The sequence below is a fragment of the Nannobrachium achirus genome (genome assembly GCF_963921795.1).
Source record: "Nannobrachium achirus genome assembly, chromosome: 11".
NCBI classification, from domain to species: Eukaryota; Metazoa; Chordata; class Actinopteri; order Myctophiformes; family Myctophidae; genus Nannobrachium; species Nannobrachium achirus.
In genome coordinates, this window is record NC_137820.1 from 33,128,483 (window position 1) to 33,416,840 (window position 288,358).

At 42.4% G+C, this 288,358-nt stretch overlaps 4 protein-coding genes across 4 annotated transcripts in view; 2 read left to right on the forward strand and 2 right to left on the reverse strand.

The window, feature by feature from the left end:
• Window positions 1–26,749: 26,749 nt before the first annotated feature.
• On the reverse strand, window positions 26,750–75,882 carry mlycd (malonyl-CoA decarboxylase). The gene is made up of 6 exons (XM_080736384.1): window positions 75,348–75,882; window positions 74,192–74,347; window positions 50,701–50,813; window positions 48,190–48,346; window positions 45,325–45,477; window positions 26,750–28,483 (listed from the first exon to the last, which is right to left on the reverse strand). The coding sequence occupies exons 1-6, from the start codon at window positions 75,777–75,779 to the stop codon at window positions 27,935–27,937; spliced, it is 1,560 nt and encodes a 519-aa protein (XP_080592510.1). The 5' UTR covers window positions 75,780–75,882; the 3' UTR covers window positions 26,750–27,934.
• Window positions 75,883–82,098: 6,216 nt separating this feature from the next.
• On the forward strand, window positions 82,099–168,842 carry LOC308294292 (DNA topoisomerase I, mitochondrial; the record flags this gene model as incomplete). Its single annotated transcript, XM_080737020.1, has 18 exons — window positions 82,099–82,205; window positions 105,178–105,345; window positions 106,363–106,450; window positions 106,742–106,811; window positions 107,318–107,492; window positions 109,337–109,452; window positions 117,633–117,754; window positions 120,583–120,705; window positions 120,948–121,135; window positions 123,274–123,418; window positions 125,955–126,098; window positions 127,074–127,259; window positions 140,661–140,729; window positions 156,456–156,570; window positions 166,875–167,002; window positions 167,148–167,245; window positions 168,152–168,301; window positions 168,740–168,842. 18 exons carry the CDS (start codon window positions 82,099–82,101, stop codon window positions 168,840–168,842), a joined length of 2,295 nt encoding a protein of 764 aa, XP_080593146.1.
• Window positions 168,843–171,934: 3,092 nt separating this feature from the next.
• hsbp1b (heat shock factor binding protein 1b) lies at window positions 171,935–178,547 on the reverse strand. The gene is made up of 4 exons (XM_080737543.1): window positions 178,364–178,547; window positions 174,475–174,541; window positions 173,594–173,734; window positions 171,935–172,415 (listed from the first exon to the last, which is right to left on the reverse strand). The coding sequence occupies exons 1-3, from the start codon at window positions 178,406–178,408 to the stop codon at window positions 173,613–173,615; spliced, it is 234 nt and encodes a 77-aa protein (XP_080593669.1). The 5' UTR covers window positions 178,409–178,547; the 3' UTR covers window positions 171,935–172,415; window positions 173,594–173,612.
• An 11,709-nt stretch (window positions 178,548–190,256) lies between these two features.
• The window catches only part of LOC308294731 (solute carrier family 66 member 2), a gene marked incomplete at both ends in the record, with an annotated part of 133,835 nt that continues 35,733 nt past the window's right edge, over window positions 190,257–288,358 (forward strand). Inside the window, 3 exons of the mRNA XM_080737542.1 lie at window positions 190,257–190,474; window positions 199,996–200,129; window positions 270,641–270,857. Of these exons, the coding sequence (XP_080593668.1) occupies window positions 190,257–190,474; window positions 199,996–200,129; window positions 270,641–270,857 (569 nt within the window). The remainder of the gene's footprint in view (window positions 190,475–199,995; window positions 200,130–270,640; window positions 270,858–288,358) is intronic.

Here is a 288,358-nt window from a genome sequence, read left to right on the forward strand (position 1 = left end):
TGAAATCCTTTTGAAAAGTTTGAACTTTAAACTTCTGTGAAAGAGGGCTTTTATGGCTCCATAATGTTGAAAGACATTTTTTGGACTTTTGATGCGGTCTAAGTGAAACGCACTCTGGCTCATCCATTATGAAGTTCAGCAGAGGCGTTTATTGGGTATGGCAAGGTATGGCAGCTGCCATGTTTCACTCTCCCTGTGTTTCAATCTCCCTGTGGACCTGAAATGTGGATTTTTCTCCCCCTTTCTGGAAAACAACAGGATGGAGCAGAACTTGAACTTCAACTCCACAACATCTCAGAAGCAAATATTACTTACTTTTCCACTACAATTATTTAAAAGCTTTAGTTACTAGTTACTTTGTAGATTTTGAGTATTATTACAAAACATACAGGTATAAAGGGGATAAAGGGGTTTGCATTACACAGACTTCGGCACGTGCGTTCCCCGCCGCAGCAGGGAGTGCAGTGCCTGACCTCGACCCGACCCGATACGCGGTTTTCCGGAACCGGCGTGAAAGGTTCGGAATCTCCGTATGCAGAGCTGATGTCTGACATCAGAGCTTTCCGGAAACCAGCACTGTGTCTGCAGGGATCTCCATTATGGGCATAAATGGACACAGATAAACAAATGGTCAAAACGGGTTCTACAACAGGTAAAACTGGGCAGGGGTTGACACTAAGGTCTCAGAGGCACTTGCCCATCGGGCAAGTACAGGTCATGTTCTTCTTGCCCGAAGGTCATGACCACTTGCCCGAAAAGTAAATCGTCCATTATAAAATAATAGGTGAAGATTTTAATTACCGCTCAATTTAACACTTATTTCTTTACTTTCTGGGCCTGTGCAATAAAAAACGTCACACCTCAATACCTCCAAATCCAAATACCTACTGTACATACTGTAGCTATGATTGAATATGTCTATGGTTTCACACAGTAGCCACAGTAAAAACAGCACATCATAGGTAAATAGTGCTCTTATTTTACATTCCACAGACCAGAAGACAGATCGCACTGGCCACGTTCAGGTGTTTAGACAGATATCTTGTGTTTTGTTTATAGACGTTTTTGTCCCCTCTCAAATGACCACTTGCCCGGTCGGGCAACCTGAAAGCAAACTTCACCTGCCCTAACGTTTTATTTACCTGCCGGGGGCAGGTGGGCAAGCCTTAGTGTCAATGCCTGCTGGGTTTGCAAGGGTGGGGCATTCATTCCCTTTTTACATCGTTCCCGATTAGGCCGGTCCCCGACTACACACTCGGCCGCCCGACAGACAGATACAGAGATCTCCATATATGGGCATAAAATGGACGCAGACAGAAAGATACAGATATCTCCATATATGGGCATAAATGGACACAGGCAAACAGATGGTCAAAACGGGTCCTATGACAACAGGTATAATGGGGTTTGCATTAAAGGGCGGGGCATTCATTCCCTTTTTACATCGTTCCCGAGTTGGCCGGTACCCGACTAGACAATAACCCTACGCTGCTGGATTTAAATAACCCAGCAGATTAGGTTATTATTCTAACCCTTAATTGGGCTATATGAATATGAATCTGAACAACCCATTAACAACCCAACATTGGTTTAAGTGAAACGACCCTAACACGCTGGGTTAAATTAACCTAGCATGTGTTCAGTCCAATATTTAACCAGCGCTGGGTTGGGAAACTACCCAAATTGGTTTGTTTTTAACCCAGCACTTTTCTGTCAGAAAGCTTATAGATTGTCTATTTATACATTTGAAAACTTGTAAATTGGACATTCTGTATAAGAATACTTTCTACTTTTGGTACTTTAAGTACATTTTAATACCAATACTTTTGTACATTTACTCCAGTAAATGTTTAATTCCGTACCTAATATTGTAACTACTTGCAGTATTGATACCGTAACTACTTGCAGTATTGATACCTTTACTTAAAGGACGAGTTCACCCCTAAGACAACCAAATCTTATTTTAATGTTGTTTGTGAGACAATAAACAACTCTCAGGGGTGAACTGTCCCTTTAAGTAAAACATTTGAGTACTTTTTCCACCACTGGAGGAAACAGAAAGTCTCTGGTCTGTCCCAAAGGTTCCTTAGCAAGACACCCGTCACTGCTCCCATGGGCGCTGTAATAGCGCACACTGCTCCTAATATAGTTATACGATGGGTAAATGCAGAGGACACATTTCACATATTATGTGCAAATATACAATGACAAAAAAACATCCCAAAGGGGGACCTAATTAATATAAGCCCAATAATTGCCCATATCACCGGCATAAACTAATGAGAATGAGAGGGGAGGAAGGGAGATAGGGGGGAGAGAGAGCCTGTTTCACACACACAACCCGGGCAATGCAGGGCAAGCTGTCTAATTAACAGTGGTTCTCAAAGTGTGGCCCGTGCTGACAGAATAAACTTGAAGCTGCACTGAATGCAAAAACGTTGTCTGATCAAATCACAGCCGTAGTCACAACATCTCTGAGACCTGGAATGAGTTCTGATCCCACCCAACCCAACCTCTGAATAACGTTCCTATTGTGTCCCTGTAGAGGGTCCTCCCTATGTTCCCCAGGTTCTATGTTCCCCACTTCCCACCCAAAAAGGTTCTATGTTCCCCAGGTATGTTCCCCACTCACTCTCCCCACAAAAAGGTTCTAATGTATGTTCCCCGTTCAACCAAAAAAAGGATCTACTGTACTGTATGTTCCCCACCACAAAACAAAAGTGAAGTGAAGTATATGTTCAAAACTCAAATGCAGGAAATGGTGGGACATCTGGGCACTAAGGACATGTGGGCAATCCTAATTTAGGTGCCCAGTTGCCCAGATGTCTCCGCCCCTAAGTGCCCACTCGTCCAAAAGCGTTCCTATTGCCCAGATGTCCAGGTGCCCACTCGTCCAGATGCCCAGTCATAACAAAAGTATGGTGTCCAGATGTCCCTGGTGCCCCCTGTAATAATTAGAAATGAATGTTTCCTGCATTTTTGTATGAGTGGGGAACATAGAACCTTTTTGTAGTTGAGTGGGGAACATAGAACCTTTTTGTAGTTGAGTGGGGAACATAGAACCTTTTTTGTGGGGTAAGTGGGGAACATAGAACCTGGGGAACATATAGGTACGGTCCCGTCTGTAGCCAGCCGAACCAAACATTATTGAGTCTATTCTGGTGTAGTCTGAATTAGGCTTTACCCCTATGAGTGATCTCTTACCTCCTGAGCTGTCAGCTCCTGAGGAAAACCGTCTTCAAAGCCTGTCTGCTGTGTATGTACAGTATGTGTGTGCATACAGCATATACCAGGGGTCTTCAACCTTTTTCAGGCCAAGGAACCCGACTGAGAGAGATGAGATGAGATAGCTTCATAGACTTTGTTTGTTAGCACTGTCAGTGTTTTCATGTTTTTTTGTTTTATTCATTTACACATGAGCTTTTCTAAACCCTCAATAAACCTGACCTTTGGCTCTGTGTTTGATCTGCAATGTTTTCCCTCTACGACAAACCTATTTGCCAAACTGTGCAGATCTACGAGCTATTAGATATAGGCCGAGGCTATTTTCAACCAATTAATGTTTAATGTATAGGTGAGTCAGTAGGATAGCACTGACAAAGCAGAAATGTGTAGGGAGGAATTGATTGGCATAAAGATTTTAGTTTAGTTTTATTTCAGTCATTCCTGTGGCATCATACAATTCTTTTTTTTAGTAATGAATACAAAGAAAATTTACTCTACAAATAAAGCCACATTTTTGACCAAAAAGGCATAGGCTGAATCAATGCTTATTATGCCTACCCTTTTACAAAAACGGGTTTCAGATGGAGATTTCAAAAATGAAGAGAAGAAGATTAAATTGGGGAGAAGAGGAGATAATCACACAGATGTTGGCATGGCAGACCCCCCTGTGGTAACTCTGAGGACCCCTGTTGAAGACCCATGGTATGTACTATAAGTATGTAGGTTTGTACTCACATACTCCAAAGGATTATTTCAACACGATCCCAGCACTGGGCTAATTGAAGCGTCAATCTCTCTGGCAAGTGGCAGACCAGACCTACCGATCAGGCGTTCCCAAACCCCCCCATAGCCTCCATCAGTGGTCTCCCCTATTGTGAAATGGCAGATCTACAAGCAATGCTACTCGCTGTGAGCTTGTAGATCTGCCATTTTGCATACACACAAACACGAAAAAAGGGGAAAAAAATATATATATATATATACACACACACACACTTTTTTTTCTCTCTCTCTCTCTTCAAATTGGCCCAGGGGGACGGTGCCAATTGGAGCCAGGGCCCCAGGAGGGGGTGCCAGTGGGTGCCCCCACTTCACCCCTAAGGAGATATTGCTGGCTTCTCCCGTTGCCTATATTTAGTCCTCTCACTCATTCAATACCCTATACTCTCTGGGCTTCAGAATGACTAATATTGACTAATTGCAGGGGATGAAGGCGGTGGAAAATGCCATCAGCAAGCCAAATGAGTTTTAATTACAGCCCGTAACAAGGTATAGCAGATCTGTCAATCTTCTCCAACTCCCAATGCTACTGAGAAGAGTGGGTGGTGGGTGGGGGTGTGGAAAACTGGAAGGGTTGGAGCAAAGAGGTGAAGTGGTGGAAGCTATGGGTTTAGAGGTGATGATTATGAGAATATACGGTTTGTAGACATAAAACCTGTTAGTGAGTTCATTTTGGTTTGGTTTCCTTTGGGCGTATTTCACTTTAAAACACTCGTGAAGTGATGCTCATGTCCACTGAATCTTTTGTGTGTACCGCTTAAAGGGCTTTGCACAGAGACGCGTTTTTTTTCGCACAGAAAAAAACTGTCAATTTCATTTTTTAAAAGAAAACAATGATTCTCTATATGCACACCGGCTCCGAATTTGCCGGCAGGTGGCTGCGGAAGTGAATTTTTTCCCCCGATCGAACCCAGTTCGATTCTTGCGCCTTGTCGCATGCGGTAAAAACTCATCACTCCTTTTATGACTCCTTTTTGGATCCGCAGCGTGGATTTCGCACAGCATTGCACACCAAATCCAAGGTGTTTTAATCAAGCAGCAAACGAAAAAAGAAAAAAAAAAGAAATTAAAATCGCGCCCGTGTGCAAAGCAATTCATATGCTGTATGAGCAGCACACACACACACACACACACACACACACACACACACACACACACACACACACACACACACACACACACACACACACACACACACACACACACACACACACACACACACACACACACACACACACACACACCCCTCCTCATCCTATATAAGCCTATTCAACTTCAAACTCTACGTTAAACGCACGTCCCTGGTTCTGGTGACCGATATGTTGTCCTTCTTGCATGAGGACTGAGGATCTTTCAATTAGTTATTTCACACTTTAATTTCATGGATTTCACGCATGGACTTGATGCAACATTTACATTACTGAACATATTAACATAAAGAAATGACTAATGAAAAGTAACGGTCCCCTCGCGTGCATTAGAAGGAAAGTGTCAGTCACCAGAAGCATGGGATGACGTGTGTCTTCAATGAGTCTAACATGGTTAGCGTGCGGTTTCAGGTTGAATTTGCCCCTTAACACTCGGGTGACTGGAAAAAAAATCACTTCCACTCTGACTGCATTTATCAGTCAAATTGACAGGTAAATTCTCTCCCTTTTTGCCCAGGAGAGCAACACCTCCTCCCCTGCTGCCAGCGGTGGTTCTATCGTCTGTTGTTCTATTGACAATAGAACCCCCGCTGGGAGCAGGGGAGGAGGTGTTGCTCTCCTGGGCAAACATGGAGAGAATTTACATGTCAATTTGACTGATAAATGCAGTCAGAGTGGTATAATCGTATATTATTTCATACTTAGGAAACGTTTCAGAAGGGGGAAAAAAAACGAGAACATATGTCTTGAGTATTTAGGAAAAGTCATGGAAGGGGAAATCGGCCAAATGACTGGTTAGTCACCCGTGTGTTAAAACTCTTTCTCAGCCCCCGCTAAAATGGCTTATTCTCAGATTAGCCGGGAATTTTTATTATTGTATTATGATCTAGAGTGCATTCATTCATTCAAGCCATCGGCACATCTTCACATCCCACGTGATTCTTTTTGTTTTGTTTTCGTCGGATCATGCTTACTTACCCAGCGAAGATTCTAACTCCCCATTGGAATATAATGGCGATTTGGCGGATCCTTCCCCCCCCCCGGGAAGCTTCGCGTGCGCGTTTCGTGCACGTCAATGTGGTCACAATCAATGATCTCGGTATGTACCGTAACTCCAAGCATTTTCGTTTCAATCGGCTCCGTCAATGTTGCTAAGCTAGTGGCTGGTGTGTACACAGTAAGTCAATGAGAAAAAAACACCCATCCCCCTCTGGGCCCTCCCCCCTCCTCCTTGCACGCAGATGGGGTGTGCCAATATGTTGGGTAAGCCGATCTGGTGATAAAAAAGGTGTGCCGATATTTTTTTTTTTATCATTTTTTTTTTTTTCGTTTTTAATCACCTAGTGCGTATATGTGCGACCAGGCTGCGCCAGTCTTGCGCAATAATGCGTATATGTGCGTTCAGGCTGAGAAAGAGTTAAGGGTAAATATTGAATCAACAACTTAAAAACTGTGAGGTGCTCACAAACGTCTTACTCGATGTGAAAATGACCCCAGAAGTGTTTTAAAGTGAAATAACTCTTTTCCTCGTTCTTTTTTATTACACAGGGGTTTGATTTATCTCCCACATTTGGTTCTATGGCATAAATCACAACCATTAATATCTCATGCATGATTTTTTCAGCTGATAATGTGCTCTTTTTATGGCACGGCTCATAGGGGCCGGGCCATCCTAGAACACAGTTTCTCAACGTCTGGTCCGGGGGCCCGCCAGGGGTCCAAATGGATTCTTTACAGGTCAGGTCCGACACTGAGAACCATGCGACACCGTTTCTCAACCAGTGTTTCACTGAAAATGGCCGATCTACAAGCATTGTGAGCTTGTATGTATGCTAATTTTCTGTGCGTGACACCAACTATAAATTCCGGCTTTAAGATAAGAATATTAAAATGAATGAATATAATAGAAATACCTGTTATTCCTTACTTAATCAAGAGCCTTCAGCATGTTTAAGGCTAAGGACCCCTTAGCAAAAAGAGAGAAGAGGCAGCCCCCCCCCCCCCCCCCCTCCCTCTCACACACACACTTCATATCTCTGCTGTCGGGCCGAAACCTCCTAACTCCAAAATTTTCATTTTCGGAAAAATGAGCTCAAGTGGAGTTAGGTTTTGTCCCAAGCACGTTTTACTACTTTGCATTGGTTCAATATTATTTTAATCAACACTCAGACATAAAGGGTGTTCAATAGCCCTGATTTATGCCAACAAATCAAAAATAAAGAGGTTTTGGCCAGACATTGACGATAATATTATACTGTATTGTGTAAAACTGTTTTGCATATTAAACTTTTCTTTTGGCAAAGCCCTCTGTCTGTCTGTCTTTGGTACTTTAAGTACATTTTGATACCAATACTTTTGTCATTTTATTTAAGTACATTTTGATGTCTATGTGTGCATGTGCCTGAACAAGGATTCAGTCCACATGTTCCTCATCTGGAAACATTGATGTGCAACATTTGGGTAAAAAGAAAAGGAAAGACAACATTCTACTTGACTTGCGAAATAAATAACAGCAACATTTTCTCTGCCAGCCAATCATGAATGTCCTGCATGCTTGCCAGTTTGTGTTAGGGCTGGGCAATTAGGTAACTGGATTGCTCACCCTAAATCACACTCGCCCAGTGTTTAGGAGCAGAATTCTCGCCCCCCCATCCAGTACTGTCGCCCTGACGCACTAAATGTTACGAAATACATGGAATGGTTTGCAAGGGTGACTGAACCGCAGCTCTGGGGCAACGGGACCAAAGCTTTAGGGGGCGAGCATTCAGGCTACTTTTTGTGCGATCCAAGGAGACTGGGCTGGTGTAGGCTATTCTGCAATTAACCAAAAATATATCAAAATTAGGAACCAATAACCGGTTTATAATAACCAAATAATCGAGAGGCGAGGTAAAAAACTAAAACAAAACAAAAAAAATGTGACATCACTTCTTAAAAGACTGACGCCACATGAGTCAACAAAAAATGCCATGGTTACGTATTGATTGTCATCAGTATGACGTGTTCTGATGTCACAGATCTAGCTGCTGACATCTGCTTAAAGAAGAAACAAACAAAAAGAGATATTCATATATGGGCATACATACAGACAGGACACATAGACAGATACAGAGATCTCCATATATGGGCATGAAAGGGAAACAGACAGACAAATACAGAGATCTCCATATATGGGCATAAAATGGACGCAGACAGACAGATACAAATATCTCCATATATGGGATAAATGGACACAGGCAAACACATGGTCAAAACGGGTCTTATGACAACAGGTATAATGGGGTTTGCATTAAAGGGTAGGACATTCACAGAGATCATATGGGCATACAATGGATGCCCGTATGCAGAGCTGATGTCTGACATCAGAGTTTTCCGGAACCGGCACTGTGTCTGTAGAGATCTCCATATATGGGCATAAATGGACACAGGCAAACAGATGGTCAAAACGGGTCCTATGACAACGGGTATAATGGGGTTTGCATTAAAGGGCGGGGCATTCATGCCCTATTTACATCGTTTCCGAGTAGGCCGGTCCCCGACTAGACACTCGGCCGCCCGACAGACACATACAGAGATCTCCATATATGGGCATAAAATGGACGCAGACAGACAGATATCTCCATATATGGGCATAAATGGACACAGGCAAACAGAGTTTGCCGGTCCCCGACTAGACGCTCGGCCGCCCTTCTAGTAGTGATACATAAATGGCAGCAGCCGTGCTCCATTATGGCAGCAGCCGTGCTCCCTTAAATGCACAAATACATTTCGTTGTACTGTGAATGTACTTGTATGTGTACTGTTCTTTGTAAATGAGTTGATCGTTGACAAATGAAACTGTGCCTGTGTACCTGTACTGTATTGTTACAATGACAAATAAACTCTAATCTAATCTAAAGAAGTGAATAATATTGTGATATTGTCTTGAAGTCATATCACCCAGCCCTAGTTTGAGTATTCTTAATATAACACTACACCGTTCTGTTGTAAGGCATCATGGGAGATGTAAAACCACCTAATTGGAAGATCTGCGGCGGGGAAGTCAAACCCATGGCGGGTCGGCCTATAAATGATGTCATACCGGAGAAAGGGATGACATCTTTTCTCGCAAAGAGTGATATAAACAGAGTGAATTGGGAGGATGTAAAATAATGATCAGTGGTGTTTGTGATCACTGTGTCCCATCATGTCGTGTAGTGAATGTTTGCAGGATGTTAACTAGAGCCGTAAGTCAGAGAAACAGCCTCTACAAAAAGCACTGAAAGGCAGCGACAGGCTGCGTTGTGATAATGGGACACTGCTGCCCCCTATCGTTTCCAGCCAGTACTACTGTAATAGAGGGAAGGGTAGGACTGTGTGACTGTGTGTGTGTGTGTGTGTGTGTGTGTGTGTGTGTGTGTGTGTGTGTGTGTGTGTGTGTGTGTGTTATGTATTGCTTAAATGTTACAACTTTTCATGTTGTGATGCCATGTGAGCTTGTAGATCTGAATTTCTGCATTTTTTTTCCTGCCATCCTAAAATGTTCATTCACTCACAAGTAGCCTATCGCCACTGTCGGGCAGATACCTTGTATCTCCAAGTTTCAAATGTGCATGTTTTTTCGCGATGTAAAGCCCTGCTTCATCACACAAGGCCGCCGCACAAAAGTAGTGAAAACAGCAGATCTACAAGCACGTTGCGAGGCGTTGTCTGCTTGTAGATCGGCTGTTTTCACTAGCCTAAATCATTTTTAAATGATAAATACAAAACGAACGGTATTTGGACATACGAGGTTTCCACCCGACGACGATACAAAAGTGTGTGTGTGTGTGTGTGTGTGTGTGGTATGATTCCTCAATAACCATGACAGCCTTTGAAGAGGAGATTGGAAACTGGGGAGCGCTGGGCTGTCGTGTCGACGTAGGATTGAGGCACTGAGGGGGACAGGGTGGGAGGGAGAGGCTTGACACCCAGAAGCAGGAATGGATTAGCAGACTTTGATGCATCCTCCCACCTCATATTCATCTCTCTCTCTTCGACCATCTTCAGCTAGAGACCCACATTTCCATACATTCCATACAGTGACTACTCACGCTAGGGTCGGGTTAATCTATCGATTATTCTCCTAGCGATCATTCTATCCATGACTTTTTCGATTAGTGCGGGGGTCAGCATCCGCGGCTCTAGAGCCGCCCTAGTGGCACCCTGGAGAAATGGAAAAAGATGGGGGGAAAATATATATTTTTTTGTTTTAATATGGTTTCTGTAGGAGGACAGACATGACACAAACATTCTTAATGTTTTCCAATGCTGTAAAAATGTGTAGAACAAATATTAAAATTCAACATTCTCTCCAGGATGCGCTGCAGGGAAAATAAACATTTAATCATGAATGCTCATTATGTATTTGTAGCGTACTTAGTCATTTTGATAATAGGCTAACATAGCTAATATACACTTACAGCATGTGTTGCCTTCATTATAAGGCTTATATAAGGCTTTTAATTTTTTGCGGCTCCAGACAGATTTGTTTTTTGTTTTTTTTTGGTCCAATATGGCTCTTTAAAATTTTTGGGTTGCCGACCCCTGGATTAGTGGAATTGAGAAGCACGTATTTTTAACAACATTCCAAATGTTCTTAAGAGCCTGTGCCATTGGCATTTCAGTGAAACACCAGTGTCGTGTGCAAGTACTGTGACGGACAATGTGTGAAATGGTGCCAGGTGTGAGAATTGGCCTCTTTTAACACCAGGCAAATGAAGAGGTCACATGTCATGTCATGGCATTGTGCATCAATGAATGAACGTGATTTTTTTTTCTTTTTTTGTAAGTCAACAAAATCGATCTGACTTCTTTGCCGTACAACGGTGTCAAGCAAAAACTGCTAAAAAATAAAATAAATCTATAAGCTCACAATGATTCATGGCGCGACACATTGTGAGCTTGTAAATTGGACCAGCGTGACGGAGCCAAGCGGGGTCAAGCATTGAGGCATATGTAGTGGTTAGTGCATATACCCTTCATGCAGAAGGTGAGTGGTTCAAACCCTGCCTAAGCCAACGTCAGCAAGGGGGAGAAGACGACAGCCATCCCCATGGCCTCCCCTAAGTCAGGGGTTCCCAAACCTTTTTGTCTCAGGGCACCCCATAAATATTATCCGAGGCACCCCTACATTGTAATTTTCACTCCCAGCACCTTATATTTATAGCATATCGTCGTTGTCGGGTGGAAACCATGCATGTCCAAAACCGTTCGTTTTGTTTTGTATTTATCATCTATAAAATGTACTAAACTAGTGAAAACAGCCGATCTACAAGCGATCTACAGTGTGCTTGTAGATCGGCTGTTTTCACTAGTTTTGTGCGACGGTCTTGTATGATGAAGCGGGGCAAAAGACGTACACATTTGAAACTTGGAGATACGAGGTTTCTGCCCGACAGTGACGATATCTTAATGATTATGTTGCGAGGAAAACATTGAGATAATAGCCATTTTGGTTTGAACTGACTGAAAATAACTTTGTACTTCAAATTTAAAATTATACTAAATATTTTTAGTGTCCAAATAAATTCCAAATATTATCAAATGATCTCGCGGCACCCCTGGACTGCCGTCGCGGCACCCCAGGGTGCCCTGTCACCCACTTTGAAAACCCCTGCCCTAAGTAACAAGAAATCTTGTAAAATAAATGTCGTCAACCAATCATCAAGGACGATGATACACGAAAGAAGAAGAAGACGGTTCTCAACTACTCGCTCACTTGTGGTGATGGATGACCGGGGTGTCGCACCAAATTCTGGGCCCTATAAATGTCTTCTAAATCCTTCTAGTCTTCAAAGGTTTTTTGAAAAACCAGTTTCTATGTCAGTGTTGCTCAAACCTTTTCACGTTAAGGACCCCCAAAATGATATGTATTTGGCCACGGACCCCCATCTCAAAATATTTAGTTCCAGGGACCACCCAGAAGCAAAATTTGAGTTAAAAATGTCTACTTAAAAAATACATATATTCAAAGTTTTGCACTTATTTTCACGACTTTTCAAACAGCAGATCTACAAGCTCGCAGCTATGAGCTTGTAGATCTGCTATTTTTCAATAGCTAAAGTATAAAATAACCCAGGGCCCTAGTAACTCAGTCCTCCCTTGTGACGCCCCTGCTTGTGAGTCATCCATTGTGATGGATGATTCCGCAGACCACATCTGTTCTCTAGTAGCCCTTCATACGTTCTCTGTATGGTTTCTACAGCTCTGAACTCTCAAAGTGCATCCATCTCGGTATTGAGTTGTTTATAATGCACTATAATGGCTGTTCAAGCTGATAGTCTGATCGCATGTTGCGATGGCATTCTCAGTCACCTTTTGCTCCAGTTGCTCTTGTTTCCTCACTTTTGACACTAATGCATGATAATCACTGAATTGTAATTCGGGCTTTCAACCACCGTTTCTGACCCCATTTACTGATGTCTTTCTTTCCCGTAGATGGAAATGCAGGTGTCACTTTAGTCACTGTTCCTATTGTGTAAACGCTACTGTGACTGAAGCTCTTACCATCAGTGCTCCGATAATGAACCTTGTATCTTTTGCCATCGAAACAGGTCGTAGCGCAGGGCACCACGAATGGTTAATCCACCCTAAACCTTCAAACTCCATTTTAACCATGATAGTTCATCGAAAACACCCGTCCTTGGGACTGGTGACTCATACTGTACATGGTACATGGTACATGGTACATGGTACATGGTGCATTTATATATATAGCGCCTTTATCCAAGGCACTTTACATAGATTGTGCATTACATTCACCCATTCACACACCTATGGCAGAGGAAACCATGCAAGGCACCAACCTAGGGGTTCAGAGATCTTTCTCAAGGATTCTTCGACACCAACTCTGGGGGAGCCCGGATTCGAACTGGGAACCCTTTGGGAACCCTCCGTGTTCTAATGGCGGTTTCTCTACCCCTGAGCCCCTGCCGCATACTGTCTTCCTAATAGGTGAGGGGGCCGTGATTTTTCAATTATATTTTTTCATTTATTTTGTATGTTTTGGAAAATATATAAAAATAAATGTTTTGGAAAATGCATTTTATTTTAATTACTATTGCAGTTTTTACTCATTTGAATCTTCATTGCATAACACTTTGGAAAACATTCGTTAACATATATGATTTGTAAATCCAATTGACCAAAAAAAACAAAGAACGTGAATTGATTGTTTCAAATACCACACACACACACACACACACACACACACACACACACACACACACACACACACACACACACACACACACACACACACACACACACACACACACACACACACACACACACACACACACACACACGTAGGTTCCGAAGGCATGAACATTTATTGAATCATTCTGAATTGTAAGCCCGACTCTGAAGAGCTTTTTGAACCATAACATTTCTCTTGTGAGGACCCGGAAAATGGGTCCACACAATGTCTAGTTTCTCAGATTCTATACCTGTGGGCAGTACACGTGCACGCACACACACAATCGCACACGCACGGCGCTGCAGTACACGTGCACGCACACACACAATCGCACGCGCACGGCGCTTCAAAGCTCCCCAGAATCCCATCAGGACAACAACAAAAAAAACTGCTTCTTGTTTCTTGTTTTCTTTGCCCAGCTGTCATCATGAAAACCACTCGCTGGCAAAAAGGGTTTTTTGTTGAAGGTGAAAGAATGGTTCAGCTTTATAATGGTCCGGGGTAAATAAAGTATACAGCCAACAAAACAACAGCCCAGCTATTTCTCGGCACATGGCAAAGGTCAGAAAATGCTCCTAGCGGTACAGTGGCAAGCTGCTGGGGCAACAACAATATATGTTGAAGCTTTCCCAGAGTTTATGACCCACCGTGGCTACAACTTTCATGTTTCTACCCAGTGTTGTAAAGTAACTAAGTAGATTTACGTGAGAACTGTACTTAAGTACACTTTTGAGCTATTTGTACTTTACTTGAGTATTTCCAAATGCCAATACTTTTTCTACTCCACTACATCTCGGATCAAAATATTGTACTGTACTCCACTACATATATTTGAAAACTTTAGTTACTTTGCAGATATAATGATTATTATCGCTATTTGTTTAAGGGCGAAAATGTTTGCCAATCATGACGTTCCCAAAATTGGTAAGCCACGTTGAAAGTTGTTAATAAATGAATGAAAGCATTCAACAAAAAATGCACATTCGTTGACATCTGTCACACGTAAATGGACGGGATTGCGATGAAATCAGATTAATCTGCCAAAAGTTAAAACAGAAAGTATTACTAAGAAGTAATAAGAAGTTATGTAAAAAGAAATGTCATGTTATTTCTTTCTCTAAAAACTTTAAAAATTAGTTTTCATTGTAATACCGGAAAGACAATCGATTGTGTTAAAGCTATACTGTGTAAGATGCTCAACTAGTGGTCAGTAGCCCTATAGCAAACCGCGGTCGCGTTCGTGTCTTTCGGACGTTTTTCGTACCTTCACACCCCCGCGTCTGCCTCCACCTCGCCGAGAGCTATCTTTAGAGGGGTCCCTGGTTCCTGTGCGTTCAGGCATTCCGGAGAAACGGACTCCTTCACCCTGCCTGGTAGGCGAGATTACCTTTTGAGTATAGAGACACACGGGCGACTACAAATATGGCCGCCATAGCGACCCCACTTCAAGATGCGCTGTGATTGGCCGGCAGTGTATAACCCTCGCTGTGATTGGCTGGTAGTGTGATGACGTAATTTTGCCGGGAAATCCCGCCCCTGTCACGGCTAAGTAGAAAACATATAAAGAGAAGGCTTCAGAAGCTGAAAATAACGGAGTGGGGGTTCTAAAACTTTAGCGATTTAACAGTTAGGACAATTTTAAGATTTGTTTTATAAAAAAAGTTACATGGTATAACTTTAAAAATGTCCAAAATAAAAATGAAACTCTTTCCAGATTCTCAAGTGGGCCCTGAACCATGAAAGGTTGATAAGTGCTGCTATGCAACATTGATTCTTTACTTCCTTTTTGCAGGAACGGTGCTGAAATCTGACTTGGCATTGCTCGCACATTCTTCACAACCACAAGGGCAAATAATTTACATCCGACTGAACTGGAATGAAAGCATTTTGTTGTTTGGGGGAAGAGAGTAACTGCACATACTTGGTATTAAGCACAGGAACCCTGGCATCGCTATTCTGGTGGTGAACACACACAGCGAAATATACAAGTTCACAATAGTTATAGATTGGCTAAAATGGTAAATGGTAAATGGTGCATTTATATAGCGCTTTTATCCAAAGCGCTTTACAATGTGCATTACATTCACCCATTCACACACACATTCATACACCGGTGACGGTGGAAACCATGCAAGGCACACCAACCAGCTCACCGGGAGCAACTTGGGGTTCAGTGTCTTGCCCAAGGACACTTCGACATGTAGACAGGAGAAGCTGGGATTTGAACCGCCAACCCATGGATCATTGGCCAACCCACTCTACCTCCTGAGCTACAGCCGCCCCCTATTTTCGCCAAAGACATTCTGTGTAAAGAGAAAAAGTAGCGAGCCTAAGAAATAGCAGATATAAAAGCTGCGAGCTTGTAGATCTGCTATTTTTTTTAAATCATGATTTTTTTTTGTCTTTGAATATATCTTTTTAAAAGCAACATTTGTAACTCAAATATTTGCTTCTGGGTGGTCCCTGGAACAACATATTTTGTCCGCGGCAAAACACATGTAATTTTGGGGGTCCTTGACATGAAAAGGTTTGAGAACCACCATGGCCGCGGGAACTAATTTACAGTAGGGGGGGCTGTCATGCGCCCCTCATGCACGCGCGCGTGCGCTCCAGCGAAAATTTGGAGTTTTTTATCGTTTTTTATCATGTTTTATTCGGGTTTCCGCAGTCTTTTTTAGCTAAATGTAACACAATCGGGAACGGCTTTCCTTACATCTCCACACGCACCATCCAGCAAGATATAGCCTGGATTTTTTGGTACCAACAGACAATCAGACAACAAGTGCCAGTTTCATAAAATCATTCAGTTCCCAGAGCTTTTCAGTTAATCTACTTAGTTACTTTACACCACTGTCTGCAACAGCAAGCATGATGGTTCCCAAACTTTTTAGCCCGTGAACCAAGAGACATTACTACCCTGTACCAAACAAGTAGTGAAAATAGCAGATCTACAAGCTCACAACGGGTTGCTTCGCACTGCGTTCAGTGCGTTGTGACCCATACAACGTGTCCGCCGCATCGGTCCAGACCCCAGTGTTAGGAAACAGCTGGTTCTGGTACACCATAGCCATTAGCCACTAGCTAGCCCAAACATTAGCCTAGCCAGGCAGCACAGCAGCATAACATAGCATTCATCATTACAAGTCTATAGCCACGACTCACCAGTGAGGACGCCAGGGCTAGCAGAGGGCGATGTTTAATGCCTTCATAGCCAAGGTTGTGTTGTCTTGGTGTTCTGTATATTCCTTATGCCCGTATTGTTATAATTCACCGAGTCCATGACGCATATGTTACGCACGGAGAGACAGACGCTTAGACAAGTTAAAAGGGAAGTCCTTTGAAAGCCATTTCCTGTCTAAACAGTGCCCAGAAGCACATTTCAAAACAAGAGCCTTTCTTTTTTTTTTTTGTCTATACAGTCGATCATTCAACACGTTTATTTTGAAATTGTACTGGAAATAGAAGTAGCCAATAGCTCCTACTTCACGCCACTGATGTCAGAGCCTCTACTTGCCGATCGGCAATATTTTTCCCCCAACCCCCCTTTAGGGGGTGCGGTGGGGGGTGCGGTGGGACGTGGGGGAGGGGGTGCGGCCGCACCCCCAGCACCCCTACTTCCCTCGGGTATGAGAACCACTGATTTAGAAGAAGGATTTAGAAGACATTTACAGAATCTGGTCAAAAATATTCAAAGACTTGCACAAATGTTCAAGATTTAAAAAAAAAATCACACCCGTGTGAACTGAGCGGTGGAGTCTGTGCGCGTGTGTGTGTGTGTGTGCGTGCGTGCGTGCGTGCGTGCGTGCGTGTGTGTGAGTGTGAGTGTGCCTTGCCTGTTCTGGCCTGGCCTGAACAACAGCGCCCCTCCCTTAACATGTGTGGTCAGAAAAGGTACTACACCACAGGCTTGAGGCTACATACAGACCCACCCACATACATACATACATACAAACAAACATACATACCTACACACACGGCCACGCTATGGAGACGGTGTGACCACCGCTCAAAAAGCAGATCTACAAGCTTGCAGCGCGGCACTCGGTGCCGCGCTGTGAACTTGTATATCTGCTATTTTTTAATAGTTAAAGCATTAAATAACGGTTAAAGTGGTTCAAATCTAAAGTGACACAGATTTGTGTTCAGGCCTAAATGGCTTTTAGGGGCTAGTTGGTTTAGGAACATGAACTAACTTCAACATTTAATCCAGCTTTCCGTTTTTCCTTTTAGTTATTTGCATAGTCTGTGGTGCATATTCTTTACGGAGCCTTTTGATTAATGTCCGTTTGAACGCCGAGTCTAATTTGAATGTGATATTAAGAGCCGAGTGATACTTCTTATTAAATCTATATTAAATATCGTGCCGGAGGAAAGTCCAGAGAGTGAAACCGTGTCCCCCTTTCATTGAAATTCACAACTTGTACAGCAACTCATTACATTTTCTGATCGGTCACTTGGATCATGTAGAGAAAAAAGAAAAAGAAAAAATAGATTAGCTGCATTTGTTCCATCAATTCCCTCAATGCATGGGACAAGTCGAGAGCTTACACCCTGATTGAAGAACAACCTCGGAATTCTTCCCCCCCCCCCCCCCCCCCCCCTTTTTCTATTTTTACGATGAAGCACGGATTTCCAGAAGGAGACTGTCTCTAATCAATTGTAATTACATGTTCAGCCGGGTCTTGGCTGTCAAACGTGGCAGGAGACCGAGCCGTGCAATATTTAACTTGCCTTTGAATTCGTTATCTACACATGTTGGACAGGGAATGTGACAAAACTGCCATCATTGGATGATGACATACAAACGAAGCCCGTGCCGAGTACACACTGTCTGCAGCTCTCACAGCAGACAGGCTGTGGGGATTGTTCATGATCAGAGCGGGCAGCATTACAAAGAACAAAAGTTAGAAGCATGAAAGTCAGAGGTGAAGAAAGTACTATTTTTTTTTTACTCAAGTAAAAGTATCAATACCGCAGCATAGAAATACTCTGTTGTTACAAGTAAAAGTATGGTAAATCTACTTGAGTAAAAGTACAAAAGTATTGGCATCAAATTAAAGGACAACTTTTTTCTTATTTTTTTTTTTACAACAAGGGTTCATATTTTAGATTATAATTAGAGAAAAGAAAAGATGAGTGTTAAAATGTTTTAGCGATTTTAGTATTTTGATTTCAGTTGGTGGGGGCATGCGTACAAGTGGCTAAATATGTATTTTTAGACACAATAAGCCAGCAATGTCTTTGTTACTATTACACCAGCCCCCATAAGTCACATCTGCCCATGTAAGATTGTGGTGCATCTTGGGAATGGGCTTAATGTGTCTAAAAAGACATTTATGCATGATTATCAAAATCGTTAAAATCAATAAAATGTAAGAAAGAATTAAATGACAACATTTTAACACTCATCTTTTCTTTTCTCTAATGACTATCTAAAATATGAACCCTTGTAAAAAAAAAAGTACAAAAAAAGTTCAAAATGTATACAAATCTTTTGTAGATCGGCCATTTTCAAATGGCCAAAATATATTTTCGTATTAATTCTATAACTGTTTTAACTAATAGTTGTCAACACTGTTTTTCTATCTGTATTAATTCTGTCTGTAATCTCGGCATCATTGTAAATGAGGATCTCCCTCAATTGATCTTTTCGAGAAAATAAATAAAGGTTGAATAAAAAAAGAATATATAGGGCTGAAGCGGTTAATGTAAGTTTTGTGATAATAATCAATCTACAAAGTAACTAGTAACTACAGTAAGTGTAGTGGAGTAAAAGTACAATATTTGGATCCGAGATGTAGTGGAGTAGAAGTTAAAGTATTGGAAATTGGAAATACTCAAGTAAAAAGGTACTTGCAGTACTTTACACCACTGCGGGCAGAGAGAACAAAAGTTTGAAGTAAGAAATAAAACATTTGTGCTGAAAGTAAGGTGTTTGTCATGCATGCACCCTGAAGGAAACACTAAGCCAGACGGGTTGCCATGCTAAATTAAAGCTGAAGTATTTGTGGATTCTTTGATCTTATATTCTCCATTTGTCTGGGACAGGGATTTTAATTCATCGAGTGATATGACCTAAATGGTTTTAAGATATGTCCACAATATTCAGTGTGGTCATCAAGCATCTGAAAATTCATGTGGTTGATGTCTCATTCATTTGCTTTTATTCACAGTGAAATATATATTTTTTGCCTCCTCACGTATTAGGACAATATCGGTCACCATAACCAGGAATACTTGTAGATGAGTCTAAACAGGGTTCAAATGGAGTTCAATGGGCTTATATAGGAGGGGGGTGTATATGCTAAAATGAATATCAAATATATTCAATCAAGCATCTTAAAATATTGTGGGCCACAATGACCCAGAAGTGTTTTAAGTGATATACCCCTATATACTTTGAATCGACACATAGCGAAAATAGAAGATCTAAAAGCTCACACTTGTGAAGTTGTAGATCTATAAAAAAAATGTTTTACATTTCGATAATTGGGGCGCATAATGACATGCCAAAAATAGAAGTGAAAGTGGTTAAGAGAAGAACATCCTTATGGTTTCCACGTTAAAGAAACACTTGGGACGCCGTCCCGTATCTTCTCTTAGAGTCATGCCTCTCACAACCACTGATGCAAAATAACCCGCAAGTTCACACTAGTTCATTCACGAATAGTGATTTTAAGTATTAGAATTATTCGACCTCAAAGTATTCGAATAGTCGAATATTCAAACTGGCCAAGAGGCGAACATTGCGAGGCGTTGTGAGCATGTAGATCGGCTATTTTCACAATATTTATCTGCGGAACCGAGTCACATTAAATGTAATACCTACAATTCCATTCCTGCTTGTCAAGGTGGGGGTCCCCAGTTCAAATATGTTTATTTTGGGGGTCAACTCATTCTTATGACTTCCTATCTAGCCAAGCTTTATAAACTATATATTTTTTAAAGAGAAAACAAAACAAAAAAAAAGCGAATATTCAACTTCGGTGAACAACGTCGAATAGTGACTTTGATATTCGAATATTTGATTATTCGAATATTTGGTGAATGCCCTAGTTCACACCTCGACACCTTTTACAAACGCTTTAGTGTCACAACGGGGTGATTTAACAAAGGGACGAGTCTGTATGCATATCAATAGACCTTTTAACTCCTGTGTGAAGTGGGTGTTAAGCGCTGCGCGTGTTGACGTCATGAAAACGGCTTGGGACTTACTTTGACTCCAGTCCTCACGCGACCAGTCAGTCGCTCCTTCCTCGTAACTCTGGTGAAGGACGCAGTTCCCATGGTAACCTGTGTAACCCGTCATGGCCGTGTGACAGCGTTCATCTTTCACCACGGCGAGACAAGCCCACGTTCTCACGCACACCCGCAACGTGCACGGACACACACATACAGACTGTCTCTCAAGGGCATCCTTTAACCCATTTGGGCCTAGAATTATTGAACGCTTTAACCAGTGAAAAATAGCAGATATACAAGCTCACAGCGCGGCAACGAGTGCCGCGCTGCGAGCTTGTAGATCTGCTATTTTTGAAAAAGTCGTGAAAATGTGTGCACATCTTTGAATATATGTATTTTTAAAGCAAACGTTTGTAACTCAAATTTTGCTTCTGGGGGTGGGGGTCCTTGGACAAACATATTTTGAGATGGGAATCTGTGGCCAAATACATATCATTTTGGGGGTCCCACACATGAAAAGGTTTGAGAACCACTGACATAGTAGTCTCTCAAAAACAGACTAACTGAGCTCCAGTTAAGTGAAAAGGACCTTTTTCGTTGACGATGGCTGACATAGAAACGTGTTTTTTCAAGGATTCCAAAGACACTTATAGAATCAGGTCAAAATTGGGTCAAAATTCAAATTTTCACGATTTTTCAAAAATAGCAGATCTACAAGCTCGCAGCGCGGCACAGAGTGCCGCGCTGTGAGCTTGTATATCTGCTATTGTTCAATAGTTAAAGCATAAAATAATAATACGCAATATTGCGTACCCGTTCTGAATCGCTTAAACACCGTCCTCTTTTTTACGCTCGCCGACTCTCCTCCCTGCTGCTCCTCAACTGAACACCATCAATCAAGCCATTTGCTTTAACTTTATTTCTCAGTCCATTAGTTTCTAGGACACACTGAGGCGCGCGGAGAAACGGGAGGAACGCACGTGTGTGTGAGAGAGAGAGAGAGAGAGAGAGAGAGAGAGAGAGAGAGAGAGAGAGTGAGAGTGAGAGAGAGAGAGAGAGAGAGAGAGAGATAAGAGTGAGTGAGGAGGGGGAGAATAAAAGAGACCGGGAAGAAAAAACGAATATATATATATATATAAAAGTTTGGCTCCACCGAGAGATAAAATGTAATTTCACAGTCAACTTGCTGTGATGTATTATTTCACAACAATGGCGTGTGGGTAGATCTGAGTGCTTGCTGCTTGGCACCTGCGTCAAGTACTTCGTTATCGACGGTGGCTCTCCGGAGACGCGCCGGTGGCGGCAGCGCTATCAAAGAACCCGGCGAAGACGCGGCGGAGCGGAGGGTCCTGCCAACTGGACTCCATTGAGCCCAGTCAGCTTTAAATTATTAGCACTCACGCTTTCAGGGTAGAAAATAAAACGCCACTTCTGTTTAGAGTTATTGACTATGAAATCTTTTTTTTTTTTTTGCTTCCATTCAGCACTTTCGGGGGTTGAGCGTACTGGCGGAGGTGTAAGCACGAACGCGGGGCTGTGTATCGGGTTAAACGCCACGATTCCACGAAGCGACGTTGCGCGTACAAACAAGGGCAGGCGAACACCAGCGTTGATTTCGTCGACTAAAACTATGACGAAAAATGTTTGTCGACTGCCTTTTTTTCACTGACTGAAACTAAATAAATACTAAATAAAAAACTAAGCTGTGATGACTAAAACTTAGACTAAATATGTTGACAATTTCGTCAACAAAATAAAAACTAGACTAAAACTTTAGGGAGAGACTGGTGGAGAAGAGTCATTTTATGTTTGGTTGCTCTCAGGTGTTGCACACTGAAAATAGCAGATCCACAAGCTCAATAGATCAGTTATTTTCAGCGTGCAACCAAGTGTAAAATCAGTAATTACGATGCCATCAAGGCCCGCCAAAATACATTTTAGTTGACTAAAATCAACTGTAGATGTAGTTGATAAGATAAAGAATTATGATACATAATTCTATGTTTGTGTATGACGCCCATATGACCATAAAAGGGCATAATATGAACTGAACTCACAGTATATAGGAGACCACATTTTGGGTCGCATACTGTAGGTTCAGGCAAACTGATAACAGGTCATAATAACTTTGGTTTCCCTGAATATAATCATGTTTTGGTTTTGGTGTATGTCACCAGACTCACTGTCTTCCTTGATATAAGTCACTAGTGATGGAAAATAACCAGCACTACGTGGCACTTTCCTGTCTTATTTCCTTGTTATGATATGGGAACGAATGAATAAGTTCCACGCTTCTTACTGTCATAAACTGTATGTCTTTATATACATGTTTTCCTCCATCTTGGAGGAGAGAGAGATTTAGAAAGCTACCCCTATGGTACGCTCACTGTTTGTCTCCTCTGTCTGACTCCTCTCAAATACAACAATCTATGGACTGTCCTTTGGCTCGTGTCTCTTATTTTGGTTATGGATTTTATCCATAATCCATATTTATTTAACATTAATAATTTACATTTCAAATGGTCCTAATCGAGCCGGGATACTGTTTGCAACATTGGCCGACTGAGGGACGGATAAGTGTTCAGGGCTGTTAGCCATTTAAGGTTCACTTTCTCTCCCCCGGTGGAACAATGTTGCAACACGTATCTGGAACCAGCCAGGAAATCCTACATTTCTGTATTTTCAGACAAAGGATTTTATTTAGACAACAGTGTTATCTGAGTTTTGGATTAATGTGGAACCGCGTAGACATCCAGGAGCAGCACCGGACCGTGACGAAAGGCTGGATTTTCCACCGATGCACCACCGCCCGGCTGCACCTCCTGGATCTCTGCGCATCGGCAAATTCCTAAGTGATTAAGATAAGTACATATTTACTAAGTCCCCGTAACGTGTCGTGTCTGTTGAATTTTGAATTAACGATGTTAATGTAATGATAATTGATATGATTTGTGAAGTATGTTCTCCCTCTGTCTGGAGGAGTCTAATAATGTTTTGGTTTGACACGCGTCGTAAATTAACCCTTATCTATAGATACAGATGGTCGTAAATTTCTTTGTTTCATCTTACAAAGTTTAAGGGTGGTACGTAACTCCCTAATCTATTTTTAACTATTTCTCTGGTTTGGTCTCGCTCTCTCATTGTGATGAGGAGGCAGACACAATACTGGTTTTCAGACTTTAACTTTTTTTCGGTACAGTCGTTTTTGTTTTGTCAGTTTGTTTGGACCCTTTGAATGGTCATTATTTGTTTGGCTTATAACCTAGGGCGTGTGCTTTCTAGTCAGCCTGATTAAAACCGTGCTCATAGTCAGTTTGTGGTTATAGCTTGTTATGACTGGACCATATGAAATGGTCAGTATTTGTCAGTTATCTGTTTATGTACCGATAATACTGTGTTTATTTAGGTCTCTCACTTTCATGGCTTGGCCCAGCCATTGGAAATTGAGAAACAAATATTTTATCTTTGACTATGTTACTGACCAGTTCTGTTTTCTGTAATATTAAGTACTTTTAAGACGTTTTAAAATGTCTCTGAGAAATTAAAGTTAAGATTTAAGATTTAGAATAACTAACTCAAATTATTGATGTCTAAATTAATTTAAACTCTTGTAACATTAAGATTTTAGAGCCTTCTATAGGACTATGGTTGTGTTTACAGTATCGATAATTCCCGTTTACTCTTATCTGTCCCTCACTCCCTTGCTGCAGTCGCGATGCAGGCAGGGGAGTCAGGAACTAGCCTAAATTAATATAATATGTTGTAACGTTAAGTTGTAACGTTAAGTTTTAAAATCCTCCAGAGGATTCTGGCTGTGTATTATACTATAATTTCATTTATTTGATGACTTTTCTGTGAGAATGAATTTACCGTACTGTATGTGTGTGCGAGCAGAAGATTTGCGTGTGGGTGCTGCTTCAGTAAACCCCCCCCTCTCTGACTCCCATCTCTGTGAGCATGAGTGCGTGTACGTGCGTGCGTGCACTTGTGTGTGTGTTCCAATAATGTATGTGTGAGTGCGGGCATGCGCCTGTGTGTGCGTAAATGTCGCTCTGACCCTTATCTCTTTCACTGCCTGAGTGCGTGCGTGAGCGTGCGTGTGACTGTGATTCATGCCCTTTTGAGGTGTGTGCGTATGTGTGTCACTGTGTATATGAGAAACCACCTGGATCTGTCAAGGTCAGATGGTCTGTGTGTGAGAGAATTGTTTTGGGAACATGTCTGTTTAGACTTTCCTTTCTCCTATTTTTCGTAAACGTTCTGATTGTTTACTGTCTATGGTATTTTGTTTTGGTTCTATCCAGTCTTGTTATGAATACATTTACTGTTAAGACTTCATTACCCATAAAGCTCGGTTGGGAACTTCCTGTCCCCTGGTTACCATAACAACCTTTAGACACAAGGTCGCTTCTCACCCCTGAGGCGTATTACTTATCACAGACTCCCCTGTGCCCAAGCTGATACTGTACTGCTACTGTGTAGTGTATGATTTAAAGCTCATTTCATTGATTTAAATAATTTAAATTATTTTATTTAACTTTTACAACTTGTTGTAAAAAAGGGGGGAGTTTAAGGTTTAATCTGATTTTAATTTTGATTTGATTTTAATTTATTTAATTTGGTTTTTTCATCGATTTAAGATTTATTTGAAACTTAATTTGAAATGTTTCTGTTACATGGGCTGACGGTGACGGAGAGAGGACCGCAGTGTGGGGAAGGAGGAATCGGGTCAACTGAAGACAACCACGACTGAGATGGGGCAGACGAACCACAACCTGAGGCCAGGCCAGGCCAGCAGTGCATGCCAAATCAACCGCAGCGGCACGATGTAAAAATCGTGCCTTGTCGGTGAGAATTCTGTTGCACTGTTGTTGATGCCATGTGTAGTACAAACACTATCATGATGAACTAAATTGTTTTGAAAACAGTAAACTGGCCAAGTCCTTCGTCCCCCCTAGGAATCACCTGAGAAGAAAGAAGCGACCCAGAAGAACGACCCCACATCAACTGTCCTCCTCCCTCACGTCTCTACAATGCCCCATCATCGTCATCATCACCATCATCATCATCATCATCATCATCATCATCATCACCCTCATCATCATCATCGTCATCCGATCAATGGTCATCCGATCAACTCATATTTTCTTTTTTCATTTTTCATTCTTTATTCTTTATTTTTATCTGTTTATTCAATTTTAATTCTGTCTTCATTCATCTGTAAGAAACGATGAATGAAGGTGTCAAGTTTCTTTAACTTTAAGGATTTATTACAGTTCTTTAAAAAAATATATATTACCGTCCTTTTCGAAATTTGAATTTATAAATATTATTAAAATCTTCATAATATTATTATTATTATTACCCTGATAAAATGTTTAATATGGAGGTCATATGAACCTCATACAAATTGAAAAGGATAGATTGATAAGATAAAGAATTATGATACATAATTCTATGTTTGTGTATGACGCCCATATGACCATAAAAGGGCATAATATGAACTGAACTCACAGTATATAGGAGACCACATTTTGGGTCGCATACTGTAGGTTCAGGCAAACTGATAACAGGTCATAATAACTTTGGTTTCCCTGAATATAATCATGTTTTGGTTTTGGTGTATGTCACCAGACTCACTGTCTTCCTTGATATAAGTCACTAGTGATGGAAAATAACCAGCACTACGTGGCACTTTCCTGTCTTATTTCCTTGTTATGATATGGGAACGAATGAATAAGTTCCACGCTTCTTACTGTCATAAACTGTATGTCTTTATATACATGTTTTCCTCCATCTTGGAGGAGAGAGAGATTTAGAAAGCTACCCCTATGGTACGCTCACTGTTTGTCTCCTCTGTCTGACTCCTCTCAAATACAACAATCTATGGACTGTCCTTTGGCTCGTGTCTCTTATTTTGGTTATGGATTTTATCCATAATCCATATTTATTTAACATTAATAATTTACATTTCAGTAGTCGCCTAAAATCTTATGATATTTAGTCGACTAAAATGAGACTAAAACTAAAACATTTTCAGGTGACTAAATTATGACTAAAACAAAATGACATTTTATTCAAAAGACTATGACTAAAACTAAATCAATATTTGCTGTCAAAAACAACACTGGCGAACACGATCAAGAAAATCATTCAATATTGCCCTTCTGGCAGTGAGACAGTTCAGCCAAAAGGAAAGAATCAAAACATCATTTATTCCAGTAAGTGCACTCGCTCACAGCTCCTGCCTTCACACACACGATGTCAGGCAGCAGCGCGGCATGGCCTTGATAAGGCAGCCTCGTGCTTCATTAGCTACAGTCGCTCAGCACGGGAAGCGCTCAGACAACGCTAAACAGCTTGGGCCAGAAAACCCAGCGAGGCAAAGAGGCCTAAGCTACTGTATATGCGCTCGACGTAAGCGTATGCGTCTCATCGCAAAATACATTACAGAACATTCTCGTCTCGTTTCGAAATCAGAGCGGCAGCGGCGGCTGATACCGTTCCGCTCCCGCTCGCTCTGAAGTGCGATAATACGCCACCGTTTCCAGGGGAAATCAAACAAAACATGACTGACAAATAACCATCCATGAGTCCGACATGAAACCTTAAATTACAAGTGATATCTACCCTGCAGAACATGAGAATTTGGTCCTTGAGTCCGTAGATAATTCTTTCGAGTGCGTAGCCTCCGTCATGTTCTCGTCTGAACGCTAGGCTCTAAATAATTCAAATGTGTGTGATCTAGTGTGTGTGTGTGTGTGTGTGTGTGTGTGTGTGTGTGTGTGTGTGTGTGTGTGTGTGTGTGCGTGCGTTAGGGCATTAACGTCTTGTGATTTTTGAAAGTCGACTCGACTCAGTAAAAAGTTGAGTTGAAGTCGACTTTATCGTTTGATGACGTCATCACATCACACACGACCCCCGGATTATTTTGGGGGGTCCCCGGATGATTACCTTAATGTGCAACATTGTTTTCTCACTCAACTGTAAACAAAACAACATAAAGTTTAAGTGTATAGAGGGTATCTTCACATTTCTAAATTAAACATTGTCCAAATTGTCAAATATATAGAGGCAGAAGATGCAAGGCGTTGTGCGCATGTAGATCTGCTATTTTTACAATAGAACCGTGTTATACGAAATGTAGCGCCTCAATTCTTAGTGCTCGTCAGGTTGGGTTGCAAAAATAATGATAGAAAAAATACAAAGGATTTTTTATTTTTTTAACTTCGACTTTCGACTTTCTCTGGTGGGAGTCGACTTGTGTAATGAAGTCGACTGAGTCGACTTTTCCGTTAATGCCCTAGTGTACGTATATGTGTGTGTGTGTGTGTGTGTGTGTGTGTGTGTGTGTGTGTGCGCGCGTGCGTGCGCTTCAGTCTCAGAGTTTGCTGTTCTTCTGGAACTGGGAGACCAGCCCCAGCACCTGGTCCGAGGCCGTGACGACCTTGTTCTGCAGGTAGAGGCCGCTGTTCTTCGCCGTGTCGCTCAGGAAGTAGCGGTAGTTGACCATGATGCCGCAGGAGCCGGCCACGCCCCGGGGGCTGGAGTCGCCTTGCCAGTTGAGCCGCCACATGGCGGCGCCGTTCTGCAGGTGGAAGTTGGCCACGGGGTTGAGCGCGTAGCCGCGCCGCTTCTCCCCGTAGAGGTACCAGGCGCAGAGGCGCATCAGGACGGGCTCCAGGGCGCGGCACAGCCTCTCCGAGTGCACCCACTCGCTGGAGGCCAGGATCATGCGCAGCGCGTCCAGGGCCGGGGCGCCCGGCGCGGAGTCGGTGGCCTCCTCCACCTCCTTCCACTCCTGCTCCGAGAGGAGGTCCGAGGTGACGCGGCCCTCCTTCCTGTGCTGGCTGAGAACGCCCTGGAGCCAGGCGGAGAAGCCCGGGATGGGGGACAGGCTGGAGAACTGGGCCATGTGGGGGAACTCACTCTGGGGGGGATATGTGCAGCGAGGAAAGGAGGAAAGGAAGGGAGGAGAGGGAAGACAGAGAAAACGACAGTCATTTACAGTAGGCCATACATGGGCAACTGGCGGCCCGGGGGCCACATGCGGCACCCACCTTCACTTAATGTGGTCCGCAGGTTAATACTGGAATACTGATATATCATTACTCATTGACAAACATGGAAAAAATGACCAGCTTTAATTACTTCAGTCTATATTAGCAGCTAAATGAATGTAGTTTTATGTCTATTGTTTTTGTATTTAAGTTCATAAAGTTAACAATAACATAAATGCATTTGAAATTTTAAAACAAAAGAAGAAAAAATAAAGTTACTTTTTGGGATTCCAATTCAAAAATACCAAAAATAGCCGACCTCCAAGCTCACAACGCGTCGCAGAAGTCTGCTATTTTCGACCAAAAAGCCCTTTTTAGAAATGTCAGCCCCTACCTCTCTAACATTCTCTGCACGTCCCTGCAGTAGATATCAAATTCAAAACTAGAACCCGACTGATATATGAGTTTAGCTGATATATATCAGCCATTATTTTATTTTTGTGAGGTCCTCGGTATCGGCAATTATGCAGCCGAGGTAGCCCAGAGTTTTTACCACTTTCAACGTGGCGGCCATTATGTGGAGCATGTCATTATAAGGTGAATTATACTGCCGAGGGGATGGACAATGTAGAACGGCGGTTAGTTTTACAAGTGGGTAAAACATAACGACGGCCATTATCGAGTCACTATCAACATAGATAAATGTACAGAATGTCATTGTCATTATGTAGTGTAACCGCCTTCCTAAATGACAAAAAGACAGGTTTGCAGACAGTGACATTTAACATACAGACTACCGGACAGACAGACAGGGAGGCAGGCACAGATAGACAGACAGACAGACAGACAGACAGACTCATTACTCATTTTCTAATGAGTAATACTAATATTAAACACTATTAAAAACAAGTAATGTGAGTCAAAATGAGTTGGACAGATATGTAGATATTAGGGACGCAACTGTTGATCAAACTAATTGTGTTAAAAAATAAATAAATACCGTAATTGCCGGACTAATAAGCCGCAGCTTTTTTCCCATGTTTTGAACCCTGCGGCTTATACAACGGTGCGGCTTATATAGAGATTTTTACAGCCAACGGCCAGTTAGTTAGTTTTACAATGGTCTTTGACAAGGATTTATATATAGATTATTACAGCTAATGGCCACCAGGGGCGCTCTAGCAGGAAGCAGGAAGGACACCTGCAGCTTATAGTCAGGTGCGGCTTATATATGTAGACATTTGTTTTTTGTTCTAAATTTTGCTGGTGTGGCTCATATTCAGGTGCGGCTTAAGCCCGGATCAGAGTCTACGGTGGAGAGCTATCCACCGCAAATTTGAGGTGGAAAGCTTTCCACCTCAAGTCAGAAAATAAGTGCAGGCCATCATAGTCACGGCCCACGGTGAAGTCCTTTACCCCGTCTAGACCGGTTCAGGTCGACCAATCAGTGAACGGGGTGTAGAGCCTGTCTGTCTGATAGTAAAAACAGAGAGATGTGTCGGGACTCGCGGTGGAGAGCTTTCCACCGCGAGTAATGATGACGAGGAATGATGTAACGTTGTAGTTTCATTACTCAAAAAGACTCGAAAACACTACACCGCGGTGGATAGCCTTCCACCGCGGACCCGACTATGATCCAGGCTTTATAGTCCAGCAATTACAGTGCATAAAATAATAATCACTATTTCTGCACGACACGATGACTAAGTATAAATAGGGCTTATGCGGTTAATCAATCAAATTGATTTAGTCGATTATAAATACAAACACGCTCGACCCATAGAAAAACGCTGTTAGTTGCAGCCCTGGTATAAGTTATAAGAGCAAACAGAAGCAGCACACGCACACTTCCAGTGTTTGCGTGGCACTGCTCAGGCACAGAGCCTTGATGTGCACAGAGACAGCAGGGAGAGAACATCAACCCCATGGCTTCAATCTCCCAGTGGACACAGAGGAGACACGTCTCTATGGCTTCTCCTTCTCCCTTATCACTGTTCCCCATCCTCTGTGAGCTACCAAATCACCTTCACCTCCTCTTAATACTGTTCTACCTCTCACACCGGAATCCCCAGCGTCTCTCTCTCTCCCTTCCCTCTCGTTGCATCTGCCCCCGCCCCAACCTTCCGTTTTTTTCCCCTTCTCTCGTGGCGTCGTGAGATCATTTTCACCCGGCGCTCACCTGCGCGCGCTCGCCAAAGTACCCCCCGTTCCGCTATGCTACCATTCCAACAAGATAAGTGACAGAGCAGCTTGGAGAGTGGATGAGTGAAGGCCGGGCTACCCCTACCTCCCCCCCCAGGGGGACTCGTTGGCCATCTGTCTACTCCGCCTTCCTTCTCTGATTTTTATCACCTCTTCCTTTCCCTTCTATCCATCTTTCTGTCCTTCCCTCATTCCCTGGCTGTCCATCGAGGGTTTCCATGGACTTTGGATGGCCTGTCATTATAGGTACTGTTGTTTTTTTTTGTGTGTGTGTGTGTGTGTGTGTGTGTGTGTGTGTGTGTGTGTGTGTGTGTGTGTGTGTGTGTGTGTGTGTGTGTGTGTGTGTGTGTGTGTGTGTCAGGGATGGGACGATATGAACATTTCATATCACGATTATTGTGACAAAATAATTCGCGATTTACAATATTATCGCGATAATCAAAATCCTCTATGGAGAATAATATTGAGTCATCATAAAATCGTCTCATTGTGGTCCAAAAATAAACAAACGGTCTCCGCGATATTGTCGGGGAGGAGGCTCTGTATGGTTTATGACAGTCAGTCACTAATATTTTAAACAGTCTGTTTCTGGTGAAAATGTAACTAATTCGGCGACAGTAACATACATAGTGTTTTCAGTTGATTATTCATATCCATATGAGTCAAACCGCTGAGATCATTTGTTTTCTGTTTGGAACGCAGTTCTTATATGACACGATATAAAAAAAAAAGTCTATGGGAATTCAGAATGGGGTTAAAAAAACGGGAACCATGTGTAGGATGTATAAATTACGCCAAACTTTGTTACTCTATAGCTGCAGCGCTAGCTAGCGCTAAGGAACAGATTGAATCGGCCACCGATCGATCTGGAGCAACTCTTCACAGTTGCAGCCCTGGTTCTACATAAGAAAAGATGTCAGCACTCAGCAGGCTACATTTGGAAGCGTCTGGTGTCTGGCGTCTGGGTGGCTTTAGAGGTAAAACAATCTCAGACTTCCAGCAGCGGAGCCGTGCGGCTCGGCCAGGCGCTCCAGTGAACACACTGGGCGGTGTGTTTGTGTGAGGGATTGTGTCCTTGTCGCTGCCACCGCTGACCCCTGCCGTAATTGTTCACCGAGGCGGCCCGGGCTCAGCGGGGAGGGGATCTGGAGGAGATGTAGCCATGAACCCTCTATGTGTGTGTGTGTGTGTGTGTGTGTGTGTGTGTGTGTGTGTGTGTGTGTGTGTGTGTGTGTGTGTGTGTGTGTGTGTGTGTGTGGCACTCTCCCCCCCCCACCCCCAAAGAACTCGGTGCTGTCAGGTGAAAAGAAGCGAAGCTCCACGTCGTGGGGGAAACAGAGTAGGCCAGGGGTCCCCAATAGGCGGCCCGCGGGCCATTTGCGGCCCGCGGGGGGCTACTGTCTGGCCCACACCAACCCCAGTAATAATGGTGGTATAAGATCAGCAACAACACTAGTATAGCGTCGTTGTCGGGTGGAAATCTCTTATTTCCAAATTTGTACGTTCTTTCGCAAATCATACAAGGCCGTTGCACAAAAGTAGTGAAAACAGCAGATCTACCTCGCACCGCGAGGCGTTGTGTGCTTGTAGATCGGCTGTTTTCACTAGTTTAAATCATTTTTTAAATGATTCAAAACGAACGGTTTTGGACATACAAGATTTTCACCCGACAACAACGAAAACTGTCGCTGGAGTAGTGGGAACGCCACCGTCGCCACCTGCAATGTTGTGGCCCTCGGCTTGGTACCCTAGACATAATTTGGTCCTTGGGGAAAACTAATTGGGGAACCCTGGAGTAGGCTATTCGAAAATACCACAAAGCTCAGAGTCGCAATGATCGCTGCATCAGCACACACAAAACACGGGCGAGAGAGAAGAATATGAATGAAATGGACATCACGTTTAACCATTCCAAAAGTCATATGATTGGAAGTTATTGCTCTACACAACAAACACAGAGGAGAGGGGGAAGTGCGAACAGCCAGGGGCGTGCAGAGAATGTTAGAGAGGGCAGGGGCTGACATTTCTAAACAGGCCTTTTGGTGGACAATTCTCTTGAATGCAGCCTTCAGTTTTGGTATGGAAAGGGGAAATTTGCATTTCTTTTACCATAGTAAAAAAATGCATTCATGGTCTGAAGAGGGCACTTTCTACAGACGGATAAAAGGGCAGGGGGTCAAGCCCCCTTTCTGGCGACAGCCACGTCACATTACAGACTGATTATTTCAATCCCACCGTTTCTTTGCAAAAACAAATTTCTTTTAGAAAACCTTTGTATTATTGTATCTCCTAGTTTTATTGTTTTTAATGTGTAAATAATATGGCACTTTATTATGGGGAAAAACTGGTGTATTTTCCTTTTTTAAATCGCTAAAATAGCGCATTTTAACACATTTCCTTAACGGTTAACGTTTATTTAACCGATAAGGTCTCACGGTTATCGGTGAAGAAAAAAATCACCATTTGGCCATCCCTAAACCAGACCTTTCTGACGAAAAGTTCGGGTTTCGGAGAGAGTATGGACAGGCCCTGACGCTGTATGATCACATAGGGCGTTAATTTACAAAAAGAAAACAAAAAAAAATGCAGAGAGGTTTTTGCCCGACAGGCAGCGACCATACATGTCCCATTCAAGTTTTCATGATCTTTTCCTGTAAGATTTCAGTAAATGTTATTTTCACTGTTAAGCTTTGCCAATTCTTCTCTTTTGTTACCGAAAAGAAAGGGTCACTCCTCGACACTTATTCTCAGTAGCAAAACAGAATCTGAATAGCATTTACTGTACATAACACCTTGGCAAATGCCCTCCTTTCTCACTGATAATGTTCTGACAGTGCACTGACATTCTACTGGACTTGTGACGTTCTCTCTGTTTGTATCGGGGAGGCATGGGGAGGCTGTCTGTTAATCCAGGGGTTCTCAACCTTTTCAGGCCGCGACCCCCAAAAGGTTGAGAACCACTGTGTTTAGGGCTGTCACAATTATTACATAATCGTCTAATCGCAATTATTTGACATAATCGCGATTATTTTTCATAATCATCATAATCGTTTCCATGTTGAAATATTTCCATATTCCATTTTTTTTAAGAAAAAAAATGTGGAAATAGCAGATCTACAAGTAGATCGGCTATTTCCACTATCAATGTTCTTTTTAAGTATAAAGTTGTCAAATATGTGAGTCATTTCTTTGTATATTTAGGTTATGTGTCATATCTACCATGTGCACCTTCACAGCCTACAAGCCAAACAGAAATGTGATTGTCAACGACAAAAAAACAATTAAATCGTCCTAATTGTGACAGCCCTAACTGTGTTAATCAAAGGGTCACCGGTTCGCCTCCCGGACACATGTCCCTGAGCAAGGCACTTAACAGCACCCCGGTGAGTGCTCATCATGGCTATCTGAGCAGCCATCAGCTGGCTGAAGCTGAAGCTGCTTCCCCTCTCCCCTCCTCAGGCCAACAGTAGGCGAGGCCAGACATAAGGGAGCGCTTGGTTGTGGTGAGGGCAACGGAGGCGTGCCGCCTGAAGCAGACTTGAACCACGAGAGGCACCGCCAAGTGAGCTAAAGCGAGAGAGTCATCGTGACGAACGCCGTGAAGTCTGCTTCAGCCCGACTCAGCAACGTCCGAGTTATGTTTCCGATAGGGACAGAATCGAAAATTCTCACCTCCCCGCCCCTACTTTCGCTGCAGAAACCACAGCAAACACGATGGATTCTGCGTGTTCTCTCGTTTCTCCTCATTTCTTCAACGTCAAAGGAACCCTAGATTGCTTTTGACGGTATGCCTCCGCCAACCAGTTGCCATGTTATTGCCATGACATGTCTGTCCAGACTTACAGTACAGTCCATGTAGTAAAGGGACTTTGAAGGAATTGAATGATGGTGTTTTTTTCTTTTGGGGGGGGGGGGGGTCACAGCTACCTCGACCTTTGCCTACTCATATGTCCATTCATCCGTGAGTCCAAGTGGATGTTTGTGCCAAAAAAATAAAATGTCACGGAATTCCCTGAAGGCGTTCCAAGAGATTCACAATGTCAAGACGGACAGACAGATGGATGAGACAGAGAGACAGACAGTACATCTCCAGGCAGCGGGCACAGCGATCCTCCCGGCAGAGGCATAACAAAAGAAAGGTGTGATGTAAAGGTCCAAGTCAGAAGCGACAATAGACGGACAGTGTTGAAGAGTTGGACATTGGCATGGGCAGTACCCTCACGGATAACATTGTACTGCACAGGCAGCGGTATCAGGAAGAATTAACCCATTTAGATCTGCATCCGTGTCACTCTAGATTTTAACCACTTTAACCATCATTTTATGCTTTATAACCATAATATAATAGCAGATATACAAGCTCAAAGCACGGCAAAATGTGTGCAAATCTTTGAATATATATATATTTTAAAGTGAACATTTGTAACTCAAATATTTGCTTCTGGGGGGGTCCCTGATACAGTACATAATATTTTGAGATGAAAAGGTTTGAGAACCACTGCCATAGAAACATGAGTTTTTCAAAAAACCTTGAAGGGATTTAGAAGACATTATGGAATCGGGGCACTCGGTGCCGCGCTGCGAGCTTGTAGATCTGCTATTTTTCAATAGTTAAAGTTGTACCATGTAACTTTTTTTATAAAACAAATCTTAAAATTGTCCTAACTGTTAAATCGCTAAAGTTTTAGAACACCCACTCCGTTATTTTCAGCTTCTGAAGCCTTCTCTTTATATGTTTTCTATGATCCTGGCCGTGGACCGGATTTTGCGCCAAAATGACGTAATCTGCATCATCTGTATACGTTGTGTATACGTTGCCCAATCACATCGCCGATCATGCACACATGGTACACTACCGGCCAATCACAGCGCATCTTGAAGTGGGGTCGCCATATTTGTAGTCGCCCGTGTGTCTCTTTACTCAAAAGGTAATCTCGCCTACCAGGCAGGGTGAAGTAGTCCGTTTCTCCGGAATGCCTGAACGCACAGGAACCAGGGACCCCTCTAAAGATAGCTCTCGGCGTTGTGGAGGCAGACGCGGGGGTGTGAAGGTACGAAAAACGGGCGAAAGACGCGAACGCGACCGCGGTTTGCTATAGGGCTACTGACCACTAGTTGAGCATCTTACACAGTATAGCTTTAAAGTATCAAATAAAAGTTCAAGTAATAACGTGTTCCCGGGCTAAACGGTTTAAGAGGGAAGGAAGATGGAGCCAGATATGTGTCGGAGCGAGGCCTCTCGGGGTCCAATCCACAAAAACCTCCTCTGCCCTTACCCTAAATCAGATCTCCCGACCTTTTCTCTTCCTCCTTAGAATCCATCTGTCAGTGAAGCGCTCCCGTCTAACCCCTCTTCACCTCGACACAGAATTAAGTCCTGTCGGAGTGCCAGGGCCTCTGCTCCAACACAAATCACACTCCTGAACGCGGAAACCTCTGAATACCCACTCCTACCCTACCGACGGGACACAAGCAGGGGCGTCACAAGGGAGGGGGGGGGGGGGGGGGTAAAGTGGGACTTAGTTACTAAGGCCCAAGGTGGAGGGGCCCTAGTAACTTTAGCTATTGAAAAATAGCAGATATACAAGCTCACAGCGCGGCACCGAGTGCCGCGCAGCGAGCTTGTAGATCTGCTATTTTTGAAAAGTCGTGAAAATGTGTGCAAATATTTGAATATAATGTATTTTTTTAAGCAGACAATTGTAACTAAAATTTTGCTTCTGCGGGGTCCCTGGTAGAGCCCGACCGATATATCGGTCAATTCGATATATCGGTCGTTTTGGAGGCATCGGTATCGGTATCGGTGAATTATTCCACCGATACCGATATATATTTTTTTTTTTTGATTTTTTTTTTTTTTTTTTTTTGACCCCATTAAATCTAGTAAACATGATTTCAATCGCGATTTTGCATGTTCCACCCCCCATACAACCCCATCTTTCATACAGGGCAGCCATCTTTGCTTACATAACATGTAAAACATAATGGCTATTTTCTCAAGAATGCCTGAACGGATTTCCAATCTGATTTTTTTGTTTGAAAGCTGTGAACAGCCTGCACAAACATGGTGCATGATCTGTGCATGGGCGTGCATGATCTGTGCACTATAAATTACATGGAAGTCTATGGAGATTTATGGCAGGGAGAACCCAAAGAAGGCATATTTAATTGGTCGTAACTGAGTTAATTGTCTGTAACGTGTCTGCGGATAGAGCATGAAACCCTGAGTTATATAGGCCGATGTGTGGGCAATACCAGAATTATCCAGCAGAGTGCAGTATAATAGTCCAAGATGCAAGCCAACACTACTGGAGCTGCTGCCTCTCGTGTGTCGTTCACTCACCACATGCACTGTCTAACTCTGATTTTTCATGTTGCGGTGGAGGAAGGTGTGTAGGCCTATGTGAAAATCCACAGAGAAATATAGATGTCTGACTATAGACTATAGAACTTGTGTTGTTTAATTGCTTGGCAATGCATTTACGTTTGGATAAAAGACACATATTAATTCATAAACGAGACAAAACACAGCAGAACCCCCAAATTAAAAGAGTATTATTATCCAACAAGCAATAGAAATTGATAACTGCGACCAAACTTAAAGTTTGACATGAAAAGCACAAAAAAAGCAATAATCTGACCATTTATCCGAGGGGCGAGCTGTCAATTAAATGATCTTAAATGAATAAAAAAAAGATTTTTACAAAACATCGGTATCGGTATCGGTGCTCTAGCACTCTCCAACATCGGATATCGGTATCGGTCGGAAAAAATGGTATCGGTCGGGCTCTAGTCCCTGGAACTAAATATTTTGAGATGGGGGACCGTGGCCAAATACATATCATCTTGAGGGTCCTTGACATGAAAAAGTTTGAACATCACTGACATGGAAACATAGGTTTCTTGCAAAAAAAAAAAAAAAAAGATAAAAAAAAAAGATTGCTATCTGCTATTTTTCAATACCGGTAGTTAACATTCATTGGGGGCCCACAGTGAATCTTTGTACCCAGGGCCCAGAATTTGGTGTGACGCCCCTGGACGCAAGCAACACTTTAGAAAAGGAAGACATCTCATCTTTCGAGGAAGAATTTGTGATAGCATCTACAATCTGTCTTTTGGTCAAATAGCTACTCAGCAACAGCAGTATAAAATAGCCGGCTTTCATATCGCACCAACAAATGGCGCGGCAAAAGCAACAAAAAAAACCTGACAACCCAAACGGTGTAAACAGAAAAATAAAAAAATAATATCTTCAGGAGGTTATTGAACCCCGTATTGCCATCATAAAAAAATGCCAATAAATGAAATGCCTCCAGGCTGCGGCAGCTCTCAAAAACCCCACTCCAGTCCTCATATGACTGAGTGAAATATAAGCGGACGGGGAGGTGGGAGCAGGATTTTCATGAGCACGCACTAGAAAAAGCTATTTCCCCAGCTGTCACATGGATTGGCTTTTGATGTTCCGTTCAATGTTCCAGTCATTTAACAAGAGCTACCTGGAGAGCCCTGACATTGGAGGACTCCTCTGTGCTTATTGAGAGGATTCACATCTTTTATTGCAGAGATTTAGATGGTTTTACTGTGGGAAGCAATCTGACTGTGTTAGTGTTGATTTTGTCTACTAAAACTATGGCGAGAAATGTACGTCGACTACCTTTATTCACTGACGAAAACAAAATAAGAACTAAATAAGAGCAAAAAGTTTATAAAACTACATACATTGACAATTTCGACAAGAAATAAAACCTAGACTGAGACGTTAGGGAGGGACTAGTGGAGAAGAGCTCCAGCAGAACTGAAAGAAAAGTCATTTTATGTTTGGTTGCGCTCAGAAAACAGCAGATCTACAGTACAAGCTCGCAGCGCGTTGTGAGCTTGTAGATCGGCTATTTTCAACCAAGTGTAAAATCTGCCATCATGACGCCATCAAGGCACCGCCAAAATACATTTTAGTCGACAAAAAACAACTGTAAATGTAGTTCTATTCAAAAGACTATGACTAAAAGTAAATCAAAATCTGCTGTCAAAAACACTGCTAGTGTGTGTGTGTGTGTGTGTGTGTGTGTGTGTGTGTGTGTGTGTGTGTGTGTGTGTGTGTCAGTCTGTGGTGGAAAAACTAAAGATTTTTGGAGCGGTGAAAGCGCTCCCAATGAACAGGTATGTCCGTGGGTATGTCTGTGGGTGGGTGGCTGGGTGGGTGGCTGGCCGTGTCCGTAGCCTGGCAATACCTTGAGTGGCCACACACAAAACACTAGTTAAAGGAGGGGCGCTGTTTTGTGCAGGCCAGGCACACTCACCACTCACTCACAGGCACAGTTTACACTCACTCACTCACTCACATAGGGTACAGCTGCTCAAATTCACCGCTCCACTTCGAACCGAGGTTTGATTTTTTTTTGTAATAGTAGTGATGGCAACATTTTACAAAAGTCCAAGGCCCGCATTCAAAATGTTCCTCGAGTAAATCCCCTAAAGTGTCGCTATCAAACTATACTCAACAACACAGTACCAAACATTCTCATTATGCACGGCCCATTTCACAATCACATTATTGGATTGTAATTAGTAAAAATGCATTAATGCTTTCATCACTTTTAATGTTGCAGCTGGTAAACCTGGAGCCGATTTTAATTACCTTATGTCGTGCTGCGCAGCTTGACTTGTAATTCTAATACATCATAATTTATCAGTTAATGCATGTTTTGTATGAAGCAAGCTGTGATGACTAAAACTAAGACTAAATATATTGACAATTTCGTCAACACAATAAAAACTAGACTAAAACGTTAGGGAGGGACTAGTGGAGAAGAGAGTCATTTTATGTTTGTTTGCTCTCAGGTGAAAATAGCAGATCTACAAGCTCACAACGCGTCGCGCTGCGACGCGTTGTGAGCTTGTAGATCGGCTATTTTCAGCACGCAACCAAGTGTAAAATCAGCCTTTACAAGGCCTGCCAAAATACATTTTAGCTGACTAAATCAACTGTAGATTTAGTCACCTAACATCTTATGGATTTAGTCGACTAAAATTAGACTAAAACTAATACTTTTCAGGTGACTAAATTATGACTAAAACTAAAATACATTTTATTCAAAAGACTATGACTAAAACTAAAATAAAAATTTGCTGTCAAAAACAACACTGCTGTCAAGTAATCGTGGTGTTGGGGTAAAAGATACACTATTTGCCTCAGAGGTAGACGAGTAGAAGTATATGTATCTAGGGATGGGACCATATGAAAATTTCATATCACGATTATTGTGACCAAAGACATCGCGATTTACGATATTATCGCGGTAATCAAAACATCCCCAACATCCATTATGCTAGGGCGGAACATTTGCTAGTGAGCTTGTAGATCGGCTATTTTTTGGCAAAGAGATTTGGTAGAGAGTGAAAAAAAGACTGTATCAAGTATGTATATTATAAGTACGTTTTACCAATAGAGGGTTTAAATGGCAGCTCGGCAAATAAAAGGTGAATTGATCCCAGTGCATGACGGAGGACGATATCACGATAAATTTGAATCTCCATGATACGAATATCGTGAGTGTTTTTTTTTTTGCACCATAAACGATAACATCACTTATCGTCCCATCTCTAAATGTATCAAATGGAAATGGAAAGCAAAGAAATGTACTACACACACGTGTGTGCGTGAGTGTGTGTGTGTGTGTGTGTGTGTGTGTGTGTGTGTGTTTGCGTGCGTGCGTGCGCACGTGTGAGAGAGTCCAGGAGCGTTGTCCGACTCCAATCCATGCAATAGCCACACAAATTGCCAGAGACGGAAAGCAAAAGCAGAACTTTTTGAAGCACAATCAAAAGACAACATGATTTCCCGAAGGTTTCTTGATTCTTTGCCATCTGGGCACCGTCTGAAAGCTCGCCTGTGACTGAGTGGATGTTACAATTCAGCAGAGGAGTCATTCAGAGTAAAAACACTCTGATCTGTGAAGTCGTGAAAAATAAAAAAAAATAAAGTAATACTACACCCCAGGCAAGAAGCCATGGGGGGGCGCTACAAGTGTTAGGAGCATAGACATAAAAAGGTAGACGGCTCCTTCGGCTCTGGGGTGTCCGTCTTGGAGGATAGGCAACTTTTCCAAGACTGTATGGCTGCAGGTGTGGATGCTTCTGCGTAGGGGTGTAACGATACATTTTAATTGCGATTCGATACATATCACGATACATGGTTGACGATACGATACATGGACGATATTGGTTCATTCGATTCAATGATTTAAAATCGATAAAGTAACTATTTAGCAAAGAAATTAAATCTGTGTGAAAGGTGTGGATAGTGCAGGTTTTTAAGGGAAACATGTATTATTATGGATATAAATAATAAACACAGTGATTATCCGCCAAATACATGGTCATTGATTGTATATTGACAAACCTGCACCTTGACATGAACCCAGAGATTACACACATTTATCGATAGACCAGTGTAGCTACAGTATATGGAAAGGAAAAGTAATTAAACCCCTCCTTTTCATTTTTTCTTCTTAAAAATGCTAAATACAATGCACAAGTAGGTAGTATCGATACAAGTGATTCTTTGCACTGCCGATTCGATACGATACAAAATAAAAAGATACGATTCGATTTTAGCTGTTTTCATTTCGATATACTCAGATTTTTTAAGTTAAAAACGTTATTTCGTGGGGAGCCTGGTGGCCTAGTGGACCAGGCGCATACCATATAGGCATTGCCATTTCGGCATCAATGCCTGTCGGCGTCGCCGGTTCGATTCCCGATCCGGGTGACCTTTGCCGCATGTCACTCCCTGTCTCTCCCCCATTTCCTGTCAGTCTACTGTCCTATCCAATAAAGGTAAAAAGCCCAAAAACAAATCTTAACACGTTGACGTCCGAAATAGAATGGTGGTTGGTAGATTAGCCGTGACATTTCTATTATTGTATTGTGATCTGAGACATAATATTATGTTTATAAACATGACCCCGCAGCCCCTCCATCTTCAACAGCGCCGCTGTTTTTTCTTTTTTTTTCCCCCCCAGGCCAGTAACTCACCATGATTTTCTCGATTTCCGTTGGGATAGAATGGGGGTTTTGGCCGATCGTCGATGTCCCCGTGCGTTTCACGTGCGCGATCCTTTCACGTAAATGTCCCCGCAAATAGTCCATGTGTGACTGAAGAACAGAACTGAAAAGTTTCGCTAGCATAGCCCCAAGCATGGCTGCAGGAGGAGCTCGAGTGTGTAGACAGTAAACGGATGGGTGGAAGGTGCCTTGGAGAAGGAGAGGCGCTGACGTCACCTCTGCTTCATGCACGGTCTGCATGAGCTATCAGTGCACGAGTGGTGACTAGGGAAGGTTAGACGATCGCCGATTTTCGGATCAAAAGCTTTTATTCCGGTTTTAAAGACAAAGTCCGGGAATGTACGACGTGGCTGAGAGTCCCTGGGGGGATGTGCGATATAGTACGGTTTTAACATTAAGGGGCTCCCCTTGGCTTAGAAGGTGTTAAAAAAAAAAAAAGAAAAAAAAAAAAAAACGTTATTTAGATACAGTTACTATATCGTTACACCCCTACGTTCTGCGTGTGTCACAGAAGGGGACGTTCGGTTGAATTGAAGTCCCTGACATGTGCTGCGATTGGCCAGTAGTCACTTTGAGTGGCAGCGTGCTTTGGGCACTTCCGCACTTCTGCCTATTCAGTTTGACGGGTCACTCCAATGAACTACAACGGCAGAAGAGGTATCTAGCTTTTTATATCTGTGGTTAGGAGCTTCAAATAGGAAACAGAATTTTGGAGTGGAGTGTGTCCTTGGTACCCAACTAAGAGCCCGTTTACATGAGGCCGTTTCCACGAGAAAACCTCAAAAAGTCAGATATGCCTTCAGTTCAGACGACAACGGCATTTTCGGGGGTTGAAAAGGCAACAAAGTAAGACCAGGTTTTAGATGTTCTCCCCTCGCGTCACCGTCTGAGCAGCAGAAACGGAGGAAACGACAAAACATGTGATGTCATGGCTCACGTGCAGACCACACAATAAGAAGTGAGAACGCAACGACATTTTGCTGAACATGGCCTAAGACATAGGTTCCCAAATGGACCCTTATGGGAATGTAACTCAGAGAGTGTACAAATGGAACCAAATGGATCCGTTCCATTTGTACACTCTCAAGTGTTAAATTAACATTAATTTTACAATATAAAATGGGGTCTCAGAGATAGAAATGCCATTAAATGGGGGTCCGTAGCCTAAAATGCATGTCAAACTGGGGGTCCTTGAAATGAAAATGGTTGGGAATCACTTATAGAGCCGTAAAAATCTTCTCTTATGGGGGTCCCTGGCATATCTTTTCAAATTGTAGAAGCACTGAACTAAGAGGAGCCATTATTGTATCAACACATGACATACAGAAGGTCTTATAGCATGGTTCTTATGTCAACCTTGATCTATGGCAAAGTGTTTCTTAAACCAGAAATATTGCCGTTAAAGTGTTATCACTTCAAAACACGTGAGATCAAGGATAGGTCACCTGTGATTAGCGGTAAGATTAAAGGGGAAGACCACCCATTTTCAATATTGAACTATGTCATTAATATACCTTAGAGGAGTTGTGTGGAAATAGAAAAAAAGTTCCCCCCCTTCTGTGTTGCCTAGAACTGGAGGATTGATTTTGGGGTTTGTATTGTAAAGTACAATGTGTGATGTCATCAAGTTGTAATTTACAATACAACCCCCAAAATCAATCCTCCAGTTTTAGGCAACACAGAAGGGGGGAACATATTTTCTATTTCCACACAACTCCTCTAAGGTATATTAATGACATATTTCAATATTGAAAATGGGTGGTCTTCCCCTTTAACTATTCATTCAATCAAGCAAAATATGTCTTCAATCAAGCTTATATTTCTATATGAAAATTGCCTGCTGTATGTTAAGACTTTAATGTAGAGAATTAGCAGGCTCTCTTTCAAGTACAGGACCAGTAGATACAAATGACATTGTGCCGACATAGTCGTGTTCTGATGTCAAAGAAACAGCTATAGCCAACAAGTTACCGTTTATCGTTGTTTCTGAGCAATTAAATAGCGAATTAATCACTTAGGTGAGGTTAGAAGACCCAAAACGATTTATTGTCTGCAAAGATAAATAGTAAACACTAAAGTTTTCTCTCTCTTTCTCTCACGCTTGCAATGAGAGAACATCAGGAAACTTTTCACTGGACACAATGTTTTATCTTACCATGCTGCTTCTAGGGATGGGACGATACGCGATATTATCGTTTATTGTGATAAAAAACACTGGAGATTTAATTTATCGTGCACTGGGATCAATTCACCTTTTATTTGCTGAGCTCCATATCCGATACCACTTAAACACTATAATTGGTAAAAGGTACTTACGTACTTGATACAGTCTTTTTTTCCACTCTCTATCAAATGTCTTTGCCAAAAAATAGCCGATCTACAAGCTCACAACGCGTCGCTTTGTGAGCTTGTAGATCAGCTATTTTTTGGCAAATGTTCCACCCCAGGATAATGGTTTTTGATTAACGCGATAATATTGTAAATTGCGATTTCTTTATCGTCCCATTCCTAGCTGCTTCATTGTCTCCGCCAGGCTGAAAGGCATGGAGAGACTATGTTTTGCACCCTGTCCGTCCGTCGGTGTGTTCCGTCATTCTGTCTGTGAACAGCTAATCTCCGGCACCGTTGCCACGATGGCAGCGAAACTGTGCACGCACACACTCCCTGGGTGCCAGAGCAGAACCTCTGCCCCGAATTTGTGCAAAACACATTTCTGGACAGTACTCCTACAGATTTTGTCCAGAAATCACGCAAATCGGTACACAGTATCTCTGATAGTCATTGAACGAAACGGCTCTAAGATTTCGTACCGATTTTCAGAAATCGGTACACATTATCTCTATAGTCATGTGATCAAGACGGATCTGTCCGGTGTTTCATATTTCATCCTAATTGGCTAACATTGGCTTGAACGCATGCAAATTCCCACAAGGTCCGAGGAACAAATGCCATCCTTTTCACATAAGCATGTTATAGCGTCACCAGCAGGTCAACTTTTGCAAAACACATTTTTGGAACAAAATGCCTCAAATCATGAATGCAGCGTCAGATTACCATGAGATAGGCATACAGTAAGAAGACGTGGCACCCTTTTCACATTGGACTATTATAGCGCCACCAGGAGGCCACAACTACATACCTGACCTGGCGGAGGAGAGCACTTCTTCTAGTTTGGTCTTGTGCCTTGTCTTGTAGCCTCAGTTATGGCTACTCAAAGGCAACTATAGTAGTCTACATGATATCAAAGTATAGTTATAACTACAGGATAGAACTAAAACAAATCATAGAGACATACGTATATTCACCCAGACATGGTTGAGCGCAGTCCATTTGATAAACATTAATTGATTGGACAGGCTTCAGATTGCATACTGTGCGCAGGCATCCAAGTTTATTACTTTGCAAGTTTATTACCCCCCATTACCCATGTTGATACTTCCACACTTCCATTCCACATCACTGCATCAACCACCATCCACATCCACCCATCCATCCACCCACCCACCTGAAGTTCTCGCACCACCCTCTTGATGAGATAGTTGCCCAGCTCCACCCCCTGTAGGCCTGCCTGGGTGGAGGTGATGGAGTAGAAGATGGCCGTGTTGATTTTGTTCACATCCTCCTCAGAGTCCTGGGTGGCGAACTCACGGACGATAGTCTGCCAGGAGGGGGGGGGAAAAAAACACATTTGTGGAGTGGTATAGACAGGTTTATTATGTAGATGCAACCTGCCAGAACATTAACTCTGCCTTAGAGCAGTGGTACTCAAACAAATTGATAGGTATAAGGCTGCAGAGACACCCTCATCAGGATATATATGGTGCCACTGAACCCCACAGGCTTCCCACACAATTAATTTCCAAAACGTTTCCAAAACTTTTCCAGAATATTTAACCTGATTTCCAGGACTATATAACAATAATTCAGCTCAATAACAGGTCGTTTACTCCTATGCGCAATGCCCAAAGACAGGTAGTGTATGCCAGTGGTTCTCAACCTTTTCAGGCCGTGACCCCCGAAATAATCATGTTTTAACTCGGGACCCGGCACCCTGACGAGCACTAAGAGTTGAAGAATTTTGTATAACACGGTTCTATTGTGAAAATAGCAGATCTACATGCTCACGTGAGCATGTAGATCGGCTATTTTCACAATTTCTGCCTCTAATATTTGCAATTTGGCCCATGTTTAATTTATAATTTCAGAGGTATTAGCAAAATCAATAACCAAAGACAATGCATAGATATTTTTTCCAGGACCTTCCAGGACCCTTGATAAATTCCCAAACTTTCCAGTACTGGAAAAATATTTTTCTAATTTCAAAATATTTCCAGGAATTTCATGACCGTGGGAACTGGGAATCCTGACCCCAGAAGAAAAGATTTGTAATTTTTGTGATTGTGATTTTCAAAACTAGTTTTCACAGTTTTTCAAAAACATTCTAAATAGGGATGTCCGATATTTACTTTTTTACCGACAACCGATAATATCCAACTCTTAATTTCCGATACCGATTCGATTAACCGATACCGATATATGCTAAAATAATATCTAGCAGTGATTCTCAACCATTTGAATTTCAAGGACTCCCAGTTTGAAATGCATTAGGCTACTGACCCCCATTTAATGGCATTTATATATTACATGGGACCCCAATTCATGTGTACAAATGGAATGGCTCCATTTGGTTCCATTTGTACACTAAGAGTTACAGACCTGTAAGGGTCCATTTGGATCCATTTGTACACTCTAGAGTTACAGACCCATAAGGGTCCATTTGGTTCCATTTGTACACTCTAGAGTTACAGACCCATATCGGTCCATTTGGTTCCTAACTATCTAACATCTAGCTGGGAACCCCCTGGAAGGCCCTCAAGGATCCCTGAGAGTCCCCAAACCCCACTCTGAGAACCACTGGTAACACTGTGTGTGTGTGTGTGTGTGTGTGTGTGTGTGTGTGTGTGTGTGTGTGTGTGTGTGTGTGTGTGTGTGTGTGTGTGTGTGTGTGTGTGTGTGTGTGTGTAATGTAGTTGGCCATTTTCTGAGAATGTTCTTCTGTTATGACATGCCTAGAATAGGGACGCTAAGAAGGATTCATGTGGTTAATAAAGATATTCTCGTCATTACCATCGAAGCATGGCGGCACAATACCATAAACTTCAATGCTCTTCAAATCAATGCCTGTGTGCTGTTATATGCTCGTTTGTTTGTATATGGTCCATTAGATGTCTTCATTATATGGAGAAATATTACCATGCCATTACAGTAGGATGAGACACAATGCACCGAAACAAAACAACCACAAAAAGGATTATATTATATATCGATATTTAGAACCAATTGCTGCCTAAATCTTGCTCAGGTAGGTTAATCAAAAGAATTAGCAGCATATTTCATTTTTGGATTATTTTCTTATACATCAAATAAATCAAAATGATATAAAAATATATCGTCACTGTCGGGCAGAAACCTTGTATCTCCAAGTTTCAAATGTGTACGTCTTTTGGTAAAGCAAAGCCCTGCTTCCTCATACAAGACTGTCGCACAAAACTAGTGAGGCGGTGTGTGCTTGTAAACTCTCCTCTTCGTATATAAAGCACTAAATGGACTAGCCCCAACATACATCACTGACCTTGTAAAGTACCCCCCCACCACCAGATGGCACCTCAGGTCAACCGATCTGGGATTATTAGAGGTTCCAACTGCGAACCTGAGACGCAGAGGTGACCGCGCCTTCTCTGTTGCTGCTCCCGCACTGTGGAACAGCATTCCACTTTCCATTAGATCCGCCCCCTCTATTGACTCTTTTAAATCCAAGCTTAAAACCTTGTTTTATTCTCAAGCATTTTACCCCCCTGAAACATCCTGTCTGCCTGATTTTATTGACAGTAATTTGAACTCTTTTATGTGCCTCTAGATGTTATTAATGTTGTGTCATTGTTGTATTATTATTATTATTTTTGTTGTAATATTGTTGCTGTGATGATGAAATGCCTGTATAGCACTTTGGTACAGCGGAAGTTGTTTTTAAATGTGCTTTATAAATAAACGTGATTTGATTTGATTTGATTTGTAGATCTGCGGTTTTCACTAGTTTAGTACATTTTATAGATGATAAATACAAAACGAACGGTTTTGGACATACAAGGTTTCCACCCGACAACGACGATATGCTATAAACATAAGGTGCTGGGAGTGAAAATTATAATGTAGGGGTGCCTCGGATTAAAACAAAATTAATATTCACGGGGTGCCCTGAGACAAAAAAAATTGGGAACCCCTGTCTTCCTGCATGGGGCGGTCCCCAGTTAAAATATAATGATTATTTTAGGGGTCGCGGCCTGAGAAGGTGGAGGACCACTGCTCTGACCTGGATGTTGTCAGAGATGTCCTCGGTGAGCGCCACGTGCAGGACAACCAGGGGTTCCCCCGGCATGGAGGCGTGTGTGAAGGTGTAGCAGCGGCGGTACGGCCCCACCCGCCGCTTGATGTCCGTCCAGTTCCGCACCGGATGCACCGCTTCGTACCTAGCCACGCGTGGAGAGAGAGCAGCAGGGACGTGCAGAGAATGTTAGAGAGGCAGGGGCTGACATTTCTAAAAAAAAAAGGTCCTTTTGGTGAAAACATTGAAAATAGCAGACCTCCAAGCTCACAACAAAGTTCGTCTATTTTCGGGGCTTTATACCACACTGAACTAAGCATCATCAAGTCAATACTGGAGATGTGGCGTAACAGCATTTCTACTAGAGATGCTGCGATATAGATTTTTCATCTTCGATACGATATACGATATGAAAGCATCTAATTCGATACAATTCCGATATGGACTGATACAATATAGCACATCATTTTAAGTCTTTCTATGATGTCTGATATCGGGCAGGCAGCACACTTTTATAAATGTACTATTTATTTCTGATTTTGTAGTCTGGAATGTTAAAAAAGTAGCCTAGTTCCAGACCCTGAATCGCTAGCCACATCCCTTTAATTTTTTTGTTTCGGCGATTCAGGTCTAGAATCGCTCTCATTGAGGAGGCCTGCCTCGGTTGAAAATCCGATCCGCGAATCAGCGTCGTGAATCAGCGTCTTGTGATCAGCGTGGGTGGGGGTTTCCCAGAACTCATGAGTGTTTCCAAGTACACCAGCGCCGCCGCCGCCGTACCGTACCGCGCATCGCGTCGCGGTAAAATGCGGTAAATTGCGGTAAAATGCGATCGTATCGATCTCGCTATGAAACACCAGTAGCAGGCATGTTATGTTGTGTTTGATTACTAGTTCGTAGTGCTCCTATTCTGACTGTTTCTTTGGTTAGCAAGTAGCACTAGCAAGCAACAGGCTAGCCACTAGCCAGCCACACATAACCATGATAACAACACTATATCATGTGTTGGTCGGTGAACCAATCGCTGAAGACTGCCTCTTTTTGGCAACGCCCATCCCTGCAATCGCCCTGGGAGGAAGCGAGTTCAGACTGAATAATGAAGTGAAACGAAATGTCAATTCAGGCTGAGTGTCAGGCTATTAAAAAAGGGTATTTGTTTATAATTGTTCCACTAGTTTTACAATCTTTATGAAAATAGCCGATCTACAGGTATGCTTCCTTCAGGTATGGCATGGAAAGAGGGCATTTGCATTTAGTTCACCACAAACTGCATTCATGGTCTGGAGAGGGCAGTTTTTTACAGACGGTTAAAAGGGCAGGGGCTCAAGCCCCCTTTGATGTCTAGGTGTGCACGTGCCTGGTCATCACCATGTCAGTGCAAGGACAAATGTGTCTGTGGTAAGACTTGGTTCTGTCCGTGGCAAATTCTAGATTTCCTTTTACACACGCCATCATAACTTTCTTATTTTCATTATAAGACCCAATTACTGAATGTCAAGTCTCCAGGGTTTCTTCAGAATATGTATGACACTTATTTACTGACACTAGGCACATTATGAGTCCACTAATAGGCCTTCTAGTGTTACTCAGATGTTTTAATGATGTTTTATTTGATGCATTGTGGCGCATGTGTGAGAGGGGACAGGAGACAGTAGGGATGGGACGATAAGAAAAATATCACGATTATTGTGACCTAAAAAAAATGCGATTTACAATATTATTACGATAGTCAAAATATCCCCAACATTCATTATCTTGGGGCGGAACATTTGCCTAAAAATAGCAGATCTACAAGCTCACAATGCGTCGCTTTGCAAGCTTGTAGAGCGGCTATTTTTTGGCAAAGAGATTTGGTAGAGAGTGAAAAAAAAAGACTGTTTACAAGTCCATTTGACCACTTATAGAGGGTTTAAATGGTACCGGATAAATAAAAGGTGAATTGATCCCAGTGCACAAATGACGGAGGATTTGTCGTCCCGTCCCTAAACCACAGCGGTGAGGTGGTGGTGGTTAGGGCATTCACGAATAGTGAGTTTTAGTATTCGAATTATTCGACTTCAAAGTATTCGAATAGTCGAATATTCAACAGGACTGGCCAAACTGTCAAATATTAAGTAAGTAAGAGGCGAACATTGTGAAAATAGCCGATCTACATGCTCACAGATCTGCTATTTTCACAATATTTATCTGTGGAACCGAGTCACATTAAATGTAATACCTACAATTCCAAGTGCTTGAGGGTGGGGGTCCCCAGTTCAAATATGTTTATTTTGGGGGTCACGGACTAAAAAGGTTTGAGAACCCCTGGTATAGAGCATTAACAAATTCATTCTTATGACTTCCTTGTCTAGCCAAGCTTTATACATATATTTTTTAAAGAAAAAAAAAAAAAAAAAGTGAATATTCGACTTTGGTGAAAAACTTCGAATATGGACTTTGATATTTGAATATTGTAATATTTGGTGAATGCCCTAGTGGTGGGTGCATCATTATCATTACTGGCTGATCTTCTGCAGGAGCTCGCAGGGAGACTGCCAGGTTATCCTCTCCAGCCGCAGCAGACCTACAGAGAACCACTCAGACAGCAAGCTCTTCAGGGTGGAGTTAAAGTCCTGTGGGAGACAGAGAGAGAGAGAGAGAGAGAGAGAGAGAGAGAGAGAGAGAGTTAGTTGAGACGAATTGGAGGTTCAGAAATAACATCCACATCTGACATTTCTAAAAGGGCCTTTTGGAGAAAATATTGAAAATAGCAGACCTCCAAGCTCACTATTTTCGGGGCTTGGTGCCACACTGAACACTGGAGTTGTGGCGTACGGCATGGATTTCTACACAGAGAGGGCAATTATTTCAACCTGAGATGCTGCATTCAAGTTCAGGAGAGTTTGGACTTTGGACATGGCAATTCTCTTGAATGCTGCCTTCAGGTATGGCATGGAAAGAGGGCATTTGCATTTCTTTCACCATAGTGAAAACTGCATTCATGGTCTGGAGAGGGCACTTTTTACAGACGGATAAAAGGGCATGGGCTCATGCCCCCTTTGTTGTCTATGTGTGCATGTGCTTGCCTGTGGGGGGAGGGGGGTAGAGAGAGAGAGAGAGAGAGAGAGAGAGAGAGAGAGAGAGAGAGAGAGAGGGAGATAGAGAGAGAGTAGAGAAGAGTGAAGGCTCAGAAATAACCTCCACATCCTGCTGACAACAGACACACAATCCGGTGTTAATTTGCAACTCCACGTAACCGAGATTTTTTACACCCCTACTCTCCCTTTTTACGCAGAGTTAAATCAACACTCACACATGTAGCCCCAGCAGACGTGTCGTTACGTACTCGATAATAGCAGATAATTGCGATGATAACTATGATGATAATTGGTAAGCAAGGTACTGTAACTAAGGCAGGGATACTCAAATAGCTGAACCGGTGGGCCACATCACAACAATGGCAAGGGGCCAGTTGATTAAATGAAAACATTATGATGATACTTGATAACTTCGGTCTTTCGATGGCCACTTATATTGTCGATCTTAACAACTGACACGGTTTTCTGGCAAACCAAACATAGTGGTATTGCATTTGCATGAGATGGTAAAATGAAAGCCAAAGCATCCGTCCTTCTTGGGTTAAAGTGCAGGTCCCTGGCATCACCTTTCTCAAATAGAGAAAATGAAATCGTGAAGCCGATCTACAAGCTCACGCTGTGCCATAGATAGATAGATAGATAGATAGATAGATAGATACCTTTATTATCCCAAGGGGGAAATTCAGTTGTCCCGTTGTAGCACAGCAGTATACAGTTATTTACAAAGTTACAGTGAAGTAGGAAAAGATAGATAAGAGTAAAAAACAAGAGCAGTACAGTACCAATAAAGAGAAGGTCCATCAATAGAGGCCGAGGGGCGAATTAAATATAAGTATATATACATAAAGTGTCTTACAAAAAAGAGACCAAAGCAGTCAATGCTAGTTAGTGCAACAAGTATCTCACTGTCATTGTTAAACAAGACAAATACTCAGAAACTACCAACACAACCTAATACTGCAATGTCGAAAATCAGTGCGAAATAAAAACAAACAAAAAACAACAGAAACAGCTCAGAGCAGAAGAAACTAGGCAGCGTGTCACCGCAAGACGCACATGAGCCATTCCTTGTGACCTTGACAGCTTGTATATCCTCGTTTGAGCCAAGTAAAAATGTGTTTGTCTTAGCCGTAAATAGATCCCTGTGCTGTGTAATGTAACGAGCTCTACAGTCTGCTTGTTTTCGGTGGGAACTGCAGATGTAATTTAGCATCTTTGCTAAATCTGGTGTATTTTAAATGTATTGTTCATCAATAGGCAGTGTAGCATGAATATAAACAAATAATATTGGAAATAATCGTGATACCTATCAGAAGTCATATCGCCACCAGCCCTACTTTCAACGTAAACTGGGCTATCACAAATACCACAGCAAAAAAAAGAATCCCCTCTTTTTCCCCCTTCCCCTCTCCCCTGTAAAACCGCTGTTCTTTTCTCCCGGAGAACTCGTTAAAGTACTTGATGTGAAATTGATGCCTTCGCCGGCCTCCGTCGCTGCAGCTTAGGGTAAACAACTGAATTTTCACAGTCTCGTAATAGCCGTTTATTGAGAGAAGTCGCTGCGATAGCCGCTATCTCGGTTATTGACGGCGAGGCTCATAAGGTTAGTCTTAAGGAAGGTGTCACTTCATACAAACACGCAGTCGTCGGTACTGTGTGTGGGGGTTGTTTTGTCCCTTGGGTGCATCTGTTTGCCGTGCGAATGTTTTCATTACATCTTATGTGAGTGGCGATGCACTCGAGCGTGCAAAAGGAAGAGCGCCAACAGGAACTTCAATAAACAACTTGTCATTTGCAGGCGTTTCTGTCTACGGAGGTCAGACATACTGTATAGCCTATTATTTAAAGAAAATCACTCTGGGAAAAAAAAACACAAGCACACACCGATAAACACAAATATAATACATACTGTGAATATATACATTGCTGGTAACGTTACCACCTCAGTGGCATTGTGGTTAGAGTGTACCGTATGCCCTCAGACTGGGAGGTTGGTGTTCAATCCCCGAGCAGAGTCAGTCCAAACTAGAGTCTATAAAAATGCCTCCCTGCACGCTAGGCACTCAGCATTAAGGGATGCATTGGGCGTAAGTCTGTGCGACATACTATTATCGTATATCGTGATAAAAAAACACTCACGATAATCGTATGTGGAGATTTAATTCATCGTGATATCGTTCTCCGTCATGCACTGGGATCAATTCACCTTTTTATTTGCTGAGCTGCATATCCGGTACCATTTAAACCCTCTATTGGAAAGCGACGCGTTGTGAGCTTGCAGATCTGCTATTTTTTGGCAAATGTTCCGCCCCAGTATAATGGATTTTGATTATCGCAATAATATCGTAAATCGCAATTTCTTTTGTCACAATAATAGTGATTTAACATTTTCATATGGTCCCATCCCTAGCATGTCCAGGAGGTGTAATTTTACATCATGCTGCCTCACACTACAGAAACAGGAGACAGGCAAATGTATTGTATACGTATTTTAAAGTAGCCTTGAGAAGCTTTGGTTCATAAGGCAACTAGGCCCTGTATACTTTGTCGTAGAACGAATAGCGGAAATAGCTATTACACATGGCTATACAATAGAGCCAATGTGTGAGAGGCGAGCCTTTGCTTAAAAGAAATCCCCATTCCCCAACTCCCTCACATCTGATTCTCATTCTTCCCCCCCAAAAAAAACACAGGCATTGACTCTTAAAAGATTCACTTCTATGGCTGAGAGGTTGTCAGTGGAAAATGTGATCTTTCTGAGCACTGGGTCAAGGCAAGCCCTGTGGGCTTGAATAAAAACCAACACAGTTCTCTATCTGTTTTTTAGGATGTGTGTGTGTGTGTGTGTGCGTTTGTCAAACATCTATTCTCCCCACCCCGAGGCGAAATAGATGATTGTGTGAGAGCTGGTAATAAATCCTAGCCAAGTGTTTCTGAGGACACCCAAACACATCAACAATACATTAGCACAGCTGCTGCCTTGGGCAGCGATTCTCAATCACACAAACAGAAGGAAAGGAAGGCCGAAACCCAGGGACAAATCTGTATTCTATTGACCTTGCAGGGGAAGATGAAGCCCTTTGAAATGGAAGGGGCCAAGTAATTCAGCACTCGCATTAGGGGGACTGGGTGACACAGGGAATGGAGGAGGGAATCCACCCCATTAGAAAGAAAATGGCCCGACGCCGCGCTTTGACACCGGAGCAACATTGAAGTAGCAGGTTACTGATTTTGTTAAGTTGATAGGCTCTGCTACGAGGTCACTCTTCATTTTGGCCACTGGTTACACTGAAAGCACGAAAGCCAATTCATCTGTAGACTCTTCTTAATGCCGACATGGAGCACTCTTATCTAATGACTCTGTTCTGACCCATGTACTCACAAGGCTGCTAAGTGCAGTGTGTAATGTCAATACCTTTTTTTGTCCTGCTAGCACTGGGGATCTAAAGATGGCTACTGTATGTCACTAGTCCATCTGTTTAAAGCCACGAAAGAGTCTGTTTTATATGCACAAAGAGAGAACACATTTATAACAAACCCACATCTCTGTGACCTCTGGCACGCCAATTCTGAAATTGTTGCCGCCGAGTGGCTGTGACATAATACTGTACCAGCACACACGCACACATCAAATAGAGTAGTATTGATTTGTCTGAATACCAGCACACATCACAAACAGCATATCAAATATAGTAGTAGCTTCTGAATACCAGAACACACTCAAACAGAGTAGGCCAACGCTTCGCAATTTCATCTGTTCATCATGTACCCTGCATGGGTTCTTTTCTTGCTCCTAATTGGATGAAATTACTTCAATTTTGTGCGTGTGCTTCAATTTCATAAGGTTTCATTTTTTTCATCACTTCAATTTAACTTGTTTATCGTGTCCTGTATGAGTTCTCTCTCCTAATTGGATGAAATTGAGATCCCGCGTTGAAAAAGTAAGGTATGTTCTGTTTACTAAAGAGCTGGAGAGATGGGGCATCACAAGTAATCAACATAATATACTCTAAAAACTGGTCAAACATTGGCCATATAACAAAAGAATGAAAAAATGTGAAAATAGCAAATCTACAAGCTCACAACAACGCCTATCGCTGTGAGGCGTTGTGAGCTTGTAGATTTATTTTCTTTCTTTTGTAATTTGTCAACTCCTACAATTCAAAGTGCTTGTCAGGGTGGGGGGTCCCCAGCCTGAGAAGGTTGAGAACCGCTGCTCTAGTCTAGTCTATAGCAATGATTATCACAATATAGAGCAGCTATTTAACAACACCAATCACTTAATCCATGTAGTGGTAAAGGAAACCAATACAAGAAAAAATATAGATCTTATAGGGAAATACTGTCAGGTGTTTCAGGCACACATTATTGATTTTTTAGAAGCAGTGTGACGGAACTATTTTCTATATTTTTGTCCAACACTGTTGTACAAAAAGTATAAAACAGAGCTCGAGTGGTTAATCAGACCAATCAATTTAGTCGATTATAAAAAGATCTATTCGCATTTTTGTTGTGTTGAAACTATTTTCTTAAAGGACATCTTTGGTTTTTTTTTACAACAAGGGTTCATATTTTAGATTGTAATTAGAGAAAAGAAAAGATGAGTGTTAAAATGTTTTCATTAATGCTTTCTATCGTTTTAGCCATTTTAGAGATTTTGATTTCAGTTGTTGGGGGATAGGCGTATTGTGTCTAAAAAGACATTTAGCCACTTGTACGCATGTCCCCAGTCTCCCCACCCCCTGAAATCTAAATCGTTAAAATGGATTAAACGATAGAAAGCAGTAAATGAAAACATTTTAACGCTCGTCTTCTCTTTTCTCTGATTACAATCTAAAATATGAAACCTTGTTGAAAAAAAACAAAGTTATCCTTTAATGATAAAAAAACACGCTTTTCAACAAAAAAAAAAATAAAGAAATAGTCGATAGTCGTAGGACTAAACCACAGAGAGGTGACTAAAACAAATTCTGTGCACTAGGGCAATTAAAGAAAAAGTCGATAAGTCGACTCATTCGACTTCATTACACAAGTCGACTCCCACCAGAGAAAGTCGAAGTTGAAAAAAATAAAATATACTTTCTGCCTCTATATTTGACAATTTGGACAATGTTTAATTTTAGAGGTATTAAAAAGTCCTTAAAGGAGCTATAGTCAACTTTTTCATTGTAGGGCCGACACTTTGTTTACATCCTAGTCTATAGACTAGAATGTAAACAAAGTGTCGGTCTGACAATGGCCAAAATTACCATTTTATCATTATTTTACGCTTTTTGAGGTCATTTTTGAATAGAAACACATATATGAAGCTTATTTTTTTATAAAATATTTTCGAAACATTATTTTTATTTTAGCATCCGTTTTTCAAGAAAAAGTTGACTATAGCTCCTTTAAATTGGCACTTTAGAAATGTGAAGATACCCTCTATACACTTAAACTTTATGTTGGTTTGTTTACAGTTGAGTGAGAAAACAATGTTTCACATTAAGTTAATCATCTGGGGACCACCCAAAATAATTGGGGGGTCGTGTGTGATGTGATGATATCATCAAACGATAAACCCGACTTCAACTCAACTTTTTACTGAGTTGCAAAAATCACAAGTCGTTAATGCCCTACTGTGCACAAAGAATGTCTAGCAGTCAAACCTGTTTTTCTTCATCTTTCATTGATTCTGGTTGAATACAGGTGAAGGAGGATGAAAAGCCCAGAGGTGGAAGTAGCGGGGGTAAATAACACCCATCGATTGGCCACCCGAGGGAAGACTAATCTAGCCCAGAATCCAAAGTGACACTCTCGCTAGAACCACAGTAATTGCAGCCTTGAGAATTCCAAACTTTCATTACTTCAGTAATTACTTCAGTAATTTAGTCACTTTTGCCTCGCCTGCGCGCGCTCGGTGCTGTTTTGATTACAGACATCGTTTTTTGAATGCCGTTTTTTCCCCTCCTGCTGGCATGTGCACACGCTGTCAATACTGAGCAAGAGCCTCATATTCACTCTGACCTTTTCCATTCCTAGTTCAATCAATTCTAGAAATAATAACAGGCAAACAAATGTTGTGCAGGAACAAGACCCAGGTGGCAACCATTAAGTGTGTGTACTGTGTCTACTGTGTGTGTGTGTGTGTGTGTGTGTGTGTGTGTGTGTGTGTGTGTGCGCGCAGGGGCGTCAATTGGGTATGGCATGGGTATGCAGCTGCCATACCCTGAGTCCAGGGGGGAAAATAAAAGTTACTTATAAATATAAATCCATGAATGTCTCTTTGTCCATCTGTGCTGGTTATTATGTAGTTAAATTACAGTAAAATAACTACAAATGCAAAATTTAACAAAATTGTATATTCCCAGGTTCCGCAGGTCAGCTGCAATGCATTATTGTTAATTGTGGCACGTTTACTAACATGCCAAGTTTAGCTGTACTTGAACAACCGTTCCAGGCTGCCATATCCAGCCCTAGAAACCGTAGAAATGGGGGGAAAAATAGAATGTACTTCTTAAAATAAATGTATCATGCCTGTTGCTAAGGTATGGCAACATGACTGGTGTCTTGCACAAGCGCGAAGGCGCGCGTGCAAGACACAAGTCATGTTGCCATACCTTAGCTTTTTCTGAACTGACGCCACTGGTGTGTGTGTGTGTGTGTGTGTGTGTGTGTGTGTGTGTGTGTGTGTGTGTGTGTGTGTGTGTGTGTGTGTGTGTGTGTGTGTGTGTGTGTGTGTGTGTTAAGCTACTAGGCCATTGCTGGACTGTGTTATTGATTATCAAATGACTCTGTTGTTCCGTGTAGCGTGATAGAGGAACACAGCCTTAAGGCCCTTCCAATAGGTATTGAACCAGGTATGGCGTGAGCAGGTCCCTCAGAGATGGGTCCTAGCAGCACCTTTACAAATCACATATAAGACATAGATTTATGCTCTCCAGTCCAATTATATTCTTCTTCCTTTGACCACAACAACAAAACAAACAGCAGAACCATGAAGTACACAAACACGTTGTGTCTAGTCTCTTTCCGACCCTTTCACCGGTCCGCCCTCGACACTGGCAGGTAGGAAGGAACCAACATTAAATGTGAACCACGTAAACCTAAGCGTGGATATTAAGCCTGTCCAAGTTAACACGTTATTAACTCACTCCCTGCTAAACGTCCTCAGAACGTCTTTTCCCCTGGGGAGCTCGGTGCCAGACGTCTTCTGGACGTCTTTTACTGTACATACTGTACACAAAAGATCTCAGCCTTATCCAGCCTCTCACAACATATGATACACTTCCTCAAAGTCTGACAGTGTTTTTTACAACATTAAACAAAAGTGCACAGCCTCACATGAAATTAAACATCATTAAATTGTCCAAAAAGAAAAACCTCTTCTCAGAAACCTGAAACCAATTATACAATGAGAGCGAGACGGGTAACCAGAAAGCCGCGGCTTGTGTGTGGGCGTGCTAGTGTGTGTGTGTGTGTGTGTGTGTGTGTGTGTGTGTGTGTGTGTGTGTGTGTGTGTGTGTGTGTGTGTGTGTGTGTGCCAGCCAATCAGCTGGGTGGTCCGCTGTCTGTTTCAGTACAACATTCAAAACCTCTCTCTACCCTTCTCAGACAAAAAAAAGTAACAACAACACACAGACAGATCGCTGTATAAATGGTTGTAAAACATTGCCGATATGTTCACACAACTAACACAGCACGTCGAAGTGAAAAACTATCGTGATGTCCCCACACACACACACACACACACACACACCATAGCAATCCAGCAAGCAGATACCAGTCCGCTGTCTGTTTCAGTACAACATCATTTCAATTCAGTGCCAAAAGTAACAACAACAACAACACAGACAGATCGCTGTATAAATGGTTGTAAAACATAGCCTTACCTGATAGTTTATAATCCATAAACCCTGAAACATGACGGTCGCTCAAACAGACCGTTAGCGATCGGTTTCTCCTCTTTTTTTTCTCCCTGCAGGCATGCTTGGCCATGGCCAGAGCAGTATAATCAGAGAGTGGTGTCACCGCGGGGTCAGAAACAGCGCTGGTCACGTGGTTCATTGTCAATTTACACCTCATAGACTTCAATGCATTTTGTAAACTTCCGGTTCGCCGCTTGTCACTATACGCCAATAGATGTGTGCGTAGAAGACCTGGCCCCATGAAGTGAACGGGAGTGACGCAACTCTAGGGCTCTGGCCATGGCGTGAACGAGTTTGATTCAGCTCACTTGAACAATCCTCCTAAACCTTCCATCTTCAATGCACAATCGGGTGCCGATTATGTTCACACAACTGATCGAGATGGTCATGGTCGGCGATCGAGATGGTCGCCGACCCTGCTGTCCAGGCGGCTCCAGAAGCGCAGCGCCCAAGAAGAAGCCAGCGCCCTGTGGCACCCGCGGCTGCTGCAGTGGAGACCGATGGCAGCGACTCCAGGTCTTAGACGCAGCCTGAGAGTCACTGCGTTCAGGGATCTGGCTGAAAGTTCCTACGACTCGGAAGAGACGGACCACGGCGACATGGAGCCGTAGGGATGCTGCCAACACCAGTGGTACGAAGCATTTTATTTGTATTTGTATCGTGTTTGAGTCTCTCTCTCTCTCTGTACTGTATGTGATCGCTGTGTTCTGGATACGGAGTGAGTGCATCTCTCCCAGTGGCGTCAGTTCAGAACAAGCTAAAGTATGGCAACATGACTGGTGTCTTGCACGCGCGCGTGCAGGGCACGCGTGCAAGACACCAGTCATGTTGCCATACCTTAGCAACAGGCACGATGAAAAGTAGAGCCTACATTTTTATTATTTACCTCTGTAGCCAAGGTATGGCAGCTGCATACCCCTGCCATACCCACTCTGATCTGCGCGCAATGAGCCCAAACACGTTGGCAAACAACGCCAGGCCTTTCCCAACGGATCTGTGCTCCTCGTTGTGTTGCCTAGTTGCGGTTGCGTGTGCGCGCGCGCTCGTTGCTCTAGAATAAAATACAAATGTTCATTTTGTGTAAATCATGACTTTGGTAAATCAGAAGGGGGGAACAGCATTTGTATCGTGTTTCAGTCTCTCTCTCTCTCTGTACTGTATGTGATCGCTGTGTTCTGGATACGGAGTGAGTGCATCTCTCCCAGTGGCGTCAGTTCAGAACAAGCTAAAGTATGGCAACATGACTGGTGTCTTGCACGCGCGCGTGCAGGGCACGCGTGCAAGACACCAGTCATGTTGCCATACCTTAGCAACAGGCACGATGAAAAGTAGAGCCTACATTTTTATTATTTACCTCTGTAGCCAAGGTATGGCAGCTGCATACCCCTGCCATACCCACTCTGATCTGCGCGCAATGAGCCCAAACATTGTGGCATTTGTATAGTTACATGGCTTTTGGAACGAATGGCAGCATTGTTTTTCCTCATGTATTGATTGATTGAAGACTTTATTAGAAGTTTGCATAGGAAAAGGTACAGTTTCATGACGGTACAGTTCACTGGTACAAGGTCTACTAAAAGGTTATCCATGAAAAGACTAAGCTTATTTCCACTGGAAACCATTGAAGTATCTCATATAACATTGAATGACAGACAAATAGAACACAGTACTATGCAGTAGATATGTAAAGAAAAACAAAAAAGAAAACAGTAAGTCTGAACAAACAGTATATACAATGTATGCCCACATGTATTGTGGATCTTTCTCTAGAGAGAGATTGAGCGAGAGCGCCACTGTGTGGGTGTGCACGCATGTTGCAGTTTAGTTTTGTACTAAATCTGTGTGCTTTGTTTCTTTGTGATCAATCTAGACACTTGAGTGTGAGGAGCCAGGTCCATCTGCAGGTGACAGCGAATCATTGGTTGGCTTTAGTCAAGGTACGGTTATTTTTGTTACAGATGGCCTACATTTATTGTATCTGTGTTCAATGCTTTTATCCATCTAAAAATCCAAACATCCACATAGCAACTGTAAAAGTCTTCATTCATTCTAAGTGTCAAAATGCATACATTGAGACATGATGGGGATGGAAACAATGTAGGCCTACTGATTTTGTGCACAATATTACCTTGCAAAAACTATAACTAGCCTATTTTTTATATTGTGTTTTTCAGCTTCTGAGCCAGTGGATTCACTGCCCAGCTCTTCTGTTCCTGACATTTTTATTTTATTTCATTTGAAACCCTCAGCGAACGTGAGAACTGAACTTTTTATTCTTTGTCATTTACTTGAAGCACTACTGAAAGGGTGGGAAATGTTCCTTTTGTCATTGCCATTTACTTGAACCACTACTGAAAAGGCGTGGAATGTTCATATTTTGTAGTTTACTTGAAAACCACTACAGAGGGGGGGCGTTGAAATGTTCCTTTATTCATTGTCATTTACTTGAACCACTACTGAGAGAATGAGAACACTTGTTTTTGTAATTTCAAAAAGCACTATTGAGAACTGTGAATGCACTTGAAGTCTGTAAAATCACTTTATTTTTTATTCATTGTTATTTTTCCCTTTTGTTTGAAAACACTGTAAATATCTTCTGCATCACTGAAGCCCAAAATAAAAGGCAGAAAGGAGTTCTGATCGAGAGTCTACTTTACTAAAACATGTATTCAGTTTGTTCCTAGAGGTGTTTTGGGTGATACATGGCCAATTTTCTAAACAACAGAACATGTTTGAAACATCTGGATGGGAGCACTGGAAAGAAGGCAACTTCATCTTTCCAGAGAGGTATAGTTTATATAGTATTCATAGCTCCTTCATATTTATTCAATTTTCCCCCCAAAAAAAAACTCTTCTCAGAAGCCGTTTTTTCGCCATACCATACCCTATACTTTTCCACCTTACGAGATCAGCAAACATGTTTGAAACTTATGGTTTAGAGCGTTGGAAAGAGCACGAATTTGCCTTTCCAGCAAGGTATAGTTTATAATAGCAATCATATTTTATTCATAAGTTATTCCATTTTCAAAACTAAAACATGCTTTTACTCAAAATGTCTTCTCAGCAGCCTGTGAAGACCCCATACCATGCCCTTACTTTTCCACTTTCTGAGATAAGCGAACATGTTTGAAACATATAGTTTGGACCACTGGAAAGCACACGAATAGGCCTTTCCAATAGGCCTTTGTTTTGTTATTTTATGCCTCAACATCAATGCGCAATTGTCCCTCCAAGATGAGTGAAATCGTCAGGCAAGTTGAACTTGGCAGAGAATGAGTTAACTACTGTATTAGCCCGAATATTATATGACTCTGATTATAAGACAACCCCTATTTTTCAATTTACATTTTTGGAAAAAAATATGTTGAAGACAAAGTATTATGTATATAGTATACGTTATTTATAAAACGTTTTTATTGTAAAATTATTATAGAAAAGCTCATACAGAAATAACATTCTGCTGTATTGTATTGCATTAACCAATTCATACTGACAATCAGCTCCTCATAATGTGTATCAGAATAGAATACAGTCCATACTGCATACTGCTGGGGAATAAAAAACACTACATTTCCCCATCAAGCTTTGAGGCCCGTTTCGTCATTCAGATGCAACGCTCATTTGTAAACAGGAACCATAGGCTACTAGGCAGCCAGCATTAGCTTCATTTACTGTTTGGATTTAACGTCCACGCTAAAGATCTCATGTGCGGCCGTCATCCACGCCGATGTTTGCGAGAACAACGCACACTCACACGCCCCGTTAAGTTCAATGCCAAAGCCATCCGACTTTGCCAAACAGGAGGTGAAATGAGTGGGGTCCAAATTTCGTTGCGCAATAAGTAGACAGTGTACGGTAATTACCGTAGGAGCTCGCGGGGGCTGTGAGGAGAGCAGGGAAAGGTCCTGAAAGATACATAACGTATCTCTCCGGCTAAAATGTCTAGACATCCAATAAAATACGACCCCATATTTTGAGGATGTGTTTTATAGAATAAAATATCGTGTTATATTCGTTATTCGGTATAATACGGTAATAAACGCAAAATCCTTTTAACGCTGTTAACGCGCGATTAACACAGTGATTTTTTTGCCTCTGTGCACTCCGTAGTTTCAGCCAGGAAGCGAATGCAGAGACGCGAGATGCGGCTACTTGACTAGTAAACAACGAGACAGACAGAGCGGTGGAGGTTTTGGGGCACAGAGGCAGACAGTGGAGACAGACAACCACAGTTGGAGACTATTGGACTTCACTTAATAATCACAGGACTTCACTTAGTAATCACAAAAAAAAAAGTAATCACAGTTCCCTCGAGAACACAGTGCATTATTTTGACGGGGAGTGGAGACTTCGGTTGCATGCAGTGACTGTTATGAAGACGCATCCCTGAAACTTGTCTGTCCTTGACTGCTTGTCTGCCCCAAAGCCTCCACCATGCGAGTAGCCGGAGAGTGTATCATTGAAAATAAAATCAGCAGTCAGTCAGCTCGCTGACCACTGACAGGGCACGCAACACGATCGCAGCGGCCAGGGAACTGGGCATATGCCTCGTGCCAGTGCCACACATCTCCCAACGAGCCATCACAGTGTCTCTACATCATAACACAACAGCAGGGTTTCTCTTAGTGAACTAGGGTGCCGTAATCGTAACACCAGCGATAAACGATAAACCACTTATACCTCTATGCTTTGTAAATAATTCAATAATTCAATAATATTGTTCAATAATATTTTTTTGTTTTTTGTCCCATTCCTAAGACAAAAATGTGATTATAGTAATTTTAGCTCCATTGATTCCGGATGGGGACCGAAATGCATTTGGGTCCCCAAGACTCCCCATCCGGAATCAATGGTGGTACATTTATTGTAATCAAATTTTTGTCTTAGGAATGTGACAAAAAACAAAAAATATTATTGAACTCAAGTCTCCATGGCGTGAGTAATCAATAGAGAAAAGGTCATTTTGAGGGTGAAATACTCCTTTAAGTCATTTTCCCATAAAACCAACTCTCTTCACAGAATAGACAATCTACAAGCTCACGCAGCTTATTGTGAGCTTGTAGACCGGCTGTATTTGGTGAATGTTCCCCCCAGGATAGGGATTCTGTGGTTTAAGTGATTAAATGCCAAGTATAACACGATACAGTCCTCTTAGCAGATACAAGGTCTTCTAAGAGGACTATGGCTTGTTTCCATTGGGATCCTTTGCACTCAATTCATTGACAAATGAATGTGTACTATATCTAACTAAGGTTACAGATGAAACAAAGATACAGGCAAAGGTAGAGAACAAGTACAGAAAAAGTAGTCTGACTGAAAGCTAGCTTGATACGTGTAGTCTGTAGTTTCCCTGACCTTTGATACTACATGCAGGCTAGAAGAACCAACACTACTATTGCTATTCTTCTAAATTTAGTGCAGCCAATTTCTTTCACGTGTATTTCACTACACGTTTCTGTGTTCCCATGGGATATGCAGAGCCTCCGTCCTATACTCCTCCCATTCAACAAAAGCAGTGTGCAAATTTAGATTTAGTTTCAGACTTAGTCTTTTGAATAAAATGTACTTTAATTTTGGTCCTAAATCTACAGCTGACCTTGTTGACAAAATGCTATTTTGGTGGTGCCTTGATGGCGTCGTAATGTTTTTTTGGCCTGGTTTTACACGTGGTTGCATGCTGAAAATAGACGATCTACGATCTCACAACGTGTGAATCAATCAAAAAGGTTTAACTAACACACAGTAACACAGTGACATCAAATTCTATGTAACTAACCTCATGAAGACAAACAAATGACCTGATTGCTTCAGCACCACATTCTTTAAAATATGTTGATACAGTATGTTACACATCAGAATTAGCCATTCAAATGAATACTTCTGCAGTTAGGTTATGTCAGGTCTTTGCTTCCAATTACACTACCACAGCTCCGTAAGGCTATCAAGGCTCAGCACGTCACATCGTGACACACTGTCTGTGAGTTTGTAGATCAGCTATTTTCGGCTCATATTTGGTGTAGAGGGGGAAAAAAAGAGTGGACAAAGTGTAGAGCCCTGGGTGGACACTGGTCTACTATACAGTTTACAGTATAGGGTTATGCCTACAGCTCCCACAACCCATTAAGAACTGAGGCAGATTATACAAAGGTCTTCTAAATCATAAATGTTTGCTGAGGAAACATATGTTATGTCAGTGGTGCTCAAACCTTTTTCATGTCAAGGACCCCCCAAAACGTATTATATATTATGTATGTATTTGGCCACGGACCTCCATCGCAAAATATTTCATTGCAAGGACGCGCAGAAGCAAAGATTTAAGAATTGAAAATGTTAGCTTGAAGACTTAAACTAAAGACTTTAACTACATTTTCACACATTTTCAAAAATAGCCGATCTACAAGCTCATAGTGTGGCACGAAGTGACGCGCTATGAGCTTGTACATCTGCTATTATTGAATAGCTAAAGCTAAAATCTAAAAATGACACTATGCTTTGAATTCATTTGAAAAAAGTATAATTGGATTTGAACAACTACCAGCACTTACAATTTTACACACTGCAGGCAGATCAAACCAACATCTTCTAATGATTTTCCTAAATATATGACAGTGCATATTACACTATTAAAGCAAATTCTGAGGTGAGAAAATGCACAAGGTGAATCAGGGAGAGTAAAATTAGCTGACACAGAGGAGCGCACACCTGCCAATTGCCAGAAATCTACTCCAAATAATACCTTAAGTGATCAATAAAGTGATCTCGAATCATGGATTTTGGCAAACTTGCAAACGGAGGCCCGTGCCAAGCAGTAAGCTGTGCCTGGCACGGTTTCACAACATTAAAATTATTGATGGGTACAGGCTGTATTTTCACTTAGTGTACGTGCCCGCTAGCACCAAAGGCAGAAAGGTTAAACTTTTAGGTGGTGGAAATAACAAGAGGACTAAAGCAATGTGTTTTCGATACTGGACAGTGCAGAACTAAATAAAATAGTGTGAAGTTTTTGACCAAACATCTCTATCGCTATATATTGCGATGATATGACTTGGTGCTACTTTCACAAACAATATCATTTTCGATAAATAATCATTCATAGTGCTAATATAATAACTACATGGGTAAAGAAAGGCAAATTAAGTAATAGTCAGTTAAGTTCAGAAAATTACATTAACCGCCTTTAGTTTAAAACAAGTAAGACAACACTAACAGTATGCCATATCACCACATTACCAATATCCAGAACCCCATACGATATCTAGCCTCATATACAGTATCACAATATCAATATAATATTGATATACTGTATTGCCCAGCCCTAGTGCATGTGTAAAGTAGGACCTACAGCATACAGCCCACTTTGATCTTGGTAAAGTGCTTATTTCATCTTCATAACAAGCTCATAATAGTAGCGCCACATGACATCAAGCCAACCAAAACACTATACATAGTACTGACCTGGCTGAAAGTCAGAATTAAGCCTTTAAGCTCACATCTTAAACAAATGGTGGACCACAAGTCTATTATAACTTTCATAAGCCCATAATAGTAAAGTGAAATAGGGATGGGACAATATGAAAATTACATGTCAGGATTATCGTGGCAAAAATAATTGATCAACAAATCTAACGAAAATGCTTAAAACACCACTTTTGATAACCATGTGGACCTCCAGCATCACTATTCTGGGGGACGGAACAAAAATAGCAGATCTACAACCTCTTACAACGCATTGTAAGCTTGTAGATCTGCCATTTTTGGCCAATCGATTTGTGTAGAGTGAAGTTAGAGTGTACCAAATGCACTTCTCACAGGTCCATTTATCAAGTGTAGAGGGTTTAAGTGGCACTGGATTTGCAGCTCAACAAAAGCCAATTCATCTTAGTGTATGACAGACAAAGATTTCACGATAAATTTAAATCTCTGCGATACGATTATTGTGAGCGTTCTGTTCACGATAAACGATAATAACGACCAGTAAGACCCTATACATGAACTTAATAACGGGTGGGGCGTAAAATGGTTGTTGTATTTAGTAAGGCCAGACGGGGCCTCGGCCCAGGAGGCCCAGTTAGGGCCAGGCCTTAATTTTCGGGCCCGTTGAGAATGCTGAGCTGGTCGAGTCATCATTGTGATGTCAGAACTGGTCAGTGCAACAAACGAATTCTGTCTTGGCCATTCATTTGCAACATCATTGTGATGTCAGAAGAGCATGAGGTGTGACAGACAGACAGATGGACAGACAGACAGACATGAGCTGGAGGTTTTCATACTAAATAACTTAAGGTCGCAACTACGGTCGCAATTATCATTCCCATCCCTAAAAGTGACATAAGCTGAAACACTAGACACAGCATCAGGCAGAGGCGTAATTTCATTAGATATATGGGTGGTAAAAAATAAGGAACCAATTATAGCCCCATTTATAAAATAGCAAAAAAAAAATGCGCTCAAACAATATAAGGCTTATCTAAATGATAACACATGTCTCATGCGGATGGACGGACAACAGACTAATCTGCTAAAACAATTCTAGAGTGGGGGACAATAGGCATACAATAACTGAATTTAAGGTTGAATGTGAACACTAGGGGGCGGCAATTGCCATCCACTAATGCCCCAAATTACACCAGGGCAGTAATGTCACAGAGTGTCCCCTCACTTTGGCCTTCTGCCCCTCAGAAACACGGCACGTCCATGTGGCCTGATGCCATGCCCACAAAGCACCAGCCTGATACCATGCCCACATAGGGGTGGGCGATATGGTGATGAATATCGTTGAGATGATACAATGTCTCCACGATATGCCTTTTCAGAGGTATCATATATATTTTGATACAATCGTGTTGAATTGTTAATTCAGAGATTCAATTCAATTCATTTAAACCTGCATTTTGGTCTAAATCAGTAGTTCTTAAACTTGTCAAAAATGTCAAGGTCTCCCCTTAACTCTGACAGTATACAAATGTTACGGGTCCATTTGGTTCCATTTGTATACTGTAAGGGTATACTTTTGTATACTGTAAGGGTTTACATACTTGTAAGGGTCAATTTAGTCCCTGGACCCTACTTTGAGGACCGCTGGTCTAAATGGTCTGTTACTCCTTTTTCTTTTAGTTTGTGTTACCTTGTAGGTGGTTGTACTGTTAAGAAAATTGAAAAATAACCATAAAAAACAACATGAAAAATAATTCTAATAAGATTGTGTATCGTGATACAGCTTGGAAAAATATTGTGATTTTCCATATCGCCCACCCCTATGCCAGGCCCACACAGCTCCAGCTGATCTCACCTCTTTCTCCTCTGCCTCTTTCCTGCTCATACAGTTTTAAAACACCAGTGACTTCTGTTGAGATTCATGAATTCTTAACTCCCCCCGACTCACCATCTCCTACAAATATTGGTAATGTTATACGTATAAATGTAATAATTAAATTAAATTAAATAAAAAATATGATTTCTGTGGACTTATTTGATGGCCTTTTTGCCTCACAAAATGTAGTACACTAAAGGTCAAGTGGCCTAGCTTGCTCCTAAAATAATGAAATTCCAGACCTGCACAGCACTAAGTCTGTCCTGGCTGAAAATGTATACATTTAGTACAGCAGCCTGCCAAAGCCAGAATCTTTGACCTAAGACACATCTCAGTACACACGTCTAGAAAGCCTTTTAGCCCATGCATAGCTCGGAAGCACAATCCTGATCCAAGTTCCTTCTAGTTTAGAAAGTGGTCCAAAGGTCAGCGCCCTTGCAGCAGCAGGCTGTGATGAAATGTGAGCCCTGGTTGCTCTGGGACATTGGGATGAGAGCACGGCTCTCTCTGTCTGCCCCCCTTTAACTCTGACACTTTGAAATACACTGCAGGATTAGAAGGCTGCATCACAGAAAGGATCAATCATTTAGGCTGCAAATGTCGGGCTGTATTTGAATGCAAAGTAGCTAAAAAGCTGTAATAAATTCACACAGCATCTTAAAAGTACCAAACTTGCGATGGCGCGGCGGTGTGATTGAAGAGCCGACGCAAGGCAACGACCCCTTTAGTGAAGGACATACCATCCCTCAGAACAAAGAGCACCGTAAAATCCCCAGTGATCATTTAACTAGGGGGGGTGTGCAAATGGAACTGAATTAGATTGAATGGGCCCGTTACCATGGGGAACCAAATGGACGGGTCCATTTCATTTGTACAAAATGGACCCAAATGGACCCTTGCGGACAGTGTTGTATCGGTGACTTAGGGGGCGTTCACACCAGGGTTATTTGGTCCGCTTAAAAGGGACCATGGTCCTCTTTCTCCTTTGGTCCGCTGGTGTGAACGTGCAAAGGGACCATGGTCCCTTTGTTTGGTCCGGACCATGGTCCTCTTGAAAAGGCAGGACTCGGTCCCCTTCCAAACGGACCATGGTCCGGTCCTCTGCTGGTGTGAACAGAGCCGGACTTTATAGAGGACCAAACTTATGTTATGTCTGATCAGCCTACTACATTCTGCAATGTGTGTTGTTCATTGAAAAACAATATGGAAAAAATAATAAACGACTACTCGTGAAGCAATTGTAACTTCGGCTACAAGAGACTACACTCATCAATCTTTGTTAATTGCAGTTGTGAAACTGGATTAATAGTTCTAAAAGCATGAATTTCTTACGGGAATCATTATTGATATGACCCGACCGCTGATATGTCTTCATGACCTGCAGTAGACTACACGTTAATAATTGTATCATCTCCTCTCCCTGTGAGCAGGCGCTGCGGTGTCTTGTTAGCTACATGGTAAAGTCTGGGTTTCCGAGGCTAGCTACATGGAAACTGGTGACCCATCGTGTGCGGTGACTCCAGGGGTCGCTCTCCGAACACGGTGACCATTGTTTGTTTTGACACAAATACAGTCACAAATAAAAGTAAGGTCACCATCTTGTGTATAACACAGGAGGAGGAGGCGGCACGGCGGGCGCGCTGCGCGCACAACCTCCATCCAAACCTTGTTTATATACTCTATGATCCAAACGACCACAACACAGAATAAAGTCAAACTTGGCTTTTCTTTCGAGGCATTAGGATTTTCGCTCTCTTTTCGCTCTCTCGCTGTTCCCTGAGGACAGGCGTGCACGAGTCAAACTCTTCACGTTGTTGCTGGGACGGCAGTATGTCCTCGGGTGCGGTGCACAAAAATAACGGATTTAAAAGCTTACAACACTGTCCGAGTGTCCGATGCACGGCTGTTATGTTTCATGGCTAAATGAATGAATCATGTGGTTAAAAAGAACAGATCTGCAAGCCAGCATCCCGTTACATTAATATGTTCTTTTTAAGCATGCGCCACCGCATATAAAGTTATGGCTCACACGCATATAGATTCAACATTTGGGATTATACATTATTTTATTGTTTTTATTTAGGTTATTTATTCATTTAGCTTCACATTTCCAACCTGATAAGGATAGGAAATATCATTATGGACCCGTTGCTTCACTTGCTTGTAAAGAAAGAAAGAGACAAGACAGAGAGAGATTTGATGTGGTAACGGGGATGCTTATTATGTTCTCGCGTTCTTGCGCTATTTATTGTTAAATGAATCAAGGAGAAGGCTTTATACAGGCTATGTTTTGAGAGAGAGAGAGAGAGAGAGAGAGAGAGAGAGAGAGAGAGAGAGAGAGAGAGAGAGAGAGAAAGAGAGAGAGAGAGATTCCTCCACCCATCCATCGCTAATTACTGCCTGAAATGCGTGAGTTTCGCTTCTTTTTAAAAAAGAGATATAGGAAGCGGCTGTGATTAATAACACAAAATTAATTGGAATAGGCAGTGAAGTAATTTTCCATAGGAATAGCCTATTCTGTCAATAGATCAACAGCCGCCTGTATGACCACGTGTCAGTTGTTTACATATTTGGTTCTTTTAACAAAAGTCCCGTGTGAACGCTAACCGGACCAAATTCAAAATGCAACAATGTAAACATTTGGTCCCTGATCCGGACCTTCTAAGCGGACTTTGGGTGAGAACGTGCCCTTAATGTTTGGGGGCACGCTAATTTAATGACGTCACACACGCACGTCACTTAACATCTACACTACTGGAGTTTCGTACAAATTAAAGCTCAGTAGCGGACAGTAGCAAATTACATTTAATTACATTTTTTTTTGAGCATGACGAGCACTTGCTGGATATTATTTTACACCTGCACAAGAAACCCATTTTTAACATGCACCTTATGTATGGACATGGTAGAGGTTTGACTTTGACTATGACTTCCTGATATTTTTGTTCTATGGAGTACCTAAGTTCTGACGTATTGGGGTTGCTCTGTATCGTTTACGATAGCCAGTCACTCATATTTGATACAGTCCGCTTCTGCCGAAAATGTTATTAATTAACAATTAATGAATTAATAATGAATTCATTATTCGGCCGCGGTAACGTTAGCGTTTTTGTAGATCAGTATCAGTAGATGCTTCATATCCATTCAAGTCAAACTGACGTTCTCATTTGTTCCTTTTTGGAACACAGTTCTTATATGACTTAACATTAAATACGTCTATTGGAAATCAGAATGGAGGGGGGAGGGGGACATGACCCAGGTAGGATGAGGAAATTATGTCAGACTTCATTATATGCTCTCTGTAACTGCAATGTTGAGAACTGGCATAAAAAAATAAATGAACAATTCATTACACCTGTAATCTTGTTATGTGGTAATAAAGTTGATTCTAATTGTTCTTCTGATTCTATAGATGTAGGGTATGCGTGTGACATCATCATCATACCCAGAAGTTATGCAGGAGCACCTACTGAGTGGCCTTTACAGGCTTACAGCCCAAACATCCAAACCGAAAAGTCCTATCTGAGTGCATTAAAACAGTGGTTTTCAACCTTTTCAGGCGGCGACCCGCAAAATAATCATATTCTAACTGGGGACCCCCTCACCACTAAGAGTAAAGGCATTACATTTTGTATAACATGGTTCTATTGTGAAAATAGCAGATCTACATGCTCACAACGCCTCGAGGCCTTGTGATCATGTAGATCGGATATTTTAACAATTTCTGCCTTTAATATTTGACAATTTGGCTATTTGGTATTTTTTAATCCTTAAATTGTTCTTTAGAAATGTGCATACACTCTATACATTTACAACTTTATGTTGGTTTGTTTACTGTTGAGTGAGAAAACAATGTTGCACATTAAGTTAACTCATACTCCGCGATCCCCGTAGAAACCGTAGATTTCCCGCTGTACCGCGGTGCCATGCCCGTAGATCCCGGAAGTTTAATTAGCTTTAATCATTATGAAAGGATTAAAAGTATTATCGCTGATTTTCGCTGATTCTGGCTCTTTAGGCCCGCCCCCCTAACTGTATCCGGTCATTTCCGGTCTGGACCTAGCTGGATCTAGCTTTCCGTATCCGGTCTGAGCCTGGGCCATAGTCCCGCCTCCGTTGGTTTACATTGTAACAGAAGAGAAAGCTACTCGGCGATGGAACACTCGTTTTTCAATCGGATTTTTGCGTTTGGAAACTTTGATCCAGTCTCTACACGCCTGGATTATGATCCCCGCACATATCGTGCGTTTTGTGCGCGAACGTGTCCACTTGTTACCATAACGCACAGTTGGCTTTTTTCAATGTTCTTTCATGTAAACACTGGCGGATAAGCAGGGATACAGCGTGGCAACGGATATGTCTATTTCAATGGGTTTTTTTTTATTCGAAAGCTTGTCACCGAGTCTACACGTCTACTAGATGAGTCGCGCACAGATTGTGCACGATGCGTGCGCGTGCCCACGTTAAAAGGTAAGGACAATTTGGCAGCTGCTTACTACAGCTATGTTTAAAATGGCAGCAAAATTGTTAATGACCCACAGGTTGAGAACCACTGCATTAAGGGACTAAACTCAGGGTTAAACTCACTTCACTTTGCCACCCGATTTGGCACTCAATTTGCCATTTATGCATTCGCATACCCTCTATTTGCTTGTTGTAATTTTTTTAATAATAATTTTTCACTCCACTTTTGGGGAAGGTTGCCATTAGGTTTATTAAGCATACTTTTGAAGTCAGCTGTTGAGAATTTCTATCTCATCTAGAATGCAATTGTCCACAGAATTCTCACCTGGCTGTAACCAGTAGAAGTTAGTTGTTTCTATAGGCTTTATATGACACAGCAATTCGACTAGCAAGTTGGTGCATTCATTTGGTAGTTTCAGAGTTAGGAGGTTTTGTAAATACAATATTTTTATATTAAAATGTATTTAGGAATACTCATATTATCCAGAACTTTCAGGTGTAGCAATATTTAACCAGGAGTATGCATACTTTGACTCAAGAACAAGGGTTGTGTACATCAGTGTGGTTCTCAAAGTGGACCCAAGGGGTCCTTGAGGGGGTTCCAGCCTCAGGGGGTCCTCAGCTAAATTGGTTAGGCCTACTATTACTATAGCATCAAATTCAGTTTAACCAGTTTTACCCTTTATGCATTGGTTAATGAAAAAGCCGACCGGCTCTACAAGCTCAGAATGAGTAGTGAGCTTGTAGATTTGCTTTTTTATCTTGGAAAAAGAAAATAAACTAAATGCAACCTTTGAACAACAGGGTCCCTGGTAGTGCAGAAATATGTTCAGATAGGGGACCGCGGTCAAATAATTAAATACATATTCACAAGGATCCTTGATCACATGACGAAGTTTGAGATAACCACAGGTGTACTTTGCCCTGCATGCGCCATAACAAAAGTACACTGTCATGGTGACAACTTAACTTGTACTCAAGTTAACTTGTGAGGAGTGTCCGCCACGAGCCACCCTCAAAAATGTAAACAAAAGCAACATTATTGAGTCAGTCTCCGACTTGGTGGGTTCATTTTAGTTTTAAGGGGGTCTAAATTTACCCAATACAAATATGCAACTCTGACATGTGTACAAATGGAGGTTCATTTGGTTCCATTTGTACACTGTCAGAGGGAGTTAAGGAGAGACCTTGACACTTAAAAGTTTGAGCACCAACCACTGGTCTATAGTTACCCTGATGTGGGGGCTGTCGGTGGCCTTGGATGAGATCATCTCCAGCACGTCGGTCCGCAGGTCCACCAGGAACTTGACGCCACCGGGCGCCCTGCTGACGCAGCTCATGCACTGCCGGTAGCGGGGCGTCAGCGAGTAGCGCAGCCGGTCCTCGGCCTGCAGGTAGGGTGACCAGATCCAAACCATTCATTTGAGGGACAGAAGTGTGTGTGGGACAATGTGGGACGGGCGGGCGGGGTGCATGGGGGTTATTGATTTATTACATAAGTTGCTACTAAATGCCTTGATGTTCTGTAGCTTTTAGGGCATATGTCATTTTAACAGGCTTAATAAAAACATATCTTGCAAGAAAAGAGTCAATGAGAGAGATTTGAAACAGGAAGACAACTATTAGGAGGATAGGTTCAAAATGCAACAATTACATTGTTTCATTTTGAACAGTTGCTTTTAAAACAAGCTTGCAAATAACTCTTCCATTGAATATTGTCAACAAAATAATTGCGTCTGTAGCCACATTGTTCAATAAAAGAATAGCCTATAATTTATTCACGTGCTGCTATCAGCAGTGCTGTGTCCAGTGTGGTCTAGCTCAGTGGTTCTCAACCTTTTCAGGCCACGACCCCCAAAATAATGATATCCCCCCCCCACCACCTTGACAATGACAAGCACTAAGAGTTGAGGAATTACATTTCGTATAACACACCATAGTTATATTGTGTCTAAACGCAAGGCGTTGTGAGCATGATCAGCTATTGTCCCAATTTCTGCTTCTAGACAATTTGGCCAATGTTTAATTTGTATTTTTAGAGTGTTTAAATTGTCACTTTAGAAATGTGTATATACCCTGGCCTGTATACACTTAAACTGTATGTTGGTTTGTTTACTGTTGAGAGAGAAAACAATGTTGCAAATTAAGTTAATCATCTGGGAGAGGGGACCCCCCAAAATAATTTGAGGACCCCCCCTGGGGGTCCCGACACAGGTTGAGAACCACTGGTCTAGCTTGCTGCTGTCACCAACAATATCAACACCTGCCCATTGATTTATCACTTGAGCCTGCCCAGTCACAATGTAGGACAGCGCTGAAACGTCATGGGACTGTCCCACGCAAAGAGGGGGGACATCACATCACATCACATCACATCAGGTCCCCTACCTGCAGGATGGTGGCCACGTCGCGCTTCTGGATGGTCTCCAGCAGCTTGACGGACAGCTCCGACACGGCCCAGTGGTCCACGCCGAAGTCGCGCGACAGCTTGTCCACGAACGCCATCCTCTGCTCGCCGTCGCGGAGGGCCCGGTAGAAGGCCATGAACTCCAGGCTGCTGGCCTCGGGCGGAGGAGGGGACTTGTCGCGGGTCTCGTACGAGGGCAGAGGCGCGACCACCCGGGCCAGGACCTCGTCCATGGTCGGTGTTGTTGTGGTGGTGGAGGAAAACGATCGGAGGTGCTGGTGGACTGACTGGAGGTGGTGGCCTCTGTAGAGACCCGATCGGGCCGCGTTCAGACCGGTGCGATACCGCCAGCACCTGGCGCTGATGTCCCGCAGAGTCCGCACTAATATGAGGGCATGGTGGTGGGGGGTCATGGCAGTGTCACCTCACCGCGCTGATCACATGCACGAAGTGACAGGAGCTCTGGTTTCACAGCTGTGACACAGGAACACAACATACCGCTGCTGCTGGACATGCTGATCCTTTTCCGGGGTTTCTTAAAGAGACAGCGGCGCTGCAATAATAAGGCTCCTGCATGCAGCGGCGTCAGTTCAGAAAAAGCTAAGGTATGGCAACATGACTGGTGTCTTAATTGCACGCGCACGAGGGCGCGCGTGCAAGACACCAGTCATGTTGCCATAGGCACGATTAATTTACAGTACATTTTATTATTTCCCCTCTGTAGCCAAGGTATGGCAGCTGCCATTGGTTGCCATACCCAATTGACGCCTCTGCCTGCATGCAATGTAAAACAGTGGTTTAACTTGTCAAAAGCGGTGGGTGTCAAGGGGCCCCTAGTCTCGCGTGGCCAGAAGGTTGCCTCCGCGATTTGGTCAAATGCTCCCGGCGGAATAGTTGTCTGGCTACGCGAGACTTATAGTGCAGGCGTTTCGGGCAGTATTTTGATGGAATCGTGCACTTTATGAAAGAAGCATGAAATTTGGCACACAGTTAGAACATGCCATATGGAACATTTTTGGCTATAGGGGCATCGCAGATTTGTCTTGGGAAACTTGTGGGAGCCAATCAAAGTTGGGCTCTCATAGACTTTACTATAGAGTAAAATAATACAAAAAATAAATATGCTTTAAGTAGCATGTGAGGGGTCAAACTAGGTGTTTTTCGGGATTCTGAATCCAATGCAAACATTTATTTTGCAGGAAAACCATTCCTTGGGCTAAAAACGGACCCCATATAAGTGATAAAAGTATGGTTTAGTGATGAGTCATCACTTTTCAACAGTTCTGTGGTGGCCGTTTCTCGGAAAGGAATGTTTTTCGTGCAAAAAAAAAGCTTGCATTGGATTCAGAATCCCGAAAAACACCTGGTTTGACCCCTCACATGCTACTTAAAGCATATTTATTTTTTGTATCATTTTACTCTATAGTAAAGTCTATGAGAGCCCAACTTTGATTGGCTCCCACAAGTTTCCCAAGACAAATCTGCGATGCCCCTATAGCCAAAAATGTTCCATATGGCATGTTCTAACTGTGTGCCAAATTTCATGCTTCTTTCATAAAGTGCACGATCTTTGCCTGAAACACTCCCACTATTAAGCCCGTATCATAGTCGGGTCCGCGGTGGAAGGCTTTACACCGCGGTGTAGTCTTTTCGAGTCTTTTTGAGTCATGAAACTACAACGTTACATCATTCCTCGCGGTGGAGAGCTTTCCACCTCGAGTCCCAACACATCTCTCTGTTTTTACTATCAGACAGAAGGGTCTACACCCCGTTCACTGATTGGTCAATCTAGACTAGTCAGTCACGGTGAATAGGTCTCCACGGTGGCGTACTATGATGGCCTGCACTTATTTTCTGACTTGAGGTGGAAAGCTTTCCTCCTCAAATTTGCGGTGGATAGCTCTCCACCGTACACTCTGATACGGGCTTAAGGGGCCCCAAATTGATACAAAAATGTTAATGTTTTTTGACTGCTGACACCCATCTGGGAATTATTTTTGTCAGGCCCCAGAAGAGAAGTTTCGTGTATTTTTATTTTTTAAATAAAATGTTTTTTTTCTTTCTTATGTTTTCTTTTCTTTTTCTTTTCCATAATGTATTTTTGTATATTATGTTTTGCCTCTCTTTGTAATGTTTTTCTTTTAGGCCTACTGCATGACTTTTTCTCCCCTTTCACCCACGTTTTACTCCTGAATCTGATGTGATGTAAACTGTGATATGACATTAAAGTTGAGTAGTCATGTATAGGCCTAGAGTTCAAGTTTATTAAATGCACTGCTGTCTGCTGCATACACACATATACATGTACGTACGCACGCGTGCACACACACGCACGCATGCACATCCCCGCGCATACATGTCATATGATTGCGACCGTCAGGTCGCAGTTACTACCAAAACCTCCACCTGCTGTCAGTCCGTCTGACTGTCTGTCACGTCACGTCACACTTTTGGCCCTAATTAATCTCTGCCACCGTTGGCCCTATCGATGCCAAACTTTGCACACATTTTTGGCAACTCCTTGGATGTCAAATCACAATCTCCGCCTCTGATTTCTCACATGGCCCTGTTCTAGCGCCACCATCAGGCAGGTTTTTGCAACAACAAAAAAATTGGACACTGCTACTACAGATTTTGGCCTAAAATCATGCAAAGCGTTACACTGTATCTCTAAAGTCATGTCATCAACATGGATTTCCCATATTCCCCCCTGATTGGCTACGAATCTCAGGCTTGTCAACTCTCCTGGATTTCCCAGGAGTCTCCTGGATTTTGACCCCATCTCCTGGCATGCTCCTGGATTGGCAAATCTCCTGGATTTTGTATCAAACTCCCAAAATTCACCAGAACACAGTAAATGACATCAACTATGTTAATTTTTTTATGGGGGAGGACCCCCAGACCCCCCGCTTTAGGGGTGGGGGCAATGCATGCAAGAAAGATCATACAGATATTCACTTAAGTAATGACTTAAAGCTGAGAAGTCATTATTAAAGATGTCCTTTGCTTCAGTCATCAAATCTGTACACCTACATTTGGCATTTAGGCTAGGGTGACCAGACGTCCCGTTTTACCCGGGACAGTCCCGTTTTCAAGCTGCGTGTCCCGGTGTCCCGACAAATATCTCTAAAACACTAATATGTCCCGGTTTTCAACATTCACTGCAAAATTGTCCTGGTTTTCGCCAGAATTAAAATAATAGTAGCTGTTTTCAGTGGTTGCATAGACATTTATCATGTTCTTTTCATGAAAACATGCTCACCTAACCAATCAGAAAAAAGGAACAAATTCATTGCGTGTCTGAATTCAACGCTGAGGCTGTTTGTCAATCACTCACTGTCTGTTTGCAACCCTGCGGTGCGTGTGTGCGCGTGCACGAACGTTACGCGGTAACGTGCGCATTGCTTTTAGGGTCCCAGTTTTAGGCAACAGTGTTTTGCGTCCCGGTTTGAGTGGCTGTAAATATGGTCACCCTAATTTAGGCTGAAATTGTACCCATGCTAGTAAAGCATCAAACATGCACAAAATTCACCACAACACAGGAGATTAAACCTACTATGTTAAAATTTTTCTGGGGGAGGACCCCCATACCCCCTGCTTTAGGGGTGTGGGCAATGCATGCAAGATCATACAGATATTCACTTAAGTAATGACTTACAGATGAGACATCATTATTAAAGATGTCTTACTTTGCTGCAGTCATCAAATCTGTACACCTACATTTGGCATTTTAGGCTGAAATTGTACACATGCTAGTAAAGTAATCCTGATAAATGTATCAAACATGCACAAAATTCAACAGAACACAGGAAAATATATCTATTAATACGTTTTGGGGAGAGCACCCCCCAGACCCTGGTTGGGGAGTTCCACGCACCCCCCAAAAAATAAATCTCCTGGATTCTGACAGTCCAATGTTGACAACCCTGGCTACGATTGCCTACTAAAGTTTGTGTATGCGATGTGCCGGTCGCTTATCTCCCGATTTGGGGAGATGGCGAGTGAATTACTCAGTTCATTCATACAATGGTAGGCCTATATATGATCCATAACATACTGTCAACCGGGGATTCATTTCAATATGACTATGTGCCTCTTCATCAATCTTAATGTTGTGTTCAGTAGGCCCTATTACTGTTATTGTGCAGTCTAGATGTATGAACAAATGCTTTACGAGCCTACTGTACTTTGATGCTTTGGCCACATTGTCGAAACTATGTAAGCATGACAATCAGTTAAACGACCCTATTTAACCCTATTTTATAATTTGGCCATTCAAAAATAGTCTACCAGCTTAAGCTGAAACTATATCAATCTGGCTTTTAAGATTAAAGTAAACATAAAGAGCTAAAATCAGACCATGAACTAAAGCAGTTGTTCTCAGTGTTGAAATGAAATAAATGGTAAATGGTGCATTTATATAGGGCCTTTATCCATGGCACTACAATGATTTTGCATTACATTCGACACACATAGTCATTCATACCGATGGCGGGGGAAACCAATATGCAAGGCACCAACCTACTCATCTTGCTCAAGGACATTACACTAACTCTGGGTGAGCCCTGGATCGAACTAGCAGCCACTCTACCTCCTGAGCCACGCATTATTTTGTGCGTTAACTTTTGAAAAATAGACTGCGAGCTTGTAGATCTGCTACTTTTTAATTTTAATTTTTTAATCGTGACAATGTGTGCAAGTCTTTGAATATTTTAAACGTTTTTTTTTTAAACCTGTGTCTATGTCAGTGGTGCTCAAACCTTTTCATGTGAAGGACCCCCAAAATTATATGTATTTGGCCACAGACCCCGACCCGCCAGAAGCAAAATTTGAGTTACAAATGTTTGCTTGAAAAACATTTTCACAACTTTTAAAAAATAGCAGATCTACAAGCTTGTAGCGCAGGACTCGGTGCCGCGCTGTGAGCTTGTATATCTGTTATTTTTCAATAGTAAAGTAAAGAATAATTACGGACCCTCCACCTTGGGCCCTCGTAACTCAGTCCCACTTTCCCCCCCTTGTGACACCCCTGCATACATCTCTGCAACTCTGAGGGTAAATGGCACTGGTCCATTTGGTTCCATTTGATTTGTACATTCTCAGAGTTATTAGGGTCCTTGAAATAAGAAGTTTTGAGAACATTCTGAAGTGAACTAAAGGTTTTACTCAGCAGCTGAAACAGTGCGGTTTCATAGTTCAGGTTTATTGCATTTGACGAAAAGAAAAAAGAAAGAAACGAAAATGCAAATAGAATTCCTCTGCAATTATGGGGGTCCTTGAACCGTGTAGATTGTTTTTTGAAAGCACAAGGCTTAAAGTGTTCAACACCACTTGAACCTGGTGGTTCTTACGGGAACCCCATGGGGTCCTTGAGGGTTTTCCAGGGGGTCTGTTAAACGTTAAATAAGGAACAACTTAAAAAAAAAAAAAAAAAGAAAAAAAAAACTTTCAAAATGTTGGATTTCTTTTTTTCTTTTTATATTTTTTCAACAACACAAATACTAATGGAGTCCTTTTTTGGCACAAAGTATTTTCAGACAGCGTTTTGTGGACATATCTAATATAAATCTGTGGGTTCTTGTCTTGACATGAAAATGTTTGAGAAGTAAACATGATGGGCCCACTAAATTCACTTATGACAAATAAGTGTTTGATCTGACCTGGCAACCCCGACAAACCTGGCAACCGTCAGGTGGATGCTGGGACTTTGCCGTTTCAATCCATAGGGTTTCAATCACAGGTTGAATTGAGAACCAGCAGGACAGCTGTGTCTTAGTTCCACACCACCAACAACAAGCACTCTGTTCTGCACGATCTGAGAGGAAAACCACGCGTGTCAAGTGTCTCTTTCAAGAAAGAAGGAAAGAAAGCAATCATTAACTGAATCGGTAAGCAAACTTTATAGCACGATTGCACTTTAATAGAACAAGTTAGAATAATATGAATGAGGATGATGTGGACGCGTGAGGCTACAGCCATGACATACAGACTCTAGACGAATATTAGGTTAGGTAGCCACTACTATACTTGTTGGCCTAATTTACATTGTTGAAATTATGTATCCCCAAAAACGTGGAGTGATTAGTAATCAACAGTGGTGGAACAAAGTACTCAATGTTTTTACTTAGGTAAAAGTAGCTATAGGCCTACTTAAAAATACTCTCACAAGTGCAAGTCCCGAATTCCAAAATTACTTGAGTAAAAGTACAAAAGTATTGGTATCAAATACATGTAGTGGAGTGAAAGTACATTATTTGGATCTGAGATTTAGTGGAGTAGAAGTAAAAGTATTGGAAATTGGAAATACTCAAGTAAAGTAAAAAATAGAAATACTTCAAAATTGTACTTAAGTAAATATACTTACTTTAGTTACTTTACACCATTGGTAATCAATAATTCACATTTTGAGTTATCATAATTTCTGAGTGAGGACCTAAACATAATAGGCACCTCCAATGTCGGATGGGCATTTTCCCAAAATGTAAAAAAAGAAATGCATGCTTTTGCAAAATACAGTATATGATTTGAACATGAACACGTTATTATGAGACCTACCTAACTTTATAGGCCTACCCTTAAACGTATAGTTTCTGGCAAACATGACTGGCTATCCATCCACAGGTTTTATACTAGCAATGTGTAGCAATGTTGGGCCTTAAATAATTAACTTGCATTAACAAGTAACTTGTTTGTTTGTTGGCTGCCACTGTTCAGGACAGGTACAAGTGAGGGATGGGAGACAAGAAGAGCAGCAAATCCTCCAAGACCTCCAAAGCGAAGAAGATGGCTCATGATGAGAAGATGGTAGCGGAGGAGAATGGTGGTGATGCTGTCAAGAGGTTTGTGCGTGTACATGTACATGTGTCTGTGAGCCAGAGAAATACAGCAACAAAGGTTCATGAATAGATAAAAGTAGAAGAAGCGCCACGTGGGTCTGTAGGTAATGCAAAGAACTAGTGTAGACAGGTGCTCTTTGGAGAGGGTATACAGATAAGAGGACAAAAAAATCTAGTTCCATTCCATTATATTAAAAGATGTGTAGGGATGAGGTGGGGAACTTAGACAAGATCCAAGGCCACTCTGTTACTTGCAAGTAGAAAACTATTTTATTAAATCATGGCAGCAGGATTAAAAACGACTGACGCGTTTCAGCCTCGTAGGGCCTTCATCAGGGTCCGCTAGAAATGACAAAGACAGACGTCATTAAATGGTGCCCACAATCAATAGACAACAAGACCTCACCACTTAGTGATTAGTATCGAATACAGTACATATTACCCACCTATTACAGACAAAGTGCTTACCACAAAACATTAAAAGTCAATACAAAAAAAGAAAAAGAAAAAATAATAAAATACATCAGGTTGGATTGAGAGGACACATGGAACAAATACAATAACAAAGGTTCATGTCCTGACGTCCTCCCAGAGGTGAGCAGAGAATGCAAAAACTGTACAACAACTGTACTGTACTGTTAGGCCTGAACACATTATGACGCAATATTTTATGCTTTAAATATAAAAAAAATACAAGCTCACAGCGCGGCACCGAGTGCCGCGCTGCGAGCTTGTAGATCTGCTATTTTTGAAAAATCGTGAACATTAGAATTTTGACCCGATTCTATAAGTGTCTTTTGAATCCTTCTAAGATTTTTGGAAAAAACCTATGTTTCTATGTCAGCAATCTGGCCAGCCATCGTCAAAGAAAAGGTCCTTTTCACTTAAATGGAGCTCAGTTAGTCTGTTCTTGAGACACTACTATGTCAATGGTGCTCAAACCTTTTCATGTGAAGGACCCCCAAAATGATATTCATTTGGCCACGGACCCCCATTTCAAAATATCTAGTTCCAGGAACCACCCAGAAGCAAAATTTGAGTTACAAACGTTTGCTTTGAAAATACATATATTCAAAGATTTGCACACATTTTCACGACTTTTAAAAAAAATAGCAGATCTACAAGCTCGCAGCGCGGCACTCGGTGCCGCGCTGTGAGCTTGTATATCTGCTATTTTCACTGGTCAAAGCGTTCAATAATTCTAGGCCTGAATGGGTTAAAGGTAGGGTAAGTGATATGTTTTGGTTAAAACAAAGTTATTTCTTAAAAGGTAAAAGCACTATATTCTGATAGTAACCGTTGCTATAGAGTGTTTGTTCAGTAACAGGGCTCTCCGCTCTCTCTTCAGCTCTTTAATAAACAGAAAATAAGTTTTCAGGTAGGTGACAAACCTTCAGCCAATCAGGGGAGAGATTTATGATGTTCCAGTTCCAATTTTGTCATTTGCTCATTTCTTTGTCCTATCACTTACAGTTTCACTTGTCTAATGTGTATCCTGACTGAGTTCTCTATCCTGATTGGATAAAATTGGTAACCTGAAAATGAATTTTCTGTTTAACAAAGAACTGGAGAAACATGGAGACTCCTGCTACTGCAGTCTATACTGTATAGCAATGCAAACCATCAGAATATAGAGCTATTTAACACTTATTTTATCTAAAGAAAATCACCTACCCTACCTTTAACATTTAAAGTTACTTTAAAATAAAAATGACTTGAGTAGAAGTTCTCATCCAAATGATGGGGGAAAACAAAAGTGTCCAGGGAAAGACTACTCAAGTATATACAGATCCTTCTCGAAAACTTTGAATATTGTGTGAAAAAGCATTGCAGATGACCTAGCACCCCAAATCATAACTGACTTCGGAAACTTCCCACAGGACTTCAAGAAACTCTGACTTCAGAAGGTTGACATTTCTATTATAAATACTTGTTTTGAGTGGTCTTGTGTAACATTATAATATTTTGAAATATGGACTTTTGATATTCATGAGCTGTATGCCATAAAAATTCAAACTTATAACAAAAAAAAGGGTTTGAAATAATTCACTGAATGTCCAATCTATCTAGAATATATGAAAGTTTCAAGAAATGTATGAAAGTTTCAAGAAAATGTACTTTTACACAATATTCTAATTTTTGAGAAGGATCTGTATTTGAGTCTATACTGTATATTAAAAGTTTTGAATCCTCCTTGGTGCATCGGGCTATATCGAGCGTCTACTCCAGGGGTCTTCAACCTTTTCAGGTCAAGGACCCCTTAGCTGAGACAGATGAAGCAGGGTCCCCCTGCGCTACATACTGTGTGTATAACATTGTGTTGCAGATTAATCCTTTTCATACTGTAGATTTCATAGATACTGTAGCTCCATAGACTTGTTTTTTGGAATGGTGGTAATGTGTCTTTTCAGACATTGAACCGCTTAAACTCTTTACTTTCTAAACTTGACCATTCACTCTGTTCTTGGTCTGCTCTATTTCCCCTATGCACCAAACCTCTTTGCCGAAAATAGCCGATCTACAAGCTCGCGCTGCGAGGCGTTGTGAGCTTATAGATCTGCTGTTTTCGTCTAATGTTCTCCTCAGAATAGGGATGCTAGGTTCAATTGAGTACCTGAGATAAATAACAGTCCAAGTCCATATATATATATTTTTTGATTATAGATATTTTTTGATTTACCAGACTGTACAAACTAGTCATTTTTAATCTGTTAAATTGTTAATGCACTCCCCCCTCATTTTGTTCAATTGTCTGTTTTACTGTTATCTGCTCCCTTTGTCTGCTGAATATTGCTTGTATGGACTTATACTGTTGTTCCACAAACTGTTAGAGATACAGTGACGTCATTACGTGCGCGTCCCGCGTCTCTGACGCATTCACGTTGCCTAGAGACGCATTCACGTCAGTGTTCTGGGGTCCCACGGACGCATCGCCTCCATTGGAGTCCACGTTAAAATAAAAAAAATATTTTAAAAAGTCCACAGACGCCACCATTGTTCATGGGTGAAGGCATGCTACTGTACCCTACGTTAACACAAATGAAAACAGACGATAGAACTAACGACAGTGTGTGTTTGGAATCCACCAACGCTATTTTGTGCGCTGTGAATGGTCACAGAATTCAATGGGTGCCTTAGTTTTAGCGTAGCACCGGGCCGCTCTCTGACCATAGTGGCACAGCGTGTTAGGTGATACACCAAGAAGGGTTCCCCCACCGAACGTGGGTTTGGCTTGTCGAGCCTGTTATCGGGTAAGCGTCACGTCATGGGCTGCTATAGCGGCCGGGGGCCGGGAGGTACAATGCGTCATCGATAGTTGTGTGCTTTGGAAGTGCATGCGTGCCGCGGAACAACGGTGGAACGCGTGAAACACTAAAAAGTTTGGTTACCTTTTTGAAAAGACAAGGGGAGAGCTAAATACAATGGGCTATATGCAGCACGGTTGTTACATCATGCTCGGGAGGGAACACTTCGACAATGCAGACGGAGCCAGGCATTTGTCCATAGTGCATCACATAAGACCCAAGTGCAATCAATAACTTTGCACGTCTGCGACTAGCTCTGGTCCATAGCGTTAGTGGAGTTCTCCTCCACTAACGCTATGGACCAGAGCTAGTCTGAGACGAGTTGAAACAACTCCAACGCGGGCTGTTGAAGCAGCGCGACAACCGTTCTCTTCCACCCAAACTTAAGTATGTGGTGCTTGAAAATATGAATGATTCCATCGATAATAATCCGTTTGGGACACTCAAAATCACTGCCATAGAGTTATAATGTATCGCTCCGTGCGAATGAATCCGTAGCGTTGCCAGCGTGACTTCTCAGTCTATCGAAAATAGCAGATGTACAAGATCACAACGCGTTGCGAGCAGACACGGTTTGAGCTTGTTGATTGGGTATTTTTTTGTTGCGTGACACCGTCGTACTATGCATTATAAATTACACTGTTAAAGAGACGGTACACATTTAGTTATATATAAATATTTTCCAAAAATAAAAAGGTTACATTATCAATAAAAATTAACGAGCTCCATCCCTAGTGCTTCTTCATCTCAAGGTACTATTATAGTTTAATTGTTTCATTCGTTTTTGTATGTATTTTGTAAGATAAACAATGTAAATAACCATATAATAACCAATTCAAGTTAAATGCTGCACTTTGTCAAAAATGACATGACGCGTTGAATTTTTGTGGGACCCATAAAATATCCCTGGGACTCATCCGAAAGACCCTTCTTGGGTCCCGGGACTCAATTACATTAAAAACCTATTAACATCACTGGAGATATATTGTTGTTCCACTTTCCATAAGTATTATGTCTTATAATTCCTAATATATATGAGTTAAGTAAAACAATCGAATTCAACAAAATGAGGGGGGGGGGAGTGCATTAAGAATTGAATAGATTACCAGTAAGACTCCCTAAACAGGAGATAAGCGACCGTCAGGTCGCAGCGTGATTTTAGGCCAAAATGTGTAGGAGCAGTGTCCAAAAATGTGTTTGAAAAAATCGTCCTGAAGGTGGCGCTAAATGGGACAGATCCATGTTGATGAGATGAGTGTAGACATACTGTTTTGCGTGATTTTAGGGCAAAGATTTTAAGGTTTAAATGTGTTTTGCAAGAATCTGCCTCACGGTGGCGCTAGAAGAGGGCCATGTGAGGTTGTGGTTTGGCAGGCAAGGAGTGTGTGTGCAAAATATGGCATGGATCGGGGCAACGGTTGCGGAGATATGAGCAGGGCAAAAGTGTGACGTGTGACAGACTGACGGACTGACAGACGGACAGCTGGTCGAGGTTTTGATAGTAACTGGGACCTGACGGTTGCAAAAAAAATCTAGTTTGTGGTTTACAGTCTGGTAAATCAAAAAAAGACTGTTTTCCGTCTCAGTTACTCAATTGGTTACTGTTAAAACAAAGTTCAGACAAAGATTTGGCGGCCCCTGGTCCCGGACCCGTGTGTTGAAGACCCCCTGGTCTACTGAGTACAGCGTAGACTCAGAGTAGACTCTACTTTATACCAAACCAATCGGCCCGTGTTCAGAGGAGGGAAGCCGGGGGGCGGGGAGGGTGATATTTGTTACTACGGTACAAAACTCGCCCTCGCGGCTGGGGCGGATACGGGTTGGGAACCACTGATTGTAACGGGTTACTGGTTACTACCCTCCAGCGTCCGCCTGCCACATGCAAGATGACACCTAACCCATTTAGGCCTAAAATTATTAAATACTTTAGCTATTGAAAAATAGCAGATCTACAAGCTCACAGCCGCGCTGTGAGCTTGTATATCTGCTATTTTTTAATAGTTAATGCATAAAATAATAATACATTATAGTGTACCCGTTCTGAATGGGTTTTAATCACCGCTCCCGTGATTAGAACAAGTCAAGGGCCATGGAATACAGCTGTCACGTGTGTGTCATCATTACTGTGAAGCGTCTGAGCCGCTCCACTGCGCCACATCACACCATCTGCCACGCGTGTCGTCGGACTCGTTAATGCATGAGCGAGTACAGTATATGTGTACGTATATTAATTATACATACCCACTCATGCATATGCAACATCCAACCGGTAGCCTTTCCTTTCATGTTAATGTGTGAAAGGATAAAATATGGTGGTGTCGCCTCACCTGCTACCAGCAGAGATGTTGTTGAGGGGTTTATGTGTGTGTGCGCGTGTGTGTGTGTGCACCAGGGCCAGATGTCCCCACAAGTATGGTAGAACTTAAGAAATCGACCTTGTGAGGACCATTATCCTGGACCTGCACCCTGCAAGAGAACTGCTGTTTTCGTAGTTAATAAATCCTTTCTTTAAATATACGGTAAGGTTACAATTAGGAAAAAGATTCAGGTAGGGGTCAGGATTAAGGAAGTACCCTATCTCGCCTTACCCTTTATGCCTAAACTTGTTAGCCATATTTTACTATATTGAAAGACATTTTAAAATAGTTCAACTAGCCCGATCTTACATCGACACGTTGTGAGCTCGTAGATCGTCTATTTTAACTATATTAAAATGCTTTTTTCAAAATGGTAAAGGAAAGCTAAAAAAGTTTAGGGATGGGGTAAGGTGGCACTCAAGATAGTTTAGGGCCCTTAGCGTTTAGGGTTAGATTGAGGGTTGGGCTTAGTTTACGGCTGTCTTTCTTTTTCGTCTTTTCCCAGCTGAAAACGCAAGGCGCTCTCTGAAAATATTTAAACGTCTAGCGCGCCCGCCGCCCAGATTAAGATGCCAGACGTGAACGTGCATGCTGAACGTGCATGCAGAAATAGTCTTAAGTTCATCTCCTCGTCACAACGTTCACGTTTCCAGCATAATGTAAATACGTGGCGCTCCCATTGAATACAATCCAAAGCATCGCTGTGAACAGAAAAAAAGAAAAGCGTTGGTAGACACAGGTGTGGGTAAAAATGGCATTCAAAACCAAAAATATCCATCCTGAAACATTGCTGTAGTCACAAGTATAGCGCTGTGTGTGTGTGTGTGTGTGTGTGTGTGTGTGTGTGTGTGTGTGTGTGTGTGTGTGTGTGTGTGTGTGTGTGTGTGTGTGTGTGTGTGTGTGTGTGTGTGTGTGTGTGTGTGTGTGTGTGTGTGTGTGTGTGTGTGTGTGTGTGTGTGTGTGTGTGTGTGTGTGTGTGTGTGTGTGTGTGTGTGTGTGTGTGTGTGTGTGGGGCAAGCCTAGTGTACTTTGTTTCAGACGAGGCTACACTGACTGACTGTGTAAGTGGGTGGGTGGCAGCGAGTGCATGCATTCATTATGCTGAGTGTAGTGGGCACTCCATCTTCACATGAATAAATTAGACGCACCTTGATATGCAATGCGTTTATTATCACGTGCATATGTGAGCGGACAAATGAACGCAGAGAGTGGAGTGATCTGTCATTGGCTCGTGTAATTGATGAGGGTAGACGAGATGGATAAACACCTTTAATCCATTTAGAACGGGTACACATTATTTTGTGCTTTAACTATTGAAAAATAGCAGATATACAAGCTCACAGCGAGCTTGTAGATCTGCTATTTTTAAAGAATCGTGAAAATTATAATTTTGACCCGATTCTATAAGTGTCTTTTGAATCCGAAGATTTTTTGAAAAACCCTATGTTTCTATGTCAGCAATCTGGCCAGCCATCGTCAAAGAAAAGGTCCCTTTCACTTAACTGGAGCTCATTTAGTCTGTTCTTGAGAGACTACTATGTCAGTGGTTCTCAAACCTTTTCATGTGAAGGACCCCCAAAATTATATGTATTTGGCCACGGACCCGCATCTCAAAATATTTATTTCCAGGGACCACCCAGAAGCAAAATTTGAGTTACAAACGTTCGCTTTGAAAATACATAGATTCAAAGATTTGCACACATTTTCACGACTTTTTTCAAAAATAGCAGATCTACAAGCTCGCAGCACGGCACTAATATAGCGGCACTCGGAGCTTGTAGATCTGCTATTTTTAAGCATTAATAATTCTAGACGTAATTGGGTTAAGCAGGTCTGGCAGCACAACAGACGTGTTCTGTTCTTCCAGAGCAACACGGTGAACACAGACTGAATTCATGATAGCGTATCAACACAAAACGCTGTAGCCTCTTCAGTGCACCGATGACGCTCCTTGAATTAATTATAGCCTCGGCAACAGCATGACCGTATTTTGTTTAATATTCGGAATATCCGTTCTCGGTGACACGTGTTTTAGAAGAAAAAAACTGACAAAAGGTGGTCTGGACTGGAATAATTGCTGTTGAATTTTTAAGTGTGCATCCCCCTTTACCGGTATTCTACGGGGTTGGATCTGCTGATGCACATTTAGATTTGATCCCTGATGCTTGTCAGTCTGAATTAAATTCATGCATTTCATTTTGGGAAATGCAAAGAGTGTCTGATCATTTTTTATATGTATTTATAAAAAAAACTGTTGCATTATTATCACGATGCATCTCATTGTGACCTTGTAGATGGGAAAACTTAGCTATTTGTTCTATGACAGGAGTTTTCAAAGGAGGCCACGTTTAAAACACAGAAGAGCCGACTATCCCCTGATGCTAGGGTTCAAGTGGTTAACTTTTTCCCTGCCAGATTATTTATTTATTTATTGGGTCTGGTGCCATCAAAAAGCGGCTTACCTTTGCGACGTTATAGTAGACAGATACACTTTTTTTTTTTTTTTTTTAGTGCCTGGTCTGCGCTTTCGCAGACCAGTCAGCAGAGGGCGGCGTCATGCAAGGATTAATGTGAATTTGGCTGGTCCCGCTTCCCTTACATTGAGAGCACACTCTGGCCATTGAGCCTTCCGTGTTGAGAAAATCAACACGGAAGAGAATTGGTCTCCGTTGATGTTAATGCATAATGGATTTTTAAGACCATCCCTGCAGACGATGTGATTACAGTACACGGCGGCGCGACCCCTCATCAGCTTAAGGACATCAACAAGGTAAACGAACGAACGGCCGTAAACGAACTCACTCTCGAGAATTGGGGCGAACGGGAACGTCCAAAGCAGTATAAGAGTTAATAAGGAGAAAAAAAAGCTTTTATCACACAAAGATTTGGAGGACCCACTTTAGTAACTCTGAGGACCCCCTAGGGGTCCCAGACCTCCTGCTGTAGTGTGTCATATGGACCACTTTGAATTGGATGAGACGCATGCGGGCGCATGCACAAGAAGAGTTTATCCTGGTTAGCACTGCGTTCCACCAGTCCACATCTAGCTCTATCCCCAGTTCCCTCTCCCATGTATTTCTCAGCTCGGAGAGTGGATATTTTAGAAGAAATAAGAGTGCTATAGATGAAATATATGTTGTTCACAGATTCTGGGGGTGACAGTATAGATTCTAATATTGTTAGTGTTTTGCAGGTAAGCTAGGGAAGGACGCAAAGTGAGTGTTTGCAAAATTGCGTAGTTGGAAGAACCTGACAAAACTAAGTACAACAAACTTTGAGCGCTATGTGCCAAGATGTAGGACAGATGCACCGTAGGCCACCCTTCATTCTTTGTCCGGAATGCTTCGTACCAGACAAAGTCAGATTTGTCCGCTCAAAAAACAACATAATACTTTTACATTGTTTTGAAAACAATGCCTTGCCTATAATTAGGGATGCCCCGATCAGGGTTTTTTTGCTCCCGATCCGATACCGATCAAATATTATTGCTTCCGATTCGATCCCGATCTTTCCCGATCCGATCTTTTGGCAAGGCATTAAGAAAAAAAAATTCTATTCATTCTATCACTTAGTGCAGCACTGAATCAACAAATTAAAAACAAAGCTTATGAGTAGTGTATAGTGATATAGGCCTACTAGTGCAGTGTTTCTCAATCATTGTGCAGCGGACCTTTGGTGTGGCCTTTGAAATTTGGCAGTGAAGTCACGATTTAAGGACTTTTAAAACCTGTTTAATACCTCAAAAAATAAAATAAAATAGACCATTACAGCATCAAAAATAATCAACAAACTATATAAAAACTGGTAAAACATTGGCCATTTTTAAAGTTGAAACAAAATAAGTTAAGAACCAATTAACCAGTCTGCTTTAAAAGTATGCAGTAGCAGCTAGTTCAGTGGTTCTCAACCTTTTCAGGCCGTGACCCCCAAAATAATCATATTTTAACTGGGGACCCCCGACCCTGAAGAGTTGAGGAAGTATATTTTGTATAACACGGTTCTATTGTGAAAATAGCAGATTTACATGCTCACAACGCCTCGCAACGCGAGTCGTTGTGAGCATCTAGATCGGCTATTTTCACAATTTCTGGCTTTAATATTTGACAATTTGGCCAATGTTTAATTTGTCATTTTAGAGGTATTAAAAAGTCCTTAATTTTTCACTTTCGAAATGTGCAGATACCCTCTATACACTTAAACTTTATGTTGATTTGTTTACTGTTGAGAGAGAAAACAATGTTGCACATTAAGTTAATCATCTGGGGACCCCCCAAAATAATTTGAGGACCCCCCTGGGGGTCCCGACCCACAGGTTGAGAACCACTGAGCTAGTTGACAGTGCAGAGAGACATAATTGCCTTCCTTTGATCCATTAGCAAGGGTCCAATTACTACTTATTGGCATCAGCTGCCAGCTGTACACAGAGTCTGACACAATCACCTTCCCTCTGCAGTGCTCTGTCTGTCTCATTTCTCCAAAAGCCCTTGAATATGATTGAAAATGATTAAGGATTACTGTGATTATGGTAAGCTTACATTTCATATCGCATTCACCTTACCTGTAACTTTCAGTACTCCCAGAAAAAAAAAAAAAAGAAAAAAAAAAAAGAAAATTCTTTTCGATTTTTTCCCCCGATCTCCGATCTTATAAAAACGGCCATATCGGCGGCCGATCCGATCACGTGATCGGGATCGGGCAACCCTACCTATAATGACATGCCCAGAATAGGGCCCGGACAGGTTGAAAGGGGTTAAGTGTGGAAAAGGTCACGGTGAAGGCAGCAGGTGGAATATAATTTGTTTGCCAGACAGTGTGACTGCTGCTATTTCATGGAACTACTGTCCGCCTGGACAGATTCCAACTAGGCACAGGTGTACACACCAAGTTCACAGCAAGCTGAGCTTTAGAATCAGTTGGAAAGCAGCCAGAACTGACCCCGGGAGAGAGACACCTGTCCACTTTGCAACACTTTCAGTCGTGTTTATTTAAAGTTTCATTTAGTTTTTGTAAGACTTGTGTGTACAATGATATTTAACCACTTGAAATGTCAATACTTAATAAACTTGACCTTTCACTCTGTACTTGGTGTGCTCTTTTCCCCCCCTACACATAAGCTCTTTGCCAAAAATAGCCGATCTACAAGCTCACAACGCCTCGCGCTGCGAGGCGTTGTGAGCTTTTAGATCTGCTATTTTTGGCTAAAGTTCTCAGAATATGGATATTAGGGTTCAAGTGGTTAATATAAAAAAGGAGAAAGAAACTTCTATCACTCAAAGATTTGGGGGACTCCCTGTTGAAGACCCCTGATGTAGAAAGAAAAAATAAAACAAATTAGGATTCATCAGACCAAATATAAAACATATTTTAGTTATTATTTTAGTGAGTTATTTCACACATTTTTGTTTGATTACTACATAATTCCATATGTGTTAATTCATAGTCTTGATGCCTCCAGTGAGAATCTACAATGTAAATAGTCCACATTGAATGAGAAGCTGTGTCCAAACGTTTGTGTGTTTTGTTTTTTATCCAGTACTAGGGAAAAGTCTGCTGCCAATAATTGTCTTAATGCTGAGTTTGTTGCTCAATCAGTCTCATGTTTTTGTCTTAATGTATTGGCCTCTCATTTTATTGTGATTCTGATGGATGGGGAGATGAATTGTACAATGTTCTGGCTATTAACTCTCATGTAAGGGTGGGATTTGAGCGAATTGGCAAAGTTTAACAAACACATAAATTGTAAGAAATAAAACATTTTTCATTAGACGATTGGCCACTTCTCAGAGACTTAAAGGACAACTTTAGTTTTTTTACAACAAGGGTTCATATTTTAGAGAATATAAAGAATATAAAAGATGTGTGTTAAATTGATTTCATTTACTTCTTTCTATTGTTTGAGATTCTTATTTCAGTGTTTGGGGGCATGCGTACAAGTGGCTAAATATGTCATTTTACACAGAATAAGCCCATTTCCAAGATACAACTCAACCTTTCATGGTTGGATGTGACTTATGGTGGCTAGAAGTGTTACTGTAAATAGCATAAAGAAACTGCTGGCTTATTGTGTTTAAAAATACATATTTAGCCACTTGTACGCATGCCCCACATTTTAGCACGGTAAACGCGATAAAACAATAGAACAAAGCAAATGAAAACATTTAAACACTCACTTTTTCTTTTCTCTAATTACAATCTAAAATATGAATCCTTGTTGTAAAAAAAACTACGTTTTCCTTTAAAGTGGGGTCCGGGGAACCAAACGGACATTTTGGTTCCATTTGTACATATTTCAGAGTCACGCAGGTCCTTTGAAATTAAAAGCTTTGCTTTAGTACAGTATATTTATTGCTTCACTGACAACCCCTCGCCCCTTGTGTGACGTCTCGTCTAATTTTTTTTCTCTCTCCTCTCTTTCCGAATCCAATCTGGGGATTTGCTGGTGGTGAAACAGCACAAAGCCAAAGAAGAAGAAGAGTAAATCCCCTGAGAAAAGGGACAATGGGAAGAGCCGGAAGAAGGTAATGTCCCAGACAGTTAAACTCTCAAATACCTGGAACGGTGCCCGAATAATGGTTAACCACTTTAACCATTATTTTATACTTTAACTATTGAAAAATAGCAGATATACAAGCTCGCAGCGCGGCACCGAGTGTGCAAGCTTGTAGATCTGCTATTTTTGGAAAAAAGAAAAAAACGTGAAAATGTGTGCAAGTCTTTGAATATCTTTGACCCGATCTTTGACCCGACTTCTAAATCCTTCCTCTAAATCAGTGGTTCTCAAACTTTTTCATGTCACGGACCCCCAAAATTACATTTATTTGGCCAGACCCCCATCTCAAAATATGTTGTTCCAGGGACCCCCCCAGAAGCAGAGATTTGAGTTACAAAAGTTTGCTTTGAAAAAAATATATATTTAAAAATTTGCACACATTTTCAAAAAAATAAATATAAATAGCAGATCTACAAGCTCGCAGCACGCGCTGTGAGCTTGTATATCTGCTATTTTTCAATAGTTAAATAACTATATATAATAATACTACTATAATAATTCTAGGCCTAAATGGGTTAAACTCAGCCAGGCTTACAGTTCTGGAATGAAAATGTCATGTCCGTCCGTAGCCCTCCCTGGACCGTGGACACTAGCAGATGGTATCACCCGGGGAGGGGTGGGCTATCGTGACGGCCATAAGTGTCCATAAATTCATCCTGTCGTGTCCAAAGCGGACGCACGCTAGCCATTTTCATGGTCAACATTCCTGCCCTACTTACCTACTGATCCCAGCCCTCTGGTCAGTCATGTCAGCAGGGGCGTCGCAAGGGGCGGGGGGGGGGGGGGGGGGGGGGGGGGGGGGGGGGTAGTGGGACTGAGTTACTAGGGCCCAAGGTGGAGGCACTCTAGTAACTTTAGCTATTAAAAAATAGCAGATCTACAAGCTCGCAGCGCGGCACATAGGGCCCATGGTGGAGACGCCCTAGTAACTTCAGCTATTGAAAAATAGCAGATATACAAGCTCACAGTGCGGCACAGAGTGCCGCGCTGCGAGCTTGTAGTTCTGCTATTTTTGAAAAGTCGTGAAAATGTGCAAACATTTGTAACTAAACTTTTACTAACCCTGGAACTAAATATTTTGAGTTGGGGGTCCGTGGCCAAATACATATCATCATATTGGGGGTCCTTGACATGAAAAAGTTTGAGCACCACTGAAATGGGAACATGGGTGTCTTGCACACATTTTCACGAATTTTCAAAAATAGCAGATCTGGCCCAGAATTTGGTGTGACGCCCTTGCATGTCAGCATGTTGGGGGGGAGACCACAGCTCGCCACACTGAATTATACTTAAATCGTGTGATGTGTTGCGCCCGTTTTCTGAGATTGTACATCTGCTATTTTTGGCGCCTGACACCGTTGTGTGATGGAGAAGCATTTACATTTGAATGACTTTCTTTCTATCAATTACTCTGCCCATGGAGACTTGAATTTGTGGATATTTCTTAGTTTTTGTCGTATTCCTAAGCCAATAATTTGAGGAGACTTGATCTCCATAGGGCAGTGTTTCTCAACCACTGTGCCTGGGGACCTTTGGTGTTCCCCTGAGAAGGTTCAAGTGTGCCCCTTGAAACTGCTTGAAAGCCAGTATTGTGTTTATCATTTTTAAAATGATTTAAACTAGTGAAAACAGCCGATCTACAGTGCGAGGCGTTGTGTGCTTGTAGATCTGCTGTTTTCACTAGTGTTGTGCGACAGCCTTGTATGATGAAGCAGGGCTTTACATTGCGAAGACACGTACAAATTTGAAACTTGGGAGGTGCAAGGTTTCTTCCCGACAGTGACGATATTTGGTTTCTTTGGGACTGATTCTTGGGACATGAAAAGTGTGCCCATGCAGAAAAAAGGTTGAGAAACACTGCTATAGGGATTAGGGAACAAAGCAGGCTCTTTGTTAACACTGCTGGTCATCAAATTGTTGTCTTAGTAAGGCGACAGAAACAGAAGAATATCCATGAATTCATGGGGAGAGTAATTGATGGGAAAAAAAAGAGTTGGTGTGCGTTTTTGTTTTAGATTCTGGCTGTGATATCGGCCATGATTTGACTTTTTTGATTCGGTATTGGGCTGCAGACAACGTGCCCCGAACTTTTAACCACTTCAACCTGGAGTCCCTATTTTTTTTGCATGTTATTATAGGCAAAAGTTTGCAAAAATCCTTTGCTGACGAGTTAAATCTTCTCTAATAGAAATGTAATCAAGTTTTTCAAATCAATTCAGAATCGTTCAGGATAAGCAGGATTACATAAAAAAACAGCATCTGACAGGCATTATAATTTAATGATTATTTTGTATAGAATACTTTGAGAAGCCTAGATTAAAAGGACAAATGCATCCAATCAAACAAACATCAGCTGCAAAGCTCACTCCGTTTTGTGGACACACCTGGAAAGCGTGCTGACATCTCACGGGTACATATGCTGCTTGGCTGGGGATGAAAGGGAGGGAAATAATGATGATGTAGATATAAATTTGCAGTCTGTGGGGAAATATGATCTGTACGGAACTTTGTGTACGGATGCAGATAAAGTGTTTGCATCCCCATGTGTCTCTATATTATCCACTTGAACCCCAGCTGGGGGGAACATTAGCCAAAAATAGAAGGGTGGATCAGCTAGTTTTGGTGACTTTTGATGTTGTCCTAAACTTTTTTTTCTATTTTCCGTCTACACTTTAGACGGAAAATGGCAAAGTTTAGGAATGTTTAAGACTTAAACCTTCTAAAATCTTCCTTGTGGGAACCCCTGGAAACCACTTAAAATACCACTTAAAGGTGTATTCAGTGATAATGAAAGTGGCCGGGGGTCATCTTGTCCCTTACTGGCCTTACAGCGTGGAAATGTTTAGTTTTGTATAGATTTTTTACACCATTATAATGTTCTTGTTTTGATCATTAGACCCAATCACTGAATATCGGTAGGCTTACGTCTCCAGCTTCAGGATATGTATGATACTGATTTACTACAAGACTGTGGTATTTTATGAGTTCAGCAGTTTACAATCTAGGCATTTAGCAGACTAAATTTTACCCCAAATGAACCCTACATTTTTTTGAAGAATTTTGAAACATTTTAACTACACAGATCTTATGTGGGTCCCTGGCACAAAAAACGTATTTTTAAAGGGAGCCTGTGGCCAAATCCATATCCAGTTTAGAGGTCCATGACATGAAAATGCTTGAGAACCACTGAACTACCTGCTGTTATTTTGTGGGATTGTATACTGAATTTAATCCACTGAACTTTTTTTCCTTATTAATTCTCTTGATCAGGACACGAGACAGCTGAGTGACACCCCAGAGAGTGATAACGACGTTGACAGAAGAAGGTAGGAACCAGGGACGACGACGGTCTAATAGCAGCTGACAGCATCTTATTAAAGGCTTTGATAATGAGCTGACAAGCCATCAGTGAGTGATTGCACCAGTCACTCATCATGCAGTGTGGGCCCCTAACAACCTAGTGTATAGCGGTCGGATAGAAATTATAAACTCTCCCCATCAGCGCCTTGCTGGTGCCATTGAAAATTAGTCCTAATCCGTTTTTGATTCAAATGGAATCTCTTTTTCTTTCTTTCTTTTTCGATTCCCGCCGTTCTCCCCCCCCCCTGCGGTAATGAAAATTGAAAATGAACGTGTCTCACTGGGGATTGGCCGACTGGACCGCTCTGGAGTCTGGACGCACGCCAGTCCTCGTTTCTGACAAAGTGTTAAGCCGACTCTCAGGAAATTAATTTTTTGCACCGTAGTGAAGACAAATATCTGCAGCTTGTCAGGCAAGTAATAAATGAGAACGCACGTGCGGAAGTAGTTTGGGGGGGGTGGGTTCTCTGCGGGAGAGTGCTGGAGAAGGCAAACTTGGGCCAAAGGCCCGCTGCGTTGCATCTATCTCACGCACAGCTGGTGTTCACGCGCCTTCTTTAATGGATGATTTCCCAGACATGGACTTAGGGCTGCTTCAATACCTGAAATGACATTTTAAAAGGGAGACGTCGTGGAGAAACTAATTTCCTTAAAGTCCAGTCGCCTTTGATGTTTTCCCTCTAGGGTTTTCTCTCTCCGCCTAGAAAGACTCGGGTGGTAATGGTTCCAGGTGAGTGCGCTCCGTGCTGGGTGGCGGGCGTTGAAACCTCTCAAAGACCACACGGCTAGAGTTTAGGAACAAAAACAAGAGGCTATTGGAACCACAGAGTGTAAATGTCACTGGATGCAGTGAGCCGCCCCCTTCAACTATATAGCTTTCCATGGGTTTTGCTCAGTGGTGCGTTACGCCAAGAAATATGGCCATCTTTGTCCCCACACAGTCTCATTTTTCTTTTCTCCCTCTCTCGGAGCTGAGTTAATGGTTTGTGAACCTAATTAGTTTGAGCAGAAGCCAAAATAGAGAGTAAGAGACAAGTATAAAATGTAATAATAATTTTACAGTATATGTCAGGGGTCTTCACCAGGGGTTCCTCAGAGTTACTACAGGGGGTCCTCCAACCCTTTTTTATATTAACCACTTGAAACCTAGTGTCCATATTCAGAGAACTTTAGCCAAAAATAGCAGATCTACAAGCTCACAACGCCTCGCACTGCGAGGCTTTGTGAGCTTGTAGATCGGCTATTTTCGGCAAAGAGGTTTGGTGTAGAGGGGAAAAAGAGCAGACTAAGTACAGAAAGAAAGGTCAAGTATTAAGAATTGACGGTTCAATATCTGATTATTAAATATCTGAAAACACAAATTGACATGAATCCAAAATACACTGATGATTTTGCAGCCAAACAATGAAACTACAGTATATTGAATATACGAAAAGGTTGTGGGGGGTCCGTGCTTCATCTCTCTCTTATGATTTATAGGAAGACAGTTGAAGCTTTAGTTGCTGTAGATGTTTACCTACCAGTGAAGCTTTTATTTTATAAATCTTTATAAATGTTGCAGGAAAAGTGTATTATTTTGCATTTGGGCATGTCATTCTAAAGCCTTTGTCTCTTTTTATTCCATTCAAAAGTTATCAGTGACCAAAAACTGTCACAGCAACTGTGTCCCAGCCACTGTTAGTGTATTGTGTTGATTCCAAGTGGTGTCAGTCCTTCATCTCGACTTAAACCCCATATACTTAGTTGACCGGGGTCCTCCAGGGCTCTGTACTTGGTAGGAGTGGGCGATATGGTGATAATTATCGTTGAGACGATACAATGTCTCCACGATATGCCTTTTCAGAGGTATCGTATATATCGTGATACAATTGAGGGAGCCTTGTAAAAAATCCTGTTTAATCGTTAATAGAGATTCCTTGCAGAATTCAATTTAAACCTGCATTTTGGTCTAATTTAGTAGTTCTCAAACTTGTTTTCAAAAATGTCAAGGTCTCCACTTAACTCTGACAGTTACATACTTGTAAAGTTCAATTTAGACCTCCCAAAAGGAACCCAGAGAGTCTAGCTTTTGTCAAGTAACTTGAAAAATAACCATAAAAACCAACGTGAAAAAGAATCGTGATAAAATTGTGTATCGTGGTACAGCTTGGGAAAATATCGTGATATTGTATTTTTCCATATCGCCCACCCCTAGTACTTTGTCTGGGGAATTATAGCGAGGAGGCGTGTGAGAGAGAATCACGGACACACTATAATGATAAAAAAAACATTAGACCACAAGACATTCTCTATATTGAATTACATGCACCCAACTTTGTTGTCGCTGCCAGGCAGAAGTCGTGCCCGAGACTGTTTTCGGCCTTGGCTGTCCTTGTTTCAGTGTGTGTATTATCCGTTTGTGAGCAGATTCCAGTGACGCTTGGCACGCCCATTCCGCCTAGGCTAAGGAAGAAATGCCATCCTACATTTTCTTTTTTTTTATGTCTCATTGTGGCACTATAACAGGCAGATCTTCGTTAGCAGCTAATCTCCGGCACCGTTGGACCGATCTTTGTGAAACTTTGTACCCAAATTTCTCACACCGGCCTGTTATAACGCCTTAAATCAACAACACGGCGTCCGATTGCCGTGAAACATTGCTAGCCCACAGTAACCTACCTGCCCTGGAGCACATTATTCTAGTTCAGGGGTCTTCAACGTTTTCAGGCCAAGGACCCCTTAGTTGAGCGAGAGATGAAGCAGGGACCCCCACAACCTGGTCATAGATTCCATATAGTTTCATTGTTTGACAGCACAATCATCATCAGTGTATTTTGGACTCATGTCAATTTGTGTTTTCAGATACGTATTTAACCACTTGAATCGTCATACATAACTTGACATTTCACTCTGTACTTAGTCTGCTCTTTTCCCCCAAACTTCTTTGCCGAAAATAGCCGGATCTACAAGCTTGTAGATCGGCTATTTTTGGCTAAACTTCTCAGAATTATGGACACTAGGGTTCAAGTGGTTAATATAAAAAGGTTTCTATCACACAAAGATTTGGAGGACCCCCTGTATTAACTCTGAGGACCCCCTAGGGGTCCCAGACCCCCTGTTGAAGACCCTTGTTCTAGATACATTGCACATTCAGTGAATTATTTCAAACCTTTTTTGTTAAAATGTTCAAAATATTACAATATTACACAAGACCACTCAAAACAAGGATTTATAATAGTAGCCGGGGAGCCACTGGGCCAAAATGAGAGAGGACCTGTGATGTCATGACATACTCCAAATTTTTGTTTGTCCTATCAATTTGGTCAATAAGGTACACAGAATGAGAGGCCTGCTCTGCCGGAAATCCTGCGAAAAAAAGTTTCCCATTGACTTCACTATACTGGAAAAAAACACACCAAAAAAAGTAGCATGTGAGGGGTCAAACTAAGGGTTCTTCATGATTCTGAATCCATTGCAAGCATTTGTTTTGCATGAAAAACATTCCTTGGGCTAGATTTCAGCCTCTCAAACCTGTGAAAAGTGATGAGTCATCACTTTTCACCGTTATTTTGGTCCGTTTTCTAGCCCAAGGAATGTTTTTCATGCGAAACAAATGCTTGCAATGGATTCAGAATCATCAAGAATCCCTAGTTTGACCCCTCACATGCTACTTAAAGCATATTTTTTTTGGTGTGTTTCTTTCCTTTATATTGAAGTCGATGGAGTGAATATACAAATGGCCATAACTTTTTTTCGCAGGATTTCCGGCAGAGCAGGCCTCTCATTCTGTGGACCTTGATGACCAAATTAATAGAAAAAACAAAAATTTAAAGTATGTCATGACATCACAGGTAACATCCTATTCTTTGAGCTTTTGGGCCTGTGGCTCCCCGGCTATAGAGAAAAGTCAACCTTCTGAAGTCAGAGTTGCTTGAAGTCCAGTGGGAGGTTTCCGCAGTCAGTTATGATTTGGGGTTCTTTGGCATCTGCAAAGCTTTTTTACACAATATTCAAATTTTCAGAGATGGATTTATACAGTATCTTTTTGGATGATTTGACTTGTTTCTATCTTGTCTTTTCTTTTTCCTTCCTGCTCTGACCTCTATCCTGTCTCTTCTCACGGAAACTTCAAAATCATTTAACTCAGAACACACTAGGGCATTCACCAAATATTTGAATATTCGAATATCAAAGTCACTATTCGACGCTGCTCACCGAAGTCGAATATTCGCTTTTGTTTTGTTTATTTTTTATTGTTTTCTCTTTAAAAATATATAGTTTATAAAGCTTGGCTAGATAGGAAGTCATAAGAATGAGTTGTCAATGCCCCTGGTGGATGAATTTGTTAATGCTCTATACCAGGGGTTCTCAGACCTTTTTAGGCCATGACCCCCACAATAAACATATTTGAACTGGGGACCCCCACCCTGACAAGCACTTGGAATTGTAGGTATTACATGTAATGTGACTCAGTTCCGCAGATAAATATTGTGAAAATAGCAGATCTACATGCTCACAACGCCTCGCGTTGCGAGGCGTTGTGAGCTATTTTCACAATGTTCACCTCTTGCTTACTTAATATTTGACAGTTTGGCCAGTCCTGTCGAATATTCGACTATTCGAATACTTTGAGGTTGAATAATTCGAATACTAAAAATCACTATTCATGAATGCCCTAGAACATGGAAAAACAATAATATAACCCACGTCTTAACACCTGCAAACCTGTGATGTGACAATAAAAAACGATTCTGATGGGGGAAAAAGAAGAATAAAAACGACCTCCCCCACACACCCAATTATTTTATGGCATGCACTCACTTCTGGCAAAAGAATGTCACGTTTAATGTAGCAAACAAAACTCATAAAAGTCAGTCGCATTTTCTTTACGAGGGGTATAATGTTATTCATTCATGTATTTGCTCAGGATTCTAGATTTATGGCAGAATTATTTCTTCTCAAATCTGGATTGTTCAGTTAACTTGTGTAATGACTTTTTATTTTTTACCTTTCAGAATAAAAAAAATATATCAAGTTACTAGGAAGTTAGTAGGATTTATCACTTTTCTGTCTGTAATCATGACTTGATATAGCCTACTGTAGGGCAGTAGTTCCCAAACATTTTAGCTCAAGACCCAAAAGAGAAATAATAGCTTTAATCCCTGGCCCAAACTAGTGAAAATAGCTGATCTACAAGCTCATAACGTGGTGTGATGCCACAATTCAAATTTGCAGAATTGTTTTATTTATTTGTTTAATTTAATTTATCATATTCTTTCAAAATAATGAAAATATCCAGACCCAGTGTTTAGGAAACATTGCTGTAAGGATGTGAAGAAAGATTGATGTCCAGACATGTTCTAAACCAGTGATTCTCAAACTCTTCATTTCAGATGATCAGTTTTGTATGCATTAGGCCACAGGTCCACATTTGACAAGATTCGTTTTTGGGCTTTTTATGCCTTTATTTGATAGGATAGTAGACTGAGAGATGGGGAATGACATGCGGCAAAGGTCGTCCGGATCGGGAATCGAACCGGCAACGCCAGCAGGCATCATAGCCTAGTATGTGGTATGCGCCTGGCCAGCGGGCGCCCCACAACTGTCATCTCTGGGACCTCAGTCTACACTCTAAAATGAGTGTACAGGTCCATTTGGTTCCATTAAGGTTCCTCTTAAGTAACAGATCTGTTACTGTGTGTTCCCTTTTTCTTTTACCCAATTTAGTAATGCCACAACATGGATAGATTGGCTATTTTCGTCATGCGACACGAACACCCAACCACAAGTATTTAATCAGGCTTCGGTAATTTGGATTCGGTAACCCAGCTGAACCATGAATCATGTTCTAAAGCACACATTGATGCGAGCACAGCCGAGCGATGTCATTTATTATCAGGTTTGTCTGTAATTTGTTGATTTATTAATTTGGTCCATTTCCATTCCTCAACCATTTTGCCTCTCTGCAGGGAAATTCAAGCTTGCAGCCCCGCGCTAATTGCTATAATTATGCTATTATCAGGCTGTTTCTCTAATGTCCAATCACCATAATTATGTGGAGTTTCCTGTGGTCACAGAGTCATCAGTGTCTGCTTTAGGAGTATTTACCATGCTGTCTGGAGGGGTAATTCTGCCCTAAATGGTTACTAGCCAAGTAATTAGATGGTGGATGGTGGGGATGGGGACCTTATTAGCACATGTTATATAAGGTCTCATTTGAAATGTATGGGCCAAGTGAAACCCCAGTTGCATCTAAACTATTAAATGCTTCTAAGGGGGCAAACCATGCACGCACTAACGATTCTGACTGTGACCCTTTTAAACGAAATATTCAACTTTGAGAGAGAGTTAACACATGGGAAGCCAAGGTTTCTAACATTTCTAGCTGTTGCTGCTGCCGCCGTTCACTCACGCTTTATTTTGAAGAGCCTCGGAAGCTTCGTGCGTGTGCACGTGAGTGTCCACTGACGATTGAGGATTTGTTTACAAACGCTCGCGAAACTAAAATCCAAACCGGGGCCGACCATCGCGGTAAAGTGTCGCCGTGAAAACAATCAGATCTTTGCTTCCCTGGCGTTCTTTGCACCTCATTCATAGATAAAGCCCTTTTTATGTTTCAGCCTAGAATGGAAATCAATGCAGCCTAGTCACGCCATTTTCTCTCTCTGCGAGCCACGTTGTGACGTATGGACTAGGGTCTTTCACAGGGAACACATCAAGCGCACAGCACGCTGCACAGTTAACCCTTTGTTGTCTCGTTGAGGAACGAGAACTCCTTTTGGCAGAGCAACCTCTAGTGGCCGTATCTCGTTACTGAACGAGTTTGGCGTAAGAATTGTTAAGAAAGGCAGACAGAAAGCAGCAGAGATCCATAAAAACACTAGATACCATTGTGCACAGCAGCATCGCACAGCTACATCTGACTGTGCGACATCGCAACTCATTGTGATCTTGTATGGTGGCTATTTACAAATGTACAAGTATATAGGGGTAAAAGTGGTTAACTGACTTTGATGCTATATTAAGAGACAACTCATTTAGGCTAAATAACACATGTAGGCTCATGTTCCTACTTGTATTGATCCCAGATGACCCCATGGGGTCTATTAGGCAGAAATGCCCCTGTCATGCAGTTTCCCCAATGATATGATATTGATATTGATCATCCACTGGTCATTATATTATCTGCTTATAATATAATAATATAATAACCTAAAACTAACTTGGGACCACCCAGATTTGTGGACTAGTCATTAGTCATTTTGTAGCCACTACGTTTTCATGAAAATCTGCCCCTCCATTAAGTTATCATTCCGTCTTCCTAACGTTGCCATCCAGAAATTAAGAGTAAAACCCTTTTGGTTCCATTTTGTACACTTTCTACAATGAACACTGAGGATTTTGCTGTGATTCTTACCCTCTAGTTCGGCGGCAAATGACGAATCAGGTGACGACTTTGCTGCGAAGAAGACGGGAAGGATAAAGGAGGAGTCCGACGACGAAATCTTTACTGTGAAGTTGTCACGACACAAGAGGAAGAGGCCGAAGGACGAACCAGCAGAAGACCTTGCCATCTCTAATGCTTCTCCTGCGTAAGAACCTTCCACCTCAAAAGACAATTTGTGCTCTGTCTGGGGATAGCGATGTCTAGATCAGGGGTTTTCAAAGTGGGTGACGGGGCACCTGGGGTGCCGCGACGGCAGTCCAGGGTGCCGCGAGATAATTTGATAATATTTGGAATTTATTTGGACACTTGAAAAAATATTATTTAGTATAATTTTAAACTTGAAGTACAAAGTTATTTTCAGTCAGTTCTAACCAAAATGGCTATTATCTCAACGTTTTTCTCGCAACATAATCACTAAAATATCTTCACTGTAGGGGAGAAACCTTGTATCTCCAAGTTTCAAATGTGTACGTCTTTTGGTAAAGCAAAGCCCTGCCCTTGCGATGCGAGGCGTTGTGTGCTTGTAGATCGGCTGTTTTCACTAGTTTAGTACATTTTATAGATGATAAATACAAAACGAACGGTTTCCACCCAACAACGACGATATGCTATAAATATAAGGAGCTGGGAGTGAAAATTATAATGTAGGGGTGCCTCGGATTTAAAAAAAAAATGTATGGGGTGCCCTGAGACAAGAAAAGTTTGGGAACCCCTGGTCTAGATGTCTAGGGAAGCGATATTATCGTTTATCGTGATTTAAAAAAAACACTCACGGTGGAGATTTAAATTTATCGTGATATCGTTCCCCGTCATGCACTGGGATCAATTCACCTTTTATTTTCTGAGCTGCTTATCTTGTACCACTTAAACCCTCTATAACTGGTAAAATGGAACTGGAAATAACGTACTTGATACAGTCTTAATCGTTGCGACGCGTTGTGAGCTTGTAGATCGGCTATTTTTTGGCAAATGTTACGCCCCAGGATAATGGATGTTGGGGATATTTTGATTATCGCGATGATATCGTAAATCGCCATTTTCTTTGGTCACAATAATCGTGACATGACATTTTCATATCGTCCCATCCCTACTCGTGTCAATCCGGGCGAACCCTCTTGTTGTTCCAGTTGATGTGAATCTGTCCTCTTTGGTCTTGTTTCAGCTCCAAGGAAAAACGGAAGGACCGTGAGGCAGAGGACGGAGAGCCTAAGAAGAAGAAAAAGAAGAGGGCAAGGGAGGAAAATGAAAAGGTAGTTGTGCGGCAGGCACGTGCACACAGAAATCAAAGTGGGCTTGAGCCCCTGTAGTGGGAGAAATATGTAACAAAAATAGGCTAAGGTGTTGGTTTGTTTACTGTTAAGTTAATCATCTGGGTCACAGGTTGAGAACCACTGTCCTAGAGCACTGTTTCCCCAAAAAATAAAATGTTTTCCCCTCTACACCGAAATAACAAGGCTGAACATTCACCCGGCATTTTTGACCCCAGAGTACTGGGCCGCTAAGGTTCAAGTGGTTCACGCAGGTGGCATTTTCTTTTTCAGACGGTGAAGAAAGAGGAAGGCGAGGAGCGAGCCGTTTCCAAAAAGTCCAAGCGGACCAAGGAAGAGGAAGGTGAGCAGGGGCGACGCACCACATTCTGGGCCCTGGGAGCAAGGATTCACTGCGGGCCCCCCATGAATGTTCCTCATAGCGGGAGGGGGTTTAACCCATTTAGACTGGGAACGCATTATTACACAATATGTTGTGCTTTAACTATTGAAAAATAGCAGATATACAAGCTCACAGCGCGGGACCGAGTGCCACGCTGCAAGCTTGTAAATCTGCTATTTTTTTAAATCATGAAGTCTTTCAATATTTCAAACCCTTCTAAGGTTTTTTTAAGAAAAAAAAAACTATGTTTCTATGTGGTGCTCAAACTTTTTCATGTGAAGGACCCCCAATTTGGCCACGGACTCCCATCTCAAAATATTTAGTTCCAGGGTCCCCCAGAAGCAAAATTTGAGTTAGCATGTATATCTGCTATTTTTCAATAGCTTAAGTATAAAATTAAGGCCCCTCCACCTTGGGCCCTAGTAACTCAGTCCCACTCCCCCCCCCCCCTTGTGACGCCCCTGAAGGTGAGAGCCGAGGCATTTCAAAGAATCCCAAGAAGACAAAGCAGGAGAAGAAAGAGGAGGGGAGCGAGGAGCCCATCTCTTCCAAAAAGCCCAAGAAGACAAAGGAGGAGATCTCAGAGGCCAAGCAGCTGAAGATCAAGAAAAAAGAAGAGGAGGAACAGAATCGCTGGAGATGGTGGGGATGATTTGGTCCTTTCTTTTCACTTTTAACTGCTCTCTCTCACGCTCGCTCTAGCTCTCTCTCTCTCTCGCTCTCTCTCTCTCGCACACACACACACACACACACACACACACACACACACACACACACACACACACACACTAGTAAGACGCCTCAGGATGACAATCTGGCCAGTGATGTATATCGGACCAGTTACCATTGAGACCCCTGGTACCCATATATCGAGATCCATGCACTGTATATGGAGATATGCTGTTAGAGCCCAAACATGCTTATTCAGTTATTCGTTATGTGGAATGATGTCTATGATGTCTATGACATCTGACATCATCACCCTTTTATGCCCCTACATACCTGTCTGTTGAACCAGCCGTTAGTGTGGTATGTTGCCGATATGGGCTTAATATTGATGACATCAGGGAACTCCATATATGGGCATAAAAGGGATTATGTAATGTGACATCACAGTGAAGCCAGAGCGTGATGTCAGTAAAAGTCCGGAATTCAAAATGTAAAAGTAAGAAAGTAAGTGAGTAAAATATACCAAAAGTAAAAGTACAACATTTTTGAAAATAGCCTTGTGAGCTTGTAGATCGGCTATTTTCAAGTAATGTATGTTTTATAATATAATTTACTCATAAGTAACTCAAGTTTTCAAATAAGTAGTAGTGGAATAAAAGTACAACATTTTGATCCGAGATGTAGTGGCAAAGAAGTACAAGTATTGGAAATTGGAAATACTCAAGTAAAGTACAAATATGTCAAAATTGTACTTAAAGGAGTAAGTAGTTCACCCCCAAAATGACTTTTTTTTCCTATTGATTACTCAGGCCATCAATAATATTTTTTGTTTTTTGTCACATTCCTAAGACAAAAATGTGATAACAATACATTTACCCCCATTGATTCCGGATGGTGACCCGTTTCGAAACGGGTCACCATCCGGAATCAATGGGGGTAAATTTACTCGAATCAAAATGTTGTCTTAGGAATGTGACAAAGACCAAAAAATATTATTGAACTCTACTCTCCATGGCCTGAGTAATCAATAGAAAAAAAGACATTTTGGGGGTGAACTACTCCTTTAACTCTTTGCGTGCCAGCGCCCTCTAGGGGCCAAAGAATGCCAGCGCATCTCTCATAGGCGAGCGCTTTAGCTTCCAGGACTTCAGCTTCCAGGACCTGACGTTCTCACGTTCATGCACGGCATGGAAATGTCCTGGATGAAGATGCTAACAGAATGGCTATTCCCATTTTGTCATCTAAAAGATCATTTTTGGGCGATTTCGCCGTAAATAAACCTCGCGCCGCTTTCCTAAAACACAAAAAAGAGATATAAGCCTTTAAAGATGCGGTCTTTCATTGGATTAGGCGGAGATTGGCGATTGCGTTCGCAAATTACGGCCGGCTGGGACGTTGTTAGCTTTCGGCTAGTAGCTACAAAAATCAAGCCAGGCTTCAGAAGGCCTCTTATCATTTTATTCATTTAATTAAATAAAGCCGAACTACTTCGGGATCGGCACACTCGTGTACTCATCGGAAGCGGCGCCGAACATCGGGTGAACATTGGGGAGCTCAAAAATGTATTTTAAACCATTTTTAATGGAATATATCGTCGGACAGAGTAGAACGGCTAGCTGGCTAGCGGCTAGCGAGCCAGGACCACCCACGACTCTACAAGCAGCTCGGGGTAAGTGAATTAATAAAAAAAAGATTGTATTGGATTGAAATAAAGCCGAACTAGTTTGGGATCGGCACCAGATGAGTTAAGTAAATCAAAATGTACTTGGTTAACACCACAGATGATGTGACCCCCTGGCTCTCTCTCTCTCTCTCAGGTGGGAGGAGGAGAAGTATGAAGACGGGGTCAAATGGAAGTTCCTGGAGCATAAAGGACCCTACTTTCCTCCTGAGTACCAGGCGCTGGCCGACAACGTCCGCTTCATCTACAACGGTCAGTGGGAAGGGAATGGATGGAGAACTGAACAGGCTGTACAGATGATACGCGATATTATTGTTTATCGTGATAAAAAAAACTCAGGATAATCGTATTGTGGAGATTTAATGTATCGTGATGTCGTCCTCCGTCATGCACTGGGATCAATTCACCTTTTATTTGCAGAGCTTCATATCCGGTACCACTTAAACCCTCTATAATTGGTAAAAGGTACTTATAATGTACGTACTTGATACAGTCTTTTTTTCACTCTCTATCAAATGTCTTTGCCAAAAAATAGCCGATCTACAAGCGTTGCAACGCGTTGTGAGCTTGTAGATCTGCTATGTTTTGGCAAATGTTCCGCCCCAGGATATAATGTTTTTTGATTATCACGATAATATCGTAAATCGCGATTTCTTTTGTCTCAATAATCGTGGTATGAAATGTTCATATCGTCCCATCTCTACTGTACAGTCAAATCCTCAGTTAATTTAGCTCAGAACAGTGTACACATGGAAAACCCAAAGCACATTAAGGTCATATGGCGTTTCATTCGCCGACAGTGAAGAAAGATAAGGGTAGGTTACATTTGTGCACTACTTCTGAGTGAAATGAACAGAGGATTTTGTAGGGCATGGTGTTTCATTATTTTGCATGTCATTATTTGAATCTTTATTCTTGGGGTAAGTATGAAATATAGCATAGGTTGTAACTTGTAATTTAGTCAATGAAGATTAAGGTTTACAGTATGTGATACGATATTTTATATAGGCTGTTGTGTTCAGATGTGAAATGAAGAGGGTGAAAGAAGGTATGCTGTGCAATTTCTTTGCTGGCCATTTTTATAGCTTCGGCAAGTTTGAAAACCACTGAATAGGTTATGTTAACTCATCTGTAGCCCATCCCGAAGATCTTCGGGATTAATTAGGGTCATTAAGCCTTGCAGATCCCGAAGATCACCGGGTTATATACTGTATACAGAAAAGCTGGCACTACCGTTATGGTCCTGGCTAAGCGCTGGCACTGGCAGAAGTCCGCGATTTGTTTACATCGCACGTCCACGTCCACGCAAAGTGCTGCCGTTTAATCCTAATGGAGCTTCACATCTTTGGAGTTCATTTACGCAAAATTAGACTTTTGATTCCAAGGCTGGCATGTTTAATCTGCAAAATAGCACTCGGATGATAACAAAGACCGTCTAGTTCGGGTGAAAAAAAAAATCGTCAAGTTGGGCTTGGTGAAAATAAGAGAGTGGCCGTCTATGGAAGAAAATCATGGCACCAGCGCCCCCTTCTGCCCCAAAAAATGATGGCACAATGAATACAATACATTAAAGACAAGTAGGGCTGAGCAATATGACTTCAAATCAATATCATAATTATTTCAAACTTAAGCCTTGATTGTGATTACTGAAAGATACAGGTATAAAGATATAACGGCTATTATTGCTATTTTTGTACACCACCATTGTACAGTGAAGTGTACAGGGTTCAAGTAGTCGATTATAAAGAATCTTTTACAACTTGTTTGTGTCAATACGTTGATGTATAATAATTAAAAAAGTTATAAAAGCAGTTCCATGCAGTGTTGATTTCGTCGACTAAAACTATGATGAAAAATGTTTGTCGACTGCGTTTTTTTCACTAACGAAAACTAAATAAAAACTAAATAAAAAGTAAGCTGTGATGACTAAAACTAAGACTAAATATATTGACAATTTCGTCAATAAAAACTAGACTAAAACGTTAGGGAGGGACTAGTGGAGAAGAGTCATTTTATGCTTGGTTGCTCTCAGGTGTTGCGTGCTGAAAATAGCAGATCTACAAGCTCACAACGTGTCGCTGCGACGCGTTGTGAGCTTGTAGATCATCTATTTTCAGCAACGCAACCAAGTGTAAAATCAGCCATTACAATATCATCAAGGCCTGCCAAAATACATTTTAGTCGACTAAATCAACTGTAGATTTAGTCGCCTAAAATCTTATGATATTTAGTCGACTAAAATTAGACTAAAACTAAAACTTTTCAGGTGACTAAATTATGACTAAAACTAAATTACATTTTATTCAAAAGACTATGACTAAAACTAAATCAAAATTTGCTGTCAAAAACAACACTGGTTCCATGTGAACCTCCAGTTGTCTTTACACCATGGCTTATTTTCCCACGGCCCAAAAAAACAAGCCAAGCGGTTGAAGCCTCAGTCGCTAAGCGCCACGACATTCTTTTTTTTTAATCTTCGTGTCACTGGTATTGATTGTCAGCGACGATTAGAATCGATTATAATGTAACGTGTGCTTGTAAATCGCTCCCAGCCGTTCGTGTGACAAGTAAGCGCGCGATACGTCAAATTGTCTCGCCGCCACAGGTGAAACCAAGCGACCTCCAGAACGACAGTCTCTCGGCAAGATAATTAACCGCTATTACATCCCCGCTCAGAGAAACCCTGCAAGTCATTACAGGACGAATCATCTCACTCGGGCCATTAAACACACAGCATTCGGGGATGAATTCTAAAAAAAGCTGCCGTACATGTGCTCATCTGAAGGGCCAAACACTGGCGGTTTTATTTAATGGTGGCCGCTGACGGCAAGCAAAGCCCACCGGGGTGTTGAAGATGTTCTTTATTGTCTTTTGTACATAAGAGAAAGAGTAGAAGTTGTTCTTTTGTTCTGGCTCGTCAGTCTTTGTGGCAGTGTCGATAATGAAATGAACAATAAACATAGTATAATATAACGACAAGGGGAGAAAATAAATCAAGAAAGACAACAGTTTGTCCTAGCACTTAAAGGAGTAGTTCACCCCCAAAATGACTTTCTTTCTATTGATTACTCATGCCATGGAGACTTGAATTCATGGATATTCTTTTGTTTTTGTCGTTTTCCTAAGCCAGTATTTTGAGGAGACTCTGTGTCTCCATGCAGGGTCTTTGTGTCTCCATAGGGAGCCACTGCTGGTCACAAAGTAAAAGACAAGTGAAATTCATTTCAGTTTGATCTGAGTGTGTGAGTCTTTCTGTGCTCGTATGTGACCTTTTCAAAGGCGCTGGTCAACTTCTGCTAAACACAAATGCATAATACGAAATATATTTAAACATCTATGTGCGTGTAAAATGTTGGTGCGAGCCGGCGCGTGGCCCTGTAACCCAGGGGTTCCCAAACCTTTTGTCTCAGGGCACCCCATGAATATATTTTTAATCTGAGGCACCCCTATATTATAATTTTCACTCCCAGCACCTTATATTTATAGCATATCGTTGTTGTCGGGTGGAAACCTTATATGTCCAAAACCGTTCGTTTTGTATTTATCATCCATAAAATGTACTAGATGCGAGGCGTTGTGTGCTTGTAGATCAGCTGTTTTCACTAGTTTTGTGCGACAGTCTTGTATGATCAAGCAGGGCTTTGCTTTACCAAAAGACGTACACATTTGAAACTTGGAGATACGAGGTTTCTCCCCGACAGTGACGATATCTTAGTGATTATGTTGCAAGGAAAACGTTGAGATAATAGCCATTTTGGTTAGAACTGACTGAAAATAACTTTGTACTTCAAGTTTAAAATGATACTAAATATTTTTTTCAAGTGTCCAAATAAATTCCAAATATTATCAAATGATCTCGCGGCACCCCTGGACTGCCGTCACGGCGACCCAGGGTGCCCCGTCACCCACTTTAAAAACCCCTGCTGTAACCTATCCACCTATGCCACCTCTCTCTCCGCTACAGCCGACACGTGCCCTTGAGCCTGACCAGTGAAGCCCAGAGTGTGGTTGGCTGCAGCAACCGCAGGCAACCTTGTGCTCTGACCTTTCTCTCTCTCTCTCTCTCTCTCTCTCTCTCTCTCCCTGTGTGCGAACGGGCCACTGAATTAATCACCATCAGCGTAATTATCATCATCTCCGCCTCGCAGATCAGGTCGGAGTTCAGCCGTCGCCTCTGACTCTATAAATCAGCGTTTTCTATTTAAAGTTGGCCGTGCCCTCCCAAAGCTGCCCGCTTTCTTTTTTTATTTTATTTTTGTAATGTTTTGTCTGTTGTGAAGAGGAAGGGAAAGGTCAGCCGTGCACAGTAAAAGTCTCAGTGTTAATTTATCCATTTTTAACTCACCAAACGGCCTCAAAAGAGTCAGTCCGTTTGGTTCCATTTGTACGCTCTCAGAGTTAAACTAAAGATGCAACTTAGGTCATTCTCGTGGGAGACAAATAGGGATGGGACGATACGTGATATTATCGTTGATCGTGATAAAAAACGATCACGGTAATCGAATCGTGGGGATTGAATTTATCGTGATATGGTCCTCCGTCATGCACTGGGATCAATTCACCTTTTATTTGCCGAGCTGCATATTCCGTACCACTTAAACCCTCTATGATTGGTAAAAGGTACTTGTATACGCACTTGATACAGTCTTGATACAGATAATGTCTTTGCCAAAAAAATAGCCGATCTACAAGCTCACAACGCGTCGTGTTGCGTTGTGAGCTTGTAGATCGGCTATTTTTTGGCAAATGTTCCACCCCAGGATAATGGATTTTGATTATAGCGATAATATCGTAAATCGCGATTTCCTTTGTCACAATAATCGTGATATGACATTTCCATATCGTCCCATCCCTAGAGACAAAATGTCTACAACTGAGCCAAGATGGAAAATAATGACCGGATTGCAGTTTTAACACTCAGGATTTCACAGCAGACGATCGACAGACAGACAAACGGAAGGCATTAATGAAAATGAAGAACCTGGGGAGGGATTACGCAGTCAGTGTGCACTTAAATCAAAGAGAAGTGGAATAGACGGACTGTGACTCCTTCCTCGGCAGTCTCCCTGCTGTCCTTCACAGTGGCGTCTGTTCAGAAAAAGCTAAGGTATGGCAACATGATTAGACACCAGTCATGTTGCCATACCTTAGCAACAGGCATGATACATTTATTTTAAGAAGTCATTTAATTTTTTCCCCCCATTTCTACGGTTTCTTGGGCTGGATATGGCAGCCTAGAACGGTTGTTCAAGTGCAGCTAAACTTGGCATGTTAGTAAACGTGCCACAATTAACAATAATGAATTGCACCTGTGCAGCTGACCTTGCGGAACCTGGGAATATAGCATTTTGTCAAGATGGGGAGAAAACAAGTGTGGAGAATATAATTATAATACCTTGCTAAAGTGACCATTTTGTAAAATTTAGCATTTGTAGTTATTTTACTGTACTTTAACAACATAATAACCAGCACAGATAGACAAAGAGACATTCATGGATTTATATTTAAAAGTAGCTTTTATTTCCACCCCTGGACCCAGGGTATGGCAGCTGCATACCCCTGCCATACCCAATTGAAAGCACCTTCTTCATTGCAAGTTTACTTCTCTCTCTCTCTCTCTCTCTCTCTCTCTCTCTCTCTCTCTCTCTCTCTCTCTCTGTGTCTCTCTCTCTCGCACTCACTTCACTCACGCAACACCAACTGAATCACTGTGTTAACAAACTTGGCATGCGCACACATACGCAATCGCACCCGTACGATGAGTAAAGTGGATTGGATCCGTCTCTTGATTGACGACTGTAATTGTTTTGGCTTCCCGCCCTGCCTCAGACCGCAGTCCATCAGTGTCTCTGTCCTATTGGGAGTTTGCTTGATCACTTAATCCGTGTTTGTGTGTGTGCAGGGGCGTCACACCAAACTCTGGGCCCTAGGTACAAGGATTCACTGCGGGCCCCCCATGAATGTTAACCATTGAAAAATAGCAGATATACAAGCTCACAGCGCGGCACCGAGTGTCGCGCTGCGAGCTTGTAGATCTGCTATTTTTGAAAAATCGTGAAAATGCGTGCAAGAAACCCATGTTTCCATGTCAGTGATGCTCAAACTTTTTCATGTCAAGGACCCCCAAGATGATATGTATTTGGCCACAGACCCCCATCTCAAAATATTTAGTTCCAGGGACCCCCCAGTAGCAACATTTGAGTTACAAATGTTCGCTTAAAAAATACATACAGTGTATTCAAAGATTTGCAAGCTGCGAGCTTGTATATCTGCTATTTTTCAATAGCTAAAGTTACTAGGGCCCCTCCACCTTGGGCCCTAGTAGTAACTCAGTCCCACTCCCCCCCTTGTGACGCCATGTGTGTGTGTGTGAGAGAGAGAGAGGGAGAGAGAGTGGGTGTGTCTGCGCGTGTGCATGTGTAACTGGTTTGTTGCTGAGTGCTGACTCACAGCAGTGGTGTTGAATATAGATCTGTGTCCTTGTCTTCCCAAGCTCTAAATTTGAGGATTAGCCAGATGGATCCTAGGGGATCTGATGCAGACAGCATGTTTAATTGTGTGTGTGTGTGTGTGTGTGTGTGTGTGTGTGTGTGTGTGTGTGTGTGTGTGTGTGTGTGTGTGTGTGTGTGTGTGTGTGTGTGTGTGTGTGTGTGTGTGTGTGTGTGTGTGTGTGTGTGTGTGTGTGTGTGTGTGTGTGTGTGTGTGTGTGGTCCTTAATCACTGTGGCGGCAGTAGAGTGGTGTTTGTGGTACTACTTTGATTCCTAAGTGTGCCCTCCGTCCATTTAACTAATTCATTCATCAAGATCTCAAGGACAAACAGTACTTTGCACATAGACGATTACATTTTTGTTGAACAGGTTATCCAAGTTAAAGTCAGTGTGTGTGTGTTGGGGCATTAACGACTTGTGTTTTTTGCAAGTCGACTCGACTCAGTATAAAGTTGAGTTGAAGTCGACTTTATTGTTTGATGATCTTTATTGTTTGACATCACACACGACCCCCCTATTATTTTGGGGGGTCCCCAGATGATTAACTTAATGTGAAACATTGTTTTCTCATTCAACTGTAAACAAACAAACATAAAGTTTTAAGTGTATAGAGGGTATCTTCACATTTCTAAAGTGCCAATTTAAAGGGATATTACACTTTCAAAGTCATTTTATCGTCTAATCAGGCTTTTATGAACTCCCTGAACAGTTTTTAATTTGCTTGATTCAATATTTAGATATTTGATGTAAATGTTACCAGGCCCGACACGCCCAGGCCCTCTCCCATACACACCCATTGTAACTTCAAACTCCATTTTAACCGTGATAAATTCATTAAAAACAACCATTATTTTTTCTGGTGACTCAAACTACCCTCCTAATACGTGAGCAGGCCGTGTTTTTTCGATAACTTTTTTCATTTATTTTTAATAATCCATTTTTGTATTAAATATTTTTCATTTTCCCAAATAATTATTAAAAATTAATGAAAAAAGTTATCGAAAAAACACGGCCTGCTCACGTATTAGGAGGGTAGTATGAGTCAACAGAAAAAACAACGGGTGTTTTTAATGAATCTATCATGGTTAAAATGGAGTTTGAAGTTACAATGGGTGTGTATGTGGAGAGGGCCTGGGCGTGTCGGGCCTGGTAAAATTTACATCAAATATCTAAATATTGAATCAAGCAAATTAAAAACTGTTCAGGGTGTTCATAAAAGCCTGATTAGACGATAAAATGACTTTGAAAGTGTAATATCCCTTTAACTCTTATTGTGTAGTTTGGACCTTATTAACGTTCAGGGTGCCAAATTATTATTATTATTTTTTATTTTCGAGCCGGGCCGCCGGCCGCCATCTGTTTACACGGCCCGCGAGAGCGTCGCGCCGCCGATATTTGCCATCCACTCCAATGCAATCCAGGATCTTTAGAGCTCATTTTCTCTGTTCCATGCATATCCATGAGGTGTGCAAGGTTTAATCACGGCTAAATCGCCGAAAATAGGGCTTCTAAAATGCTTGGTAGCCAATAGCTAACTTCAAGCTAACTTCATCCTGTTCCTGTTCATGCTCATGCTCAAAGGAAAGTGTTCAGGCGCGTCATGGCTGCGCACGGCTTGTGCATATACAGCGTATGTCTATGGTGGATTCTATGGCCATAGGGTGCCCTCTAGTGGTGATTCTGGGCACTGAAAGGGTTAAGGACTTTTTAATACCTCTAAAATGGCAAGTTAAACATTGTCCAAATTGTCAAATATAGAGGCAGAAATTGTGAAAATAGCTGATCTACATGCTCACAACGCCTCGAGAAAGTTTTTTTTTTCAACTTCGACTTTCGACTTGAGTAATAAAGTTAACTGAGTCGACTTGTCGATTTTCTTCGTTAATGCCCTAGTGTGTGTGTGTGTGTGTGTGTGTGTGTGTGTGTGTGTATATGTACGCAGGTACACCGGTGAAGCTGAGCTTGGTGTCTGAGGAGGTGGCTTTGTTCTTTGCTCAGATGTTGGACCACGAGTACACAACCAAGGACGTGTTCCGCAAGAACTTCTTCACTGACTGGAGAAAGGTGAGGTCGACCCCGAACGTCATGACGGTTCTTGTTCGCCGTCTTACAGTAGGCTCCGATCGGATTTCAGTTTCATGGCCCGTACGTACAGTATGTTAAAGTAACAACAGACTGGCAGTCTTGTGGCAAAAGTTGGCATTTAGTTCAGCACAAACTGCCGGCCTGCGAGGCGTTGTGAGCTTGTAGATCGGCTATTTTCTGCAAAGAGCTTTGGTGTAGAGGGGGAAAAGAGCAGACTAAGTATAGAGTGAAAGGTCAAGTTTATTAAGTATTGACGGTTCAAGTGGTTAAATATCTGTAAACATGAATTGACATGATTCCAAAATACACTGATGATTGTGCTGTCAAAAGATGAAACTATATGGAATCTATTAACAGGTTTTGGGGGTCCCTGCTTCGTCTCTCTCTCAACTAAGGGGTCCTTGGCCTGAAAACATTGAAGACCTCTGGTCTCATAACTGTCAGGTTGCCCAACACTCAACGCCAAGGCATATCATGAGGAATTAATTTTGCGCTGCTTGGAGCTCAATGCACTTTGAAAATAGGATTTGTGCGCAGGCATTGATATGCTAATCCATACACCCGGCTCCCTGCATATGAACAAATCCAATTAAACTGTTTCATTAACCAGAAAAAACAAGAGGGAGAAGAGAAAAAAAAGGTTCCTTGTATGCCCTCTGTGACCGCCTACTATCACATGTCAATCATACTCAGATAGACTGTCTAAATTGTGTGTGTGTGTGTGTGTGTGTGTGTGTGTGTGTGTGTGTGTGTGTGTGTGTGTGTGTGTGTGTGTGTGTGTGTGTGTGTGTGTGTGTGTGTGTGTGTGTGTGTGTGTGTGTGTGTGTGTGTGTGTGTGTGTGTGTGTGTGTGTGTACAGAAGATCTATTGCTGATCTAGACCAGCTCCCGTTCTCCATCAAATTCATTCAGACTTCAAACTGATTCTGTATCTGAGATTGGTTAGAGCAATGGTTCTCAACCTTTTCAGGCCACGACCCCCAAAATAATCATATTTTAACTGGGGACCCCCCCACCCTGACGAGCACTAAGAGTTGAGGCATTACATTTTGTATAACACGGTGCTATTGTGAAAATAGCCGATCTTCATGCTCACAAGACCTTGCGTGCCTTATTCTTTACTATAATGTCTAAAGAAATAAGTGGATGTCCGTCTTTCTTCTGTCAACCCGGTAATGGTTCTGTAAACATGCAGGCGCTGCAGGAGGCAGCATTACAGAGCACTCAAGGACGTGGTCATTGGGCGGAACGGTCTCATGTAATGAAGGCCGAGGCTGTTATCACATTCAGCCTGGACTGCTGTCCAGCTCAGCCCTGACTACTGTCCAGCTGTGCTCTCTGATGCCATGGCAACAGCTTCAAAGCCACATACTCTGCTCTGGGAAAAACAAATAAAAATAGTTTGTTTTGTGCTGGCATCCTTGGGAACTGATTGTACAGGGAGTATATAGCAGGAGTATATAGCAGGGGTCTTCAACGTTTTCAGGCCAAGGACCCCTTAGTTGAGAGAGAGAGATGAAGCAGGGACCCCAACAAGCTGTTCATAGATATAGTTTCATTGTTTGACAGCACAATCATCAGTGTATTTTGGATTCATGTCAAGGTGTGTTTTCGGATATTTAACCACTTGAACGGTCAATACTTAATAAACTTGACCTTTCACTGTACTTAGTCTGCTCTTTTTCCCCTCCAAAGCTCTTTGCCGAAAATAGCCGATTTACAAACTCACAACGCCTTGCAGTGCGAGGCGTTGTGAGCATGTAGATCTGCTATTTTTGGCTAAAGTTCTCAGAATATGGACATTAGGGTTCAAGTGGTTAAAATAAGAAAGGGGGAAAAAACAAGTTCCTATCACACAAAGATTTGGAGGACCCCCTGTAGTAACTCTGTTGAAGACCCCTGGTATATAGAAATGGTTTGTACCGGGTGTGGGGATAGCGACAATGAGCAAGGGGGTGCAACAGTTAATCAAACTAATCTAGGAATAAATAACAATGTATTTAATGAATGGTTAAAATGCAGCCACAATTGAGTAAAACAAAGACATTTAAATAGTACATTAACTGTGTAAAACAGAAGTGCAACATACACTTAAAAACGAATCTTTCAAAATGAACAAGAATTGTTTAGCAGCATTAATGGACCCATCATCACCTGATAAAATACACTGCATCATGTTAATGCATAGATTCTTCCGCAGATAAAAGGCATTTTAAGCCGTATCTGGCGGTATCTTTGGATACAGGTATCGGAACTACTCTTAACTTTAATCCTCACAGCAATTATTGTCTGGATCAGGGGTCTTCAACGTTTTCAGGCCAGGGACCCCTTAGTCGAGGGAACGATGAAGCAGGGACCCCCTGTAGCCATAGATACCATATAGTTTCATCGTTTGACGGCACAATCATCAGTGTATATTGGATTCATGTCAATTTGTGTTTTCAGATATTTAACCACTTGAACTGTCAATACTTGATAAAGTTGACCTTGCTTTCACTCTGTACTTAGTCAGCTCTTTTTCCCCTCTACACCAGACCCCTTAGCCAAAAAATGTTTTTTTGGCTAAGTTCTCAGAATATGGACGCTAGAGTTCAAGTGGTTAATTTAAAAGAGGAGAAAAAAAAGTTTCTATCACACAGAGATTTGGAGGACCCCCTGTAGTAACTCTGAGGAACCCCTAGGGGTCCCGGGCCCCCCTGTTGAAGACTCCTGCTTGATGTGTTGTGTTGTGTGAACTTTAATCTGTATTCCATGTTTGTGTTGGTCTCACTGTGTGTGTGTGTGTGTGTGTGTGTGTGTGTGTGTTAGGAGATGACCCACGAGGAGAGGAAGTTGATCAAAGATCTGGACAAATGTGACTTTGGAGAGATGCATGCCTATCACAAGGCCAAGGTGGAGGCTAGGAAGCTCATGAGCAAGGAGGAAAAACTGGTGAGATTCCGATTCTAGTTCTGTGTGTGTGTGTACCTGTATACTGTACCAATAGCAGATCTACAAGCTCACAACATGTCGCAGCGCGTTGTGACCTTGTAGATCTGCTATTGTCCACTATTTTTCAACATGGAAACGATTATGATGATTATGACAAAGTAATTGCGATTATGTCGAATAATTGCGATGAGACGATTATGTAATACTTGTGACAGGCCTAGTTGTTCTGCATGCTGTTGCAGGTCTTAAAAGAGGCCAACCAGAAGATCGTGGACGAGTTTGGCTTCTGTACTTTGGACCAGCACAAGGAGCGCATCGGCAACTTCAAGATTGAGCCGCCGGGGCTGTTCCGTGGCCGAGGCGAGCACCCCAAGCAGGGCATGCTGAAGAAGCGCATCCAGCCAGAGGAGGTCATCATCAACTGCACCAAGTGAGACGCGAGATGAATGGGCTATATGCACAGCAGCCATATTGGAGAGAAGTTGGGTCCCTTCTCACTTCCTTCAAAGGTGTTACCAATGATACTAATGAAGACTCTTGTTCCATTTCATGTAGCACAGTGGTTCTCAAACCTTTTGTTTCAAGGACCCCCATAACTCTCAGAACCATGAGGGTCCCTGGACCACACTTTGAGACCCATTGGTACAACACTGTTTCCAGAGAGCCAACATGCACAATATCAGCACTCTGACTCTGTTTGACCGGAAATGGAACAGAGCCTTCATTAGTATCTCTCTACCTAATCAGAATGAGTACCACAGCAATAGTGTCTCTTTGTCCATATGTAACTCTACGTTAAGCAGTTGTTCAATTGTCTAAAAAACATAATAGAAAAATCAGTAACGCATCTGCCTTGCTGACCATCTACTTTCCCACCTTCAGATGTCTCTACTTATCATAATCACAAAATGTTCCCAAATCTTCCCCAAATACTAGCCTGTAGGTGGTGCAGGGCCGGACTACTGTGCCTACTGTGTGGTGCAGGGCACCATACAGGAGAGGTGGCCACCTGGACAACTGGGCACTTGGGACATGTGGGCACTTGGAGAGGTGGGAACCTGGAATACTGGGTACTAGGGACATGTGGGCAAGTGTGCAAGGACTGACGGATACAGATCTCCATATATGGCCATAACAGTTGGATCACTGCTGCAATGTACAGTAGCTGTAAGTGTCTGCAAAGCAGGCGTGATCTCTAGATGCGAGTGGTCCGAAGGGCCGCAAACTTCTTGTCATTAGTAACACCTGTGAAGGAAATGAGAAAAGACCCAACTTCTCTCCAAAATGGCTGTTATTGTACGATGGGTTTTGCTTTCCAACTAGTCCCTCGAGAGAGGGGTCTTATGGGTTAGACTCTGGCTTACTGAACCTCCTTTCATTAGCAAGGAAATAAGTCTGCGTTATGTTGGTCACTCATCTCGTCTCCGAAACCCTAATAGGGAGTGAAAATGTGTTGATGGATGCGATGCACAGCAATTTGGGCAGGGGTAGGCAACCTGCTGCTCTAGAGCCACATGTGGCTCGTAGGCCCTCTCCTGTGGCTCCCAGTTTGAAGTATGCAATGTCTGTTTTCTTTAGTTTTTACATTTGAATCATAATGTATCGCAGCAGTAGGCATAAAGTTATTCTTACATTCTCATATTGTAAAGGAAAAAGTGTCCTTTACACCCGATAAAAATAAGAAACAAATTATTGAAGGAAAATAAAGGATTTCATGAAATCTATGAAAATCGGCATCACACATTTATACAATATGTAGAGGGGGTCCCTGCTTCATCTCTCTCAGCTAAGGGGTCCTTGGCTTGAAAACGTTGAAGACCCCTGGTCTAGCGAGTTAGCTAGAGGGGTGGGCTCTAATGGCAGTTAACCTCTTTACAGCAGCTTCAGAGTCAAAACTTTTTGGAGACATTTCCGCCATTATGAAAGTTGAATGTAAAAAAAAAAATCGTCGAGCGATACAAGTAAGCGATTTAGCTTAAAATCAACTACTCGCTGTCAGAGCTGCTAAGTACTCGAGATGAAAAAAAACAAAAAGAACAGATCGTTTGTGTCTATCAAAACATCAGATTAATGTGGGAAGACTGCAATTCTCCTTTAAATTTGGGAAATGTGAAACATTTGCTTCCTCGCTGTGCATATGACCCACAACCTTTTCATAGATTCCTTATAGTGTCATTTAACAGCACAATCATCAGTGTATTTTGGATCCATGTCAGTTCATGTTTTCAAATATTTAACCACTTGAACCGTCAATACTTAATAAACTTGACCTTTCACTCTGTACTTAGTCTGCTCTTGTTTCCCTCTACTCCAAAACTCTCTGCCAAAAATAGCCTTTCTGCAAGCTCACAACGCCTCGCAGAACAGGGGCGTTGTGAGCTGAACAGGGGGTCCCGGACCCCCAGTTGAAGACCCCTATACTAGTGCTCTCTGAAAAGTGGAACTCATTCGAGCTTTGTGAGCTCTGAGCTCTGAAAAAAAAGGTCATGGCGCTCTGAAAACAGACGCTGGACAGCTGTCACACAACACAGATGCTCATTTCTTTCCACTCCCTCCTCGTCCCAACAGAGGGTCCAACGTCCCGGTGGCTCCGGCCGGTCATCGCTGGAAGGAGGTGCGTCATGACAACACGGTGACGTGGCTGGCCAGCTGGACAGAGAACATCCAGGGAGCCATCAAGTACATCATGCTCAACCCCAGCTCCAAACTCAAGGTAGAACCACAACTAGGGCTGTCACAATTATTACATAATCGTCTAATCGTGATTATTTGACATTATCGCAATTATTTTGTCATATTCGTCATAATCGTGAATGTTGAAAAATGTCAACAAGCTCACAACGCGTTGCATCTCGACGCGTTGTGAGCTTGTAGATCGGCTATTTCCACTATCAATGTTATTTTTGAAGTAGTAAGTTGTCAAATATGTCAGTAATTTCTTTGTATATTTAGGTTATGTGTCATATCTACCATGTGCAACTTCAAAGCCTAAAAGCCAAACAGAAATGTAATTATCAACAAAAACAAAAATTAATCGTCATGTAAAATGTCATAATCGTGACAGCCCTAACCACAACCTGACTAAGGATGGGACGATAAGCGATATTATCGTTTATCATGATAAAAAACACTCACGATAATCATATCGTGGAGATTTAATTTATCGCGATATCGTCCTCCGTCGTGCACTGGGATCAATTCACCTTTTATTTGCCGAGCTGCATATCCGGTACCATTTAAACCCTCTATAATTGGTAAAAGGTACTTATAATATACGTACTTGATACAGTATTTTTTCACTCTATCAAATGTCTTTGCAAAAAAAATGGCGCCTACTCCTGCTGAGGTGCATGGATTTAGCTTCCATTACAGCTAGGCTAACGCATGTTAGAAGCACAGTTTTCGGTTATTTTGCGGCAAATAGAGGCTGGCTCCAGAAAAGCATAGATTCAGATAAAAGGGGCTTTAAAGTTGGCGGATTGCATTGGATCCAAGGGAATAAATCGGCGAATAGTAAATGACGATAGTAACGTTAGTAAACGTAGGACGACCTCGGACCACCTACGTTTTCAATAATCAGCTCACGGTAAGGAAATGGGGTCGGTAAAGGAAGGTGTTCTGACTGGTTGTTTGGGAGGCGCGTTGATCTTGGAAATGTTAAAACTCCGAGGGTTGTTGTCCTATTTACCACTGTTTTAAACCAATCAAAATACAGTATTTGAACATTTGACTAGAAAAAGTGGTAGAAAGGGTTTTTTGTGCTTGTTTCTAAAGTGTAGTTGCTTATTTGGGCTTCCTTCCTAATTTTTAAAACTGTCCTTGTCTGCCCTGATGAGGGCCAACTTTGGGTCAAGGCTTTCCATTCGAAACTAGCCTGACATTAAAGCTTTTTAACTTTATGAAGAGTGCCTTGTGCTCGTTTTAGTTTTCTCTCTGGATTTTCTCTCTTTTCTTCTTATTTTTCTGAGCCAAACAGCACCTTCAAATTATGCATAAGCCTTGAACACCGTACGTCACCCTTTCTCCGTTTTATTCTATGGCAGTGCTTCTCAAACTTTTTAATTTCAAGGACCCCCATAACTCTAGTGTACAAATGGTACAGGTCTACAGGAGTTCAGTATAAAAGCCATAGTAATATACGGTATATTCAACACCTAAGTTTAAGGTTAGAGCTGTCTTTATTGTGATCGTGTCTACAGTATGGTCGTATGAGAGTGAAAATCTTCATGTTTATTTTGGTTTACCTTGAGTTCATTACGGCTTGGTAAACCATGACCCCTTGTGGTGTATTGCTTTATTTTAACCAATTAAAGCTGGGAAAGCATGTCATTGTAACTATACACAGTATCACAAATCTTTTCTTATGGGGGTCCATGGCCAAATGCAGGTTTTTTTTGTTGGTATGAAAATGTTTGAGAACCAAATAGAAGTTTGTGTGCGCGCGCTTGCGTCTGGCCGTTACGGTTGGTGTCTTTCGTCTTTTAAACGATTTCATGTCTTCAAACAAAGCAGAATATGGAGCAAAGACATGATAACACAATCCCATTAATTATTGTGGTTCTTCTGTTTACCCAGCCACACACGCATGGGAAGAAGACACACTGTGCTGTTTCACACTGCACTGCTTGAATGAACGTTCATGTTCAACTTGGCAAACCTGAAATCCAATCATTTCCAAACAGGAGTGGAGAAGGAAGTGTTTGTTTGTACCTTGGATTATGAGAAACAAGCGTTCTTATTCTAGGGATCACCAATTCCAGGTAGAATCTATGGATGTCAACTGCAGGGGTTCCCAAACTTTTTTGTCTCTGGGCACCCCATGAATATTTTTTTAATCCGAGGCACTACATTATAATTTTCACTCCCAGCACCTTATATTTATAACATATCGTCGTTGTCAAGTGGAAACCTTGTATGTCCAAAACCGTTCGTTTTGTATTTATCATCTATAAAATGTATTAAACTAGTGAAAACAGCAGATCTACAAGTACACAACGCTGTGTGCTTGTAGATCGGCTGTTTTCATTAGTTTGTGTGACGGTCTTGTATGATGATGCAGGGCTTTGCTTTTTACCAAAAGACGTACACATTTGAAACTTGGAGATACGAGGTTTCTGCCCGACAGTGACGATATTTTAGTGATTATGTTGCGAGGAAAACGAATGTTAATATCCGAATGTGCCTCTGTGGGATCAATAAATGCATCTCTTTCTCTCTCTGTCTTTCTTTCTCTCTCTCGCTCCATCTAGGGAGAGAAGGACTGGGAGAAGTACGAGATTGCTCGTAAGCTGAAGACTTGCGTTGAATCCATTCGGAACCAATACCAGATGGACCTCAAGTCCAAACAGATGGGAACACGTCAGAGAGCTGTGGCCCTCTACTTCATCGACAAGGTCTGTGTCTAGACTGCTGGCTCCCTCTTAGCTCCCAAACTGAGGCCTTTTCCACCGACAAAGAACCTTTTCCAGAACCAGTGCCGGTTCAACTTTCTTGCAACCTTAGTTCGTTCTTGCATGCGAACCGTTTCCACTAGGGCATTAACGAAAAAGTCGACAAGTCAACTCAGTCGACTTCATTACACAAGTCGACTCCCACCAGAGAAAGTCGAAGTTGAAAAAAGAAAAAAAGTTCTATTGTGAAAATAGCAGATCTACATGCTCACAACGCCTCGCAACGCGTTGTGAGCATGTAGATCGGCTATCTTCACAATTTCTGCCTCTATATATTGGACAATTTGGACAATGTTTAATTTGTCATTTTAGAGGTATTAAAAAGTCCGACGACCTTGTCTGATGAAGCAGGGCTTTATTTCGCGAAAAACGTACAAATTAGAATCTTGGAGATACGAGGTTTACATCCGACAACGACGATATATTTCAATTTTTTATGGCACATGACCTTTAACTCTTTTACTGCTTCGGACGTTCCCGTTCGCCCCAATTTTCAACCCAGCTCGTTGCCAATACGGCTCGTTCTTTTTACCTTGTCTGATGACTGTAAGCTGATGAGGGGTCGCGCCGCCGTGTTCAGTAAAAACATCTCCCGTAATGCTGCTCTCAAAAATCCACCGCACGTTAGCAATAATGGAGTCCCAAATCACTTCCTGGCTGTTTTCTGTGGATCTGATCTAGAAAATGCATTTCTATGCTCTGAATGTATGGCAAGCGAATCGGCCCAATTCACATGAATTCTTTGCATAAGGCTGCCTTTTGCCGCCAGCTCGGCTAAAGTACACATACGAGCGTTGTATTGTAAAAAAGAATTAGTTTGAACATTATCAGTAGATAAAGGTCTATAACATCGCAAAGGTAAGCTGCTTTTTGCTGGCACCAGCCCTGATAAATAAATCATGTCACTGTGCACCGCAGCTGGCGCTGAGAGCGGGTAACGAGAAGGAGGAGGGGGAGTCTGCGGACACGGTGGGCTGCTGCTCGCTGCGCGTGGAGCACATCACCCTGCACGACAAGCTGGACGGCAACGAGAACGTGGTGGAGTTTGACTTCCTGGGAAAAGATTCCATACGCTACTACAACAAGGTCCCAGTCATTAAGAAGGTATATTCATATTCCCATGTTCTCTGTACCCCCTACAGTATGAACCTAAATACAAATACATTGGACATAAAAAAAAATACACTTTAATACTACTATACTAGTCATTAACTCTTTGAGTGCCAGCGCATCTCTCATAGGCGAGCGCTTTAGCTTCCAGGACTTCAGCTTCCAGGACCTGACGTGCTCACGTTCATGCACAGCATGGAAATGTCCCGGATGAAGATGCTAACAGAATGGCTATTCCCATTTTGTCATCTAAAAGATCATTTTTGGGCGATTTCGCCGTAAATAAACCTTGCGCCGCTTCCCTAAAACACAAAAAAGAGATATAAGCCTTTAAAGATGCGGTCTTTCATTGGATTAGGCGGAGATTGGCGATTGCGTTCGCAAATTACGGCCGGCCGGGACGTTGTTAGCTTTCGGCTAGTAGCTACAAAAATCAAGCCAGGCTTCAGAAGGCCTCTTATCATTTTATTCATTTAATTAAATAAAGCCGAACTACTTCGGGATCGGCACACTCGTGTACTCATCGGAAGCGGCGCCGAACATCGGGTGAACATTGGGGAGCTCAAAAATGTATTTTAAACCATTTTTAATGGAATATATCGTCGGACAGAGTAGAACGGCTAGCTGGCTAGCGGCTAGCGAGCCAGGACCACCCCGACTCTACAAGCAGCTCGGGGTAAGTGAATTAATAAAAAAAAGATTGTATTGGATTGAAATAAAGCCGAACTAGTTCGGGATCGGCACCAGATGAGTTAAGCTACTAACGGAATTAAAGCAGGTCATGTTTGGAATTGTAACAGCTGAAATCAATAATATATACATTTTCCGGTATTAACCTGTGGGCCGCATTAAATGGAGGTGGGGGCCGCATGTGGCCAGTTGCCCCCGTACCCCCTAGGGGTACACGTACCCCCATTTGAGAAACACTGCATAGACTATCTTGGGGTCGTAACACACACGCACACGCACGCACACACACACACACACGAACACACATGTGTGCACACGTTCAGGTGGTTTGAATAATTTCTGCACTCCGGCTCGCCTGTAAAATTCAATTCCGCCTTTGAGTTAATGCGGCGCAGTTGCCGAGAATATCATGAAAGGACAAGGCAATTAAGTTGAGATATAAAAACCAATACATTTCACTCAGAAAACCACATTTTAGCCCTAAAAAGAGAAGAAATACAAAAAACTTGGAGAAGGTCACATACACACTTGATATACAAGAGGGACACGCATGCATGTGTGTGTGTATGTATGCACACATGCACGTGTGTACGCACACACAGGATGGCAGAAGCACAAAGTTCCAAGGACGGGCAGTGAAGAAACCCCTCAGGGTGCACATTGGATTCCTCTTTCCGTGGGGGTTTAATCACTTGAACCTCAGCATCCATATATTTTTTTTTTTGGGGGGGGAGGGGGCACATTAGCCAAAAATAGCAGATCTACAAGCTCTGTGAGCTCGTAGAGTGGATATTTATGGCGATGTTGACTCTGGACCTGATAAAACATAGAGGACCAACACCAGCAGATGACATGGCACCCCAAAACATCCCTGACTATGGAAACTGCACACTGGACATTCCGAATGGAATGTCAAATCAAAGTAGCTTGTAGGGCATTCACCAAATATTAGAATATTCAAATATCAAAGTAACTATTCAACGTTGTTCACCAAAGTCGAATATTCACGTCTTTTTTTTTATTATTGTTTTCTCTTTAAAAATTCTATAGTTTATAAAACTTGGCTAGATAGGAAGTCATAAGAAAGAGTTGTCAATGCCCCTGGTGGATGAATTTGTTAATGCTCTATACCAGGGCTTCTCAAACCTTTTTAGGCCATGACCCCCAAAATTAACATATTTGAACTGGGGACCCCCACCCTGACAAGCACTTGGAATTGTAGGTATTACATTTAATGTGACTCGGTTCCGCAGATAAATATTATATATCTACATGCTCACAACGCCTCGCAACGCTATTTTCACAATGTTCGCCTCTTTTACTTTGACAGTTTGACAATTTGACAGTTTGGCCAGTTCGAATATTCGACTATTCGAATACTTTGAGGTTGAATAATTCGAATACTAAAAATCAGTATTCGTGAATGCCCTAGTAGCTTGAAGGTGTCATAGGTGCCATGTCATCTGTTGATGGTGGCAGCAGCACCAACATCAACAATAGTTATGTATGATGGTGTCAAAATATATTATTGGGCACTGTTTTTCCCCCACATTAGTTCAGTTTCCACTATTTAAAATGACCTGTTGCCCTCTCAAAAGATGTGCCATATTTATACACTTCAAATGTCATAAATGTTTACAGCTGCATCTAGTGCTTTATTCTCGCCTCAAATCGCAGCATTTGATATTTCGCAGGAAACGAATCAACTGCAATATGCAGTTAAAAAGGCAAGAATATTATTGATGCAGACGTCTCATAATATTCTGATTCATAATGTATTCATGTCTCCTCGCTTTATGCTTAAAGCAATGTGACTTCCACTCTCCTTAAAACTCTTTAATGTGGGTGCTACCAAAGACATGAAAGTAATTTAAGTTTTCCACCCACTGTTGGCAGGTGATAGCATAATTGATAAACGCCAGCAGGCACAATATTGGACATGTCAGTCAACATCATAATGCAGAATGGCAGGGAGTCTTGCAGAAATTACATTTTTTTTTTTTGGTTTGTTTTTTTGGCAACTTTTCCAGTTTTATGCTGTCTGTATGGCAAACAGCCGTCCACTGTAATTATGTTTGTGTGTTTTGATAATCAGACGTTGTGAGGACCATTTTTGTTGGCCACACAAAGAAAAGAATATATGTATAAATAGTTTTATGGTAACAGATTTTAAGAGGTAAGGATTCAGGTTAGAATTTCAACCCAGTGCACCGAAAACGGCCGATCTGCAAGCTCACAATGCATTGCACGACGACATGTTGCGAGCTTCTAGATCGTCTATTTTTGGTTTTATCCATTTCAATTTGTTTTTAGAAGTTAACGTGTGTGATCTGACTGCTAAACGTAGTCTGTCATTAAATATTCATATTGTTTTTGGCCCAAAACACTACCCCCCCCCCCCCCTCCTTCCCAAAACAGATTGCGTTCAGACCGTAATTTTCATAAAATCACTATCCTAAAATGTTGATGATGATGATGTGTGTGTATGCGTGTGCTTAACCCTCAAATACCTGGAACGCGCCTGAGTCGCGTTAAGATTTTAACCACTTTAACCATTATTTTGTGCTTAACTATTGAAAAATAGCAGATATACAAGCTCACATCGCGGCACCGACTGCCGCGCTGCAAGCTTGTAGATCTGCTATTTAAAAAAAAAAGGAACATGTGTGCACGTTTTTGAATATCTTTGACCCGACTTCTAAATCTTTCCTCTAAATCAGCGGTTCTCAAACTTTTTCACGTCAAAGACCCCGAAATTACCATAGTTGCTGGACTATAAGCCGCACCTGAATATAAGCCCACCAGCTAAATTTAGAACAAAAAACTAATGTTTACATAATTATATAAGCCACACCTGACTATAAGCCGCAGGTGTCCTCCTTGCTTCCCGCTAGAGCGCCCCTGGTGGCCGTTAGCTGTAAAAATCTATATATAAATCCTTGTTTAAGACCATTGTAAAACTAACTGGCCGTTTGCTGTAAAAATCTCTATATAAGCCATTGTATAAGTCACAGGGTTCAAAACATGGAAAAAAAAGCAGCGGCTTATAGTCCGGCAATTACGGGTACAGGTATTTGGCCACGGACCCCCATCTCAAAATATGTTGTTCCAGGGACCCCCCAGAAGCAAATATTTGAGTTACAATTGTTCACTTTTAAATAGATATATTCAAAGACTTGCAAAAAAAATCTAGATTTTTTTTTTATCTACAAGCTCGCAGGTGCCGCGCTGTGAGCTTGTATATCTGCTATTTTTCAATAGTTAAAGCATTCAATAATGGGTTAATGTGTCTCACAGACATTGCTGTCAACACCTCTAGCACGGGTCCACGCTGGCCCTCTGTTTGGGATGAAGATAGAAATGCTAACACCTGACAGCCAAACAGTTTTGCTTCCTGGCAGAAGGTGTAATTATTCAAATGAGTGTCTTCAAAAAGCAACACATTCACTCAAATTAATTACTCACTTGCATATTTTAGCATCTTTAATTCCCTAGGAAATTGGGGAGCCGTTGCTGCTAAATGTCACTTGGATAAAAAAAAAAGAAAAAGGCGGGGAAGGGAGGATGGAAGAGAGGGGTTTTCAAAGTGTTTGTTATTTTTTCCCCCTTTTATAGCAACGTGGAAAGTAAATGATTATTACCGTTAGTAGACTAAATGGCAGACAAATGCGTCGCCCACCTGAAAAGTTTTAGTTTTAGTAAAATTTTTGTCGACTAAATATCATAAGATTTTAGGCGACTAAATCTACAGTTGATTTAGTCGTCTAAAATGTATTTTGGCAGGCCTTGATGGCACCGTAATGACTGATTTTACACTTGGTTGTGCGCTGCGACGCGTTGTGACCTTGTAGATCGGCTATTTTCAGCACACAACACCTGAGAGCAACCAAACATAAAATGACTCTTCTCCACTGGTCCCTCCCTAACGTATTAGTCTGTTTTTTATTTTGTTGACGAAATTGTCAATATATATTTAGTCTTAGTTTTAGTCATCACAGCTTAATTTTTATTTCGTTTTCATTTAGTTTTCGTCAGTGAAAAAAATGCAGTCGACAAACACAGTTTTAGTCGACAAAATCAACACTTCTACCGGGTGGGCATTGTGTGCTGTCAATATGTCTAGACTGGGAAAACAGTGTCTTAAAGTCATTGTTGTCTGAAACACAGGGGAATACTTTGGTTCCACATAAGCTGGTCCGTCTGACCGTTGAACCGTATCAAAGATGCGTCTCTTGGCTCTTTGTTGGTGTTTTTCGCGAAGCCACAGTGAAGCGCTCCATCGCTCACTCTGAACACCACGTGGAACGGTGAATGACTCTATCAAATGGCCCCGTAGCGAGGACAGCTGCTCGTGTATGAACAGCTTGTGATGCGTGCGCAGTTGGCGCCGCGGGGGTTTGTTTTTCAATTTCTTAATTTTGACATGTGCGCACACAAACGAAGAAACACCAGGCACACACATACATATATCTCTTTTAACACGTTTTGGACGAGAACCTCATTTTGTAGCTGTACCTTTCATGACGTCGGGAACACCTTTTGGGGTTTTTTGCTGCCATGTACAAGTATATTGTCGTTGTCGGGTGGAAACCTCGTATGTCCAAAACGTTCCTTTTTTTATTATTAAAAAAAACTGTTTAAAATAGTGAAAATAGCCGATCTACAAGCACACAACGCCTCGCATCGCGAGGCGTTGTGCTTGTAGATCTGCTATTTTCACTACTTTTGTGCGACACTTTTGTATGATGAAGCAGGGCTTTAATTTACGAGAAAAACATACACATTTGACGGATATACAAGGTTTCTGCTTGACGGTGACGACATTTTAGCAACATTATATTTTTGTAATAACACAAATTTGAACATTTTTAGAACCTTTTTTTTTTTTTTTTTTTATCTGCCTCAGACCTAAACAGGTTAAAGCAGTCTGGGCCAAAGCTCACTTTAACCCTTAAGTTCTGTTCGGGTCATTTTGACCCGTTTTACATTTTCATTTGAAAAAAAAAGGTAGAAGTTTAAATTTTTCCCACCTGAAACTCACTGGCCTTAAAGATTCTTCTGAGATGAACGTGTAAAAAAAATATTTTTGCACTACACCCATGCTACACCCCCCTCATATTTTTTGAACCTTAAGTGCTGTTCGGGTCATTTTGACCCGGAAGCACATAATTATGCACAGAAATACACATTATTGTGCCAAAACACAGACACACAGCCCCCCCCCCTTCTAACACCCCCCTTCCGAAGCCCCCCTGTCTGATTTTCATTGTTTCCTATAAGCATGAGCAATATTGCCCAGTATTAAATGAAGTAGTTTTTTTACATGAATTCCAGCTAAATCAGTAAAAACGCCTAGCTCGTTCAGTGTTTAATGTGATATAGCAAAGCAGAAATGCAAACATTTACCATATATATCATATGAATTGTTTGGTATTGAGTCAAAGTCAATGTATCATGATGATTTGTTAAGTAAAAATTTATATTAGTGTTGTTTTTTTTAAACCAAATATCCCCCGGGTCAAAATGACCCGAACAGAACGAAGGTGTAGTGAATCTGAACAGAACTTAAGGGTTAAACAGATTCTCAGAGGCTTGCCAGACAGACGCAAATTTACATTTCGCTCCTGAAATGCTGTTATTAGTTTATTTTTTTATGTGTGTGTTTTTGTTTAGTTTTATTTTGCTCTAGGAAAACCTTTTCCCATGCAAATCTGTGTGTGCTTGTCAGTCTGGATTTTGAAAGCAACACATCTGTTAACACTAATTACTGGTTGCATAATTTATAGCTGGTTTATTTGGCAAGGGGAGCTGCTATGAATCCTAACGAGTTATTGGAAATGTCATCTATAATTGTGGTTATCTTTAGAGCCCTGACCGATAGGGCTGGGCAATTAACCGCAAGTATATCAAAACCAATATTTGGAAACCAGTAATTTATAAAGACGCACAACCGAATAATCAAGTAGCAAGTGGGGATATATATATATATATATATATATATATATATATATCTTCTGCTCCCATATGAAGACGCGAAAGTCACTTTCTGTCCGGCCTATTCGCAACACTTCGAGTTGTGATGGGAAGTCACCATTGTACTGAAAAAACAGAGAAATATTAACTGAACCTAATAGACTTAATGTCATCTTTTCAAAATGCATATTTACCGTATAGTTTGTGTTTATATGCTTATTTCGCAATACCTATTGCGCAATCCTCTGTAGAGCCAATGTGTCATTATCATCACCAAGGTCTCAGGTTACAAGAGGGAAGGGGGGGGGTCAGCTGCACAGAGAGAGAGAGAGAGAGAGAGAGAGAGAGAGAGAGAGAGAGAGAGAGAGAGAGAGAGAGAGAGGTACAGTAAGGTACAGTAGAGTACAGTACAGTAAGATACAGTAGATTACAGTACAGTAAGATACAGTAGATTACAGTACAGTACAATACGGTACAGCAAGGTACAGTAGAGTACAGCAAAGTACAGTACAATACGTTACAGCAAGGTACAGTAGAGTACAGCAAAGTACAGTACAATACGGTACAGTCAGGTACAGTAGAGTACAGCAAAGTACAGTACAATACGGTACAGTCAGGTACAGTAGAGTACAGCAAAGTACAGTACAATACGGTACAGTCGTACAGTAGAGTACAGCAAGGTACAGTACAATACGGTACAGCAAGGTACAGTAGAGTACAGCAAAGTACAGTACAGCTGCACAGGGGGAGAGAGAGAGAGAGAGAGAGAGAGAGAGAGGTACAGTACAGTACAGTAAGGTACAGTAGAGTACAGTACAGTAAGATACAGTAGATTACAGTACAGTAAGATACAGTAGATTACAGTACAGTACAATACGGTACAGCAAGGTACAGTAGAGTACAGCAAAGTACAGTAAAGTACAGTACAATACGGTACAGTCAGGTACAGTAGAGTACAGCAAAGTACAGTACAATACGGTACAGTCGTACAGTAGAGTACAGCAAGGTACAGTACAATACGGTACAGCAAGGTACAGTAGAGTACAGCAAAGTACAGTACAATACGGTACAGTCAGGTACAGTAGAGTACAGCAAAGTACAGTACAATACGGTACAGTCGGGTACAGTAGAGTACAGCAAAGTACAGTACAATACGGTACAGTCAGGTACAGTAGAGTACAGCAAAGTACAGTACAATACGGTACAGTCAGGTACAGCAGAGTACAGCAAAGTACAGTAAGGTAAAGTAGAGTACAGTATAGTACAGCAAAGTACAGTAAGGTACAGTACAGTAAGGTATAGTAAGGTACAGTAGAGTACATTAAAGTGCAGTACAGTAAGGTACAGTAGAGTACATTAAAGTACAGTACAGTAAGGTACAGTAGAGTACGGTAAAGTAAGTGGATGGATGGATGGATGGATGTGGATGAATGGATGGATGGATGTGGATGGATGGATGGATGGATGTGGATGGATGGATGTGGATGAATGGATGGATGTGGATGGATGGATGGATGTGGATGAATGGATGGATGGATGTGGATGGATGGATGGATGTGGATGGATGGATGGATGTGGATGGATGGATGTGGATGGGTGGATGGATGTGGATGGATGGATGGATGTGGATGGATGGATGGATGGATGCATGGATGGATGTGGATGCATGGATGGATGTGGGTGGGTGGATGGATGTGGATGGATGGATGGATGTGGATGGATGGATGGATGTGGATGGATGGATATGGATGGATGGATGGATGGATGGATGTGGATGGATGGATGGATGGATGGATGTGGATGGATGGATGGATGCATGGATGCATGGATGGATGTGGATGGATGGATGGATGGATGTGGATGGATGGATGTGGATGGATGGATGGATGGATGTGGATGGATGGATGGATGGATGTGGATGGATGGATGGATGGATGGATGTGGATGGACGGATGGATGGATGTGGATGTGGATGTGGATGGATGTGGATGGATGGGTGGATGGATGGATGCGTGGATGGATGGAAGGATGGATGGATGGATGTGGATGGATGGATGTGGATGGATAGATGGATGGATGTATGTGGGTGGATCACTGCTGCAACGTAGCTGTGAGCGAAGCGCCTGCAAAGCAGGCGCGATCTCTAGATGTGAGCGGCCCGAAGGGCCGCGAACCTCTAGTATACACAATGGGGGAAATAAGTATTAGATACACTGCCGATTTAGCAGGTTTTCCCACTTCCAAAGAATGGAGAGGTCTGCAATTTTTAGCGTATGTATACTTCAACTATGAGAGACAGAATCTAAAAAGAAATTCCAGGAAATCACATTGTATGATTTTTAAATAATCAATTTGCATTTCATTGCAAGAAATAAGTATTAGACACGCCTACCAATCAGCAAGAATTATGGCTCTCACATAACTGTCAAATATTTTTTAAGCAGTCCTCCTATTCTACACTCATTACCTGCATTAATTCATCCTATTGACCCACGTTTTACGTTGTTACCTGTATAAAAGACCCCTGTTCACACACTCAATCAATCAGACTCCAACCGTTCCACTAGGGCAAGACCAAAGAGCTGTCTAAGGACCCAGGGAAAAAAATGGTAGACCTGCACAAAGGCTGCGATGGGCTACAGGACAATAGGCAAGCGGTTTAGTGAGAAAGCAACAACTGTAGGCACAATTATTGGAGAATAGAAGAAGCTCTATCAAGCTCCCTCTGTCTGGGGCTCCATGTAAGATCTCAACTCGTGGGGCTCAATGATCATGAGAAGATGAGGGATCAGACCAGAACTACTCGGGAGGACCTGGCCAATGACCTGAAGAGAGCTGGGACCACAGTCTGAAAGATACCGTATTGAGTCGAGGATGGATGGGGTCATGTATTCTTACTGTGCTCCACTGCAGGATTTTAATCAATGGCAGCAACACGGTGTAGTATCTTACTAATGGTATGGTAATCTTTCAGACTGTGGTCCCAGCTCTCTTCAGGTCATTGTCCAGGTCCTCCCGAGTAGTTCTGGTCTGATCCCTCATCTTTCTCATGATCATTGATACCCCATGAGGGGAGATCTTACATGGAGCCCCAGACAGAGGGAGCTTGATAGACATCTTTAGCTTCTTCTATTCTCCAATAATTGTGCCTACAGATGTTGCTTTCTCACTAAGCCGTTTTCCTATTGTCCTGTAGCCCATCCCGGCCATGTGCAGGTCTACCATTTTCTTCCCTGGGTCCTTATACAGCTCTTTGGTCTTGCCCTAGTGGAAAAGTTGGAGTCTGATTGATTGAGTGTGTGAACAGGGGTCTTTTATACAGGTAACAACGTAAAACGTGGGTCAATAGTATGAATTAATACAGGTAATGAGTGTAGAATATAGTAAAATATTTGACAGTTCTGTGAGAGCCATAATTCTTGCTGATTGGTAGGCGTGTCTAATACTTATTTCTTGCAATGAAATGCAAATTGATTATTTAAAAATCATACAATGTGATTTCCTGGAATTTCTTTTTAGATTCTGTCTCTCATAGTTGAAGTATACATACGATAAAAATTGCAGACCTCTCCATTCTTTGGAAGTGGGAAAACCTGCTAAATTGGCAGTGTATCTAATACTTATTTCCCCCATTGTATATATATTTGTTCTTATATCAACAAATTGCCACATCGATTAGTCTGATTAACCACACAATCCTGTATTATACTTTGCTGTACAATGGTGGTTTTAAAAAATGGCAAAAAATAGCTGATATATACAAGCTCACGATTCGTTATAAGCATAGACTGTAAACAAAAAAAAAACTGCTGGGCCATTAATGGTAACTGCATGCTGATAATGACTTCCTTTAGCCTCAAATCCAGTGGAGCTTCCTTGCCGCCTGGTTGTGAGCTTGTGAACTCTTTTAACACATTTTGCGTGCCTTATAAACTCAGCACAAAAAGAAAGGAAACTTGACTTGGGTCCATTATATCTCCCCTTTAATAATACCAATTTCTATTGTGTTTCATATCATTTTGTTAGGTAGTTGTGAAAATATTTGCCAATGCCACCATATAGTTATTTTGCCTGTTGTCAGAGTTGTATTCAGACGGAGATTCCAACATCCTACTTACTCAAAACTCCTCCTCCTCCACCAGCTTGGGAATGGCCGAGCAAAATCATGACGTCTGAGCACAGATCTACATCACGTGATTCTCTAAAATCCAATTGAAACTAATGGAGAACATGCCTTGGGAATTACAATATTTTACACTTTCTAATGAAGTGAACTCATAACTTTCTTAATCGACATGACCAACAACACGTTTGCTATACACTTGCAATTTTTCTTTAAGAATCAGCCTGCCGTTTTTTCCGTATCCATCCATTAGTTTTTTTTTTCTTTTTTTAATAAATGCTCTACTTGACAATACTACAGAGTCAGACAAAAGCATCAAGAGTTGCAGATACTAGGGCATTCACCAAATATTCGAATATTTGAATATCAAAGTCACTATTCTACGTTGTTCACCGAACTTGACTATTCGCTCATTTTTATATTTTTATTGCTTCCTCTTTAAAAGATATATAGTTTATAAAGCTTGGCTAGATAGGAAGTCATAAGAATGAGTTGTCAATGCCCCTGACGGATGAATTTGTTAATGCTCTATACTAGGGGTTCTCAAACCTTTTTAGGCCCTGACCCCCAAAATAAACATAATTGAACTAGGGACCCCCACCCTGACAAGCACTTGGAATTGTAGGTATTACATTTAATGTGACTCTGTTCCACAGATAAATATTGTGAAAATAGCCGATCTACATGCTCACAACGCCTCGCAACGAGGCGTTGTGAGCATGTAGATCGGCTATTTTCACAATGTTCGCCTCTTGCTTACTTAATATTGACAGTTTGGCCAGTCCTGTTGAATATTCGACTATTCGATGACTTTGAGGTCAAATAATTAGAATACTAAAAAACACTATTCGTGAATGCCCTTTGCCCTAGCAGATACACAAGTTCGTTTTGAGCTACTCTCGCTATTTGGGCGACAGTAACATTAGCGTTTTCTCACCATCAGTTGTTTCTTCATATCCATATGAGTCAAACCGCTGAGATAATTTGGAACACAGTTCTTGTATGACGCGATATGAAAACAGTCTATGGGAATTCAGAAAGGGGGGGAAAAAACGGGAACCAGGTAGGTGTTATGTAAATGACGTCAAACCTTGTTGTTTTATGCTGTCTGGAAACTGTAATATATCAGATTCAGCAGACGGTCTTCACGTAGACTTAATGACATCTATTTATACAACACTTTGTCTGCAAATTGAAATGTGTTCCTCCAGAGACCCTCAACACTGTTTCCACTCCGCAGGATCAAATGCCATCTTACCTTCACTTGTTTGTTTGTATTAGCCTGTCTCATGTTTGTGCAGCCCTTGTGGCTCATGTCTAGAAAGGTGCTATATAAATGAAGTTTCAATTCAATTGTATAGTTATCACCGTCCAACCACTGTTAAAAATGTATGCATACACACAGGGCGGCTATTAATGCGACCTGAGGTCGCAGTTTAGTATGTGAAACGGCACATGTTGACTCCGTCTGGACGTGTACACTTTTTTACGGTCTATGGGTTTGCTGCGTTGACATCATGCTCTGACATCACTGTGATGTCAGGGGAACCAATCTAACAGAATGGGGTTTGCCACTCTGACATCACTGATGTCAGGGGAACCACACTAAAAGAACCCCTTTATGCCCATAAATGTAGTTCCCTGATGTCATCAATATTAAGCCCATATCTAACAGGACTTCATATGGGAATGGCCATATATGGAGGCCACATGAAAAGCCTCACATTAAAATGTGTTTAAAGTTGGCAGCTCTGTTTATATGTGCAGTAGGTCTTGGGGTCACTCAAAGGTTTTTAGTCTTTAGGATTCTCTAGCCTTATTTTATCTCAACAGTTCACAAACCTTGCTGCTGTGTTTGCATATTGTTGTATTTCTCCCATTAGGTATGGGTGTTTTTTTGTCGTTGGTCATGTTTTCAAAATCATGGGTGTGTGTGAACTGTGGGAAGTATGGTGTCTCTGTCTTGGTATAGTGCAGGGGTTCCCAGACTTTTTTGTCTCAGGGCACCCCATAAATATTTTTTTAATCCGAGGCACCCCTAAATTATAATTTTCACTCCCAGCACCTTATATTTATAGCATATCGTCGTTGTCGGGTGGAAACCTTGTATGTCCAAAACCGTTTCGTATTTATCATCTATAAAATTTCCTAAACTAGTGAAAACAGCAGATCTACAAGCACACAACGCCTCGCACCACGAGGCGTTGTGTGCTTGTAGATCGGCTGTTTTCACTAGTTTTGTGCGACAGTCTTGTATTATGAAGCAGGGCTTTGCTTTACCAAAAGACGTACACATTTGAAACTTGCCCGACAGTGGCGCTATTTTAGTGATTATGTTGCGAGGAAAACGTTGAGATAACAGCCATTTTGGTTAGAACTGACTGACAATAACTTTGTACTTCAAGTTTAAAATGATATTAAATATTTTTTCAAGTGTCCAAATAAATTCCAAATATTATCAAATTATCTCACGGCACCCCTGGACTGCCGTCACGACACCCCAGGGTGCCCCGTCACACACTTTGAAAACCCCTGGTATAGTGGGCAGGTGGTTAGAAAGTGTAGCTCTGTTTCTAATTGCAACATGTCTTCTCTCCATGTCCTCCCAGGTGTTCAAGAGCTTGAAGCTCTTCATGGAGAACAAGCAGCCCAGTGATGACCTGTTTGACCGCCTGAACGTGAGTCTCTGTCTGCGGTGGGAAAAGTACTCACATATTTTACTTAAGTAAAAGTATCAATACTGCAACATAGAAATACCGTTACAAGTAAAAGTCCGGAATTCAAAATGTACTTGAGTAAAAGTATGAAAATGTACTCAAAGTACCAAAAGTACAAAATGTTAGAAAATAGAAGATCTACAAGCTCACAACACGTTGCCATGCAACACGTTGTGAGCTTGTAGATCAGCTATTTTCCACGGTATAAAATAGGGCTAAAATGGCTTATGCTTTTTTCTTTTTTTTTTTATGTATTTTTTAATAATATTATAATTTGTATCAGCAAATTAAATAGTGACTGACGTTTTCAAATAAATGTAGTGGAGTAAAAGTATAATATTTGGATCGAAGATGTAGTGGTGGAGTAGAAGTAAAAGTATTAGAAATTGGAAATACTCAAGTAAAGTACAAACACCTAAACATTTTACTTACAGTACTTGAGTAAATGTACTTAGTTATTTTACACTACTGGTCTCCGTCTGTCTGACTGACAACTCACTTTAGTGACTTCAAAATCACCACAGATGTCTTGTTGGAGATGAAAAAAAAAATGAAAAAAATCATAACCCACCAACACAAGTCCTTCAGGGTTCTCTCAGTTATAATCGCAGCCTTGTGGGGCGTGCATAACTACCGTTAGGGGCGGGGATGATTAAATAAATGATAGCCTTAAGCCTAACTGGTGTGCAGATGGGTGGCTGTGGCTCAGGAGGTAGATAATAATTGGCCAATGATCCTTGGGTTGGCGGTTCAAATCCCGGCTCCTCCCGTCCACATGTCGAAGTGTCCTCGGGCAAGACGCTGAACCCCTGTGCCTGGGGGAACTGTGCCTGGGGACCTTTGGTGTGCCCCTGAGAAGGGTCAAGTGTGCCCCTTGAAACTGCTTGAAAGCCAGTATTGTATTTATCATTTTAAAAATGATTTAAACTAGTAAAAACAGCCGATCTACAACCACACAACGCCTCGTGAGGCGTTGTTTACTTGTAGATCTGCTGTTTTCACAACTGTTATGCGACAGCCTTGTATGATGAAGCAGGGCTTTACTTTGTGAAGAAACGTACACATTTGAAACTTGGAGATACAAGGTTTCTTCCCGACAGTGACAATATTTACACCCCCGTATTATGTTGGTGTGCCCATGGATTCTTGGGACATGAAAAGTGTGCCCATGCAAAAAAAAAGGTTGAGAAACACAGGTATAGAGTCTGGTGATAGAAAAGCCCTTTGGGGGAGCGTAAATGCAAGTAGTTTTTTTCAATTAACACTCACTGGGTTTTGCGGTGTAGGTGAGGCGAGTGTGAGGCTTGAGATTGAATGAGAATGAGGACGGGGTGTGGAGAGATTAAAGGAGCTGAGGAGGAGGAGAGCGAATGAAAGGGAAGCAGAGGTGGGTGAAACCCAGATGGACGTTTTCTAAAAGGGAGGGAGGGGGATTATAAAACCACCAGGAGGAAGATGATCAGAGAGGGAGCTTCGTAGCTGCCTGAATTAGCATACATCAAGCCAGTAGTGCAAAAATAACTGAGTATGTTTACTCAAGTACTGTACTTAAGTAAACTTTGGAGGTACTTTTACCACCAAAATATTATTACGTAGACATGCTGTGGCTACCCCTGTCATAGACCCCGATGCTCTAGTCTACAGCAGTGGTTCTCAACCTTTTCAGTCCGCGACCACCAAAAGAATCATATTTTAACTGGGGACCCCCCCCCCCCCACCCTGATGAGCATTAAGCGTCCAGGCATTACATTTTGTATAACACGGTTCTATTCTGAAAATAGCAGATCTACATGCTCACAACGCCTCACAACGTGAGGTATTAAAGAGTCTTTAAATTGTCACTTTAGAAATGTGCAGATGCCCTCTATGCACTTAAACTTTATGTTGGTTTGTTTACTGTTGAGTGAGAAAACAATGTTGCACATTAAGTTAATCATCCCCCACCCCCAATAATTTGGGGACCCCCCTGGGGATCCCGATCCCACAGTTTGAGAACCACTGTTCTACAGGAGTGAGTGGTAGTGCAGTCATCCAGGAGTCCCGTCCCCGAGTTGGTGTTGGCTACCAGCCCGCACTCTCGCACCGCAGTACTTTTACTGCATTTGTAAACTTTCTCAGTCACAGACCTGTAAGGGTCCATTTGGTTCCTAACTATCCGTCATTTCGCTGGAGATACCCTGGGGACCCCTGCTTTACAGGATCAATACATTTATGATCCCTTTAGTTTGGGTGGGTGGTTGTGGGGGATTATTAATGACATCATCCCGGTGCTATAGCGATGCTGCTTGCCCCCCCGGAGTGGAAATGAGGCTTGTGCGTCATGTTCTGCATGTTCTGACCCCCAGGGTCAAACAACAGCGATGGCTGTGAAATTACATGACACACAGAGCTGGTCAGCCAAGACCAGGAGGGCTGTTGTATTGTACAGACTGATGGGCACGGAAGACTGCAGGCACATAATGAGAGAGAGAGGCAGGCAAGAGAGGGGGGGGGGGGGGGGGAGAGAGAGAGAGAGACAGAGAGTTGCAGGAAAGGAGGAGAGGTGTGTGTGTGTATTACTATACTTGTTGTGATGGCCAAATGTTCCCATACATATTGTAGAATTTGAGGACAACATCGCACCACAGATGACTGTATTCAATTTGACTAATTGTATATGCATATTCGCGTTGCGGTAGGTGTGTATAGACAAATGCTTAAAGATTCGCCGGCTGAATATTTCAAATTTTCAGGTTGTTTATTCGCGTCGCTTTGCTAATTCTCCGGTCTTTAATGACCTTAATTGTTGTATAATTGCAATACTACATTCGATGGTTCTGCAATATTGCATAAATAGACAATTCTTTCAATAGTTAAAGCATAAAATAAGGGGTAATAATGCGTTCCCAGTCTAAACGGGTTAAACCCCCTACCCCTACGAAAAACATTCATGGGGGGCCCACAGTGAATCCTTGTACCCAGGGCCCAGAATTTGGTGCGACACCCCTGGGCAGAGAGAAGGGGGGGGGGGGCTGGTGGGACATGGTAGAGATTGAGCGGCTGACTGAGGGGAGGGTAGCGTCTCTCTGTCAGTGGAATGTCGGGGATGGTGGGAGGTGGGCTGGTAATGGCTGCCGCGGACGGCCTTTGATTGACGGCCCAGAAAGGCCAGACCGCGGGGAGAGGAGGGGGGAGGGTACTGTCGGTGGGGAGATAAGTGGCCTGCCGCCTCTTCAGGCCAGGGAAAAGGTTACACGACATGACGGAAGAATGCCGCGAGGTGGAAAAGGTTTTTGTTTGTTTGTTTCTTCCTTTTTGGTTTGTCTTTTTTTTGGAGCTGTGTGGAGCTCCCTATACGTGGCCGTGTGTGTGGGTCTGTCTGTCTGTTTGTCTGTCTGTCTCCGGGTATGTAGCCTGCAGTAACCTTTTCTGGCCACACATGTTAAGGGAGGGGCGCTGTTGCACACACACACACACACACACACACACACACACACACACACACACACACACACACACACACAGCTCCACTTCGAACAGAGGTTCGATTTTTTTTTTAGAGACTGCCTCTCCGGAGGCATGGGCACGATGTGGGGGGAAATGAACAGTGGCGGAAAGTGCATTTACTCAATTACGGTACTTAAAGTAATTGCATGTTTGAGGTACTTTCACTTGGGTACAGTACATCCATGAGGGAAAAATGAACAGTGGCGGAAAGTGCATTTACTCAATTATGGTACTTAATTGCAGTTTTGAGGTACTTTCACTTGAGTGCAGTACATCACAACTAGACTGCCTCAGGAGCTGTCTAGTTTGTGTAGGAAAGATTTGAGTGACTGTGAAAGAACTTTCTCCCAAGGTAAGATTAAGACATCATACTTTATATAAACCCTATTATATTAAGCCTAAACGGTTCTGCCGCCGTGTAGAACTGTTTTTAACATTTTTTTTTTTTTACTTTGAATCATTTCCCGTGAAAAACCTGTATTTTTTCAGCCCGCGCTGTGCACGGGCGAAAAACCGAGGGGGGCCCAGGTCTTTGATCTTGACCCCCCTCCCAAAGATCTGTACGACGGTTCTGCCGCTACATCAAAGAGGCGATTATTGTACTCTTTACTCCGTTATAGTTATTTGCCAGCACTTATTTTCCAGCCTTGTTTACTAGTTACCTTCAGATTTTGATTATTAATGCAAAACACACAAGCACTTACAAGCCCTATTAATTTATAATTCATAATAATTTACAGGCTCACAAGTTCAACACGTCGCACTGCGGCACGGTGTGAGCTTTTACTACTTGTACTTGTTCTATTCTTGTGTTCTATTCTAAAAAGTTTTGACAAAGTGTAATAGATACACTAGCAGTCAAAAGTTTGGACGCAGCTTCTCACACACATTACTTTTTACTTTGGCACTGTAACTATATTTTGGTGCCAATACTGTCATACTTTTGAATAAATGAATAGGGCTTTACGTAATACTAGTCTGTAACAAGTTAACAACTGTACATTTTTTACATTGTGGTAATTGCTACTTTGTTTTACTCTTTTTGGCTTTTCTCTGCCTTCATTGATAGTCTGACTGGAAATGGTAGGAGGGAAATATGGGGACTTTGGGGAGTGATGCACAGCGAAGGTCGTCGGGGTCACGGGTCGAACCCGCAAAACACGCTGTCAGGCAGCATTAGCAGTGGTGTAAAGTAACTAAGTAATTTTACTTAAAGGAGTAGTTCACCAATTTTCAACCTGTCTTCATATAATAGGTCCTCACTAATGTTCATGATAAAATATCACCATTTTTTTCTACTCAGTCCAAGTCTCCTTGGAGAGCTGTGGGAAGTTCAGAATCCATCGTCTTGTGACATCATCATTTTCCAAAAAAAAAAAATGAATCAATATTTTTGAAAAAAATATTTAGATTTTTATTATCGGGGAACAATGGCTTCCACTTTAAAATTGCAACTTTTCAGGAATAGAAAGCCTGCAGTTTCTATAAGCTGGATTGGTAATCGATGATGTCACAAGACTATGGCTTCTGACCAGCCCACAGCCCTCCTCTGAGGAAAAAAATAAAAAAAATGAAATAAAAGCTATTTTTGAGTGAGGATTTCCAATTTCCAATACTTTTACTTCTACTCCACTTCATCTTAAAAACTTTAGTTACTAGTTACTATGCAGACATAAATTATAGCCTAATATTATAAAACATAATAACCATTTTAGCCCCCATACGCGTCGCGTTGTGAGCTTTTGGTACTTTTACTTTTGGTACTTTAAGTACATTTTGATGCCAATACTTTCATACTTTTACTCAAGTACATTTTGAATTCTGGACATTTACTTCTAACGGAGTACATTTACAGTGCCGTATTGATAATTTTACTTAAGTACAAAATGGTTTCCACCTCTGAGCATAAGCATCCTACATTGGTGCCTGGACTGCTAAACACTAGCCGCCCAGGCCATTGCTACTTTAACTTGAGTAAAAATAAAAATGACCTGATTAGTTCTTCCGCCACTGCAAATGGAAGTGTGAGTGAGAGGAAAGTGGGAAGTGGGAGTGTTGGATGGAGAGGCTGAGGACAGGGAAGTGGGAGTGCTGGATGGAGAGGCTGAGGACAGGGGTTAAGTGGCTGCCTGGCGAGGTGAGGAGATGGAACAGGCTGTTTGAGAGTGAGAGGCCATGCTCCACCAGCAGCTGTGGAGAATGGATGACAGGGGAAGATGCTGTGGAAGAGAGCCCCGCCTAACCAGGATCTGCTTCTCAGTCTTTTAACCGGAAATGTATTGAAACCAACATTTTATTCGGTCGCCACAAATTATATTGTCGTTGTCGGGTGGAAACCTTGTATGTCCAAAACCGTTTGTTTTGTATTAATCATTTTAAAAATGATTTAATCTAGTGAAAACAGACGATCTACAAGCACACAACGCCGCTTGTAGATCTGCTGTTGGCCTCTTACTTAATATTTGACAGTTTGCGTCCTGTTGTTGAATATTCGACTATTCGAATACTTTGAGGTCGAATAATTCGAATACTAAAAATCACTATTCGTGAATGCCCTAATTGACAACAATGTATAGTTACAGTGCCAAAGTAAAAAGTACTAAGGCTTCCTACAAACAGTAACGTCATATACCCTCTCCTTGTCCTTTGAGAATGAGGGGGGAGAGGGTGTCGACCAATTTATTCTCTATGGAAGTCACATGGTTGCAAGCCTCTTGGCTTGAATCAAGCTTGATTCACTGTAGCACAAGGGTCTTCAATGTTTTCAGGCCAAGGACCCCTTAGCTGAGAGACAGATGAAGCAGGGACCCCCTTCTACATATTGTATAAAACTGTGTTGCAGATTTCCATCGATTTCTTAGGTAGGTTCATAGACTGGTTTGACAGCACTGTCATCAGTCAATGCTGGATTCATGTTAATGTATTTTTTCAGACAACCACTTAAATTGTAGATACTTAAACTTGACCTATCACTCGGTACTTGGTCTGCTCTTTTTTTTATCTCCACACCCAACCTTTGCTGAAAGGGCCAAAGTTTTCCTCGGAATAGGGACACAAGGGTTCAAGTTGTTAATTTGAAAGAATTATCCTATCACACAAAGATTTGTAGAAGACCCCTACTGTAGCATCCTTACAGCCTGATAAACCTTCCCGGTCATGTGAAGTCACATTATCATGTGTCTTCTGCAGACCGTCTGGCCCCAGAGCGCTGGGTGGGCGCTTTGCAGAAACCAAGAAGTGGAAGGGCCAATCAGCGTCAATCACAGGGCCCTGAGCCCAGACACCGATTGGTTCTTTAAAAACCCATTTAGAACGGGTACACATTATTGTGTATCATTATTTTGTGCTTTAACCAGTGAAAAATAGCAGATATACAAGCTCACAGCGCGGCACCGAGTGCCGCGCTGCGAGCTTGTAGATCTGCTATTTTTGAAAAATCGTGAAAATTAGAATTTTGACCCGATTCTATAAGTGTCTTTTGAATCCTTCTAAGATTTTTTTAAAAACCTATGTTTCTATGTCAGCAATCTGGCCAGCCATCGTCAAAGAAAAGGTCCTTTTCACTTAAATGGAGCTCAGTTAGTCTGTTCTTGAGAGACTACTATGTCAGTGGTTCTCAAACCTTTTCATGTGAAGGACCCCCAGAATGATATTCATTTGGCCACGGACCCCCATCTCAAAATATTTAGTTCCAGGGACCACCCAGAAGCAAAATTTGAGATGCAAACGTTCGCTTTGAAAATACATATTCAAAGATTTGCACAAATTTCCGCGACTTTTTCAAAAATAGCAGATCTACAAGCTCGCAGCCGCGCTGTGAGCTTGTATATCTGCTATTTTTCACTGGTTAAAGCATTCAATAATTCTAGGCCTAAATGGGTTAACTTTTTGCGCTATGGGCCAGACCGGTCTGCAGAAGAAGCATTGATAATGTGAATTCAAGCGACCGGAATGGTTTTCCTTATCTGTCCATGGAGAAATTATACGCTGCAGTAAGGACAGGTTTTGCAATACCTTTTTGGGGACACGGATGCACTTGGGCACACTCACACTAATGGTCCTAATGGGGGATCTATATCTAAAAGTCTTTCTTTTAACCATAAAACAACCATTACTTTAATGAGGACCAGGGAAATGGTCTTCAGAATTGTCTATTCCTCAAATTATACCTAACCCATGAGGGTCAAATGTCCCCACAGTTATAGTAATACACGTGCACAGGCACGTGCCGCGCACGCACGCACGCACGCACGCACGCACGCACGCACGCACGCACACACACACACACACACACACACACACACACACACACACACACACACACACACACACACACACACACACATACACACACACACACATACACACACAGAGCCCACAGGAGATGAGGCATCACACTGCCCTCTGCTTGCAGTCACCTTCATTAGCAATGCAGGAGCAGAACAGGCTAACTCATTACCAATGCAGACACACAGGCTCCTGTAGGGAGACCACATGCGTGTTTGTATTACTATACTTTTGAGGGACTCCAACGTTTTAGGAGGGTGCGTGCTTTTATGAATACCGTTTTTAAACCTGAATCCGAAAATACAGATTCTACCACTTTTTCTAGTCACATGTTCAAATACTGTATTCTGATTGGTTTAAAACAGTGGTAAATAGGCCAACAACCCTCTGAGTTTTAACATTTCCAAGATCAATGCGCCTCCCAAAAACCAGGGAACACCAGTTCCTTACCGTGAGCTGATTATTGAAAACTTAGGTGGTCCGAGGGTCCGAGGTCGTCCTACGTTTACTAACGTTACTATCGTCATTTTTCACAGATTTATTCCATTGGATCCAATGAAATCCCCCAACTTTAAAGCCCCTTTTCTCTGAATCTATGCTTTTCTGGAAGCGACCAGCCTCTATTTGCGGCAAAATAGATGAAAACTGTGCTTCTAACACAAGCGTTAGCCTAGCTGTAATGGAAGCTAAATCCATGCACCTCAGCAGGAGTTGGCGCCATCTGGTGGTGGCACTAAAAGGGAACTCTTTTAGCTGCAATCTGGGGCTATAAAATATATGCTGTGGCGGTGTATTCTGAAACAATTAATCATTGTAAGCAAAGATCCTTGCAAGTTACAACTGTGTTTTCTTTCATTTATATGGTAAAAGTGGTAGAAAAGCAATTTACCATTCGAGGTTGTGGGTGGTTGGCTGATTGACCACTGTTTCAGGGTGAAACAGTGGTAAATAAGCCAACAACCCACTCCCTCTCATGGTAAATGGCTTACATCTACAAGCTCACAACTGCTACAGGTTGTGAGCTTGGGGGACTGCCCATAGGTCTGACATCTCAGTACTCCAGCTAGTTAGGGACAGGGTCAGTAATGGGGCTAGTTAGGGACAGGGTCAGTAATGGGGCCAATCCGACCTTGTAGACGTTGTGTCGCTGGCTTCCATCTCCAGTGAACGCTAAGCTGTGGCTTCTTGGCTTCCAGTGTGAACAGCGTTATTAGAACAGCTGTGCATTGACCCTGCCCAGTGCCCATATTCATGAATAGGGATGGGACGATATGCGATATTATCGTTTATCGTGATAAAAAGACACTTGCGATAATCGTATCGTGGAGATGTAATTCATCGTGATATCGTCCTCCGTCATGCACTGGGATCAATTCATCTTTTATTTGCCGAGCTGCATATCGGTACCACTTAAACGCTCTATAATTGGTAAAAGTTACTTATAATATAATATACGTACTTGATACAGTCTTTTTTTCACTATCAAATGTCTTTGCCAAAAAATAGCCGATCTAAAAGCTCACAACGCGTCACAACTGTGAGCTTGTAGATCTGCATTTTTTTGGCAAACGTTCCGCCCCAGTATAATGGATTTTGATTATCGTGATAATATCGTTAATCGTGATATGAAATTTTCATTTCGTCCCATCCCTATTCATGAAGCATCACAACTGCATTATCATCATAGTGCTCTTTATCGACGGGATCATCCCTCATTAGTCATTTTGTCAGAAGCTGACCGCCAACCATCACCATTGCCCCCCACCCTCCTCGTATCTCTGCGGTCAGACTACGAACTACGAATCTCTCGTTTGTTGTATGAGAATAATGTGCAAAAGTATTTAAAACAAAAGTGAGTTAAATTGAAAGTGTGTTGAAGTATTGAACCAGTGAAAAGTATTAACAAAGAACTTGTAACACAGGTTATTGTTTGTTTCCATTTCCTGAAAAGTAATCGTTTTGGACATACATGTTTTTCACCAGACGAACTGTATATATTAATTAGGGCTGGGATGCGATTAAAAATGTTAATCTAATTAATTACAGGCTCTGTGATTAATTAATCGCAATTAATCACATTTTAATCGCACATCGATATTTGACCTGAGAAGCATTTTTGTTAAGTAAAACACATTTTGTTGTACGAGTGAATCAACGAGTGAGTTTTTAAAATCTACATTTCGCATCCACTGGGCCAAGCAAAGCGCTCTGATCGGCTACTTCTCCCTTTGCGTTTGTTGTCTCTTCTTGGTTGGTGCATGGCTATGATCGGTATGCCCGAAACTGAAGGTTCTGTGGTGCAAAAACTATGTGCGATTAAAATGCGTTAATTTTTTTAATTGCGTTAATTTTCTGTAATTAATTAATCGCAATTAATCAGTTAAAGTCCCAGCCTTAATATTAATATATTATATCGTCGGGCAGAAACCTGGTATCTCCAAGTTTTAAATATGTACGTTTCTTTGTAAAATGTCTATTTTCACCATTTTAAATCGTTAAAGGGAAGGTTTTGGATATACAAGGTTTCCACCCAAAAACTATATCACATATATCATATATCTCTGCCACTGATGTGAAGAAAATCAAATCCACCCTATTTTCAGTTCTGTTTAGTCTGTCCGTCTCTCTCTGTCAAGGAGAAAATGTCCTTCAGCCAATCTGGCGACGCACGTTTCAAATGTCTATACGTCTGCTTATGTTTGCCTCTGAAATCTGTCATCTTAATCTCATTTGTCAAGTGTAGTTATTTGTCTACTGCTGTGGGGTGAGCAAGTTTTTGCCCGTTTATATTTCTCAGAGTGAGGCATCATGTTGAAAGAAAAAGAAAAACTAAGCTAAAGCTCCGTACACACGGGGGGCGAATTAGCAAATAGTGAATTAGCATATAATTTGGAAACCTTATAAAGTCAATGGAAGCGTCCACACCAAATGCGAATTTTGAAAAAGCAAAAAGGTGTCTGTTTTTAATTCGCCCTTGTGTCGAATTTAGCGAACAGAGAGAGGAGTTCACCAGCGACTCCTCTCTCTCTGTATCAAAGCAAGCTCACTCTATCCTATTTAAAGAGAGAGAGAGAGCATGGTCGAGGGACCTTCCCTTTGCATTGAGGCCGAGGGGAACGGTGTTTCTATCTCCTTTTCAGTGTCTCTCGTCTGTGTGGCTGCTTGGAAAAAGTACTCGAATGTCTTACTGGTAAAAGCATGGTTTATGTATGTTTTAGGCTAATTTATATCTGCAAAAAGACTAATGTTTTAACTCATTCTGTGCCTATCCCGAACAAGTTCGGCTTTTCTTCGGCAAAAAACATTTATTTTTTTTACTCACCCTGAGCTGCTTGGACCAACGTGGGTGGTCCTGGCTCGTCCAGCGCTTTCCAACGAGCCATTTTATGGTCCGACGATTTATTCCATTGAAAATGGTTTAAAATAAAGTTTAGACCCCCCCCAATGTTCACTGAATGTTCACTGAATGTTCACTGTCGGCGGCGCGACGTATTCCAGTGTGCCTATCCCGAACTAGTTCGGCTTTTTTAATAAAATGAATAAAATAATCCGAGTCCGCACCGAAGCATGGTTCTAAATTTTCAATCTAGGCCGCCGACCGAAAGCCCTTTCCACCGGCCCGTAATCGGGTAGCGCCGCCGCATCCCGCCGCCGAATCCAATACAAACTCACATCTTTGAAGCCCTTTTTCTCTGAACTGTGTTCTCTGTGGAAGCGGGAAGGTTTTATTTACGGCTAAATCTTCTAGATGAGCTATCAGCCTATAGCTATCTGAAGCTATTTTCATCCGGGTCCTTTTAATCACATGCATAAACGTGAGCACGCACGTGACTGCAACGTGGCTCCCTGTCTGTTGCAGCGCTCGCCTATGGAGTATAGCCTGGCCACTCAACAGACTTTGACTTTGGCGCCCCCAAGTGGCACAGAAAGAGTTAAAATGAATCATTGGGTATTAAATACAATAGGATCCGAAATGTAGTGGAGTAGAAGGAAAGTAGTGGAAATTGGACTCAAGTAATGTAATTTTAGTTACTTTACATCACTGCTGCTGCTGAGTGGAGGGGGAACGGTGAACGCGTGTTGTCGTCTCTGATGTGATGTGATGTGATGGGTTGTGTGCGCCGCTGAAGACTTATATTCTTCTTTTTCTTTTTATTATTAATTCAGTAACCAGTTAGCCGTCAGCATTAACCGGTTAATTAACGGTTTTTAATTATTTTTATTTTTATTTTTAATATTTTCAACCCAAAATTGTATATGTAAGTACACAGAATTAACGTTGGTAGACAAATGGTAGACATTTAGTTATGCTCCTTTGAAAGACAAACAAAAAAGCCGCATTTAAAAATAAAAATTAATTGTTCTCGGCTTAATCATCAATAAACAACAAGCATAGTAATCTGCGCGTGGTCTGCAAGCACTGCCTTTCTAACAAACGAGCTCTAGCCTAGGCTGAGCATTTTTATTGAGAACCATCAACATGACGACGAGTTATGTTTTGTAGCATTTTTATTGAGAACCATCAACATGATGATGAGTTCTGTTGTGTATGAGTCTGTTGACTCGCTGCAGAGAAAACTCTTCCAAGATAAAAATGGCAGATCTACAAGCTCACAGCGCGTCGTGTTCCACGACTCGCGGCTTGTGATTAAGCATCGCTGTTGCCTCATGCCGCTGCTGTATTTGAGAAAGATACTATCGTCTACACTCCTTTCCTTTTGAAATGCTCCCAGACCGAAATACCTCTGTTGGCTACGTGTTCTGTTTTGTGTACTCCGACACTCGTCTCATCCACCCCGGTCCACAGACCCCACTGCGTAACACCAAAACAGCTGTCTCTCATTCACTGTTCCATTGGACATGACATAAGACTACTCTCTTGCGCCTCCCAGAGTCTGTTTAACAAAATCACATCCCCATAGCCAAACAACACTATCCAGGTCCAGGAAAATGCGATCATATTATTATGAAAATTAACCGTGAAACTGTTAAGCATGACCGGTTATTTCTTAACGGTCGGCTAACCGGTTAAACGGTTAACCGCCGACATCCCTAGTATGAAGCTTAACACATAAAAGCGTAGATTTGATCAGCTCATCAGAAATGTACATAAATATAGTACTTTAATCCTCTTGACTGCCCGCCTTTCCTCTTTTAAGTCTGTGCGGTTTAGATGAAAGCTGTGAAGGGCAATCTATGGCCGCAGCGTGTACTCTACCTATAGCCCTATAGGAGGCTGGGCTGTCTTGGAGAGAATAATGGCATGTGGTGTTATTCTGCTTCTGTGGAGGATTGATTGGAGGATGATGATCATGTAGACGCAGAGCATGTGTTATGGCTTATCGTTGCTGTGGAGGCAGAAACCTCAGATTTAAACTTTGTATGGTTTTATTTTGTTAATACAGGGGTCTTCAACAGGGGGTCTGAGACCCCTAGGGGGTCCTCAAAGTTACTACAGGGGGTCCATCAAATCTTTGTGTGATAGAGACTTTTTTCTCCTTTTTTATATTAACCACTTGAACCAAAAAATAGCAGATCTACAAGCTCACAGTGAGCTTGTAGATCGGCTATTTTCGTCAAAGTAGTATGATGTAGAGGGGGAAAAGAGCAGACTAAGTACAGAGTGAAAGGTCATGTTAATTAAGTATTGACGGTTCAAGTGGTTAAATATCTAAAAACATATTGACATGAATCCAAAATTCACTGATGATTGTGCTGTCAAACGATGAAACTATATGGAATCTGGGGGTCCCTGCTTCATCTCTCTCTTAGCTAAGGGATCCTTGGCCTGAAAACGTTGAAGACCCCTGTGTTAATTAATACCCTACTTCGTCATACCACAGTGTCACACAGAAACAACGACCCGTTGAGCTTGTAGATCTGATATTTTAGCTGTTCTTGATGGTTTATTTTTTAGTGTTTTAGTGAAAGTGGTGTGTGTGTGTGTGTCTGTGTGTCTGTGTGTCTGTGTCTCATGAATATGGAAGCAATGAAAAGTATTAACAAGAGCGTGTGACTGAATGACTGACTGTTTTGGACATACACGGTTTTCCAACCCCACACAGCGTTGTTATATTTGTTCTGGTGGATCACAGGTGTTTGAGCGTTGAAGCCATGATACCGCAGTGCCATCTAGCGTCTGTGGATGCTATTAATGCATTTGCACTTGCATCTGTTCATTTATGAAGCAACTCTAGCCCTCCTCTGATCACTAGTTTATCACAGGAATATTAATAATCACAGGATGCTCTTATATACTCAATTCTACACGTTAGAATCCTATCATTTAGGTCGATTTTGTTTACAGTTGTATACTCTCTCCTTCAGTTAAACCAGTTTAGGTGTATAAAAGAGTGTGTGAAAAGCTCCCAACGTTTTCAGTTTATAGAAAGTCACGGTGAAGTATAGAGACCGAGCAAGGGAAACTGTCCGATAACGGGACGGCAATGTTGAGATGGAAAATAAAAATGATGCCGAATCTCAGATTCTGCATCTCAGAGTCTCTCGAGTAATACAGACGACCCCTAAGCCAGTGTTTCTCAACCTTTTTTTCTGCATGGGCACACTTTTCATGTCCCAAGAATCCATGGGCACACCAACATACAGTAATACGGGGGTGTAAATATCGTCACTGTCGGGCAGAAACCTCGTATCTCCAAGTTTCAAATTTGTACGTTTCTTCGCAAAGTAAAGCCCTGCTTCATCATACAAGGCTGTCACACAACAGTAGTGAAAACAGCAGATGTACAAGCACACAACCGCGAGGCGTTGTGTGCTTGTAGATCGGCTGTTTTCACTAGTTTAAATCATTTTTGGAGCCGTGTGCAAAGCACATGGCTCCCTGTGCACAGCTTTCAGCTTTTGTCCCGTCTAGTGGGAAAAGGATGTTTCGTTGAGTTCGAACAGTACCTTTTATGACCACACATGTTAAGGGAGGGGCGCTGTTTTCAGGCCAGGCCAGGCACACACACACACGCACACACACACACACACACACACAGGGGGGAACACATAGAATCAAAAACATAGATCTGGAAGTGCTCAAATTCACGGCTCCACTTCGAACCAAGGTTTGATTTTTAAAATGATAAATACAATACTGGCTTTCAAGCAGTTTCAAGGGGCACACTTGACCCTTCTCAGGGGCACACCAAAGGTCCCCAGGCACAGTGGTTGAGAAACACTGCCCTAAGCAACAGGTGTTCCAAGGTTGTTCTTTTATTGTTACATCTTGTGAGCAGAAACATTTTTGTTGGGCTTCCTTCAGACAATGTAACGTCTCCTGTCTTGTGCAATTTGCAAGAACACTTAGCTTGTGCATGCAGTATAGCTTCAAACACAGAAGGCAGTATAGCTTCAAACAGTGGTGTAAAGTAACAAAGTACATTTACTCAAGTAGGCCTACTGTACATGTTTTAGGTATTTGTACTTAACCTGAGTGTTTCCAATTTCCAATACTTCTACTCCAATACATCTCGGATCCAAATATTGTACTTTTAATCCACTACATTTATTTGAAAACTTTAGTTACTAGTTACTTTGCAGATATAAATTATTATATTATAATACGTTAACCACGTTAACCACTTTAGCCCTATTTTATAACAAGGCTGTTTGAAAATAGACCTTTGAAAATGTAGATCTGCCATTTACAAACATTTAATACTTTAATATTTTGTACTTTTTAAGTACATTTTGATAACAACATTTTCATAGGTTTACTCAAGTACATTTTGAACTCTGAACTTTTACTTGTAACAGAGTATTTTTACAACGCAGTATTCATAGTTTTACATAAGTAAAAAGATCTGAGTACTTTACCCCCAAATACAGAATACAAATACAGAACGGTCTCTCTTGCTCAAAACTGGTATTCCCTGTCTTATCGTGTCTCTCTCTCTGTTCTCTGTGCAGACTGGAGTGCTCAACAAGCACCTGAGCTCTCTGATGCCCGGCCTGTCGGCCAAGGTTTTCAGGACTTTCAACGCCTCCATCACCCTGCAGCAGCAGCTCAGAGAGCTCTCCAACGGTACGCTCCCACATGTCTAATGTTTTCATCTTCACTTTGCTTCAGTGGCTTCTCAAACTTAACATTTCAAGGACGCCCATAACTTGTGTAAGAGTGGCATGGACATTTTGTCTGTGGTGCATCGGTATAGAACAGGGGTTCGCAAACTTTTTTTGTCTCAGGGCACCCCATAAATATTTTTGTTTAATCCGAGGCATCCCTACTTTATAATTTTCACTCCCAGCACCTTATATTTATAGCATATCGTCGTTGTCGGTTGGAAACCTTGTATGTTCAAAACCGTTTTGTATCATCTATAAAATGTACTAAACTAGTGAAAACAGCCGATCTACAAGCACACTACGCCTCGCGATTGGCTTTTTTTCTCTAGTTTTGTGCGACAGAGGTTTCTGCCTGACAGTAATGTTATTTTAGTGATTATGTTGCAAGGAAAACGTTGAGATTATAGCCATTTTGGTTAGAACTGACTGAAAATAACTTTGTACTTCAAGTTTAAAATGACACTAAATATTAAATAGTGTCCAAATAAATTCCATATATCATCAAATTATCTCGCGGTACCCCTGTACTGCCGTCACGGCACCCCAGTGTGCCCCGTCACCCACTTTGAAAACCCCTGGTATAGAAGACAAAGTGAAGAGGTCGGCGGCAGTCGAACACCAGTTTCCCTGGGCTAGAAAGACCCCCAAACAGTAATAATCCATATGTTGTATATTTCATGGAATACTGGTATTGGATTTGAGCCGCTTATGATTCTGTTGACATGAATGCACCGACTGGTGTGGTTCTGCTACTGATTATCCTATTTGCTGTGCCAAGGATGTGAACATGAAAGGGAGAGAAGCAGGCAACGGGTCCATAGTAACAGAAGTTGGGAGTAGAGATTATCGGAAATCAATATTCATAGGCAAAATTGGCAAAGAAATAGCATAGACTCATGAGCTTGCAAATTGTCTCTTTTGTATAAAAAATTGTCTGTATAAAATGAGGCTTAACTCAAACTCTGCCCTCAAAATACCCCTTTGTACCCCTTCTCTGCCATGCCCGTAGAACCCGTAAATGTAATAAAAATTAATTAAAACATTTTTTTTTATCGAAGCGGAACTAAAATAGGCCGGAACTAATGCTCCGTGATCGGTTTCTACACGGACACATTATTGAGCGGACAACTTAACATTGAGTCCCTTGAACCGGAAGCGGATGTCCGTCCTCTATTTTGGCCCGTTAGCTGTCTGTCTAAACTCCGCGGCTTACAGATGGAGAACTTATTGATCAATTGAAACAGTTTCAACGGATTCGAGAAGCTGATGGAATACGCGAACACACGATGCATAGCAGTGTCCGATCGCGCACGATGGGAACTGGACGAGCGCCCACGTTAACAGGTAGGAGAAGCCGGCAGTGAAAGACATAGAGAAATCTACGGGCTTTACAGCCGTAAACTACGAATGAGTTAAGTTGTTAGAATAAAAAAACATATTTTTCTTTGTTGATTCGTTGATATGCACTATTAAAATAATCAATAGTTGCAGGCAGCGCTACTTTAATTTTACAGTCAGTGCTGTCAAACAGTGCTCAAATCCCCCAAAACACGAGGGAATTTAAAAAGAAACAAAAGATGATTCTGTCCTTGACTGTGATCAGTGCTACTGGCCATAAAGTTGAAGGACTGAAGTATCAGACAGAAGTGTAAACCGATGGGAGTTGATAAGAGTTCAGTCGTACTTCCACATCAGAACCCTGTCAGCAGAATCCTGAACCACTTCAAGTCCAACACCATGAAATATAAAAATTGGCAGACACGACATTCTGTTCTCTCCTCAGTCAACAGACTTGAGGAGAGAACAGGATGTCTTGTCTTGTGTCCACAGACTCCACACAAACGCACACACGTGTCTACTGGCTACACACACACACAAACAAAAGCATGGCTGGCACAAAGCAGGCAAACCACCATCAATCAGTCTGTGTGACGCCAGTACTGTTTAAACCAGGGGTGCCCAACCTTTTTTGACCCAAGGTCTACTTTGAAAATGTGCCACCTAGCTGAGGGCTACCAGCCCAAAATGTACCGTAACACCCATTCAATATACATGTAAAAAACAGAAAATATTAATAGATATTATAACATTGTACTCACTGTACTGTACTGTAATCATACTGTATAGTAGGAATTGTAATTGAATGAAACGATTGCAACTTCTCACATTGGGCATACAGACAGCATGACCATTTATTGCACACTGCATATTATGCACTGACAACACAGTTTAGTTTTTTTTTTCTTTTTCTTTTTTTATAGTTTTTTTTATAGTTTTTTTATAGTTTTTTTTTTGTCCTTTATTCCATGTCAGTCTCTCTACCTTAGTGGGAAACCTGGCACTGGGAAGAGGAGGCTAGCTTGTCAAAGTCAGGGTTGTATGAGCTGGTTGCAAGTTTTAGGCAGGCCACAAGGTGCTCATCTGTCATTGTGGCTCTGTACTTTGACTTGATGAACTTCATGTGAGAAAAAGCAGACTCACACAGGTAGGTTGATCCAAATTCAAATGGGTCTGAGCGGCTTTGGAGCGAGGAATTTCCTCCGCTCCATTCCTCCGCTCCGCTCCGCTCCAAGCCGACCCTATTGGGGCCGCGCGCCGCATGTTTCCAACAAAACAGAGCCGTGCGCAGTAGCCTACTAGTGCAGTGAAGCCTTGTTGGCACCGCGGAGATGGAGAGGAGAACAGACAGAGAATTCCCTTTATCACGATTTCACTCATCCACACACGTAGGCTATGTTTATAATACATAGCCTACCTTGTGTCAGTTAAGTTATATATCACCAGCCAGTCAACGGATACGAATTCAAGTGAGACTGATTGAAAAACACACGCCACGACTCGCCTCCGTCTCTCGGTTGTGGTGATTAATCAATAACCAGCTGGATTTAATATTGCCCGTCTTATTAAAAAATACAATGCCTTAGATTAGATGGCGTCTTTTGTAACAGTGAACGCAGGTCTCCATCAAGCCGAGGCTCACGTAACGTTACCGCAGGCATTTGTGTTGGGAACACTTGTTGTGCAAAGCAAAGGAGAAAGTGTTTCGCATATGGTAGCAAAATCCTTTTTTTATTTTGGCTGGTGACTCTGATTGACGACCCTGAGCGGAGCGTGGAGCGAGCGCGGAGCGAGAAATGCGAAAATCAACGTGAGCGACGGAGCGGCGGGGAGCGGAGCGGTGCGGTGGCCGACCAGAGCGATGAGCGAGCGGGACAAGAGCCCTCTGGAGCGCGGGCTTTAGTTGCCGCTCCACTCCGCTCACATGCTCTGCTACACGTTGAGTTGAGTTCAGTCAACATCATCCACTCGCTCGGAGTCGTTTCACTGAAACGCCCGATGTATGTCCTCCCCCCCCCCCCCCCCCCCCCCGAATTAATAAATTATTTCTTTGAAATCATCTCGCGGTCCACTGGTAACCAGCCCGCGATCTACCGGTCGACCGCGATCGACTGGTTGGGCACCCCTGGTTTAAACCATTCAGAACAGGTACACATTATTGTGTATTATTATTGTATGCTTTAACTATTGAAAAACAGCAGATATACAAGCTCACAGCGCGGCACCGAGTGCTGTGCTGCGAGCTTGTAGATCTGCTATTTTTGAAAAATTGTGAAAATCTGAATTTTGACCCGATCCTATAAGTGTCTTTTGAATCCTTAAGGTTTTTGGAAAAACCTAGCAATCTGGTCAGCCATCGTCAAAGAAAAGGTCCTTTTCACTTAACTGGAGCTCAGTTAGTCTGTTCTTGAGAGACTACTATGTCAGTGGTTCTCAAACCTTTTCATGTGAAGGACCCCCAAAATGATATGTATTTCCCCATCTCAAAATATTTAGTTCCAGGGACCAAATTTTAGTTACAAACGTTCGCTTTGAAAATACATATATTCAAAGATTTGCACACAGTTTTCACAACTTTTCAAAACTAGCAGATCTACAAGCTCGCAGCGCGACACTCGGTGCCGCGCTGTGAGCTTGTAGATCTGCTGTTTTTCAATAGTTAAAGCATTTAATAATCCTAGGCCTAAATGGGTAAACACACAGACCTGCCAGGCCTGACACTTCACATCAAATTTATATAAGATTTATATAAGAACACTGGGAAAAAAAGCCATGTGTTGCAAAAAACAATATTGAAAGATGAATATTTGACGGGGAGAAGCGATGCGCCCGTGTCAGAATTTCTCTCACACACTGACTGATAAATCTGAGCTGAAGCTCAATCGTTCCCGACGTAGATCCCTGGTCCCCGAGTTGGCCGGTGCCACCAGCTTTGTATATAGATAGATAGATACATACCTTTATTATCCCAAGGGGGAAATTTAGTTGTCCAGTAGTAGCACAGCAGTATACAGTTATTTACAAAGTTACAGAGACGTAAGAAAGATAGATAAGAGGGAAAAAAACAAAACAAAGACAAGAGCAGTACAGTACCAATAAGGAGAAGGTGCATCAATAGAGGGGGCGAATAATATATAAGAATATATACATAAAGTGTCTTGCAAAAGAGACCATAGCAGTCAATGCTAGTTAGTGCAAACAAGTATCTCACTGTCAATGTTAAACAAAGCAAAAATACTCAGAAACTACCAACACTAACAACCTAATAGTGCAGTGTCAAAAATCAGTGCGAAAAAAAGAAGAAACTAGGAAGCGTGTCACCGCAAGGCGCACATGAGCACTCTTCCTGGAAGGTCCTTAGAGGTCAAAGTCAATACAGCAATTGTTCCTTAGAGGTCAAAGTCAATACAGCAATGGTTCCGTAAGCGTCCGTTATGTGTCTCGTTATACAGCTTAAGGGCAGCCGGTACAAAAGATTTTCCTAATCTCTCACATCTCCGTACTGGGTAGGTAAAGCGGTCGTTTCCTCTCTTACTCCAGTAACTGGTGATCTCTAGATGGAGGGGGTGGGAGGAGTTCTCCAAGATGGAATCTAGCTTCTTCGCAGTGCACACCCTGGTTACTTCCTCCACCCCCTGCAGAGAGGACCCAACGACAGAGCCTGCTTTCTTCACCAGTCTGTTTAGGTTAAACGTGTCACCTGCTCTGTTGTTGCCACCCCAGCATGTTATGCCAAAAAAGAGGACACTTGCCATGACAGACTGATAGAACATCTGTAGCATCCTATTGCACACCCCAAACGATCTCAGTCTTCTCAGGAGGAATAGCCTGCTTTTCCCCTTGCTGTGAATCGCCTGCGCGTTGTCCGACCAGTCCAGTGAACTATTCAGGTGTACTCCGAGGAATTTGTAGTTATCCACGAGCTCAACCACCTCACCGTTAATGGTATATGCACGGGGTTCCCACGGTCATGAAATTCCTGGAAATATTTTGAAATTAGACAAATATTTTTCCAGTACTGGAAATGTTTTGGAATGTTTCAAGGGTCATGGAAGGTCCTGGAAGAAATAGCTATGCATTGTCTTTGGTTATTGATTTTGTTAATAACTCTGAAATGACAAATTAAACATGGGCCAAATTGTCAAATATTAGAGGCAGAACTACATGCTCACAACACCTCACGTTGCGAGGCGTTGTGAGCACGTTCCAAAGGCTATTTTCACAATAGAACCGTGTTCTTAACTCGTAGTGCTCGTCAGGGTGGGGGAGGGCCCCAGTTAAAACATGATTATTTATTTGAAAAGGTTGAGAACCACTGGCATACACTACCTGTCTTTGGGCATTGCGCATAGGAGTAAACGACCTGTTATTGAGCTGAATTATTGTTATATGGTCCTGGAAATAAGGTTAAATATTCTGGAAAAGTTTTGGAAATCAATTGGTAAAAATGTGTGGGAACCCTGTATGCAGATGTTCTTCTCGATTTGTCAATTGAGTACTCCTTCATACCCTGGGTGAGAATAACATGGGGTCATCTTAAAATAAGCACAAATAAGCATTGTTGTCCACAAATAAACTGTCTCTGCGATTGTCAGGGAGGTGACATAACGTTTTCTCACTGTCAGTTGATTCTTTATGTCCATACGAGTCAAACTGCCGGGATCATTTGCTTATTTTGGAACACAGATCTTATTTGACCCAATATAAAAAAAAGTATGTGACCCAGGTAGGATGCGTAAATTGCGTCATTGTCAGGGGGGCTTTAGGGTTTTTTCGTGCTAATCAGTCTAAAAGCGCCAGATTCCGCACAGATGTAGCCCAGGGCATGCTCTAATGATTTAGCTAGGGCGCCTGAGTCGGCGACCTTCGGGGTCGCCACAGCGCCCAAATCAAGTTGGGCTCCCATTGACTTTCTATACACTATACTACAGGAGGGAAAAAAATCAGCTTTAAGTAGCATGTGAGGGGTCTAACTAGGGGTTTGTCATGATTCTGAATCCATTGCAATCATTTGTTTTGCACACAAAAAACATTCCTTGGGCTAAAAGTGGTCCCAACAAAACTGTGAAAAGTGATGACTCATCACTATCACTAAACTATCGTTTTGTGGGTCCGTCATACTCTTGATAATTCCAGCATCCCATTGGCTACCCCTGTCATACCTTGGTAATCCCAGCGTTCCATTGGCTGCGTCCGTCATACGGTAATCCTCGCTCCATTGGCTACCCCTGTCATACCTTGGTAGTGATCGCTCCATTGGCTGCCTCTTTCATACCTTGGTAATCCTAGCGTTCCATTGGCTGCCCCTGCCACACACCTTGGCAATCCCAGCGTCTCATTGGTTACCTCTGTCATGGTTTGGCTCTGGTAGACAGAGGTGTCGGGCTCACTCTGTCATCCCTGGACCACCACTGAGGGACAATCTGTTGCCAGCAGACTGTGTGTGTGCGTGCGTGCGTGCGTGCGTGTGTGCGCGCGTGCACAGTACTCAACAAGAGAAACAGACTTCAGTTCTTTTTGATTATGATCAACATCCACTAATTAAGAGGTAGAATTGTCATTTGTATTCGGTCAGTGAAAAATAGGGCTCTTGATGAATCCACCCGTCATCTAGCCTGGTGTCGTTGTATCGGTCAGGTTTCTAGGCTACCCGTCATCACCCTCCAGTCTAAACGGCCGTTCCCAACCTTTTCAGGACCAGGGCCCACTAAGAAATGTCAAAAGCCTTTGCAGATGGGTGGACTGTGTGCTAGGGCATTCACGAATAGTGATTTTTAGTATTCTAATTATTCGACCTCAAAGTATTCGAATAGTCGAATATTCGACAGGACTGGCCAAACTGTCAAATATTAAGTAAGCAAGTGGCGAACATTGTGAAAATAGCCGATCTACATGCTCACAACGCCTCGCAACGCAATATGTATCTGTGGAACAGAGTCACATTAAATGTAATACCTACAATTCCAAGTGCTTGTCAGGGTGGGGGTCCCCAGTTCAAATATGTTTATTTTGGGGGTCACGGCCAAAAAAGGTTTGAGAAGCCCTGGTATAGAGCATCACTGGCGCCTATTCAATAGAGCCAAGGGGAGCAATGGCTCCCCCTATTTGCCACTAGGGGGAGCCCGGCTCCCCCTCCCTCCTTTTATTTATTTACGATCATATAATCACAAAATGTGATTAAGAAGAAGAACGTCAGAAATTCGCCTTGTTTGACCCTTTGAAGCACCCATAGCATGGCTTCTAAGTTCTAAACCAATCACAGCGAATGGGGGGCGGGAGGTATTAGGTCTACTGTGTTATATGCAAGCCTGTGCCTTTAAGGGGGCGGGCTTAGGAGCAGTACGGGATGACGTTGACGCTGTGTTTTGGGACCAGCGCGGAAGTGAATGTGCGGGTGTAATGCTGGGGAGAATATATTAGTGAGAAGTTAAGTTAATACAAGTGGATTAATAGTGAAAACGTGACGTTTATGCTGTATGTTCCTGCCTGGCCCTGGAAGTAATAAATCATTGTTATCTACACAGAAGTAGTATGGACTATTTGAATAAATTACCACGACACGAGCCAAGTTATTGCTACAAACAGTGGAAAAGGTAACAACTGGTTTCTCAACCAATCACAGTGACTGTCTGAACCTCTGGCTGACAGCGCGCTGCACAACAACAAACAACATGGCATGGCTTTATCTAAATAACAGAATGAAACAGTTGTTTCACAGTGGAATATGCTACCTGGGGTTAGCTACAGACATCCATAGGACATGTGGATAGCTTTTACATTTACCATACGTGAACTAAACTTTTTGACGCTGTTCAAAGAAGCTGGATGACATGACACGTTGTGTTGTGTGCCTCCAAGGAACTTTCTTCTGGGCACCTCAATATAAAATTGGATATTTTCTTGTCATTTTCTCAAGGTAAGACATGGCTTTATTTAACGAACTGTTCACTGTGGTTAGCCTGCCAGCCTCTCCTCTCCTCCTCCGTGTGTGTGTGTGTGTGTGTGTGTGTGTGTGTGTGTGTGTGTGTGTGTGTGCGCGTGCGCGCGTGTGATGAGATGCTTGCTTGCTTGTAAATATTGGTAGCTGCTGGTTGCAGATCTTTGGTCATGGTTGTGGACTTGTGGTCAGTGTGGTTTTGTTGTGCGAACATTGTGTGTTGGCTTGTTGGGTGCCCCGCGGACCGCGGTGCGTGTCCCAGCAGTGCTCGACTCATTTTAGACCCATTTTAGACTCATTTTAGACCCATTTTAGACGACTTTATAACCGCAAATAACCGATTTTTTACTGCGGCGCCAAAAAAGGAAAAAAAAAAAGAAAGAAAAAATCCTGGATTTGTGCTCCACCTAGTGGAGACAGAGTTAGGCGCCGGTGTAGAGCATTAACTAATTCATCCACCAGGGGCATTGACAACTCATTTTTATGACTTCCTATCTAGCCAAGCTTTATAAACTATATATTTTTAAAAAACAATAAAAAAAGAAAATAAAAATAAGTGAATATTCGACTTCGGTGAACAACGTCGAATAGTGACTTTGATATTTGAATATTCGAATATTTGGTGAATGCCCTACTGTGTGCATGATCTGGACTGAAACTAACTAACATAGTATGCAACAATGACATTTTACATTACAATGTTTTTTAATACTCATTCATACTGTATATTATCAATGCCATTTTAGTGTTTTGTCAATTATTTGGGGGGCCATATCTTCACGGCCACCAGTTTGGAAGCCACTGTCCTAAAAGCTTGTCATGAGCAGGGCAGGGGTTATCAATATGTCCCTACATGTGTGTCCGTTGCAAAGACGTTACACAGTTCAATGTTCTTATTTTGGTCATACCCAATTACTGCATGTCAGTCTCGAGTCTCCAGGTTTTCTTGAGAGTATGTATGCCACTGATTACACTATACTATACAGCACTATGCCATACAACACTATGTATGGCACATTATGAGTCCACTACTAGTACAAGTTAGGGCATTCACCAAATATTCGAATATCAAAGTCACTATTCGACGTTGTTCTCCGAAGTCGAATATTCGCTTATTTTTATTTTCTCTTTAAAAACTATATAGTTTATAAAGCTTGGCTAGATAGGAAGTCATAAGAATGAGTCGTCAGTGCCCCTGGTGGATGAATTTGTTAATGCTCTATACCAGGCTATATTCGACTATTCGAATACTTTGAGGTCGAATAATTCGAATACTAAAAATCACTATTCGTGAATGCCCTAGTACAAGTGGTTCTCAAACATTTTATTTGCAAGGACCACCATAACTCTGAAAGGGTACAAATAGAATGGTTTCATTTGGTTCCATTTTGAACATTATGGTCATTCAGGGCTATATCTGTGTTTCTGCTAATATTATTTTCCGATCAATTTGTATGTCCGTGGCAAAACATTGAATTTGTCCACAAGCCAACATCATGAGACATTTCCTATTCCTCTGTCGTCCCATGGTTACACTCAGAAGGTCAGAGCTGCTTTTAACAGCCATTTGAACCTTTCAGTGACGCTTATTTATTTACATTCCTTTCTAGCCACCTTTCCCACTAACTTATTTATATCTCACATCGTTGCTGTCAGGTGAAAACCTTGTATGTCCAAAACCATTCCTTCTTTTCCATTGTTTTTAATTATCATTTTAAAAACAAAATGAAAATAGCAAATGTACAAGCTCACAACGTGTCGCATTGTTTAGGTTGTAGTCACTTTCATGCAACACCTTTGTATAATGACCTAATTTACAGGGGGGAAAAAACATTTAAATATGGAGATGCCAGGTTTCTGCCCAACAACAATTTACAGCGCTATGCTTCTTTATTTACTCATACTGTGTGTGTGTCTGTGTGTGTGTGTGTGTGTGTGTGTGTGTGTGTGTGTGTGTGTGTGTGCGTGCGTGCGCGCATGCCTTGCAGTGTCTGATAACTTGCCGGAGAAGCTGCTGTCCTACAACAGGGCCAACAGAGCGGTTGCAATTCTGTGTAACCATCAGCGGGCGCCGCCAAAGACCTTCGAACAGTCCATGGCTAACCTGCAGTCTAAGGTAGAGCAGCTTCATCATCAAGGACAGTGTTGTGTACACACACTAAATACTAACTGTACTCACTAAAACATTCACACTGTAGGCATTCATTCAAGAATACACACCGGTATATGTATACATACACTGTTCATGTATAAATACACAGATCGTGGCTCGGAGGGAGCAGCTGGCCCTGGCCAAGAGCGAATTCAAACAGGCCAAGAAGGATGCCAAGACTAAAGACCCAGAATCCAAAGTGCAAACGTAAGTTGGTTCTCATTGGTTTAAAAAAAATGTTTTTTTTTTTTTTTTTTTTTTTTTTTTTTACCAGGTGATTAAAAAAATGACATATGTACAAGCTCACAAGGTGAGCCGGTTCAACCCTGGTGGAAAAGCGGGCCAAAGTGGGATCGAGCAACTCTCAGGGTTCCAGCTGTGTCAATTTGGGAAATCGGGTCAGGTTGACACTAGGGACATCTAGGGCCCTGTGTTCGTCCATGCCTTACCCCTTATCCCTGAACTCTTTTGCTATTTTTTTACTATTTTGAAAAACATTTTTTAAATATTTCAAAATAGCTGATTTACAAGCTCACAACGTGTCGATGTAGATCGGCTATTAAGTATTTTAAAATGTTTTTCAAGATAGTCAAAAAATTATAATATATCGTCACTGTTGGGCAGAAACCTCGTATCCCCAAGTTTCAAAAGTGTATTTTTTTTTTCTTTTTGCAAAGTAAAGCCCTGCTTCGTCATACAAGGCCTTCGCACAAAGGTAGTGAAAACAGCAGATCTACGCGGTGCGAGGCGTTGTGTTCTTGTAGAACAGCTGTTTTCACTAGTTCAAACCATTTTTAAAACGATAAATGCAAAACGAACAGTTTTGGACATAAAAGGTTTCCACCCGACAACGATATATAGCTCCTTGTGCCCACCTGACCTATTAGCCTAAATAGCCCCACCCAGGATCCCCATTTGGTTCCATTTGTACACTTTTACGGGGGTCCATGAAAAGAAATACGTAAACAATACAAAGTTTGAGAACCACTGGCCCAGATTGCATGAGTCCCGTGAAACGCTGAGTTCCACAATGACGCTATTTACCGCACAGATGGTATTCAAACCCGCGGCTGAACAGACTTGTCCGCCCACACACCATGTTATGTCCGCCAGGTTGGTGGAGCGGAAGAAGAAGGCGGTGGAGCGCAGCGAAGACGCGCTGCTGAGGATGGAGGTGCAGGCGACTGACCGCGAGGAGAACAAGCAGATCGCCCTGGGCACCTCCAAGCTCAACTACCTGGACCCACGCATCAGCGTGGCCTGGTGAGAGAACACCCACGCATACACAGTCACACATAGCGATGGAGCTTGTTAAAGACAGGGTTCCCACGGTCATGAAATGCCTGGAAATATTTTTCCAGTACTGGAAAAGTTTTGGAATTGATCAAGGGTCCTGGAAGGTCCTGGAAAAAATAACTGCTTATTTAGCCGGGCTTTTATCGAGCCCACTATTGAGCGTTTTCAAATAGATGACACATTCTGAACAGAACTGGTATCTTTTTTTCATTGGCCAGTTGAGTTTGTCGATGAAAATGACAATTGACAAAAGTTTGTCTGCATTTTATAAATACTGAACCGATGAAAAGTATTAACAATCGATCAATTAATATTGGATCCATCCTCTATTACTCCTGAAAAGCATCCTGAAAGGTTTCCACTCAGCAGTGACTGTCTTGTTTGGTCATTGGTCTTCCTGTACAGGTGTAAGAATATGGACGTGCCTGTGGATAAAATCTACAATAAGGGCCAGAGGGACAAGTTCGCCTGGGCCCTGGACATGACGGAGGCAGATTTTGAGTTCTGAATGTCAGTCTGCTTCATTTTTATCAGTGGCTAATCACAAGTTCAGCCCCAGCTCTCTAAGCTGGCGTTTAACTTCTATTCTTTTTTTCTTCTTCGATATTTGCCCAGCAAAAACAAACATGTCGGATTGTCTGCGCTCAGCCTGGCCAGAGATGGTGGAACGGGGAATGGGGACGAGTTAACTTGAAGCCAAGACTTTGACTGCGTGTGCACATGGGGTGACCACTGTCAATCACCTGCTGTGAATTATTGTTTGTTCTTTATTTCTCCTAACCTTGAATGCAATTGATACAAAACTACGTTTAATGCAATTGATACAAAACTACGTTTAATGCAATTAACACAAAGCGCTTTCTGTGAATTTCTTTTCTTTTTATTTTTTTTTCCTTGAATGCTTGAAGAACCTACCTCAGCCATAGACTGAACCGGCCACTGATATGTTGATACACAAGCCATGGATATCTAGAGAGGATTATGCTGTTCAATGTGTTTGCGATCTAGCAGTTTGTTCCACATCAGTTGAGATGTTTTGTTTACTTTCTACTGTTTTTACGTTCCTATTCTTTATTTTATTTTATCATGTTTCAGCACTTTTTTACATTCGCTCTTTTTGTTTCTGTCTTCTGTGTACATTTGTTTTTGTTTTACGAGTTCCAGTTTGTTGAATAAAGTTACAAAGCATTGCAGTTTAAAGACCGCTTCGGGATTGATGTCTTTTAGATTTGGTGTTTGAGGATACATATTGTTTCCCCTATAAGAGTTCCAGTCATACACTCAGTCTATGAAAAACACATGTTTTTGAAAACCCCTTAAATCCCTCCTCAATGCTTCAGAGTAATCTGCACCAGATATTTGACACACAATCTACATATGATCCACAATGATAATGACGCATCTTGTAGTTATATTTTCTATATTTGAAATAAGGCTTAAAGTAGTAGTAATCAATAGGAAAAGGGCCATTTTGGGGGTGAACTACTCCTTAAGTGGTTTATTCATAATGTACCTGTTCCCTTCCTAGAAACGAAGTTACAGTAAGAAATATCGTAGAGAAGGGGTCTTCAACAGGGGGTCCCCAGAATTACTACAGGGGGTCCTCTAAATCTTTGAGTGATAGAAACTTTTTTCCTCTTTTTTTTTTTTTATTAACCACTTGAATCCTAGCGTCCATATTCTGAGAACTTTAGCCAAAAATAGCAGATCTACAAGCTTGTAGATCGGCTATTTTTGGCAAAGAGCTTTGGTGTAGAGGGGAAAAAGAGCAGACTAAATACAGAGTGAAAGGTCAAGTTTATTAAGTATTGACATTTCAAGTGGTTAAATATCTGAAAACACAAATTGACATGAATCCAAAATGCACTGATGATTGTGCTGTCAAACAATACAACTATATGGAATCTATGAAAAGGTTGTGGGGGTCCCTGCTTCATCTCTCTCAACTAGGGGTCCTTGGCCTGAAAACGTTGAAGACCCCTGTCGTAGTGATCAAAGAAAATGTACTCTGTTTGCTGACCAGAGTTAATGGTGACTTCAAGCACCCAGGACATCATGTGCCCACATTCCACCACACGTTGCCTTCTCTCTTGCAGTAACAATTCTACTACAGTACATGTTCTCTCACACCATCTCACCTGAAAATAGGGGCTAGGACTGAAAGCACGTTCAAAATGTCATTTGACTGAATATAAAGCACAATCATACAGTTAATTTCTCACATATCGTTGGTGTTGGGTGGAGACTTTGGATATCCAAAACCGTTCCTTTATTTTGAAAACAGTGGGTGTGGTTTACTGGTGCCACTAAATCTCACATTTTCCCCAAAGACTTTTTCCAAAATATAATTATTTTAAGCCTAGAATCAAGTCATCCAGTCAGTGAATCATGAAACCATAAAACATTTGATTCTGTGTAGAGAAAAAAATAATGGCGAGATTGTTATAGTGGCACCAGTAAACCACTCCCACTGCAATGCTCTATTGTGACACCCTTGTATAAGATGAAGTAGTGCAGCCTACATTTACGAGAAAAAACAAATATGCAGACATGAGGTTTCTGCCCGACAGCAACGACACGTTAGAACTTTTAGCTGTACTGAGATATAACACGAGACAAAAAATCTTGTATTAAATTACTTTAATAGAACAAAAATCAGTCAGATTTGGAATGCATCTCATAACTTGGCACCGAGAGCGCATTTAAGTTAACACAAGTTTCTAGTGGCCACCATTAAAGGTGCTGTGATATTTCTTGTTAAGTGTTAAACGGCTCCATAGTCTGATTGTTATCATTGCTTCACAAGGGTCTCTCTCATCTATCCAGCTCTTTAGTAAACTGGAAATATCTATACCAATTTAATTTCATCAGTTGAGAGAACGGTTAGGGTGCGGCCACACCACACTTTAATTCTATCTGCCGATTACAATGGGAATGGAGCGTTTATTTTAGAATTCCGCAAATGGCAGCAAACCAAACCATTCCCATGGTAGAATGGTAGAATAAAAGTGCAATCTAGTGAAATTGCAAGTGATCAAACAAATAAGCAGACACAATTGGAAGTAGAACACAAGCTAATCGTTGTGGGATTCGCTCTCCTGATTGGATTAAATCTGTGGTCCACCTGAAAACGTATCGTTTGCTAAAGCAGTGTTTCTCAACCACTGTGCCTGGGGACCTTTGGTGTGCCCCTGAGAAGGGTCAAGTGTGCCCCCAAACAGCCAGTATTATATTTATCATTTTAAAAATGATTTAAACTAGTGAAAACAGCCGATCTACAAGCACGCAACGCCTCGCGGTGCGAGGCGTTGTGTGCTTGTAGATCGGCTGTTTTCACTACTGTTGTGCGACAGCCTGGGCTTTGCGAAGAAACGTACACATTTGAAACTTGGAGATGCAAGGTTTCTTCCCGACAGTGACAATATTTACACCTCCGTATTATGTTGGTGTGCCCATGGATTCCTGCCTGGAATGAAAAGTGTGCCCATGCAGAAAAAAGGTTGAGAAACACTGTGCTAAAGAGCTAGAGAGATGGACCCTGATACTAAACGCACCTTGCCAATGACTATCGGAATATAGAGCCTGAATAAAAACCCCGTCTTAACAAAAGAAATGCCACTTACAGCACATTTTAATCAGGGATGAAAATACAGCAGACTCTGTGTCTATGACTATCTTATGTTGTATTAACTTGGCCTGTTAGCTGGTGGCTTGCATTTCTCCAGTCATCCTGGCTGTATCAACATAGCCCTCACAAGCCAGTTATTTGGATGAGATGTCATAAAAAGTGATGCAGTGAGGGCAACCAATTTGAACAACATCCATTTAAATAGTTCCCATCCCTGCACATAAAAGCATTCAAAGGTTCCAAAGAGTGTTATATCATACTATTATCGTTTTACAAATGACATTTCTACTTTTTCAAGTCACTACGTTATAGGAACTGTAACCATTTATCACAACAGTCGATATAAAAAAGCATCTCACACAACACACCAAATCAATAATAGTTCATGTTTAGAAGGTAAAGTTTGCTGCTCCTGAAGATGGGATCCGCCTTCATGCCTTGTTACTTGGCAACCTACAGTAAAGGACACAGAAGCACAGCAATGGTCAGAGTACAGTACACCTACGTACACTATATGTTCCACTGCAGTTGTCTAGAGACATGAGGCAATTTCTACACTATACAAAATGGGAAACCTTTACTTCATGTTTAAGTCTAGTACAACATATCGTCATTGTCTGGTGGAAACCTTGTATGTCCAAATACTGTTTGTTTTGTATTTATCATTTTAAAAATGATTTAGACTAGTGAAAACAGCCGATCTTCAAGCACACAACGCCCGTTGTGTGCTTGTAGATCTGCTGTTTTCACTACTTTTGTGCGACGGCCTTGTCTGATGAAGCAGGGCTATGCTTCACGAAAAAACATACACATTTGAAACTTGGAGATACAAGGTTTCTGCCCGACAGCGACGATATTGTAAATGAAACCTACCCAAAACTGCCTTTTCTTCGACTAAACTAACCTTATTTTGCTTGGTGTGTAAAATGAAACCAAATGTTTTCATTTTACACACTCAGGAGTTAAATTATTGTTAAACATTTGCATAAATTAATTTACAAGAAGTCAACACAATTGAATTAGAGAATGTAGAAGAATTGCTATTTTGATTGTTTGCCTTTTATCTCTCCTATGGCACCAACATCAATACAGCATGGAATTGTGGACAACATCGTATCCAACGATAACAAAATTGGGGTCTGAGAGGCTAACCCTCATCCAAACGGTGGTCCTGCAGAATAAATAATGGACCCTGATGTGATAAAGGTTGAAAAGCTCTATTAGGTCAGTGGTGGGCCTATCGCAATTATTTGACATAAGCGCAATTATTTTGTCATAATCGTTTCCACATTGAGAAACGATCATATAGTTTCACACTTTCAAAAAGTAGTGGAAATATCCCATCTACAAGCTCACGACACATTGTGACCTTGTAGATCGTCTATTTCCACTACCAATGTTCTTTTTAAAGTATAAAGTTGTCAAATATGTAAGTCATTTCTTTGTATATTTAGGTTATGTGCCATATCTGCCATGTGCAACTTTAAAGCCTTAAAGTCAAACAGAAATGTAATTGTCAAAGACAAAAAAAAAAAAAAAAAAAGTTAATCGCAATTATTTGAGAGTGACGATTAATCGTCATGTAAAATGTCCTAATGGTGACATGCAGCCCTAGTCAGTGGTGTCCTTACCACTTCCTTGTCACCTTCATTATGACCCTTGACCCTCCTTGGGCTTCTCTGGCGGCGCTTCGATCTCCTCCACTCCGGCCTGGGTCATCAGGTCAGCGATGTTCTTCTCCAGGTCATCGATGCGTGTGCTCATCTCATCGAGTGGACACGGTTAAGGCAAATATAGCTCGCACATGAAATGGTACATTTATATTTAGATCAAGGGTCTTCAACAGGGGGTCCTCAGAATCTTTGAGTGATAGAAACTTTTTTCTTCGTTTTTATATTAACCACTTGAACCCTAGTGTCCATATTCTGGGAGGTTTATTAAATATTGACGGTTCAAGTGAACACACAAATTGACATGAATCCAAAATACACTGATTGTGCTCTCAATCGATTAAACTATAAAATCTCTGATAAGGTTGAGGCGGTCCCTGCTTCATCTCTCTCTCAACTAAGGGGTCCTTGGTCTGAAAACATTGAAGACCCCTGGTTTAGATCCATTCTTATGTCTTACTGTCAGCTTATTTTTACTCTTAACAAAATAAGAATTTGACGTTTCGCGTTCAACTCTTGTCAATTAACAACACAAACCTCAGCGTCCCTTTTCGGGGGGCGGGGGAACACATGCGGTGAAAATGACCAATCTACATGCTCATAACTGAGCTTGTAGATCAGCTATTTTCTGCACATAAGAAAATATACCAGCATATAATTAACAGCAAACTCAATTATTTATAACTGTGGCCTGGCCAAAGGCAGGGTAGGGACTCAAAGAAATAGAACATAAAAAAGCAACAAATCAATATAATATCACAGTAAGAAATAACAAAATCAATTGTATTTATAGAGCATCAATGCAATATTCAGTTAGTAGACACTTTGTTGTGTTATGATATTTCTCCCGATGATCTGGTCCGACATGGTCTGGAACTTATCCTGCATCTGCTGTAGCAGTGTCTGGACCTGAGAAACAACACACACACACACACGTATACAGGAGTGAAACCACAAGAATAGATGGGAAAAGGACTTTCTGGTCTGCTAGTTTTGCTATCGTTTTCGTTTTAACATTTGTTTTTGAATTGTGGGTTTTGGCTTGCAACCTACACTTTGAAAGTGTACTTTGCAAGCCAAACCCCACAATCAATCTTCCAGTTCTAGGCAATGCAGAATAGCCAATCTACAAGCTCGCGATGCGTTGAGCTTGTAGATCGGCTATTTCCACTATTTTTTACTTAAATAAATATATATAAACATTTTTCAACATGGAAACGATTATGTCAAATAATCGCAATTAGACAATTCTGTAATAATTGTGACAGCCCTAAGTTCAATGTTGAAAATGGGTGGTTCTCCCCCTTAAATGGTTTTCTTTGATGTGTGTTATAGCTCTATATTCTGATAGTTCTCATTGCTATAGTGTGTTCAGTTGTCTCATCTATCCAGCTCTTTGGTAAATTGAAAATAAATGTGTCATGTCAGGACACCAATTTCATCAAATCAGGAGAGCGAATGCTTTGTTGCTTAAAGGATAAAATTGGAAGTGATCAAACAAATGTACTGCGCTCAGTGCTGTATAGCACTGAGTCTGCAATCAGACAGGGTAGACACTAAGAAATGAACAGACAAAATTGGAAAACCATAAAAATGAAGCCGATAAATGGGTACTCTCTCCTGATAGTCTGAAACTTTGCAACCCACTTGAAAATGTATTTTACTAGAGGTTCGCGGGCCTTCGGCCCGCTCACATCTAGTTAAAAATTTTAAAAAAATAAAATAAAAATAAAAATAAAAATAAAAAAAATGGGGGGGGGGGGGGAACTATTGTGGCGGAACTATTGTGCCGCAGCGCACGTTTCCGGTTGGACATATTTGACCGCCGGACGCACTTCCGGTGTTGTCCGCAAATCTTTCTTGTGTGGATCAGCTGCCTCTGAGATTGAGTGGGCTGAGTGGGCTGGGCGTGGGCAGCGTGGGCTGGGTGGAGCGTAACCGTGACAACAGCTGCTTGCAGGCTGGTGCAGGCTTGTTGTATGGGCTGGTGTAGGGTTACAGATCCATTGGCTGGGCGGACGTTAAGATCCCCTGGACTGGGGGACGTTATAGCCAATTGGAGTGCTGCATTTGGTCTGTTGGTGACACTCAAATACCGCTGGCTGCCTTTCTAAAATGTAATATAAGATTAAAGAGCTATTAAAGCTATAAAATAGTGCTTTATTAACAAAAAAACTTTAAAAAAAAGATGATATAATATTGTATAACCCTGCTCCCTGGTATTTTGCTTCAGAAATGTCAATGCTTTTCAGATAGTCATCTTAAAATGTTCAAAACTGCTGTTGCAAATTAGAGAGTGATGAAGTCTCAAATTGCCATGGTAACCATCATCAGCCCACTGAGTGTCTAAACACCCCACCCATGATGTATGCTATACACCAAAGACTTAACATTTCCCTGACAACAATGCTGCAAGTCATTATCAGGGGCGTCACAACTCACAAGTGGGACTGAGTTACTCAAGTGGGACTGAGTTACTAGGGCCAAAGGTGGAGAGGCCTTAATTATTTTATACTTTAGCTATTGAAAAATAGCAGATATAAAAGCTCACAGCGCAGCACCGACTGCCCTCAGGGCAGGGTTTTTCAACTTTTTCTTTTCTTTTTAGACTCGGGTCACCCCTGCAAATAACCTTTTCCTCCACGGTACCCCTGAATTACGCTGTTCATTTTTACAATCTTATATCATATTAAGTGACGTAAATATGCCCATCTTTCCACCAGATACGGTATGTGACGGAGAAATATCCGTTTCCATCAGAACGGACTGAAAATAACATTTAACCACTTGAACCGCAGTACCCTATTCTGGGAGGGAAGGTTCACCAAAAATAGACGATCTACAAGCTCACAATGTGTCACGAGCTTGTAGATCTGCTATCTTTGGTGAAGAGAGTTGGGGTAGATGGAAAAAGAACTCAGGTACAGAGCAACTCAGGTCTGGTTTACTAAGATTAGAAGTTCTATACGTCTTTGCACACTGCTGCGTTTTTCGGGCTGAATATCGGAGTGAATTTTGGAGCATGTCAATCAAAAAATCAACCTCACCTTATGTCAATCACGTTTGCACACTACCGCCCGTTTCGTATTTATTTTTGCACCAGGGTTGATTTTTTTCCTATTTTTGCAACTGTTGCTAGTGCTACCGAGTCCCTTGCTCTCTCTCTCTTTCATCTCTCTCCCTGGCCTATGGGTTAAACTTAAATCCCTTCGGATTTCCAAAACACAACACAATTTACGGATTGTGAACCATTGTATCTGCGGTGGCCGCTGGGTGGCACGAGGTGGGTGCTTTTTATTTCATGACAAAAATAATGTATTTTACAGAGTAGGTGGGGTACTGAGGGGCTCACCACCGCGGAGAATAGACTTTCAACAACGCAAAACTACCTTTGGTTTGGTGAGTACTAGTGAAGTAGTTTTGTTTATTTTGACTGAAGTTGAGCGCTGGTAGGGGCTGAGAAAACGCGGTCTATTCATTTGCCGACGGGTCTGTCAGAGCGTCACTGGAGGTGACGCGATGGACCAGAGCTAAGGCACCCCTGGACTGGCATCACGGCACACACTTTTAACCCTGACCTAGGGATTTGTGTGTTATCCTTCTAACAATCATTGTAAACCGGGTACCCCGGTACAATTTACAAATTATCAATTATTCAATCAAAAGGGTCGTGGTTCTCATCGCCCCCATACCAGGCGTCCTTTGAGAGGGGGTCCCACCTGGGTCCCCAGCGACATTTGTTAATATAGCAAAACAATTAACAGTTTAACCCCTTTAACCCTATATACATTGCCTAGCCGATCTGCAAGCGTGTTGTGGGCTTGTAGATCGGCTATTTTCAACAACAAAACTATGAAAACTTAAGGAAACATTTTAACAACACAGATCCTTTATATGGGGATGCCAGGCTGAGGCAACGTGGTCTCAGTCTGTGGCCAAATATTAATTTAATATTAATTCGGGCGATGAAACATGATAAACCACTGCATTTAGTAACTGTCTAGGACTAGGTAGTCGTGACTCAAAGTGGTGATTTGAGCTGTGCTTCATTTCCATGGCAACGTTGTCAAACATTGTGTGTAAGACTCACTAATAAGCCAATATTTCTGATCAAATTGCGGGGAATGTCTCGGTGATAGATAAACAATGAAGCCAATCATTATCTTTGGATTTTAAATTATATTAATCATTATGTCTAAATTAAAAATCGTAATGTAAAAACATTGCGTGTGTGGGAGTATGTGGGTAGGGCACATGCAGTAGCATTCCAACACACTACTTACTAGCTTCACAAAACGTGTGAAGAGACGGTACAACAACTGTACACATCCATTTCATTATTAATTAACAAAAAAACATGGAGATAGAAATGAATGTACAACTCTAGTGCATTATTCCAACTCACTGGGCTAGATAGCATGCTGTTAAGTTTCTATTTTTGTTTGTTTTGTTTTGGATCACTGACGGCACATCCATCCAGGGACTGCTGCAGATTTTCTTAAAAACGAACTATTTATTAGCCATTTCTGCTGCAATAAATCGTTTGTGTATAAATGCAAGCTAGACTGTTAGCATATATGCTAACTAACATGAATGAATTGCTGCTGTGATCTCTGTGGTGATCGGCCAGCAGCTGTGTGAGAGTGTGTGTGTGTGTGTGTGTGTGCTAGGCTATAAGCTATATGCTAAGCTAACAGCAGCAGCTAATATCTAACCATAATCACGACTCACCACATTAGTCAGGTCCTGCACAGACTTGGGGTCCGTCTCTGCCATGCTGACTCTGATGGATCGGTGATGAAGAGGTGTGGTGGTCGGTGGATGGTGGTGGTTGTTGTACAGGTATGATCTATGATGGATGTGTGTGTGTGTGAGGTTGTATCTGTGGTAGAATGCTAGAAACACCCTCTCTCTCTGTTGCTGATGCTCGGTGTCAGCAACAGCAGCTCAGCAGAGTTGCCAGGTGTGGCGTTTGCGAGAGAAGCAAGCGACATTGTTTCCTCACTCAACATTAAACAAACCAACATCAAGTTTAAGTGTATAATTCAATAATATGTATATATATATTTTTTATTTGTCGTATTCCTAAAACAAAAAATGAGATTATAGTAAATTTACCCCCATTGATTCTGGATGGGGACCCAAATGCATGGGCCAGGATGGGGACCCGAATGTAAGTCCCTCCCTGGGTGGGGACACAAGCTCAGAGTCAGAATCAATGGGGTTAAAATGTACTTGACCCTTGATCCTACATTTACCCCCATTGATTATGACCCACATGCATTTGGGTCCCCATCCAGAATCAATGGGGGTACATTTACTATAATCCCATTTTTGTCTTAGGGATGCAACAAATACAATATATATGTAACGGAGGTGATCCGAACCTCCCCACCCGGCTTCGAACCCGGGTCTCCCGCGTGAAAGTCCAATATCTTAACCATCACTCCAAAGGGACATCCCTATGGAACGAGAGCAGATACTAGACTTTTGAGGCTTCAGGCCTGGGCTGCGACTCTCTCCGCCACACTCACCCCCCTTTGACCTCCTCCTACGGGGAAGCCCGGATCCGGGTCACGGCACCAATGTAACAGAGCGGAGGTGGTCCGAACCTCCCCACCCGGCTTTGTACCCGGGTCTCCCACGAGAAAGTCCAATATCTTAACCACTAGACCAAAGAGACATCCCTATGGAACGAGAGCAGATACTAGACTTTTGAGGCTTCAGGCTGGGGCTGCGACTCTCTCCGCCACATATATATATATATATATATATATATATATATCCCGATTAGGGAGTCTTACTGGTATATATATAATATATATATATTATATATATATATATATATATATATTATATATATATATATATATATATATATATATATATATATATATATATTGAACTCAAGTATCCATGGCGTGAGTAATCAATAGAAAAAATGTCATTTTGGGGGTGAACTATACTCCTGGGCTTTTTAATACCTCTAAAATGACAAATTAAACATTGGCCAAATTGTCAAATATTAGAGGAAGAAATTGTGAAAATAGCCGATGCTCACAACGCCTGGCAACGCATGTAGATCTGATGTAGATCTGCTATTTTCACAATGTAACCGTGTTATACAAAATGTAATGCCTCAACTCTTATTTTGGGGGTCACGGCCTGAAAAGGTTGAGAAGCACTGCTTTAAACCACTGGTTCCTGGGTCGAGTGGGGTCACAGACACATTGTAATGGGTCCCTTAATTGATGGTTTCCTACATTTAGTTTTTAATTATTATTATTTCAAAAACATTAAAAAAATACATTCCAAAATAAATACATATTTTCATGAATATAAAAAGAAATGCAATTATTTTTCTAGTAATTTCAATAAATTAAATAACAATCGAAGAAATTCCATAAATTACTAGAAAACAAAATGATAAATAAGTAGTGAAAATAGCTGATCTACAAGCTCACAACGAGGCACAAACAGATCCATTGTGACCTTGTAAGTCTGCGATTTTCACTATTTGGCTCCCGGGCAAACATCTAATTTATCTTTTCTTTTGTGTCTTGAGCTAAAAAGTTTGGGAAACTCTAATATGATTGATTGATTGATTGATTTATCGAATAGGTTTGAACAGTTTGCCAACAAACAAAAAAGTAGGCCTATGCTATAAAAATAATTTCAATTAATTCTGTATTAAGGACCTGCAGACCTTGTATAAGTTGTAGGCTAGGCTATATTATATGCAATTAATTAATTAATTAATTAATCAATTAATTAATTATTAAATTGTACTGTGCAAACTGTTAATAAAGTATTCAATCAATAAAACGACTAAACCCAAGAAAGCACTAGCCCAACCAAAGCGATTTTACAGAGAGAGAAAAAACAAGCCCAAATTAAGACGCTTATAATGAGCGGACATGGCAACGCTGCAGCTCAGCTGTTTCCCTCAAACACACACCAGCAAGCACAAGTCTCGCGGGAGTATCGCGGAGTTTGGGTAGAGGAGGAATGTGGAACATTGAGTTCTTTATGGTGATCATTCTTTTCATATTTTTTTCACTGATTGGCATCTCGTGGCTTCCACGAGTGGTAAACTCTCACGGTCTCACCACGTGCATGTTGTTGTTATTTATGTGTCTGTGTTGTTTACCAGTCAACACTCACTCATTCTGTGATGATGAACCATGAGCTGAATTAAATGAACGAATATAGCCTACATATAGTATGTAAATAAACAGAGAGAAAATGTGTGTGCCCATTCTAGATTGGTACACACACACACACACACACACACACACACACACGCACGCACGCACGCACGCGCACGCACGCATGTGATCTCGCCCATCGTCGCGCGCATGCACGTATACAGATGTGTGCAGCAGCAGCAGCATGCACATAAAATCATCATAATGTAGAGTAGACTGTGGCGCTTGCACCTCCTGCCAAAGAAGTGAGCACGCACGCACACGCGCGCGTGCCCACTCACTCTGGCAGCAGAACGATGCACGCACGCGATCGTACCGATGCGTGCAGAGAGAGAGAGAGAGAGAGAGTGTCAGAGTTGGGAGGATTTAAAAGTTGGATCGAGCTCTCAGGTTATTTTTCGGGACTTTCTTTTTGTGTGTGTTTTTATGGTTGCTTCTTACAATCCGAATGTGAACATTGGGTGAGTTGGACATGAATAATAATAATAATAACCTTATAGTTAAGTTTATTATGATCATACTTCATTATTTATTGTGATAAAAGCTTGAAACAACCCGCATGGACAACCTCCCCCTTCCTCGCAGCAGGATGCGGACTGCAGGCAGGCAAGACAAGCAGCAGTAGTAGTTGACACATTATTACGTTCGATTATGTCTTAGAATATTTAAGCTGCAGACAGTAGGCTATTGCTGGCTGCTATTGTAGCCATATACTCAATCATGTACTTTTTGCGAAATAATCGCTGTGTCAGTGTGTTTTTTCCACCATATGCACTGCAGAGTGCAATATATTCATATGGCAAGTTGGCAAACTGCAGGGCTACTGTACATTTGATATGTGTGTATGACAGTATAAATAGACCTTAGATAGTGGTCGCATTGGGTTACATTATGTTTCATGTGCTGTTGGCTGTTTGCTGTAGTAGTTTGACTATAGTCTCATGCAGTGAATAATGTGTAAAGTTATGAGTTGAGACATGTTGACATAGCACTGCCCGGCCCCTGGAAGCTATGTTTTGCTTTGTGCTTGCATAACACAGCTTGTTCAGTAACCACTCCAGAGGTATCTGACACATCCAAACAAGGTGAGTCAGTCTACTGTAGGCCTACTACAGTGTAGGCTAAATGGAGGTTTAACAAGACAGAGAAGGAGTGTCAGCTTATAAAGTTTCTCAGTAATGTTCAACTTAAGAAACTTGTAAAAACAAAAGAAGATATAGACGCATATGTCATTGGCTTTTCCTCTCTGTGTTCTCACCTCTGTTGCACTCACTTTGGATTATGAATTAGCAAGAAGTACTCATATTTATGTACAGTATGTATTTATTTACTTGTCTTAAAGAAATACCACAGTGTTACACATTTTACAAATCTGTAAAAAGTTTGTCAAATAATTTACAACACTATGTTCAACACGAACATATTACAGTACCTAAAAGGTGTAATCAAGTAGTCAATGTAGACATTAAATGAGTAGCGAGTACTTAGTTACTTTCCACCTCTGCTTATGAATGAGCGTTTAGGGGCGACCATAGCTGAATGGTTAGGGCAGTGTTTCTCAACCACTGTGCCTGGGGACCTTTGGTGTGCCCCTGAGAAGGGTCAAGTGTGCCCCTTGAAACTGCTTGAAAGCCAGTATTGTATTTATCATTTTAAAAATTTAAACTAGAGGCGAGGCGTTGTGTGCTTGTAGATCGGCTGTTTTCACTACTGTTGTGTGACAGCCTTGTATGATGAAGCAGGGCTTTACTTTGCGAAGAAACGTACAAATTTGAAACTTTGAAACAAGGTTTCTTCCCGACATTGACGATATTTACACCCCCGTATTATGTTGGTGTGCCCATGGATTCTTGGGACATGAAAAGTGTGCCAAAAGGTTGAGAAACACTGGGTTAGGGAACCAGAGCCCCTGTTTGTCCCACGTTCGATTCCAGGCCAAGCCAGCAATGTCGATGTGTCCCTGAGCAACCTCTTAACCCCTAATTGCTCACACGCTCCTTTGTGGGCAGCGAATCAGCTGCCTTCCTTTGATTCAATATGCAATACTGAATTTCCTTCGCGGGAGGAGTAGGTAACTATAGCGTCTCATAAAAGTTCCGCAGAACCGATCCATGCTCAGAAAGACAACAGCTGCCTCTATAGACTCTGAAATGAATGGCACAGAGGTGTTAGTATTAACAGAATCACATGTCAGCTGCTGCTGTAGCCTTCACCTTGTTTCATGCAGTCTCTCCCAGTTGAAAATATTGTCATCTTATGCAGCTGACTTATGCTGAGCATCAGATGTCAAGAGAGTAATAAGACACTGCTCATCTTGTCAATGACTGTCTCTGTCGCTCTTCACTGGGAAGGAGGGTTTCATATCAGGAGTGTGTTGGTGACCGTCGGGCAGAAACCTTGTATCTCCATGTGTCAACGTTGTGCGTTTTGTCATAAAGTAAAGCCCTGACTCACCATACAAGACTATCACACAAAATTATAGTGAAAATCTACAAGCACACAACGCCTCGCCTCACTATCTAACTATTAATTTACCGAACGTCTGTCTGCCGTCTGACTGTCTGTCTGCATGCTGACATCACTGATACTAAACAGTGTCGCCACCATGGTAGCAATGCCCAACTGACATCAACAAAGCCCAACTGACATCACTGACTGACATCACTACAGTGCCAGGGGTTGACACTAAGGTCTCAGAGGCACTTGCCCATCGGGCAAGTACAGGTCATGTTCTACTTGCCCGAAGGTAATGCCCACTTGCCCGAAAAGTAAATCATCCTTTATAAAATGATAGGTACGATTTTAATTACCGCTCAATTTAACATGTATTTCTTTACTTTATAAATAAAGTGATAAAATGTCATACCTCAATACCTCCAAATCCAAATACTTTAGCTATGATTGAATATGTCTATGGTTTCACACTTGTTATTTTATATTTTTAAATGTAGCAACAGTAAAAAACAGCACATTATAGGTAAATAGAGCTCTTATTTTACATTCCACAGACCAGAAGACACAGCGTACTGGCCACATTCAGGTGTTTAGACAGATATCTCGTGTTGTGTTTATAGACATTTGTGTCCCCTCTCAAATGAGCACTTGCCCTGTCGGGCAACCTGAAAGCCAACTTCACCTGCCCTGACGTTTTATTTACCTGCCGGGGGCAGGTGGGCAAGCCTTTGTGTCAATGCCTGAGTGCCCAAATTTGGAGATGTCATCATAGACTGGCCTGGACACAGAACACCATATATGGGCATAAAAGAGTGCCAGCCAGACAGACAGATACAGCGGGTATTGCACAACTGGACATCGATGGTGACTATCCTGCCCAACGGGCACCGCTCTGGGTTCTCCAATATTACTTCTGAGACTCCTACATTCAAATGATAAATACAATACGAACGGTTCTGGACATACAAGGTTTCCACCCGACAACGAAGATATGCTGCTATGCCAGATTATTATCAGCACACATCATGTGTGTGCTTTAAGTACGTATTAAGGAGTGTTTCTTTTCAGCCACTTAAACCCTACATTCTTAGTAACCTCGGGTCGGGGGAAAGCCATGGTATTCGTTTACAACAGGTCGTTTGATCCGGTCTAGACCGGATGGCATCCTAGACCAGATGGCAGAAGAAGAGGTGTTGCTTTGTTTTGGTTCGTAGTCTGCATCAATAGCATTTCCCTGTGTATAATAAAGGTAGACACACGCTAAATAGTATCTGCTAAGTACACTCACATTTAGATATTTTGGCATTTAAAAATAATAATCAAAACTACGCTGCATCCAGGGTTGTTGGGGGGTAGGCCCTTAAATAATGATGCCATGGAACGCGGGGAATCAGTTTGGGTTACAACCAATTCCGGTTTGATAGTTCCGGCCAAAGTGTAGTCCGCTCTGACTACAAAATTACGTAGGACGCCATCCACTCCCGACCGGATCAAAGCCCGAAATGTGAAGCAATCCCAGGCTACATTCTTAGTAAAACGGACCTGAGTTAACTTACAACTGTACTTGGACAGCTCTTTCCCGTCTACAACAAGGGGTCTGGGACCCCTCGGGGGTCCTCAGAGTCACTCAAAGGGGGCCGCTATACATCTTTGTGTGATTGGAACTTTTTTCTTAAAAAAAAGAAGAAAAAAAAGCTAACCACTGAAATCCTACAGTATCCTAGCATTCCCATTTAGTTGGAGGTGGGGACACTTGCAGATTTGAACATAGTGGATCTACAAACTCACAACGTGTCTTGCTGCCTAATATACATTTAGACATAAGGTACAACGTGGTGTAGAGGGACAAAAGAGCAGACCAAGTACAGAGCCAAAGGTCAAGTTTACTATGTTTAAGTGGTCACAATGTTAAATGTCAGAAAATACACATGAACAAAACCCCATAACCATTAATTTACACAACAATGCTGTCAGTGTCAATCAAGTCTATCAAGCTATCAAGGAAATGCAAAACAAATTTGCATTTGAAGAGATGAAGCAGGGGCCCCTGCTTCATCTTTCTCTCAACTAAGGGGTCCTTGGTCTGAGAAACGTTGAAAACTCCTGCCAAAATGTCTTCGCCCAAAAATAGCCGATCTACATTACATGCGCACACTGTGTCGTGCTGCAACAAGTTTACAGTTTAGGCATTTATCAGACACTTTTAATCCAAAGCGACTTACAATAAGCAGGTAATACACATCACTATAATAAGCACAAGATAATATGTCAGTACATTAACAACAATATAACAATATAACAAATGCATAGGAATATCAATCTAGAAAAACAATAACATAGGTAAACCACGCAGGCAGAATACGTAGGCATGCTGGGGTTAAAACAATTCTTCTGTCGTTTTGACATCTACTCACACAGTTTTTAGTATATCAAATGTCTTATATCTAAACAACATTGACTCAAGCAACTTGACAGCAAACTGCCTGGGGTGCACACAAAATCCAGAGTAGATGTTAAAATGCCCACAGAAGTGTTGAAATACCCCTTTAAAACCTAGTTGACCAGGGTCCCAAGGGTTCTATGTCTGCTAGTATTTCCTTCCACACTGCTGATAGTTGATCTACAAGCTCACAACACACTGCATTGCAATGTGTTCTGGGCTTGTAGATCTGCGATTTTCACAGAATGATTTCCCCAGAATAGGGACAAGTGTTTAAAAGTTCCCCTTTGAGGAAGTTTGTCAGCTGTTGGTCACCTCCCGTCAGTTATTACACAACTATTACCACAATAATTCCTGTTCCACTATGTAGCCACCTAATCACTCATGCAAAACAGAACTAGGTCACACACTGTACAGCAGTGTTTTGTTTACATAGCAGAGAGCATGCTACCACAGGAAGTCACACATTCACACGGCAGGAAAGGATGGAGTGATCCGCCTGTTGATTACTGCTGGGCAGTGGTGGAAAAAGTATACTCAAATGTTTTACTTAAGTAAAAGTATCAATACTGTAATATAGAAATACTCTGTGTTAGGGTGCCCTCACACCAAAATACCTATGAGAGTGGAATCCACGTTCCGCCGATGCATTTCAATGAGAGTGAAGCGGTTTCATGCCAGCAGAGGATTTCTTCAAAAACGCTCCCTTATCATTGAAATGCATTGGCGGAACGCGGATTCCAACTCTCATAGGTATTTTGGTGTGAGGGCACCCTTACAAGTAAAAGTCTGGAGGGGCCAAAATGTACTTGAGTAAAAGTACAAAAGTATTACCATCAAAATATACTTAAAGTACCAAAAGTAAAAGTACACAATGTTTTAAAATAGCAGATCTACAAGCTCATAAAGTGTCGCGATGCAACACGTTGTGAGCTTGTATATCGGCTATATTTTCAAATAGCCTAGGTATAAAATAGGGCTTAAGTGGTTTAATGCATGTTTTATTGCGACCGAAGGTCGCAGTTTACCATGAGAAATGTCACAGCTTGTCTCTGTGTGTGTGTGTGTCTGTCAGTCTGTTTGTGTGTGAGTACGCATTTTTACGGTCTATGGGTTTGCTGCTCTGACATCATGCTCTGATGTCACTGTGATGACATATCTGGCACACCTTGTCCACATATCCTTGTATCTCTGAAGGTCACGCCTGACACTGTGGTTCCCTTGACACATCACTGTGACATCACAGGTGACATCACCTATGTAAAAGTCCATATGTGGGTATTCCCCAGAATCCCTTTTATGCCCATATATGAAGATCCCTGATGTCATCGATTTACATCACTGGCCAGATGGCCAAGACAAAACTGTACCTATGTTCCCCAGATTCTTTGTTCCCCACTTACCACCTAAACCTAACCTTAACCCTAACCCTAACCCCAACTCTAACCCTAACCCTAACCCTAACCCCAACCCTAACCCTAACCCTAACCTAAATAACGCTGGTGAATGCTAACCTGGTGAAATGCTAATATGACAACACTGGTGAATGCTAACCTGGTGATATGCTAACCTGCCGACACTGGTGAATGTTAACCTAGTGAATTTTAACCTGTGGGGAACATAGAACCTGGGGAACATAGGGAGGACCCTGCCAAGACATGGCCCATATCTGTGTGGTTGGTTCAGATAGGGATCTCTCTCCATGTATGGGCATAAAAGGGATTGTATTGTTTTGATGTGGCATGATTATATTACTTACTAGTAATAATATCATAATTTATACCTTCAAAGTATCTATAGGCCTAAAGTTTTCAAATAAATGTAGTGGAGTAAAAGTACAATATTTGCCTCTGAGATGTAGTGGAGTAGAAGTAAAAGTACTGAAAAGTGTAAATACTCAAGTAAAGTACAAACACCTCAAATGTGTACAGTAGTTACAGTACAGTACTTAAGTAAATGTACTTAGTTACTTTACACCACTGCTGCTGGGACATTTCCAGAGACATTTCCAAGAGAATATTTAGGAACTAGGGCATTAACGAAGAAGTCGACAAGTCGACTCAGTCGACTTCATTACACAAGTCGACTCCCAGCAGAGAAAGTCGAAGTAAAAAAAAAAAATACTTTCTATTGTGAAAATAGCAGATCTACGTGCTCACAACGCCTCGCGATGTGAGGCGTTGTGAGCATGTAGATAGCCTATTTTCATAATTTCTGCCTTAAATTGGCACTTTAGAAATGTGAAGATACCCTCTGTACACTTAAACTTTTTGTTGGTTTGTTTACAGTTGAGTGAGAAAACAATGTTTCACATTAAGTTAATCATCTGGGGACCCTTCAAAATAATTGGGGGGTCGTGTGTGATGTGATGACGTCATCAAGCGATAAAATCGACTTCAACTCAACTTTTTACTGAGTCGAGTCGACTTGCAAAAATCACAAGTCGTTAATGCCCTATTAGGAACACAGGTGTTTATCAGTATACCTTCAGGAAGGACCACCATTTAAGATGAGACAGAAGTTGTAGTTCTACAGATAGAGCTGAAAGGGAAGCAGAATAACGGCTAACAATAACAGTTCTGTACTCCTTTGTCACTGCTACGGTCAGACACCCGCTCTGTGCCGCACAGATAACACTATCAAGGAAGAGTCAGAAGAGTGACTGTCGTTCCTACCCCAAATTCCACAGTGACTATTGCTTGTGTGTCTGTGTGCTTGTGTGTGCGAGTGTGAGTGCGTGCGTGCATCAGTGAGTGAGTGAATGAGTGTGTGTGTGTGTGTGTGTGTGTGTGTGTGTGTGTGTGTGTGTGTGTGTGTGTGTGTGTGTGTGTGTGTGTGTGTGTGTGTGTGCGTGCGTGCGTGCGTGCGTGCGTGCGTGTGTGTGTGTGTGTGTGTGTGTGTGTGACTGTGTGTGTGTGTGTGTGTGTGTGTGTGTGTGTGTGTGTGTGTGTGTGTGTGTGTGTGTGTGTGTGTGTGTGTGTGACTGTGTGTGTGTGACTGTGTGTGTGTGTGTGTATGTGTGCTGTGCACGCACCTTTTCCCCCCCCTTAGATTACTATTTCTATGCATTTGATGTATTGGTGTTGAATGTTGATGTATTTATGTCAGGGATTTTCAAAGTGGGTGACAGCAGTCCAGGGGTGCCGCGAGATAATTTGATAATATAGGAATTTATTTGGACACTTATGGACACAATATTTAGTATGATCATTTTAAACTTGAAGTACAAAGTTATTTTCAGTCAGTTCTAACGAAAATGGCTATTATCTCAACGTTTTCCTCGCAACATAATCACTAAAATATCGTCACTGTTGTAAAACCTCGTATCTCCAAGTTTTTGGCAAAGCAAAGCCCTGCTTCATCATACAAGACTGTCGCACAAAACTAGTGAAAACAGCCGATCTACAAGCACACAACGCATCGCATCGCGAGGCGTTGTGTGCTTGTAGATCTGCTGTTTTCACTTGTTTAGTACATTTTTGGAGCTGTGTGAAGCACAGGCTCCCTATACGTGGCCGTGTGGGTCTGTCTGTGGGTCTGTGTGTGTGTCTGTATGTAGCCTGAACTTCCTAAACTTCGGCACGCTACTAGTCCCACAGTTTTGCCACCACACACTCGCGCCATATGTCAAATCGACCGGCTTACTCGGGAGTCGTGGGCTAGTAACTTGCTAAGAGAAAGGTTCAATAGTTTAATTGATATTAATTTATTAGTGAATTAATTTTCCCCATTGACTTATAATGGGAATCGCAAAAACTCACATTCAATTATTTGTCTCTCGCAAACCATAGGGGCTAGAGTTTCAAGACTTGGTGAGGAGGTTCATAATGATTTCAAGGATTAAATAAAAAATAATTGTGTCATTTGGCCGCATGGTGGCGCCATAACACCCCACTTTACGTTTTGGCCTGTAACTCTTGAACCGTAGGTCGGAAAATTAAAAATATTTTTTCCCTGGATTCCTTGGGTCATGACGCATCTCCCCATATAGGCCACGCCCATTTGCGCCATGATAGATTTTCCGCCATCTTGAATTTTCTCCAAAACACACTTTTTGCTCCTTTTCCTACATATTTTCTTCAAATGTCACAAAAATCGGTACACATGATCCACACACACACACACACACACACACACACACACACACACACACACACACACACACAGCTCCACTTCACACGGGTGTGATTTTTTAGATGATAAATACAAAACAAACAGTTTTGGACATACAAGGTTTCCACCCGACAACGACGATATGCTATAAATATAAGGTGCTGGGAGTGAAAATTATAATGTAGGGGTGCCTCGGATTAAAAAAATAGTTATGGGGTGCCCTGAGACAAAAAAAAACGTTTGGGAACCCCTGATTTATGTATTTCCTTGTATTGATTTATGTGGATTTGTCTCAGTGGTTCTTCCGTTCTGTCCCCCCCCCCCCCAGTTGCGACTAGTCGCCTCCCCCCACCCGCCCGCCCTCCAGAGTTTTCCCCTCATCATCCCCTGAGTCTCCTCGGCGTGTGTGATGGACGCAGAGGGAGTGGGCCTGCCTGAGGAGGAGGAGGTGGCGGGGGCCTTCTGGATGCTGCTGTCATGGCTGGCGTCCTGCGTCATGGTGCTGGGGGCCTCCGTGCCCTACCTGCCCCAGTACCAGGAGATCCAGCGGAGCAGCAACACAGAGGGCTTCTCCACCAGGGTGTGCCTGGTGCTGCTGGTGGCCAACATACTGCGCATCTTCTTCTGGTGAGCTCACACACAGGGGCGTCACAGGAGGGGGAGTGGGACTGAGTTACTAGGGCCCAAGGTGGAGGGGCCTTAATTATTTTATACTTTAGCTATTGAAAAATAGCAGATATACTGTACAAGCTCACAGCGCTGCACTCGCGGCACGCTGCCATTTTTATATATATATTTATCTTTTTAAAGTGAACATTTGGAACTCAAATATTTGCTTCTGGGTGGGCCCTGGAACAACATGTTTTGAGATGGGGGTCCGTGGCCAAATACATAACATTTTGGGGGTCCTTCACATGAAAAGGTTTGAGCACCACTGACATAGAAACATAGGTTTTTCAAAAAACCTTAGAAGGATTTGAAATATTCAAAGACTTGCCGCACTCGGTGCCGCACTCGGTGCCGCGCTGTGAGCTTGTATATCTGCTATTTTTCAATAGTTAAAGCACAAAATAATGCGTTCCCAGTCTAAATGGGTTAAACCCCCTCCCCCTATGAGGAAAATTCATAGGGGTCCCACAGTGATTCCTTGTACCCAGGACCCAGAATTTGGTGCGACACCCCTGCTCACAAGTAAATAATTTGTGACCCTCCTCCCTTACAATTACAATTTACACTTTAGGCATTTAGCAGACGCTCTTAATCCAGAGCGACTTAACAATAAGCAAGGTAATACATCAATACATCAACATTAATACATCAAACATACCTTCTATAGTAGTGGGTGACAACAGGTATGTTAATTTGAACACCAATCTGTGAATGAATAAATAATTACTTATGTTCTGTGTTTTGCTAAACCCTTGATGCTGTTGGGTAGACTTTTGTTCTTTTGAACTGTCACTTTGTGTCCAGCACCAGCAACGAACTGGATGTGTGCAACCCATTGTTCTTTTTGTTTTTTTGTTGTTTTTGAACTAGTTACATTTCTAAGGTCATTTGCATTCCAATGTCCAACGTATTTTTTTTCTTGGCTAAACTCTTGGCTTTCTCTAAATGTTGATTTGTGTCGTCACAGCCAATCATCAGGCTGTGACGCGTTGTTTGCTTGAATAGAATACTAACTGGTCAAACTACCAATAGAATACATGTTCAGAAGCATAAACCCCAACTTCCATAAACCCTAGTGGTCTTGGATATTTCATAAAAGCAAAGGGTAAAGCCTCATTCTGCAATGACTGGATCTTGCGATGTTATACAATATACATTGGTTATATCATTATGGTGAAATTGGAAACTCTCCATTGATAAAACATTGAAGTTAACTGCTGTAGAATCATGGTAGCCCTCTGCTATTGGCGTAACTTACTGTATGTTTCACACTGTTTCAATTCAAACGCCCCTAATCCACCCTTAGAGGACCCCCGACTGACAAGCAAGAGTTGAATAACTCTGCCGCTTTGGTTAACCATTAAACCCTGCCTATACGGTTGGTTAGTTGAAAGGAGTCCCCTAAGGCTTTATACTAGGCCCCCTCCTGTTTTTGCTTTACAATAAGCATTTGTTTGCTGAAAATAGCCTATCTACCAGCTCAGAAGAAGAGCTTTTCGCTGAGCGTTTAACTCCAGAATTGGGAACCTTGGTTTCATGTGGTTAATTCAGGGGTTCCCAAACTTTTTTGTCTCAGGGCACCCCATGAATATTTTTTTTTTCAATCCGAGGCACCCTTACATTATAATTTTCACTCCCAGCACCTTATATTTATAGCATATCGTCGTTGTCGGGTGGAAACCTTGTCCAAAAGCGTTTTATCTATCATCTATAAAATGTACTAAACTAGTGAAAACTAGATTTCACTAGTTTTGTGCGACAGTCTTGATGAATTATGATGATTATGTTGCGAGGAAAACGTTGAGATAATAGCCATTTTCGTTAGAACTGACTGAAAATAACGTTGTACTTCAAATTTAAAATGATACTAAATATTTTTTCAAGTGTCCAAATACATTCCAAATATTATCAAATGATCTCGCGGCACCCCTGGACTGCCGTCACGGCACCCCAGGGTGCCCCGTCACCCACTTTGAAAACCTCTGGGTTAATTCATTCAAAGCTCCCATCATACTGTCTGGAGCATGGAGGCTCTGATTATGAGTAAGGCAGGGGTTCTCAAACCTTTTAGGCCGTGACCCCCAAAATAAACATATTTGAACTGGGGACCCTCACCCTGACAAGCACTTGGAATTGTAGGTATTACATTTAGCGTTACTCGGTTCGATAGATAAATATCGTGAAAATAGCCAAACTACAAGCTCACAACGAATCGCACTGCGAGGCGTTGTGAGCTTGTAGATCTGCTATTTCAAAATGTTCGCCTCTTTCTTACTTAATATTTGCCAGTTTGGTATTAAAAAGGTCTTGAAAGTCCTTAAATTGTCACTTTATAAATGTGCAGATACCCTGTACACACTTATACTGTACGTTGGATTATTTACCGTTGAGTGAGAACAAAAATTTACATTAAGCTAATCATCTGGGGACCCCACAAAATATTTTGCGGACCCCACTTGGGGTCCCGACCCCAAGTTTGAGAACCACAGGATTAAGGGGTAAATCGGATGTGGCGCCTTCTCTGCACTTCCGTTTCGTCTTTACGGTCGCACAAATTTAACCTAATATAAATCAAAACCATCTAAGCAAGCATGTAGCTTGCTGCTTAGCAGAAATGGAAATAAAAAAATATATTTCTGTGAATGGAAATGCCAGCTTCCGTTACGCAGATTTTGGTGTGTAGGTGTAGTTCCAGACTCTATACAGCATTCGGAGATTGTGGACTAGTTGTCTGGCAGCGCGAGACTAATTGCACTTAGACCAGGGGTCTTCAACAGGGGGTCCGGGACCCCTTTGGGGTCCTCAGAGTCACTACAGGGGGTCCTCCAAATCTTTCTCCTTTTTAATATATTAACCGCTTGAACCCTAGCGTCCATATTCTGAGAACTTTAGCCAAAAAATAGCAGATCTACAAGCTCACAACGCCTCGCAGCAAACAGGTTTGGTGTAGAGGGGAAAAAGAGAGGCATAAGTACAGAGTGAAATGTCAAGTTTATTAAGTATTGATGGTTCAAGTGGTTAAATATCTATAAATATAAATTGACATGAATCCAAAATACTCTGATGATTGTGCTGTCAAACAATGAAACACTATGGAATCTATGAACAGGTTGTGGGGGTCCCTGCTTCCTCTCTCTCTCAACTAAGGGGTCCTTGGCCTGAAAATTTTGAAGACCCCGGACTTAGACAAACCAGTAAGCAACTGGATATTACCTCTTGACTTACTTCCTGTTTACGGGGTGTAAACAGGAAGTACCCCAACCCAGTGTGAGTAAGCATACTGGATTGCGGTAAGCAGTATTATGTATTCAAAGTTTGTCGACTCAGAGCACACACTGATATGTTATAAACCATCCAGCCGAATTAGAATCATAAAACAAGAGTTAAATATATATCATTTGGCTTCAAAGTCATGAAAAATAAGCTGTCGTTTATTCTGCATAGGGCTGTGTACACTGTACGCACAGCCGTACACTAGGGCATTCACGAATAGAGATTTTTAGTATTAGAATTATTCGACCGCAAAGTATTCAAATAGTCGAATATTCGACAGGACTGGCCAAACTATCAAATATTAAGTAAGCAAGGGGCAAACATTTTGAAAATAGCCGATCTACATGCTCACAACGCCTCGCGTTGCGAGGCGTTGTGAGCATGTAGATCTGCTATTTTCACAATATTTATCTGCGGAACCGAGTCACATTAAATGTAATACCTACAATTCCAAGTGCTTGTCAGGGTGGGGGTCCCCAGTTCAAATATGTTTATTGTGGGGGTCACGGCCTAAAAAGGTTTGAGAACCCCTGGTAGATAGATAGATAGATAGATAGATACCTTTATTATCCCAAGGGGGAAATTTAGTTGTCCAGTAGTAGCACAGCAGTATACAGTTATTTACAAAGTTACAGAGACGTAAGAAAGATAGATAAGAGGGAAAAAAAACAAAAACAAAGACAAGAGCAGTACAGTACCAACTAGAAGCAGTGCTCTTCCGAGCACAGGTCTCCACCAGGCCACACAAATCGGCCTGTTATAGCGCCACCATGAGGCTGATTTAAAAAATGTGGGGCAGAGGTTCTGAATTAGCATCCAGGGAGTGTGTGTGCTCAGTTTGGCAGCGATCGGGCCAACGGCGCCGGAGATTAGCTGGTAACAACCAGGCCACACAAATCGGCCTGTTATAGCGCCACCATGAGGCTGATTTGAAAAATGTGGGGCAGAGGTTCTAGATTGGCATCCAGGGAGTGTGTGTGCTCAGTTTGGCAGCGATTGGGCCAACGGTGACTGAGATTAGCTGTTCACAAACTGCGAGGACGCACGGACGCACGCACGGACGCACGGACGCACGCACGGACGGACGGACGGACGGACGGACGGAGGGGAAAACATACTCTCCCTCAGCCTTCGGCTGGTGGAGACAATAAGGAGAAGGTGCATCAATAGAGGGGGCGAATAATATATAAGTATATATACATAAAGTGTCTTGCAAAAGAGACCATAGCAGTCAATGCTAGTTAGTGCAAACAAGTATATCACTGTCGTTGTTAAACCAAGCAAAAATACTCAGAAACTACCAACACTAACAACCTAATAGTGCAGTGTCAAAAATCAGTGCGAAAAAAGAAGAAACTAGGAAGCGTGTCACCGCAAGGCGCACATGAGCACTCTTCCTGGAAGGTCCTTAGAGGTCAAAGTCAATACAGCAATTGATCCTTAGAGGTCAAAGTCAATACAGCAATGGTTCCGTAAATCTAAGTTAGGAAGGGAGACCTTTTCAAGCGTCCGTTATGTGTCTCGTTGTACAGCTTAAGGGCAGCCGGTACAAAAGATTTTCCTAATCTCTCACATCTCCGTACTGGGTAGGTAAAGCGGTCGTTTCCTCTCTTACTCCAGTAACTGGTGATCTCTGGATGGAGGGGGTGGGAGGAGTTCTCCAAGATGGAATCTAGCTTCTTCGCAGTACGCACCCTGGTTACTTCCTCCACCCCCTGCAGAGAGGACCCAACGACAGAAACTGCTTTCTTCACCAGTCTGTTTAGGTTAAACGTGTCACCTGCTCTGTTGTTGCCACCCCAGCATGTTATGCCAAAAAAGAGGACACTTGCCATGACAGACTGATAGAACATCTGTAGCATCCTATTGCACACCCCAAACGATCTCAGTCTTCTCAGGAGGAACAGCCTGCTTTTCCCCTTGCTGTGAATCGCCTGCGCGTTGTCCGACCAGTCCAGTGAACTATTCAGGTGTACTCCGAGGAATTTGTAGTTATCCACGAGCTCAACCACCTCACCGTTAATGGTGCTTGGCACCGGGGGGACTTGGAGGTGCGGAAGTCCACCACCATCTCCTTAGTCTTGCTTGCGTTGAGCTTGAGATGGTTGTCCTCGCTCCACTGCACAAAGTCCCTAACCACACCATCGTGCTCAGCCGTGTTGTCACCCGAGATCTTGCTGATCACTACGGTATCATCTGAGAACTTCTGCAGATGACAGGTCTTGGAGTTGAAGCGGAAGTCCGATGTATAGAGAGTGAACAGGAAGGGTGAGAGCACAGTTCCTTGAGGGGCCCCCGTGTTGCTCACCAGCACATCGGACCGACAGCCCTGCAGTCTCACAGACTGTGGTCTTTCTGAAAGGTAGTCTGTGATCCATGCCACAAAGCCCTTGTCCACCCCCATCAGCGTAAGCTTCTCCGCAAGCAGAGGCGGTTGGATAGTGTTGAAAGCACTGGAGAAGTCAAAAAACATAATTCTGACTGTGCTGCCCAGATCTTCCAGATGGGTGAGAGACTTATGGAGCATGTAGGTGATGGCGTCATCAACCCCAATATCAGCCTGGTAGGCAAACTGAAGGGGGTCCAAGTGATCACTGACCGCCGGTCTCAGAAGGTTCAGAACCAGCCGTTCAAAGACCTTCATGACCTGTGATGTCAGGGCGACTGGTCTGTAATCATTGAGGACCGAGGGACGGGTCTTCTTAGGCACTGGGACAATGCAGGAGGACTTCCACAGCTGTGGTACCTTCCCCGTCCTCAGGGAGAGGTTGAAGAGATGCGTGAGGGGGACAGCAAGCTGCTCCGCGCAAGCCTTAAGCACCTTAGAGTTGATGTTATCAGGTCCCGCTGCTTTCCTGGTGTTGACTTTTCCGAGTTGGCGCCTCACTTGCTCGGTGGTGAGAAACAGGGTGGGTGGGGGGGGGGGGGGGGGGGGGGGGATGGTGCAGGGGAAGAAAGAGGGCGGCAACCGAGGTCACCGTTTGACCCAGCTGCTGCTTGTTGAACATTAACAGGAGCACCGTCAAACCGATTGAAAAAACGGTTCATCTCGTTTGCCAGCTCCTCCGTGCCTGACACAGTAGAGTTGGCAGAGCCGTACCCCGTGATCTTCCTAAAACCACCCCACACTTGTCTCGTATTGTTCTCCCTCAGAGAGTTCTCCAGCTTAGCTTTGTAGCTCCCTTTTGCCTGAGCCTTGACTGTTTTAAGCTCCTCCACCACCACCCTCACGCCCTCCGAGTCACCTGCATGGAACAGATCCCTTTTTCTCTTAAGGAGGTGAATGATTTCTTTTGTCATCCACGGCTTGTTGTTAGAGAAGCAGCGAACCTTCTTAGTAGGAACACACACCTTCTCGCAGAAGCAGATATAGTCAGTGATAACCTGACAAAGGCTATCTACATCATCCCCATGTTCACTGAAAAATGGTTCCCAGTCTGTCATTTCAAAATCAAATCTGAGTCTCTCCTCCGCCTCCCCCGTCCAACACTGAACCTCCCTGATGAATGGAAGCACTCTCTTCACGACAGGAAGATACGAGGGCTCCAGTTTCACCATGGAGTGATCAGAGCCACACACAGGGGGGAGGGAGACGCAACTGTATGCGTTCCTAACATTAGCATACAGGAGGTCAAGAGTATTCTCACCTCTTGTTTTGCAAGTGACATACTGGGAGAAATCAGACAGGCCCTTAGCAACATTCACCTGGTTTAAGTCCCCGTTCAGCAGAATAAGGGAGCTAGGGTAGTGCGTTTGAAAACTGGCCACAGTAGAAAAAATAGTGTCCCGAGCTACCGCTGCATTGCCACTAGGTGGCATAGAGCATAGAGGTGGTATAGAGCATTAACAAATTCATCCATCAGGGGCATTGACAAAGAGAAAAAAAACAATAAAATAAAAATAAGCGAATATTCGACTTCGGTGAACAACGTCTAATAGTGACTTTGATATTCAAATATTCAAATATTTGGTGAATGCCCTACCGTACACACACATACTGTAGGTCCCTCTTGACACCACATTTATGGTTGCTGTTATTAGAAAAGGGAAAAAGGAGACTAGAGGGTTTTTAGAGCCTCTGCAAAACCTCTATTCTCCAAAAGAGTGGACCAAGTATAGTGCCCTGAGGGACCACAGTAAAATAAGCTTTATTACTTTTTGTCTTTCTTTCTTTCTTTCTTTCTTTCTTTCTTTCTTTCTCCTTCCTCTTTTCGGAGCACAGGGCACTCAAATATCTCCTTTTAAGTGGGATGGTCAAACGGTAAATGGAATCACAGGATGAAATGAGATGATAGAATGCACCCGTCTTGCTTGGCTCAGAGCGAGACTTCTTCTGAAATGCTTTTATACTGTGGAGAGAGCATAAGGTCATTTTTATGAATGGGACAAAGGGAGAGGACATTTACTAGATTCGGTATTGAATCACGCGGTGGAATATTCTGTGATTAAATGCATCAGCCTGGAAAAAAAACTCATAGGCCATGTGTCACATCATTGATAGCCGGTAAGGAGGAATCGAATAGAATAGGACTCCATTCCAGATTTATTATAATGATTACGCTTCCTATTTCTTTGTAATCTTGGTGCCCTGTAATTGATTGCATAGGCTGGCCAGTGAGTCGGTCTGCAAACCATTGAGTGTCCCGAGTAGACCTCTAGACCATACATGGGCAACTGGCGGCCCGGGGGGCACATGCGCCCCCCCCAACTTCACTTAATGCGGTCCGCTGGTTAACAGTTCTGCTGCCGTTGACAATCCTCACCGTCATTGAAAGGGTTAAAATCATGGTGCCGTTGACGGTGAGGACTGTGAATCTTACTGTATTTACAGTAAAGGTATAATTACTTACTGTACGTCGCTCCGGTCCCGCCCACATCGGTAATGTCCGCGATTTGTTTACAACGCACATCGGGCGTGCACGCGAAGTGAACGTCCTCCATAGTAAATCCATTGAGAGGCCCATAAAAAGACTTCATTTACTCAAAAGAGACATTTTTATACAAAGGGTGGTCTGCATACTGTACACAATAGACTCGGGCTGGGCGCAGCCATGTTTCTCTTCTGGGCTCACACTGTCATGTGACTAGATGACGTAATCGTTGCCGTCAAGTGATAATCCAAAAAAAAATAAAAACAACCCCCTTCCGGCCCTTCAAAATAATAGCGGCGGCCCACGGAGAAAGCGGTGCGGCACCAAGGCACCAAGCATCCCTTCAGATTAAAAGGCAGTAGATGTGTTAATACTGGAATACTGATATATTATTGATAAAATTCCAACCATGCCAACATGACTCTTAAATTACTTCAATGTATTTGTATTTACTATAAGCTCATACAGTTAACATAAGAACATTATAAATGCATTCAAAAAATGTTACTTTTCATGGTTCCAATTCAAAAGTTTCAAACATAGCAGATCTACAAGTTCAAAATGTGTCGCACTGTAACATGTTTTGAGCTTGTAGATCGACTATTCTTTGACTGTGTATGCATTGTGGCCCTCTGGAGTTAATGTAAAACTATAGTGGCCCTCTCATCATTAAAGTGGCCCACTGCTCTAGACCTACTGCACATATAAACAGAGCTTCTACCTTTAAACGTAAATCTGGGGCTTTTTTTGTATACTATATAAATAGTTTTGAGGAAAAAAATGCTGCTATTTATCCCAGAGTGACTGCAAAAGAATGATGCTATTTGTCTCAAAAGCTTTAAACCCTGTTAAATAGAACATTCATATAGCAACAACATAGTTCTGTTTACACAATGCTGTACCCCCTCCAACTGTACAGTATTATGTTCCCCATTTTCAACACTTTTTATCATATTCTGACACTTGCTTTGGCAATGTAAACGTTTGTTTGCTCACGCCAATAAAGCTCCTGAATTGAATTGAATTGAATTGAATTGAATTGAATTGAATTGAATTGAATTGAATTGAATTGAATTGAAACTTGCTGATGCCTATACAGTGAGTAGATAGATCCATCATCCATCATGCTAAACAAGTGATTCTCAAAGCTGTTTATTTCAAGGATCCCCAACTTGTGTTTGGCCTCCAATTTGAAAAGATTGGAGCCCCATAATAGGAGCACCAAAAAAGTAAATGTCTTTCAGAATGTCCCAAAATTCTCAAAATGTTTCAAAAACAGACCCCTGTGCTAATTTTCATCCATGCACGTGTTCTTTTGGACTGGGTTCCCTGCAGGATTGGGAAGCAGTTTGAGCTGACGCTGCTCCTCCAGAGCGTGGTGATGATCCTCACCATGCTGGCCATGCTCCACCTGTGCTGCACCGTCCAGAACACCAACCGGGTCAGCACCAGGCAGCACAGACTCTCAGGTAAGCTGCAGCGCTGGCACAGAGACGTTTGCACAGTACTGCTGTCCTGTCCGTCATCAACAATACACAGAACAGGGACGTGCTGGGCCCCTGATTCAGCCCGGGAAAAAGAGTTGGAGAGGCCCTCATGTTTTATATTTCGTCGTTGTCGGGTGGAACCCTTGTATGTCCAAAACCGCTTGTTTTGTATTTATCATTTTAAAAATGATTTAAACTCGTGAAAACGGCCGATCTACAAGCACACAACGCCTCGCGGTGCGAGGCGTTGTGTGCTTGTAGATCTGCTGTTTTCACTACTTTTGTGCAACGGCCTTGTATGATGAAGCAGGGCTATAAATGTATAAATTTGAAACTTGGAGATACAAGGTTTCTGCCCGACAGTGACGATTTACTTGGAATTTTCCTATTGGCCGGGACCAGGCCGGGAATGAACCGGCCATTCGGGAGTTGTCCCGCTTTTCCCAATGGCCAGCACGTCCCTGATACAGAATGACTTGGCTTGGGCTTGGAGTTTGGTGACATACTGTACAGTATAGACTGGGGATCAACTCCTTTAGCAGTTTTCTGATCCGGTCTAGAGCAGGGGTCTTCAACGTTTTCAGGCCAAGGACCCCTTAGTTGAGAGAGAGATGAAGCAGGGACCCCCACAACCTTTTCTTAGATTCCATATAGTTTCATTGTTCGGCAGCACAATCGTCAGTGTATTTTGGATTCATGTCAGTTTGTGTTTTCATATAAGCGCGATACGTTGTGAGCTTGTAGATGTGCTATTTATGGCTAAAGTTCTCAGAATATGGACACTAGGGTTAATTGGTTAATATAAAAAAGGAGAAAAAACTACTTTCTATCACTCAAAGATTTGGTGGACCCCCTGTAGTAACTCTGAGGACCCCCTATAGGGACCCCCTGTTGAAGACCCCTGGTCTAGAGCATAAATAAGAGAGCCTGCACTCATCCAAAATTATTCGCCTCGGCCATCAAATGAGTAATTTGATGATCCTCACAAGTTTCTTCAAGTACTTCTTGGAATACTGCGTAGGTGTGGTGGTTTATATGTCCATGTTTCATTCGAACGTGTAGTGAGTGCTAAAGTGATGCCAGAGTACGGTCAAGCCAACACCAACTCATCTGGCCTCCTGAATCGCTGCCCTCCACACCCTCCTGTCTAGCATCAGGGTTTTGAGGTCACACCGTAGTGCAAGGGTTTTCAAAGTGGGTGAGGGGGCACCCTGGGCTGCTGTGACGGCAGTCCAGGGGTGCTGCGAGATAATTTGATAATACATGGAATTTATTTGGACACTTGAAAAAATCTTTTTAAACTTGAAGTACAAAGTTATTTTCAGTCAGTTCTAACCAATATGGCTATTATCTCAACATTTTCCTCGCAACATATCACTAAAATATCGTCACTGTCGGGCAGAAACCTTGTATCTCCAAGTTTCAAATGTGTACGTCTTTTGGTAAAGCAAAGCCCTGCTTCATTATACAAGAGTGTCGCACAAAACTAGTGAAAACAGACAATCTACAAGCACACAACGCCTCGCGATGTGAGGCGTTGTGTGCTTGTAGATCTGCTGTTTTCACTAGTTTAGTACATTTTCTAATCTAGATGATAAAGAAAACAAACGGTTTTGGACATACATGGTTTCCACTTGACAACGACGATATGCTATAAATATAAGGTGCTGGGAGTGAAAATTATAATGTAGGGGTGCCTCGGATTAAAAAAAATATTCATGGGGTGCCCTGAGACAAAAAAGTTTGGGAACCCCTGCCGTAGTGCATATGTGTAGGCCTGTGGTACGCTTCTTGCCTTGCTTTGCGTTGAATTGGCTCCCACAGTGAAAGTGTTGTAGTTCAGGGGTGCCTGACAGCCTCATCCTTCTCTCTCTGACTTTGTCGGTGACCCGTGGTACAGTAGGTCCCTGTATCACGTGGTCCGTTCTTGTGTTCTTGACTCCACCCAGGGCCCTTTTGTGTTGTGCTGTGCTGTGAGTATCCAAGGTTAAGCAATTGTTGTGATGTTACTAAGATCCTCTTGGAGTATTAAGTAGTAGTAATTGTGTTAAATCACAGTCAGTCACACTGTGTTGCTGCTGCTAATGAGCCTGCTGTCCACAAACATCTGGTTTCAGTTTCAGTTCCTACTTCTGGCCAAAAGAGGGCGCCAATGGAAAGGCTATAATAGTGAGGTTTCTATTTTCTCTTGAGCTTCTTTCAATATGACTGTTTTCTTTGATCTGTACCTCTCCTCAGTTTGGGCAGAAAGCTTTGGCCTAGATCAGTGGTTCTCAAAGGCGGGGACCAAGAGTCCTTGAGGGGGTTCCAGTGGGGCCCCAGCAAAATGCCATAATATAGGGTCAAAGTCAGTTGACCCTTTATACATGAGCTATTTGAAAATCTACAAGCTCACCACGTGACGCCATGTGACACGTTGTGAGCTTGCAGATCTGCTACTCTCTAATAAATCTTAGAAATACATATTCATTTAGAAGCCATAATAGATATTACAAGAAGCCATGAAGGATAATGAAATGAATGACGACAGGTATTGATGGATTTATTAAGATTACCTGTAGTGTGAATGTAGTGTGAGGCAATGCAGAAAAGTCCTATACATATATCACCCACTAGGATGTCATATATAAGAGATTAGTGTGTGTGTGTGTGTGTGTGTGTGCGTGTGCGTGTGCGTGTGCGTGTGCGTGTGCGTGCGTGCGTGCGTGCGTGCGTGCATGTTTCATTGAGGATTGTATCCATCATAGAGACAGGAATTGTGATTAATGCGACAAACATCAAGAGTCCAAGAGCATGTGTGTGTCTATGCCGGTCTATGCAAATGCTCTGGTACTTGTGTGAGTGCGTGTGTGTGTGTGTGTGTGTGTGTGTGTGTGTGTGCATGCATGCACACACCTCACCTCTTGCGTCAACAACGGGAACACATCCAAGTTCATTTTCAGGGTCAGTCTTTACAGCGTAGATTTATGGGTAATTGTCTTTTTGATAGAGGCTCAGGTTGATTGCCTCCGCAAATGGGCCGGCGGAAATTTAATCTAAGTTTAGGTTACTTTTTTATTTTTTTTTATTGGAAACTAGACTATAGAATGAGCCTTCATAATGGAATTCTATAATACCCTGAATAGGATGTGTTATAGAAGACATCAATTTGTGATAACAGCTTAATTTGTATCATTAAATGATAATGTGCGGAGGCGAGCTCAACTTGTGGTGAGATGATTCATGCTGTTTATCATCTAAAAGTCTGGCAGGGTCGATCAGTTTGCACCACTTTGGTCCGGTCTGGCCTCGAGGGGGTGGTAGTGCGACTTTTAATGTTTTGTTGCTGAGAGAATTGAGCAATAGCTTGGACGTTTGACACAGCCTGCGTTGCGACGCGTTGTGAGCTTGTAGATCTGCTATTTTTTTGGCAAATGTTCCACCCCATGATGATGGATGTTGGGGATATTTTGATTATTGCGATAATATCAAAGATCGCGATTTCTTTGGTCACAATAATCGTGATATGAAATGTTCATATCGTCCCATCCCTACTGTGTAGGCTACTGTGGTTGCCTGGCGTTGCCAGCCTCTATCACACACTTCGTTTTGGGAAGAGAGTCTGGGATTTGGGAGTTTTCATTTCTGGGGTTTGCCCCAAACCACTTGCCCCAAACCTACAGAAACCACGTACCACGTGCCCCAAGTATACAACCCTGATTGGCCAAACCTTGAAGTTGGTTGAGGAAATAGAATCTCAATGGATCGGTGCCAGACCATACTACAACACCACTACCACCAGGGGGTGTTGTTGTGTTCGGTCTGGTTTATTAACCAGGCAACTACTGTGGAATATCATCCCAGTACGACCACTCTGTCTCTCACACACCAGGCAGCCACTCTCTGAAGTGCAGAGCTGAGCTCCGGTTTCACAGACAGGATGAGAGGGGGGCTCAGGAAAGGGACACAAATAGACCTGAACACCCTGTGTCATCCCCAATGTTTTGTCTGTCCCTCCTATACTGTCCCTCCCAGGGGCGCCACACCAAATTCTGGGCCCTGGGTACGAGGATTCACTGCGCCCCCCCCCCATGAATGTTAACTATTGAAAAATAGCAGATATACAAGCTCACAGCGTGAGCTTGTACATCTGCTATTTTGGAAAAAATTGTGAACATGTGTGCAAGAAACCTATGTTTCCATGTCAGTGGTGCTCAAACATTTTTCATGTCAAGGACCCCCAAGATGATATGGATTTGGCCACGGACCCCCATCTCAAAATATTTAGTTCCAGGGACCCCCCAGAAGCAAAATTTGAGTTACAAATGTTTCCTTAAAAATATATATTATATTCAAAGATTTGCACACATTTTCAAGACTTTTCAAAAATAGCAGATCTACAAGCTTAAGCTTGCAGCGCGGCACTCGGTGCCGCGCTGCGAGCTTGTATATCTGCTATTTTTCAGTATAGCTACAAGCTTGCAGCGCCACCTTGGACCCTAGTAACTCAGTCCCACTTCCCCCCCCCCTTGTGACGCCCCTGGTCCCTCCCACTGTCCCTCTCTCTCTCTCTCTCTCTCTCTCTCTCTCTCTCTCTCTCTCTCTCTCGCTGTGTTGCCTCTCTCACACTGATCTTGATAAATCCATGAATGAATGCCGGTCGTCATTCATTTCAACACCCTTCATGGACCTCATGTAATATCTAGGCCAGAGGTTCTCATACCCCCATCTGAAAAGATGTTGTGCCAGAGACCCCCGGAGCAGAAGATGTGTGCACATTCTATTTTTAAAATGAATCTAAATCGATTTTAATTTATCTACAAGCTCACAATGTGTCGCTACTTAAAGATATGCTATTTATGAATAGCCGGAGTATAAAAAAAGGTTGGTTAAAGTGATTGTGATGCTATATACATTAACTAGTTTGGCTGGGGACCCCACTTTGAGAACCACAGCTCAAACAGAGCGAGAGTTAGTTGTATATCAGTGAATTACGTGCCGTGTCATTTTGTGTGTCCGCTGCTGCTGCAGTGGCCACTAAATTACATCCACTGTATATACTGTATATCATGCATCCACACATCCATTATTCATATCAGTAAATGTTGCATTCCATTCCTCATTGCCATGTTCAACTTTTGGACGGATCCATGGGTCTGTATTGCCACCTGGGCGTGCTATAATTAAGCAATAACTCAGTGCAGGGCACGGTACGCTGTCAAATATATCACTGCTCAGGGATGGTTGTTCTGGCCCCCGACAGCCTGCATAAACTATTTATCAATCTTTGTGAGGCTCCGGCCGTCTGTCATGTCATGCTTTTGCTGTTTCTGACACTGTCTGGCATAGCGATGTCACAGCGTACACAGGGGTCTTCAACGTTTTCAGGTCGGGGACCCCCAAACTGATGGGGAGATGGAGCAGGGACCCCCTACCACCTCGTAGGGTGGGGGGGTCCGGGTTACGACATATTTTTTATATTAAACAAGTACAAGTTACAGCGAGCAGGGTGGGCCGTACCACTACCATTTCTAAACATACTACTTATTAACTGAGAACAAATGTCAATAATATCAACAATCTGTCAATTGCATAGTAATCATGTATTCAAGCTATTCAAAATGGATAGAATCATGATTTATTTTTTAACATAAATGTGGAAAATGGCAATAAAAAAAAGAAGAAAAAAAAACATTTTTTTGAAACATTTTTTTTTTTTTAAGCAATAATTTCGCGGACCCCCTGCAGTACCTCCGCGGACCCCCTAGGGGTCGCGGACCCCCTGTTGAAGACCCCAACCCATTTGGGCCTAGAATTATTGAATGCTTTAACCGGTGAAAAATAGCAGATATACAAGCTCACAGCGCGGCACCGAGTGCCGCGCTGCGAGCTTGTAGATCTGCTATTTTTGAAAAAGTCGTGAAAATGTTTGCCAATCTTTGAATACATGTATTTTCAAAACGAACGTTTGTAACTCACATTTTTGCTTCTGGGTGGTTCCTGGAACTAAATATTTTGAAATGGGGGTCCGTGGCCAAATAAATATAATGTTGGGGGTCCTTCACATGAAAAGGTTTGAGAACCACTGACATAGTCTCTCAAGAACAGGCTAACTGAGCTCCAGTTAAGTGAAAAGGACATTTTCTTTGACGATGGCTGGCCAGATTGCTGACATAGAAACATAGGTTTTTCAATAAACCTTAGAAGGATTCAAAAGACACTTATAGAATCGGGTCAAAATTCTAATTTTCACGATTTTTCAAAAATAGCAGATTTTTCTGCTATTTTTCAATAGTTAAAGCTTAAAATAATGATACACAATAATGTGTACCCGTTCTAAATGGGTTTTAATTGACCCCCACCCATACCATTGACGCCGTTTGAAGATTTAAAGCTACACCTTTTTTTTCCCCCTGACACAGTCATCAAAGCATCTGTCTGCCCCATTTAATTTGCCTAAAGGTGGTCGGCGGTCGCTCCAATTATTATTATTATTATAATTTTTGAGCGGTGCCAGCCACTCCAATACGTGACTGACTGAACATTTAATGGAGAAAATTGCAGAATGGAGAGGTCTGCAATTTTCCCTTTTCTGATTCGACAATATAATGGAATTGAGGATTGGTCAAGCTTCACAATACATAATATAAATATAAGATAGAATTCTTCGGGAACAGTCATTTTCTCTAAAAGATCCCACGATTTTGTAACCCATTTTTCACCCCAGTGCCAATTGCATAAACTGTAATCCTGGGCTCTGCTCTCCCTCTGCCAACCTGGGGAGGGCCCCGAACTGAGCTCATGCTTCCTTCAGTACATGAGGAGTGAGCTAGCCGCTTCTTATCACCTGACAGGGGGAGCTTCCCCAGTTGGACATAAAGTTCACCAATATCATCTGGTGATGATACACAGCTCTGCATGTGGTCCTTTTAAAGCTTGATTTATGCTTCGTCGCATGTTCCGTGCCGAAAATAGCAAATGCACAAGCATCACGCTTGTATATCGCAGAATTAGGGGTGGGCGATATGGTGTAAATATCGTTGAGACGATACACTGTCTCCACGATATTCCTTTTCAGAGATATACATATCGTGATACAATGAGGGAACCTTATAAAAATCCTGTTGAATTAAGAGTTAATACACAGATTCATTGCAGAATTCATTTAAACCTGCATTTTGGTCTAAATCAGTAGTTCTTGAACTTTAAAATGTCAAGGTCTCCCCTTAACTCTGACAGTATACAAATTTGTATACCGTCAGAGTTACATACTTGTAAGGGTCAAATTTAGTCCCTGGACCACTGGTCTAAATGGTATGTTACTCCTTTTTCTTTTAGTTTGTGTTACCTTGTAGGTTGTAAAAATAACCATAAAAACCAACATGAAAAAGAATCGTGATAAGATTGTGTATTGTGATGCAGCTTGGAAGAATATCGTGATATTGTATTTTTCCATATCGCCCACCCCTACGCAGAATGGGTTCTGGTTTGCAGCTATAAGCATATCGTCGTTGTCGGGTGGAAACCTTGTATGTCCAAAACCGTTCATTTTTTGCATTTAAGTAGTGAAAACATTCGATCTACAAGCACACAATGCCTCGCGGTGCGAGGCGTTGTGTGCTTGTAGATCGAATGTTTTCACTACTTTTGTGCGACAGCCTTGTCTGATAAAGCAGGGCTTTACTTCGCGAAAAAACGTACACATTTGGAGATACGTGGTTTCTGCCCGACAGTGACGATATTATGTCCTTTTGGAGATCATGCCATAATAACTACACAATGACATGCTGATACATAGAGACGGTCGAGGTTTGTTTTTAGCTGTGACTCCAGTCCACTGGCAATGTTTCTGCCCTTTGATTGCCTTACCATGTGGGGGAGGGGTTTTTAAACATCTGTCCTGTGTCATTTGCTAGTATGTCCTCCATTTGTAACATTCTAAAGATAGACGGTCACCCGGGCATTATGTTATCCAACCGAGAGCAAGGTGTAGCAGCACCAGCCGTACACCAGGGCTGATGGACGCACCACCTTGCTCCCAGGTTGGTTAAGGCAGTGGTTGTCAACCTTTTCAGGCTGTGACCCACAATATAATAATAACAATAATGATACAATAATCATATTTGAACCGGGGCCCCACCAAAATAATCATATTTGAACTGATACATCATCGATATATACAGTATATTACTGGCCAGATGTCCAAGGCATGTCCCATATATGTTGGCTGGTTCAGATAGGGATCTCCAGACCATTTATGTGCATAAAATATATTGTACAGTATGTTGTGATGTCATGGGAACCACTCTAACAGATCCCTTTTATGCCCATATATGGAGATCATATCTCTGATCATATCTATGCGGCTGGTTCAGACAGGGATCTCCATGTATGGGCATAAATGGGATGTACTACTGTATACAGTACATGGATCTCCATATATGGGTAACTGGTCCGATATACATCACTGGCCAGATGGCCAAGAATTGGCGCGACCTGCGAGGTCGCATGTTTCACTGAGGCGTCTTACTAGTATATTTAGTCTAGTTTTAGTCGTTGTAGCTGTTTTTATTTAGTTTTTATTCCATTTTAGTCAGTGAAAAAAAGGTAGTCAACGAACATTTTTCGGCATCGCTTTAGTCGACTAAGTCAACACTGTGTACGTGCACACATACATCTTTCTGCGTAACGGGTCTCCCCAATGTGAGCTGACTCAGTGACTTTGCAGTGACTTCCACTGACTTGCCCCTGGGCTTCCATTAACAGTCCTGGCCCTGTGCTACCTGGTCCTGGTGGTTGCCAACCAGGGGGGAAAGGGTCGCCGAACAGCGTGTACAAAAGTGAACATGACCTCAGGCTAACTTTCATTTCATTTCATGGTTGCTAACATAAATGTTGGGGATAATTTTAAAGGTGTAACAACGCCCTCTACTGCTTAGGCAAGGCATGGTAAGTTTATTTGTGTAACACATTTCAACAGCAATGCAATTCAAGCACAAAACATTAATCAGAGAATCAGAAAAGGACATTTTAATACAATAAACATAAATATAAGTTAGAATAAAAAAGGAAAATATGATAACAGAGTGCCGACAGAAGAAATATACAGTCCATACTGTGTGTGTGTGTGTGTGTGTGTGTGTGTGTGTGTGTGTGTGTGTGTGTGTGTGTGCGTGTGCGTGTGTGTGTGTGTGTGTGTGTGTTATGTGTGCGTGCGTTCTTACGTGTGTGCATGTGCACTAACTCTGTAAAAGTCAGCAGCAAACAGAAGGATCTTAACCTTTGATTTAAAAGAGAGAGTTGCTGCACACCTGCAGTTTGACTGTCTGCTCCAGATATGTGGTGCTTGAAAAAGGCCCAACGCTGCTCCTCCATGTCTAGTTCTGGCGCTGGGCTCAAAAAGCAGGCCTTTCCTACATGACCTGAGAGGTGTGCATGCATGATTCATGATGTAGCACAAGATCTGAAATGTTTGGGCCCTAAATCATTCAATGCTGTATAAAACCAACAGTAGTATTTTGAGAACCGCACCGTTTGAATGCCTTGAGGTTTTACAGTATGTGAGTTGTTTATCTTTTTCTCTGCAACACCACTTTCTGAATCCAAGTTGACTAAAGGATCCAAGTAACTAACTAGCTGAATCCTGGACCATGTACTTTTGTATGTTTTGTGTGTTATCTTTGATTGATTGATTGATTGATTGATTGATTGATTGACTGATTGATTGATTGATTGAGTATTTTACAAATAAGTCCAAATAAGTCCTTTTACGGTCTTTTTTATGTTGGAAGTCCTTGGTATTCAATTCATGGACAGTTATAAAAAAACACTATATGTACAAGGTAGGGGAAACATGGGGGTGGGCTAAGGCAGTGGTTCTCAAATGGGGGTACCCGTACCCCTAGGGGTACACAGAGGTACTACAGGGGGTATGTGAGAGAAAGTGGAAAATGGAAAAACATGGACACAGTTTAGAGTAAATGTGCTCAGGATGCTCTAATTTCAAGTCTTTCACTCCGTTTCTTATTTGTAATGTTATATTCTTCAATATATTCTTCAAAGTGGATACCTCATTATGTACAAAACGGCTGCTTTTCGGGATTCAAATTCAAAAGTAGCAAAAATAGCTACTTTTGTTAATTTTGTATGACATTGTAGTATGGCAAAGTAGGTCATAAATCTACGGTAAAATATGGAGATATGAGATTTCTGAAAGCAATGTTTCTGACAGCATCGATATGCTAGATATAGTTTTTTAAGCATCATGCTATAGTCAGGTAAAGGGGGTACTTTGATCCAGAGATCAGGAAAAGGGGGGAATGAAGCCAAAAAAAGGTTTGAGAACCACTGGGCTAAGGTACCTCCGCCTCTGGCCTCCTGAAAATCTCTCTAAAGTGTTTCCAGCGGAAACACGACCTGACAGCAATCACGTGTTATCGTTCCCAAAAGGGGAAGCCGCCGGGTGATTAGCAGACCATAAACCAGACACAGAGATTATAGACCGTTGATAAGTTAATATGACCTGTGTGTGAGGCTGACTTTATACCTGTTCACACTGGTCTGCTGAAAGCCTTCTGTAAATCAAACAAACCAATGAAATCAGCCAATGAAAACAAAAGAAGCTATGGGAAAATGAACCAACGGGGAAAACCTATGCCACCTTCCAGAGACCTGGGACTACAGCTATACACAGAAACTATAAACTATAAAGGATATTATCTTTAAAGCTGATATGTAGTTTACTGCTGACATAAGCCAAGCTTTTGGCGATTGATTATTATTATTATTATTAATTATCACGTAGAGAGAACATGATTTGTTTTTTAACCACTTGAACCGTAGTCTCTCCCTATTCTCGGACAGATAGGATGTTTTTTGGCGAAGCCGTTTACTGTGTGATTTTAGCCACGCTACCGTGTTAAGGGCGGCAGTGGCTCAGGGGCAGAGTAGCCGGTTATGAGCGGCCTGATGGTAATTGCGAGGTTCCCAGTTCGATCCCGGAATCCCCCAGAGTTCGAAGTGTCAAAGTGTTCTTGAGCAAGACTCTGAACCCCTAATTGCCCCCGAAGTACATGTTGGTGCCTTGCAGCGTTTCCTCCGCCATCGGTGTATGAATCTGTTTATGAATGTAATACGCTTTGCATAGAAAAGCACTATATGAATGAATTTTTGGTCAGACGGGTGCATGGGCCACGGACACTTTTTCAAGTGGGCCCTGGTCCAGAAAAGGTTGTTATAGACCAGGGGTCTTCAACTTTTTCAGGCCGAGGACCCCTTAGTTGAGAGAGAGATGAAGCAGGGACCCCCACAACCTTTTCATAGATTCCATATAGTTTCATTGTTTGACAGCACAATCATCAGTGTATTTTGGATTCATGTCCATTTGTGTTCAGAAACATATTTAACCACTTGAATCGTCAATACATAACTTGACATTTGACTCTGTAATTGGTCTGCTCTTTTTCCCCTCTACACCAAACATCTTTGCCGAAAATAGCCGAGGCGTTGTGAGCTTGTAGATCTGCTATTTTTGGCTAAAGTTCTCAGAATGTGGACACAAGGGTTCAAGTGGTTAATATAAAAAAAGGAGAAAAAAAAATTCTATCACACAAAGATTTGGAGGACCCCCTGTAGTAACTCTGAAGACCCCCTAGGGGTCCCGGACCCCCAGTAGAAGACCCCTGTTATAGATTAAGTAGAGGTTTTATATGCTTAAAATGACTAATACTGGTTTACTCGGTTTACTCACCTTGGTGTGTATGTGGCCCAAGTGTGTGGGTGGGTATGAAGCATCGAACACATTATTATTACTTTTGCTGTTTGTGTCAGAAAATGTGACTTTCATGTACAATAAGTCGGATGTTTGTCAGTATTTTGTTATTATTATTCACCTGCAACCCCCGACTGACTCAATGTGAAGAATACCTTGTAGCTGTTTTGTGCATTTGGCCTTTTGTGCGATTTCTGACTCATGCCAAACATGGTGTGTGTGTGTGTGTGTGTGTGTGTGTGTGTGTGTGTGTGTGTGTGTGTGTGTGTGTGTGTGTGTGTGTGTGTGTGTGTGTGTGTGTGTGTGTGTGTGTGTGTGTGTGTGTGTGTGTGTGTGTGTGTGTGTGTGTGCGTGCGTGCGTGCGTGCGTGCGTGCGTGCGTGCGTGCGTGCGTGCGTGCGTGCGTGCGTGCGTGCGTGCGTGCGTGCGTGCGTGCGTGCGTGCGTGCGTGCGCGCGCGCGCGCGCGCGTGCGATGTGTGTGTGTGGGTGGGTGGGGGTGTGTGTGTGTGTGTGTGTGTGTGTGCCTATGCTCACAATGTACAATGATGAAGAACTGGAAATGTGATGTCTGGACTAAAAGCACGGTCTTAGACTGACACCTTCGGTGCTGTGAGTGTGTGTGTGTGTGTGTGTGTGTGTGTGTGTGTGTGTGTGTGTGTGTGTGTGTGTGTGTGTGTGTGTGTGTGTGTGTGTGTGTGTGTGTGTGTGTGTGTAATGCGTGCGTGTGCATGCGTGCGTGCGTGTGTGCGACTGTGCGTGTGTGTGTGTGTGTGTGTTTTAACTCGTATGCAGTCACATTGAGTGGTCACTGAATGTTCTGTTCAGTTTGTGATGGTTCTGCCACTCACTGTTATCTGTAACATTCAGGCACTACACTCTACACACACACACACACACACACACACACACACACACACTCACACACACACACACACACACACACACACACTCAGGCAAGCACTTAAGTGAATGCGCACACACACACACCATATGCCGAGAGACCGTTTTGACTCGCTTCTGTAACTTATTCTATGCACTGCGCTCAATCACACGCACGCACACACGCACACAGACACAGACACATGAGGAAACAGTGTAGTGTGGTTTAATTAACTCACTGATAAGAGAAAGGTTTAATTAGCGAGTCAGGTGCAGCCAGTGAGGTGAGCGCTGCTTTTATTAACAGCAGAACATTGGACTCCACGCTCACAATGTATGAAAAATTGAAATAAAATAACACGCCTCACAGAGAAAATGTGCTCAGTTAATATTTGCTCTTGGGTTTCATTTAGACGCTTATGAATACACTGAAATTCAGTCTATCGTTCTCAAATTACATTTGGATTTACTGCCATGCCGGCATCTCTTCACAGCTTGGGCCATATATTGTACATAAACATAATTAAAATGTTACTGAATTCAACTGAAGGATTGTGTCAATGTTCAAAAAGGTTTCAATATTGTTCAACACAATAATAATACCAGTAAGACGCGAAAAGGGCGAAAAGCGTAGGACGGAATTCATTTGCAAGTGTGATTCGAGTTGCGGTCGGTTGTTTAAATTGGACAAGATGTGGACAAAATGTGTTCCCAAATATGGAGGATATGACTTACGTTGGACATCATAGGTGTCTTATGTTATAGACCACATGAGACTCACACAATATATCCATATATGGGCATTCCAAGCTATGGGCTTAATATTGATGACATCAGGGATCTCCATATATGGGCATACAACGGACAAGGACGGAATGTGATGTCACAATGTGATGTCATAGGTCAGCTGTAGACATATATGGAGATCAGGGATCTCTTATGGGCATACAATGGGCATACAAGGGACAAGGACGGAATGTGATGTCACAATGTGATGTCACAACAGGTCAGCAGCTATAGACATTTAAATAACAATTACACAGACAAGATACGGATAAGATTTGACGGTTGTCATAGTTAACCGCCATTCAGGGGGCACGGTGGCGCAGTCAGTAGTGCTGTTGCCTCACAGCTCAATCTGGCTAGCCATCGGCAAATAAAAGGGAAAAACAGCGCCCTCTTTGTTTTGTTATAGTCTGTTCTTGAGAGACTACTCACAGCTAGAAGGTCCTGGGTTCGATTCCCGCCGGGCACACTGTGGGGGCTGGGGGCGTGTTCTCTCCTCCGCGTCATCAGTGCCCAACTGCCCATACCCTAGGTGGGGTTGGCGAAAGGGCCTTTTTGTGTGGAGTTTGCATGTTCTCCCCGTGTCTCCTAGGGTAGGTACCCTCGCAAAAAGCATGCAGTAATACTGGTCTCTATACTGCCTGATGGAGGAGAAAGGAACTGGTTGGAATAACGTGTTCCTTCCACGCGCTATGTCCCCCCTGTCAGGTGAACTTGACTCCTCATGCATAGAAGGAAGCATGAGGTCAGTAGTCCGTTGTCTCCCCAGGTTGGCAGAGGGAGTGTAACGCCCATGATTACATTACATAATTGACCCCGGGTGAAAAATGGGTTACAAAATTGTGAGATAAATATTTAAGAGAGAAAGTCTGCCATTCAGGATGTAAACTAAAGTTACCTAACGTGACTTATAAAACTCTCTCACCACTTGTGCAGAGTAAGTAAGTAAGAACATTTTATTCATAAAGCACTTTTCGAAACATGGTTACAAAGTGCTGTACAATGGACAAAAGTATACACAATCAAGTTAAAATAAGGCACATAGGAGCAATAAGTAACACAACAAGAATAAAAGAAACAAGGACCTGCACAAGTCGGTCATGTAAAAAATGAAGTCAATATAAGAATAAAACTTCATGAAACAAAATGCTGACGAAACAAGTTTAACAAGTTCTTAAAACCTTCAACTGACTCTGCATTCTTTATAGTCAGTCAGTACAGAGAGAAACTCTCATCCTCACGGCGAGGACGGGAAAGCTCTGCTTCCTCGATGGCTTTCCAGTCTTTCTTTCAGAAGTTTTTTTTTTGTTATGTGACTACACAGCCTGGAAGAGCAACATCTGAAAAGGTACCGGTATGTGCGCTCTGGGACGCTGTAGCAGCGGTGTCTCAGCATGAGAGCCTAGTAGTTTTGTGTTGCACACGCTGAAAATAACCACTGTACAAAAGCTCACATTGTCAGCATTCAGTTCTCAACCTTTTCAGGCCGCGACCCCCAAAATAATAACATTTTAACTGGGGACCCCCCACCCTGACGAGCTCCACGAGTTGAGACATAACATTTTGTGTAACACGGTTCTATTGTGAAAATAGAGGTCGGCTATTTTCACAATTTATGTTATCTAATATTTGAGTTTGGCCAAGGTTAAATTTGTCATTTAAGAGGTATTAAAAAGTCCTCAAATTGTCATTTTAGGATGGGGAGACTCTATGCACTTAAACATTATTTTGGTTTGTTTACTGTTGAGTGAGAAAACAATGTTACACTAAGTTAACCAGTAAGGCTCCCTAATCGGGAGATAAGCGACCATAGGTCACTTATCTCCACAAATAGGGCAAAAATTTGTTTTGCCAAAATCTTCCTGATCCATGTTGATGACATGAGTGTAGACATACTGTGTAGAGATTTTCGTGATTTTAGGGCAAAATCTGTAGGAGCAGTGTCCAAAAATGTGTTTTTAAAAATCGGCCTGGAGGTGGCGCTATATGGGACAGATTCATGTTGATGGGATGAGTGTAGACATACTGTGTACCGATTTGCGTGATTTTAGGGCGAAAATTGTAGGAGCAGTGTCCAAAAATGTGTTTTGCAAGAATCGGCCTCATGGTGGCGCTAGAAGAGGGCCATGTGAGAAATGAGGGGTGGGGTCTCCGCGCCGGCAAGGCGGACGAATAGGTACCGGCCCCGGCTGTCCCGGTCGCTCCTAGCCGGAGTTACGGCATTTTATGTGAGCTGCAGTGTAGGGGGTCCTCCACTGGGGGCGCCACCACTTTTGCATCCGTTCTGGAGCACCAGGAGTCGGCGGTCCCCGGGAATTCCCCGTGAGCAGCCCCGTTGGGGTGGTCATTTGGTCATGTTTGCGCATTTGGTCATTTTTTACATCTGGGGGTCCCCCAGGGACCTGGGGGTCCCTGGAGCTCCGGGGGTCCTTGGAGGTTGTAGTTTGGCAGCCAAGGAACGTGTGTGCAAAGTTTGGCATGGATCGGGGCAACGGTTGCGGAGATATAAGCAGGGAAAAAGTGTGACGTGTGAGGTGTGACAGACGGAGGGACGGACGGACGGACGGACGGACGGACGGACGGACGGAGTTACTTACACTTTGTGGTGGTTTTGATAGTAAAGTGCGACCTACGGTCGCAATCATCTGTGGACCCCCAAAAATAATCTGGCGACCCGCCTGGGGGTCCCGACCCACAGGTTGAGAACCACCGGTGTAAAGTAACTAAGTACATTTGCTTAAGTACTGTACTTAAGTACATGTTTTAGGTATTTGTACTTTACTTGAGTATTTCCAATTTCCAATACCTTTACTTCTACTCAACTACATCCCGGATCCAAATATTGTACTTTTACTCCACTACATTCATTTGAAAACTTTAGTCACTAGTTATACTTTGCAGATATAAATTATAGTATTATAAAACATACATAAACCACTTTAGCCCTATTTTATACCTTGACTGTTTGAAAATAGACAATCTACAGCTCACAGTTAACGATCTCAGGACACTTTAACTGTTTCATCCAAGGTACTCCTGAACTACATTGTTACTTTATAGGACCTTACAGTTATGAAATATTACAGTATGCTTGATTGATTGAAACCTTTATTTATTCTCGAAAAGAGCACCCTCATTTGCAATGCTGACGAGATTACATACACAAAGATCAACAATTAGCATACAAATATAAAACAACAACAAACATAGAATGAAACATCATAGAGAATTAGTAAGTTAAAAACAATTGCATACTGAGGTAGGGAGATCTAAGCGCATGTTATTAAATTGTCCATAGGATATCGGAGCATACATTTTTTGCGTGAGTTGTAGAGTGTTCCATGAGTCGGGAGCATCAAAGCAGAAAGCTTATTTACCAGTTCAGACTGAACCGATGGACATGTACATTATGTAAATCTTAATCCCCCTAAGATACAGTATGTGTCAAGAGGAAAACTTGAGAGAATAGTAGTTTCAACTAGAAATACTGTTCCTTCGAAACAGTGTGGGCTCGGTTCCAACCCAACAAATAGGATACTTTAAGGTACTGTAAGGTACAGTACCTTACAGTATTGTACTGTACCTTACTATACTGTACTGCACCTTACTGTACTGTACTGTACTGTACTGTACTGTAACTTACTGTACTTTACTGTACTCTACTGTACTGTACTTTACTGTATTCTACTGTAACTTACTGTACTTTACTGTACTCTACTGTACCTTACTGTACTGTACTCTACTGTACCTTACTGTACTGTACTGTACCTTACTGTACTATACTATACTGTACTCTACTGTACCGTACTGTACCTTACTGTACTGTACTCTACTGTACCTTACTATACTGTACTTTACTGTACTCTACTGTACTTTACTGTACTCCACTGTACCTTACTGTACTTTATTCTACTTTACTGTACTTTATTGTACTTTACTGTACTCTACTGTACCTTACTGTACTGTATTGTACTTTACTGTACCTTACTGTACTGTACTCTACTGTACCTTTCTGTACTGTACCTTTCTGTACCTTACTGTACTTTACTGTACTCTACTGAACCTTACTGTACTTTTACTGTACTCTACTGAACCTTACTGTACTGTACATATTATATGTGTTCTAGATCTACATTTTTGATTCTGTGTTTGGGAACCAGCAACTGTCAAATGGACTCCAACTGTAGTGGAGTATATTGAGTGCATATACTGTAGGCTAACAATCCCAGATCACATATGTCCTCCACTATGTCTATAACCAAGGCGTTCTTCTATGTGGCCACTCCAGACTGAGGAGTGGAGCATGGCTTTTATTGTGTTTGTGGATCTGACTTGGAAATGCATTGGTTTTGATATCTCCCTGACAACCAACAACAACCACTAATATGGCTGACTGTCCCTGCGGGCTCTAGGATATATGGCTATGGGATTTACATCCCATCGCCCGGACTTGATTCTTGATCACAGCTGTGTAATCAGTAGAGTGGAGAGGGACATTTATTTATAGTTTTAACTATAACTATAGTTTTATACATCACACAGCTTAGACATTTGGATCAAATCAGAGAGCAGACCTGTGTGAACGCAATGATATAGATAGCATATCTGAAGTGTGAACACTGCAGCCACAGCGCCTTAACATAAACATGGGTCTATTATCCTTCTCTCCACTCTGGGGACCCATTGGAAATGCATTGGGTGCTTAAAGTTAAACATTTTTATTTTTTTATATTTATACTACAAAACATTTCAAAACCAAAAATACAAGCACACTTGTCCTCAGTAAGCTGAACACATAAAAATTTGAATGGTGTTGAAAGGTGTAAGCGTTTAAGAGATGAAGCGCGCCAAAGTATTGAGGAGATACTGACTAGTATAGTATAGTATATAAACTAGAAATACTGTTCCTTCGAAACAGTGTGGGCTCGATTCCAACCCAACAAATAGGATACTTTAAGGTACTGTAAGGTACAGTACCCTACAGTATTGTACTGTACCTTACTATACTGTACTGCACCTTACTGTACTGTACTGTACTGTACTGTAACTTACTGTACTTTACTGTACTCTACTGTACTTTACCTTACTGTACTTTACTGTACTCTACTGTAACTTACTGTACTTTACTGTACTCTACTGTACCTTACTGTACTGTACTTTACTGTACTCTACTGTACCTTACTGTACTGTACTGTACCTTACTGTACTGTACCTTACTGTACTGTACTTAACTGTACTCTACTGTACCTTACTGTACTATACTGTACTGTACTCTACTATGCCGTACTGTAACTTACTGTACTGTACTCTACTGTACCTTACTATACTGTACTTTACTGTACTCTACTGTACCTTACTGTACTCTACTGTACTTTACTGTACTCTACTGTACCTTACTGTACTGTATTGTACTTTACTGTACTGTACTTTACTGTACACTACTGTATCTTGCTGTACCTTACTGTGCTGTACGTTACTGTACTTTACTGTACTTTACTGTACACTACTGTACTGTACTGTACCTTAAAGTACTGTACTTTACTGTACTCTGCTGTACCTTACTGTACTTTACTGTACTCTACTGTAACTTACTGTACCTTACTGTACTGTACTTTACTCTACTCTACTGTACTGTACCTTACTGTACTTTACTGTACTCTACTGTACCTTACTGTACTGTACCTTACTGTACTGTACTTTACTGTACTCTACTGTACCTTACTGTACTATACTGTACTCTACTGTGCCGTACTGTACCTTACTGTACTGTACTCTACTGTACCTTACTATACTGTACTTTACTGTACTCTACTGTACCTTACTGTACTCTACTGTACTTTACTGTACTCTACTGTACCTTACTGTACTGTTTTGTACTTTACTGTACCTTACTGTACTGTACTCTACTGTACCTTTCTGTACTGTACCTTTCTGTACCTTACTGTACTTTACTGTACTCTACTGAACCTTACTGTACTTTTACTGTACTCTACTGAACCTTACTGTACTGTACATATTCTATGTGTTCTAGATCTACATTTTTGATTCTGTGTTTGGGAACCAGCAACTGTCAAATGGACTCCAACTGTAGTGGAGTATATTGAGTGCATATACTGTAGGCTAACAATCCCAGATCACATCTGTCCTCCACTATGTCTATAACCAAGGCGTTCTTCTATGTGGCCACTCCAGACTGAGGAGTGGAGCATGGCTTTTATTGTGTTTGTGGATCTGACTTGGAAATGCATTGGTTTTGATATCTCCCTGACAACCAACAACAACCACTAATATGGCTGACTGTCCCTGCGGGCTCTAGGATATATGGCTATGGGATTTACATCCCATCGCCCGGACTTGATTCTTGATCACAGCTGTGTAATCAGTAGAGTGGAGAGGGACATTTATTTATAGTTTTAACTATAACTATAGTTTTATACATCACACAGCTTAGATATTTGGATCAAATCAGAGAGCAGACCTGTGTGAACGCATTGATATAAATAGCATATCTGAAGTGTGAATATTGCAGCCACAGCGCCTTAATATAAACATGGGTCCCTTTCCTCACTAAACCCATTGGAAATGCATTGGGTGCTTAAAGTTAAACATTTTTATTTTTTTATAATTATACTACAAAACATTTCAAAAAGAAAAATACACGCACACTTGTCCTCAGTAAGCTGAACACATAAAAATTTGAATGGTGTTGAAAGGTGTAAGCGTTTAAGAGATGAAGCGCGCCAAAGTTTTGAGGATACTGACTAGTATAGAAATAAATAATGAAGATAACATACGTGTGCTCGCCTTCCAGGCGAGCCCACAATAATGAAGATAACATACGTGTGCTCGCCTTCCAGGCAAGCCCACAATTACGACGTTTTAATCACTTGAAACCCAGCATCTCGACAAAGTAAAAAGCTCCACTTTCTGCTATATTCTTGGGCAAACTTTCACCAAAAATAGTAGATATACAAGCTTTTTGACGTGTTGTGTGAGCTTGTAGATCTGCTATTTTCACTAGTTTGGGTCCCGGGGCAAACGTCTAATTTCTCTTTTGGGTTTCGGGCTGAAAAGTTTGGGAACCACACTGAAATTCAAAAGGGTAAGAACTCACTGCCTGCAACAACTTTTTTAATGTCCTGTGACTATAGTCTGTGACTTACTGTCGGTATTCTGTAGTGGTGGAAGGAGACGTGCCCTATTAAACGGGAGGAAAGGAAGGAATAGATTTCACCCTCTTTTATCGCCGACTCAGACTAAAGGTTGAGGCTGTCAAGTCGCTAGGGGTTATCGCCAGCTCCCACCGACTGATGATAAACACAGAGGAATAGGTTAGCTGCTCCCCAGACAAATCCCAGGTGAAACAAAGGTGTGTGTGTGTGTGTGTGTGTGTGTGTGTGTGTGTGTGTGTGTGTGTGTGTGTGTGTGTGTGTGTGTGTGTGTGTGTGTGTGTGTGTGTGTGTGTGTGTGTGTGTGTGTGTGTGTGTGTGTGTGTGGGTGTGTGTGGGTGTACGTGCGTGCGTGTGTGTTGGTGCGTGTGTGGGTTGAATAGTTCTTCCTTGTCAAAGGCTTAAGGAGATGTACTGTAGCTTGTGCTGTTTATATTAAATTTGTCTCTCACAGGCAGCTTGAGTCATCGAGCCATACTTTCTTTCTTTTTTTTGTTGTTTCAGTAGTCAAATAGTTTTACCCCCTTTTGCTCCTAAATTAGACGTTATGCCAATGAATTCCTCCTCCCCACACATCTGTCTTCTCACTGTTGTTGTACCCTAATATTCCTGACAGAGAGGAGCCCCTACCGGGAGGACATCCTAATCCCTCTTGTTCAACATCCCCCACTGACAGTCCAAAGATCACCCATTTTTTTCCCCCTGAAAAACAAACATTTTGGAGTTAGCTGGTTTTGGCCAGACAGCAAAGATATATAATCGTTTAATAACCGTCTTTATGCTCGTAATGAAGGCAAAAGTTTGAAATAATGGGCATATTGGTTTGTAGTAAGGCTGGGTAATATATAAAAAAATGTATCGATATAGAGGTATCAACAGTGGTGTATGTGTCAAATGAATTAACAGACACTATGCATGCACGTCGCACATGCAAAAAAGCAGTCCATCTGTAACCAGGTGTGGTTACATAAAACCATGCAAGACACCAGTCATGTTGCCATACCTTAGCTTTTTCTGAACTGACGCCGCTGACTACAGTTTCCAATTATTGAGTTGCATTCAATGCACTATTTATCAGTCTCCTTTCCTTTGTCTCTGTGCTTTAATAGACCTTTGCTCATGCAGTCTCCTTACCTGACCTAAAGATGCATCCAGTGTGAAAGTAAGTCATCTTTATTCATACAGTATAGAAGCACTCTGAACTGCTGGCCAAGTAAGTGCGTGACAACGCGGCAGCACAAATACTAAACAAAACAAACACAGTACAAAGATAGATACGCACACACACACAGATAGGAGCAGTACATCAAACAGGAACTGACATAAAAAACCTTTAAATATAAACAGGCAGATATGCACGCACGCACGCACGCACGCACGCACGCACACACACACACACACACACACACACACACACACACACACACACACACACACACACACACACACACACACAGTAAAGTTACAATTACAACTTTTAATACATAAAATGAAAAACAGATCTACATGCTTGTAGATCAGCTATTTTCACAATATTTATCTGTGGAACCGAGTCAAACTAAATTGAATGCCTCAACTCCTAAAATTCCAAATGCTTGTCAGGGTTGGGGGTCCCCAGTTCAAATATGATTATTTTTTTGGGGGGGGGATTGCGACCTGAACATGTTGAGAACCACTACTGTAGAGGACTGCCAAGGTGTGATTAAACCGATTTGTGTGTTTCTTTGTTTTTGTTTTTGTCGTCCCCTGACTAACGTGCAGGGGTGCACTGCTGCTTGATCAGGTTAACCACTTCTACTCTATGATTTGTTGCTCGTGGCAAAAATAGACAATCTACATACAACCTTGTAGAGCTGTCATTTTTGCAAAATGTTCACCTATTTCTGATGAATGTTCAACATGCTCTCTACATCAGTGGTTCTCAAACATTTTCATGTCAAGGACGCTCAAAATGTGGCTGCGGACCCCCAACTGAAAATATTTTTCACAAGCTTGGCACAAAGTGACGCGCTATGAGCTTGAAGATCTGCTATTTTTGAATAACCAAAGTATAAAATAATGGTTAAAGTGGTTGAAATTATTGTGACGCTATCTATTATGAATTCATTTTAGCTGGGGACCCCCTGGTACCCAGACCCCACTTAGAGAAGCACTGCTGTAGATTCAGGATCAACTGTGATCTCTGTCCAGTTGGATCTGTACAGTGCTGCTTCACCCATATGTGATCTGAGGCCAGCTGGGTCCACTGGTGTTGGAAATGCAACAGTGTCCTTTGTCTGCTGTTTGAACCGCTCAGTTACTTTGTCTGCTGTGAGCCTCAGGTGTAATGAAGCCTAAGGTACGGTATATACCCAGTCGTGATTGCACTGTAGCCTCTCATAGGCCACTGTTTCCCAAACAGGGGGTCAGGACCCATTTGTGGGTCACGGACAGATTTGTATGGGTCCCTTTGTTTTTTGTTTCCCATTTTCTTCTTCTTCTTCTTCTTATTATTCAAAGTATGTTCATTGTACATGCATGATGGACGTGAATGAACCTACTGAACCTCACTAGTTGTCAGTTGTGTGTGTAAACATAGCTGGCAATAAGAACTATTGTGATTCTGTTGTGACTTTTGTGACAAACACCGTAGTTGTTATTCAGGAATGACAGTCAGTGTACATGAGAGGGTAGCGGGAGTAGCAGTGGGCTGTGTGACTGAAGACATGAAACATCTGTGCAGTGGTTGTCAGGGACGTGCAGAGAATGTTAGAGAGGCAGGGGCTGACATTTCTAAAAGGACCTTTTGGTGGAAATATCGGAAATATGGGTTCTAGGTGGCTTGGAGATGGTCTATTTTCAGAGGGTTATACCACTCATATAGTTCACGCTTAACTTAAACCATTAACCCATTTAGTGCTCCAGACATGAACGGGTTAAATGTCCAGCGCGCCTTTCGCCTGCTCCGTCCGCGGCCAGTCTCTTATTTTGAAGGCCAGAAGTCGATTGCGCAAACATTTCCTGTTTGACGTCATGACGTCATTCACCGGAAGTGATCATCGTCCCATGCGGTTGGAGTAATGGCGGATCGTTCCCTTTCAGCTTGTGTTATTATAGCGAGAATCCAATGCCATCCTTGGCTTCAAAAGTGTTTTTTGGAGAAAATGGACATTAAAGATGAGATAGACCGTAGGCTACCATGTTAAGGAATCACTATTGTGTGCTCGTGGATCCGCGATGATGATGAATCGGCGAGTCCAATCGTGCCAGGACTTTCCAACGGACCGTACGGTAAGCTTGCCAGCTTTACTATACAGTATATAGCGCGAGTATACTCGGGATCGCACTCCGAGTACTCGAGTATTTTTCACGAGTATTCTCGGGATCGGCTACAAATGGGTAAAAACAGGGAAAGCATCTGCGTCATTTAAAATGTTAGGGTTGAAAACTACAATTATTTTAACACTTTAGTTACTTTGTAGATTTTGATTATTATTACAAAACATGCATTACCCACTTAAGCCCTAAATACATTTTGGCCATTTGAAAATAGCTATTTTCAAAAGATTTTCATATTTTTGAAAAAATTGTGAAACAGGACAATCTGCACAAGGACTTTTGGTACTTTAGGTACATTTTGATACCAATACTTTTGTGATTTTTTTGGAATACCAGGCGTTAACTTATCACAGAGTATTTCTACATTGCATTTTTGACACCTTTAAGTAAAACAAAAGTGTGATTACTTTTTTCCGCCACTGGCTGCATGTGTGTCAATCTGTGGGGGTCTCTGTGTCCCAATAGTGCTGTGCATCTATTTGTGGATGTGTGTTATAGTGGTTGATGAACATCAAGGTCCCCCTGGTGGTGACGTGCTGTGTGTCACTTGATGTCACTTTAATGACAGCAGTGTTGCCTCATTAGACGCTGCTCTAGAACCACATGATGACCTGACTCCCAAATCAACATCCATCTCCATGACACGTTTTGGTTGACTGCATGTGCGTGTGCGCACGCGTGTGTGTGTGTGTGTGTGTGCAGGGGTGTCACAAGGGGGGAGGGGGGGGGGGGGACTGAGTTACTAGGGCCCACGGTGAAAAGTCATGAAAATGTGTGGAAATCTTTGAATATATGTAATTTTTTTAAGCAACTCAAATTTTGCTTCTGGGTTGGGTCCCTGAAACGAAATATTTTGAGATGGGGGTCCGTGGCCAAATACATATCATCTTGGGAGTCCTTGACATGAAAATGTTTGAGCACCACTGACATGGAAACATAGGTTTCTTGCACACATTTTCACAATTCTTCCAAAATAGCAGATGTACAAGCTCACAGCGCGGCACTCGGTGCAGCGCTGTGAGCTTGTATATCTGCTATTTTAGACAATCTAAAAAGATCTGTAAGATCTTCTTGTTGCAAGAGGTTCCAGGAACCAGGTGCACCAATGATGAAAGCAGCTTCTCATGCAGTTCAGATTTGGCAAGAGGAACCAGAAGGACTAGCCATTCTACTAGAGCGAGATAGAACGTGACTATAGGGTTCTGAATCTGACGTGCAAGCATGTGAGTGTACGTGTGTACATGCGTGCATTAGTGCGTGTCAGGTGGAGCCTGTGTGTCAGTGTGTGTGTGTGTGTGTGTGTGTGGGTGTGTGTGTGTGTGTGTGTGTGTGTGTGTGTGTGTGTGTGTGTGTGTGTGTGTGTGTGTGTGTGTGTGTGTGTGTGTGTGTGTGTGTGTGTGTGTGTTTGAGTGTGTTCTCTCAGTCCAAAGTGTCGGCCTGGACCAAAGCCAAGCATAGTGAACATGGATACACTCTTAGCATCTGTTCTGTCAATTAAGGTCTGTTGCAATACAGCTCAGTAGTCTACGCCGGTGGTCTGGAAGCTGTGTGCTGTGCTGCTGTGGCAAGCACATCGATAACACAATATGTTTTTATTTTAAAAGGTTAAAGCTCTATTAGTAATCATTGCTACACTATAGAGCAGGAGTCTTCAATGTTTTCAGGACAAGGACCCCTTAGCTGAGAGCGAGATGAAGCAGGGACCCCCACAACCTGTTGATAGATTCCATATAGTTTCACCTTTTGACAGCATAATCATCAGTGTATTATGGATTCATGTCAATTTGTGTTTTCAAAAATACTTAAAAAAAAACTTTTCCCCTCTACACCAAAGCTCTTTGCGCTGCGAGGCGTTGTGAGCTTGTAGATCGTCTATTTTTGGCTAAAGTCATCCAAATATGGAGTGGTTAATACAAAAAAGGATCATACAAAGATTTGGAGGACCCCCTGTAGTAACTCTGACCCCCTGTTGAAGACCCCTGGTATCGTGTTTGTTTGGGTCTCCCCCTCCCTCCAGCTCTTTAATGAACAGAACAAACTTTGTTCAGAATGGGGGTTCCAGTTTTATCCAATCAGGAGTTATATTCTTTTTATGATGATTTCTTCATAGTCTGGTTTATTCCATCCATCCATCTTCCATTCCCTCCTAGATAAACGTTATTTTGCCGCTCTACTCCTCCCACAGTTTTGGTGGCACACACTTGCATCACAGCAACCACACTTGCAATTTCCAATTGCATCTTTCTGGTTGGTTTTGTTTCATCACTTCCAACCTCACTTTTCTATCCTGCATGCTGTATGAGTTCTCTCTCCTGGTCGGATGAAATGTATATGAACATGTATTTTCAGTTTACCAAAGAGCTGGAGGAATGGGGAGACCCCTGTGACTGAACAAAACACCTCTAATTGATATCTATAATATAGAGCTGTTTAAAGGGGAAGACCACCCATTTTCAATATTGAAATATGTCATTAATATACCTTAGAGGAGTTGTGTGGAAATAGAAAAAAGTTCCCCCCCTTCTGTGTTGCCTACAACTGGAGGATTGATTTTGGGGTTTGTATTGTAAAGTACAATGTGTGATGTCATCGAGTTGTACTTTACAATACAAACCCCAAAATCAATCCTCCAGTTCTAGGCAACACAGAAGGGGGGGGACTTTTTTTCTATTTCCACACAACTCCTCTAAGGTATATTAATGACACAGTTCAATATTGAAAATGGGTGGTCTTCCCCTTTAACACTTATTTTGCCAAAATATCACTTACACCCCATTAAGCATAAGCCCCTATTTTTTTTTTTTTTTTTTTGAAAGCTGGGAATCATAGCTACAAATGATATATTGGTTGTGGAGATTGACCCATGCCATGCAGAAATACTAGATCTGAGAATTTCAGCTTAAAAAATAAATTCTAACCTGCAATGACCTGACTCCGCCACATGGGGAAGTAGTGAGTGAAAATCGCTGGTTCAATAATGTATATGTCACGGTTTGATAGAGAAACAGTACGGTCGAGAAACGGAGCACTCGTCGTGCGGCACGGGGCGGAACAAGCGGTCGCTTTGAGCCACAACAGCGTCCTCCAGGCGGAGCCGCTCGATTGTCCACGACATTGCAAGCGGCGCGAAGGCCAGCGGACCTTGGTCCTGCTCTTCGCCCCCGAGCGCCGCAGGCGCGAGTGGCGAGTTACGAGTTACGAGTTACGAAGCCGTGGTGAATGCAATCGTTATATTTATATAACGATTATTTAAGCCCACGATAAACGCCCTGTCCAAGTGACTACAATGGAGCGCTCCCTAGCTCATAGTAAGCTAATGGCTAAACACTGCCGAGCTAGGCTAGTAAATAAAGAAAGAGAGTCGCAAACGAGTGACGTCAGCGCCTTCACTAGTGAATGGCTGTCGTCGCCATCTGGTGGTGATTGGTGTGTGGTGAACGACAAAACAAGCGCTCTTACAATGAACGTACTGAGTTACCCAAACGTACTGTAACATATATACTTCATCATGTGAGCTTGTAGATTTGCAGATCTCCTATGACTCCTACTTACGACTCCTCCATAATGCTGCATAATTGTGGCACCAGCAGCTTGCACAGACTGCACTGAAATGTGAACTCAATCGTGTTTTAAAGGGACTCCATTGATATACGCGCAGTCATGACTTTTATTATTATGCACTTTAGTCCCATTATTGCATTATGCAGATTAGTCATATATTATGCACTCTCCTCTCTCTCTCTATGAGATGACTATATCCATCTTTTTAACTTCAATGATAAGCTGCTGCACAACTAAGAATTTCACCCGCCTCACTTGTAATGTGATGTGACAATAAAGATTGATTATATTTCTTCAATTGCTCAGTTCATTTTCTCCGTCCGCCTGCAGGGGTGGCTCGTTTGGCACAAAGTGCCACAAATCATTAATGCACTCAAAGTATAGGCCAAGGAAGAACCTCCACCCCACGTCGGCCTCATGATGGCGCTACAAGGCGCTTGGGGCGTGTTTCGTCCTCCGCGTCATCAGCGCCCACACCATAAGTGGGGTTAGCGAAAGGGCCTTTCTGTGTGGTTTGCATGTTCTCCCCGTGTCTCCTAGGGTAGATACCCTCACAAAAACATACAGTAATCCTGGTTTTTATACTGCCTCCCCCTGGCCAGCCGGGGCTCCCCAGGCGTGGCCGAGGGAGAGCAGAAACAAGGATTACAGATTAGGCAATTGGCACTGGGTGAAAAAATGGGTTACAACATTGTGGGATAAAAAATATTAGAAAAAGAAATGATGGCGCTACAACAGCACACTTAACACTTTGACCAATAACTCCCTCTCCATATACTGTAGGCCCCGGCCACTTGTGCCAGATTCAATTCTCCACCATTTTTCATTTTCTTCAAAACATTCATTTTGGTTTTGTCCAAAACTCACACAAACCGGTACACATTATCTCTGGGGCCATGTGATCAAGATGTATATGTTAGATTTTTCAGATCCCATTCCAAGTGGGAGGAATATGTCAGTCCGACGGCTCATTACTCTGACTACGTGGCGACGCGTGCGGTTAGGGTTAGGGTTAGAGAGGGTTAGTAATGGGGAAAGTCGGACAAACACAACGTCGGAGTAGTGCTGCGTCAGAACAACACTGCGCACCTATTCCAAGTCGCTATGACCGAAGTTTCCAGGCCCTGGTTAGGCAATCCGGCCTGGCGGAGACCTGTGCTCCGAGGAGCACATTATTTTAGTTGTATTTGTTTTGGACCATGCAGCGTGATGGAATGGTGTTTAGTTGTGAGATTCATGGGTTAGATTTAACAAGATTAACTTGCTTGTTTAATCATTCTCCCAACATTCTCTCTCTATTCGTCTCAACTAGGGCATTCACGAATAGTGATTTTTAGTATTAGAATTATTCGACCTCAAAGTATTTGAATAGTCGAATATTCGACAGGACTGGCCAAACTGGCCAAACTGTCAAATATTAAGTAAGTAAGCAAGAGGCGGACATTGTGAAAATAGCTACATTGTGAAAATAGCAGATATGCTATTTTCACAATATTTATCTGTGGAACCGAGTCACATTAAATGTAATACCTACAATTCCAAGTGCTTGTCAGGGTGGGGGTTCCCAGTTCAAATATGTTTTTTTGGGGGGTCACAGCCTAAAAAGGTTTGAGAACCCCTGGCATAGAGCATTAACAAATTCATCCACCAGGGGCATTTACAACTCATTGTAATGACTTCCTATCTAGCCAAGCTTTATAAACTAGGCCATTATATTGTTTAAAGAGAAAACAATAATAATAAAAAAAGGTGAATATTCGACTTCGGTGAACAATGTCAAATAGTGATTTTGGTATTAGAATATTAGAATATTTGGTGAATGCCCTTTTCTCAACCCAAATCCTAATATACTAATGAGAGAAAAGGTGTTATTCAACATGTTGCAGAAGCATACATCAGCCCTGTCCTACATTCACAGTTATGTTTGACCTCCCTCACATGTGTTCTAAAATAGTGCCTTCGAATAAAAAGTCATGAATATGGAACATTTGACATTTTATAATTAGTCATATAGGGGTTTTGTGTCTGCTCACTGGCACGCAAACTGAACGGTGGTTTCACACCACGCTGGGATTATGCAGATTATGAAGGATTAGGTTTAGGGTCACAATCATTAATTATTAGTTGACGAGTATTCGTCATAGCAATAATTGCGATTAACAATTTAATTGTGTGTTTGGTTTTGAACATTGTAACATATAAACTTAAAATGCAAACATTCTGTTTGCCTATTAGGCTTTGTTAAAGGGGCCCCACCATGAATTTCACTTTCTTCTTTTTTTTGGTCTTCCCAGTGTCAGACCACCTGTTTCTTAGAACTGTAAATTACCATGAGTATCTGTATCTGATGCACCTCATCTCTGGGTGTTTTGGGAGGGGTGTGGGCTTTCCCGATTGGCCAAAAGATTTTAATAGATTTTAATTTGTTCTCGCTTTACCCATTAACCCTCTCACAGCCAAATCGCCTTCCATCGCCATTTTACAGAGGGCTGAGGCAGTCAGATCGCCAAATGTCGCCTTTTTGATAATTTTTGGAATTTTTTGGTATTTATTTAAAATTTTTAGAGCAAAAACTGACCATTATAGGTTCATATCAGTCCAAGCATTAGATTTGCGCTGGAAATGACGTCATCGCCGGAAAACGGAAATGGATCGTCTCTCCAACGTAAACAACATGTTATTTTTGCATTGGAAGCCATTACAGCAACTCCGCTATATCTCAGCGTCAATACGTCGGATTTTGATCCGGTTTGAAGTGTCTGTGGCGTCTATTGCGTGTCCCAGGCGATAGTCGATAGGTTATTTACACCATCAAGCGTGCGTGTGGCGCTCACGGTCCCACGCTCTTCCATGCTAACGCTAATGTTAAGTGGATGAGCAGGCTATTATCATGGGGCCTAATAGCAAAGGCCGGAGACCCTAGTCGTTGGCGCCATCTAGTGTACATTAAATCCACTACAGCCTACAATCATTTCATGCCTTTTAGGGTCATCTACTGTTTAACTGAAAAAAACAATAATATTCCTGGCTTATAAGCGCACAAGCATATTGTAAGTTGGCTGTGTAGGGTAAAAAGGCCGATTCTACAAAATGCCTTACTCACCACGAGCATTTTAGTGAGTCCCAATTATCCACAAGTTTCCGCGGGAGTTTACTGGAGACTATCAGGACCAAACTTCCGGGTTTAACAGCAGACATACAAGCTCACGTCGCGTCGCAGATGCAACCCGTTGTGAGCTTGTAAATCGGCGGCGGAACCTCGGTGCAGACGTTTGCGCAATGCACTATGGGGCGTAGGAAACTCGTGGATACGAAGATAGGTTGAAAAGTAGTCAAGTGGTCCTGTCGTGGAATAGTGGATGAATCAATCATCTATGAGGCAAATAGGAGACCAGAGCCTATTCTAGGTGGTGATGGTTATGCTTTATGTACATGATGTCATGGGAAGAAGTAACACTTACTTGGGTCAGTGATACAATAGTTCAGCCAAGAGAACAGGGCAGAGATCATAGTTATACTGTAGCTGCTTCAAGGCAGGGACGTGCTGGCCATTGGGAAAAGCGGGACAACTCCCGAACGGCCGGTTCATTCCCGGCCAGTCCAGGCCGGCCAATAGGGGAAAAAAAATTAAATAAAATTTCTGCCTTCGTTCCATTTTGGGGGCTGGGCGGCCAACAAAGTAAATCGTCACTGTCGGGCAGAAACCTTGTATCTCCAAGTTTCAAATTTGTAGATTTCTTCGCAAAGCAAAGCCCTGCTTCATCATACAAGGCCGTCTCACAAAAGTAGTGAAAACAGCAGATCTACAAGCACACAACGCCTTGCGGTGCGAGGCGTTGCTTGTAGATCGTCTGTTTTCACTAGTTTAAATCATTTTTAAAATGATAAATACAAAACAAACGGTTTTGGACATTTTCCACCCGACAACGACGAAATATACCTCATGTAATTGGCCCACTAGCTTGTCACTTGTCATGATCTGAAATGGCAAATCTTTGAGTAGCAGCAGCGCTATAGAGCTATAGAGAGCGCGCAATGGGGGCCTCTCCAACTATTTTTCCCGGGCTGAATCAGGGGCCCAGCATGTCCCTGCTTCAAAGACAGGCTGAACCATAACAAGACAGGCTGTGCTGTACCAGAAAATAGCTATCAGGCCGAGTGGAGACATCTAGGCTCTTACAAACTGCCAAATATCATAATGTACTACTAAATGATGGTAAAATATAAAGGTTATACATTGGATATCATAAAGCCATGTCATTTTCTTCCTCAGTCCTCTTAAGTCAAAATAACATAACAAGCAGAGCTTCTAACAGCAGTGGTTGAGCTCATTATTGAGTTGAAGTGAAAGGAAGTAGACGGACCCAGGGCGCAGAGATCAGGGCTGTGATGTTGCATTCTGTTAGTGCTCCCATGCCGTCCACTGCTCTGTTCTGATCTGATCTAGAATGATCACACATTCACACAGCAACCCTCTGGCCTACTCATTAAGAGTCTCTCTGTCTGTCTGTCTGTCTGTCTGTCTGTCTGTCTGTCTGTCTGTCTGTCTGTCTGGCTGGCTGGCTGGCTGGCTGGCTGGCTGTCTGGCTGGCTGTCTGTCTGTCTGGCTGTCTGTCTGTCTGGCTGTCTGTCTGGCTGTCTGTCTGTCTGTCTCAGGGGCGTCAATTGGGTATGGCAGGGGTATGCAGCTGCCATACCCTGGGTCCAGGGGGGAGAATAAAAGTTACTTTTAAACATAAATCCATGAATGTCTCTTCGTCTATCTGTGCTGGTTATTATGTTGTTAAATTGCATTAAAATAACTACAAATGCAAAATGTAACAAAATGGTCACTTTAACAAGTAGTTAGGTAAAGTTAGCCGAAAGTTAAACCAATCTGGGAACTAAATCAAAATCAATATCTTTCTTCACAAATGTGTTCATAAAGGTGTCAACTATCACCTCTGAACTTTCTCAATCACAACTCCCTTGGGGAACTTTGTGGAAGCCAATCAAAGTTGGGGGTATCCCGTGGGCCTGGGATTAAAGGGGGGAAAATAAAAAATGGCCAATATGAGCGTATGAGGTGTGTAATTAGGGTATTTTGGGGCTGCTGAATCCATTCCAACCATTAGTTATCAGTAAAAATGACTCCTTGGCCATAAAATAGGCCACAACAAACTACCTTTTTGTGTCCACAAGACATAATATTGTGTAAAAAAAATGGTTGGAGTAGGGTTTGAATTCATGAACTATTCAAGATCAGGTGGGTAAGCGCACATCTATCATGACACACATGATAACATGATACAATCTGACAAGGAACACTCAAAAGGGTTTAAAGCATAGGGACTAACAGGACACAGGTGAACTCGAATGACATGATTGGCTAAGCCTTAGCCAATGAGGCCTATTTTATGGCCAAGGAGTCATTTAAACTGAAAACTAATGGTTGGAATGGATTCAGCAGCCCAAAAATACCCGAATTACCCACCCCATATGCTCATATTGGCATTTCTTTTTTTTCTTTTTTTTTTTTCATTTTATCCCCTTTAATCCCAGGCCCAGGTATCCCGATAACCCCAACTTTGATTGGTTCCCACAAAGTTCCCCAAGGGAGTTGTGATTGAGAAAGTTCAGAGGTGATAGTTGACACCTTTATGAACACATTTGTGAAGAAAGATATTGATTTTGATTTAGTTCCCAGATTGGTTTAACTTTTGGCTAACTTTACCTAACTGTATTATAATTATATTCTCCACACTTGTATTCTCCCCATCTTGACAAAATGGTATATTCCCAGGTTCTGCACTTGAACAACTGTTCCAGGCTGCCATCCCAAGAAACCGTAGAAACGGGAAAAAAATTGAATGTAAAATAAATGTATCATACCTGTTGCTAAGGTATGGCAACATGACTGGTGTCTTCATGTTGCCATACCTTAGATTTTTTTCTGAACTGACGCCACTGGTATGTCTGTCTGTCTCTCTGTCTGTCTGTTTGTCTGGCTCTCTCTCTCTGACTCTCTCTCTCTCTCTCTCTCTCTCTCTCTCTCTCTCTCTCTCTCTCTCTCTCTGCTGTCTCTCTCGTACATCATCTATTTTTGGTTTCAGAATGAAAAATGACATTATAACTGTAAAAAAAATCTATAATATCATTCATAAAATGTCCTTATTGGAAGCACACGCACGCACACAAGCACAGACACGCACACACAGACACGCACGCACGCGCACACACACACACACACACACACACACACACACACACACACACACACACACACACACACACACACACACACACATTCACACAGATGTGACCGTGTACACAGGGCAACACATTAAAGTGTCTTTAATGGTCTGTAAGGAGACAGCAATCAGACATCAGTATTTTCTGAGCCAGCGGGGGTTCCATTTTCCCAGCATGCCTTTGGGTGCCCACGTCTCCAACACAACACAACACCACCTAAACTCAAGTCATGTTTAGAAACTATGGCCTATGTGGCATAAACTAATAAGGGTAATAATAATAATAATAAAAACAGTGATGGAACATTGTTTTGGTGCAGCAGATGGCAAAACACCTGTTGTGTTGTGTTTTTTTTTTTTTTTTTATATATATATATTTTGTCTGGTGTCCTAATTGGTGAGGTAGCGCAGAGCGGGCACACGGCCATTTCACAGTACGCCTTCACACTTATGTCTCCTAATTGATAATAATCAAATGATAATCATTTTATATCGATGTATCATTTACCACTTGAGTCAGACAATGGAGTCGTGCAAAAATATTTCAAACTAGAAGCAGTGCTCTTCCGAGCACAGGTCTCCACCAGGCCAGGCGTCCTGGTGGTGCTACTGTATAATAGGCCAATGTAAAAAGGGTGGCATATGTTCTTCACCTTAGACCTTTCATGGCAATCGGACACTGCATGCATGATTTGAGGCATTGTGTTCCAAAAAATGTGTTTTGCTAAAGTTTACCTGCTGGTGACGCTATAATAGGCCAATGTGAAAAAGGGTAGCATTTGTTCCTTGACATAGTGGGAACATGTGTGGCAAATTTCACGGTAATCGCAAGCTGCGTTGATGATTTGAGGCATTTTGTTCAAAAGAGCAATCCTGCAAACTTTGGAAGCTAATATTAGCCAATCAGGATGGAATATGAAATATCAGACGGATCAGACTTGATCACATGACTATAGAGATACTGTGTACTGATTTGTGTTATTTTTGTAGAAAATCTGAAGGAGTAATATCCAAAAATGTGTTTAACATAAGTTGGCCCAAAGGTGGTGCTATAAAAGGCTGATGTGAAAAATGCAGTGAAAAGGTTTTTCCTTGGCATCTAGGGAGTGCGTGTACAAAGTCTGACACTGATCGGTGGATAAAAATTATGTTGCATTTCTTCCTCAACCTAGTGGGAATGTGTGTGTGCGATTTCATGATAATTGCACTTTGCGTTTGTGATTTGAGGCATTTTGTTCAAAACGGCTCAATCCTACAAACTTTGGAAGCCAATCTTAGCCAATCAGGATGGAATATGCAAAATCGGACAGATCCATGTCAATCACATGACTGTCGAGATACTGCCTACCGATTTGTAGGATTTTTGGACAAAATCTGTAAGAGTAGTGTATAGAAATGTGTTTTGCGAACATCGGCCGCTAGAACAGGCCCATTTGAAAAATGTGGGTCAGAGGTTCTGATCTGGCATCCAGGGAGCGTGTGTGCTCATTTTGGCAGTGACCGGGCCAACGGCGACTGAGATTAGGTGGTAACAAACTGCGAGGACACACACACGGACACACACACATGGACACACGCACGGACGGACGGACGGACGCATGGACGGACGGACGGACGGACGGACGCACACACATACGGACGGAGGGGAAAACATACTCTCCCCCATGCCTTCGGCTTCGGCTGGTGGAGACAATAACAGATACACAAGCTCACAATGCGCTGCATCGCGATGGAAACTTTCTAACTATTTTAGATTGTAATTATTTCTCCTATATTGAAATGCCAAATTAGGGATTCATTATTAATCGATTATTATTATATACTTTAGATTTTTGATTATCAATTACTTTTTAAGTACACTGGAATTCTTGACCATAGCTCCTTTGAGTTAGCTTAAAAAGTAGGTATGTGGTGTTGCCCTGATAAATGAAAATATACACTTTGTCGTCATTGTATGTTTAAAATTCAGTTATGTTTCTAATCCAATTATTGCACCGACGCACACATTGAAAAGATAAATGTCACAGTATTTCACAAGTGGATTAACATGGTAAGAAAGGCACATATTGCATCAGTCACCCGATCCTGTAGATTCACAGTCTGAAGGATCAGACCTTTCCTCACCCAGGAGGCAGCCCAGCTCCTTTTCCAGACATCAGTCATGTCAAAACTTGATTACTGTAACTCTCTCCTCACTGACCTCCCAGCATGTGCACTTAAGCCTCTCCTAATGATCCAGAATGCTGCAGCACGAATGGTCTTCAACCAGCCAAAATGTTCACGTCTCCCCCCTTCTCCGCTCCCTCCACTGGCTCCAAAGTACAAAACACTGATGCTATGGGCTTCAAAGCAGCCAAAGGTATGGCACCTCCATAAATCCAAAGCCTGATCGATCCCTACAACAATGTGTGCAAAACTAAATTGAAGTAATGTTTCTATATAATGAGGTACCGAAATAAACTATTCATTCAAATAAACTGTTCATTAACTCTCAAATACCTGGAACGTACCCGAGTCGCGTTAGATTTGAACCACTTTAACCATTATTTTATGCTTTAACTATTGAAAAATAGCAGATATACAAGCTCACAGCGCGGCACCGAGTGCCGCGCTGCGAGCTTGTAGATCTGCTATTTTTGAAAAATCGTGAAAATGTGTGCAAGTCTTTGAATATCTTTGACCCGATCTTTGACCGGACTTCTAAATCCTTCCTCTATCATGCTGTTCTCAAACCTTTTCATGTCAAGGACCCCCAAAATTACATGTATTTGGCCACGGACCCCCATCTCAAAATATGTTGTTCCAGGGACCAGCCAAAAGCAAATATTAAAGTTACAAATGTTAGCTTTTAAGTAGATATATTCAAAGACTTGCAAAGAAAAATCATGATTTTTCAAAAATAGCAGATCTACAAGCTCGCAGCGCGGCACTCGGTGCCGCGCTGTGAGCTTGTATATCTGCTATTTTTCACTGGTTAAAGCAGTCAATCATTTCTAGGCCTAAATGGGTTAATCCATACTATTACACGCAATTGAAATGTAGAAATGGTTTGCACCGCTCAAAAACCCACAGATACACTTGTCTCCGCTTTGCGTGGACAAAGAGGGAGACGTTTCCACACGGATGTCCTTTTATTCACCGCTCTTGTCCTTCTTGTCTGACTCCCCTAATTACGTTGATAATGAAGGTACAATTGGAGACGGAACAGGGAACAGACAGAATGAGCGAGAAATAAAAGACACGACCAGGGCGATAACAAAAGAATTAACCCGTTTAGGCCTAGAATTATTGAATGCTTTAACCAGTGAAAACTAGCAGATATACAAGCTCACATTGTGAGCTTGTAGATCTGCTATTTTTGAAAAAGTCGTGAAAATGTGTGCACATTTTTGAGTATTTTCAAAGCAACGTTTGTAACACAAATTTTGCTTCTGGGTGGTCCCTGGAACTACATATTTTAAGATGCGGGTCCGTGGCCAAATACATATAATTTTGGGGGTCCTTCACATGAAAAGGTTTGAGAACCACTGACATAGTAGTCTCTCAAGAACAGACTAACTGAGCTACATTTAAGTGAAAAGGACCTTTTCTTTGACGATGGCTAGCCAGATTGCCGACATAGAAACACAGTTTTTTTTTCTTCAAAAAAGCATTCAAAAGACAGTTATAGAATCGGGTCAAAATTAAAAAAAAAACACACAATTTTTCAAAAATAGCAGATCTACAAGCTCGCAGCGCGGCACTCGGTGCTTGTATATCTGCTATTTTTCAGTAGTTAAAGCCTAAAATAATAATACACAATAGTGTGTACCCGTTCTGAATGGGTTTTAAAGATGGGAGAGAGAGAGAGAGAGAGAGAGAGAGAGAGAGAGAGAGAGAGAGAGAAACGCAGAGAAAGCAAAGTGTCTCATTTGTAATTCCGATCGGTCGGGCAGAAGCAATTATGCTGAACTTTTTTTCTCTCTCTTTTTTTCTTTTTTTTTGTGCAAATTTCTGCGGCTGTAGCACTTCTGAAATGTGGGCTGCGTTGACCTTGCCCAGTGACCCCTCCACGTGCGCTCCCGCACCTGATTGCTTCCACGCAGTATTATGGTCTGTCTGCACGCTACGTCGTAGGTTCCAAATGACCTTCATGACCTCCACTAGGCTTAACTAATGAGCTCTCTGCGGGCTCATAATGACCCACAGTGGCACTTAAGCTCTGTTGACCCCTTTAAATACGGCCTCCCATATTTTTAGGCATGTCCTTATACAGTTAGATGCAAATGTGCAACGTTTTAATGTATTTTAATCGAACCGTGTGGATCGCAGGATCCACATTTGGAACGGTGCATTGTGGGGTTTGTTATATTGTCAAACATCAATGTTTTTTCACGATTTTTCAATAGGTCATGGCTATTTTCATTATTGGTCATATAAGAAGTATATAGGCCAGGGCTTAAGTGGATAACATGATTGAAAAACAAAACTGTGTGTGTGTGTGTGTGCGTGTGCGTGTCTGCGTGTGCATGCATGTTTATGGGATCTCAGCTTTTGTCAGCAAAAACCAAACCATATATGACTAACTTTACAGGCTGCGAGACAAAAAGACAAGTGAAACACTTTCCCAATGCTAAACCTTAATCCCAAATACGGTACACTACTACACTATATGAGAATCACATGATTGTTTGAGCAAACATCAAACTCGTGCGGAGCTTTGCTGCGGACGGGGAATCCTCACAGTCTGTCTGCAACACTTCAAAGAGATAGCCAGGTTGCTTACAGCCCAACCGGCTGATCTCAAGTGATCTTTTGTGTTCTGCAGGCAGGGGCGTCACACCAAATTCTGGGCCCTGGGTACAAGGATTCACTGCGGGCCCCCCCATGAATGTTAACTATTGAAAAAGTGCCGCGCTGCGAGCTTGTAATATCTGCTATTTTTGAAAAATCGTGAAAATGTGTTCAAGAAACCTATGTCAGTTGTGCTCAAACCTTTCCATGTGAAGGACCCCCAAGATGATATGTATGTGGCGACGGACCCCCATCTCAAAATATTTAGTTCCAGGGACCCCCAGAAGCCACCGTGGGCCCTAGTAACTCAGTCCCACTCCCCCCCCCCCCCCCCCCCCCCTTTGTGACACCCCTGTCTGCAGGTCAATGTCATACGCCTCAGGATGTATCTTGCTGGTGTGTGTGTGTGTGTGTGTGTGTGTGTGTGTGTGTGTGTGTGTGTGTGCGTGCGTGCCTGCGTGTGCGCGTATGTGTGTGTGTGCGAGCATGTGCGAGTGTGTGGAAGCTTAATATGCTTGAACAGTCAAGGACAATGTCCATAAAATGATCTTTTATCTCCCTGCTTAATGGGAGCTACAGTACACTGCTGGATTAGAGACAAAGGAACATAGAGGGGTGCAGAGGGAGACCGAGGTAGAGAGGGGAGAGAGAGAGAGAGAGAGAGAGAGAGAGGAGACAGGAGTGCAGGCTGTTGCGAGAGAGGAAGGGAGGAGAGGTTTAGAGGAAAGGAAATAACAAAAACTGATAACCCCCCCCCTTTCTGTTTGGAGTTTGCATGTTCTCCCCATGTCTCAGGGTTGATACCATCACAAAAACATGCAGTAATCCTGGTCTCTTTAATGCCTCCCCCTGGCCAGCCGGGGCGCCTGATGGAGGGGAAAGGAACTGGTTGGAATAACGTGTTCCTTCCACGCGCTACGTCCAAACCAGGGAAATCCCCACTGTCAGGTGAAAAGAAGCATTGAAGGAAGCATGAGGTCAGTCCGTTGTCTCCCCAGGCGCGGTAGAGGGAGAGCAGAGCCCTCATAAAATTGTAATAAAAAATAAAACAATAACTGATAAGGTTAGGTTTAGGCTTAGTTTCACTGAGGTTAGGGTTACCCAGCAAGCACGGTCAGGACCTGGACCAATCAGTGACGTCTCGAGCCAGATCAAGTCAAACCATGACTAGTCAGATCTGGCCAAGAATATCACCTGATTTCAACCAACATAAATCCTGCCCACGAAAACGGACGCCCGCCTGGATTAATCAGAGAGGGTTCCGATCGAGGCCAAATATCATAACTAGTCAAACATGTCTCAGAATTAGGGCTGGGACTTTAACTGATTAATTGCGATTAACACTTTGGCAGCCGAAATAGAATGGCTTGTTGGTAGATTAGCCGTGAAATTTCTACTATTATATTATGATCTGAACAGCATTAATTTTACAAGACCCATCAGCGCAATATCATGTAATCTCCATCCCCCCATCCCCATCACGATCCCCCGTTGTAATCTCACCACTGTCACCAGCGAAATGGCTCAATCTGCATTGGCATAGAATGGCGGTTTTGGCCGAGACATCTTCTCCCCGTGCTTTTCGCGTGCGCGATCCGTGCACGTAAATGTGGGTGGGCGCATATAATCCAAGTATGACTGTACAGTCGATGTGAACATTTTCTTTAATATGGGCATCTCCATACGGCTGTCAAAGTGTTAATTAATTACAGAAAATAAACGCGATTAAAAATGTTTTACTCATTTTAATCGCACTTAGTTTTTGCACAGAACCTTCAGTTTCGGGCATACCGATCATAGCGATGCACCAACCAAGAAGAGGCAACAAACGCAAAGGGAGAAGTAGCCGATCAGAGCGCTTTGCTTGACCCAGTGGATGCGAAATTTAGATTTAAAAAACTCACTCGTTGATTCACTCGTACAACCAAATGTGTTTTACTTGAAAAAAAAAATGCTTCTCAGGTCAAATATTTATATGCGATTAAACATGCGATTAATTTCGATTCATTAATTACAAAGCCTCTGATTAATTAGATCATTTTCTTTAATCGAGTCCCAGCCCTACTCAGAATATAACCTTATATACTCATATTTCAACTAACATTACAAACAATAACAATAATCCTATAGTCCATATGACGTCCTGGTAATGACGTCAAGATCATCCCTAGTTCTGAACGTCACCGGAGTCACCGGAGGATGTTATCATAACGTCATCATCATGCTGTAATTTGGCTTGCAGGGTAGGGTTAAGGTTAGGGTTAGGTACCGGCGGATAATGTCTGCTGCAGAGGTGCTTGATTGCTGGCAGTTGCCGCGGCTGTTGCCACTGTCGGAAAATGCACTCCCTCTCCCTCCTTGGGAAAGAACTAGCCATACACCTGGCAGCCCGTAAAGGACTTAATACATGTATACTGTTCTTAATTGTGTACGGCAGGGGTTTCCAAACGTCTTTTTTTTTATCCGAGGCACCCCTACATTATAATTTTCACTCCCAGCACCTTATATTTATAGCATATCATCGTTGTCGGGTGGAAACCTTGTATGTCCAAAACCGTTAGACAGCAGAGCTATAGAGCACTGAATATTAAAATGTAAGGTGAGAAAAAAAGAAAGGAAATGCTGGAGGCGGGGTCGAGGGTCGACCAAGGGAAACGTCCCAAGACTCATAATGATTCTGTGTGTGTGTGCGTGTGCGTGTGTGTGTGTGTGTGTGTGTGTGTGGGTATGTGGGTGTGTGGGCGGGCGTGTGCGTGTTTTAAATATATTTTTTGGTATTTTTCTGCCTTTATTCATAGTTATACACAGGGACGTGCTGGCCATTGGGAAAAGCGGGACAACTCCTGAACGGCTGGTTCATTCTCGGCCGGTCCAGGCCGGGCCATTAGGAAAAAATGTAACTGTTTGAACAAAAGTAAAAATTAAACTGTTTGCACAAAAGTAGTGAAAACAGCCGATCTACAAGCACACAACGCCTCGCACCGCGAGGCGTTGTGTGCTTGTAGATCGTCTGTTTTCAATAGTTTAAATCATTTTTTAAATGATAAATACAAAACAAACGGTTTTGGACATGGTGCCACCTGACAACAACGAAATATAGGCCTAATTCATGTAATTGGCCCACTGGCTTGTCACTTGTCATGATCTGAAATGGCAAAGCTTTGAGTAGCAGCGGCGCTATAGAGAGAGATCTCTCTACAGCGCGCAATGAGGGCCTCTCCAACTCTTTTTCCCGGGCTGAATCAGGGGCCCAGCACGTCCCTGGTTGTACAGTAGACAGGAAATGGGGGGTTGACACGCAGCAAAGGTCATCTATGAATTACTCTCCCTCTGGAATTGCATCTCCTCTGGAATCGTATCTCTATCTAAATGTCTGTCGTACAGTTTGCAATTTAGAAATGTAGCCGACTCTCTTATCCAGATAAGGTAATCACATACAGAATGAATGGAGACCTTGTATTGCCTCAGTAAACTAGGATGACAGGTAAACCAAGAACTTAGCGTCAGTCTAAAGTTTAAACAATATGCTTTCAAAAATAGTACGCCTGTACTTTGGTCGAGCTCAAGAAATGGCGAGGTCAAACTCGTGTGTCTCCATCTGACTCCCAATAAAACTCCTGATAAAATATAAATGACCGGCCAACGCCTGATGGCATGTAGTCCATGACTGACGTCACAAGCTGGCCACGTCTAACGATTTGTTTTTTGGGGGCTTTTTTTATGCCTTTATTGATCGGACAGTAGACGGGAAGTGACATATTATACACTGAAAGGTGTGAAAGTGAAAGGTCGTCCAGGTTGGGAATTGAACCGGCGACGCCGCCAGGCATTCATGCCATGTGTCAATGCCTATGTGGTATGCGCCCGGACCAGTAGGCCAGCGGGCGCCCCCAGCCATGTGAAGTCTGATCCTCATCATTTAATTGTTTTGCTCCCTCACACATGCATGCAAGCACACATGCACGCACGCACGCCCATACACACACGAATGTGACAGAGCCAACGTGAGTGTGATAGGGATCCTCACAGAGGAGGAGGTCCAGATAAGGACGCCACGGTTAAGCTTAATCCATTCTTCCTCGCGCCGCCGCCACGGTGTCGCGCGGTGAATATATAGGATGCACAAGCTCACAACGTGTCGCGTCCTTTTGTACTTTTACTCAGCCAGAGTACTTTTTAATCCCAAAACAGCCGACACATGCATGTTTATCAGTGACCCCGGGGGGGTCCAGACAAACACATCATCAATAAGAGATAAGCAGGTGTAAATCACCGATAACGCCACCGCAACAACACAAAGTGGAAGGACAAGGTCGTGCGCCGGGCTATTGTTACGCTGCGTAATGACAATGTGCCTGTCCAACAACCGCAGGGCCGCCGGTGTAGAGAAATGTCACCTTGATGATGGCGATGATGATGTCACGTTAAGGACACTATAGCGTCCTGATCCTGCCCATGTGATGACGGGCGGAATGCAAGGGTGTCTGCAGCGTTCTGTGATGGTTTCGTGGCGTTTTGAGTCATTGCTGTGTGCACAGCACGCGCTTATCGCGTGTGTACACATCAACGTGATTTTCCATTTTGGTTGTGTTGTGATTTGTTTGCAGGCTAAAACAAGACAGTGCTTCTTCTGTCCATTTGACATGTCCTGTTCCAGAATGTTTAGTACTTAGTAAGAAATGCGAGTCATTCAAATGAATGTAATCTTCGCCTCCTCACTTGGAGGCGAGACTAAGGCGAGCATCTGTGCCGCTTACTGAGCAAAATATGAGGCAAAAACAAGTAGACGGTCCAAAGGCTATGGCCACAATAATCTTTTGTACAAAACTTGGAGGCAATTGGACAAGTGGTCTGCTAGTACAGTGGTCTTCAATGTGTCTTCAAGGACCCCTTAGTTGAGAGAGAGATGAAGCAGGGACCCCACAACCTGTTCATAAATTCCATTTAGTTTCATTGTCTGACAGCAAAATCATCAGTGTATTTTGGATTCATGTCAATTTGTGTTTTCAGATATTCAACCACTTGAACCATCAATACGTAAAAACCTGACCTTTCACTCTGTACTTTTTCCCCTCGACTCTCTTTTGCCGATCTGCTATTGTTGGCGAAAGTTCTCGAATATGGACGTTAATATAAAAAATGGGAAAAAGGTTTCTATCACACAAAGATTTGGAGGACCCCCTGTAGTAACTCTGAGGACCCCCTAGGGGTCCCGGACCCCCTGTTGAAGACCCCTGTGCTAGTACATAGGATATGGCACACATATAGCACACACAAACTCTATCCCCATTGGTCCTGGATTGTATTTAAAAGAGATAACGTAAAGAAATCCAGGATTGCAACTTTAACCGGATGCCATTTTACTAAGCCTTCCAACCAGCCACTGTTCCATGTCTTCCCCTTGTGCCTGGAGTGAGCCCTGAGCACTCTGAATCTATGAATGCATGAATGCATGCATGTCAATTTGAACTGAATATTAATGGACAAGTTAGTGTAGTGTAGTTTAGTTTAGTTTTGTTTAGTTTACTGTTTAGTTTTTATGAACAGCACCCCCTGGAGGAAAATAGGGGAGGGTCATGCTATTTTAATTTCAGTCCTAGGGAGGGTCTGCTGATTTCACTTTGAATTCAAGGGAGGGTCATGCAATGTTTAATTAAAAATAGTCCGGTAACACTGCCAGGCAGTTGCCTGGCATGAATAGTTATTCATGTAACATTAGGTTAACGATCGCTCGTTGAAAATGCGCTTTTGACCCAGATTTGACCACAGGCAATCAACAGCACAACATGAATGGCAGCGGTTGAATGGCAAGCCTTCTCTGTCTTGTGCATGTGTGTCAACTGTTTTATCTGTAACCTAGATGTCAAATAACCTGTTCTCAACCTGTGAGAACTTCTCACCTTTTTTGTGACATCCACGTTGACTTTTACACTAGCAGCGGTAGGCTACTCACTGTGTGTTACTTTAGTTTGGACTCGGAGGGTGTGTTAGTTTATATTTGGAAATGTGTTTTTGGGATGAACTGCAGCTGGGATCTCAATGCATTATATTAGCCTATTCATTATTGTTCACTGCTGCTGCCGCCCGCAACCGTTTTAACCCTAAAAAACCCTAATGAGTAAAACCCAGAAAAAAGAAAAAAAAAATGTGCAGTGCCCACCCAGAAGCTTCTCTGTTCTGACCTCGCCACTGGTTAGGAATAACTATACGTTTAGGTTTTAGGCATAATTTTAGTGTGGTAAATGTCATGTTGTAGGGGAGTTTTTTTTTAATGCTTTAGGGAGGGTCATTGATTTTTCCCCCAATTGAGAGGGAGGGTTATGGCATTTTATATCAGGGCTTATGCATTTTCTCCAGTAGTACCCCTCAATAAAAAACAACCCCTCCCTTAGGCTATATTTGTAGAATAGCTGAATAAGCTGATGTTTAGCTCAAGGCTCCGGTAGGAACAGAACAGAATGAAGATGGGTTTGGAGTGTTCTGTTAAGTGTGTTCTGTCCTGTCTTCCTTTTAATGGTAGGGGAAAAAAAGGCTGAATATCTTTAATGCCGTCAGCAGTTAAAAAAGAAAAGAAGAAATAGGCCAGCTGTGCTCATCCAAAATGTGCATTTTTGGTTGTGGAAAGATGCAGTTGTATGAGAGAATCCCATGGAAGCCCTATTACCATGTACAATGTTCAGACAAGGAATTAGCATGTGACATCCAGACAAGGAGTTAGCATGTGGTGCGGAGACATCAAACAAAAAGATTTACCCAGGACGGCCAACAAAAAGTATATCGCCGGTGCCGGGCAGAAACCTCTGGTTGGTAGGTAGGTAGGTAGGTAGGTAGGTAGGTAGGTAGGTAGGTACAGTAGGTAGGTACAGTAGGTAGGTAGGTAGGTAGGTAGGTAGGTAGGTAGGTAGGTAGGTACAGTAGGTAGGTAGGTAGGTAGGTAGGTAGGTAGGTAGGTAGGTAGCCGTTTGTGTTTAAGCCCATAGCCCAATCAGAGATCAGCATTTCTAGCAACGTCATCATTAACAGCCAATGAGGGACCAGCATTCCTGGTGATGCCAGTGATGATGTCAATGGCATTGCCAGTGGTGATGACAGTGGTGAGTGCACATCATGGCGCACTCTGCTGGCGCACAAGTAGGCCATACTAGTACTGTACTCGAGTATTTCCAATTACCAATACTTTTACTTCTCCACAACATCTCTGATCCAAATGTTGTTTTATTTATTTATTTGAAGACTTTAGTCACTAGTTACTTTGCAGATATAAATTATAATATTACAAAACATAGATTAACCACTTTAACCCTGCTGCACCCCTGCTAGGATTTCGAACTCCTCGCTGATGCCATCTGGGGTTACCACCTTGACTCTTGTGCCCTTGTACATGGCCTCTATGGCCCGAAGTAGATTCGGGGGGACTCCGTAAGCCTTGAGGATTTTCAGCATTATGCCTCTGTCTATTGAATCAAATGCCTTTTTGAAGTCAATGAAACATAGCACTGCTGTCAAGTTGTTCTTCTTCACCTCCTCAATGATTCTCCTTAAGGTGGTCCTTCCCTTTCTGAAGCCATTTTGGTTGTCCCTCAGGTGTGGGTCAATGGCATCCCTAATCCGGTTTAGTATCATAAGGTTGTACAGGTCAGGCTAATGCCACGATAATTAGACAGATTAGACAGATCTCCACATTTGGGAACCGGGATGATGTTAGCTAGGGACCATATGTCGGGCTCGATGTTATCTATCAGAGCCTGGTTGCAGATCTCCAGTATGATGTTGTCGAGATCGCAGTTTTTAGGGACCTCTGGGGGGATACCATCCGGACCAGCACTTTTTCCTTGCTTCACGGTGGACTTCACTGTGGCAAACTCAGAAGCTGTAAAGGGGCCATCGTCAATTCCAAGATTTGTGAGGACTGCAGGTATCTCTTCCTCAGCTCTGTCCACTGTTGGGTGGGTGCCCAGGAGATTCCGGTCTTCCGGTCCAAGTCTCGCATTGAAGTCCCCCAGGATTATTAGGAAGTTGTGAGCAGGCACATGGTGGATCGCTGTTCTTAGGTCATCGTAGAACCTTTCCACTTCCTCAATCGGTGCTACGTTGGTGGGAGAGTACACACTCATGGACGTTGTTACTGGGTTTCCCCAAAAATCGGCACTAAGAATCCTGCTGGTGTGTGGATGCACCCTTCGGAGGGCCTTTCGTGCTCGGGGGCTCACCATGAGTCCCACGCCACCTGTTGCTGCCTGGGCATCATTACGCCATGCGGATGAGGTGATGAACGTGCACCCCCCACTCTGCGATCGATCATTGGCTGATCCGTGTGCACTCTCCTATGCTCCTGGACTGCCAGGATCTCCACTCCCCTTTCCTCGGCACAGTGTGCCAGCTCTTCCAACCTCGCCTCTTCCCTCACTGTGTTTGCAGGCCAGTGGGCTGTGGTCAGACTGAACCCTCCCTCCCCGGAGGAGAGGGTTTGGGGTCCAGTCGTCATAGTGCCCTCCCGAGGGAGGACCAGCACCACCGTCCGCTGCGTGGCTCCCGCCGCTGGAAGTATAGGATTATCGGTGTCTTGTGTCTCCATGAAAGCTATACATTGCGCATTAATAATGACTGTGGGGCGCAGCTCCTCACAGCCATACTCTGGCCGTTTCAGGCTTGAAGCCTACAACCGCCCTTGCTGGCCACGAGGAGGCACTGCAGGAGTCATGGCGGTGGAGAGGCTGTGTACCGGCAGGAGGAGGCTTACGCACTCGGCTCCTCTGTTCACCCCCCGCAAGGAGGGCTAGCCGGTGACAGTAGCTGAAAGCAGAAAGTAGCAAGCAGGAGCAGCATGCAACATGCACTAACTACAAGCACTTCTACACAGTACTACTGCACTGACGCATCACACACACCCTGTATGCAAGCATACACACACACACAAGGCTGTGTATTTTTCATCTGAAGTTTTATGCAAATATGATCATAGATAGTTTTGTCTCGTATGTTGTACTCATTTGATCCGAAATTCACTTTTAAGACTGGATGGCGAGCGCAGAAAAAATGCCTTCACATGCGTGTAGAGCCGGTCCTTTTAAAGTGGATGTGACGTGTTGTGGGCTTGTAGATCTGCTTTTATGTTTGCATAAATTAGACATGACAGGCAGCCTTATGTGTGAACATATTATAATGATGTGAATGTTCAAAACCAGCTAGAAAGGGAATACTTTTAGTTTGAGTGAATATTGGATTTAAAAAAATAATAAAATAATGTTTTTGCTGTGATCTTGGATTTGCTCTCCGCATGAGAATCTGTCCGTACAGATGTTACTGTTCTGCACGCACACACACACACACACATACACACGCACACACAGAAGCACAGACAGAAACAAGCGCGTGCGCACACTCTCACACTCACACTCACACTCACGCACGCACGCACGCACTCACGCACGCACGCACGCACGCAGGCACGCACACACACACACGCGCGCGTGTGCACACACACAGAAACGCAGGGCCAAACAGTGTAAGTGCATTCATCCTGGGGGTACAATTACCTCATCATCCAGTGTGAGCGTTGTGTAATTAGCACAGCAGTGCCTCGTTAAAAGTCATAATTTAGATTTAGAATGTCCACTGACCTTTCTACGCTGTGCCGTTTTGGCTATGGGCTATACGCACGTGTGTGTGTGTGTGTGTGTGTGTGTGTGTGTGTGTGTGTGTGTGTGTGTGTGTGTGTGTGTGTGTGCATACATATGCAAGCAGGGGCGTCACAAGGGGGGGAAAGTGGGACTGAGTTACTAGGGCCCAAGGTGGAGGGGCCCTAGTAACTTTAGCTATTGAAAAATAGCAGATCTACAAGCTCACAGCGCGGCACAGAGTGCAGCGCTGCGAGCTTGTAGATCTGCTATTTTTGAAAAGTCGTGAAAATGTGTTAAAATCGTTGTATTTTTTAAGCGAACATTTGTAACTCAAATTTTGCTTCTGGGGGGTCCCTGGAACTAAATATTTTGAGATGGGGGTCCGTGGCCAAATACATATAATTTTGGGGGTCCTTGACATGAAAAAGTTTGGCACCACTCTCATGGAAATGTGGGTTTCTTGCACACATTTTCATGATTTTTCAAAAATAGCAGATCTACGAGCTCGTAGCTTGTATATCTCTATTTTCTCAATAGTTAACATTCATGGGGGGCCCGCAGTGAATCCTTGTACCCAGGGCCCAGAATTTGCTGTGACGCCCCTGTATGCAAGTATGCCAGGATAATGTCCATTGTACAGAGTTTTATTTGTACCTGGAGCATTTATACTGTACCAGGGACACAGTGAGATACACGCAGGCCTGTGGGCCAAACATCGTTTAGGGCAGTGGTTTTCAACCTTTTTCGCGTCGAGGTCCATTATTTATTGGGCACTTGAGCCACGGACCTCCATTTGATGAGATTTATGAGCCTCTAAGACAGTGTTTCTCAACCACTGTGCCTGGGGACCTTTGGTGTGCCCCTGAGAAGGGTCAAGTCTGTGCCCCTTGAAACTGCTTGAAAGCCAGTATTGTGTTTTAAAAATGATTTAAACGAGTGAAAACAGCTGATCTACAAGCACACAACGCCTCACGGTGCGAGGCATCGTGTGCTTGTAGATCTGCTAGCTGTTTTCACTACTGTTGTGCGACAGCCTTGTATGATGAAGTAGGGTGTTACTTAGCGAAGAAACGTACACGTTTGAAACTTGGAGATACAAGGTTTCTTCCCGACAGTGACGATATTTATACCCCCGTATTATGTTGGTGTGCCCATGGATTCTTGGGACAAAAAGTGTGCCCATGCAGAAAAAAGTTTGAGAAACACTGCTCTAAGACACAAGACTGAGAATTTTGTTATCGTTGGATAGGATTTGTTCCACAATTCCATGCTGTATTGACGTGGTACCATAGATGAGATAACAGGCAAACGTTGATCAAAATAACAATTCTTCTATGTTCTCTAATTGTGTAGACTTGTAAATTAAGTAATGCAGATGTTGAAAAAAAATGTAAGTATAGAGAGCGTTAAAAGAAACGGGTCCATTTGGTCTCATTTTACACTCTCGGGAGTTAAAAGATCTATAAGGGTTCATTTGGTTACCAACTCTCCGTCATTTAGCTGGGGACCACCTGGAACCCCCTCAGGGACCACTGGTGGTCCCCGGACCACTGGTTGAGAACCACTGGTTTAGGGAACCACCCTAAAACACCCCCTAAAACAGACAGTCGGGTGGGCAGACAAATAGACTACACCAGGGGTCTTCAACGTTTCCAGGCCAAGGACCCCTTAGTCATGAGAGAGATGAGCCAGGGACCCCCACAACCCATAGATACCATATAGTTTCATTGTTTGACGGCACAATCATCAGTGTATTTTCGATTCATATCAACTAGTGTTTTCAGATATTTAACTACTTGAACCGTCAATACTTAATAAACTTGACCTCTTACTCTGTACTTAGTCTGCTCTTTTTCCCCTCTACACCAAACCTCTTTGCCGAAAATAGCCGATCTACAAGCTCACAAGCCTCGCAGTGGTGATCAAGTGTTTTCTCTACTCCACTTATATAAGATCCAATTAACCAATATATCATTATTTTGCTACGATTCCCTGCTTTCATAAAAAAACAAAAAAAGCAAAACCCCTAGACGACTCAGATACCCCAGAAAAGTGTTACCCAAAGGGGTCCATGAGGGGGTTCCAGGGGCCTGAAAAGGTTTGAGAACCACCAGAAAATGTCCCTCTTTTTCACAGCCTAATCTCGCTATACGGTAGGTAGGACAACCTCCCACATGACCTGCTGCTGTAGGGGTCAGCAGTGACAGCGGTGTGTAGGGGGGGGGGGGGGGGGGGGGACAATGGGGAATTGGGAGAAAGAAAAGAAAGAAAGAAAGAAAGAAAATTGCTGTGAAAAAGGACCACTGTCCACAGAAGTTTGCTAGACACACTCTGTGTGCTGTCAGCAAACTCCTGAGCGTTGAATAGACTCATGGGATTTTTTGTGGGTGTGTGTGTGTGTGTGTGTGTGTGCGTGTGCGTGTGTGCAGTACAGAAGACTGTAATGAGGAAAGAAAGGAAAAGAAAGAGAGAGAGAGATAGAGAGAGGGGGGGTTGTATTTGTTTTACATTGTTTGTCATTAATGCGTTGGCAATATGAGAACGCTTGCCGTGCCAAAAAAGCATATTTGAATATTGTCACTGTCGGGCAGAAACCTTGTATCCCCAAGTTTCATACAAGACTGTCACACAAAACTAGTGAACCTAGCAGATCTACAAGCACACAACGCCTCGCGGTGCGAGGCATTGTGTGCTTGTAGATCAGCTATTTTCACAATTTTAAATATATTATTTTTTAAGTGATAAATACAAAAGAACGGTTTTGGACAGACAAGGTTTCCACCCGACAACAACGACATGAGACACAGAGAGAGAGAGAGAGAGAGAGAGAGAGAGAGAGAGAGAGAGAGAGAGAGAGAGAGAGAGAAGAGAGAGCTATCCAGATGGATAGTTCACTTCAGGCGGCTTTAGTCTAATTAATACTCAGCATAGCACCAGGGGGTGTTGTTTGCCAAAAAAGAACTGAGCTAACAACTCGCCGCAGTGCAACGCCTTGCTAGCTTGTATTTCAGTCATTTCTGGCACAAGCGACACCATCGTGTGCATTGAGCTTTAGAGAGAGACAAGAGAGAACACCGACTCCAGCAGTCATAGAAAAAGTACTCCAGAGTTTATTTAAGTAAAATAATGCTTCAAAATGTATAACGTATCTAAGCTAGCGCGTTAACTAATAGCCAATGTATACAAAAGTACTTGCATACTTGTCTTAATGTATTGTTGTATTAATAATCTAAAGCAAAAAAAAAGCTAAAACAAAGTAACTAGTAACTAGTTACTAAAGTTAAATAAAAAGTACAATATTTGCCTCTGAGAGGCAACGGAGTGGTATAAAAACAACTTAGAATTGTAAATATTATTGTAAATAATACATGGTCACATGCCACAGGCTGATATCTGTTAGTAGAGTTGGACAGGAGGCTTGCTGTTTTTACCAATCATAAAAGACTTTGTCCTGGTCCTTAAAACATATATTAAAATGTTAAAACTCCAATCCAGTGAGCCATGGCAGGTCTTTTTTCTCCCTGTGTTCTGTATCATTTTGACTTGCAAAGATAATTGCGACCGAAAGTCGCAGTATACCATGATAAATGTCGCAGCTTGTCCGTCAGTCAGTACACATTTTTACAGTCTATGGTTCTATGGGTTTGTGTATGGTTCAATATGGTTCTTTACTAATTTACATACGTTTTATGCCCATATGGAGATCCCTATCCCAATGTCATCAAATATTAAGGACATATCTGGGAATGCCCATATTTGCTAATGCCCATATATGGGCATGTTTTGACATAACATTGTTGACTATCATGACTAGCGTCGTTCAGGAACTTTCCTGTTAATCATCTCCTCTTTTGGAACGCAACAACCAAAGTGGTAAATGCATTGGAAAATATCAGCAAAGGTGATACACCCTCCCCTATTTTTTTTCTTTTCTTTTTGAGGTCAGGAAAAACGAAAAAAAGCCTAAAAATAGAATACAATGTCAATTTAATGTCATAAGACCTTTAAGGCATTGACATGAAACCAGTTGAATTCATATTCAGCACAGACAACCTTGGTTCAAGTAAGGACGGTGAACAGAACACACACATTCATTTGAAGCACCGCTATCTGACTCAATGTTCCCCCCGCTGGGAGATCTACCCTGAGAAATATTCACGTTATGTTTCATATAATTATCATCAGGGTGGAAACCTTTTATGTCCACATACATATATAATATATAAATATAATATAATATAATATATAAAAATAACAATTATTATCATAAAACATATTTTGAAATATAGGGAGAATAGCTGATTTAGCTTGTAGATCAGCTATGTTCACTACCTGTGTCGCGACACTTGTATGATTAATTTAAAATCATAGTCTAATTATGGAGATACAAGGTTTGCCATATCGTCTGCTGCTGTCGGGCAGAAACCTCGTGTCTCAGGTACTGTTCAACTTTTCTTTTAAGTGCAGCCAATTATTTCACCCCCTTTCGTTATGTCGTTATGCCAATTAATTCCTCCCCAATCCCACTCTTACGGCCAACACTCCTTCCTCGCTGACAGGAGTACGTGCAGTGACAAATATCACTCTCTCTCTGTCTGGCTTCCCTGCCCCCAACACGGGCCAAGTGTGTTCATAATAAGTGTATCCATTCCGACATGTCGCCACTCCGACATTGACTTGTTATTGTTGGAGTGGCAACACTTCCGTCAGGGACATGCTGGGCCCCTGATTCAGCCCGGGAAAAAGAGTTGGAGAGGCAATATATAGGCATCCATAAGCTTTCAGCTTCAGCCTATTCCTTTTGATCACCTGTAACAATGACTAAGCGGATGTATGACCTGTATAAATGTATGTGAGTGATCAAATAAACTAAACAACCTTTGTCTTTCTCCCCATTTCCTGTCAGTCTACAGTCCTATCAATTAAGGCATAAAAAAAGAAGAAAAACTAAGGATCCGCACAACAACATTGCTCCGACAAGTATTGTATTCAACTCAGTACGATTGTATTTTATCTTCGTATTTTATACTTTTATAAAAATATTAGCAAGAGCTTGGACTAAATAATGAGATCCATCGGAACACAGGTTATTTTATTTCTCAATAACATTTTTGAGGTTTTACAAGGTTTAAACCTGACAGCAACCCTATCAGTGTTTCTGTTGTATTATTTTAGTCTCCTGAATGTGAACGGCAGAGAGTGACAAGACTGTAACGATGATGCAATCCACAGACAAATCCGCACACGCTGAATAATGCAACAACTCCCATTACAATACCACACTAGTGTGATACACAACACACAACCACTACATTACCACGCTAGAGTGACACACAACACACAACCACTACAGTACCACGCTAGTGTGACACACCAGTGGTGGATTTATTGGGACGTGGCCAAATGTTCTAGAGCGGTGGGTCTCAAACTTAAACATTTCAAGGACTCCCATAACTATGAGAGTTCAATTCGGTTCAAGAAGTGTGTTCCGCTTTCAGTTTCGGTTAACAAGCTCTCTCTCTCTCTCTCTCTCTCTCTCTCTCTCTCTCTCTCTCTCTCTCTCTCTCTCTCTCTCTCTCTCTCTCTCTCTCTTGCAAATAACTATCAACCATTAAAAATAAAAGGATATCTGGCTGTCATCTTATCAATCTTCTGAGGAGTGAGTACATGTGTAAAAGTTTGGCCGGGTGGTCAAGGCTCCAAGAACAGGGAATGCAAGTTTTTAAGTACATGTATTCACCTCCACCACCAATCTGTGCAGTATGATACAGTGCAGCCCGGGCAAAAATGATAGCAGAAATAAGACTGGCCATAAAATAAGGTTTACAAAAAGTCTGGAATTCAAAATGTACTTGAGTAAAAGAACGAAAGTATTGGCATCAAAATATACTTTAAGTACCAAAAGTAAAAGTACAAAATGTTTGAAGCTTGTAGATCGGCTATTTTCAAATGGCCTAGGCATAAAATAAGGCTAAAGTGGTTTATGTATGTTTTATAATATTATACAAATAAAAGTGCAATATTTGGATCCGAGATGTAGTGGTGTTTATTTATTCCAGATGAGACATAACACAAACAAATGAACAGTAATTGGCACCAATTCATTCAAACAAGGTTAACTACGACCCATGAATATCTAAAACATTTCCAGGTGCCAGTTCCTTCACAAGACCATTGATATAATACATACAAAACATGATAAAATATGACCAACACCCCTCCTCCTCTAAAGTCCCAATTAACAGGATTTCCAGCACTGCCGAGGAGTGACAGATTAGGTGACGAATCAGCAGATAGAAACGACACGTTTAAAACAATTTAGAAGTCCCTTTGTTATATTTTACAATGCGTTGAGGTTGTGCCGATTATGAGACACGTATGCAACCCTGAACGGTTCCAAAGAAGATGTGTCCATGCAAAGTCCCTGTTAAAGTCTATAGGGCATGGGCTTCCCCGTGACAGAGGGCATTCTAAAATAATTGCGTTTGTGAATTGCCTGCAAGTGTCTCTCTCTCTCTCTTCCTTTCTCTTACACTCTGCTCTCTGAACTAGCTCTCTCGGGCTGAACAAGGCCAAACAGCCAATCAGAGAGTCCCCCCTCCCCCCCCCCCCCCCCCAACTCCCCTTATCCCTCTCCTCTTCTCTCTCCCCACCTAGTCAGCCACCTATCGATTGATTGATGAATTTTATTAGGATTCAGATAAGATCCCATGATGATATGGATAAAATAAATACAGAGTATAGCACTTTTTCCATGGTGTGCCTGCAGTGGGGAGTACAGTATTGTTGACCACCCATGCAAAAAACACTATAAAAAAGGCATCCCCTACTGTACAAAACCAGGCCAATTATATTAGGCACTGAAGCATAAAACCCTAAACTAGTCTCTAGGGACTTGGAGATCGTTTAGGTGTTTTGGCATGAATAACTTAAATGTGATGCAAATGAATGCTTCTTTCACCAATGGGAATAAATAATGCATTAGCCACAACGTCTAGGCAGCGTTGCTGGCAGACTCAGGACAAGAAGCACAGCCTAGTAATCGTCGTTGTCGGGTGAAAACCTTGTATGTCCAGAACCGTTCGTTTTGCATTTATCATTTTAAAAATGATTCAAACTAGTGAAAACAGCAGATCTACAAGCACACAACGCCTGCTGTTTTCACTACGTTTGCGCGACGGCCTGGTATGATGAAGCAGGACTTTACTTTGCGAAAGAACGTACAAATTTGAAACTTGGAGATACAAGGTTTCTACCCGACAACGACGTAATGCAAGTTTAACAACAGTTAGCTCTGATGAGCATAATAATTCACGTGGCCTTCACACAGTGGCTTAATTTACTTTGTTAATTTATTGCTTGCCGAAGATTAAAATGTTCGAATGTACTCGGGGCGAATGCTATTAGCGCAGTGAGGCAACACATCCAATATGGGCTTAAAAATGCCACCCGAAGTGACGAGCCCAACAAAGGCAAATTGAAACTGAAGTAAACAACGAGGCGCACTGTACGTTGCAATATGCCTCGTTCTCGCCGTGTAAGTAAGAAGTAATCAGGGAAATGATGAAGTGCCGTCAACATGGTTGTGTGTGTGTGCATGCTGCATAATCACGCACCGCTTGTCTCATTGGAAGAGATAACTCCCCCTTTCTTTTGTAATTTCATTGCACCTTTAATTTGTGAATTGCTCTGTCTGTACACGAGCCTTTGATTTAACTACAGCAGGTGATTCCACTAATTAGGACGCCGTCAAGCAGAGAGGGAGGAAGTGCTTAGTGAAATCAGCCCGTAGTGTTGGGATCCTTTCTCCATGCCGCGCAACTGCATGCTTCCACTTCTAATTGAAGAGTGGATGATAACCACGTAAACCCCAGCATCCATATTCTGGGGGAAACCCTTCACAGAAAGGTGCGTGCGCAATGCGAACACAAAATGTGTCGAGTGCGGATACAAAATATGTTTACAAGCTCGCGTGACGCATTGTGAGTTTGTAGATTGGCTATTTTCAGGGAAGATAGGCTAATTGAAGTGACGCACGCTGTCAGTCAGCTCTGTTCTCATTCCTCATTCTCATATCTGTTGGTCATTACGTCACATGACTGCCATACTCCAATCAAAGCTCTCAATCTGTAGGGAAGGCTCCTTCAGATAGGGCTTACTTTATCTTCCTATGCTTGGTTTCCGAAGCTTCGGAATCATTCGCTACTAGCTGCCTCCTCCACCCCAGCCTCCACCTTTGCACGATCAGTCTGGCTAAACTCAAATACTTGTGATTGTCTGATTAAGTTACATGTCAAATTGTCAATGTTGTTAAGCTCAAATACTGTGATTTTGACTAAGGTACATGTCAATGTATTGCTATTGTTCCCTATGGGGGGTATTGCTTGCGTTCCCTGGTTTTGCTTAGCATGCTCAAAAAGCATGCACAAAATCCAGGGAACATCTCCGAACACGGAGCCCTTAAACGCCAAGATTAACTGTGTTCCATTTATGCAATAAATGGTTTAATCTAGTTAGACGTGAGTGTTCCTGACTAAATGGGGAATGTAGAGCTCAACTAAGTATAAGGTTTAAGTGGTCAAGTTTTATTAGCGATGATGAGGATTCAAGTCACGAGGCTTCAAGAACAAGACTCTGCAGAGTTTCAGAGGGACTTCATATTATCCATCTACCCTCTAATGATAATCAAATAAGCCCTGGAGTGCCAAAATGTTCTCTGTTTTCTGCATCCTCTATATTAGGAAGCACCCATCTGAACACAATGATGCAGTGTGTGGGACATTTATCTTTTGTTCTTAGTTTGTATTGATTCAATGCGGGGCAAATCTTTGAAAAGAGCAGATCTACAAGATCACAATGTGTCGCATCGCTTTTATGCCTTCATTGATAGGACAGTAGACTGACAGGAAATGGGGGGAGAGACGGGGAGTGACATGCGGTAAAGGTCGTCCGGTTTGGGAATCGAACCGGCGACGCCACCAGGCATCAACGCCTATGTGGCAATGCCTAAGTGGTATGCACCCGGACCAGTAGGCCAGCGGGCGCCCCGAGTGCCTCCCTCTTCAATGAAAAAGAGAAAAGTCTTCCCCAATAACACTTGGCGACAAAGAAATTAATTCTCACAGGGCTGCTATAACCCAGGCTTGTGTTTTAAAGGGCATTTTACAATAGGTAAAAGACAGCAGAATATTAACTGAACATAAAAAAAAAAAAGACGTAAGGGAATAATAAAATCACGCTCTGTTAAAAATGACATTACTCTCCCTCCCCCTGTAAAACTAGTCCCACCTGAATCGGGCTGAAGGCTTCCCTCTGTACAAAGTAACATTCTCAATCTGCATTGTTAAAACTTTGCTTGTAAAATAAAAAAACATATATAAATATTTTACACAGGACAAATCTTGTAATGAGGTTTTGAAAGGGAGCATTACAGCCCTCGGGCTCTGTCTGTCAGTTTGACTGTGTGTCTCTGTTTAAGCCTAAAGGTCTTTACACGCCAGGAGCGTGACAAATAAACGGTCCGCAAATGTGTTGCGATTATTTCACTTCAAACTTTTTTTTTTGGTGATGCTTCATTCGTACCGGGTGATGTTTTTGTTTGCGGTAAAACATTTACCTCGTTTTGGAAAATAAGTATGCAGCTATATCGAGATCTAACACATTGACTGCCAGGTGTTTGGCTAATTAATTAATTCAGTAGCCTCTGCCACGTTTTTTCAGTGATTTTACCTTAATTTCGACGGAAACAGGAACACGCCATGTGACAAAAGTTGTCGGGAGGGGCAGACGATCATGTTTTCTTTCACCCAGAAATGAATTTAGAACCGCAATCATTCGTGCTTTAGAAAAAGGCTGGTTTTGACCAAAAACGCAATCTGGGAAAAGAATCCGAGATACATAGATTTTTCTAGGGTAAAGACTTAAGTCGTCCATGGCGGTGGCTTAATATTCACGTTCTGTGTGACACAAACTCATAACACAAACAGTAGTTTATACCTGTAAGACGGGGGAACCACAATGTCAGGCGTTACAGACAGACAGAGATACGGTCAAGCTGTGACGGCTGTGACCTATGGTCGCAATGACTGCGAATAAATTGCACTCCCAGAGTGTAAGGACTATAGAAAGATGCCTTCTCTGGTCTCGTGAACTTGAGACAATGTTGTCCTCAAGTTAAAGCTATACTGTGTAAGTTGCTCAACTAGTGGTCAGTAGCAGTAGAGCAAACCGCGGTCGCATCTGCTTTTTTCGGCCGTTTTTCGCCGCGGACCGGGCATTCAGACCACCGCGTCCGCCTCGCCTCGCCGAGACCTATCCATAGAGGTCTTTCGTGTCCCTCTACGAGCCTCGGTTGGGGAGTTACATGCTAGACTCCTAGCCCAGTGTAAACACTGCAGTGTACTTCCTGAAGAGCTCAGCAGTGTATGATTTGGGCTTTGATTGGCCGGTAGGGAGACACGTGTACAGAATGATGCATATGACGTAATTTTGCCAGGAAAAACAGCCCCGGTCACGGCCACCAGGGCTCAGTAGAACACATATAAAGAAAAGGCTTTGGGAGCTGAAATTAACAGAGTGGGGGTTCTAAAACTTTAGCGATTTAATAGTTAGGACAATTTTAAGATATGTTTTATAAAAAAAGTTACATAGTATAACTTTAACACGAGGAGAACATTCTTCCCAAGGACACAAGTCCGTTCTTTGCGTTCTTGGTGTTGAGAAAGGGTTTAAAATAAGAACTTATTCTGGCTTCTTGGTCTTTCTAAAGCTGTCCTCGGCCGATAGCAGACACAGAAGATCATCTCTCTTGTGTTCTCGTGCAGTGGTGGAAAAGTACTCAGATTAGTTTTTTTTACCAATTTGTGCAATAGAAACACTGTTAGAAGTAGAAGGCCTGTTATCAGAATTTGCCTTGAGTAAAACTAATGGCATCGGAATATACTTACAGTACAACCAATTCAATTTCAATTCAAAGGAGCTTTATTGGCATGAGAAAACATAAGTTTATATTGCCAAAGCAAGTTTCAAAACATGATAAAAACTGTTGAAAATGGGGAACATATATACAGTTGGAGGGGGTACAGCATTGTGTAAACAGAGTCACATTTTGTCGTTATGTATATACCAGGGGTGTAGTTTCCCCGATTTAAAATTAATCAAACACAGAACTAAAAGTTCCTATGATTGGCCGCTAGTTGCGCTGTTCTGGCACCAGAAGCATCATGTTCGCCACAGGATTCCATTCTATTCCCTCAAACTTTTACATTAGATTTTCTTACCTTAATAAACATTGTCATAAATACTTTATGGTTCCTGTCGCTAGTTTAAAGCCTCATTTCAATCACCATGATATGCGTTTTGTGAAAATATGGTCCAATTTATGTTATATTTGATGTTATAGCAGGGTATGCTGTAGGAGGGGCTTGTGATCATAGGCTTGTGATGATTCTTCTTCGTTTGCTTTATTTTCGGCAAGCTCCAGACAAATGTCCCATGTATCCCTGCGGTTGCACGTGACCGCTGCTAGCCAATAGCATTCGAGACGGCATCATTTCTAACAATGAACGTTGATTTCTACAATAAAAGCTTCATTTGCGCAGCATAGAAACCAGAGGTTTTCTACCGTCCATATTTTTTTACAGTCTATGGTATATACAGGTAGGCTATGACGCTTTTTGGAACAAATATTGGCATTTATTTTTTCTCTATACAATTATACGAATGAAGGGAAAGCCTCAAATTTAAAATGTGTTTAAAGGTAGCAGCTCTGTTTATACTGTATGTGCAGTAGGTCTAGATGCCTCTCAATGGTTTGTACCCAAGGAAAAGTACTACTGTATGTTCAAATCTGTACTCAAGTACAGTACTAGAGTAAATGTACTTAATTACTGTCCCCCACTGTTCTTTTGTCAGTCTAGAGACTATAAACAGTCTCACCATATTTTCCACTGATTCACTAACACTTAATAACACCCCTGACTTACAGAATTATCACACCCACACACATGGGATTATTGTCTTGATGTCTTCGTTTCCAATGTATTTATGAGGAATCTGAATGCTTTGAAGCACAGCTGCAACTGTTGTGTGTGCATACGTGCATCTGCTTGTAAGTGTTATACACACGAGAGGACAAACATGAACAGGTTTCATGACAAGGACACTTTCTGAAACTTGGGAAGTCAGACTCAGACAGACAGACAGACAGACAGACAGACAGACAGACAGACAGACAGACAGACAGACAGACAGACAGACAGACAGACAGACAGACAGACAGACAGACAGACAGACAGACAGACAGAAAGAAAGAGAAACAGAGACAGAGAGACACAGAGAGAGACTGAAGTCCAATTCCAATACATTTCTACTTCCTGCTTCCTCCGTCATCTGTCCTCCAGCATGGTGGTGTTTGGTGCAAATTGGAGACCTGATTGATTGATTGATTGATTGATTGATTGATTGATTGAAAACTTTATTAGAAGGTTGCATAGGAAAAGGTAACTAAAAGGAGATCCTAGTAAGCTTTTCGGCTTATTTACTCAGGAACCCTTTATGTATCTCATATAACATTGGAAGACAGACGGATAGAAAACAGTACTAGTATGCTGATAGCATATCATCAATAACAAAAGGGGGGAAAACAGTCATAAAAGAAATAAAAGAAAGAAGAAAAGAAATACAAGATATTTACAGTGGAAAAGGGGAGGTAAGTATGGGCTTAGTCTATAGCCACCTGTAAGTGACTTTTCAAACCGATTTTAAAGGAAGTTTAAGGGATTTACACTCCGTTAAAGGCTTTCGGTATAGGGCGTTTCAGATGTTAGTGGTATAGCAGGCGAACAAATTTGAAACTTTTTTAGAGACAAATCTTTGTTGATCGTGATCTGTGGAGCTGCCCCTGGTGTTGTAATTGTGGACATCCTTGATGTTTAGGAAGTATTTTGTCAGGTACATGCTGAAATATGTGACCATCTCCTGAACTTCACATAACTCACATGGATATGGATGTCTTTATACGTGGCCTAAGTACCTCTAGGTTGAACTCTGATAATAAACAAACCGCAATGATTTACGTTCGGAGTCGGACACTGACGTTATGCAATGTCTACACGATTGTCACATATTTCAACAGGATAGATGACGGAGGAAGCGAGGAGGCAGATATAGGCTAGTCAATCTGAGGTTTGACCCAAAAGAAATTGCAATAGTAATGGTTCAAGTTTTTGTATGATCCTTAGAGTCATCCAAAAAACATGTTAAAAATTTCCATTTTATTCTTAGTGGATCAAGGTGAATTCAGGGGGTTCATGTTTGGGTCCCTTCACTTACTATACAGAAAAAAAAGACCTAAAGAAATCTTCTTTATTTAGCATGTGAGGGGTCTAACTAGGGTTTTTTCATGATCCTGAATCCATTGCAAGCATTTGTTTTGGACAAAAAACATTCCTCGGGCTAAAAAGGGATACAACAAAACTGAGCTGAGCCCAGAAAAGCGATGACTCATCACTAAACCATAGTTTTGGGGGTCGGTTTTTAGCCCAAAGAATGTTTTTCGTGCAAAACAAATGCTTGCAATGGATTCAGAATCATGAAAAAAAAACCTAATTAGACCCCTCACATGCTACTTAAAGAACATTTTTTGGGGGGTCTTTTTTTCCTGTATAGTAAGTGAAGGGAGACAAACACCCTGAATTCACCTTGATCCACTAAGAATAAAATGGAACATTTTTAACATGTTTTTTGGATGATAAAAAACCTTGAACCATTACTATTGCAATTTCTTTTTGGTCAGGCCCTTTTTTTGCTTAGATTGACTGGCCTAATATTTGAGTATTGGAAATGGGAGAGAAACAGACAGACAGACAGACAGACAGACAGACAGACAAAGAAAGAGAGGCAGAGAGAGACAGAAAGACATACATAAAGAGACTGACAGACAGAACACGCAGTCTGTCTTCATTAAGACGAGTCTGACTCACAGGAACAAGAAGTTATGTTCCTGCCACCCGCCGGAGTATAGCGAAACAACAGAGCCCCCCCTGCAGTGACAGAGCGAGTGCTAGAGCCGCTCGACGGCGGCGGCAGGAAAGCAATCCATATCCGTCGGAGCAGGGGCTGTGGTGTCCCGTTAAGACCCGTGACACGGAGCCATCACGGGCCGGTTCTGCTGTGTTTTTCCCTGTCACTTCTGCTCACGGCGCCGCTTGGACTGAAATGGCAGCAGGCAGGCAGGCAGAGCCTGCAGTGCTGCGGAGTCAGCACACTGCACTGTGTGACACACAGCACTGGAAGAAGATGTGACTGGATGGATGCTGGGCTATAGAGTGGTAGTACTCAGCACAATGACACAAAGTCTTATTTTTAAAGTCGTATACCGTGTTACTTTTTTTCAATGAAAACAAGAGTTGTTTCTTTATAATAGGCTTTCATAGTTAGTATTAACCATTCCACACAAGTTCCTTAAACGCATTTGTGAGTCACTGGACGTCTTTTTTTTACCAAGGTCCAGACCGTCAAAGAAGTCACTGGACGTCTTTATCACAATGCATCGTAGATCTGCTATTTTCTAAAATATATATTTATTCTACCTATGAAGGAGGATTCTGCCAATGCATTTCTATAGGAATGGAGCGTTTTTTTTTTTTTTTTTTTTTTTTTTTCTTCAGAAATTCACAAATGGCAGCAAACCACTCCATTCCCATTGAAATGCCTTGGCAGAATCCACCCTCATAGGTAGAATAAAGGTTTGGTGTGACCACGCCCTAACATAGTATTTATATTTCTGTTCTATTTCTAAGCATTGCTACTTTTACTTAAGTAAAACATGCAGTAGTTTTTCCACTGTGTTCAGAGCCGGTGTCAGGCAGCAGCAGTGCTGCCTCAGCAGCCACTATGAGGCTTTCTATCTGTCAGCCTGCATCTCATCTGTGTCTGCTGCTCCCTGCCCTGCATGTGTTCCCCGCTGCCCTGCCCGACACCCTGACTAAACACACACACTTTATACTCTACCTCTGACTGTCTGACTCAGCACTTTTCACATCAAGGTCCATTATTTACTGAGCATTTGAGCCACGGACCACCATTTGATAATATTTAGCCTCTCAGATCCAAGACTTAGAACCGTCGATCAATTAACAATACTTCTACATTCTCTCATTGTGTTACTGTTGATTTAGACACTTCAGCTTAGAGTTAACCATTTAACATTTATTAGAAATAACATAACCATTTATGCAATAATATTGCATTGAGTTTGGCAGATGGGCTCTGCTCTGATGATATACAGATTTATCTGTGTAACCATAACATAACACAGAATCTGCTATCTCAGACCCCCCAGAGCAGAGCATAAGTTACAGATGTACATAAAACATGAACTTCCAATTACATCATAAATTACCGCAATATAGAATAACGACAGTACAATCAACATTTCATCATACCACAATAATGGAATAACCATAGTACAATCCACATGTTATCCTATCACAGAGCATCCATTACAACTGAAGCTCAATGCCACAGGGAGGAGGCGGGGGAGGTGGAGGATTTTTCCAACACACATCACACAACCTGCTTTGACAGCTGAACATGTAGAATGAGCAGTGTGTGGGGGGGGGGGGGGGGGGGGGGGGGGTTCGGGGTATATCTAGGACTCTAACTTCCGTGTCCAAATGAACTACGCTGCGCTAGATTTCTTGTAAATGAATTAATGCAGTTCTCACAAAATAATATATATTTTTCTGCGGAGCCCTCATCTGAAAATATGTTGTGCCAGAGTCCTGCCAGAGTCCTGCACGGGTCCGATTTTGACAATCCGAGCCCGCCCCGCCCGTCATTAATCAGATCCGTGGACCGACCCGCTACCCGGGCTGTGATTATATAAAAATCTAAACCAGATCCACCCCGCCGGTCAAAAAATGGACCCGTCGCCCGCCCCGCTATACCTGTGATTCCATGCAGTAAAGTAAATAGCCTACAGCCGTGTGTATGTGCTTCCAAATGGCATCGCGCTCGATCATCCCTGCACGCCGTCCTCAGTGTTTGCGACGCAATATACAGTATTTACATAAACACTAGGTCGGCTGCGACTCTTAATTCTTTTAGATAGCCTTTTAAACCACCCTTGCTATGATGAGAACATGGGCTAACGTGCTAGTGCGTGCTGTGGTTGTGTGTTGTGTGTGTGTGTCCTGCCAGCAGTAGGCTGCTGCTGCTGCTCACTGAGTCTGTGACTGACTGTCCGGTGCGCTCCAGCCGCTCCTGTGAGTGTGACTTGACGTTTAGGCGGAAACAGTGCCCTATGCATGCCGTTGTGGTCACTTCGTGCGCTCCAATGATGTTGTTTAGGCAGATGATTTTCACAATAAAATGTCACCCGCCTGTGTTAAGTCGCAAATGTGTCAACATTGAGCTGAGCTGTTCATACAGTACATTCTGGCAAGGGCACCCTGCCAGTCAGTGTCCTTTGGCCCATGGGCGTCACAAGGTGGGGAAAAGTGGGACGGAGTTACTAGGTCCCAAGGTGGAGGGGCAAGGGCATTCATTACTTTATACTTAGCTATTGAAAAATAGCAGATATACAAGCTCACAGCACGGCACCGAGTGCCGCGCTGCGAGCTTGTAACATCAAAAAACCTTAGAAGGGGGGGCCCCCGCAGTAAATTCTTGTACCCAGGGCCCAGAATTTGGTGCGACACCCCTGCTTTGGCCTGTGCCTCCGCTGCTCCCCTGGCAGCCTGCTGCTATGAGGTTGAACTGAGTTGCACGTGAAGTAATATGAGTGTGCACGTGAAGGAAGATGAGTGTGCACGTGAAGGAAGATGAGTGTGCACGTGAAGGAAGATGAGTGTGCGCGTGGAGGATGATTGCACACAGAGTGAAAGGTTGTTTTTTTAGCCAAGTTCTGTCACCAACGCAGTGTGTGTGTGCGTGTGTGCATGCACGCGTGCGTGTGGTGTGTGTGTGTGTGTGTGTGTGTGTGTGTGTGTGTGTGTGTGTGTGTGTGTGTGTGTGTGTGCGTGCGCGTGCGTGTGCATCTGTGTGTCTGTCAGTGATCACTGAAGTACATTAACTCAGCATATGTGTGTGCCACGGTATACTTGAAAAAGACGGTTTCAGATATTTGTGCATTTACTTGTACGTGATGTGTGAGTGTGAGCGCGCGTGCGTGCGTTCGTGCATGCATGCGTACGTGTGTAGACTGTGTGCTCCGTCCATCTCCCTGCTCTCCTCTCTCTCCTATCCCGGCTGTCATCAGTTGCTGATGTTCCCTCTCAGTAATAAAGGCCATTAATCACGTGCACTGCTATTTGCCACCAGCGCTCCCTGTAACAAGATGTCTCACTCCGCTCGTCCCAGGATGCAGCAGCAGCACACAGCTCACTGGACTGTAATGGGAAGTGTCCCAGCCCGGCGGGCGAACACATGCACATGCACGCACGCACGCACGCGCGCACGCACGCACGCCCGCACGCAGTACGCACGCAGTACGCACGCACGCACGCACGCACGCACGCACGCACGCACGCACGCACGCACACACACACGCGCGCAAGCACACACAAGCACATGCACACACGAACACAACACATGCATGCTCACAGGCATGCACAAACACTACACACACTGCACATGCACACACAATCATACACAGACACTTAGTCACACACACACACACACACACACACACACACACTAGTGCATACTGTACACGTATGTTTGTGGCTCTGCTTTTGTGTGCGTGCGTGCGTGCGTGCGCGTGCCGCCTTAAAGGAGAGTTTCGGCCCAGAAGCCTATCTTACCTTTAAAATAACTTATTTGCTCCCCCTCACGTTGAAATCTCGACTCTCGCGCGACTTCCATACAGCATTGGTTGAACGCACAGCCGGAAGTTGCGCGAGAGTCGAGATTTCAATGTGAGTTGAAGGTTTGCGGCTTTACGGCAATAATGGCGGCGCTGAGTGGGAATAAACAATGTTTACTGACTAAAGGCATTATCTGTGGCAGATTTGTAGTGAAAAAAAGATAAATAAGTGGATTAACAATTTAACCACCAGCTCCTGTCTGAAGCCCTGGTCGGGTAGGACAGATGGAGCCAAAATGGAATATATTGCATCTTTTGAAAAATAACAGCTGGATCATTTGGGGGAGCAAATACTGATAGCCTTCTGGGCTGAAACTCTACGTACAAGTGTGCCGATAGCCGAGTGGTTAAGGCGCATTCTACTTAGGCTATGATGCTTGACAGTCCCTGGTTCGATTCCGGGCACATGATGCCCAGAGCCGGACTTTGGCTGCGTCTCTCTCTCTGTTTAGTTTTTCACGTTAAGTTAATCATCTGGGGACCCTCCAAAATGATTTGGGGTCCCCCCTGGGGGTCCCGAACCACAGGTTGAGAATCACTGCGCTGTACGACCGAGTATAAATCACACAGTTAGCCCGTCACACTGTACTGTGCTTGCCAGCAGACAGTATATGGAAAGGAGGACAGGAGGTGTATATATATATATATATATATATATATCGTCACTGTCGGACAGAAACCGTGTATCTCCAAGTTACGTTTTTTCGCAAAGTAAAGCACTGCTTCATCATACAAGGCCGTCGCACAAAAGTAGTGAAAACAGCAGATCTACACGCACACAACGCCTCGCGGTGCGAGACGCTGTGTGCTTGCAGATCGGCTGTTTTCACTAGTTTAAATCATTTTTAAAATGATAAATACAAAACAAACGGTTTTGGACATACAAGTTTTCCACCCAACAACGACGATATATATATATATATATATATATGTATATATACAGTATATAATATGCATCGTCACAGTCCAGTCCCGCGCTGACTAATGGCCTCTTATTTAGCTATCAATCGCCTTCAGCTGCAGTCTCCTGGTTTGCCACAGCTCCGTGGCCATACATAACCAATGGGAGGCCATCCATCATGTGGGATTACAGTCTAGCGGCGAGATGGGCCTTTCTGTTTCCCGGGGTGGAGTGAGTGTACAGTCAGCCGCAGGGGCGTCACACCACTCTGGGCCCTGGGTACAAGGATTCACTGCGGGCCCCCCATGAATGTTAACTATTGAAAAATAGCAGATATACAAGCTCACAGCGCGGCACCGAGTGCCGCGCTGCGAGCTTGTAGATCTGTCAAGGACCCCCAAGATGATATGTATTTGGCCATGGACTCCGATCTCAAAATATTTAGTTCCAGGGACCCCCAGAAGCAAAATTTGAGTTGGAAATGTTCGCTTAAAAAATACATAAATTCAAAGATTTTCACACATTTTCACAACTTTTCAAAAATAGCAGATCTACAAGCTCGCAGTGCGGCACTCGGTGCCACGCTGTGAGCTTGTATATCTGCTATTTTTCAATAGATAAAGTTATTAGGGCCCCTCCACCTTGGGCCCCAGTAACTCAGTCCCACTTTCCTACCCCTTGTGACGCCCCTGGTCAGCCGCTGCGATGGATGGATGGTTTCCACCGAGAAACGACTTCTTTTTTTTTCATTGTTTTCATTCTTTCTCCATTATGTCCAAAGTGGAAATAGAAATTTCCTTCAGGCGGAGACATGATACAGTACAGTACTATCCTGTATCTCTGTTACCTCTAAGTGAGCTGCTGATATTCCCTGTTTAATGGTTCTTAATGTGCTGCTAAGTGTGTGCCGTCTCTGTACTGTGATTCTACCATTTCAGTGGCATTGTACTTTTTTTTTCTTTTCTGGGTTTTTGTATGCTTTGTAGAATTTTGAGCCATTTACCTGTTTGTGGACATCTTTCTCTTGTTTAACAATCATTCGAGATAACTGAACAAATATTGGTTAATTTAAGTATAAAAGACACACATTTAATAATTTCCATCGTTGCAAACAGCTTTCAGTGGACAACACACAGTCGCAGTGTGCTAGGAGAGTGCTTGCTATAAGCCCATTTATCTCAAACACATTCAACATGGCGTGATTATTTTGAACATGTATAGTATTAGTATATAATTTTAATTTAAATGTAAATGAATGTAAAAATATATAATTGAGCTTGTAATGAAGGTGCAGTGGTTCGACCGTGCTTAGTGTTTAAGCAGCAGGGTTGTATCAGGTAATGATGGTCAGCTTTGGGGAGCCTGCAGCAGCAGCTATGGTTGTACTGAAGTCAGGGGCGTCACACCAAATTCTGGGCCCTGGGTACAAGGATTCACTGTGGGCCCCCCATGAATGTTAACTATTGAAAAATAGCAGATATACAAGCTCGCAGCGTTGCGAGCTTGTAGATCTGCTATTTTTGAAAAATCTTGAAAATGTGTGCAAGAAACCTATATCTTTCCATGTCAGTGGTGCTCAAACCTTTTCATGTCAAGTACCCCCAAGATGATTTGTATTTGGCCACAGACCCCCCATCTCAAAATATTTAGTTCCAGGGACCCCCCCCCCCCCCCCCCCCCAGAAGCAGTTTTGCACACATTTGCACGACTTTTCAAAAATAGCAGATCTACAAGCTCACAGCGCGGCACTCGGTGCTGCACTGTGAGCTTGTAGATCTTGTATATCTGCTATTTTTCAATAGCCAAAGTTACTAGGGCCCCTCCACCTTGGGCCCTAGTAACTCAGTCCCACTTCCCCCCTGCCCCTTGTGACGCCCCTGACTGAAATCATGTAAATGTAAAACACCTCAGCTTCCGCCCCCCCCCTCCCCCCTCTTTGTTCTGCTCCCTAAGAGTCTAATGCATGTGTATCCGTATTGATTTAAGAGTGCTGCGCTTGCACAAATTCATTGCATTTTCTAATGAAACACTCTCTCTGTGTGTCTCTCTTTGTCTTTATGTCTGTCTGTCTCGCTCTCTCTCTCTCCCTGCTATCTGCCCCCGCCCCCCGCCCGGTGTCCTTTCTCTACTTCTCTGCTTTCATTCCCCTATAGGCACACACACACACACACGCACACACGCACGCACGCACGCACGCACGCACGCACGCACACACACACACACACGCGCACGCACACGCACACGCACACGCACACACACAGTGAGCATGTTTTCACCGCGTGGCCCTACAGGTTCTATGGTATGTGTGCGTGCGTGCGTGCATGTGTCAGAGAACACATTGGTCCACGCCATGATCCACATGATTAGATCTTTCTATTTTCCTATAGCCTAGGCCCAGACAAACACATTATATTATATTATCTTTCGCCTTTTTTGTTTTGTTTTTTGGACTGTAAGGTGAATGAAAACACACAGCTGAGAGAGAGAGAAGAGATTGCATGCAGCAAAAGTGATCTCTTTGAAAATTGTGCCTTATTTCTTTTTTAGTTTATAGTTTTAGTTACATTCTTGTTCAACATCTTCTCTCTCTGGGTCCGCGGGCTGCGGGCAGTGTCGGTCTCCAATTGTCAATGTATCAGGCTTTGGGTCGGTCCCGGGCTGAAGTTCTGCAGGGCTGGGTTGGGCCGGGCTCACTTTTTTAGGCCCGATCTAAGCTCTAGCCCAAGGTCCTATAAACCAGATCTAAGCTCTAGAGGTCCTATAAACCAGATCTAAGCTCTAGAGGTCCTATAAACCAGATCTAAGCTCTAACCAGAGGTCCTATAAACCAGATCTAAGCTCTAGAGGTCCTATAAACCAGATCTAAGCTCTAACCAGAGGTCCTATAAACCAGATCTAAGCTCTAGAGGTCCTATAAACCAGATCTAAGCTCTATGAGGTCCTATAAACCAGATCTAAGCTCTAGAGAGGTCCTATAAACCAGATCTAAGCTCTAGAGGTCCTATAAACCAGATCTAAGCTCTATGAGGTCTTATAAACCAGATCTAAGCTCTAGAGAGGTCCTATAAACCAGATCTAAGCTCTAGCCCCAGGTCCTATAAACCAGATCTAAGCTCTAGCCCCAGGTCCTATAAACCAGATCTAAGCTCTAGCCCCAGGTCCTATAAACCAGGAAGCTGCAGGCTGCTCTGATTGAATGTGACGGACTCTGGAACCATCTGCCCTGAGCTCGTCAATTCACTGATGGATCACTGAGTTCTTCCTTGTAAATTTCTTCCTAAAATGCGTTTTGAACGAGTTCCACGTAAGTCCCTGTAAAAGTGCTATCTACCGGTATGTAATAAGCTTATCGTCGTTGTCGGGCAGAAACCTCATATCTCCAAGTTTCAAATGTGTAAGTTTTTTCGCAAAGTAAATCCCCGCTTCATCGTACAAGGCCGTCGCACAAAAGTAGTGAAAACAGCAGATCCACAAGCACACAACGCCTCACGGTGCGAGGCGTTGTGTGCTTGTAGATCGGCTGTTTTCACTAGTTTAAATCATTTTTAAAATGATAAATGCAAAACGAACGGTTTTGGACATACACGTTTTTCACTCGACAACAACGTTATGTAAGTTATTATTGTTCTTCTCCACAGAGCTGGACCCACGCTACTTCTGGAAGTGGAGTGCCTTCGAGGACTACGTGCTGTTCTGCCTGGGCCTGACGGTGGCCGTGGCCCTGGTCACCATGCTGCTGATGGACTCTGTGCTGTTCGTGGAGGCCCTGGGAGCGCTGGCCGTGCTGTTCGAAGCCATGCTGGGCCTGCCACAGCTGCTGCAGAACCTGAGCAACCGCTCTACCAGAGGCATGAGGTACTGCACTGTTACAAAGTCATATCCTGGGGCAAGGTGGCGCAGTCGGTACAGCGCTGTGGCCTCACAGCTAGAAGGTCCTGGGCAGGGACGTGCTGGGCCCCTGATTCAGCCCGGGAAAAAGAGTTGTAGAGGCCCTCATTGCACACTATAGAGAGAGATCTCTCTCTATAGCGCTGCTGCTACTCAAAGATTTGCCATTTCAGATTATGACAAGTGACAAGCCAGTGGGCCAATTACATGAGTTATATTTCTTCATTGTCGGGTGGAAACCTTGTGTCCAAAACCATTTTAAAAATGATTTAAACTAGCGAAAACAGCCGATCTACAAGCACACAAGGCGAGGCGTTGTGTGCTTGTAGATCTGCTGTTTTCACTACTTTAGTGCGACAGCCTTGTATGATGAAGCAGGGCTTTGCTTTGCGAGAAAATTTACAAATTTGAAACTTGGAGATACAAGGTTTCTGCCCGACAGTGACAATTTACTTTTTTGGCCGCCCAGCCCCCAAAATGGAACGAAGGCCATCATTTTATTTAAAATGTTTTCCTAATGGCCGGCCTGGACCGGCCGGGAATGAACCGGCCGTTCGGGAGTTGTCTCGCTTTTCCCAATGGCCAGCACGTCCCTGCAAAGTAATATCCTGGGGCAAGGTGGCGCAGTCGGTATAGCACTATGGCCTCACAGCTAGAAGGTCCTGGGTTTGATTCCCGCCGGGGGGCGCTGGGGGTGTGTTCTCTCCTCTGTGTCATCAGTGCCCATACCCTAGGATGGTTGGTGAAAGGGCCTTTCTTTGTGGCCAGCCGGGGAGCCTGATGGAGGGGAAAGGAACTGGTTGGAATAGCGTGTTCCATCCAACCGGGGAAACTCCCCCCTGTCAGGTGAAAAGAAGCAAGTTGGACTCCTCATCCATAGAAGGAATCATGAGGTCAGTCCGTTGTCTCCCCAGGTTGGCAGAGGGAGTGTAGCGCCCACATTAGATAATTTACACCCCATTTGATGACCGGCGGAGTGACTCAAACAGTCCGGTCATTACATTATTGTCTCAGAACAATAAAAAAAATCACCATGAATTCTAGGCTACATGGGTGTATTTGATATGTGTATTCATAGGAAAAAGTTTTTTTTATGTTTTTTAAACAAATGTTACTGCGGACCCCCTGCAACCCCCAGACCCCATTTTAAGAACCACACAGTAGTAAACAACAACTCTCGCTGAGCCGATGCAAACGAGACCGGACCGCTTTTGTTGTATTCATGGCGAATGCATCCTGACAACAGAACACACTCACATTGTGACTCTGCGTTGTGAGTTTGTAGATTGCCTATTTTCGACAACATTGTACTGCAATGTATTTGAAGGAGTACTGTAATTTGGTTTATGCTTAAAGTGAGAAGCCATGTCTGATGTAGCGACTCAGTTTGTCCTTCTGCCTCTCAAAACATAATGCCTCAGTCTGAGTACTGAGGCCACAGTGGCCTTGATGCCCTGCACACACTGCACTGTACCGTTTCCTCCTCTGACACTTTCCTGTCAATGCAGTCTTTTTTTGAGATTCTGAATTATTACACCCCAAAAATGTACAACACCAAAGGCCAGGTGGCCTTGCACCTATGAGGAAATTGCAGCTGTGAATGGACCCGTGCTCGTCATTCATGCAACATGCTGATATCATTCACAGTCTGAATGTCCATGACCAATATTGATTGGCAGATTTAAATCCTTATTGAAAATACAGTGTAAATGCATACAAATAATGTGTAAAAAAATACATAAATGCAAGAGGATAAACTAAATAAAGCCCCGAAGGCTTTCAATTATTTTCATTGAGGCCCCTTGGTGCTTTGGTGCAGGTGTGTGTGTGTGTGTGTGTGTGTTGTGTGTGTGTGTGTGTGTGTGTGTGTGTGTGTGTGTGTGTGTGTGTGTGTGTGTGTGTGTGTGTGTGTGTGTGTGTGTGTGTGTGTGTGTGTGTGTGTGTGTGTGTGTGCGTGCGTGCGTACGTGCGTGCGTGCGTGCGTGTGCTTGTGCGCATGCTTGTGCGCGTGCGGTGCGTGCGTGCGTGCGTGCGTGCGTGCGTGTGTGTGTGTGTGTGTGCGCACGCGTGCCGCACTGGGCACTGCATGAGTGTGTGCAAAGGGCATTAGGAACAAAGACAAACAGTATAAATATATTTAAACAAGATCCAATTATCCTACTCTATCCTGAGGAGGATTAAAATATTATATAATAGAAGCCGATGCAAGGTTTTTCCCTTTTCAAGTGTTTGTTTTTGTTGCTTTAACCGTAGCACGTTATTTCCCTCTTGGTCCTGTACTGTATTCCATTTCATAGTTATTAAATCACTCTGGCAAAATCTGCAATCCTAATTGCCGACGAGTCCGACGACCTCTTCATTTGGCAAAAATAATATGTTTTTGGAGCTCGGCAACATCATGACTATGAGTCTAATAGAAGCGACAGGCATTTGCCACCCTTTTAAAGCCCTGCATTGTCACTATTCATGGGTTTCAAATGTATTCAAATGGACCAAAACAGGTGTTTCAATTTGTCTGAGTGGCATAGAACTAATCGTCACAGTCAGGCAGAAACCTTGTATCTCCAAGTTTCAAATTTGCACATTTTTTCTCAAAGTAATTCCCTGCTCCACCATACAAGGCTGTTGCACAAAAGTAGTGAAAACTGCAGATCTACAAGCGCACAACGCCTCGTGGTGCTTGTAGATCGGCTGTTTACACTAGTTTAAATCATGTTTAAAATAAATACAAAACAAACGGTTTTGGACATACAAGGTTTCCACCCGACAACAACGTAATGTTCTACGCCAATCAGAACACCTGTCTTGGTAAAAGGCCCAGGTGGTGTTAGCAAAATCAGTAGGGTTCATTCTGCAATTTCCATGACAGTCCAGAAAGTAGATTCAAGGTATGGTGTTTGGGGACCAAAATGGTGGCTGGCTGGACGGACAGACAGACAGACAGATAGACAGAAGACAGACAGACAGACGTGATTGACTGCCATCGTCATCCGTAGAGCGGAGCTAGAAAAAAAAACTGTTGACCATCTTCAGAATGACAAATGTATGCAGGTAAAACACTGACTATCCAGTAGTAGTCTGACAGTGCCTAGTTCAGTATTCCATAGGATTACAGCCTAAGTTATTAGCGGCCAAACACAATGTGATTGGTGGAAGAAGGGGGGGGGGGGGGGGGGGGGGGATACCGATATACTGTCTGATGTCATAATGATATCACAGCGCCAAGGGTGAATCCATTACCCAGCGTGCAAACGTGACATTGATTGTGCTCATAAAAGAGATGAATTATAGGCACAGCGGCGGGTCCCTGCTCTATCTGGGCTGTGTGCTTAAACCGTGCTGGTGGCGCGTAATTTAGGTCATAAAAGGATTGTGTGTGTGTGTGTGTGTGTGTGTGTGTGTGTGTTGTGTGTGTGTGTGGGTGAGGGTGAGGGTGAGGGTGAGGGTGAGGGTGAGGGGCCACTGGGGTGAGCTGATACCACAACCTGTGTGTCTCTTCTGCTTCCTTCTCATTATCGCTCATTATCGCTCCATTCTCACTCTCTCCTCTCTCTCTCTCTCTCTCTCTCTCTCTCTCTCTCTCTCTCTCTCTCTCTCTCTCTCCTCTCTCTCTCTCTCTCTCTCTCTCACTCTCTCTCTCCTTCTCTCTCTCTCCTCTCTCTCTCTCTCTCTCTCTCTCTCTCTCTTTGTGGATATGCAATTTATTTAAACAAGGAGAAGAAGACCGTTGTTCACCAAATTACTGCCTGACACATTTTAAAACTGTCTGGCGATTACACTGCATGTGATTCAAGCTGGCCAGCTGTTCACAGTTTAAACAAACTAATATATTTCAAATCATTGACTGATTGAAAAAAATGTATCTTCTACTGTATACAATTCCTGGCATGAGATGTGTATGACGAATTAATAAGATTTCATCAAACAATTTCTTCACGTTGATTCGTTAAAACATAATATTAAAGGAGGGTAAAAACTGCTTTTTGATTGCTTGATTAATCTAAAAAGTAATCAATAGAATTGTTGGCAGAGAAAATAACGACTAGCTGTAGCCCTAGACTGTTAATAAAATAAATTAAGTAGTAGTTAATGCAAGACACGTGAGTCTCGCCCACCTCAGCTGTAATCAGCTGTCAGTCAGTCCTTTCCTCATTCACAGATCTGCTGATCATTACATCACACTGTCTAATCCAATCAGAGCTCGACCTCACTATGGGAGGCTCCATGGTTTGCATTCACTATAGCTCTGCTTGTCTTGGATCTGAAGCCTCGGATCCGCTGCTGCTTAGCTGCCTCCTCCACCCCAGCCCCCACCTTTTGATCAGAGTCTGGCATAGGCTCAAATACTTGTGATTTTATGTCTGCTGGTTCAAGCTAATGTGTCAATGTATTGACATTGTACAACTATTGCATCCCTATGTGGGGTTTTGCTTAGTGTATCCTGATTTTGCACAGCAGCTGCTTGAACAAAATTCAAGGAACATCGCCAAACGCGGAGCCCTTTAACGCCAAGTTTAACACCAAGTTTAAAGGGATATTCCACTTTCAAAATAACTTTTTGTCATTTTAACGTCTAATCAGGCTTTTGGGAACACCCAGGACAGTTTTTGAATTTCTTCATTCAGTATTTAGATATTTGATATTCATTTCCCCCCATTTTCCCACTTCCAGGACCGTCCTATACAAATCCATTATAACTTCAAAATCCATTTTAACCATGATAGATTCAAAGAAAACACCTGTCCTTCTTTCTGGTGACTTCTGACACCCTCCAAATACGTGAGCAGGCAGTGTCTTCTTTTGATAACTTTTTGAATTTTTTTTTTATAATTTTTTATTGTATTTAATCATTTTCATTTTCCCAAACAATTATAGAAATCAATGAAAAATGTTATCAAAAAAACATGGCCTGCTCACGTATTCGGAGGGTGTCAGGAGTCACCCGAAAAAAGGAAAGTTGGTTTCTTTGAATCTATCATGGTTAAAATGGAGTTTGAAGTTATAATGACTTTGTATAGGAAGGTCCTGGAAGTGGGAAAATGGGGGGAAATTAATATCAAATATCTAAATACTGAATGAAGAAATTCAAAAACCGGTGTTCCCAAAAGCCTGATTAGACGATAAAATGACCAAAGGTATTTTTGAAAGTGTAATATCCCTTTAACTGTATTCCATTTGTTGCAATAAATGGTTAAATCTACTTTGACCTGAGCGTTCCTGGTTAAGCCACTGCGTATATGTGGAACTAGATGGTTAAACCACTGTGTATATGTGGAACTAGATGGTTAAACCACTGTGTATATGTGGAACTAGATGGTTAAAACCACTGCGTATATGTGGAACTAGATGGGAGCACGTAGACCATGATCTTTGCTTTGCTGTTGCCCCGGTGGAGGTCAAGTGGTAGCATGTAAAGGTCAGCATTTTCACTCAGAGTATAGTCACATGTAGAGGGCTGCCTCATCACTGGCTCTGGTAATGGCTCAGAGTCTCCCACTAATTATGATCATTATTTCCTCATTACCGCTTATGTTCCCCGAGGTGGCCTTGCTCATAAAAGCAAGACCTGTGCGTGCGAGCATGCGTGTATGAACGTGTGTGTGTGTGTGTGTGTGTGTGTGTGTGTGTGTGTGTGTGTGTGTGTGTGTTGTGTGTGTGTGTGTGTGCGTGCGTGTGTGCACGCGCAGTGGTGGACAAAGTACTCATCCCCAGTACTTGAGTAAAAGTATACCCCTCAGTATAGTACTGAATACTATTCAAGTGAAAGTTGCTCAGTCAAATTTGTACTTGCGTTAAAGTACAGGTGTATTTTCTTTGAAAAAATACTTGAGTATTCAAAAGATGCATCCATTGAAGAAATACTCAAGTATCCAGAAGTACAAATTACAAAGTACTTTTGTCTTTAATATTAATGTATTGCAGATTTTGTAGAAAAGCATCCAAAAATACAAAGACTCAAGTAAAGTACAGATACCCAAAAGTATGTACTTAAGTACAGTACTCAAGTAAGTGTACTTAACACTGTCCACAACTTTGTGTGTGTGTGTGTGTGTGTGTGTGTGTGTGTGTGTGTGTGTGTGTGTGTGTGTGTGTGTGTGTGTGTGTGTGTGTGTGTGTGTGTGTGTGTGTGCGCGCGCGTGTGTGCATGCGTGCGTACACACTCACGCGGGAGTGCATCCGTGTCCTTCACAGGTTGCGGTCACACGTCAATGTGAAAGGCCCACAGGGACATAATAGAATATGAGAGTGGTCATTTGAGGCACCTACTGTGGTGTCACTGTGGTGTCATCAAGGGTGTGTGTGTGCGTGCGTGCGTGCGTGCGTGCGTGCGTGCGTGCGTGCGTGCGTGCGTGTGTGCGGGCACGCGTGCCGTTATAACGGACTGGAACATTCACGAGGCTATTGGTTTACTCAACGAGGAGATGTGATGAGATGAGAAGATGACTCGGAGCGATTGGGAGTCATTGCCGTGCCCTCGACCGGAGGCAGCCACCGTCTCCCTGGATTTACAGACAGATGTTTCTGGTCTACAGCAGTGGTTCTCAATCTGTGGGTCGGGACCCCCAGAGGGGTCCCCAAATTATTTTGGGGGGTCCCCAGATGTTTAGCTAAATGTTAACATTGTTTTTTCACTCAACATGCAGTAAACAGACCAACATACAGTATAAGTGTATACTATACAGGGTATCTGCACATTTCTAAATTTAAGGACTTTAAAGACCTTTTTATTACCTCTGGTCTGGTAAAATTGTCAAATATTAGAAGCTGAAATTGTGAAAATAGCAGATGATCACAACGCCTCGCATCACGAGGCGTTGTGATCATGTACCGGTAGATTGTCTATTTTCACAATGGAATAGATCGAGTCAAACTAAATGTAATGCCAACTCCTACAATTCCAAGTGCTTGTGCAGGGTGGGGGGTCCTCAGTTCAAATTTATGATTATTTTGGGGGTCACAGGCTGAAAAGGTTGAGAACCACTGGTCTACAGAGTGAGGGAGAGCGAGTGCATTCTCCGGCAGCTCCCTAACCCTAACCTCAATAAAACTATGCCTATATTGTACCTAACACTAACCCTAACCACCGTCTAATGGGACGTCGCGCGCCTCCGTCGCGGTAAATTTCCGGCAATGCCGGTCCCACTGCCGGCGACGCAGCGTCGACTGACGGTCCAACTGCCGGTTCGTGCCGCGGTGCCTGCCGCGGCAGTCGCGGCTGCTGCCGGAGAGTGCATTCGCTCCTTCTGCTCAGAGTTACAGACCTGTAAGGGTCCATTTGGAACCCCCCTCAAGGAACCCTGAGGGTCCCTGGACCCCACTTTGAGAACCACTGGTCTATGAAAACACACACGCACGCACGCACGCACGCACACACACACACAATTACACAGTAATTACTTCAAATAAGTTATTCTATTTCTTTTTGGTTGGGGTTGGCTTATGAGGAGGCCGACACTCAATGCGCAGTTACATGGCATCTGAATTAGGCCCGTTGCCGCCATGGGTGGAAATCATGGGGTGACAAAAGTTATTTCTAATGATAAATGAATAAATAACAATGCTATAATACTTATTTAATATCATTTGAAATCATTCCCACATTAACACAATGCCCCCCCAACCCCTGTGTTGCCAAGTCTGGTTTATATTGCTAATAATTTGGACCTTGTTGCTTGTTTCTCTCGCTATATGGAATATATACAGTACTGTACGTAGATTGTAGAAATGATTTCCGAGGGGCCAGTTGACCCCTGCACTAGTATACAGCTCCTCTCTCATAGCCATACTCACAATTAAAGAGATACATTTGTTTTTATTGAGTCACTTTTTGTTTTGGCTTTGGGCACACATGGCTGTTCTTTCTCTAGAACATTATTTTGTTCTGTTTCATTCTCTACTAGACTTTTCAATAGAAATCCTCCATTGGATTCAGTCTATTTATTTTTCCTCCATTATTTGCTGACCCATTTTAATACCACGCTAAAAAAAATGTTTACGTGTCACTGCTGTGCGGTCAGACTCCCTGGGGTCCTATTACTGGGCTGTGAGGTGGACTTCATGCTCCTCTTTGACAAGCAGAGTCACACAGGCCACCCAAATGAGTGTCCCCAAGTGATCACATTGTAGCTGGAGACACAGAGAGAGAGAGAGAGAGAGAGAGAGAGAGAGAGAGAGAGAGAGAGAGAGAAAGAGAGAGAGAGAGAGAGAGAGAGAGAGAGAGAGAGAGAGAGAGAGAGAAAGAGAGAGAGAGAGAGAGAGAGAGAGAGAGAGAGCAAGACACAATTGTACACTTCTTCTTTTCCTTTCGCATGTTCCCTTCAGGGGTCGCCACATCAAATCATCTGCCTCCATCTCACCCTGTCCTCTGCCTCCTCTTCTTTCACAGCAACCACCTTCATGTTCTCTTTCACTACATCCATAAATCTCCTCGTTGGTCTATACCAGGGATCTTCAACGTTTTCAAGGACCCCTTAGTTGAGAGACAGATGAAGTTGCATTGTTTGACAGCACAATCGTCAGTATATTTTGGATTCATGTCAATTTGTGTTTTCAGATATTTAACCACATGAACCGTCAATACTTAATAAAATTGACCTTTCACTCTGCTCTTTTTCCCCTCTTTGCCTCTTTGCCAAAAATAGCCGATCTACAAGCTCACAACGCCTCGCGGTGAGAGGCGCTGTGAGCTCGTAGATCTGCTATTTTTGGCTACAGTTCTCAGAATATGGACACTAGGGTTCAAGTTGTTAATATAAAAAGGATTGGAAGATTTGGAGGACCCCCTGTAGTAACTCTGAGGACCCCCTAGGGGTCCCGGACCCCCTGTTGAAGACCCATGCAGTACATCCATAAATCTCCTCTTTGGTCTATACCTCATAGGCCCTCCTGCCTGGCAGTTCCAACCTCAGCATGTCCAAACCATCTCAGTCTTGCCTCTCTGGCGCTATCTCCAAAACAAAACGAACGTGCACTGTGTCCCTCTGATGTACTCGTTCCTGATCCTATCCCCCTTTGTTACTCCCAGAGAGAACCTCAACATTTTAGTCTCTACTACTGTACCTCTGAAAACGGAAGAAAAACCCTTCCAAACGTTGAAAATAGTTCAGCTCAAGTCTCAGCCACCTTTAAAGGAGCTATAGTCAACTTTTTCTTGAAAAACGGACGCTAAAATAAAAATAAAGTTGAAAATATGTTATAAAAAAGATTAAGCTTCATATATGTGTTTCTATTCAAACACAAAAAGCTTAAAATAATGATAAAATAATCATTTTGGTCATTGTCAGGCTGACTTTGTTTACATCCCTCTTCTGTTCTTTTATATGGATTGATAAGGGATGTAAACAAAGTCAGCCTGACAATGGCCAAAATGATTATTTTATCATTATTTTAAGCTTTTTGTGGTAATTTTTTAATAGAAACACATGAAGCTTAATCTTTTTTTTATCAAATATTTTCGAAACATTCTTATTTTAGCGTCCGTTTTTCAAGAAAAAGTTGACTATAGTTCCTTTAAGCATCTGAAAATGCCACAACGTGAACGTGCCAGCGCAGAATAAGTGCTCGGTCGTGCAGCCGGTGTTTAAAAAAAACCCCGCTGCACTCCCTATTGTAAACAATTGAAAAGGTCTTGGTTGACACGGCCCCTGAGACCCCTTAGAGGCGATGACTTCTACAGAAAGACCCCTTAGAGGCCGTGAGTGACTCCTGCAGTAAGACTCCTCAGATCTAATGGCAAAGCCCTGGTCTTATAGCGGGGCAGCATGTGGCAGAAGATGAGAGCTCTAATCATTCTTCTTCTCAGCAAGAAAAGTCACATGCGTCTGGATCTGCTATTAGATCTGCTATTAGATCTGCTATTTTCAAACATTTTGTACTTTTACTCAAGTACATTTTGAATTCCGGACTTTTACTTGTAACAGAGTACTTCGACATTGCAGTATTGATACTTTTACTTACGTAAAGATTGTGAGTATTTTTTCCCACCACTGCACACACACACACACACACGCGCGCTGCGCGTGCGCGCACACACACACACACACACACACACACACACACACACACACACACACACACACACACACACACACACACACACACACACACACACACACACACACACACACACACACAGCTACTCTAGGGAAAGGAGTGGAAGAGATGGAAAAGAGGTAGAGATGCATGGGGTGAGACTGCAGATGAGGCTGCAGATTACTTTGATTAATCAAACAACCGTTGGGGTGAATTTTGAAAAAGAGGGGAGGCTGCGTGCCTCTCAACAGCCTCTCTTCTGGTGCTGTTTGCTTAATGGAACTTGAATTTTTAAGGAGAAAGCCTACAGCTACTGTATGTGATGGATATAAATGAAGCTTGGTTTGACACCAGGACAAACTGTACGTGTACTGTACCTTTAAGTCTGAAAGCAGGGGTGTCGCGCCAAATTCTGGGCCCTGGGTACAAGGATTCACTGCGGGCCCCCCATGAATGTTCTTCATAGGGGGAGGTGGGACCCATTTAGACTGGGAACGCATTATTACACAAGCTCGCTTGTAGATCTGCTATTTTTGAAAAATCAAGTCAAGTCTATGAATATTTAAAATCCTTCTATGTTTCTATGTCATTGGTGCTCAAACTTTTTCATGTGAAGGACCCCCAAAATGATATGTTTGGCCACAGACCCCATCTCAAAATAGTTAGTTCCAGGGACCCCCCAGAAGCAAAATTTTAGTTACAAATGTTCGCTTAAAAAATGTCAAAGATTTGCCCACATTTTCACGACTTTTCAAAAATAGCAGATCTACAAGCATGCCGCGCGGCACTCGATAGCTAAAGTTTAAAATAATTAAGGCCCCCTCCACCTTGGGCCCTAGTAACTCAGTCCCACTTTCCCCCCCCTTGTGACGCCCCTCTGGAAGGGAAGGGAGGGACGCCTCCCGCTGCCCCTGCTCCACAACACCATTTAGTAATCTAAAGACTAAAACAGACACCATTGATTTGTTTCAGTGACATCCCTCGGGTGCTGTCACGCGCTCCGTTCCTTCAGTATACATAACGTGACAGAGAGTTTGCGTCAGCGCTTTCTCTGAAACCAAACCCTGCTTGCTAACTGTAGCTCCTGGCACTTTGACATCAAGTATAGCTCCAGTTCAGCCCAAGGGGCGGGGTGTTGCTTCCTTTAAATTAATAAACCGGCGCGCGCGTGTGCGTGTGTGTGTGTGTGTGTGTGTGTGTGTGTGTGTGTGTGTGTGTGTGTGTGTGTGTGTGTGTGTGTGTGTGTGTGTGTGTGTGTGTGTGTGTGTGTGTGAGAGAGAGAGAGAGAGAGAGAGAGAGAGAGAGAGAGAGAGAGAGAGAGAGAGAGAGAGAGAGAGAGAGAGAGAGAGAGACAGACAGACAGACAGACAGACAGACAGACAGACAGACAGACAGACAGACAGACAGACAGACAGACAGACAGACAGACAGACAGACAGACAGATACAGTAGATAGATACTGTTTAGATAGATACTGTATAGATAGACAAACAGACAGACTGACAGATAAATAGATCATAGTGTTTCATGTTTGTGATTCATTCTTTTTCATATCAGATTTCCTTTACTTAACACAGTTGCTCAGGCATGTGCACATTAGGACATCAAAGGGGGCTTGAGCCCCTGCCCTTTTACCTGTCCGTAAAAAGTGCCCTCTCCAAACCATGAATGCAGCTTCCACTACGGTGAAAGAATGCAAATGTCCTCTTTCCATGCCATACCTGAAGGCAGCATTCAAGAGAATTGCCTTGTCCAAACTCTCCTGAACTTGAATTCAGCATCTTATGTTGAAAGAATTGCCCTCTCTGTGTAGCAATCCATGCCGTTACGCCACATCTCCATTATTGACTTGATTATGCTTAGTTCAGTGTGGTATCACGCACCGAAATTAGCCAACCGAGGTCTGCTATTTTCGATATTTTCACCAAAAGGCCCTTTTAGAAATGTCAGCCCCTGCCTCTCTAACATTCTCTGCGCGTCCCTGCAGTTGCTGAACAGCGTTGTTGAATTTCCAGATTATATTATATTGTTGACCCATAGTTATAATGTGTTCCACCCTCTCCCACCAACTTTTAAACCAAAACTTGTGCCCTTGCCCCAGGACAGAATAAAACCGCACAAAATGGAGTTTTCTTTGTAAAATGTAAGCTCTTGCAAGCTCAGCGAGTTGTGCACAGGAATTGTGTCAAATGCCATCGCCTCTCTCTTCTGTCTCTCTACTGTGCTAGGCAGAAATGCCTTAAAAAAAAGTAATAATCCTGCCTGAATGTATGGGACTCGGTTTGACAGAAAGGTTGTTTATCTTGTTGAGGAGAAATAGGTGAAGCTGCACTTTATGGAAATGCTGTTGCATTTTCAGTGTTCAGTAGCTTGGTAGTGACTGGCACTCCAAAGTCCCCACTATTGCCCCTGGAGAGAAGCAAAGTGCCTTGTTGTTTAGGTAAACAATTGTTGTTGTTGTTGTTGTGCGTGTGCGTGTGCGTGTGCATGCGTGTGTGTGCGTGCATACTGTACTTGTGAAGGTCAATTATCTTTGTTGTAGAATTCACACATTGTGAGGACAATATTTAGCTGGTTCTCACAAGAGAAATGGTAGTGCTATGGTTGAAAAAGATACAGAGTTTGTCCAATTAGTCTAATTAAAACATTAATTTGGGGGTTAGGGTTAAGACCGGGCTTTTAGAGGTTAGATTTAGGGGTTAGAGTTATGCCGGATTTATACTTACATAGAGCCAGTGTCATGCACAGGGGCGTCACAAGGGGGGAAATGTGGGACTGAGTTACTATGGCCCAAGTGGAGGGGCCTTCATTATTTTATACTTTAGCTATTGAAAAATAGCAGATATACAAGCTCACAGCACGACACAAAGTGCCACGCTGCAAGCTTGTAGATCTACTATTTTTGAAAAGTCATGAAAATGTGTGCAAATCTTTGAACATATCAATTTTTTAAGCGAACATTTGTAACTCAAATTTTGTTTCTGGGGGGTCCCTGGAACTAAATATTTTGAGATGGGGGTCCGTGGCCTAATACATACCATTTTGGGGGTCCTGCACATGAAAAGGTTTGAGCACCACTGACATAGAAACAGAAGGATTTGAAATATTCAACGTTTTCAGAAATAGCAGATCTACAAGCTCGTTGCAGAGCTGTGAGCTTGTAAATGTAAATGGTCAAAATGGCATTCATAAAATTACAGTCCTAAAATGTTGATGTCCTCACAAATGTGGTTGCGACCGTCTGGTCACACGTTACTATGAAAAGCTCCACTGGCTGTCTGTCTGTCCGTCACGTCACGTCACACTTTTGGCTCTACTCTCCGGCACCGTTGCCCCTATCCATGCCAAACTTTGCACACACACACACACTCCTTGGCTGGCAAACCACAACCTCCGCCCCTGATTTCTCACATGCCCCTCTTTTAGCGCCACCATGAGGTTGCCGACCTGGCGGTCGCTTATCTCCCGATTAGGGAGTCTTACTCGTAATGTGTGTGTGTGTGTGTGTGTGTGTGTGTGCATGCATGTGTGAGTGTTTGCGTGCGTGTGTTTGTGCGTGTGTGCATGTGTACACACTACTACAGTGTTTACACACCATAGACTGTAAAAAATAGGTACACACGCACGCGCGTGTGTGTGTGTTTGTGTATATGTGAGTGAGTGTGTGTGTGTATGAATGCAAGTAGTTTCAGTGTGACTGCTCAGCTCTCTTCCAGACTCAGTCCCAGGGGAACCATGTGTGTGTGTGTGTGTGTGTGTGTGTGTGTGTGTGTGTGTGTGTGTGTGTGTGTGTGTGTGTGTGTGTGTGTGTGTGTGTGTGTGTGTGTGTGTGTGCTTTGCCAAGCTGCTGCAGTCTCTCATTAAACCCTTCTCCTCCTGGCCTGTTAATACTGTGCTCATGAGGCACAAACCTTCACTCTGTCAGTCTGACACACACTGAACACACTGACTGACAGTCACACACACACACACACACACACACACACACACACACACACACACACACACACACCGGATGGTATTACTATATTCGTGTGGGCAGAAACATTTCCGGGACGCCAAATCTATAAATGCCTGTTTTCACAAACCAAGCAGGCACTGTGCAGTCCAGCTGGGTCAGAGACAGAGGGAGCTCTCCGTGGTGCTGAAAGACGCATGCAATGGGATATAACTATGGATACTCTTACTCTGATTGTTGTTCATTATAAACAGGCGAGATGCAAGTAGTTGTAGCCAGGGGCGTCACACCAAATTCGGGGCCCTGGGTACAAGGATTCACTGTGGGCCCCCCATGAATGTTAACTATTGAACAATAGCAGATATACAAGCTCACAGCGTGGCACCGAGTGCCGCGCTGCGAGCTTGTAGATCTGCTATTTTTGAAAAATTGTAAAAATGTGTGCAATAAACCTATGTTTCCATGTCAGTGGTGCTCAAACTTTTTCATGTCAAGGACCCTCAAGATTATATGTACTAGTCCTTACCCGAAAGTAACTTTAACTGGTGCTTGCATGATAATATGTAGGAGCATCAATGTAAGAAATACCCGTTTCGTTTAAAGGCTACAGAGATACTGTGTACCGATCTACATGACAACATCTGAAAGAGGGCCAGCCAACACCCCCCCGCCCACCCACCCACACACACACACACACACACACGCACGCACGCACGCACGCACGCACGCACGCACGCACGCACACACACACACACACACACACACACACACACACGCACACACACGCACACACACACACACACACACACACAGAGCTGGTTAAACATGTTGCCCCATGCTAGATGCAGAATAGATATGCCTCATGCTAGATGCAGAATAGATAGTAGTTACACCATAAAAATGCTAATATACAGCATATGATTTGTGAAAGTGACAAACGGGCTTCACAGTTATGTCAGGTGTGTTCATATGCTAATGGTGATGCGATTTCAGATCAATTGCTCCAGCCACTGAGGAGAAACGCTGTGACAGACAGACACTCAGACAGACAGACACTCACTCAGACAGACATTCGCAAAATTATAGTATAGATTTGACCACGGACCCCCATCTCAAAATATTTAGTTCCCGGGACCCCCCAGAAGCAAAATTTGAGTTACAAATGTTCGCTTAAAAATACATTATATTCAAAGATTTGCACACATTTTCACGACTTTTCAAAAATAGCAGATCTACAAGCTCGCTGTGAGCTTGTAGATCTGCTATTTTTCAATAGCTAAAGTTACTAGGGCCCCTCCACCTTGGGCCCAAGTAACTCAAGTAACTTTTTTTAGCTCTCACAACTATAGTAATACAAGTGGAAACGCACGCACGCACGCACGCACGCACGCACGCACGCACGCACACACGCACACACACACGCACACACAGGCACACTCACACAAACACACACAGGCAAATGCTGCACAGTGGGATCCCTTGGGGAAAGTTATATCTCGTTTGTTGATGTACTTTTCTCTCCATCTCTCCCATCTCTTTCGGTCTGTGTTTGTGTCTCTCCACACCTTCCCAGCTTGCCATACATATCACAACTCAGCGGGATTCTTTTATGGCTGTAAAGCGTTAATGCTAGTCCTCAGAGCGTTTTCCTTGGCTGGAGCGGTATAATGGTGGCCCTGAGATGCAGCCATTAATCTTGGGGTGGACTTCAGTACTAGGGGTGCTTGATTATAAAAAGATTATCGATTTTAGAGAAAAATATTTCTGCCTTTCTTTTTTTTTTTTTTTTCTCCAAATGTTTTCCACAATGTTGTGCAGATTTCGCCATTTTGGATTGTTTTTGCGATCGTTAGGTCGCAGTTACTTACTATCTAAACCTCCACTGACTGTCAGTCCCTCCTTCTGTCACGTCACACATCACACTTTTCCCCTACTCATATCTCCACCACCTTTGCTCCGATCCTTGCCAAACTTTGCACACACACCCCACCCCTCATTTCTCACACTAGCGCCACCATGAGGCCGATTCTTGCAAGACACATTTTTGGACAATGCTCCTACAGATTTTGTCCTAAAATCACGCAAACCGGTACACAGTATCTCTACACAGTCAACGCATCGCAACGCGACACGTTGTGAGCTTGTAGATCTGCTATTTTTTGGCAAAGACATCTGACAGTGAGTGAAAAAAAGACTGCATCAAGTATGTATGGTGAAAGGTACTTATAATATGTATTATGCACTGTTATATATAACAGTGCATGACGGAGGACGATATCACAATAAATTATCCTGAGTGTTTTTTTATCACGATAAACCATCATATCGCGTATCGTCCCATCCCTACTCTCCATGCAGCCACGTCCAGTGGTGTGTGTCTCAAAGGACCACATTCATGAGGATGCGAGAGCAAAGAAAGAAAAAACACTCTCTACAGCAGACATGGGCAACTTTGATGATGGAGAGGGCCACTATATTTCCACCTTCACTCCAGATGGCCACATTACACACCCTCCTACTTTGTCATTCTAGTATCTCATACAAAAGAAGCAAAAATAGCAGATCTACAAGCTCAGCTTGTAGATCGGCAATTTTTGCTTCATTTGAATAGGAACATTTTTTGTTGTTTTTGAATTGGAATCCTGAAATGTAACATTTTATTCTAATTTCAAATGCATTTAGTTATATACTCATGTTAACTTTATGAACCTAAATACAAATACATTGGACATAAAAAAAATACATTTTAATACTACTATACTAGTCATTAAGCTACTAAAATTGACTGACGGAATTAAAGCAGGTCATGTTTGGAATTGTAACAGCTGAAATCAGTAATATATCAGTATTCCGGTATTAACCTGCGGGCCGCATTAAGTGAAGGTGGGGGCCGCATGTGGCCCCCGGGCCCCCAGTTGCCCATGTATGCTCTACAGAGATGACCCCTGCATGATGCTAACCTGGACCTCCAGCTCTGCTTTCCACCCACTCAGTGATGTAGAGTAACTAAGTACATTTACTTAAGTCCTGGTACACTTTTGAGTTACTTGTACTTCATCCAAACATTGTACTTTTACTCCGCTACATTTATTTGAACATTTAGTTACCAGTAAGACTCCCTAATCGGGAGATAAGCGACCGTCAGGTCGCAGCGTGATTTTAGGCCAAAATGTGTAGGAGCAGTGTCCAAAATGGGCCTGATGGTGGCGCTATATGGGACAGATCCATGTTGATGAGATGAGTGTAGACATACTCTGTACCGATTTGCGTGATTTTAGGGCAAAATCTGTAGGAGCAGTGTCCAAAAATGTTTGAAAAAATGATCCTGATGGTGGCGCTATATGGGACAGATCCATGTTGAAGAGATGAGTGTAGACATACTGTGTAGCGATTTGCGTGATTTCAGGGCAAAATCTGTAGGAGTAGTGTCCAAAAATGTGTTTAAAAAAATCAGCCTGAAGGTGGCGCTAAATGGAAC

Coding starts and splice junctions, on each gene's coding strand:
- mlycd (XM_080736384.1), bottom strand. CDS start 75,779: ATGACCCCCCACCACCATGCCCTCATATTAGTGCGGACTCTGCGGGAC. Junction 74,348..75,347: donor ACGTGGCCACCATCCTGCAG/GTAGGGGACCTG, acceptor CCCTACCTGCAG/GCCGAGGACCGGCTGCGCTA. Junction 28,484..45,324: donor GGGTGGTGCGAGAACTTCAG/GTGGGTGGGTGG, acceptor TATCCCCCCCAG/AGTGAGTTCCCCCACATGGC.
- hsbp1b (XM_080737543.1), bottom strand. CDS start 178,408: ATGGCAGAGACGGACCCCAAGTCTGTGCAGGACCTGACTAATGTG. Junction 174,542..178,363: donor TGCAGGACCTGACTAATGTG/GTGAGTCGTGAT, acceptor GTTGTTTCTCAG/GTCCAGACACTGCTACAGCA. Junction 173,735..174,474: donor GGACCAGATCATCGGGAGAA/ATATCATAACAC, acceptor AACCGTGTCCAC/TCGATGAGATGAGCACACGC.